Here is a 249,740-nt window from a genome sequence, read left to right as displayed (position 1 = left end):
GGTAGGCGGGGCTGTGCGGCCGCCCAGGTGATGCCTGAAGGCCCACCTCCACCCCCTACTCCCACCAGGAGCCTGTGATGGGAAGGCCTCTGCCTGATTAAAAGCATGGCCTTGGGGGATGGGGCGCTGGGAATGGGATAAAAAAGCCACCCAACCTTCCTCCCCCCCACCTCTATCCCCCAGTTCTCCTCCCCTCTCAGCTTTTGCTTCCGCTGATCACAGTTTGGAAACCTCATCCTCTGCATCTAAAGGCTGCTGGAATAATGCGTCTTCCATGATGCCCATCACAGTGACTTGAGCAGAATAAACTGTTCCTGCCCACATGCCAAGCCTGGTATTAGGGTCAAGGATAAAAAACACACAGGACACTGCCTCCACTGTGAGGGCGTTCAGTCTAGGTACAGAGACAGCAAATGACATCTTGATTGAGGAGGAAGGATGCTTTACGAGATAATAGCTGACATTCTCAATTTCTCTGTGCCGGGCGTCTAGATACCTTACATGTATTAACTCACAAGAAATCTATCATCTCCACCTTACAGACAGGGAAACTGAGTCATTGGTAGTTCAATAGCTCATCCAAGGTCACACAGTGAGTAGGTGGCAGAGCCAGGGTTTGAACCCAGGCAGCTTAGGTCCAGAGGCTATGGTCCTAGCCACCAGGCTATACTGCTTCTTAGGATGCTGTGTATGCAGCATTTTATTTAACCATTATGGTCACCATGTACAATAGATGGTATTGTACTCATAGCATGGATGCAGAAACCAAGAGCCGGACATTAACTCAGAGACTTGCTCAAGGTTACTTGACTGGAAAAGGCAGAGCAGGACTCATACTGGGTGTAACTCAGGGAAGCGCTGGGCTTTCGGACCACGTTTGGTCCCGTTTGTACCATCAGATGAAGAACCAAAATTGGAAGAAGGAGTGATTATCCAGGCCCGGGGCAGGGGGAGGCTTCCCTGAGCTGGGGAAGCTCGACCTGGGCCCTGAGAGAGAGGTAGGGTCTCAATCCGTGGAGGGAGTGGGGGTGTGTCTGAATCCAGTGCCACTGGGAAATAATGAGTATTTACATGTTTATATTATAATTTTATATTTTTCCTTTTCCCCAAAGAATCCATGGCAATGTATATCATTAAAATGCATTTTAAACAGTTTTGATAAAAATATAAAGAGTTTTTAAACAGTTTTGATAAAAATATATCTATATCAGAACAAAAGCCAACTCAAGAGGATAAACGGTATGTATAGTTTGGATATAGCAGAGAGCAGGAAAAGTGGAAGTGTGTGCTCAGGTTGTCTGGGTTTTATTCTGTAGTTAAGGGGGGGCTCTGACAGTTGAGGAGCAGGGGGTGCTGGGCCCAAAGCAGAGTCCTAGGAAGAAAAGTCACTCTGGTCTCCAGACTGAGGGAGGAAACCCAGGCCGGCAGAGAGGTCAGCTGGGGCTGTGGACGAAGGCCTGGAGCAAGGAGTGAGCAATGCAAGTGAAAAGGAAAACAATGGGAGAAATCATTCTCCCCCGGACAGGGGAGAATCCCCGGGACTCAGCGCACACACGGGATGGGCAGGAGCCCTGATCCAGATGCTCCTCTCACACACGGGATGGGCAAGAGCCCTGATCCAGATGCTCCTCTCGGGGAGAAAGTCCTCCATCTCAGCCCTTTGCAGTGCAGAGACTGGGAGCAAGAACTCAGCAGTCAGAGACCTGGGTTCCAGTCCTTGATTCACCACTTTCCGACCATATGCCCTGAAACAAGCTAACTCTGAATCTCAATGTTCTCATCTGTAAAATGGGAATAATAATCAAACCTACTTTGTAGACTGTTGGAAGAATTTAATGCGATTATGTACAGAAGGCCCTAGCTCATACTAAATGCTCAGTAAATAGTAATCACCATCTGTATTATCTGTCTGAGACTAACCCCAAGGAAATCCCATGGTGTGGGCCTTCTTCCCCACCCTCAACTTCTCTATCCAGGTGAAATTTTTTCGAACAAGCACTAAGAGTAGCCTTAAAAGGGGAGAAAATACCACAGGGCAGCATATGTAAGGGGTGGAGGGCAGAGACACACACAGCCTCCCTGAGTTGATACCCAGCAGCCTCATCCCCACAGCAACTGTACCCCCGACGGGGTTGGGGGGAGTGATAAACCTGACTGCTGCCCCCTAAAGAAGTTCCTGGCGCCAGGTCTTCGCTCCTCCAGGCTTAAGGGCAAGGACAAGGCCCTCGCTTCTGTTCCTGGGATGTCCACAGGAGTAATTGGTCCCTGCTAATTTGTTGTCACTAATTTGGGTTTGCAAATTTCCTAGGGCTACAGAACCTGGAAAGGAATTCTCAAAAAGGAGCAGGACACATTTCTCTGGGAACTCAAAGCTGTGATCAGATATTACTTTGTTGAACTTCACAATAAACCTGGGCTGGTGGAGGAGGAGGGAAGCTAGGACTATGACACAGAAAAGGTCAGTAGTTTGCCTGAGGCCGTACAGCCCTACACAAATTTCCATTTCTCTACAGAAATTTAGCCTCCTCTCTTCCCATTATGAGAAACTCAATTTTTCATATTGATAGAGTTTAGTATTGTTCTAAATCAGAGGTTCTTAACTTGGGTTCCATAGGGTCTATTGGGAGGGGGTTTTTAGAGGGCCTTTGAACCTCTCTAAATTATATGCAGAATTTTGCATGCATTTTCAGAGTAAGAGGGAGCCATAACCTTCTTCAAAGTCTCAAGGGGATCTGCAAACTCTAGCTTTTTTGGAATCACTCATCTTCATAACTTGACATTGAAAAATTGACCAAATATTTGTTGGATTTGGGGAAAGTGGTTTTGTGCATACAGTTGTTGGATCTAGGCTATAAACTGCACAATGGATATTTGGAGGACCCTCCATCTTTTTTTTTTTTTTTTTTTCTATTTCTGCCTTAAGAGCACTCTCTCTGGATAACACTGCCTAGTGTTGAATCCAGCTGGACCACTTGCTACCTGTGTACACCTGGGCAGGTGATTTCACCTATGATGGCCTTGTATCCTCATCCATTAAGTGGGAAGAATAACGGTACCCACCCCCATAGGGTTGGACTAAAGAGCTCAGATCAGTGCCCAAAATATGCTAAGCACTCAGTAAGCGTTAGCCATTTCTGTTTTGTTTATCTCCCCTCCTGCCCTTACCTTCTACACCCACTCTGGAAGGAATAAAATCACTAGAAAGGCTGTGGATGAAAAAAGCAAAGTGCCATGCTGGGAAGTAGGGAATGATACCTGGAATTAAGAATTATCTATGTATAATCAGCACTCAGAAATCAACAATTGGCTGTAGTAGATGGAGTCAGGCCACCCACTTAATTACAAGTCACGGTATCCACTAATTTTTAGATAAAAGGATGAGGCACTCTAACAAAACCTGTACACCTTTCAGTGCCACGGGGGAGGCTTGTTGCATGGGAATACACAGGAAGAAACAGCGGAGAAGGCTGTTGGTGAATGCCAACAGCTTCCCAGTCTCCAAGCTGTAACCTCTGCAGATGAGCAGCTGAGCCGCAAGCATACGGAGGGAAAGCCAGAGGAAAGAGAGCTGGGGTGGAACTGGTCTGCGAACCTGAGAGAGGCATCCCAGACTGCTGTAATCAAGTGTGGTTTTCATCAGCTGTACGAAACACAGTTCAAGTCAACCAGGGCCACAGATGGAGAAGACAAAGGGCCCTTCCACCAGAGCCTGCTCTAACTGGCCCCACCATGGAAGTCTCTAGCCCTAATGAATCCCGGCTGTTCACCTACACAGCAAGCAATAATGTTTTGCCTCCAGGTCTGGCTCAGCTCCACTCCCTTTCCACTGGGAGCCAGGCAAGGGGGTAGGTGCGTCTGTGGTTCTTTCTCTGGCCACATTCTTCTTGCTTTATGTCATTCTTCATGCAAATTGCTGAGAGCACCATGAGCTTTCCTCCTTCATAGTCAATGTGCTCCTGAACCACTTGGGAAACCTGCTCTTGACTGCCATCTGTATATTTATAAACTTCAATTTAAGACAAAACATCTGCCATGCAACCGAACTGCAGAGCTTTACAAAGAACACTGGCAAACATTTTGCCCACAATCCAAGTGGCTAGCTCAAGAATTCATGCAGTTGAGCCATTTCGGGTGGGGAGGGAACAAAAAGTAGAATATCTCCCAGAGAAGGCAACAGGGTACCATGGCACAAAAAAAGTACTGTGGTCAACAGACCCCAGTATGCATCAAGGCTCTCCCACCTCCTAGCTGTGTGAACTGGGGCAAGTTCATTGGCCCCTCTGAGCCTTAGTTTCCTTATCTGTAAAAAGGAGGTAACAGCTACCTTATAATTTTGGTGAGAAGATTAAAATGAGGCTGACATACATCATGGAGCTCAATCAATGTTAACTATTTTTTTAACTGTCTATGAACATGTAAGAGTTTTCAAAAAATCCTCTCTTTAGATATTTAACTGAAATTAAACTAAATAGGTACCATTTTCCTCAGGTCTGGTGATGTAAGTTAGGTTGTGTTCCTATATTGATTTGAAGCAAATACACGTCTGAAAAATATATTGCCTTGTACATTTATGCTTCTGATTGGAGGTCTAGGGAGAGCATGTGCATTTGTCTGAAGACAAATTGAGAGGCCTGTCCTGAGTGGACCCTGTCCAGGTGTTAAAGAAACAATTCTTCTGACGCTTGTTAAAGACGGTCAGGAAGACTTTATTCAGGGGACTACCACAGTGGAGTTTTGCAGTAGGGGAGAGAGATTGGGTTCAACTCTGAATGCAGCAAGGAAAAGTGGGGATTTATAGCCAAGGAGCAGGGTGGGGACCAGTGGATGGACAATTACTAAGAGGAAACATCAGGGGTAGGGGGGATTCTGGCTGAACTGATTTGACAAGGTCCTTGCTGAAGGCAGGCCAGGATATCAGATATCAGCTGGGGGATGGTGGGGGATGAGGAATTTGATCAGATGTCAAGGGTGATCAGATGTCAGTGATGGGGGATTCTCACTAAATTGACTTAGCAGGAAGGATTCTTGCTCTGGAGGACAAGGCCCAAGGATGAGGCCAAGTCGAAAAAATGGTTAGAGAAGCCTGACTGAAGTTTGATGAAGAAAGGAGTCTTTGTCACAGGACCCAGAAAAACCCCTGGAAGGTCCTAGCAGTGAATGTCTGGTTCAATCTTGCTGCATCATTCACTGGGATAAATAGGATTTGTATATAAAGAAACCTGTGTCCTTCCATGGAAAGAAGTAAAGGAGAAAGCACAACTGATTTTACCAGGTAAAAATCATTCATTCACCTATTCAACACAATTGACTTCATGTCTACTATGTGCCAGACAGCATTTCAGGTCCTTGGAGTATGGCTGTGAACAAAACCTGTGTGGTCCCTCCCCTTGTGGATTTACAGACTAGACAGCAATGAGACATTGAGCAAATGTGATGAGCAACACAAATGAGGACAGAATGTTCTAGAAGGGAGGCACTCTTGTCTGAGAGTCAGAAAAACTTCCCTGAAAAAGTGACATTGAGCTTCAGACCAAAGAAAAATGGAGGGAAGGGAGAGGGAAAGACAAGGAAAGAGGAGGACCATGTAATAAGGAGGCCCGAGATGCAGGCAGGCCTTGAAAACTAGGAACTGTATTCTAAGGGTAATGGGAAACACTGCGAGGGCCGGTGGCTGGCTCAGATTTGCGCCGCAGACCTGACTCTCTCTGACCGCATCCTGGATCCAGTGGAATAGAGAAGTGGCCTGCTGTGAGAGGCACAAAGGAGGTAAAAAGGATGGGATCAGTGATTGTGGTGGACGTGGAGGAAACAGTGAGAGAGCAGCCCCAGATGCCTCCTGGTCGACGCCCATGTGGATGTTGGCGGGTGCACAGTGGTGCGCTGGAGGAGCCTCTCATTCTCGCTCTCTCTCAGATCAGCGCTCTGGGAGAAGCCAGCTGCCATGTTGTGTGCGCAGCCCTTTGGGGAGTCTCGGGTGGAAAGGAACTGAAGCCTCCTGACCACAGTCCCATGAATGAGGCAGGAAGCAGCTCCTCCCGCCCTTCTGATGGCGGCGGCCCCAGCAGCAGCTTGCCCACAACCTCCCGAGAGCCCTCCAGCCAGAACCACCCAGCCAAGCCGCTCCAGATCCCTGACCCTCAGACCCTGGGTGACATCATAAATTGTGTTGTTGTGTGTGCTAAATTTGTTACACAGCAATGAACTACTAATACAAAAGGTTCGTGAATTGGGCAATCTGGGTCGGGGAGAACGTAAAACTGTCTATATCCTGGTAAACCTGCAGCCAGTGGAAAATTGCTAGCCAGCCACAGCTTGAGGACTTGACAATGGAAATGTTACTAGAACGAGACTGTCACGGCGAAGATGCTTTCAGCTCAACATAGCAACAAACCCAGTTCATGTGGCTTCAACAATAGGAATTTCATTATCTTGCATAGCAATAAGTCCACAGGTGGAATGGAGTCAGAGTTGTTTACTTCTGTGGCTCAACAACAATGTTAAATACCCAGGTCCAAATGACCTAAAGATATATACAGCATGCACGCATTTATATAAAATCTCAGGACATATAAAAATAGCAATATTGTTTATGAATACAAACACATATTGTTAAACTATATGTAGAAATGACATACACTACCTTCAGGGTAGCAGTTACCACTGAAAAGAAACGGTGTCACAAAATATAGGGTATGACATTTTAGCTAAAATATAAAAGAAGCAAAGGAGAAATATGAAGCAATTGACGGAAAATGTTAACATCTGTTTGTCTTCGAGGCAAGTACACAGGTATCTGTTATTGAATGGAATTGTTTGTATGCTTTGGTTGTTTATACTTACGTCTACATTTTATAGTGCTATAAAGAAGTAGCTACAAGGAAATGTAAGAGGGGGACACAGGAAGATATTTTCAAATGGACAGAGAAGACAAACTTTTATTCTTTAAGAAAACATTTTGAGTGTCTCCTACATGTCGGGCACATTCCAGGCAGTAGGAGTAGCCTGGTGAACAAGACAGAGTGATTCCTGTCTCCTGGAGTTTACATACTACCAGGCAAGGACATAGAACAAAAAAAGAAGGAAAGAGCAGATGGTGAGGGCTACACTAGAAAAGAAACAGAGAAGAAGGCCAGAGAGTGGCTAGGAAGGTACTTTAGTTTGTGGAACCAGGGCAGGCCTCTCTGAGAAGGTGACACTTAAGCTGAGGTCTGGACTTTAAGGAAAGCTAGCCGTGAGAGCCCGAGGAAAGGGCGCTCACGCAGAGGGGGCAGCTAGTGCAGAGGCACTGAGTTGGGAATGAGCTTAGCGTGCCTGAGGAGCACAGAGAAGGCCGGTGTAGCTGGCACACAAGTACCTAACCAACCCCTCAAACAAGAGGGAGTAGCAAAGGGTCCAGGAGAAAATGTCAGGACACTCAAGTGAAGCTTCATATCAATGTCACATTACCTTTTGGGCATCAGGGAAGCCTTTGAGAATTTAGTGAAAAGCTACAGATCCTAGAAAAATAAACACACATGCTGATTTTTGCATACAATTTCAGGATATTTGTGGACCCTCTGAAGCCTACCCAAAAAGGACATAATTCCCGCATTTTAATGAAGCCACGTTATTCCCAGGCAGCCCCCAGGCCATGAAGGTAGAGGGGCCTGGCCATGTCTACCCCATGCAGGGCTCCTCTATAGGTAACATTTGTACCAGAGCTCCCTACCGTGCGGGCCAAGAAGTCCTAAAAGCTGTACCAGTCTGAGGCTCTCCCGCCCAGTCGTCCCTTGTTTCCCCTGCTTTTCACAGTTTCATACCTGCAAAGCAGTCTGAAGGCTCTCCCTGCCTACTCCCGCCCTCTCTCCCCATTATCTTTCACAGGCTTTACCACCAATAATTATGTCTTGCACTTCTAACTCTGCTTGATGTCTGCTTCTTAGAGGAACCAACCAACATAATTGGTACCGGGAATGATCAAATAGAAGAGGTGGTAAGATGGGGTTTGGGTTCTGGATCATTCACCATACAGCTGGCAAGGAAGGCCCCATCCCAAATGGTATTTGGGGCACGGATAATTCCTGGCACAAGGTGGCAACCCAATTGCTAAAAATTTCACAGGTGGTTACTTAGAAGAACATCATGGTGGAGGAGAATGCTTGGCTGGTATGGTGATTCAGGCCTTTGAGCACTATGGAGGAAGAGCTACATTTAAGGACAATGGAAATAGCTGGTTACTAAGTTGAACTGATGCCCCACAGAGGGTTAATGAGAAACTAAGGGCAATTAACAGACTTAAAAACTAAGTGTGAAAGTGAGTGGTCCTCTTTGGCAGCTAGGAGAGTGCAGTAGGAGAGTGGACAGAGCTGAGGAGCAAACTCAGGTTCTGATATTGATAGTCGCCAGGCTTCAGAGAGAGTCGACGCTTAGTCAAGGCAGTTTCACCGTGCTAAAATCAGTGCCCTGGCTGGAAAACCTGAACTCCTGAACGTGAAATTGAGTCATCTGGATGGATGCCCCCAAAGACCGAAGTTCCACTGACTTCCCTGAATCCTCCAAACCTACAGAGATGGCTCACCCATCCCTATTAATTGCTAGAACTCCCTCCTGTGGGAAGATACAGCACGGGCCTCTCCACTGCACGAGAACAGGTGTCTTCCTCGGGACTTTCCCCCAGGCCTGTCCTAGCTGTCAGGCCAACAAGTAGGTTTAAATCCCAGCGTAATCCAAGTTTAGGAAGTGATGGGTCTGATAAGGAAAGAAAGAGACAAACTCTAATGCAGCTGTGAGAATTAGCTAGCATGTACCAGCAAGAGCCAAGGGAGTACCGACGGGACTGGATTTTGAGAGTGCTTGATCAAAGAGCACAGAACATAAGAATGGATAAGCAAGAGTTCATTTATTTGGGAGTACTCTTCGGGAATATGGGATTTAATACCCTGGCAAGAACCCCAGGGTAAGGGCAAATTTGGTGCTAGGTAACTCTTAGAAACCTGGAGAAAGCAATAGCCCGTGCTGACCAAAGTAGTAACACCTGAGATGCCATAGAAGATGGAGGGATTAAATGGCTCACGGAAGCAGGTATGCTGGATTGGATATATTATACGAGGACAGAAGATCCATCAGAGATTTCATTCCATGGAAGGACCCAGAGAACACACTATTCGCCAAGGCCACCAGGAATGTGCTGATGGGATGGGTACCGCCATCACTGAGACATTCAGTGGTGGCTTTCCTCTACAGGCTAGGGACAACCGTAGGAAATATGTCACAGACCTTGGCTTATTAATAGCAATGGGAATGACGAGGCCTTGAAGAATAGAGTTAAGGTGATAGTGTTTAATCACCAGACATCAGGGGGCAATTACCATCACAACCAACAAGATTGGAGGGGCAGCCAAGAGGGCTTGACCCACAAGGAGTTGTGGAGATGGTTAGTAGAACATGGTATCCCTAGGGACAAAATAGACAGGAAGATAATGTGGGTGCTGCTTAATATGCAACCAAAAAAGGCAAGAGTGGATGAGCAGGAGGCTGAGGGTGGTCACCCCAACAGGAAGTCATAAATGTTACTCAATTCCTGGACCTGAGCCAGTTTTCATACCCAGAACCTGTTGGCTACAGAGGCGGATGGGTCCCCAAAATATACTATAATGACTCCCTTGATCCTTCCCGAAAAAGACCTCCAACCATTTATTCAGATGACTGTGGAATGGGGAAAGGGAAACACCCGTACATTTTGAGGCTTATTGGACACAGAGTCTAAGATGACATCGATACCTGGAGACCTGAAATGTCATCATGGCTACCTGTTAGAGGCATATAGAAGCAAGTTAATAAATTGAGTCCTGGCCAAAGGCCAGTTTTCAGTAGATCCAGTGGATCCATGGACCCATCCAGTGACCATTTTCCTGGTCTCCAAATATAAAATTGGGATTGACATACTCAGCTGTTGAACTCCCACATGGGATCCTTGGCCCATCATAATAGAAAAGCCAAGTAAAAGCCTCTGATACTGCCTTCCCCTCCCCAAGATAGTGACTCAACAACAAGATCACATTCCTGAGGGATGGTGGAGATTAGTGCCACCCCTAAGGATCTTAAATGATGCAGTGGTGGTGGTCTTTTTCATATCTCCTCATCTCAATTTAATTCACCAGTCAGGTCCCTGCAGAAACCAGATGGATAATTTAGAATAACTGTAGACCATCACATACTCAACCAAAAGGTACTTCCAGTAATGGTTGTCTTGCCATTCATGGTATCTTTGCTAGAGCAGATTAACATGCACTCGGGTAAATGGGATGCGGCCAATAAGTTCTTTTCAATCCCAATCAGAGAAGAGAATCAGAAACAATTTACTCCCTTGTGGAATGGACAATAATATGCATTTATGGTACTGTCTAGGTCTATGTTAATTCTCCTGACGTCACAATACAGTCAGAAGAAATCTGGACCATCTGGACATCCTGCAGAATACCACATTGATCCGTTACATCAATGACAGAGCTGGGGGAGAATGAGATGGCTAGCACACTGCGGGCCTTCGTAACGCAACTCACTTCAGATGGTGGGAGAGAAAGCCTATGAAGATGCAAGGGCATGGCACATGGGTAAAGCTTTTAGGGGTCCAGAGATCAGGGGCATGCTGAAAAGTTCTGTCCAAAGTAAAAGACAAATTGCCACATTTTTCACACTACCACCGAGAATGAAGTACAACGTCCGTCAGGCCTCTTTGGGTTGGGTTCTGGAGGCAGCACATTCCACATCTAGCAATACTACTCCAGCCCATATGCCAGGAAATCTGAAAGGTAGCCAGCTTTGTATGAGGCCTGGAGCAAGGGATCTGCAGTCAGTCCAGGCCACGGTACAAGTACCTCTCTGCCACTTGGAGCATATGATCCAGCAGACCCTCCGGTGTTAGAGGTGTCAGTGATGGAAAAAGATGCAGTAAGGATCTTATAGCAAGCCCCAGTGGGAGAGTCACAATATAGGCCCCTGGGGTTCTGGACCAAGGCCATGTCATCTGTAGCATTTGCTTTTTAAGGAATAGATCCTAGAGTATTACTGGGCCCTGGTGGACATGGGACATTTGATGGAAATGGTACATCCAGAATGGATCCCAAGCAGGACCAGAGGGCTCAATCAAGCATCATGAACAGGAATCCCAGACCCCCATGCCATCCTCCACGGCTGCATCAGCTAGCACTATGACCAGATGTTTAGGGGGAATTCCCGATACAACTAGCTGAAGGAGAAAAATCCCAAGCTCGGTTTAGACATCTCGGAATGTGAGTACAAGCTGAAAATGGATGGTGGGTGTATTAAGGGAAAATCTTTGCATGGGTAGAGGTTTGAGTGGTGCACTTAGTCATCTGCTTTGTGTGGAAGAAGTGGCCTGAAGTGAGAATATATATAGACTCACGGACAGTGGCAAATGGCCTCGCCAGCTGACCATAAGCCTGAAAGAAAAAGGACTGAATGATTGGAAACAGGGAGGTCTGGAGGAGAGGCATGTGGATGGGCATATGGGAGTAGGCACCAAGGATGACCGGAAAATGTGATCATGGCAGACAAGAGAGCATCCACCATGGAAAAGGCATTGAAGATCCAGGTAGACAAAAATGACTCTGCCAGTAGATATTAGCCAGTATTTGTCAGCAGCCACCCACAGCTGGCCTGAGGGGCACACGGACAGAATGGCCATGGTAGCAGAGATAGAGGTTCCACGACACAACAGCCTGGACTGCTGCTTACCAAAGCCAATCTAGCTACCACCACCTCTGAATACCCAAGCTGCAGGCAGCAAGGCCCATTGCTGAGCCCCGGATACGGCACTATTCCGATCCAGGAGGACTGGGGCAGCAGCCTGAGATTTTGCATTTCTAACAAGGACCCAAGCGATGCCAGTGATCCCGATGATGCAGTGATGCTGGTCTATGTACTACAGTTTGACGAGTAAGGACTTATAGGAGCAGAGGGTACCTCCTCTCAGGTCATAGGCTGGCCAGTTGATAGAGGGAAAAGTTCTTTCAACAGGCTCTAAAGGAAGGTCAGGAAGGTTTTTAGCAGCGACCACTTTTTCCCTAAGGAGCAGCAGCAGCGACAAGTGACTGCTGGCTCTTGAGAGCTGGCACCACAGCTTTAGCCTGACTTGATTGAGAGGGTTTTCAAACTGTGCTCCCTGGGAATGAAGGGGTTACTCTTTGCTAAGCAGCTTGGAGGTGAGCGGAATGAATGGGCTGAATCTGAAGGGATTTAGGACTTATAATAAAGTCTTCCCTTCCCTCCGCACTGCTGGCTTGATCACGGGCCTTCAACTTGCAGTCTTGGCTTTCCACGAGCTACAACAGAATTGTAACCGGGGGAGGTATGCTAATCTCCAAAGGAGTTGGAGGTTGGGAGGGATCTGGTGGGGCCCCCCCCTAAATTCAAGTCCACACAGGCCTCCCTTGGGCTCTGCAAACCTACTTTACCCTTCTCCTTCACAGTGGGCCTCCCAGAGCCTCAGAACGACCATCAGTCAGGCTGGACCGTGAAGGGCCCTAATAGACTGGGCCCACTCACCTGTGATTGGCTCTGGACCCTTTTTTTCTTATCATATTTCATTGGAAAATCTGATCTCATTTAAGGTTTGTGTTTCCAATTGTGTTTCTGGGCAGGTGACCAGTGGAATGCAGCCAGGAAAACGTAAACAGTTAATGAAACTTAATGGGGTCCACACTTCCAGTGATATGTCATGCCTCCAACAAGTCTGTCTCTCGCATTCCTTCCACTGTGCTCTTCCTCCCGGGTGTGGCTGGGTCTTTCTCCATCACCACGGTGAGCACCTCAGGGAAACACAGGTGTCTGCAGTCATTAGAAATTCAAATCCACCTGCTGGACCACGTGCAAGAAGAAGGGCAATGCGGGGTCAGCCGGGATGTGATGGGTGAGGGGTGGCTGTCTGGCCGTGAGCCCAGAGGGACCCATAAATCACGCCGGTTTCCAGAGGCAAGGAGCTCTATTGGGAGTCAGGTGAGAGCCCCACCTGCAGCCAGGCTGCTGGATGCTATTCGACAGTGGCCCCAGAAGGTCTGGTAGGGGATGTCTGTGGTTCCTTACACCCTGGACGCGATTTATGGCCCATGCCTGCTCTTTCTCTCTGTGTCTGTCTGTACATCTCCTCCCCACACACTCTCATCTCCCCTCCCCCTTTCTTTTCTTTTGTCTCCCCCTCTTCCCCCCTCTTGATGCACGGCAAAGCAAGGCTCAAGAACCTAAGCAGGAGGTCTGTCTGCGACACCACTTAACTAGGGAAAGGGGGTCTTTCAGCACATGGCTGATCACATCAGACCATCTGAAACCCAGGGAACCCTGCCTGGAGAAGGCATGGGAAATGGGCCAGGGGCCTCCGGGTAAAACGGGAGGTGGCCCATTGGTCACTGTCCTCCACTTCCACCCCTCCACCATTTTAGCACCTGCTCGCCTTGCCTGGCATCTCCAGGGACCGCCCCTCCCAGGCCTGCCATCTCGGACAGTTGCCAACACCTCTGCTGGTGCTGCAGAGCTTCCGCTCCCTTCTCCAACCCCTCGCCCCTGCTCACTCGCGGGGCCCAATTCCTCTAATAAAGGTGCCTTTGCTAAGCACACACCTTCAGACCAAAGGAGTGACCCTGAGAGAGGGCATGCCCCAGTGCAGGGTGTGCCATCAGGGGAGACATTTCAGGCGTGCTGGCTTTCTTCTGTCCCTCCAGTCGCATGACAGGAGCCTCCCGACCTGGAGGCCTGCTTGCTCTGCAGCCTCTGATGCTGCAGCCTCTAGGTGGGGAGGCTCCCTGTTGTGCAACTCGCTGACGCTCTTCAGTCCACCCACAAGTCTCAGTGGTCTTAAGGGAATATCATGATATATGTAAGTTCCCGAAACTCCCTTAGGTACCAAGGGACAGCAAGGCTAGAACTCAGATCTCCATCTTAGCTGTCTGCCCTTGGAAAACTCACCTTTCCTCCTGGGTTCCACTTCCTCCTAGTAAAGCGAAGGACTTGATGATGGCTAAGGTCCCTCTCAGCCTCTCACTTCAGTGGTTTATTCTATAGAAATCCGAGGTTCTCAAGTCTCTCTGCTCTGTGGCTAGAAACAGGTCACCTATTATAGCCATTCCTACACATCACTGGCTCCTTCTTCCATAGGATCTGGAGGACACATCAGCACCCCAGGAGATCTCAGCCTCTTGTACCCTGGTGTCCCCTGGAGGTGTCTCCCAGGTGCCTACAAACCAATCAGTTACCACAGATAATGCATCCATTGCAGCCACTGGGTTTTTTTCTCCCACCCCACTCACCTATGCTGCATGCATCTAAACCCCTGAGAGCGCACATGTGGTCTCCGAGCTGCTGCTGCTGCTAGTTCAATGCCCACGTCCACGTGCAGGTGACACCTGCCACTGCTCCCACAGCTGCTGGGCCCCCAGGTGCCAACAGGTTCTGGTCCACTCTGAAGTGAGGTGATTGCCCCTCCCCGACTCAGGGTCACACGAGATCACCCAGACCTCCACAAGGCCCTGCTTGTGCCCCTATGCATCACAGAATCTGTTGTACCAGCAGTTGCTCATTCTTCCCCTTAGAAGCCTCGTTTCTGTAGGACTCAGACAGTCTGTGTCTGACTTCATGGGGTCCTCCCATCCCCTCTTCCTCCCAGTGAGGGGTGGGAGAGTCTTCCTGCAAATCACCTCCTGGTGGTCCCCCCACCACTCACACAGACATGTTTGAATTCCATTCCAGGCTCAGCTGAGACATCCCCACTGCCCCCAACACACACACGTACACGTATATGTATGAGTCTGTAATTTCCATTTACATCATCCTAGCAAATAAATCAAAGGAGTGTGTGTGCCTCTGTGTGTGTGTGTGTGTGTGTGTGTGTGTGTGTGTGTATGTTGAGTGAAAGACGAGAGGACTAACAGCTCTGCTCCAAGTGGCTTGTCCAGTATGCCAAACCGCAAAACTGGGTAAAAATAAAGAAGTCTCTTCTCCAACTCTTCCCTCTGATGTATTCTAGAAGCAGGATTTTATCTCCAAAGAAAACCTGTGACAAACAGTGCAGCTGGTGACTTTTAAAACTCTGTACTTGCTGACAAATAAGAATCAAATTGACACGGGAATAAAAAATGTACTGTAAAGAAAGTGCTTTCCTGTGGTTAATGTAGGGGGCCTGGAAGCATATATATAGGCTGGATGCTCAGTCTGGAAAATCAACATGATCCTATTTTTAGAACTAATGAAAAGAGCCTGTAGAAGGACAAGGTACAATAACAGCTATTTTTCTCCTCCTAGGAATAGGGATTAAAAAGTGGTTATGAAGAGTATGGACCCAGGATTCTGAGTGAAGAAACCCGGAATTTGGGCCTGACTTTATGATCTGTGCTCCCTGCTCGTGCCCCAGAGAGTGCCAATCAGACCATATACTCCTGTAACTATTAATTATGGTTAATTAATTGATGACTCAGTTATTACCAGTACAGTGCATGTGACAGGAGACCAGACCTAGTCTAGGGGATCAGGGAAGCTTCCTGGAGGACATGGTGGGGGAGGTGAGCTTCGAAGAATGAAGAGGAATTGGCAAGACAGAGAGGGATACATTAGTGTTCCTGGTGGAGGCAGCAGCGCTTGCAAAGGCAGACCGGGAAGGAACATGGTGTGTGTATGTGAGGACCCGAAAAACGCTCAGTGTAGACGGGAGCCCGGAGAGCAATGCTGAGCAGAGGCTGGGGAGGTAAGCAGGTCCCTGGGGACCACGTTAAGGAGTTTTGTCCTTAAGTCTTGTGGAATAGCCAGTCTTAAGTGGTAGCCAGTTTCCAAGATGGTGCCCAGTGATCTCCACCTCCTGGCAGCCATGCCCATGTGCAGTCCCTTCCCATAGTGTCCTGAGTCGGTCTGTGTGCCCAGCAGCACATGAGAGAAGCGATGGTACATCTGCATTAGGTTACAGAAGACGCTGCTGCTTCCATCTGCACGCTCTCTTGCATCACTCGCACTGGGGAAGTCACGTCATGAGCAGCCCTCTGGAGAGCCTCACATGGCAAGGAACTTACAACAGCCAGCTAAGTGAGCGTGCAAGCACCTTCTCCAACCCAATCACGCCTTTGGATGACTGCAGCCCGGTCGACACCTTGACGGCCACCCCACGAGAGACCCTGAGCCAGAACCATACACCTAAGCCACTCCCAGACCCCTGACGCTCAGAAACTGCATGAGATAATACATTTGTTGTTTTAAGATGCTATGTTTGGGGGTAATTATACTATGTTTTGCATAATTTGTTATGCAGCGATAGATAACTAATACGTAAGAATAGCAATAGAGTTAGATTTGCTAATTGTGTGATTTTGAACAAGTCACTTCACCCCTGGGCATCAGTTTCTTTCTCCACCTATAAAATGAGGGGAATGGACTTGGGTAATAGAATATTAGCACAGGAAGGGATTTAGAGATAATCTAAGTAGGCACAAGCCCTTGAAGGCAGACCAGTGGCCACGGATGAGAAGCCAGAGTGACTGAGCTTGGACGCAGCTGGGAGTGGGGTAATGACAATTAGAGCTTACCGTTTATTGGCCACTTACCCTATGCTAGGCACTGTGCATGCATTATCTCGTGTAATCCCCCCATCTAGCCTGAGTTAGGCGCTAGATTCCCCCATTTTACAGAAGAGAAAATGAGGCACAGAGACATTAGGCCAATAGCAATCCCATCCTTGCATGCTTCTGAAAGTAATGAAAAAATTGTTTTGGTCTAGAAATAACTGCTAAAAAAGGCAAAGCAGAAATCATTTGTTCTTCTGCCATCACCTTGATTACTCCCCACAGCACCCCCATCAGCATCCTCTAGAAAATCATCCCAGCCAGATAATCCTCTCAAAATGGCCCTGTCTACCTCCTGGGCACAAGTTTCAAATTTCCAACCCCACTTGACCCAGAAGTTTGAGGGTGGGGGCCATAAACGCTGATGGGATTTGCGTTGTTGGTGGACGCCAAACAGCAGCCACATAAGTGTCTTCCACCTCATCCACTTCCCGACACAGCCCTGAAAATACAGCCACTAAAAGTTTCCCCAGACTCAACAGAATTTGGGGTCTTTGTTCTCATGTCTGGAAACACATCAACCTGCTGATTCTATAAACAAGGTCCATGACAACGCTCTTGGCTTGCATCATTGTTTTTGGCGTGAGCACTAGTAAGGGCTTCTTTATTTTTTAGTTTTTAAATCTCATTTTTCAGAGAAGATAAATCAACTGTGAAAGTATGTTATGAAAACCATCTTGGCAAGCAAGGTCTCCTGGAGAGGAGCAGGAGTTGCTTTATTTTCCATTATCTCAGTGTAAAACAAATAGATTTATCCTCTTAAGATGTTCCTGAGGGTCATCAGGATCACAGTGATTTAAACCACGGCCTTTGGCCGACTCCAGTCCAGAGCATGATCTAATCAGGCCTGGAATTCTCAAAGAAGAAAAGGGGAAAAAAACCAAACTGGCCTAGAAATGAGGGTTTCAAAGTTATCTCAGCACAAGGAAGTTTCCCCTTCCGCTGAAACCACCTGGGAATTGTCCAAAGGCAGTCTGATTCTCGGCATCTTTTAAGGGATCTTTTGTTCTGTTAACAGTGAGTGAGGTTAAGTCTGGGCAGACCTGACCCTTTTCTTCATCCCTCTCCCGACAGGCTCAGACCTTTCTCAGCTCGATGGCTTTGCTCTGGAATGTTAGTAGCAGAGTCACCTTGCACAAAGCATTTAACCTACCTGAGCCCCTGTTCCTCATCTGAAAGCTGCATCTAGAACCCACATTGAAACTTGATGTTTTGTGAAAATTACATGAGGCGATTGATGTAAAGTGATCAGCACATTGCCAGGCACATCCCCTCTGAGCCATTTAGTAGAGAAGCGGTATAGGGATCTAGGGTGTAAGTGCCAGGGTTGGAGATGCTGCATTTGAATCTTGGCTCCATCACTTACTAGCTCTGGGCAAGTTACTTGATCTGTCCAAGCCACAGTTTTCTCATCTGCACAAGGGGTGACGATAGTGTGTATCTGCTACCTCACAGGGTTGTTATGAGGGTACAGTGAGATAATGCTTAGAATAGTGCCCAGAACATAATAAACAGTCAGTAAATGGTAGTTATTCCTACTATGACTTTGAAAATGATGACACTGACAATCATGGCTATGATTACTAATATTACCTCCCAAGTATTATTTAGGGTTCTTTGATTACTAAGCAAAGCAAATCACCTCTGGTTAACTTATGAAAAAAGAAAAGAAAATTTATTGGGTGGCTCTAAGATAACTGACAGAATCAAATGATAAATTGAATGGCCAAGATCTGGAAGGAACCAGGAAACAGGAGTCAGGAGAGCTGCCAGCTAAGTCACAGGAACCGATGATGGTATCTTCAAGGTGGTGCTGCCAGGAGGAATCAGCTCTACCATCTTTGAGTCACCCTCCAAAGGAGGGTGTACACTTTGGCAACCCAACCAAGACCAAACCCAATAGGGAGGGGTAATTATCCGAATGAAAATCTAGATGTTACCAAAAGCAGGGGGCTGGGATACTGGGCAAGCAAAAACAACGACGCAAACTAAAATTATAACCACTATTACTACTAATATTAATACTTATAATAGTAATAGTTGTAGTAGTTGCTGCTAATAATATTAGTCATTCAAGAAAGGGCAAAACCAATCAAAACGACAGTGTCAATGGATATCTAGACCTGAACTTCATGGATATTGTGATTTCTAGATAATCAGACTAGCCATTAGACTAGCACCATTTTTATCTCTCTTTTGAAAAAATTAGGTTTTCCCAAAATGCTTTTATCTTTTGGAAAAATTATAATTTTCCCATGATAAAATGAAAACAATCATTTCTTGTCTGCTTATTTAACTGTTTGTCACTATGCACTTGACATATTTTCTCTCACTAACTGTATCATCAGGTTGGCTCAGTAGAAATGATTAACCATCGTTAAATAAAGTTTAATGGAAACAATAAAAATTAATGTTGAAGTCATAATAATTTTTTATAATTGTTAAAAATTAATACGAAGCTATGGACTTCTTAATTTTGCATTCAAGTTTCTTTATACCGTGAATTGGTCACTCAGTTCTCCAGGACACACAGTTAGAGCCAGGCAGCTGCTCTCCCTGGGTGATGCTGCTTGTGGAGCTGCCGTGTGAGAGGCCGTTCAATCACCCAGCCGTGCAGCCATCTGGAAGGTCTGCCCCTATGACGCGTTTGTGGTAGAGCAGAAGAAACACGCTCATCGGAACAACTGACGTTTGTTCAATTAGGGAGTGATCCAACACATAGGACACCCAGGTGCTGTCACAGCAGTTAAAAATTCTTTGGGATAATGTACTGCTTTTTAAAATAGCTTACCTTTCAGAAACTGAACTGTTAGGCTCTTTAGCTTAATCCATTTAGAGTTCATATTTGAAACCATTGTTTGTTTTCCATCTTAATAGAGAGCAGGGTTTTACGGAAAGGCAACAGGACATCCTTGGGTTAGAATCTACTGTGACTTCCATGAAGGCACGGGCTTCTCCTATCAGCTGTCGCTTGGACTCTGCCTCTCTCTGGAACTGAGTTTCAGCCGTCCTGGAGCACCACTGCCTATCTCCGAGTCTCCCATCTTTTCAGAGAGACACATCGCTCTTCTCCTTATGAAGAGTGTGCTGTGAGCTCTTTTTCCCGGGGTAGTGATGGGTTTGCACTGACCTCTCTCTCTCCCATTGACATTTCTGCTGTGCCAGCAAACACGTCTGTGCTACCAGGAGTACGAGGACCGAGTTCTTCGCAGGGCCAGCTGTGTCCGGGAGGACTCACTCCTCCATCCACCCCTACCACGCCAGATATCATTAGCCCCTTAATCACACCCGAAGGAAGATGAAGTAGGAGGTGACTCTGAGAGTCCACACATAGGAAAAGACCACACAGGCCACCAGGAGGGATGGAATCATCTAGAAACCAACGGAACACACTTTGGCAGGAAAGCTGTGGAAAGTCTTATTTTATGATGGCATTGAAACCATTTATTAAAGGAAAATTTTCTGGAAGATTCTCTCTCCATCCTCCTTGAGGATGCGTGCTTGGTACTGAAGGACCTCCATTGGCCTCAAATCCTGTCTAAAATCCAAGGGCAAGGGAGGAAATGGGAGTGGGGCCCCTGGAGACAAACTTATTCTATTTAATCATTTTGCAAGAATCTTAACCCTGCACATTTCTCCCTCATTTAGTACATCTCCTCTCACAGATGAGTGTTAGAAATCTGATCGTCTAAGTCACACTAGAGTAGCAGGACATGAAAAAAGAACCGGAGGGACAGTGCAATGCCTAACCTGAAGGCATAATAAGAAGAAAAATAACCAGTCAGTGCTCATAGTTGGCACTAACTTTGTACCAGGCAATGCAAATGCTTGACTTGGCAGGTTCCTAACCATCTTAAGAGGTAGGTGCTATTAACCTCCCGGTACAGAGGAGGAAAGAGGTGAGGCTCAGAGAGGCTATGATTTGCCCGAGGTAAGCCCAGCAAAAACATTGCCAGAGCTGACACTCGGCCTAGAGTGAGCTTCTCTCTGAAAGGTGATGCTAAGAGAGCTGAGGTTCTCCATCCTGGAGCTGTGATTCTCCATCCTGCCTACGCATTAGAATCATCTGGGCAGCTTCTAAAACTATGGAGGCCTGGATTCTTCCCGAGGCAATGAAGTCAGAATCTCTGAGGTGGGAACCTGGCTCTTTTTTTTTCTGTTCTGCTGAGGACGATTGGCCCTGAGCTAACATCTGTGCCAGTCTTCCTCTGTTTTCTATGTGGGACACCGCCATAGCATGGCTGGTGAGTGGGGTAGGTCCACGCCCGGGACCCGGGCTTGCGAACCGGGGCCGCCGAAGCCGAGCTGCGGACCTTGAATCACTCGCCACGGGCCCGGCCCCAGGCATTTTTCTTAAAGGCCCCGGAAGGTGATTCTGTCTTGCAGCCTGGGTTGAGAACCACTGAGACAGGGCACCACGCTACTGATGTCAGAGCCCAGCATCAGTTCCTCTTTGCTTCTTCGAATCTCAAGCAAGACCTTCCAGCGACCAGGCTCCGTCACTGCCCCTCTGCCGGGTCCCAGGCCAGGGCGAAGCCGCTGCCTCTGCCCTGCTGAGCAAGGGGAAGCGTCAGGCCAGAGCTGGAAATGAGACCAGGCTCCTCGGCCAAGAGGCCAACAGATTTCTCTCTGCGTCTGCCCCGGGGAGGCCAAGAGAAGGTCAGAGGAGAGTCAGAAGAGAAACTAAAGGGCATAGAAGAAATATGCGCGATCTGGAGGCCACGCGGATGTGGGAAGGAGAGCTTAGCTGCAGGGGGACGGGACTGGTTCCTGGAAGAGAAAGAGACGGGGAAGCCCTGGAGCGAGCATTGTCTGGGAGCCAGGAGCACTGTGGGCTCTCGGGGCCTCAGAGACTCCGGAGGTAACTGCTCTGGGCTGAAGAAGAGCGGCTTTTCTCCTCCTAGGCACAGTCAGACTGGGGTTTTAGGTTTCCTTAAATAACGCCACGTCTGGACAGCCTTCTAACCGATCTCCCTGCCCGCGGGCTCCGCCCCACCCCCATTCCCTTCTCTATCAGCCAAAGTGGTCTTTCTCAACTTCAGAGCAGGTTAATCCTTGTCCCACTCCTTCCAGGCCTCCTATTGCCCCCAGAATAAAGCCCAAATGCATGAGTGCAGCTAAAAATAATTACTTAATTAAAAGAACCCTGCCTGGTCTTTTGTTTCCCGCTCTTTCTGTTCCTCACACAGGTTGGCTTTGACTTGTTCTGGGCCTTTGCGCAGACTGTGCCTTCCACCTGAAACTCTCTCTCCACTCTACTTTTTACTCATCCTTCAGGGCTCAGGTTAGATATCACTTCCCCCAGGAAGCCTTCTCTGATTCCTCAAGTGTTGAAGTGCCTATTTTAGCTCTTATTATACTGGATTATAAATGCTTGTTCATTAGCCTGCTTCCCTTTAGATGTAAACTCACTCGAAGCAGGGAATATTACTATGATATTTCTAGCACCTGGCACAGTTTTTTTGAGGGGAAAAAAGTCCCCAGCACTGGAGGGAAGGAATACCTACAAAGCGTAACTTGAGAAAAGCCCATCCAAATATACATCTCCTCCACTGGCAGCAAAATCCTCCGTGCTTTAGAACAGTCTTTTCTTTCTCCAGCTTTACGGAGGTATAATTGATAAATAAAATTGTGAGATATTTAAAGTGTACACCATGATGATTTCATATACTATACATTGTGAAAGGATTCCCCCACAGAGTTAATTAACACATCCATCACCTCACTTTTTTTTTTTTGGTGAGAACATTTAAATTCCACTCTTAGTAAATTTCAATTACACAATACAGTGTTATCAACTATAGTCGCCACGTTATACATTAGATGCTCAGACCTTAATCATCTCATAGCTGAAAGTTTGTACCCTTTTACCAACCTCTCCTCATTTCCCCACCCCCCCAGCCCCTTTCTACTCTCTATTTCTATGAATTCAACAATTTTTTTTAAGATTCCACATATAAGTGATATAATGCAGTATTTGTCTTTCTCTGGCTGGCTTATTCCACTCAGCATAATGCCCTCCAGGTCCGTGCATGCTGTGGCAAATGGCAGGATTTCCTTCTTTTTTTTAAGGCTGAACAATAAATATTCCATTATGTATACATCACATTTTCTTTATCCATTCATCTGTCAACAGACACAGGTTGTTTCCACACCTTAGCGATTGTGAATACTATTGCTCCTATGAACATGGGGGTGCAGATATCTCTTTGAGATAATGATTTCGTAGAACATTCTAAAATGAGAGGTCCTGATTTGACTTTGGGGCATTGAAGTATCTTCAGGGAAATCAAAAAACCAGTCTCCAAGGGACTAGAAAAGTCACAGAAGAATAAGGGAGGAGATGAGGTTGGCTCCTAAGTGCCAAGGCAGATGGCAACCCTTGGTCTGGCTTTCTCCCGAGGCCAGCATCTTTACAACCCTGCCCAACAGCCTGTCCTGCTCCACTCAGCCACTGGCAGCTCTCTTGGCCCTTGGTTGAGCATGTGCCACTCTGTAAATGCAGCTATATTTACCAATCCCTTGTGCAGAAGAAGCAGTGTGCGCACTGAAACCTGAAACTTATTCCAGGAGCTTACAGCATCCTTCAAGCACTCACATTCCACAGCCCCAAGCTCACTGGTGATTTCTCACCAGAGGGCTTCCGCCTGCCTGGAACTTCATCTCCTCTGGAGTTCCAGTGGGGGACCACATCCATCGCTCACCAGAGAGGCAGCTACATCAAAGCATGAGGTTCATTCAAGCAGTGGTTGTCAAACTTGGCAAGTTCTGTCCAATGATTCCTGAGTTTCTTTTCCTCTCCTACAGCGTGAACCCCCCAGATCACTCTGCTTTATATTTAACCGGTCTCTGGATTTGAAGTCAAAGGACTCCAATTTGAACACTGGATCTGCACCTTGAGACCATGCAGCCTTGGAAATGTCACAACTCTGAACCTCAGTCCCTTCATCTGCCAAATGGAATTGTATTTGCCCGATAGGACTGTTGTGGGGAAAAGATCAAGGGCATGGCACGGAGGAAACACACAGCAAGTTCCCAGGGGCACAGCATACACTTGGGCAGTCTGTGCACTGCACACAGGTGCCCAGGTTAGAGGACAAGCAGAGACCAGAGTCCAGCAAAGCTTCCACTGACCAAGCCATGTGCCCACAGCTGTATCCACCCAGAGGGAGCATCTTGCAGTAATTTGCACCAATGTACTCTGACAATTGTCCTGGCAGGGCCTGGCACACGTTAGGTCTCAGTAAACATTAATTGAATCTTAAATTCTTTGTTACCCACACACAAACAGAGGAAACAAAAGCTGACATAGTAATAATCAAAGCACACTTCTTTGGGGGTGGCAATATAGCAGAGTACTTAACAATAAAAGCCTTGGAGTTAGACCAGGCTTTAAGCCCCCGTTCTGCACCAACTATGCTGAATAATCATAAGCAAGATGCATAACCTCTCGGAGTTCAGTTTTATCATCTGTGAAAGGGGAATAATTTGGGAGGATTAATGGCGACTCTCATAATTTCTATGTCTCGAACACTTCACATTTCATGTGTTCTGGGACCTAGCTTTATGGGGAAGGAGACCCCAGATCACCAGATGTAATTAAACGTTCATTATTGTAATTGGTATTTATTAAAGTCCTAATGTGTTCCAGGCTCTGGGGGGCTTATACCACCTATGGGGAATTTTCTGCCTGCCAGATAATATGCTAAGCACTTCACACACATGATCTCATCTACACCCACGACTGCCCTATGAGGGAGATACTACGATTATCTGCTCGAGGGGAACTCACAAACTAGCTAAGAAAGCAAAGAATTAATGCTTGAAACCGTTTGAGTAAACACCAAACAAGTAAAGACAGACTGCATTTCGGAAGAAGACAAGTACAAGGATGTACTTTGGGTGAGGTGGTGGCCAGGAAGGGGAGTTTGTTGGAGGCAATCTAGGTATCCATCTATCTCTGGAGAGTTTGGTATCAATATACAATGAAATATTATACAGCCATCAGAAATCATAATTTACATCTAGGAATAGGGATAGATCTCAAAAACAATGTTAAATGAGAAAGGTAAGAAATACAGTGAGACTTAGAACACAGCAGAATAGGATAGTGTGTGCCAAATTGTGGGGCAATCACTATGGGGCTTTACTCACCACAGAGGGCATCTCAGCCCTGGGAGCGTCCACCATGGGTATCGGGGGACAGCCCTGGATTCACCTGCTCATTCCAGATGCTGCCACCTGACGGGCACCGGAAATGATGATGAGGAAACCCACCCTCCAGGAGCCCACACCCGGGGGTGGGGTTGGCGTGCAATTCCCAAATGAGAAAGTTCTGCCAGAAAATTCTCTCTGCCACATGGGAGCTTCTCTCCCACAATTGTCTTTCTGGGTTGGTGGGTTCATTTTTCTCTCCCAGATGTGCCCTTATAAAGTGGAGGAAATTAAGGCCAGTCAAAGTGGAGCGTGGTGTCAGCTGAGAACTTGCTGGCCACGCTGAGGAAGCTAATTAACCAATGCGACACTTCCTCCAATAACCACTGTTGAAGCAGAAGGGCTGCACAGCACGGGCTCAGCATGTTGTTCAATCATCTGGACCACCCCCAGCCCCATATAAGGCCTGAACAGTGCAGCCTGATTCTTTTTGGGTAATGATAGGCATATCCTGGACCTGCAAATATTGGGAGAACTTAAAGGAATAACAGCCCAAGACTGGACCAGAACACCAGCCAGGACCTCTTCCAGCCCCAGTCCAGCTCCAAGACACTGTTGGCTGCTACCAATGTATATTTGATTGTCAGACTCCTCACATCTTAGCAAAACATGTGGCAAATGAATTCTCCAAGATGGCCACAGGACCTACCATATGCATGTTCGACCTCTACTGAATCCCTTGCCAATGGAAAGGCCACTATTCACATCACCTTCTCACAGAACTGATTCTCAGCCCCTCGGAGCTAAAGGTCATTTGGCCAGCATCTGCCACCCTCTAAAGTTTGGTCAAACAGAAAAACAAGGATAAGTGCTATGGTGGACAATGACTGTCCAACATCTCTCTCCATGGGACACCTGGGCCTCTGAGCCTTTGCAAGACTGGTTAGCACCTAACCATGAGCTTTGGTGTGTGGTTTTAGAGAGAATGGGGGAGTCCATCATACAAAAAGGAACCAAAATTTAAAGCCAGGAACCATCAATTTGAATTTATTTGAAAGGAGGAAGCAAGAAGGGAGAGGCAACGAGAGAGAAATCAGAGAGATGCTGGGATTGGGGTATGGAGGAGCACCAAGCAGCAGAGCCACCTGAATAGAGCAGGAAGCACTCTCCTCGGACAGCCTGGTCTTCCAGTGTGAGCGATGAGCAAGACTTGAAGGTCTTTGAGCAGTCTTGGGCAGTGTGAAGACTGTTGGGTTATCCACGAACTCAGTAATGTGAAGACCAACTGATCGCATTGTGGCAGAACCTGCCTTTTCCCGTAAACTTGGCTTTTCACATATTGTATTTAGATTCCCAGAACGTTAGGGCTGGAAGGGCAAATCACCCCACAGTCTCCATCCCATTTTTTCAGGTGGGAAAACTGTCCCAGGAAGAGAAAGTAACTTGCCCAAAGTCAGGGACATGACTGGAGCCTGAGGAGTTTGGGGAGAAGTTACTGTCTTCCTTTGCTTGGTGCTGGGACTAATGACCCCTCACAAAAGAAGAGGTCATGACTCCCGCTGGCCTCAGCATCCCATCAAATGGAATGTGAACATTGGCCACAACGTCAGAGGTCGTTCAGATAAGTTCTTTGATTTCACAAATGGGGAAACAGAGACTGCTCACCTATCATCATGCTAGTTGTGAACGTCTATCCGTCACTTCTCCAACCAACCAAATACTTTCAGAGCCCCAGCATAAAACAGCAGCCCCAGGATAACCCCTGCAGGTGGCTGACCATCCAGATGGTGAAGCACTGTTCCTAACGACACAGAGGCTTGGGTTTAGAGAACGTCACAAGCGCCAAGGTGTGGAAGGGCTGTGCTGGGGTCAAGGCTGCTGAAGATGACAAAATGTTTTATTTGTCTGGAAATCCACATGCCACTTTTTGGGAGCAATTCCAAATGCTGTTTCATCACCAGCCTTGGTTTTCTGCCCCTCTCCCTCCCATTTTGGACATGGGTCAGAAATCTAAGCTCCAGTCTGTCCCTGTCTTTCTCCTCCCTCTGCCCTGGTCTGTCTGTTATTAAGGTCATCCCTTACACGAGCCACATTCTCAAGGCTCACCACCCACCCAGGGATTCCCCACCCCTGACACTTACTTATTTCAACTCCGCCCAGCTCTAGCTTGGCTTGTGGGGTCTCAGCCAACCACTTCCCCATCTCCACTACCCCTTGCCCCAACCCTCACAGGGGCTGCCTGATCCCAGCCCTGCCACCCAATCACCCCACTCTCAAAACCTCTGCGTCTCAGAGGGGCAGAAAAAGCTGCAGAATTTTTTTAGGATTGAGAGATTATCCTTTCCTTCCATAAAGGAGTTCAGAAGAAGCCCTTCTCTCTTTGAAGAAGACTTTGAATCTTGTTCCACAAGGAAGAGACATAATTAAGACATCAAACCAATGGAGTCACGATTCCCGACATTCAAACAGCCATCTGTTTGGAAAACCCTTCGGCAGGGATCATCCTATGCACTTTTCTCAAGAGCCGCTAGGCTTCCTTCAAACACACAATGAGATGTGGAGAAGGACATTTGCTGAGAGGTCAGGCTGCTCCCCTTTACTGCAGCAGAGGCTCCTGCAGGCTGACAGCAAGGCCTCATTTCTAGTCTCACTCGCCATGTGATTATGCTGGCCAAAGGAATGAGGGGAAATGATGCGTGCCACTTCCAAGCCTGGCCCATAAAAGATCCTACGAAATGCTCTGCTCTCTCCTTCCTCATCTGCCAGCTGAATGCAGAAGGCTTCAAGAATCCAGAGGAGAACAGACCACAAGATGGCAGGATCCTGGGTCCACGAGTCACCTTGGGAAAGAGCGGACCAGGAACACCCAGGTTGGAGTATGTAAAAGTGAAAAATAAACTTACTGAATTAAACCACAGAACCTTGGGGATAGTTTGTTATAGCAGCTAGACTACTTTGACCAATGCAACTCATTACTCTGCTTTCCAGAGACACTAATCTAAAGTCATTTCAAGACCTCAAGAATCTACCTATGTATTATAAAAGCATCTTAGAATAACAGACAGGGAAGAAATATTTGCAACATATTTTATAGCCAAGCAATTACGACTAAAATACAAAGGGTTCTAAATGTAAAAAAAGAAAAATTATCAAAAAATATAAACATAATTCTGAGAGTTACAGATGACTAGTAAATATATGAGAAGATATTCACCTCATTAGTTATCTGGGACATGCAAATTAAAATAGCAATGAGATATAATTTTTCACCAATTAGATTAGCTTGACAATATTCAGTGTAGGCAAGGTTTTGGGGAGAAGGGGAGAGTGTAAATTGCTACAACTTTTTGAAGAGTAATTCTGGATCCACCTATTAAAACACAAAATATACTTCCTATCAAAATGTAAAATGTGTGGGCCCTTTGGATCAGCAACTACACTTCTAGGAATATTTACATAAGGGCACAAGGATATATGTTAAAGGATGATTCATTGCACCACTACTTGTAATATCAAAAACCACCTAAATACCTATCAATATGAGAGTAGTTAAATAAATTATGATACAGCCATATGTACCATGTGAAATGTTATGCAGCTATTAAAGAAATCTGTAAACTGTCATCCAAATGAAAAAACCATGTTGAGACATAAATGAGTCAATAAGTGTATGTAACAGATTACTAGATAGGACATTTCCTATTGCCTTTGAATCCTGCTAAAGCCCAAAGCTGAAAACAACTAGGTGACAATTACCCACACATTCTAAAGAGAAGTTCTAGATACCTCCATGCAGGTCTTACCATGAGGTAGCCAAAGAGGAGGCCCTTCACTAACAGTCCTGCTCACCAACCTCCAGGTCATATAAGAAAAGGTTGAGATCCAGTAGAGAAAATCTTTTGAAGAGAATTCATAGGAGTCGAGGGCACAGTCCTGTTTCTCCTCCCTTCCCCTTCAAACTGAGGGAGAAGTTCCCCAAGAGAACCACTCTTGGAGTCTTGCTTTGTGTGCCAGGAGGAGTGCCTCCATCTCACCCTTCAGCCTAATGTGTCCTGGAAACAATTCACAAGCCCGCCACCAGGTGCTGCTACCTGAGGAGAGCACAAAAGGGTTCTGGAAGAATCTGAAATGTAGCCCACAGAGTTTAAGAGGTACAGACAGGGAGACAGAAAAGCCTACCTCTACTCTGGAGAAGGATAAAGGTGTGAGACTGGCTGAAGCTACCTGTGATGCTGGAGAAAGACAGAGGACAGCAGCAGAGCCCACCTGTCCTTCCAAGGTTGAGCATGTCATGGAGGCACGTGTCTTCCTATGGACTGAGTCATGGCCATCCTTAATAGTTCCAGGGCCCAGACCAAGAGTACAAATGGAGGCCCACATACCCTATGTCTAAATATTATAAAAGTATGAATCAAGCTAAATAAAACATGTTCTATCATCCTACCATGACAAATATACTTCCATAATGACCTGGGAAGCCAGATTCAAATCGAGGATTCTCATAACTTTTAGAGTTCACTCCCGAATGCAGGGCGTGGTGAGAGCTGGCCCTGCCAGGCCTCCCTTCATTTCCCACCCTGGGGTTCCTACTCCAGCACGTGTGCACGCATGCACACACAAGTTCCATCTACATTCCCAGCAAGCAGCACCCCAGGCAGCTCCTTGGGACTCGGGATATACACACTTGGAATGAGGCCCAGGTGAACCTGGGGAGAAACCCACAATGGCCTTGGAAGCAGGCTTGAGGCCACTCGGATAGGGAATTCTGGGGTCTCATTACCCAAAATGATGTCTAGCATAGCTGCATGAGCTCCAGGTGGGAACATCCTCATGGATCTGCTGATTTCTCAACCAGCTAAAGAGCTGCAGAGAAAAGAGAGCAAGAGTAGGGTCCTCCAAAGGACGGGGTCCAGGGCTGGCAGCCTCCTTGCCCAATCTGAGGGCAAGTACTGGGCCAAACAAACTCTATGGAAGGTCAATGAGGCTGGGAGGCAGGCAGACCCCAAGGTGCATCCCAGGGGCAGGGTCCAAGAGTGGGGAGCAATAAACTCATCAAATGGTGCAAAGGAGATTGATTTCTCTGTGGAGTGAGGGACATGGGGTTTCTGAAGAGCCAGCATTTTGGCATCTGCCTCCCAGATCACAATAGTCCAGTCAAATAAAACTGTCTTTTTCTTCTAACTCTCTCTTCCCCATGCCAGAGGAGCCAAAAGACACAAAGGACATCAGGGTACAATAAGTCTGAAAGAACAGATCATATCACCTCCACCCTCTTTCCCCGTCAGGTCAGCACTGAGCTGGGGTCAGGGTGAGAGAAACAGGTGAGGAAAGAAACTTTGAATTAGATGAGAGGTTAAAGTTTTAATGTATACTAGATTGGACTTTTTAATACCTGCCAGTGGTTGGAGAGCTATGAGACCATCTGAGATGCCTTCAGGGGATCGAGAAAGGATATCAGAGCACATTTCAATTAAGCAATGGGGGAAAACTGTACTAATTACCGACTGCACCCTACCAAGTCTCACCCACTCAATAACAAACAAACCAAATACCAAACCAGTTAGTAATGCGCTGGTACGTATATAGGAGCTTTATGACAGTTCCTAGAGTAGTGGTTAGCCCAGAAGAGTAAGAAAGAAAAGGGGAGGGGCGACTTTGACTTTTCAGTTCATACATTCTGAGTTACCTTTGTGTAAAAAAATTTCTAGAAAGGCGTATGAGGTTTTGAATGACATATAATTACCTCCATTTGCCCAATGAGGCACTTAGTAAATCGCTTCAACCCAGGAGAAAAAAATCAAGCCAAACACGAGATCTAACTTGAGTATTCCTGATTCTCCTTCCTAATGTTGCCACAAGGCCAAACTCCATGATTTTCCTAGGGGGAAGAAAAGTTGTTTATTATTCCAACCGTTGCCATAGCAGTCAGTGTTTCCAAGTTATCGTCGTCTTCTCCCCAGACGCTACTCCACTAATACATGTTCCAGACCTGCAATCCCAGGCATTTCAGCCAGAAGGAAATGTACTTGCTGCTGTCAGGTCAACTGAGAAGGCCAGCCCTGCCTGGAAGTCTGAGTCCTAGCCTTTTCAGTCACTGCATCAGAGAGTTGGGGGAAGTAGAGCCTGCCTCTGGACTGGCAGGACTGGATGGATCCTGAAGATTTCTAGCCAATCTCACAATCTCCCATCCTCCTCTACCCACCCACACCTTTGGTCCCCGCCATCAGAACTGAGATCGTCTTATAAAAGCGATCGACAGAAGAAGAAAATAGGAACTAAAGACCAGTTACTTGAGAGCTTGCCCCTGGTTATATTTACATCAGCATAAGGAAACAAAAGATCAGGACAATTCTTCAATTCTCATCACGACATCTGCTAGCTCAGTATCACCGAGTCTTCCACCCTCAGTGGATGGTGGCTCTTTCATCTATCATTCAAATAGAATAGGACATGAACTAGGCAACCAGCACATCCACTATTACTCAAACAATGCTGAGGACTCTTTGGGGCTGTTTGTTTTGTCTGGTCACCTCTCAGTCTGATTTTGTGTTTCTGTTGAATTATTTCTCTCCATCCCATGACTCACCTCCTTTGGTCCTGTCTTCTCTCTGTCCTGCTTGCCACACACTGAAGACTCCACTCCTCCAGATCTTCCAAGTACCACTCAAGTGTGTAGAGCAGACTTTTACTAAAGAGTGCAAGCTGCAGAATTACAGCACAGCAAAATATAAGAGCTGGCTTACACTTTAATCTCATACGCTTGCAGATGCATAGAACATCCCTGGGAGCACACAGTACACAGAAGGACTTGGAGTCGGGAGGGTAGGGAGACTCTCATTCATCCAACAAATTCTGACTGAACACCTAACAGGTGCCATGCATCATTCTAGGTACTTGGGACACGTCAGTGAACAAAAAGAAATCATTGTCTTCGTGGGTTTTTATTTTGTCAAGGAGAGACAAAATAAACCACAAATAAAAAAGTAAGTAAACAATACAGTATATTAAAAAATTACGTGCCTTGAAAAAATAGAGCTGGTGAGGGAGCTCCGGGTGCAGGGGTGGGACAGTGGCAGTTTTAAATCGGTGGACAAGAAGCCCTCATTGAAGTGGGAGCATCTGAGCAAAGGCTTGCAGGAGGTGAGGGAGGGGTCCTGAGGATGCATGAAGAACAACATTCCAGGGACAGGGAACAGCCCGTGCAAAGGCCATGTGGCAGGAGTGTGCCTGGTGTGTTAGAGGAACAGTCAGGAGGCCAATGTGGCTGGAGCAGAGTGAACAAGAGGGAGAGCAGGAGGACGGGGGTCAGAAAGCAGGGCTTAGAAGGCCATGATCAGGACCCTGGGTTTTCTCTGAGCAGGCTGAGGAGCCACTGGAGGGTTTGAGTGGAGGAGTGTCATGATCTGACTTGTGTCCTAGCAGGAACACTCAGGCCGCTAGGTTAGGCATAGACTGCAGTGAGACAAGGCCATGATCAGGACCCTGGGTTTTCTCTGAGCAGGCTGAGGAGCCACTGGAGGGTTTGAGTGGAGGAGTGTCATGATCTGACTTGTGTCCTAGCAGGAACACTCAGGCCGCTAGGTTAGGCATAGACTGCAGTGAGACAAGGCCATGATCAGGACCCTGGGTTTTCTCTGAGCAGGCTGAGGAGCCACTGGAGGGTTTGAGCGGAGGAGTATCATGATCTGACTTGTGTCCTAGCAGGAACACTCAGGCCGCTGGGTTAGGCATAGACTGCAGTGAGACAAGGCCATAGCAGGGAGCCCAGTCAGAAGTTAGTGGCGGTAATACAGGAAAGAAAGTGAGATGGCGGCTCCCAGCAAGCTGCTAGCAGATTCTGGATTTTTTTTATGGACTTTATTTTGTAGAGCAGTTTTAGGTTCACAGCAAAACTGAGAAGAAAATACAAAGAGTTCCCATATACTCCCTGCCGCCCCCAACACGTACAACCTCCCCCTCTGTCAACATTCTGCACCCCAGGGGTACATTTGTTACAACCTATGAACCTACAATGACCCATCGTTATCACCCAAAGTCCATAGTTTGCCTTAGGGTTCACTCTTGCTGTTGTACATTTAACGGGTTTTGGCAAATGTATAACGACACGTGTCCACCTTGTAGTATCACACAGAACAGTTTCACTGCCCGGAAAATCCTCTGTGCTCCAGCTGCTCATCCCTCCCTCCCCTCAACCCCTGGACACCAGTGATCTCTTTACTGTCTCCATAGTCTCACCTTGTCCTGAGAGGAAATCCACACAGTATGCAGCCTTTTCAGACTGGCTTCTCTCACTTAGTAATAGGATTGAAGTCCCCTCCATGTCTTTTCATGGTTTGATAGCTCATTTATTTTTAGTGCTAAATAATGTTCCATTGTCTGGGTGTACTACAGTTTATTTATCCATTCACCTACTGAAGGACATCTTGGTTGCTTCCAAGTTTTGGCAATTATGAATAAAGCTGATGTAAACACCTGTGGGCTGGTTTTTGTGTGGACATGTGTTTTTATCAATTCATTTGGGTAAACACTATGGAGCATTCTGGATTTATTTTGATATCAGAATTTCCTAATGGATTGGTGGGGTGTGAGAAAAATAGAGAAGGGAAGGACTGCGGATAGAGCAGTTTCGGGGAAGAATTTCAAAAGTTAAATCTTGGACCTGTTATTGGTAGGAGGGTCTATGAAACACCCAAGTGGAGAAGTCAGGTAAGCAGGCATTCTCTGAGTCTCGAGTCCAGGAGGGAGGTGTTGTGGAGATGGAAAGTGGGGAGTCATTGGTCCCTACGTTAACTTAAAGCCAGGATATGTGATTGGGTCACGGAGGGAGTGGGCATAAGGAGAAGAGGATTGAGGACCCAGCCCTGGGGCCCTCCAACATCGTGGGGAAGAGAAGAGAGGAACCAGCAAGGAAATGAGAAGGAGCAACCAGTGGACAGGAGAAAAACCAAGAGAGGAGAATGTGCCAGAAGCCAACTGGAGAAAGTGTATCAAGGAGGAGGGAGTGATCGCTGTCGCAAATGCTGGCGAGAGGTCTGGCAAGATGGGGCCTGAGACTTGACCGTGGGTTTAGCAGCTATGTGATCTGACCCCGAACAAGAATTGTTTTGTAGTAGAGGCAAAAGAGGGAGCGAGGAGATGTAAGACGTGCATTCTCAGTGGGGTGATATCACTCCCAAGGCAGGGACAATCGATTCTTGGAAGATGAAAAAAATGTTGCTCTTTTTATGTATAAAGCATAGAAAAACACATAGGACATAAACACCTATACATTTAGTACATCTGCGGTACTAAAATGTCATAGGTGGGAAGAGGAGATTTAAAAAAAAGACTCTAGAGGCCGGCCCGGTGGCGTAGTGGTTAAATTCAGGCGCTCCGCTTCAGTGGCCCGGGGTTCATGGGTTCAGATCCCAGGCACGGGCCTACACACTGCTCGGCAAGTCACGTGTGGTGGCGTCCCACGTACAAAATGGAGGAAGACGGGCACAGATGTGAGCTGAGGGACCATCTTCCTCACCAAAAACAACAACAACAACAACTCTTAGGAGGACAAAAACAGACAAAGAAAGCTCAAGACGCTGCTTCCCCAGAGAAGGTGGGGAAGGACTGAGAGAAGATGAACAGCGCTCTGAGTTCTGCTGCAGAAGGGATCAGAGAAATGGAGCAGCAGCGGGTGGACAAAGCCGGTTGAGAGAGGGCCTGTGAAATATTTAATGATAAGAACAAGAATATAAATATGGTGCTTATTAGAGGCCAACACTGCTCCTGGCCCTTTAGAGACGCTGACTCAGCGATCTCCCCCAACTGCTCTGTGCGGTAGGCGCCGTCACCGCCCTGCTTTTGCGGCCGGGGAAACAGAAGCACAGAGAGCTTCCAGGAACCCCTTGCCCAAGACCACGCAGCCTGGCAGGGCTGGACCTCAGGTTTAAACAAAGGCAGTCTGGCTCCTGAATCAACATTGCAGATTTATCCTAGATCCTCTTATACTGTTGACTTTGTTCTCTATATCTCCTGTACAAAAATACATACAATCATACATCGTCAAAAATTAATATTTGGCATTTCTCCCCCAAAATCTGTGGGTCATCCTCTGCTACAGAGAATTCCTCTAGGATATATTCCTGTCTCCAGAGAGTTCTCTGTTGGGAAATCTCCCCTCTGCTCCTGCTGTCAGCTTTCCAAACCCTAATTCTTATGACTGTATCTCCAGAGCAATTTATGCTTGCCCATCCAAATTCAGCCAGGAGCGGAGTCTTACCTTTCTCAATCCAAAAGGTCCATCAAGGTGATTTCCTTCACAGAAGAGTTGCCCACTTCTAAAGCGAAATTAATTATAAATATAGGGAAATTTAAAATAAAATGAATTAGCCCCTCCCCTGGAACGCAGAAATGCAGCCAGCTGCCTTATTTGTTAATTAGAATTTTTCCCACTACACAGGAATCTGGACACCACTCCCCCCACCCTCCCGTAGCATTTCCTCCCACAGATAATGGCTTTATTAACATAACCCAAAAGCAGTTTGGGGAAAATTCAAGTGAAAAAAATCCTTTTCCTTAATTAGATGAATTTTTCAGGGAAAACTATATTTGAAGACTAAACTATTTGTATAATTGTCTTAATTCTTCATTTAATTTAATAGGTTTAGAAGCAAAATGGTCTGATTCTGGTAGATGAGCCCTCACCAGCAGTTAGGATGTATCTGTCCATGACAAATTATTTTAATTAGGGCCCAATTTGGGAGCCAGGACATTTTTTCTGATCTACAAGGGCCAAATGTGATGGATTCATGAGAAAACCAGTGATTGTCTGAAGCAGCCCGTCTCTAAGGCTTCCAGGGAGTCCCCCGTGAGCACATCACCTCTCCCAGCCTTACTTTCTGGTCTTCAGGTCTGTGATTCTTGGTGCAAGCACCTCCTGTTACTCTCTCTCCCACTGCACAACCTTTGCACCCTGACCCTAGTCCAAAGAAACTGGTCTTGTTCTATGATCCATCATCCCTCCTCTAGCAGTCAATATCCCCAAGTCAAGTTCATTTAGACCAGGTGGAGGTGGGGAGAGCTCCAGCAAGATTTAACCCTGCTCTCTGGCACCCCAAGGCCTGTAGAATATTCCAGAATATCTTTGTCATGCTTTTGAAATTTAACAAATGTAAGTTAGAGACACACCTCATAATTCTCCCTATTGTCCAGCTCTTAACTGTTGAAATCAAACACACCCATTCCCATTTCCAAAGACAAACATCAATTTCAGAGTCAGTATAGTCATCCTACAAGGAGAGGAGAAATATTTTATTTTTTCCCCATAATTCTCAATTTATGAAGCTATCTCTCAGAAAGAAATTAGTCCTTTCTGTTGTTATGCAGAATGTCACCTCCTTTCCCCCTACTCCTAACCCCTACCATTTCAAATTCTGTTCCTCATGTAGCCATGTTCCTGTACATTACTCCCCCTTGGTTCCAGCCTAAGCTTAGAGTAAACACATGTGAGGAAAACGTTCAGTTCTTGGCCAAGGACCATTCTCAACCTGGAGGACACTAAAGATGCTGCTTTCATCTGAATTATAGAATTTCTTATTCTCTAACTGTACCTTTTCCCCCTTGTCCCCACTCGAGGATCATATATGAAGATAAATGTGTGGGAGTGATATTATTTTACAGATAGTCCCCACGCTAACATCTCAGCGTAAATCATTAGCTCATACCAGCATTTGTTACTGATGGTAAATGACTTGTAATACATCTGGCAACTGACTGCAGGTACCTGGCAATTCTGTGGTTGAGAACTACTGAAACAGAGACTAGAACGAGGGGAAATATACAGACATGAGAGAGCAGTTCAGTAAGGTAAAGTTATGATGGCGGGCACGAGGCAGGAAGCACCATGGTTAAGAACTGAATTATGGAGCCAAGCAGATGAGACCTGAAACCTCTTCTGTCCTTTAGTGACCTTAAGACTTTAGGCAAGTTATCTAAAATCTTTTTTGACCCTGGATATTCCTTTTTTCAAGGGAAAATAATAGTATATACTTCACAGCATTATTGTGAGAATTATAAGCGATAATACTAGTTAAATGAGTAAGCACAGGGTGAATCCACAAAGTGCCGGTCCTGTCCAGTGATGCACAGTCCACAGTCATAATCCTACGGGAGGGAGAGAGGGGGCTGGGTTGAAAGCTTTGCAAAATAATTTCCCTATTATTGATAAAGAAAACATTTCCATCCATTTGCACATTGCACAGATGTTTTAATTAAAAAAATATGTAGCGGATTTTGCAATAATGTGAAGTTATTGCCTAGGCTCATAGTCATACGATGGGAAACCAATGTTTTGAGACAATAAAATGGTTCATATATCATTGCATGTTATCTAGATGAGCCATTTTCAAAGTATACAGCTTTGAAATCTGTCTCGGATCTAAGCTATTTTGACTAAATGTTTTGAAGTTAAATAGCGTGAAACTTATCCAGAAATCTTGGTACACAGATAAACAGGTTTCTAAAGAGTTTTAAATTGTTTGGATTAAAAATTCTTTAATTTTTAAATAGTATAAAAATGTTACAAAAATATTTTCCCTCAGTGGTTCGTTTTAAAAGAACAGTTTGAAACCAAACAGGCTTGCACTGTCTTAAAAAAACACATATATTATGAAAACCACATGAAATAGGTCCCAAATCAAATAATTTTAATGAAACCATTCCAAAACCAGCATTTTCAAAAACTTTCCAAAATAACCGTTGACGGCAGTGACTCTTAAAATTCCAAAGAAACCAGATGTAAGTTTCATGTTTTCAAATTTTATAAAATATCTTATTCTTTTCCATTCCCAGTTTATTTTAGCTCTTGGCCTAGAAGACCCAAACAGTGAATGCGAGTATATTTTAGCAACTAAAAACACGCAGAGAGGAAAGCTATCACAGCAGGAGGAAGACAGGACCTGTTTTTGAGTGAAGCCCAGGGTTGAATTCCTCTTCTACCATATGCATAATCTGCGCATGCTGGCACCATCACTTCCCCTCTGTGAACTGCAGTTTCTGTCTTAGTCTGGGTGGCCCCAGAAAGCAGAGCCTGGCCAAGGGCTTTTACATAGGTAGTTTGAGAAATGACCTAGGGAAAGGATTGGGAACTGAAAGAGGTACAGCAGGAAAAGAGGCAAAGCCATGACAAGGGGATCCTGGAGCTGGCCACCACTGTGGGCAGCTGGGCCCAATGGTGCAGGGACCTTCTGGGGCCTACGTTGAATGCCCAAGAGACCAAAGAGGAGACAGTGATCAATGGGCCACACTGTCCACTCATCCACGGTCCACACCCACAGATCACGCAGGCGTGAGTGCCAGATGGGCTCCTGCCCATGCAGCAGTGTCAGAGAAGTCCTGGGGCAGTGAAGGGGATCAGAATATGCTACCCAAAAATAGGTCACTTTGGCGTAAGGATTATTTTGAGCTGAAAGGAACTGATAATCGACAGATGCAGAAAGAAGCCCACTCAGAGTTTCCCTTATCTGATTAAAAGCAGCAACTTCTGGGGAATGAGGCTGTCATAAATTCCTTCTCAGAGGGAGTTTCATGGCCATAAAGAAGGAAGACAGACCACCTGCATAAACAAACATTGTCACAAGCTTTCTTATTTCCTGTTTGTTCTCCTAAAAATCCATTCGTCTTTCCTAAAGAAATCTATTTGTTCTTCCCATAGAGGCCTGTTCTCCCCTTCCTTTTCCCTACTAGGTTAGGAATATAAGCCTCTGACTTTAACCCTTTAATGAGCTAGCTGCTTCTTTTGTTAGCTTCCACATACAAATAAATTTTTTCTTCTGTTGATCTGCCTTTGGCGGTTTAATTTGCAGGCCCCTAGACACAGAACCAAGAGGGCAGAGAAAAAGTTTTCCCTCCCCAACAGCAGAAAGCAAGAGACATGAAACGCAGCCTAGAGGAAGACTGGTCAGGCAACTTACCAACACCTATGTCAAGCTGGCTGTGCAGCAACGGCTGGATAAGCGGTGGGCTCAAGAACACATGAGGCGGAGCACAAGAGAGGCCCACTGCAGTTTCCTTCTCTGTGTAATGGGGGTCACAATACCAACGTTACAGGGGCTTTATTTGCAGAGCCTATTCTTTGGCATATTGCGATTCCTGGAACTTAAACCCCCTCTTACCTTATCGGCCTCATGAACAATTCCTCATCATCGAATTCTTTACCTCTCTACTTTTTCCAGATCTAAAGTAAGGGAGGCTCCCTTCTCCTCTCCTTGCCTTCCTCCAAGCCCTTAAAGCAGGAATTTCTGTCCTTCTGTCCACCCTACCCCCCATCACCACCACTGCCACCACCAGTTTCTTTACTCCTCTCCTAGCGTGAAGGAGCAGAACTCCTGAATGTCAAGATTAGGAAAAGCTCTCTCTTTCAGGCCACCTGACCCTCCTCTTTCCTGCAGTAAACACATCCAGGTCAGGGCCCAGGGCCTCCCTTCTTAAGGTCAGTCCTGAAGCTGGGCAGGTGTCACCTCCCCTGAAGATGGTGGGAGGAAAGGGGACTTGGGAGGCAAGGGGGAGCATCTCATCCCATTTTACCAGCCAATAAACCTGATCCATCAACCCCTGTCTGATGCCTCAATCCATTCGGTCCCCCTGTTACAACATGAGCTCTGCAAGAGCAGGACTGTTTGTTTTGTCCGCTGATGTATCCAAATGCCTGGACCAGAGCCTCGCCCACAGGAGGGGCTCAGCACTGATGTGCTTAATGAATTAATGGATCCACAGGGGACAGGGCATGAAGAGCGCTCCAGAAAACCCTCAATCATCCCCTCCCGACAGAAATGGGCTCTCCTTTGTGCCCCTCAACACCTCCCATTACAGCACTTAACACATCGTAATTATTTAATATAAATCTGGCTCTCGTGTTTGACTGGGAGCTTCCCAAGGACAGAGGGTTTATCTTCCATTTATCTTTGTCTCCCATGTGCCAAGCAGCATGGGGACTGACCCCTAGAAGGTGCTCAAAAATAATAGCTGAGTAAATGACCAAAGATAAGGAATGCAATAATATTATATTTTAATTGTCTTCGTTTATTTCTAATGCCAGAGATTCTTCTGTTTTGAAGTTAGAACCTATGACTAATGAATCACTCCCGAGCTTGTTCCAGAACTCTGAAGAGAAGGAATGGAACAAGCAAGATAAGCCAAAAGGAAAAGCCCAAAGGGCAAATGTAGACAGTGACTCTTGGCTCTTCAGCATCTGTTTTCCAAATTCAAGGAGCATGAGTGAGTCAAGCGGAAGGGAGCAAAGTACTTTGAGGATTAGCTGAAGTTGTTATCAGAACTCTGAGGCCAGGAAGGAAAAGAAGACTCAAGGAAATAAGAACAGAAGCTGTGAAAACTGTAAAGAACTGTAGGGATGGCAAACACATGGCACTCGAGGCAAATATGTCCCCGCAGCCCCTTACCCCAGCCTTCACCCCGCCAGCCTTGGCAGACATCACTAATCAATTAGATAGAGGGTCTGCTTCCGCAGAGGGCTCCAAGTGCTTCCCAAGGAGCACGGCAGAAGAACTCTACTGGTTATTCCTGGTCTAGGAGAAAAGGTCAGAGACCGGAATGAACTGGAGCCTCACTCTGCCCACCATAACAAAACACCATGGCCTGGGTGGCTTCAACAACATTTATTTCTCACAGTTCTGGAGGCTGGGAAGTCTAAGATCAAGGTGCCACCAAGGTAGGTTTCATTCTGAGGCCTCTTCTCTTTGCATATAAGTGGTCACCATCTCACAAGCTTTCTGGTGTCCCGTCTTCTTTTTTTTTTTTTTCTGAGAAAGATTTGCCCTGAGCTAACATCCTCATCTATTTTGTGTGTGGGTCACTGCCACAGCATGGCCACTGATGACGAGTGGTATAGGTCCACACCTGGGAACCGAACCTGGGCCGCCAGAGCGGAGTGCACTGAACTTAACCACTAGGCTGCTGGGGCTGGCACTTGGTGTCCCTTCTTATAAAGGCACTAATCCCATCATGAAGGTCTCACTCTCAGGCCCTCATGGACATCTCATTACCACCTAAAGGCCTCATCTCCAAATATCAACACATTGGGGGGTGAGGCTTCAACATACAAATTTCTGGGGAACATAATTCAGTCCACAGCATCTGAGGAGCTCCTTAAATATGCAGAGGCCTGAGCCACCCCCTCTGGAGATCCTAATTCAGTGGATAGACAGGGGCACAGGAATCTGAGTGCTTTAAAGTCCTCCTGTGAGGAGTACTTTATCACTGACATGGTTTAGAATTGCAGGCACATGGTGATAATAAAAAGCAGACTGACTTTCCATCAGTTTTATTATGGCTTTTAAATTCTCTGCAAACAACACACTCCCTCACTGCCCGCACCTGCCCTGCCCCCAGTACACCAGTGCAGAGCACTCACTCCTTTCACAATTAACCTTCCATTTGTGTGGACTGGATGCGCCATGAAGTCAGGACCCACCTGTTTTCACTCCCGCCCTTGCATTCCCATCCTAGCAGGGCTTGGCTCAAGGCAGGCTCTCAATGACTCTGTTCAATGAAGGAAGGAACCAACTCTGGTTAGGGCATGGCCTGTCCCAGATCCCATCGTGCAATTCAATCCACCCCACAGTGTCCAACTGAGAAACACCTGTCTGTGAACTGGCACGGCCTCCACGCCATTTACAACAAAGAGAGAACGATAAGGACATGGTAATTCATTCCTTTATCTCATCTAAATTTCTTCATTTAAAAAAATTCAAAGATCATGACTGTGTGTGTGTGTGTGCCGTAGTGCCCTTTCTTTTACTAAATGATGGTATAGAACTGCACATGTGGCTACTGAGCACTTGAAATGTGGCTAGTGCAAACTGAGACGTGCTGTAAGCGCAAAATACACAGTGGATTACAAAGAGAGTAAGAAAAAGAATGTAAAAGATGACACCGATGTTTTTTCTATTGATTACAAGTTGAAATTATAATACTTTGGATATGTTATAATATTTTGTAATACACAATATTCTGGATAATCAAAATATATTTTTCAAAAATTTTAAGTCTTCCTGTGATGCTAATGATCAGCTAAGTCTAGCTACAACTGGCACTGAACACTAGATAGAAATCGAACTCAGGAAAGAATTTCAGGCACTAGCTGATGATCTGAATCAAGAAGCCTGAGTTGCCAAAAGTATTTTATAGACACCATCGACTTCAGCAGTTGAAACTCAGGTTTCTCGACCCAGAGGTATGTCACCAGTGCCCTGTTACTAAGAATAATTAAAATTAAGTTTGAATATACAAAAATTAACTCAAAATTGGGGTCGGCCCGGTTGCGAAGTGGTTAAGTTCGCCTGCTCTGCTTTGGGGGCCAGGGGTTCACAGGTTCTAATCCCAGGCGTGGACTGATGCACTGCTCATCAAGCCCTGCTCTGGTAGCTACCCACGTACAAAATAGAGGACGATGGGCACGGATGTTAGCTCAGGGCCAATCTCCCTCACAAAAAAAATTTTTTAAACAAAAATAAAAAATTAGTTCAAAATGGATCAAAGCCCTAAATGTAAGACCAAAAACTATAAAACTCTTAGAAGAAAACAGGACAAAATCTTCACGACACTGGGTTCACCAATGATTTCCTGAATATGACACCAAAGGCACAGACAACAAAACAAAATATAGACAAACTGGACTTCATGACAATTTTAAAACTTTTAGCACCAAAAGTCTATCAACAGAGTAAAAAAGCAACCCACAGAAGGAGAGAAAATATTTGCAAAGCATATATCTGATAAGGGATTAATATCCAGAATATACAGAGAACTCCTAAAACTGAACAACAACAAAACAAACAAACCCAATTCAAACACGGGCAAATAACTTTAATAGACATTTCTCCAAAGAAGACGTATAAATGGATAACAAGCACATAAAAAGATGCTCAACATCACTAATCATCAGGGAAATGCAAATCAAACCCACAATGAGATACTACCTCACACCCATTAGGATTGCTACTATTAAAATAAAAAAAAAAAAACAGAAAATAACAAATATTGGCAAGGATGTGGAGTAATTGGAACTCTTGTGCACCGTTGGTGAGAATGTAAAATGCTACAGCCACTGTGGAAAACAGTATGGCGGTTCCTCAAAAAATTAAAAATAGAATTACCATATGATCCAACAATTCCACTTTTGGGCATATAGACAAAAGAATTGAAAGCAGGATCTCAAAGAGTTGTTTGTACATCCATGTTCATAGCAGCATTATTCGCTATACCTAAAACATGGAAGCAAGACCAAATGTCCACCAATGGATGAATGGATAAGCAAAATGTGGTATACCCATACAATGGAGTATTATTCAGCCTTGAAAAGGAAGAAAATTCTGACATATGGTACAGCATGGACGAACTTTGAGGGCATTATATTAAATGAAATAATACAGACACAAAAGACAAATACTGTATGATTTCACTTATATGAGGTACTTAGAGTGGTCAACATCTTAGAGACAGAAAGTAGAATGGTGGTTGCCAGGGGCTGGGGGGAGAGGGAATGGGGAGCTGGTGTTTAATGGGTATAGAGTTTCAGTTTTACAAGACGAAAAGAGTTCTGGAGATAGATAGTGGTGATGGCTGCACGACATTATGAATGTATTTAATACCACTAAACTGTACACTTAGAAAAGGTTAAGGGGGCCGGCCTGGTGGTGTAGTGGTTAAGTTCATGTGCTCTGCTTCGGTGACCCAGGGTTCACAGGTTCTGATCCGGGGCAGGGACCTACACACCACTCATCAAGCCATGCTGTGGCAGCATCCCACATACAAAATAGACGAAGATGGGCACAGATGTTAGCTCAGGCACAATCTTCCTCAAGCAAAAGAGGAAGATTGGCAACAGATGTTAGCTCAAGGCCAATCTTCCTCACCAAAGAAAAAAAGGGGGGGGGCGTTAAGATGGTAAATTTTATGTTATGTGTATTCTACCATAAGAAAATTAACTTTGAGACTGTTTCCTTTTAATAAAAAGAGCATATTCAAGGTTACCTCCTTGTTACTTCCCATGTTATTTTCTCACTTACATACCAATATCCTTTCTTTTTTCCTTTTTTTACATAAACTTTTTAATTTTAGAATAGTTTTTTTAGAAGAGTTTTTCCTGTAAAATGGAAAAAAGTAGTTGCAAGGTTAAACCACTTTCCCAAGGTTTCAAAGTCAGTCATTTGCAAGGCCAGGATTAAAAAACCCAGGCTTTATCAACAAGTTTTTCTTGTGGTCTTTCGGCAAGTCAACAGATATTCACATATAACAAAATTCACCATAGGAATTTACCATATTACTTCGAAATACAGAATCTTCTTAGGAAAGAGCAGAGGCTGAGAAGTCGACAGACATGGTTCCATCTTTAAGTTCACCCTGAATGGTCATGTGACCTTGGACACGCTACCTCCAGCCTGGAGTTTACTCCTCTGGGAGACAAAACAACATAGAGTCTAGAACCAGGGCTCTGGTGTTTGAATCCCAGGTAAGCCACTTAGCTATCTCAAAGGCTCGGTTTGCTCATCTATAAAACGGCTGTAGCCATGACAAATCTCAGTCCAGAAACTCATGTAAGGGAGAAATATAATTTTACTTTCTATAACTCAGCTTAATTTCTGTCTTGAGCACCATTTATATCTACCAGAATGGCAAATACTTGCCTGCATCCATCCAATGTCTTCTGCCCTTTTTCTTTGTGGTTGTGACCAAGTTCTGGGGGGTTATAACTGCTAAGTTGGGGAGGGCTCATCTCCCTCCATGCCATCTGTCCATACCGCTATCTACAAACAAGTCAATCCTTTGATCCTTTTTCATCAGTCCAGGTTGGTAGCCACAGCAGTCAGCCACACAGATTGCCCCAGATGCAACCTCCCTTCTCCCCTGGGGCTCTCTCCACAGCTTTCTTGACACATTTGGGTGCCTGGAATCATTCTCCTGCTCCCGGGCCACAGTAGAGCCTGGAAAACTGTAAGACCATCTAAGATGCTGAGATCCATCACACATAGCCTCTCTCTCTTTCTCCCTCTCTGTCTGTCTCGCTCTCGGAGAGATATCTCTTAGACGGTACCTGTGACATGGAACTTGGTCACTGGTGTGCACAAACCTCTCTATGGTTCTTTCCCATCCCTGGGCTTAGCTCCTATCTAGGGTTCCACCAACATCCACAATCTCTTCACTTCTTCTAAACCCACCTCCCGAAGCCCAAGAAGTTCTAAGAAGAGCTTCTCCTGGAGAAGTGATGCTTTGCACTCGCTTACGAAGTTTTCTCGCAAATTTCTTATCTCTGCCTTAAGATCTTCAGTTCCTCTAAAGGCTAGACTTTTAAAATGCAAAAGACAGAAAAATATTCTTTTCTCTCCATATTATCTGCATCCCACTCCCTTCCTGAGGTCACAGAATGGCCCAGCTGCTTGGACAGGAGAAGTGGGCATGGAGGAGAGGACAGAGAAGCATAATAAAACTGAGTTAGAGGGTGGGTGGGTGGGAATAATCTGTTAATATTTTTAAAATGTTATTTTTCTCCAATAATAGTATCTACTACATAGGCCTGTTACAAGGATTAAGTGTGATAACCCATGTAAAACACTTAGAACTCTCCCTGGTACTTAATAAGTGATCAGTAAATGTTTGTTATTCTTTTCTGTAAGGAGAGGATTTAACCTCAGCTTACTAAATAGCAAGATTTCTAAGATTTCTTCTAGTTATAAAATTCTAAGTTCTAAATATGCCTGATCAAAGAGAAGTATGGCAAGTGTCCAGAGATCTTCCATTTGGCCCTCCTGATTTCCTCTCCTTCCTTCCCCATCCTCTCCATCCCTGGGAGGCTGACCTGTGTCATCATGTCACAGAACTCCACGCCCTCTGGCTCCCAGCTGATCTGGACCGTGGGGACCCCAGCAAGTTTGGAGAGAAGAGGGCAATATGTTCCCCTCGCTTCCTCCCTAAGCAGTCTTCTTGAGCTGGCTGGTCTCGCCACCAAAAGTCTTTGCTCCTCTCTGAGCTACTGTATTAGCTTTCTAGGGCTGCCATAACCAAATACCACAGAGTGGGTAGTTTAAAAACAGAATTTACTATCTTACATATCTGGAGACTGGGCAGTCCAAGATCAAGGTGTCAGCAGGATTGGTTTCTTCTGAGACCTTTCTCCTTGGCTGGCAAATGGCTGCCCTCTTGCTGCTTCCCCACATGGTCTTTTCTTTGTGTGTATGCCCCTGGCATCTCCCTGTGTCCAAATTTCCTCTTCTTAAAAAGGACACCAGTCAAATTGGATTAAGGCCCACCCCTACGGCCTCATTTTAACTTAATCACCTCTTTAAAGGCTCTATCTCCAAATACAGTCACATTCTGAGGTACTGAGAGCTGGGGCTGCAACACAGGAATTTGGTGAGACGCAATTCAGTCCATAACAACAATTGACAAATAAATTTTAGTTATTCAAACTTGAGAATTTGACAGACATTTTATAGAAAATAAATGAAATGAGCTTGGTTGCTTGAAGGAAAGCAGCTGACAGTATATGTCACCAACAATAAAATTCAAGTTTTCAATAGAAAATTAGAATTTTTGGAAAAACTATATCCACCACTATGTACTTGACAGTTCCCCTATGCTTCGGAACTTTTCCAATGAGATCACTGGTGATTTTGACGAATGTGATTTTTTTGATATTGTCTAATGAAATGTGTAGATATTTGGAAGATACGCATAACTTCAGTGAGGCACTATTTTCCATGATGTTACAAAATCATGCCTGGGTAGAAGATCCATTCAAATTTCAGCACATACCAAAGGATTTCAGTGTAACAGGGTATGAAAAGTTAATTGCTATGGTTTTAGATTCCACACTGCAAATAACCTTTAAGAAAATAAAACTAGCAAATTTTGGCGTAGTATCAAAGAAGAATATCCACAATGACTTAAAAAGTCTACCAAAATACTCTTGCCTTTTCCAACTGCGTATCTGTGTGAGGTCAGATCTTCTTATACTTCAACCAAAACAACATATCCCAACAGATTAAATGCAGAGCAGATATGAGAACCCCGCTGACTGCTATTAGGCCAGACATTAAAGAGATTTGCAAAAATATAACACAATGCCATTCTTCAGACTAAGTTGGTTCTTTGTTTCAGAAAATTCTTTTTATTAAAAAGTATTATTTTAGTTAACATGTAATGGGTTTGTTCTTATTTTTAAATGAGTTAATAAAAATTTTAATATGTGCGTTTTATTATTCAGTTTTAATTTCTAATATGATAAATATCAATAGATATAATCCACATCAACAAAAGTTCTTCAGAGTTCTCAATAAATGTTAAGAGTATAAAGAGGTTCTAAAACCAAAAATTTGAGAACGAATGATTTAGTCAACAGCCATTTTCTGCACAACTACCATACACCGAGTGGTGGGTACTTCACACGCACAGCTGGGGTATAGAGGAGAACAGTCAGAGTCTTTGTCCTTAAAGGCACCTCACACCAAGAGCAGACGCTGAACGTTCCATAGTCACTGTATATCCATCTGTCTGAACACTCAAATGAGGGGGCATTGGGGTGGCTCTGGGAACGCAGGGCAGGCCCAGGCCTTAACTCAGATGAAGTGTCACTGTTTCTCTGAGACCACCCCTGGCTCCCTAAGGGGAATATAAAAGAGTAAGACGGAATCACACAAGGAGACAAGGCAGGAACAGACAGTCCAGGCTGAGAGAACTACATGTTCACATAACCCGAGGTGAGAAAGCCGCTGTGCTCAAGGAAGAGGAAGTGTGTGTTTAACATGGCTGGTGTGTGGACCACACAAGGATTAGTGAACAGGGAGGCTGGAGGCCTAAAAAACAGAAAATAAATAGACGTTGCAAAATCTCTCATTTTTTCCTATCAGCAGATGATAGTAGTTAACTTCTCCGTGTCACAGGGGAAATGTGCACGGATGCCTCAGCAGAGGCGACCCATCGGAAGGGAATTGGTGCTGTGAGATCTTCGTCAGCACCTCAAACTAAATCCACACGGAGCCTCGCCTTGGAAAATCAATTTTCCTCCATGGTAAGTAGTCCTTAAACTTTTATATTCAAAGAAACACATACACTACGGCCTAGAATACACAATTCATGTGAACTTTTGTGACAAAGCTTAAGGAAATTTTCTGTTTGCCACCGACGGCTTTGGGACTCCTGGTACATTTAGAAGCTTCAGTTACTAGCAGTACTCTGCTGGGGAGGTTTGCCCAGCACTATTTGAATGCGAACCAGTCATCTGTCCTCTGCACAAGCCAGTGAAGCCTATGAAGGATCAGACCCTTGGAAGTGCAGCTTCATCCCCCCTCCTTCCATGTCATTCTTCCACTACGCCCTCAAGTGAAGTGTATTTTTATTTAGGCTTCAGTTGTGTTTTGTGTGTAGGCAGCTTCTGAAATGGCTCCCAAGGATCCCTTCCTCTTGGCATTCACACTCTCGTGTGTTGCCCTCCCCTCCAGTGTGGGCTGCACCTACTGACTGGATCTAATGAACAGACTATGGCAAAGGGATGGGACGTCACTCCCAAGATTAGGTTACAAAACACTCTGACTCTTACCTTGCTCGCCTCCTCTTTCTGGCCCTCTCACTTGCTCACTCAACGAACTCCAACGCCACCCATTGTGAGCTTCCCTGTGAAGAGGCTCACCTAGCAAAGAACTCAGGGCAGCCTCCAGTGTCCAGCCACTGAGAAACTCAGGCCCTCAGTGCAGCAGCCCACAAGGATCTGAATCTTGCCAATAAACACATAGAAGTGGATCCTTCCCCAGTTGAGTTTCAAAATGGCAGCAGCCCGGGTGACACCTCGATTACAGTCTATGACAGACCCTGAGCCAGAGGGCCAGCTCAGCTGCCCAGACTCCTGACCCACAGAAAGCATTGTTAAAAATGTGGTTGTTTTATCAACAAAAATGTTGATAAAAAATGATGTTTTAAGTCACTACATTTTGGGATTATTTATTATGCAGCCTAGACAACCAGCACATTTTCTTTTGTTATGTTACAAATTGATAAAATTGTCTTCACCTTTAATAAAAGAGGAAAAAATTCTGTGCCTTACCAGGCTGAGAGTGCTCCCGAGAACATAGCAGGTCGGGACTAGGAAATCCATTCCTCAGGAACAAATGCTCACACCCATTGTCTTCCTCCAAGGTGTACTGAGGAATTTAGTTTTTTTTGTGTGTGTGTGTGTGTGTGTTCATTCAGCAAACATTTATTTTTATGTAAACCTGGCTCCACACCAGACTTTAGGGGATAACAGAGTGGACAGACAGGGGTATGGTCATTACAGTTCACACTCTAGGGGACAGCTACCCTCTCTTGTCTTCCATCCTCAGCTCAAACTGGCAAGGCAGGTGAATGGGGAGGACTCCAGACAGGTGACTGGAGGGAAGGTGTGCTATTTTCCGATTTAGGGAACACAGAAAGAGGAAGAGGAGGATAAAGTGGAACATCAAAATGCAGATGCCCGGCAGTTCAATGTATGCGTCTGAAACCAAAGAAAAAAGTCCGGGCTTAAAATAAGATGTAGCATGCTCAGAAACAAACAATTTGGGATTTGTGAGTGAAGGAACGTCATGCTCTGCTGCTGTCAGAAACGGTTATTCTTTTAGGGGAGAGTTTGTGTTGTTTCCTGCACAAGGTGGAATTTAGTTTTTGACATGCACTGTCCAACTACCTCCCACTTCTGCGATTACTCCAAGTCAACAAAGCTGTATGTTTAAGTACCTCCATTCCAAGAGCTACTACGATCCACTTGAATTCTCTAATCTCTCTTCTTTTGCCTTCAAAAATTCAATAAACACACTACTGTTTGTCAGAGCTGACATCCTCCTCCATGGCAAGAAAGGCTCTGAACTCAAAGATTTTTATGTCTCTGCTTTTCTATTCAACTTCCTATCCTTCTTCTGATATTTACTCTTCCTGTCAGCACCTGTATCTAGGGTATGGACTAATAAATAGCATTTGCCTGATACCTCTGCTTTTCTGTTAGGGTTTCCAAATTTAGGCTGGATCTGGGTATGGCAAGCAAATTAGATGGTGGCTGTGAGAGTGGGCATTGGATTTAAAATTGGATGGTGCTTAGGGTTAGCAAGGCTTCCAATCAACACAGACCCCAGAATTGTTCTTAGAGGCTGTGTTAGCCCTAGTCCTTTGAGAATCAAACTCCAATATGAGATTAAATATCTGAGGATTTGGTGGGGTATACGCCCACCCATGAGAGAAAATGGGGAGGGAGTCGGAAAGGACTGGGAGAGCCATCAGACTGCGATGTGAGTCTGGCCCTGAGTGAAGGACAGAGGAAGGAAGGTTGGGCAGAAGCATCCTAGACCACCATGCAGTCCAAGGAGGAGTCCTCAAAGCTGTCCGGATTCTGCAAACCAAATTCGGCTGTCAGCACAGCGCTGGGTCTCCCAGGAACAGGTCTGCCTTAGCATCCCCACCATGCCGGCCATTGGCTGAGAGTAGAAAATGTGCAATCAGCACACTCACAGCAATGGGTTTCAGGGTGCAGCAGCCAGAGCCCCAGGTCAATTACACTCCCTGCAGTAGAAGTCTGCAAGGAGCATTCTCACAGCCACCACAGGGGCATATGGCAATGAGAATTCTGGGAGCACTGGGGCAGGGGGAGTTATTCTAAAATGATAGCACCTCTCTAAGGGGTTACACTCATAGTTTTTCTTTGTTTTTATTGAAAAATATGATCTTTACACTGTCACCAAAGAAACAGAGCTGTGACATGTTTCCTGATTTATGTAGCTCATTTTCTGTGTTGTCACATTTCTTATCCACTCACTCATTCACTTCTTCTATTCACTCAGTAATACCATTGAGAGCCTAACTGTTCTGGTCACTAGAGAATCAACGTTAAACAAGACAGCCATGGAAATAGTCATGCATCACTTAACAACAGGGATGTGTCGTGAGAAGTGGCATTGTTAGGTGATTTTGTTGTTGTGCGAACATCACAGAGTGTACTTACACAATCCTAGATGGTGTAGCCTACTGTACACATAGGCTGTATGGTACTAATCTTATGGGACCACTGTCATATACGCGGTCCATCATTGACCAAAATGTCGTTATGCAACACAAGACTATATCTTGTTTTAGGGAAGATGGACAATAAAAATGTGAAAAAATGAAGATGAAAATTTCTGATCATGATAACACCTTAAGGAAAAGAAAACAGGATGATGCAATAGAGAATAACTTTTGGGAGGAGGGGGAAGAGAACCTATTATGTCAATCATGTTTTCTGCCACTTTCTTCTCTCATCCCTCAGACTCTATTTTGGGAACACTGAGGTGGGGCATCTATCCTGACTCCGGTTTGTTCTCTTCCCTGGCATTACCACTGGCTTAGACTATTCACTCCAACTTCTGCCTTCCCCTAACAACGTCACTGCTGGCAAGTCACATCCCTGAAACACTGTGACTTCCCTGTACATCCCTCTATACACATGGGACAGGGTTGGCCCTGCAGTGAGGAATACACATTTCTTCTGGGTTAGTAACTCTTCTAATTTGTTTTGGCTCTTCCTATTTTTTTCCCTTTAAAAAATAAAACCCCAAACAAACAAGGGTCAAACAAGCCATGTGAGAGTAAAGCCTACCAGGTCACACTCAGTTCCAGGAATACTGGGCCCTCCCCTAACTAACTGCAATGGTCGGAGCATTAGCCACACAGCTAGATGAGGAAGCACACAGTGGCCAGAGCACCAGGCTGGAAGTCAGAAGACCTGTATTTTGCCCGAGCTCTATTATTAACTAGAAGTGCAATCTCAAATAAATCCCTTCCTTTCTGGTTCTTGGCACATAATAAGTACTTTATATATATATATATTGTTGAATGAATGGAACAGGATCTTAAACTATCACTTTCTGTATCAGCCAGAGTAGATTAAGGGGCCATAACAAAGAAACCCCAAAACACAGTGGCTTAAATAACAGAGAGGTTTATGTGTCTCTGATGTAACAGAATAGTGGTAAGGGGGGGAGATGGACAGCTCTGCTCTGTGAGGTTACCCTGGGATGCAGGTTCCTTCTCTTTTCTTCCTCTGGATCCTCTTAGGGCAACACTGCACAGTTGGTGCTGGTTCAGCAGTATCACCTGCACCAGCCAGAGGGAAGGGGGAAAGAGAGTGGACAGCAAGCAATTTCCTTTTAAGGGAGCGATGTGGAAGTTGTACGCTTCTGCTCGCATTCCATCAGCAAGAATCTGATCACACGGCCCCAGTGAGCTTCAAGGGAGGCTGGGAAATGTGGCCTCTAGCTGATTAGCCAAGTTCCCTGGAGCACCTGTGGAGGGGGCGGGGGAGTCTCTTACCAAAAGGGAAAAGGAGAGAATGGACACCCTTGGACATTCAGCTGTCTCTGCTACGCCTATGATAAGATTCCATATTCGAGTCCACGATTCAACAAGGAATGAATTTTATTGTCATGCTCTCTTTTAATCTTATTTTGCTTTGTTCCACCAGAATTTTTCATTGATTCTAGCTTTAAACCCACTCTTGGCCTAAACCTAATGCCTTTAGGTATACGTGTTTTAATATGAGGTCCACGGCTCCCACAGACCTCCAGGAGAGTCTTAAAATTTTTTATGAAGATGATTTTTAGTTGGGGGTTTTCCTTGTGATCAGAGTCTTAAAATTGAATTTTACCATCTTCTGCCTCATTCTAATGACTCCACATAATCAAGTCATGCCCTCGGATCCCAGTGGCCCTGTTTGTTCTAGTGGCACAGATGTAGACTTAGCACAGAAATATTAGGTTCACCCGAAATTAAGGCCAAATAAATTAATAGTGAACTGCACAAAGGGAGTTTCCATAGCAGTTCAAATAGAGAGAAACGACGAAAAATTAGGTCATCACATGGGACCCCGCAGGATAAGCATGCAAAGTTAAAAGAACTAATGAGGCAACAGTCAATATCACATTCTCATTTGAGAGGTAATTTGGTTTCAGCAAAACAACATCATCCTTCCCATTAAATTAATGTTGTTAAATTGAATCACATTGGTTTTGTAGTTTTGCTTGAATTTAACTTAGATTGAATTGAATTGAATTGTCCTGAACTGATTTTAACTTGGTTTTGGCCCTATACATATATCAGGGCCATAGGGACAAGTTTAAAAATAGCATTATAATGAAACAATTGTAGTCAACACTGGGAGGAAAGTAGAAATTGTTTTTTTCTTTCAAAGGGGCCCACACAGGACTAAAGTTTAAAGAGCAGAGTTATCATGAGGAGTTCTAAAGGCGGTGCATAAGCAACCTCTCCTCAGAGCGCTTCTCTCCTAGACCATGATCCCAGCAGCAACTAACACATCTGTGCCCCGCTAATACCTACCCCAGACCTTGTCCTGGCTCACCACTCGGCCTCGACGCCTGCTCTGTTGTTGCCAACCTTAGAAGAATAAGCACGGAATTCTCTAACATGTGCAGCATTTCATGAACCAAAGAAATTTTGCCCAAGAGAGCAGGGAGGTTACTCTCTGAAGCTGCTGAGTGTCTGCCAAGGAGTTGATTTCTTTTTTTTTTTTTTTTTTTTTTTTTAATTTTTATTTATTTATTTATTTTTCCCCCAAAGCCCCAGTAGATAGTTGTATGTCATAGCTGCACATCCTTCTAGTTGCTGTATGTGGGACGTGGCCTCAGCATAGCCGGAGAAGCGGTGCGTCGGTGCGCGCCCGGGATCCGAACCCGGGCCGCCAGCAGCGGAGCGCGCGCACTTAACCGCTAAGCCATGGCGCCGGCCCCAAGGAGTTGATTTCTAATGCCTGGAAGGACAGGGAAGTGAAAAGTGCCTTTCTTTGCCTCCTGTCTAACCCGTGACTGCAGTTCTGAGGGTAGCTAGATGACAAGGGCAGTAAACACTCCACCCCCTGAGGCACTGGAGTAGGAAGTGGCATCCACAGGGGCAGGGCGGCACGTCCATCAGTCTATCTGTGGTTGGAGAGCCTCTGGGATGAGAGGTGCTGTACACCGTGAGCTATGGAGACGCTGAGTCAACTCCTCCCCCCCGACCTGTGTTCCGTCCGTGATTCACGGCACCTCTGTTTACCTACAGGATAAGGACCCTGATGGACGAGCGCAGGAGGAAATAAACGAATTGGTGGGTGATGAATTGTCCTGGCGCGGCAAAGGGTCCAGTACCAAGATCATTATTTCTATTGTATGACAAGAAAGAGAGAAGGAACAGGGAAGCCGTGTGCATAAATAACAGGAGAAAGATTTCCTCACGGCTCAGGGAAATTCTGCTGTCCCATTCTTTTCAGCCTCCCTGGCGGGGCCTAGACCTAGCCTGAATTCTCATCTCTCCCCTGAGCCTTCAGAACTGATCTTTGGTCACCCATTTGGTCGAGAGCTAGGGAAGTTTGGGAAATAGCTACCATCCCATCCACTGCCAAGCACAAGGGGAGTGCGGCATTGCAGCTTCGCCCTTCCTGGAGCTCGGCAACGCCTGCTGCCTCTTAGGAGGCAGCTCTGGGCTCTGAGAACAAAAGGCAGCAGAGAAGAATGTAAATCTGGATTGAACAAAAACTCTGAGAAAGGACAGTGCCATAGGGAAGAAAGTTCAGGGGGCACACAAGGGCATCGGCTTTCAGCATTGTAATTAACAAAATTGAGCATTTAACCCAGTTGTTCTAAATCTCACTACATATTAGAAACTCTTCACTTCGGAGCCTTAAAAAATACCAGTGACCGGTTCTCACCCTGGATCAATTAAAGAAGAGCTCTAGAGAGAGGTGGGGCATCAGAACCTTTGTGAACCACTGGTCTCATGGAAACAGGATTCCTGAGCCTCGGAGGGAACTGTCCGGGAGACCGGAGGCATTGACGCCATTAGGGGGTCCCTGATCAGCCCCAAGAGAACACCCAGAAAGAGCAAACACAAGCTGCTGGTGGATGGTTCCAGCTCCAACAATGCTGCTCCCAATGGGGGAAATAAATGACTGAAAGGGGACAGTGCCTCCTTTTAATTAGCCTGGGTTTTAACAGCCATCAGCTCTGGTGTCAACGCTGTCTGATAGCACTGAGCATTTGACCTTAAGCAAAGCACTTGATTCAACCTTGACATTTACCATAATTAAACAAAGAAGATTTTGCTCCCTTAAATATTATTTTTGTTTCTTGGACCATGAACTGAATCGTGGATGAGATTCTCTTTCAGGCAACACAATAGCATGACCCTCAGTTTCTCGTAGCTACAAGCCCCAATGTGCCATCGACTGAAGGCAGGAGGGAGGCTGGCATTTCCCACAGGCTCTCCTGGCTACTGTCAGCCACTGAGAAATGTCACGGAGGCCGCTTTCTCCAAAGGGAGGATGGGTAGAAAGCCAGGGAGAGGGGGGCAACCCATCACCATTCTCATGGAGGTGACCTTTAGCTCCCTGGAATCCTCACTTACTGAGATGGGGGGTGGGTCATTTCTAGCAATATCTGCCAAGTTCACACTGAACCCTCAACTCCCTCCTCATCCACAGCAGGGAGCCTCTGCAAAGCATTACCTCAATCCTCTGCCACAATTGAGTAGACCAGAGGTTGGCAACTCACTCAAGTTGGGATGATCAAAGTTCTGATCAAAATTCCTCCAGGAATTGGAAACGGAATCAAATAAAAGAGAGGATGACTTTGTTTGGATGACTGGACCTATACGATGGACATGTCCCAGCTGCCACAAGAATCCAGAAGCAGAGGAAACAGGTCTCCAGGGAAGAAGAATGGAACAGAGGAGATCAGAAGCAAGAGACCCAGGATGACTGTGGCTGTGTTCTGGTCCCTGATCCTAGACCTTTCCCAAGACCTTTCCAATTTTGTTCCTGTTGTTGGTTTCAAAAGATACTCCTGTGTCTTTATAATTAACCCTCTCTTTAGGCAAAGTGAGCTAGAATTGGTTTTGCTACTTATAAACATGACCTAAGGGGGCCGGCCCAGTGCTGTAGCGGTTAAGTTCACGCTCTGCTTCGGTGGCCCGGGGTTCGCAGGTTCAGATCCCGGGCGCGCACCAATGCACTGCTTGTCAAACCATGCTGCGGCAGTGTCCCATATAAAGTAGAGGAAGGTGGGCATGGATGTTAGCCCAGGGCCAATCTTCCTCAGCAAAAAGAGGAGAATTGGCAATGGATGTTAGCTCAGGGCTAATCTTCCTTACCAAAAAAAAAAAAAAATGACCTAAGTAAAGCAGGCGGTGAAACATCCCTTCCTGTCCCCTTCCTCAACATCATTTAATTGCCCTCTTTTCTTAATGTGGTGCCCGGGGGCCAAGTCAGCCATTTCAAACCAAAATCCAATGTTATCTCTAACTCTCTGGAAACTTCACCTGCGGAGATGGGGTTTTGGCAATATCCTCTCAGTTCATGATGAAACCCATAACTCCCTTGTGACGGTTAATTTTATGAGTCAACTTGGCTGGGCCATGGTACCCAGATATCTGGCTAAACATTATTCTGGATTTTCCTGTGAAGGGGCTTTTTGGATGAAATCATCATTTAAATCTGTGGACTCTGAGTAAAGCGGATCACCCTTCATAACGTGGGTGATCCTCCTCCAATCAGTTGAAGACCTTAACAGAACAAAGACTGGCCTCCCTCAAGCAGGGAGGAATTCTGCAAGCAGACTGCATTTGGACTCAAATTGCACCTCTCCCCTGGGTCTCCAGCCTGCTGGGCTATCCCATCAGATGTTGGGCTCGCCAAGGCTCTACATTCATGCGAGCCAATTCTTTAAAATAAATCTCTCTTTCTCTCTCTCATCATATATGTATATTCACGCATCCTGTTTCTTCTGGAAAACCAACTAATACAGCCCTCCTCATCCACAGAAGTGGGTCTCTGGCTATTATTGTTACTACTTCCTCCCTGTATTTATTTGCAATATTTAAGCATTGATATTAACTGGTGATAGAGAGGTAGTGTGGCAAAACAGAATGAACACTGGACCCAATTCAATTAATTAGTGGTGCAATCTTGGGCAAATCACTTACTTCTCTGGGGCTCCTCCTAGATTATAGCAGGAGATTCCTAAGAGTCTTCGTAGTTTCAAAATCCACAAAAAGTTCCAGAACATCTCAATAAAGGGTGAGTCACTACCTATTCTGTTGGCCCTCACCAAGGCTTGGGACATACAGTTTTAGGTGGCAGTCTCCTTTTTTGTGTGTGTATGAGGGAGATTGGCCCTGAGCTCACATCTGTTACCAGTCTTCCTCTTTTTGCTGAGTAAGATTGCCTCTGAGGTAACATCCATGCCCATCTGCCTCTATTTTGTATGAGGGATGCCACCACAGCATGGCTTCATAAGTTGTGCATAGGTCCTCCCCCGGGATCTGAACCTGTGAAGCCCGGGCCACCAAAGCAGAGCACGTGAACTTAACCACTACGCCGTGAGGCCAGCCCCAAGGTGGCAGTCCCCTTTTTTTTTATATTTCCCCTTGTTAAAAATCATTTCTTTCTCTGTAGTCCTTCTGCCATTTTGGACCTGGAGAGGGGAGGGGAAAGACCAAGAGAAGGGAAAAAGGATGATATGGAGACAGCTCCAGTCAGACAGAAGGGGGGAGGTGAGAGCACTCCCAGTGGAGGGAGGAGCTGGGAAGAGGGGTGAAGAGAGAAGGAAGGGCAAGTGAGACACACAGTCCTGACTCCCACGCCACCCATCAAAACCTCCAGCCTGGGGTGGGTGTGAGCATGCACTGGGACACCAAGGCAGGTTTGGAGAAATCCAGAAGGGCCGTGGCTGGTGCTCTGCTTCCCCAGGTACCACCTGGGAAAGCCATAAGCCTGTGGGAGAAACCCGCATTTCCAAAGAGTGCTGTGTGCATCGAGGGGTGGGTGCTGTCCGGCAGCGTGGGCTGAAGTGGGTGCCTTTATAGACAGGGCCTGGGATAGCCTCACCCCCACCCCCAGGCCAAGTCTCCCTTGGCTTCAGCAGAGCACAAGGAAGATCTGGAGAGTTCTCAGGAGCCAGTGGAAGGGATGGTAAAGGGAGCTGAGAATTAAGAACTGAGCAGCCTGCCTGCAAGGGCTCACTGGGGCACAGGATGGAGAAAGCCTGCAGCGGAGGCCACGGGGAGGTCTGCCCAGGTCTGGGAGTCTGCTGGAAGATGGAACCAGCTCTCAGAGAACCAGCAGAACCAGCGAAATCCAGGTGGGCTGCAGACAGCAGGGGGAGAGGGCTGAGCTGGCACTCCACAGACTGAGAGGACATCCACCAGGTACCCCAGGCTCCACTCTGCTCCAGTGAGGCTGAGGCCGGAAGCTGAGGCCCAGAGGCCCACCTGCAGATGAGGGGCCCCTCCGCTCCGCCACAAGGATACCTAAGGCTCCCCTGCCCTCCACTGCAAATGCGATCCTGGGAAGAGTAGAGAACAACTTCCTGACAAGAGAAAACCAGACCTGATAGGAAACAGAACCTCAGAATATTTACCCAACCGGGACTATTTTGAATGGGAAGAGACTGAGAGCACCTTCACTGGCGCATCTGGTTTGTTCGTGTTTCCCCCACTCTTATGAGACCTTCAGGGTAGAAGGAGATCGGTTATTAAAACAAAGGAAGTTCCTTTCTGGTTCCCATCCCTGAGCTATAATGTGTCCAGTGTGGCCCACTACAGCTGCGACAGAGGATCGGGAGGGGAGAAGCCTTTCCTGCTTCCATGCCTTGGAAGGAGAAGTGGTCCCCCACCACCACCCAACCTCCTCCTCACCCCGCCCTCACTGGAAAAGAGAAAGTCAGACACAGTCCCAAGGCCACCAGTTACTTTTAGCATGTGATTCACCGTCCCTAAGGAGCCATCGTTATGATAACACGGCAGCCAGAAATATGAGGGCTGAGTTTTAGAAAGATGGTTTGAATCTCTGCCTCCTCGTGCTACTACAGCAGGTTGCAGAAAGGAGAGCTGGGAGAGGCACCAGGAATCCAGCTATGGGTGAAGGAGCTGAGCCAGGCCATGGTCTGTCCCAGCTGTTGAGAGACCAGCTGAGGGGTCAGCTGGGAGACTGTGCCCTTGCTCTTGTTTTTGTCAGCTTACTTACCTGTCACGCTAGAACATTCCAAGAGCTATTAGAGCAGAGAGCTATTAACAGCTATTAGAGCTGGTTTTCAGAAGGGAAACTAGCCTTGCCAAGTCAATGAGAAGAAAGATTGGAGGGCAGCCAGTGGAAACCAAAATTGTGCCCCTGCAATGGGTATGGCACAGCTCAAAGCAGCCTGGAGAGCTGACTGTGCGGGTAGGGTTCAGCTCTTCTCATTCTCTTATCATCTTATTCTCATCAACCTCTTATCCCCTTGGCCCTGTCACACTGGTCCATGGCTTTTCAGACCAGACTCATTAGTTATTTGTGAATTCTCCGAAAGTGATATGTTAGTTCTAACACTGTTTCTTGCTATGTAGTTGCCAAAAATGCATTTCTAAAAACCAGGAGCTCTCTTCGACCACATCTCTCCCATCCTAACTATTTCTGTTCTTATTAGCTACTACACAGATCCATGCCAGGGCCTGAATCACAACTCCTCACACCAATTCTGCAAATTTGCTTTTCATGTGACTCTCGCTATTGTGTACCAACAGTGTGCTAGGCACAGTAGTAGACATTTTAAATGTATCTCATTTAATCCTTACAACAGTCATGTGACTTGAGTATTATCAACCCCATTCTACAGAAGAAATGGAGGTGGAGAAAGGTAAAATTACCTTCCCAAGGTTTCAAAGTGAGTAATTAGCAAATCCAGCAGTAAAAAACCCAGGCCTATCTTTAATGAAAGCATGTGCTCATTCCACTACAGCGCACCACTCCCTCATGGCTGCTCTAACTGCAAAGCTGCCTGTGGCCACATACCAATGCCTTCTCTCCATCCTGCTGCTGCTAGAGGATGAGAGCGTCTACATAACTCTGATCTTTCACTATCACTTTCGTGGGAAGAGAATGACTTGTGGATTAAGTGCTAACTGAAAACGTCTCACCCGTCCCCAGAGACCCTTTATTTCTGTGTCCCATTATCAATCGCATCAACAACAACGGTGAAAATGCATCTGGGTATGTGTATGTTCAATATATACTCCTCTGGGTTGTCTATGAAAACGATGAGCTGGAGAGAAGGAAATGTTTAAACGCTTATACGCCAGTTTATATTATCCTCCATCGCCGTCTCAGGAGCCCTGTCCAAGTATCAACCATTGTGCAAAAATGACTTAACCAGACTATAACTACAAATGCAAAACCAGTAAATGCTTTCTAGAATTTGTCAGGGTTTTTTAAACATCCTAATTGTTGGACACTTTGGAGTTAACTCACACAGATGATGAAAGCCTTTTCCATTGTGCCTCAACCATTTATATTGGTAGAGTTTGCACCTTCTTTTTTAGAACAATGCCCTGCTTTTGTCCTTACTAAACTTTTCTCTACTTGTCATTAGTTATTTCTCTATCTCCTTCAGGTAGTTATTGCTACATTCTTGTGCTATTAATTAATCATGCCTTTCTCCCCTCCACGTTCTGAAGCAATTGAGAAATATCCAAAGAAATTAGACAGAGGTCCTAATGATGGTTGTGCCGCTGGCTACCCAGACTCGTGCATGGGGATTTACACAGAGGCCTGAATGAGTTTTCCACTCCTTCTCTGTATTGCACTTAGCCACGGTCACAGCAGCTGGACAGCGCTTGCCCTGGTGGGCTCACCACATGGGGGAGGCTGCAGCAGAAGGAATAATGTATACGAGTTTCAAGCCATCTAGCCCAAGAAAGGGAGCCACAGAAAATGTAGAAGGCTGAAAAATACAGCTACAAATGCCTCCCAACCCTGTAGGCATGCCCCTTTGCAATGTGGGGTTGTCCCAGCTCCCATCAAGAAATGCAGTCTATCCCTCTGCTCTCTTTTAAGTCTAGGCTGCCCTTGAGACTTGGTTTGGCCAACAGAAAATAGCAGAATGACATTATGTAATTTCTGAGCCGAGACCAAAAGAGACTGCCTGCTCCCTCTTGGAACTCAGCTGCCACGGGAGTAAGCCCAAGCCAGCCACGCCAGTGGAAAGGCCACGTGGATGAAAAGTGCCCCAGCTGAAACCTCAGACAACTGCTGGACCTGTGAATGACATCATCCAGGATCAGCCAACACCCAATCCACATGCCAGCTGACCACACATGAGTGAGCCCAGCTAACACCACACACGGCAGAAATGAACAGTCTCAACTGAGTCCTGCCCAAGTTGCCAGCCCATAAAATCTTGAGCAAATAAACATATACATGAGCAGAGCATGCTAAGCAACTGCTTATTCAGCCTCACCAATGAGATAAGTCTCTCTGGCATAAGGGAAGTGTGGCTCTGGGGTGGTTTTCTACCCTAGAAACACGAGGAGTAGAGTAATATCCCCACTACGAATTATGAATTCTGCTCCTACCATGTATGCAGAAGTCTTCCATAAATGCAACAAGGGTACTTTTTAAAGATTGCCTGCTATTCAAGGAGCTGAGAAAAAGTAGTATATTTGTTTCCTATTGCTGCCATAACAAATTAACAAAAACTTGGTGGCTTAAAATGGCACACATTGATTTTCTTACACTTCTAGAGGTGAGAATTCCAAAATGGGTCTCAATGGGCTAAAATCAAGGTGTCAGCAGGACTGTATTCCTTCTGGGATCTCTAGGGATGAATCCTTTTCCTTGTGTTTTTCAGCTGCTAGAGGCTACCCACATTCCTTGGCTTATGACTGCCTTCTATCTTCAAAACCAGCAACGGCTGGTTGAGGCTTTCTCCATGACTGACTCTTTGACTTCCCTCTTCCACATTTAATGACACTTTTGATTACATCGGGCCCACGTGGATAACTCGGGATCCTCTTCCTATTTTAAAATCAGCAGATTAGCAACCTTACTTCCATCTGCAACCCTAATTTCCCTTTGCCATATAACATAACATATTCACAAGTTCCGGGGATTAGGACATGGACATCTTTGCAGAGGGGGTGGCATTATTCTGTCTACCACAAATAATGATTTCAGAAAGAGCAGCATCACACTCCACAGTAAGGATTAACACTCAGTTCTCTGCTTGCACCTCTCATAACAGTTTCAAAGTGCCCTAAAAGTAGGGATAATAAGAAGCCATATTTTTATGACATGTTTTGGAGTTGATCATGTAGGACAGAAATGGAACCTTGTTGAAAAAAAAAAAACATTTTATCTCTTGCTTCACTCTAATAGTCCTGTAAAGGCCAAGTTGACAAACTGCCCAGCTTCCCTCTCGATCATGTTGCCAATAACAACATTAAAATGGTGCTGGGGCCTTCCGGCTGGATCCTGTCACCAATACAGGCCTCACTGAATAAGACACAATCTGTCTCAGTCTGTCAGATGCTACAAGATTTCTGATGGCAGTGACGGGAGTGCTCTCAACTTCCCCTGTTTCCATCAGTCCGCTGAGTGGTGGAAGAAAAGGAACTCACCAGAAACCAGAGAAGGAGACAGATGGATTAAAGAATGCACAACTTTTCTGCCCACTTGGCCATTTTCTTCTTGTAATTGAATGCTAAAAGGATGATTAAAAAGAGGACAATTTGGGGGCCAGCCTGGTGGCGCGAGTGGTTAACTGCGCGCGCTCCGCTGTGGCGGCCTGGGGTTCGCCGGTTCGGATTCCGGGCACGCACCGACGCATTGCTTGGCAAGCCATGCTGTGGTGGTGTCCCATATAAAGTGGAGGAAGATGGGCACAGATGTTAGCCCAGGGCCAGTCTTCCTCAGCAAAAAGAGGAGGATTGGCAGATGTTAGCTCAGGGCCAATCTTCCTCACAAAATAAAAAAAAAGAGGACAATTTGTACCAAGTAGGTGCGTGGACTTGTCTCATCCATTGAATGGTATAAGATACAAAGGGTCATCTCTGCAAATGTGATGGGCATTCATTCTTCAAAGGCCCCATAAATAAAGAAGTGAGAGTGGAAAGTACCATGTAGTACATTTAGGGGAATATACGCAAAAGGAGAACATGGGTCATTCGTGCTAACACAGCTCTTTGGGGCGGGGGGAGAGTGTATGTGTGTGTGCGTGCGTGTGTGTATGTGTGTTTTGGGAGGACAGTCTTGCAACTGAGGGCAAACACACAAAAGACCAGCAGCAGACCTGAAAATAGGTGACCCAATACCATGTCAATCAGAAAATTTGACAATGGACTATGCAAAAGAAGTCAATGCCAAGGCAGGGCGCCGGAGACACTACAGTGGTTAAAGTACAGGCTTTGGAGCCAGAAAGAAAAGAGAGTGTAAGACCCAGCTCCACTCCACCCTTACCAGACATGAGTGAGGACCCTGGGCAAGCTATCTAACTTGGTTTCCTTATCTACAAAATGAGGATAATAGTAAATACTTTCCTCATGGCATCCTGTGGCAGCTTGTTACATGGAATGCCCCCAATGAACCCCCTCTCCCAGGATCCATGCCCTTGCATATCCTTCTCCCACATGGACGCCAGACTTGGCCATGTGATTTGCTTTAACCAATGAGCCATCATCAAATGGGCACCAACAGAGGCTAAGTGTTTGCACACAGGGGCTTGCCCTCTTGGAGTACTGCTACCACCATCTATGAAACCTAAGATATCTTGCTGGGAAAGCCACATGGAGGAGAACTGAGATACCCCAGTTGACAGCCCTGGCTAATCATTATATATGTCGTGACCACCAGATGGTCACCATCCTGTACTATTCTACCCTAGTTGAACCACATAAGCAGATGACTACAGTCCATGAGTGACCTCAAGCAAAACTGAAGAATAACTGCCCAGCCCAAATTGTAGAATGCCCATCACATTTGTAGAGATGACCCTTTGTATCTTGTACCATTCAACGCATGAGATGATACCACACACCTACTTGGCACAAATTGTCCTCTTATGTTTTTTTGTGTGTGAGGAAGATCAGCCCTGAGCTAACATCCATGCCAATCCTCCTCTTTGTGCTGAGGAAGATTGGCCCTGAGCTAACATCCGTGCCTATGTTCCTCCACTTTATGTAGGACGCCGCCACAGCATGGCCTGACAAGCGGTGCGTCGCTGCACGCCCGGTATCCGAACCCGGGCTGCTGGCACTTAACCGCTATGCCACAGGGCTGGCCCCAAATTGTACTCTTTTTAACCACCCTTTTAGCATTCAATGACAGGAAGGAAATGGCCAAGCAGACCAAAAAGTTCTACTATCTTTAATCCATCCATCTCCTTCTCTGGCTTCTGGCAAGGGAGCCTGCTGCATTACTGTGTTTACTGCAGAATAGATAGCTGTTTAAACCACTAAGTTTTGGGATGATTTATTATGTAGCAATAGTTAACTGATACAGGTTCTTGTTAGGACTAAATCAGATAATGCTAAGCGCCCAGCACAATTCCTGACACAGGAAGTGCTCTATATATAGTGATGACTACCTTGCCTCAAGTCCAGGCCTACCTAATCCTACCTTTCATCTGTTCCCCAGCCCAACTACAACCACCTCAGTCCTTCCTCTATACCCACTCAAAAATCCCAAAAAACACTATCAAGTCATGGAAAATCATAGGTTTGTATTGTTTTCTATTTTCTTTGTGTGAGTGTTTTAAAACATTGATTTTCATGTACTAGAGCAAAATAATTAAAAATCAGATAGTGCCAAAAATCTTAAAATGAAGACCAGGAGTGCCTTGCCCTACCACTCCCACCCCTAATCCAATCTCTCCTCACTTTAGGAGGCCAGCATTACACTCATACCAAAACCAGGCAAACACATTACAAAAAATGAAAACCATGAACATAGATGCAAAAGTCCTTAACAAAATATTAGCAAATTAAATCCAGCACTAAATAAAAAAATAAAATGTATCATAACCAAGTGGGTTTTATCCCAGGAATGCAAGGTTAGTTCAACAGTAGAAAATCAGTTAATGTAATTCACCATATCAAAACCAAGAGCACTCCCCAATAAACTTCCTGCATACAAACCTCCGTCTCAGAATCTGCTTCTAGGAAACCCAACTCGAGAAAATATGCTAAGTACTGTTGGTCTAAGCAGGCACACGGCATGATTTGATTTACGTTTTACAAAGAGTTTTGGCAAGACATATCAATATGGGGAAGAAGTTAAAGGCAAGAAGATCAGTCAGGAAACTGTTGCCGATAAAGGATGGTGAGAGATGGGAGCAGAGCAGAGGGTCAGGGAGGATGGAGAGAAGGAGGCAGATGTGAGGCTGAGTGGAAGGTAGACTGATGAAACTCGGAGACTAACTGAATGCAGAGAGAGGTGGAAGGGAAAGGAGGAACCCAGACGACACTGAGGTTCTGAGCTCAGACAAATCTCTGAATGGTGATATTCTTACCAGGATAGAAAACCCAACATAGAAAGCAGGTTTGTGAGGGAAGCTAGGAATCCTCATCTCAGCCTATGAAGTCTGTTTCCTAGCTCCACCCGACCTCTCTGAACCTTTGATTGCTCATCTAAAAGCAATTTCCCCCAGGGCATGCACCTGGTGCAGAGCCCCAGGCCCTCCATCATCTGGCCCCTGCCTTCTCCTCTAACCTTCTCCTCCTCCCTTCTCCCTTCTCCCCCATACTCATCCACATTGACCCTCCTTCTGACCTTAAACCTTGTTCCCATCTCAAGGCCTTTGCCCTCGGTGACCTTTCTGCTCAGAAAGCTTCCCCCCAAGATCTGTACATGGCTGCCTCCTTCTCATTGAGGTGTCTGTTCATTGTCACCTGCCATTGAGGCCTTCTCTGACCCTCCTAATTGAAACAGCCCCTCCCACCATGCAGTCAACTACACCACAGTACCTGTTTTATCTTCTTGATAGCACTTAGGCACATCTTAAATTATCTTATTTGCTTTTGCTTGTATCATCTACTGTTCCTGAAAGGGGGCCCCTTGAGCACAGGGACTCGGCTTTGTCTATTACTGTTCTCATAGCAGCGGAACGCTGCCTAGCATAGCATCGGCCCTCGAGAAGCATACACTGACTGGCTGACTAGTAGATGGCAGAACTGGCATTCAGTCATGGCAACCAACCATCCCACAGACGCTGAGGGGTTTCAGGATGCAGGACTTCCAGTGCTAAAACTGGAGAGAAACAGTGGCAAACCAAGAGTTGGGCACCCTAACTCAAACCCAGATCTCTTAATTTTCTGTCCAGTCACTGCTCCCTCCTCTGCCCTGCCCTTAGGATTCCAGGACATCTCATGTGAAGTCAAAGACCTCGTGCTTTACATCAGTGCCTGACACAAAGGAGATAGACAACAAAGAGGTGTTGAGTGAATGAATGAACGAAAGAGACGACTTCGCTCCCTCAAGTAGAAGCCGAACAGAATGTCCTTGTATTAGGTCCTTGGTCTGAACCACATGGCCTGGCTGCTCAGCAACATCACACCAGGGGTCAAACTAGGCATCTTGGCACCCTAAGTTGGGAGCATATCAAGGTCCCCAGGTAGGCAGCTGTTCATGCCTTATGTTCCCTCCACTGAGGGCCTGCTGGTCTCAGCTGTCACCAAGGGCCCACCTTGAAGGAGCTCAGATGAGCCCACAGGGCAGAGCAGGGGAAACTCAAGCAAAGAATCCAGGAAAGGGGCTCAGATACATTGGAAATTTTCTTCCCCTTGGGAATTTTCCTTCTCATTAGAGTTTGATGACACACTCGCAGTCCCGCACATGTGGACGGAAGAGGGAGTGAAGCACAGCGGGGGTCCGGATGGCCTCCTCTCACATCAGCCCCAGGGAGGCGCTGCAGGAGCAGAAGAAGGCACGAGTGATGCCCATGCAAAGGCAGAGCAAGTGGGGCCTCACTGGGGAACGCAAGGGGGTGGGAGGTGAAACAGACTGCTCTGGTAATCAGGTTCTGAGCCAGGAGGCAAGGGACACAACCCTCCTGCTGGGACACAAAAGTACATGCTCAAGGCCTCAGAGTCTCTGCAGCAAGAGAGGATGGGCGCTAGAACCCAAATTACCTGAGTCTGAATCCCAGCTCTGCCAGTTAACATATGTGTGACCTCGGGCAGATTATTTAACCCCGCTGGGCCTCAGTTTCCTCATCTGTACACTGGGATTGTTGTGAGAATTGGAGATGATGGAGCTAAAGCACTCGGCACGTAATGGGCCCTGGTAAATGGTGACCATCATTATGATCATTACATTAGAGGTTTACATCCAAGGGAAGCTGCTTGGTCTAAGGATGGGAGGCGGTTCTGTCCCTGGATAACAAACGATTCTTAATCCTGCCACGCTTTACAAGCTGGCTTTGGCAGCCTTGTGGCGAGATGGGAGAACAATGCTGGTGGTTCGGGATGCTCTCCACATAGACTGACTAAACCCTGCTCCACCCTCTAGTGCGAGTTCCTGATTTTCATTTAGAGTTAATAGACTTGAGTTTAACAAGATAGCTACTATACTTTAAATAAATACCGACTGGCCAGAAATGCGACGTTTACTGTGAATTAGAAACGAGAGAGGCTACCTCGGTTACATCTCTGGTATATCTCAAGCACAGCTTTGAATAATTAATTTGCCATTTTGATAATACACAATGACCAGCCTATTAAGCCAAGAATCCTGCATTTATTAAACGCTAACTTAGTGGCAAACAAACAAAACCTGAGTCAATAATTGCCTCGCCAGTTATTAAAAGCTCCTCTCCCTGAGGAATCGTGTGGGAGGCAGACCACAGGGCCGGGGCAGAGGAACTGAGGGGGCGCAGGCAGTGGGGGAGCTGGGGAATAGACAGGAGGCTATTCAAAGCCCAGACCCTGCTCAGGTGGGAGGGCAGGACGATGACAGTCTGAGGTCAGTGCCAAAGAAACCATTCGGACTCCCCACCAACGTCGCACCACCCCTGCAGCAGCTAGCCAGAACATTTGCTTTTTGTTTCAGCTTTCTGGAAGTTATTTATTGCCCAAAGATGGGGCCGAGAGGCGGGAAAGGTATGTAGAAAGTGGTGAGGATCCTAACATTAGAACCTCTCACACCAAGAATAATGAAGAATTGAAGAATACAGCCCTATGCTGTAGTTGACTACAAAGTACAGATATGAACAGTATGGGTTTTAAAAAGGAAACAATTAGGATGCTATTAATTGCACATAAAAGCAACCTCAACTCCAAACAGTCTAGACATTAAGAAAATTAATTCTCACCCAACAGGAAATTTAGAAACATATAGGTTTCTCAGTTGGGATTAGACTCAGCTGCGTATAAGAGAACACACGAGTAACAGCGTCTTATACAGGAAAGAGGTTTATATTTCTCTCACATAAAAGAAGCCCCGAGAGAAACAGTCAAAAGCTGCTTGTGTGGAGCTCCACAGTGAGCAGGGACCCATGCTTTCCACGCTGCCATCTTCAGCACATGGCTTCCATCCTCCAGTCAGCTTCATGCTCATATAATGCCTCCCACCAGTCTAGCCATCACATCCCCATTCCACAAGTAGGAAGGTAAAGAGGGGCAGGGCAAAGGGCCACTTAACATTTCTTCAGCTACTTGTGTTGATAAGGGAGTCTGGAAAACGTGGTTTTGTACATGGCTACATCCATCCATCAATATAGATTCTCTGTTACTAAGGAAGAAGAACAGAATGGACACCGAGAAGGAAACTAGCAATTTCTGCTGCTGGAGGCTTCTAGGAAGGGTTATTTAGTAACTCACTCTACCATCAAGGACCCAGATTCTCTCCATCCCGGCTCTGCCATCTTGCCTATTGGCCTAGTCCTCAGATTGGTAGCAAGTGGCTATGCAGCAGTTCCAAATGTCTCATCCAGATGTGATAACGTCCGGAGGAAGACAACGGAAACTACCCCTAAAGCTTTCCCTCAGAAGTGAGACAACTTCTCTCAACATCCCATCAGAAGACGTCCAATGGTCAGAAGTAGGTCATGGGGGTAAAAACAGCCTCTCCTCTGGAGATGAGGGAGAGGTCGTATCCCTGAAGCACATGGCTTCATGAGGGAGGATGGGAGAGCTGGCCAAATTTAGGTTCTGTTAGGAAGGCCAAAGCAGGTATGTGTGGTGGTGGATGGGTGCTGGGTTCAAAGACCGGCTCGACCATATTCTAGCTCTGGACCTTGGGCTGTGGACTTAGTACCTCCAAGCTAGGATTGCCTCCTCTGTGAAACAGTGGTAACAACGGCTACCTTGTAGGGTGTTGTGAGGCTCGAAGGAGATCATGTATATAAATTTGTGTGCATGGATTTTACAGTTCTGTTTACATGAACTGCTCCATGCTCGTTCACACGAGTAATGCCACAGGTCTATTTCTCAAATACATTAAATCCCACTCAAGCTCCCATACACACCAGATTGGAGGGAATCCCCCTCACCACACTCTTGAGGCTTCCCTTCCCCCGGTGATAGAGTCCAAAAAGGAGGTTCACCAAACTCACTTTCAAGCAGGAAAGAGTCCTGAGTTACTCGGTCTCCTGTTTCCATTGCTAGACTGCTTATCACTACTTTAACAATTAAAGGAAAAATACTTATAATCATGATGGAGTGTGCACTCCAAGTGCCCTATGTAAATGAATGCATTCAATGCCCCCAGAGCTGGGGGTCCATGGCCCTCCAGATGCTGTTTGATGACACTCTTCCATGCTGCCAGGGGGTAGCACTCGCCAGCTCCTGCTCATGCCAACACAGCCTTTGAAAGAGGGCATCTCCTCAGCTGACTCACTCCCTTAGAGCCAAGCAAAGCTTGGAGGCCCCTTGTCTAGCACCCCAGGACCTTAGTTCTTCACACCCAGTTCTCTCAGGCACCCTTATAATCATTCTCCTCCACAGCCCCAGACCCATAGCCTCAGAGGTGCTGTCCTAGAGTGGACCCAAGCATCCTCCCCGAGGAGAGCTCACGCCCACTGTCCTAGAGTGGACCCAAGCATCCTCCCCGAGGAGAGCTCATGCCCACTGTCCTAGAGTGGACCCAAGCATCTTCCCTGAAGAGAGCTCACACTCACCTCCCTGTTTCTGAGTTTGGGAAACCCATCCTCCTTTGGCCATTTTCTTCTTTCACCTCCATCCACCACTCCCCACACACCCATAGACACAAGCCATTCCTGCTCCATTATCCCAAACTAGAACTTGATGGCTCCCTAATACTCCTTCCACTCCTCCCCCACTGTGCAGCAGCCATATGGGTGGGGGGAAGTTGGGCTGACACCACCACCCTTATTACTGTGATTGAGCCCGGTAACCCAAACCAATCAGCCAACCAGCATTGTCTAGCGAGAGGGACTCAGTCAAGAATGGACATGAGACCCAGTTGGAGTCAGTGAGACTTGAGGGGAGGTTTTTCCAGAAACTTGAAAAGAGCTCAAGTTTTCTAAATCTCTAGAAAGAGATCTTTCTTTCTAGAGAATGTAGAGGTAAAGACTGGAACTGCTGCATCCATTCTGCCACCATGAGGAAGCCAGACTGATGTTGTATGAAGAGCAGAACAGAAGACCTGAAAGACTGGACCAGGTGTTTGATGACATTGGTGAGGCCCCAAATCAAATCAATTCAGAAGTCCTTCTAATTCCTTGTGCCTTAAATCAATCTCCTTTATTGTCTAAACTATTCAGAGGTAGGTTTCTCACAGTTAGAACACAAAAAGGCCTAAGTGACCCAAGGAGGCATCTAGAAATGGTCCAGCTCTTAGAAGGGCCCTAACCCTCTGTGGTTGGGGAAAGAATAGCTGAGGTCAGGGGAAGAGTATGAGAAATTAAGACCTAATCAGCCTTTTAAAGGAGTTCAACCTAAACCTGAGAGCAAGGAGCCTTCTATGAGAGAACTAATTCACTTGTCCCTCTGAGGATTAGAATTCTAGCTCCCTTGGTCCCTCCATAGCTCAGCACCAATATCTAGGCTCCATCCTCAGTGCCACTTTGCAAGCCTTAAGCCAATTCAGGCGATAGCCTGTGTATTAGTCAAGGTTCTGCAGAGAAACAGAACCAATAGGATCTATATAGAGGAGATCTATTATGGGAATTGGCTCATGTGGTAGATCTATTACAGGAATTGGCTCACGATCTGCCATCTGCAAGCTGGAGAACCAGGAAAGCCAGTGGCGTAATTCGATCAGAGTCCAAAGGCCTGAGAATGGGGGGGTGGCAGTTTAAGTGCTGGTCTGAGTCTGAAGGCCCTAGAACCAGGAGCATTGGTGTCCAAGGGCAGGAGAAGACAGATGTCCCAGTTCAAGCAACTAGAGGAAGTTTGTCCACCCACATTGGTGAGGGTGATCTTCTTGACTCAGTCTACCAATTCAAATGCTAACCTCTTCCAGAAACACCCTCACAGACACACCCAGAAATCATGTTTTACCAGCTACCTGGGCATCCTTTAGCTCCTCAAGTTGACACGTAAAATTAACCATCACACCCTGGCTCCTGGCTTTTAATGATGCTCAAGTCCATCTCCCTTCCTTTCCATCTCCACTGCTGCCACCCGAGCTCAGGCCCTTCCCATCTTAATCCCAGGCCCACTGGGGCAGTTTCTTCATGGTCACCCATCTAATCCGCCTTCTGATTATCTAGTGCAATAAAGCACGAATCGCTCACTCTAAAGCATCCCCTTGATCATTCTAGTCTGCGCAAAAATACGTGCTGAGTGTAGTGAATTTAAGCCAAGAATAGACTAAAGACGTTTAAAAGAGAAAGAAGAAAGTCCTTTCTCTTCAAATTTCCTTTCCCCAAGGTTGCTACTGTTCACAGTTAGGATTGTATCCTCCTGGACTCTTTCCTAGGGATACATATATTTTATACTTTTCTTTTCCAACAAAGCACAGAATAGCTTGATCATTTACTTCACTGCGAGAGAGGGACTGCCCTGAAATCACCTAAAAAACCATCCCGACATGATTCCTCAGGGCCGCGTTCACTCCGAATAATAGACATTTCAATTCAGCCGCCCTGCGGGGGCGTGCTCTGCAGCCCACACCTCCCCTTTTTGTTGCTGTTATATTTCTGTTATTTCACTCTCCACGGCTTTAATTAGTGCATGGCATCGTCTGAAACAATGTCATTTTTATTCCAGTTATGGCCAGAGGCAGTTAGCACAAGATTCACAATATTTTTAATTCCAATAAAACTATTCAGTCTAATGGTTCTAGCAACGTTAGAGGTCAGAACACCTAGCGTCTGAAGCTGCAGAAAGAAAAAAGCTGTCCCTGGGCGTCTTGCTCTTGAGGGCTCTCACAGGGGGTGGGACCTCCTAGCGGTGGGGCCTGGCCTCCCAACCCCGCCCGGAAGAGCAGACTCGAAGGCGTGGCTCACAAATCTGTTATTCCCATGCTGGCTTTGGGAGCAAACATCATATCAGAATTCCCAATTTGCTGTAGCCAGGACTGAGACTGCTCAACAGTTCTCGGCTGGTCCCAGAGCAGCCGATGGGCAGCGGCAGAGCCGCGGGGTCTTGGGTCCTTCTGAGCTGGCTTTCCAACAGGGAGGCGGCCTCAGGACCAGGTGACCCAAGTGGCCTATTTGCTCAGGTCCAAATCTGCCTCTCCCATTTACCAGCTGTGCCGACTTGAGCCACATACTTACACTCTCTGGACCTTGGTTTCCTCATCTGTAAACAGGGGTTATAAACCCCACCTAAAAGGGTCTGTGAGAACTATGAGCTACCTGGCATGTAGCAAGACTCCGTAAGCGGTATCCATCTGTCAGAGATGAGGCTTCTGCCTTCAGGTAAGTAGTTTCTGGTGATCTCCCCCAACAACACCCGCCCCCAGGTAAAAAAAAAGTCACAAGAAAGGAGTGGGTGGCCAAAGAGAGGATTTATTGACACTAGGAAGGACGCCTATGGGGCTGACAGGAGGGCAGGCAGCCAAGCCAGGCCTCTGTGGTGCTGATGTTGCCAGGAGGCGTTTCGAGGACACAGAGCATCCCCTACCCTCCCGCCTGGCTGTGCTCCCTGCTTCTCACTTTCTCCTCAGCCTGGGGGTCCTGGCTGGGCTCCTCTTTCCTGGGAAACACAGATGATCAGCACAGAAAATGCAGTCTGCATTTGAGCTTGCTTTATTGGGACTAGCTAAATCATTCGGCCCAGGGCAATGAAATGTCCTCTCCCTCTCCCTCCCTCTCTCTCTTTCTCCACCCCACTCCCTCACACACACACACACACACACACACACACACAAACACACAGCATAAACCCTGCACACCTTCCGTGTGCTTCCCATTCCCTGCCTCCCAAGCACTGTAAAACAGCTAGTGATAGAAAAATCAGAGATGACATTACTTTTCTTTCCTCTAGTAAAGGTCTCAAACTCCCTTGATAATCTGAGAGGCAGCACTAAACAAATTTATGGAAATGTTGGATCTGCTAACTGTTGAGTCAAAAAGACAAGCATTGTTATTGTGGTGTGGGTGTGTTTGCCATCAGAACCAACATTTATTCAGACCCAAGGCAGACATGTCACTCTGTGATGTATCACTAGGCCCGTGAATGACGAATCTCACTGCCTGGTTTTGATTTTTATTGGCTCCTCATCAAAGATGCACAAAATACATTCTGTTGACATCTTACAGCATGGCTCTACTTATTAATTGTTAGAGTTTTCGCATTATTATTTAAAAAGTAACGCAGGATAATAAATTTTCAAAAATCAAACAACACAGAAGTGTTCGGGTGGGCACACAGGGAATGATGGTCCAGCACAGAACTGCCCCCTTATATACCAGCTGCCCTGTCACATGTTAAGGCTGGATGAGCCAATGGCGGAAACTTCTGTCTCCAAACGGACCAATCAGATTCCCTCTCCCTGGAACGTAAGAGACTGAGGGGAGGCCCCTGGAGCTGCCACATCAACGTTGTACTCCCGCTCTCTAAGAGGAGAACGGCCTCCCGCTGACCCCCGGGGGCTGCTCAGTGTCAGTGCTACCAACGCTCATTTCAGTTCCTCCGTGGATGCTGGGGACTATTTCAGTGCCTTTCCATCAAATCCCATTTGTGCTTCTTGACTTAGCCAGTCTCTGTGCGCTTGCCACCAAAGCCACCCACCTGATTCAAGTGTAGTGAGTACTAATTTTAGAATCATACAAAGACAGAGGCACCAAGATGTCACACTCTTTATTACTCTATATCTGATCTTAACTTTTAACTGGAGCCTTCACACATCCACTGATGGCTAGACAGCATGCTCCCCGCAAGGGGTCGGTGACAGATAAAGCCAAAATGCACATGGTAAAAAGTGAAAGTACCTCCCACACACAGACATCCTCCTGAGGAGCAACACTACTGACAGCTTAGTACGTGTTTCTATGCAGCCGGGTGTGTGGTTTCTAACATTGATTGAGTGTCTACTATAGGCCAAAAACTGTATTGAAGCTTTTCACCTATTATATTTCTCTAATCCCATAATTTCGTTTAATTCTCACAATACTCCTGTGAGGCAAGCATTAATATCCCCCTCTACAAACGAGAGAACCACGGTGGGAAGAATTCTATATGGTCCAGCTACCCTCCCTGATCCTAACAGCCATGCAGATCTGTCATCGCCCCAAACTAAGTGACCCACTTAGTGGGGAAAGATGACAAAGTCACCCTGCTTTGGTCTGTTGGTTTGGTTCTGCCCTGTGTGAGCGACGATACCATGCATGGGAGCAGAAAAGCAAGAGAAAACTTATTCCTTCTGACCATTTCCTCCTTGCCATCTCAGAGCTGTTTTATGATCATTTTTCCCCCAAAAAGAGTCACTTAGAAAAGAAGTCAGTGATCAGTGATGACCCCTTCTTTCTCTCTGACTCCTTTTGATCAGATCCTCTGCTAACCAACAGAAACAGGCAAGCTAAGAAAAAGATTTCAAAATCATCTCTTTTCCCCCAACCCTTTTGTCCTTTTTCTTTCCCTCGTCTCTGCCACAGCTGCTAACGAGAGGAAGAGAAAGCACCATTGCACGGGAGAGGAGCTTTTAAACACTCCAGCTTTTTAGGAACTGTCCCCGGGTTCCTTTTCCTGCCTCCTTACTGAAGTTTTAGCGGATGTTGTAACACGCGTGTCACATGGACACGTCACCATGTGGGAAACCTGGGGTAGTGACAGATTCTGCAGATGTGAGCAGAACTGAGCAAAGAGAGAATGCCATGGAAGATCCGTGATGCAGAAGTCGAGGAAAGCGTGTTCACCTTCCAGATCTGCCAGGAACTAGCTGTGCATCTCGGGCTCCTCACGCAACCCTCTGAAGCTGGCTTTCTCCTTCGTCAATGGCAACAGTCACTAACACTGCCCCACTAGCCCTCTCTAGCAGGGCGCTGTGAAAAATCCAACCAGCTGGCATGGGACAGTGCTCAGCCACACTGCAAAAAGCCCAGAAACATATCACCATCCTTAGCCCTCAGCCCTCTGCCATCCTCAGGCCCATACTGTCCCTAAAATGTGACAGTTCTTTAAACCCAGGCAGGCAGGAAATGGCCTCTGAGTTTCTTTCTTCCTTTTTCCCTCCAGCGAAATGAAAAGGAACCAGAGATATTCAGGAGCGAGTCTCAGTGCATGGTGTGTAACAAACACGCCTACCCCGCTGGGGTTCCTTCCCGGCTTCCCTGCGGCAGTGTCAGAGTTGGCTCCTGGGAGAGTGAAACCAGAAGAGAAGTTACAGCGGGCGTTCTCACCCTGCCATCCTTACTCAGAGACAGTGCCAATCCCAGGACTGTCAGGTCAGCCCACACCCTTACCCACCCGACGAGATATTAACCACGTGGAGCCTTCCCTGCTGCAGCATTTCTCCCCGTAGAGGGCTGGGCTCACTCACACAGCAGAGAGGAGGAGGGATGTAAGTAAGTACCTGTTTCAAACATGCTTGGAGAAAGACAATGTGCCAGCACCAAGAAGAGATGATTCCCTTGTCAGAGGTCCCTGTGCTGACTCACCAGGGCGTTTCTCAGCCCCAGGAGGCCACATGCCATTGTAGTAGCACGACTTTGGTCTCTGGCAGACCAGAGCTGGAATTCCTCTTCTGTCACTTAGCAGAAGTCTTCTGGGCCAAGTCTTACTTCTCATGATGTTCTAGTTTTCCCATCAATGAAATGGGAGAATAACAACTCCAGGGGCAGGATGGGGGAGGTCTCACAGATTAAGTGCAAGGAAAGCTCTCAGCACACTGCCTTGGATGTAGAAGGTACCCTGGAAATGTTAAATTGTGTCCACCAGAATTCCTTTCCCAACTGGATCACAAGAGAAACCTTGACAGTCTGTTGACCAGAGGCAGAGGCTGAGCTCCTGAGGGGGCCTCAATGAGAGAAGCTCTGTGTTACATGAAGTAAGAGGGAAATTTTGCCTGTTTCTCCACAAAGGGAAGAGGAGGAGACAAAGGAGGGAAAGGTCAGCTAGATGGACAAAAGCTTTGCACAGTGACGTGATAACCCGGAAGCCCCCCGGATCTTCAGTAAAGTCACTAAACTCCTACCTTTGGTCCACGTGGATTTGGTGAGGGAGGTAGTGGTTAAGGCATTGAACTTCACACCCGTGCTGGAGCCAAAGCAACAAGCATGGAAGCAGGAAGCAGACGCAGAGAGACGAGCCTGAGGAACAAATCCCCAGGGCTCTCAGAAATCAACGGAAAATCTCTGGGTCCTCCCAGGCCATGGAATAGGAATTCGAGTCAAGATTAACTGGATCTCAAAAGAGCTGGGAAGGTCCAAGTAACAACAGAGTTCCACTACTGTATCACCATCATCGTCATCGCCATCACCATCACCATCAGATGTTACTGATTGTCTGATTGTGGGATGCAGAAAACTGGTTTTAGGCAACGAAACCTGGGGCCCAGGAAGCTACACACTCTTAACCAGGGCTGCATTACTGAAGCCCCTCGAGCTGGTTTTGCACTCCCTCACCGTGGAAATGCGAAGCTGTCTCCCCATTCACTACTCCCACCAGCGCGTGTCTGTAAGTTATAGCTCTCGCCTTTGCATATTCTTGCCAGCCCTTTTTCAGTCGACAGCAATGACTTTTCCCGGGTCTGGAAGTCCCTTGGTCTCCCACTGAGGCTGCTCACTATTCTGACGACACTCGTCCGCGCTGCAGTGAGCCCCCAGTTATAAATTACTTACCTGCTGGCCATCATTTTAATGTAAATGGATTTTAAAAAGCAGCAAAGGAATATATTTTCATTTGGAGTTAAAGTATTCATTTTTTATTTGAGTTTGAGGCTGGTCTAGAAGAGATGGCAGAAGAATGGCTCCGAGGCTAATATAGCTAATGATTATGATGGAGGTCCCACGAGCAGCCGATATTTCACTCGCAGCCACCTCTATCCTGGCCGCACTGCCTGCAGTACTTTTTTTTCACAGCCACTTCCATTAACACCCACCGCATATGATGGAACCATTATGATAACATCTCTGCTCTCGGCAGCCTCAACTGCTCTTGACACATTATCACCCTAAGAGCTAAGCCACGTTGCGCTGAGTCCTAGTCAAAAGAACCTTGGCAGGAGCCACCAAAATAAAACCTGGTGTTTATGGGCCACCTTTCATCTAAGGAAATCAGAAAGCTTTACAAGCTTAGCTAAGCTGCAGCATCTCTCTGACTGATGAGATGTGCGGGGCCTCGGGAAGCTGAGGGAGCACAGCGTCGCTAATCGTGCACTGGAGAAGGCTCTGGGCTGCGACGACAGAGAACATCAACAAAGCCACCGAGAGCCAGCTCCTCCAGTGGGAGAGGTTTGCTGAGTGAATTCCTCCAGGGCGGGCTGACACAGTCACAGATGAGTGATGAAGGGACACAGAGATTCTCCCATCCAGAGCTTCTCAACCAAGGGAGGGGGCCTGAGGTTTGTTTCTTTCACCAAAGGGAGATTAAACTAATCCAACACACTCCAGTGCTTTTAAAGATGGGGAAACTGAGCTCCTGAAAGACGCAGTCATCCTCCTGTGGGCACGTGGCTGCTGAGCTCACGTGCTGTGCCCTCTGCTCGCCGGAATGTCCTTCTTCCCCAAACCCTGACCTGCACACCCCCGCTTGCCCTTCAGAACTCAGCTGAACATCTGCCTCCTTGGTGAAGCCCTCCTGGACTTCCCTGGTAGAATTAGTTGCTTCCTCCTCTGTGTTCCCATGTGGTTTCCATTTCCACAATAGCGAAAGTGATCGATAATATTTATTGAGCATTACTAAGTGCTTAATGTACATTTCATCCACACAATAATGTTAATGAGGCAGGAGCAGTTATCGTCTCCATTTTTCAGATGAGTTAACAGGCCCAGAGAGGTTCAGTGACTTTCCCAAGATGGCACAGCTAGTAAGTGCAAGACTCAGCCTGGCTGCGGAGCACATGTTCCAGAAGACTACACCCACCGCCTCCCCGGTAGCACAGCTGTGATGGAAGAGATCTGTTTATGTGTTTGCCCCCCTCCCTGGTTTGTAAGCTCCTATGTGAGAAATATATCATTTAAGAACCTTTTGGCTGCACACAACAAAAACCCCAGCTCAGACTGTGTGTGCCATCAGAGCTGATTAACTCGGGGGCTTGATGACGTCACCAAGCACCCAGGTTCCTCCATCCATCTTTCTGCTCTGCACTCTCGACACGTGCATTTAGGTCCCCGGGCAGCTACTCAAGGACGGCCCCATTCCAGGCCTCAATCTGAACCCGAAGCACGGAAAAAAGGTGCCACACCTTTTCTCTGTCTTTTTGTAATAGAACAGACATCTTTTCCAGAAACCTCCCTGTGGCCTTCCTCAGGTCTCACCAGCCAGAGTGGTGTGACACACCTGTCCTTAACCCAAACTCTGGCAAGAGGATTGAAAGCACTGTGACTAGTCTAGCCCAGTCAGGATTCAGCCTCCCCTCCTGCACCAGACACAGGGAGGGGGATGGAGACGTGCCGAGAAGAAAGAAGGGAAGGTGGAGGGTGAAGAGAAGACAACCAACGCTCCCTGATGCGGGCAGTAAGAACGAGAGAAAACCCGATGCCCCAGTTCTGTGGCCTTTACCGTGTGAACAGTAAATGTTGGTTGAACTAAATTACAGGAGAGAAAGAAAGTCACATCCCCAAATGCCAGAACTGTTACCACCAGACCCCGGATGATGGTGTATGACTGAGACTGGTCGGCAACTGCTCTCACATTACTAAATTAATTCACCAATGCCCCAACCTTTAGATTCCAGTCTCCAACACCAGTGGCTACAGGAACCTTTCTAAAAAGCAGATCAAAAAGAGAGCTATGTGGAATAAAGAGAATCATAAAATGTTAGTTTTCACCATAAATTAATGGCTCGTGTCAACCTTGACTTTCTTTCCAGAAACATGGTGTGTTCTTAAAAGTGGGACTCATTCAGGCAGACAGGTTAATTGCAAAGACTATTACATTTCCCGACCTCCTTCTAGCTCTCCAGTAGAATTCACCTGGAACCAGGTGTGTATATACCCACCCCTGACAGCCAGCTATGTGAGGATGAGATAAGTTAAGGAATTCTTTGGAGACTCAGATCATGGTCAAATAGAGAGATACCAAGAAAAAGAAAATGGTGCCCAAACAGAAAAATAATGTACCCTAGAGGAAGACAGAGTGGAGAAGAGGGAGACACAAATCATGAAACTGTAGCCCAGAGAGGCTGGAAAGCTGCCTGAGGTGGCACAGCTAGTAATGGCCGAAGCAAGAGTCCTCCTCAGTTTCGAGGAATATTGTCCTCCTCTCTGACACGGTCTTCCCCTCTCCGTCTTTTGTAGGAGCATGCAGAAGCGTGCATTTGGGGGCCTCTGTCTTTGGGAGGGGCTTGTAACTCAGAAGACCCCATAAAGGTGGGGATTGAAGGAGCCAAGGCAGTTAGAGGCAGCCCGCTGCTCGAGGCTGCCTGGAGGCTCTGGGCTTGCAACAAGAGTTGCCCTGGGAACCCTGATAGCGTCCAGCTGGCCCAGCCCCGTGGGAAAGGAAAAGAGCGAGCTGTCAGAGAAGACGCCCATCTGGGGCATAAAGAGGGTGCACTGGGCAGGGACGCCACCTGTATTAGGTCTCTCAGACCCCAGTGAGGCTTGGTGGAGGCCAGCAACAGGAAAAGGAGGAGACCCCCTCTGGGCAATGAAACAGGGAACCAGGAAGGAAAGGGAATAACAAAAACCACGCTAATAGTGAACCCGTGCATCGTCTTTTAAGCACTTTAAATACAGGGATAATTTAATCATCACAATAAGTTCTAAGGTTTGTTACTATCAATTACTATTAATCATTAGATATTTATATAATTGCTATAATTAGTTATAATTAACCAACGATACTATTATTACTGCATTTTACAGTTAAGTACACTGAGGCATAGAAAGGTCAAGTAACTTACTCAGGGTCACACAGCTGGTAAGTTTTAAACCTGGACCGACTGGTTTGAGGGTTCATTCTCCTAACCATTTCGCCTAGTAGCAACCCCAGAGAACATTGCGAAATTTAATCTGAGTTGAGTCTATTTTGATTTAATGCAATGATTTTTATATCTGCCGTTTTCCCAGCAGTTTACAATTTGCAAAGGGTTTGGCCTCCATCATTCTGTAACCTCAGCTCTGCCATTTACTTGCTGTACGACTTCAGGCCAGTCACTGGCTAAGCTTCGGTGTCCCCACCTGTGAATTGGGGACGATGATACTTGTTGGGAGGATTAAAGGAGATGCCGCACGTGCAGGGCTTCGCCCCACGCCAAGCCCACGATAAGCACTCGATAAGCGTTTGCTGCTCATGTTGTCGTGGCAGTTATTAACATCTCGCTAGAACTGCGTAACAGCCGTGGGAGGTAGGATTTCTCATCCTCATTTCTCAGATGCGGAACCCGAAATTCATAGAAGGGGAATAACTAGCCAGAAAGGAAACAGCCAGAAAGTGGAAATGCCAGACTTGGAAAATGTTCCGTCTCCCAGCCTCCCGCCCTGCTCCAACCCCAGCTCCTCTCTCCTCTCTCTTCCCAGGCGGCACTGTTACAGGAACCAGATCCTCCTTCAGACAGGACTGTAGAAGAGTGGGAAGCAACTGGAAGTCGAGGCTCAGGCAGAAGCTCTGAGGAATATCAAGAAAGGTTTCAAGGTGAAGATAGGTTCCCGCGTAGGGACAGACAAGCAGCACTCCCCTCGTCCCCGAGCAACCGCCAGGGGGGCAGAAGGGCCTGAGCTAACCCCTGTGAAAAACTATGCCACCCCCAGGAGCCACAGGGGCTGGGCCATGGACAGAGGAGGGGGGTGTCCTCAGGCGCGGAAGTAAAGCAGAGTGGGAGTGTTTTCATCCTACAGGTAAACAGGAGTGCTTTTAAACACTGTCTAAAATCACCAAATACCACTTTAAAACTGCATTCCACTTTGGGTTTGTTGTTTGGTTTTGGTTTATTCCTTTGGTTTTCTGTAATTCTGCATTTCCGTGCACTTGTTCAAGTCTCTATTGGTACATCCTGTTCTGGTTCACGGTGCAGTCAGACCTGCGGCTACAGGCAAAGAGCTAGGATAAAGCCAGTCCCTCTTCAGAGGTGTAAGATCTTAGCCGACTTCTTCAAGACTCCATTTCTTCCTCAGGACCAGTAATATGATGGGAAGATTCCGGGATGTGGGGTCTCTGGGTTTGCGGCCAGCCCTCCCAGACTGAATATCATGTGCTTCTCCCCCTACATTACACCAAGCCTTCACCAATACTTTTTTCCTTTTAAAATGAATGAAAGTTCTTATTTTGTATCTTTTAGTTAAGGTGTTTTTTAAAAAACGACTTGATACATGCCACTTGTAGCACTTCATCTCATTAGCATTCCAATGATTTATTGAGCAAATTGTTACTGAAGACTCACTAAGCACCAGGCATTGTGCCAGACAGCCCTGAAACACTAGACAGGACAGGCTCCTCACGGAGTTTACCGTGAACTACCCCTTGTAGTTATTGACAGCTTTCGTGAACAGTTAAAAAGAAAGAGACACCAATTACTGTGAACTTGCCCACAGCTCCTAGGACAGGCTTGCGCCACAGCAGCCAGGCAATATTTTCAAAACTTAAACAATTAACCATCCCATTAAAAAGGTAGCCTTTCCTCTAATTAGATGATATTCCACTCATGCCCACAAGATGGAGATCTTGCTTATAGTTTACTCAAGCTGAAAGCGCAGCATCTGAAAAAAAATTCTAGGTAGAAGTTAAACCAAAAGGAAAACTTCTAGGTAGAAGTTAAACCAAAATTCAATTCAATTTATTGAGCACGTGTTTAGTGTAATATACCATGTTAGGTGGGGAAAGAAAAAAAAAGTTGATAAGACAAAGTGTCTGCCCTCTAGGGAAAGGTGACAGTGAGGAGCTTGCACAGAGCAGGACAGTACCTTTAATGAATTAATGTCTTGATGTATCTGCGTGGGAGCCATAGTAATCTCAACATCAGATGAGATCTATAAAAAGTCATGATATAGCCAGCAGGTGGTGCAGAACAGATTCAACACAAACCCACACTTCAGCCAGTTGGAAACACTTGAGGGTATCCTGAGTCAGAGCTGGAAGGCCCCACATGTGGTCTTTTGATGCCTCTGCTCAGCCACAGACAAGGTGTTTGCCCTATAACTCTAGAACATTCATTCTCTGGAGAATAAAATATAATCGGAGCCAGCTGATGAGCTAATACAGTTGAAAACCCCCATGTGCAACTGATGGGGGACAGGAAGATTGAAAAGAAACACGTGTAAGAAACCAGATTTCAAACTCCCGCTTTCCGGAGGCAGAGTCCACTCCCAGCCCCAGTCTGTCGTATCTGGGAATCTCGGTTTGGATCTGGGACACACTCTGGTGCAGAGGGAAGAGGGAGGGCTGATTCTTACCAGCTTTCCAGGTGGATTGAACCCAAAGGCAGCTGTAAGACTGCCAAAACCAAAACAAAAATGTGGTTTGCTGGTTTGTTTTTGATCCCGCCCCCCATCCTCTCCCGCAACCATTTCTTTTTCCCTTAAACCATTAAACCAGTAAGTCAAATGCAATATGGGGATTTTTTTCATTTGTTGAATTGAAAATCACATTTGGGGAATATAGTGACTGGTTAAATGAGAGCCAGTAAAAAAAATAAGAATGCTGGCAATTTGATAAAAATGTCGAACTTTCTCGAGAATCAAGTGGCACGCTGCCAAGAGAGACTCGAGTTTGAATTTTAGTTTCTCCACTCGCTGACTGTAGGATCTTGGGCAAGCCCCATCCCTTCTCCCTACCTCAGTTTCCTCATGGGCAAGAGAGTATCATTTCTTTAGAGGAATCGTCCCTGACCCCCTCTCCCAGCACGGGGTCGGATCCTGGGTTAATGCTCTCACAGCAACCTGAACGCCTCCCCGGAATGGAAGTTCCACTGGGGCCCGGCTCTGTGGCTTTCACTGCTTTGTGACCAGAACCCGGACGGACTCTTTGTGGAATGGATGAACGAAGGAGCGGGAGCCTCCCTAGGTGTTCTACCTGTACAGCGAGGTTTAATTCCCTGTGCGTCCCTGGGGAAAGGCGAAGCAGCCAGCCGCGAAGCGCGCGAGCCCGCAGTGACCAGCGCGGGGGAGCGCGCCCGGGGAAGAGGGTGTCAGTTCAAAGTTGTTTGCTACAGATGGTTCCTCTGCCGGCTGGAGTCACATCATCCGTGGCTCGGAGAGATTCCCAGGGATTTACATAAGGCAGGGTAAATCACACCGTCGGGAACCGAGAAGGCGAAGGGACTCGCCCTAATCCTCGCCAGCCGGCGGCCGGAGCGCTGGGGGGTTAGTCTGAAGTTTGCAGGAGGCCAGACGCTGCCCTGGCGAAAGGACCCGGCGACCACTCCCACGCCCGCGAAGGCCAGGGACGCGTCCTGCCCACCCCGCCCGACTCCAGCGCTGCGCCACCCCCTCTGCGCCCCTGCGCTGGCGCCGCCAGCCGGGCTTTCTCCCGGCCCCCAAGTCCCCTACCGAGTGTGTGGGGCCGCCTTACTGCTTGGAGAGCGCCATCGCCGCTTTAAGGGGAAGAGGAGGGAAGGGGGCGGGGGAGAGAGGGCGGGGAGCGGCGGCGGAGGAGGGGAGGAGGGGGAGGAGGATCCCCTCCCACGTGGTCCGGGCGCCTGTGAAGCGCGCCCGCCGGAGGGTCTCACAGCGAAATACAAAAGCAGCTGGGAAGCGGCGGCGAGGCGAGTTCCCAGCGCCAGGCAGAGCGCCGGGCAGAGCCCCGCGGCCGCGATGGGGCGGAGGCGCCCGGAGCCCCGGAGCCCACGAGCCGCCGGGCCCGCCTCGCCGCCGGGCCCCGGGCGCCCGGGCTCGGCGTGAAGCGGCGGCGTCACGGGCGCGGCCGGGGGAGCATGGGCAGGAGGATGCGGGGCGCCGCCGCCGCCGCGGGGCTCTGGCTGGTGGCGCTGGGCTCGCTGCTGGCGCTGTGGGGCGGGCTCCTGCCGCCGCGGACCGAGCCTCCCGCCTCCCGGCCGCCGGAAGACCGACTCCCGCGGCGCCCGGCCCGGAGCAGCGGCCCGGAGCCCGCGCCTCGCTTCCCTCTGCCCCCGCCCCTGGCGCGGGACGCCCGCGGCGGCTCGCTGAAAACTTTCCGGGCGCTGCTCACCTTGGCGGCCGGCGCGGACGGCCCGCCCCGGCAGCCCCCGGACGAGCGCAGGCGGCATGTGCCAGCCGGACAGGCCCGGCCGGAGGAGCGCGCCGCGGTGCACGGGGGCGTCTTCTGGAGCCGCGGCCTGGAGGAGCAGGTGCCCCGGGGCTTCTCGGAGGCCCAGGCGGCGGCGTGGTTGGAGGCAGCGCGCGGCGCCCGGGTGGTGGCCCTGGAGCGCGGGGGCTGCGGGCGCAGCTCCAACAGGCTGGCCCGCTTCGCCGACGGCACCCGCGCCTGCGTGCGCTACGGCATCAACCCGGAGCAGATACAGGGCGAGGCCCTGTCCTACTACCTGGCGCGCCTGCTGGGCCTCCAGCGCCACGTGCCGCCGCTGGCACTGGCCCGGGTGGAGACTCGGGGCGCGCAGTGGGCGCAGGTGCAGGAGGAGCTTCGTGCCGCGCACTGGACAGAGGGCAGCGTGGTAAGCCTGACGCGCTGGCTGCCCAACCTCACGGACGTGGTGGTGCCCGCGCCCTGGCGCTCTGAGGACGGCCATCTGCGGCCCCTGCGCGGCGCCGGGAGCGAGCTGGCCAACCGAAGCCAGGCGGAGCTGGTGGACCTGGTGCAATGGACCGACTTGATCCTCTTCGACTATCTGACTGCCAACTTCGACCGGCTCGTCAGCAACCTTTTCAGCTTGCAGTGGGACCCGCGCGTCATGCAGCGCGCCACGAGCAACCTGCACCGCGGCCCCGGCGGGGCGCTGGTCTTTCTGGACAACGAGGCGGGCTTGGTGCACGGCTACCGGGTGGCGGGCATGTGGGACAAGTATAACGAGCCGCTGCTGCAGTCAGTGTGCGTGTTCCGCGAGCGGACAGCGCGGCGCGTCCTGGAGCTCCACCGCGGCCAGGACGCGGCCGCCCGGCTGCTGCGCCTCTACCGGCACCACGAGCCTCGCTTCCCGGAGCTGGCCGCCCTCGCCGACCCCCACGCTCAGCTGCTGCAGCGCCGCCTCGACTTCCTCGCCAAGCACATTTTGCACTGTAAGGCCAAGTACGGCCGCCGACCGGGGACTTAGCATCACTGGAGGAAAAGAGAGAGAATGGCTGGGGAATGGATGATGGGGGAAGGGCCATCGCTTCTGCCGCCGCCTAGGACCAGCCGGCCAACGCCCAGTCATTGGCCGGAGCGCGAAGGCGGCTAAAAACTTCAGCTTTTCCCACCTCCCCCTTTCTCTCCGTCCCATGCTGTTCCCTTTGAAGTTCTGGGAGGACGAACTCTACCGAGGCGAGAAGTGTAACGGTCCCTCCACCCAGCCTATAAAAGGATTCTTCCCTGTGGGCCAGCGCGGAGTTTGTATCCAGAGAAACTGGCTGCCGGAGTTTAGCCCCGGGTAGCCGTCTCTGTGGGAGATATGCCCCATTCCTTGGCCCCCTCATTCCCTTTCCGAAAGAGGAAAACTTCTGTTTGAGCCGTTCAGCTAATTTTGCAATTTCCTACCTAATGCAGCGCTGGTGGCCCCGGAGCCGGGCTGTGACATTGGCTGGTGCAGCCCCCTTCCTGTGTTCTCCCTTTGTTCTGGCTCCGCGATGGTGAGATCACTGTTAAGAGCTGGGGAACAGCTCCCGACAGGACAAAGGGAGCAGAACCTACAGAGCTGGGGGAGTTGTGCCCACTGACAGCTTGTTTGACTGTTCCGTACCGCCTGTCCTTCTGCCCTGAAGGCTAGAAATGCAGGACCGGCTTATGCACTGAGTCAAATAATGAATTTCTTCTTCCTCCCCCTCCCAACTGACCAAAATTTTGACAATGATGATGTTCACCAGAAGAAAAAAATCAGTTTCATGCACTTTACTTTGTTTTTATTTTAATTTTTTATTAAGAAAAACTTTTTTATTTGACAAAATCTGCCTTCTATGTATATATGTGCATAAAGTGTGGTGTAAATATACTAAACAAACTTATATTTCAATAAAAGGGAGTTTAAAATTTAGAATTTAATTGCTGTGGTTTTAACTGTTTGAGGTATCTGATTGATGCCCTGACTGGTTTTAGAATAAGCTTTCGAGTTTCTTCCTTGTGGGTGTGCTTTTAAAACAAAGGAGGCATGTATATCCCAGCTGTGACTATGGAACTTCTAGAATTGAACAAAGACAGGAGCAGGCTCCTGTCCTGCTCACTCAAATGAACCCTAGTGCTGGAAATCACAGAGTTCATAGAATGTGGGGGAAGGAGGAAAGAGAGAGGCAAGGAAAGTATTCTATTTCCGGGCAAATAAAATTTTGATATAAAAGGATTTCACTATAATATATTCCTATATTAATCATATGGCAAATATGATAGAACCAGATGTGCAGACTGAAATATGACAAATGCACCCCTTTTAAACTTAACCGTGGTCACGTGTCACACATTTTCAGCATTCTAATTACCATGCATCAGAATGTGTACAGATAACAAGCTAAGCACATATTGCAAACAGGTAGAGAAAGTCATAAATTAATTCTTCTCTTTAATCTTCGGGCATAAATTCCATTGCATCCAGGAGATCATAATGTTCAACATCTGGACTCATCCAGCTCTCTTAAGAGACTGTACTGGTTTTTTTCCCAGGTACTAATTGCATGGTCCCCTCGGAGCAGCCATTGTGAGACCAAGAAAGTGTGCAGGACTTTTTATATGACATTTGGATGCTTACTTCTTAGACTCCCAACTTAGAAAATATTTTTAGATTTTCTTAAGTTCCTTTTTGACCTGTGAGGGAGAGGAGGAGGGTTGGGTTTTGTTTGTTTTACACCGCGTTGGTGTTTCTTTTGGCATTTTATTTGATATCTGGGTCCAAGTGATCTTGCCTATTATGTTCTTTTTATTTAATGACCTTTAACTCCAAGCAAACTTTGGTTACTTTAATAGTTTTTTATTTGACTTGCATTTGTAAACCAAGGGTTTTATAGACTCATGAAGATGTTAAACCTTCTCACTCTGCGTTACAACACAGTGTGTAATTTAACTATTTAATGCCATCCTTATGTTTTCAGTGCCTTATGCTAAACCACATCTTAACAGGAAAAAAAAAAAAAAGAATCCATAAACTATTTGTGGTGGAAGCCAAATTTTTAAATAGTACAGCCACAGAATGTATTGATAATGGCAAATATATCTTTTTCAAGACATTGTTAGTGTGAAACCTCTGATACTTACACCTTTCAAAAAGAATCATTTTCCATTTCTGATGATTAATAAGTATATGAGATTTGCTGCCCAAGTCAACGGAAGCTGCTCCAAGAAAAGGATGTGTTCAGAACCTGCGGTCTTACCTGACACAATCATTGAGGAAAACGACGAGCAGAGATAGGTTAGACGTTTCACAGATTGTGCAGGAAATACCCCCTGACTCCCACACTGCTTCAGCGCTGGTGAGCTCTGGGCCAGCGGCATTCTCTGCATTCCTCCTCAACTTCAGTTCCAAGCCCAGACTTGACCATGGTTAACCCAGAACAAGAAACTAAGCATGCTTTAAATGGCTCTTCTCAGATTCTTTAGTGAACCATATCTGCCTGTTCGAGAAATAAGTTTAATTGCATGGTGGAGTTGTTAAGGGAACCAAGATTTAATTACAGAGAACGAGTTTTAACTGTTGCTATTCCTGTAGATAACTCGGTAGGCTGTGGCATGGAAAGATCAATTAAAGTTTTGCCATGGTCACTGAATACAGCTAGGGCCAGATCATTTTTCAGATGAAGAAAAAAAAACCTTTCAGGCAGCAGCCTGATGTGGAGAGAGTAATGGGTTCTGCAGGCAGACTATATTCTGAATTCTGTCCCTCACCTATTTACTTTCAGCAAGCCATTTAACATTCATCTATGAAATGGAGATTCGATCAGAGTATTGTGGGATTTACATGTTAACATATAAAACATAAGGGCACATAATAGTTATTTCAAAAAAAACTCACTTCCTATTCGTCTTTAAAAGAAACTATTGCCTTCCTTATGCTTCAGTAAACTTCTAATTTTCATCATCAAAGCCAAATCCAGCAATTTCCATGATCAGGTTCAGTTTTTGAAGTAGGGTGATAAACTAATTCAACACATTACTGAGGTGCCTTCTTCCAGCTCCATGCAAAGCACTGGATCACAGGGCCAAGGGCACAGGTTTGGTCTCCACGTGGGCTTGAGTGAGTGGGTTCAGGACCCACGCAGACCCCTGCACCAAGGCAGCTCTCCCACAAATAGATGAGGAGGATTTGGAGGGGGAGGGGGAAAAAAGGTAGATGGCTCATTGCAAATCCATCACCCCTCTGGAAAGCATCAAAAAGTGATGAATCTTTGCAAGAATAACCCTCCTCCCAATTCCTTCTGCCAAGAGAAAGCCGGCAGTTGACCTTTTCTCCCTGGATTTGACTGTGTATTAATGCACTTTGTCAATGACTTAGTTCTAAACTCTGTTAAGAATAGTCTCCCTCCTGTCTTCAAATCAGGAAGAAAAACAAATTATTTTAACACTTCTCAACCTTCTCCCTATGACTGCAGCTAGGAGAGTCCTCTTAAGGCCTAGAGGTTGATTATGTGGGTTAAATGAGTAAATATTTGTAATATTCTCGGAACAGAGCCTGGCACAGAGTAAATGCAAATGAAAGTGTTTGTTTGTTGGTGGGGTAGATCATTTTCTCCTCTAAGTCTAAACCAGAGGCACTTTGAATCCCAGGCAGGACCCTCTTTCATAATTTTGCTGTATCTCTGCAGTCATAGAATACTTTCTACATGCTTCTATTTTGACTCAGGAAAACCAGCCAGAGTGCATAAGTCTGGCAGGAATTACCAAAAGCCCACAGCTGTCAGCTGGCTGTCTCCCCTCTGAGAATGCCCTGAGCGTGAGTCCTCACATGCACGGGGCAGGGGTGGGGCAGTTATCTCTCACGCAGCTCATCAGCTCCAGGGATCAGTGAGCTGTGGAATTTTGCACCCTCCGAGCTACCCAATAGTCACGGATCGTCCACGCCTGGGCACTGGTTATTTGTCCCTGCACACACTTGCTCCGTCCCACAGAACCACTGATCCCATATAGTGGAAGGTCAGCAGGAGTACTAGAGAAGGAGAGAGGGGGTTGGCTGTTCCGGAAGCACCAGAATTGCTCCAGAAGGGAGTAGAATAGCTGCCAGGTGGTATAGAAACCCAGGGCAGGAGTCGACACCCACCTCCACGTGTACTTCCATCTTACAGTCTAAGAGTTCGGATAGCGGGGCTCAAGAGATTGGGCGACTTCTGACTCGCGTGTGTGACTTGGGAAAGTCATCTCCCCCTCTGGCTCCCCGTGTCTTACCTGACACAGAAGGTGTTTGACAAGATTGGTAACTTTCCAAATTTTTTGACCAGAACTCACAAAAAGACACACACTTAACATTGTGACTTAGCACATACACACACACACCTGAAACAAAAGTTTCACAAAACAGTGCGTACAACACACTTTTAATAGTCAATTCAATTTTATCCAGTTCCTCCTCTTCCTTTCCTCTCCAATGCTATTTGTGACCCTCTAAAGTGGTTTCATAACTTATCTTGGGGCACAGCCTGCAGACTATGCAAATCACTGGATTAGATGATGAGTAAGCTCCTTTCCAGCTCTAAGATTCCAGGGAAATTCCATTTATGACCAGTTTACCACCTACTACAATTTATTCCCCAAAAGGAATACAAACAAATTTCAATTTTGTATACTCTTTAAAAACAAAAGGCTGAAGTGTTTTCTTTCAAAATATAATTGGGAGAACAGCTCAAAATCTTACATAGGATCTTTTTATAAACCTTTAAAATCCCCTAAATGTGGGCAGTAACTTTCAGTCTGTTCCGACCATGTGTGAGCGAATGCCATGTTGTGGGCCTTTGGAAGGAAAACAATTCTTTGCATCTCTGCCTCCACACAGCCCAAGGACAACTCAAGAGGACCATTTCTTTTCTGTGTACTCATAAAGATCAGATGGAGGAGTTATAATTTGTTAATGTGACTGTTTTACCAATTTCTTTTTCTGTGTCCTGCTGTGGGGGAAACGGCATTAATAAACTATGTCTCAATGCCACCTAGCTGGAATTTTTTTCTCTGCAGGACTCCACAAAATATAGCTAAAGGAATGCTCATTTTATTTATCTTTTCAACTTTCTTCCCATTTTGGCTATGTCTTCTTGACACTTTTGAAATTTTTCCCTTAATGGTACCTTAATTTTTTTTAGGAGAATAGAGAAATAATTGTTCATTGAGTAACAACAACAATAACAAAAAAGAACTCTTTTTTTTCCTTTTTGCCCTTTCTTTGGTGCCATATGGCATCTTTTATGGTTTTAACAGTTATTTTACACCCTATCCATAAAAAATTAAATAGCTTATGAACCTGGCATTTTTCCAGTACCAGCTCACAGATTTTTACTTTGCTGAGAAATTGTGGGTTAATAATAGAGAAGTGTCACTTTTAATTTGATGATCCTACATTATGCATTTGTCTCTGCCTGTTTACACCTTCCCCTCAATGATTTTTTTTTAATGCTCGTTAAAGACTTTGTCCTCATCCTACAAACAGCCTGGAGAAGCAAGGCTAGAGGGGAAGCATCACAGCCATGGTCTTTTTTCTATTTTTTTTTAGTTTTAATAAAATATACATAGCACAAAATTTGCCGTTTTAACCATTTTTAAGTGTACAATTCAGTGATATTATACTATCAATGTTGTGCAACCATACCACTATTTCTAAAAATTTTCATCACCCCAAATAAAAACTCTGTCAGCATTAAGCAATAACTCCACATTCCTCCTTTCCCCCAGCCTCTGGTAACTTCTATCTACTTTCTGTCTTTATGAATTTGCCTGTTTTAGACATTTCACGTAAGTGAATTGCACACTATTTTCCTTTTGCATCTGGCTTAGCCATGATCTTGGTCATGGAGTCAACATGATAGAACATAAGCAACATCACTTGGGAACTGGCAAAACTGGATTTGAGTCTGATTTCTACCGTTTGATAGCCCTGGAATTTCAGACCAGTTGATGAACTCCTCCTTTTCCTCATCTGAAGAAGCAATGGGAAGACTAGCTGTTCTCCAGAGACCCCTTCAACTCCAGAAAAATGCCGTGGTTTTATGTACAGCAACTCTGCAAATAATTCTATCCCTAACTTCTAGTTTCTTTTCTCTACTTGAAGATTCAAGAAGTCCCAGGTCAGGGCTGGCCCAGTGGTGCAAGTGGTTAAGTGCGCGCGCTCCGCTCCAGCGGCCCAGGGTTCACCGGTTCGGATCCCGGGCGTGCCCCGACGCACTGCTTGTCTGGCCATGCTGTGGCAGCGTCCCATATAAAGTGGAGGAAGATGGGGATGGATGTTAGCCCAGGGCCAGTCTTCCTCAACAAAATGAGGAGGATTGGCAGATGTTAGCCCAGGGCTGATCTTCCTCACAAAAAAAAAAAAAAAAAAAAGTCCCAGGTCATGTGCTAGGCACTGCGGATTCAGTAGTGAGCAAGACAGGTAAGGTACCTGTCAGCAAGAGTCTAGTGGGGAAGGCCGGCTCCGTGGCTTAGCGGTTAAGTGCGCGCGCTCTGATGCTGGCGGCCCGGGGTTCGGATCCCGGGCAAGCCCCAAGGCGCCACTTCTCCGACAAACGCGAGGCCGAGTCCCACGTTCAGCAACTAGAAGGATGTGAACCTATGACATACAACTATCTACTGGGGCTTTGGGGGGAAAAAATGAATAAATAAAATCTTTAAAAAAAATTAAAAAATAAAAAAAAAAAAAGAGTCTAGTGGGGAAGATGGAATCATCTGGCAGAAACCACATGTGCTCAATGCTGTGACAGAGGAAGTTCTGCAGGACCATGTTGCAGGACTTTGTGAGCTGGTCCAGGAAGGTCAAGGGAGGCTTAAACGTTGGCCTGGTGTTTATCCTTGAATTTTAGGGAAGTCTTGAAGGAAAGGAAGCTACAAAAAGAGGGATTTTCTTAGTAGTTCTGAAGATGTCATGCTGACAAGACTGCAGGGAGGCATGATCTCTGTAGGTTGTCTTGGAGAGTGGAGGACGCCCCATGATAGTGGTTTAAGCTTTTTTGAAGCAGGGAAGCCATCTGTGATATGATGCAGAAGTATATATACACTTATGTATTAATCATCCTGAGGTTGGGTTCATGGGCAGGCTTACGCTGTAGGAATTCATATCATGGGGAAATTACTTCCATCAATAATATTAATAACTCCTTTTTTCTGAGCATGTACTAACAAACAAGCTTTTGTGGAGGCATTTTGCAGGTTGTTATAGAATTAGCAGTGATAACTGTGGATTGAATATTTATTCTTTAGATGTGGAAACTAAGGCTCAAAGAGGTTAAGTAAACTGCCTACATGGCTGGAAGAGTTGGGGCTGTGGCTTGAAGACAGATCTGTCTAGTTCCAAAGAGTGGATTATACTTTTTCTTTTTTGTCTTCCTTTCTTTTTTTTTTTTTTCTCTTTTTCTTTAATATTAGTGTTTTCTAATTGGTTTCTTTTAAGATCTTCTCTTTGTCTTTGGTGTCCTGTAATTTCATTATGATGTATTTGGATATGGATTTATTTTTGTTATTTTCTGATAGGAACATGATATGTTTCTTAAATCTGAGTCCTTTTTTTATCAGTCTAGAAAAATTCTCAGTCATTATCTCTTTAAATATTTTATCTTTCTTATTCTTTCTATTCTCTCCTTCTAGAAATATTATTGGACATATGTTAGGTCATCTCTTTCTATCCTCCATGACCCAAGTTCTCTTACATATTTTCCATCTCTTAATCTTTCTATGCTGCCCTCTGGGTAATTTCCCCAGATCTGTCTTCTAGTTCACTAATTCTCTCTCCAACAGTGTCTAAGCTACTGTTTTTATCCATCCCTGAAGTTTTGTTTTGTCTTTTTTAAATTCAATAACTTCATTTTTATTCCCAAAAGTTCTATTTGGTTCTCTTTTTAAAAGAGACTTTCTTTTTTAGAGCAATTTTAGGTTTGTTGCAAAATTAAGCAGACAGTATAGAGATTTTTCCATATACCCCCTGCCCCAACACATGCATAGCCTCCCCATTATCAACATTTCCAAACCAGAATTTCCCATCAGACATTTCCCACTCATTTGTTACAAATGATAAACCCACATTAACACATCATTAGCACCCAAAGTCCATGTTTAAATTAAGGTTCACTCTTGGTGCTGTACCATCTATGGATTTGGGCAAACGTATAATGACATGTATCCACTATTATAGTATCATACAGGGTAGTTTTACTGCCCTAAAAATCCTCTATGTTCCACCTATTCATCCCTCCCTCCTCCCTAACCCCTGGCAACCACTGATCATTTTATTGTCTCCATAGTTTTGCCTTTTCCAGAAGGTCATATAATTGGAATCATACAGCATGTAGCCTTTTCAGATTGGCTTCTTTCATTTAGTAATATGCACTTAAGTTTCCTCCATGTGTTTTCATGGCTCAAAAGCTCATTTCTTTTTAGTGTTGAATAGTATTCCATTGCCTGAATGTACCACAGCTTATTTATCCATTCACCTACTGGAGAACATCTTGGCTGCTTCTAAGTTTGGACAACTATGAATAAGGCTGCTTTAAATATTCACGTGCAGGTTTTTGTGGGGGCATAAGTTTTCAACTCCTTTGGGTAAATACCAAGGAGAGCAATTGCTGGGGTGTATGGTAAGATTATGTTTACCTTTGTAAGAAACTGCCAAACTGTCTTCCAAAGTAGTATTTGGTTCTTTTTCAAAACTTCCCAGTCATTTTTTATATTTTCTTCTTTTCTCATCTTTTCAAGATGTATTCAATCACTTAAAAGTGTGTATCTGATTACTCTAGTATCTGGAGTTCTGGGGTGGTCTAATCCTGCTGTTTGTGTGTCTTCTGACTTTTGTACATATAAGGTTGCCAGGTAAAATACGGGACACCCAGTTGACTTTAAATTTTAGAGAAACAATGAATAATTTTTTAGTGTAAGTATGTTGCATGTAATATTTGAGATATGAGTGTATTAAAAATTGTTCTTTGTTCATCTGAAATTCAAAGTTACTTGGGTGCCTTGTTTTATTTTGTTTTCCTAAATCTGGCAATCTGACTCACAGAAGCTTTGTATTTTGTAATTTTAGATTGTAAGCTCATGTTCATCCAGGCTTTCATCTGTGACACTCCCATTTTATTTGGGTTCAAGATATGTCTTTGCCAAGAAGTTTTCATTTCTTTGTATTAGGCACCCCAGGGTTAAAGGCAAAACTGACTCACTTTTGTATTAATTATTTTGCCTTGAAGTTGAGGATCTAGAAGGTAGTATAAATTTAAATACTAAACACGTATGGTGACATGAGGAGTCTTCCCAGAGACTTTCATTTTCCCCAACCAGAATTCGGCTAAGACAATCAATCCTCTCTCACATCTCTTTGTTAGAAGGACAGAATTTTCCTTAGAGGGTCTTAGCTTTATGCAGGGTCTTGGAAAGATCCAGATGCACCCACCTTCCCAGGTGGGGCACATTAAACCCAAATCATATGGTTACAAAGATCAGACACACACACACACACACACACACACACACACACAAAATCAGGGAAGCCCCAGTTACAGTTCACACTTATCATTCTGATTTTTATTCTCTCTTTGTCTTGGACCCCTGGGGGTTTTCGTTACATTTTTATGAGCTCAGCTATGCATTTACAAAGATGTTTGTTATATTTTATAAAACATTTATAAGTTTTTTTATAGAGGGAAGGTTTTTAGGTCACATAGTTTGCCTTATTGTTGGAAACAAAGTCCACCTGAGCTCTTTCTAAACCCTGCTATCCAATTCTGCTTGCAATAAGCTGGTCCTTACTTGAGGATTAGATGCCCTATTTGGTTAGTCAGAGAGATTTCCCTACAGTGGAGACATTTACATAGGATTTGACCTGAAATAATCCTGAAATGAGTGACCCAGGAGCCAGTAAAACATTCTGTTCTGTTTGCTACTAGAAAGTTTGAGATATAAGCCATGAAAACGATTAAAAGGGAAGAAAGGAAAAGATTGGGAACAAGAGGAAAGGCGAATGAGGAAGGATTGTTAAAAGGAATCATATGTGGTAGATTGCCAAGAGGGTGGCCTTTGCCTCTGGAACATCTAGCCCGCAGATTGACCTTCAGTCAGCACCAGAGCCAGCAAAAGTGCTGCCACGTTGCAGGCAAAGGAGCTAGTGCCTGTGCAGGTTACATTTAGGATTAAAGGAAGTTCAAGTAACTTCAAAGAAAATTACGTTCCATCAGCAGTCAGCTTCCTGCCTCCACCACAGCTCCCAAGTACGCAAAGTCCAGCCCTCACCACTTGATCTTCGGCCCCTTGACACTGAAGACCACACTCTGCCAACTTTGTGAAGAAAACAAAGTCTTTGCCATCACACATGAATCTCAACCTTGCATTTCCAGGGGCAGCTCATTCGGTTTCATCATTTAGCAATACCATCTCTAGTGACCTATTAGTAACATCAAAAATGCTAATGAAGGACGGGGTTAAGCATCTTTGACTTCTCAAGGCAACAAGCTAATAAAAGATGTCCCAGAAAAGTTGCTGCGCAGCTCTCTCCTCCATCTGTTTGCAGTTGAGACCCAGCCAGAGTCTCCCTATAATGTAACATTTATGACCCAACTCCACATAAAGTGTGCATCTTTTCTGAGGCTATGATTCTGGTACATGACTCATACTATACAAGTTACTGTAATGCCTCTAGACTAAGCAACTTGGAAGTTGGTGCTCCATGTGAAATCCATGTTGGGTTATTTTCAAGTGATTACTCATGGCCCAGGTATGTGCAGTCCATATCAGTGCAGTTATGTTGGTTATTAGACTATTGAAATACTTCCAGCTTGGTCGATAAATGCCTGCTGCTCAGAGTCCCCAGAGTGCCTCTCTCCCTTTCCCAAGCACCCCAGCCCTTCTCCTGAACCAAACCCCACACCTTCCCATGATCCAGCTACTAACAAGTTAACACCCGGAACAGCAGGAAGTCTCTCAGACATGTGCCCCAGCACTAAGACCAAGAGTACGTTCTGATTGCTCCTCATATAATTTAAATAATATGCCCTGGGTATAAGGTAAAATGGTACAAATTCCTAAAACAGTGGAGTTTTCATCCTAAGCCCTGTCTTTAGTTCCCATGATTTATTCAAAGCCTTCATTTTTTTTGGCAAGCAGACACTGGGCATCTATTCATTTCACAGATGTTTCCTGTCTGCTTACTTTTGGTCAGGCACTGTGTTAGGTGGTGAGGACAGGTCAGAAACTAGAGAGACATGGTTTCTGATCTCTGGAGTGTAAAGTCTGTAGAGGAAACAGACATTAAGCAAATCATTACTGTAATAAATGGGATGACAGGAAAATACATGGACCTGTGAGAGTGTTAATAGGGGACAACCTCACTTTGGGGGTTGAGGGATATGGATTGAAACAAGAGCAATGAGTGGAAGTTAGCCAGCATAGAGGGGAAAAGGAGTGGAGAGCATTTCAATCAGAAGGAATTGCGTGTGTGAGGCCCTGAGAGAAGGAGCTTGCTGTTCAGAAATGACAGAAGGTCAGTGTCATTGGAGACTGTGGTCCCAGAAGGAGAAGGGCAGGCTGTGAGGCCGCCGAGGTAAGCAGACACCCGCTAAGTGCCAGGCCCAGAGGGCAGGAAACGCCCAGCATGGCCCTGCCCCTTGGGAGGCACTGAAGCATAATGGTCCAGCACTGGATTCTAGAGGGAGACCCTCTGGGTTCCAAGCCTGGCTCCTTTTCTTTGGCTCTGTGACCTTGGGCAGTTACTTATGCTCTCTGACCTTTAGCTTCTTCATCTGAAAATAGGGATAATAAGACCTACGTCTTATGAGGTAACACATGTAAAGCACTTAGAAAAACACCTAGCCCGTAGTAAGGAAACAGGAAATACTAGGAATTGACCACTAGGACACAAGAAAGAAGTAAAGGCACAGACAGATTAAGTGGCCTCTTTTCTACCCATTTGGTTATATAGTGAAATATTCTGCATTTAATCATCCCATTTAAAGACACCCAACATCAGTTGTGTTGTTGGCACATCAACAGTTCATGAGCTTACTTGTTGACCCCTTTCCTGTGACCCACTCTATCAAAAGCAGTTTCCGTACGTCTTTGGCGGTTCGCTACTGATTCTCCCCTGAACCAATCTCTTAGCATATTCCTCAGAAGAAAAGCCACAGAGACCAGCTGATAAAGGGAGATCATCCAGATGGTGTCAAAGAAATGAGGCATCATCTAAAGAGTCATTAAAAAAGAAAAAAGAACGAATCAAAGAGGACAAAACCACCTTTCTGAAATCGATCACAATGAGAAATAGAAGGAAAAAGAGCATCAAACTAGAAAAGGCACACCGAGGCCCAGCGGCGCTTCTGACAGGTCCACAAAAGGCTTTCCCCAGTGCTTGGTTGGTGCCTGTAGAGATGAACAGGGGCCTGGGGGGTAACAAATTGTCCCAGGATGCCATCCCAAGATTATAGATCCCTGGGGATTCTGTGGAGCTGTCATCAAAGCCATCATCCCATTAATCACCTGGGCTGGAATGGGGGAAACTGGAGGTGGAAAGGGCCGATTAAGTTCTTAAGTCTTTCCCCAGGGAATGCCATACAGAGATCACCCTGTGAAGTACACTCTCACGAACTTAATAAACTTTGGGATTATTCAAGCTAAAGGCAGGGATCTCTTCCCTTGAGGTTATTGCTTTCTGCAGTCTGGTGGGCCTTGGGCTTCCCCACTGACCTATGCCACCACATTCTGTGAAAGACCAGGCTTGTGACGTTAGTTGGCATGACCATCCCCTTTGTAGAAAGGGATCACAAAACATTTCCCACTGGGAGAACCAAGAAGGTAGAGTGAACATTTGTCGTGGTTGTGGCCACCCAGCACCCATTTCTGCAAGAGCGTCTGGTTTACTTTGGGAAATTACCCAGTGGTGAGTGATGTTGTGGAGTCCTAAATCTAGATGCCTCCACAGCCGATAAGTGGGCACATGATCTAAATGCCATCAATCAGATTCTCCCTCCTAAGACTTCACTTGTTAAGCAAGAAAAAATAAAAAGCTTGAAACCTATTTATTCCAGCTGGTGAGACAGTCGAGGGGTTCCTGCTACCAGAACTTTCTGCAGCTGCCTGGGACCTGTCTTTTCCAAGCCACCTACTTCAAACTTTCTTTCAAGTCTGTGAGTGCATCATTTCCTACCATTAAATTCCCCTTTTGCTTATGTTTGCCGGAGTTTGTTTCTGCTGCCTCCAATTAAAGATCCCTGACTAAAGAGAATATGCAAAAGTAGGAGGGGTAGACGACATCTGGAAAGATTCTCTGACAACAGATATTTTACCTAATGCATTTTCAGAGACATAGACGGAATGACGACTACAGGGTCGGGGAGGAAGAATATCTGCCTCTCCCCATTAACTTGATTGGGTAGTGGTCTTGGACCTGGCTGGCCCCCCATGTTCTCACCTGGTCCTGGAGTTGTGGAAAGGCAAGTTTAGGGGCACCACAGTTCCCTTACACCCAGAAGTGTGTTGGTAAGTGTTTAACAATTGGGTTTGGATAAGGAAGGGGGGAGGGGCTGATGTGTAATGTTTGCCAATTTCCATGGTGTAAATACTCCCAATTGCAAGCTACCACTGTGCTGTCACTGAACGCAGAGTCAGGCAGAGCTGCGCACCATCAGCTCTCCTAAGCCAGCGTGAGCCAGCGTGAGCCAGCTCCACCTCTACCCTCTAATTATGGCAGCTGCATACGAAAGCTTCTGGGTAATAATAATGGCTAACATCTATTCAGCACTTTCTCATGGGGGGGGCACCATTCTAGGCACTGCTCATTTAATTTGATCATGACCTCTGAGGCAGGTACAATTCTTGTCCCTATTTTACAGATCAGGAAACTGAAATACAAAGAGAATATGAAATTGTTCAAAATCATAAGGGTTGGGAGTTGAGGTGCCATGATTTGACCCCTGGTAATTGACTCCAGAGGCGTCTTTCTTCACCAGAACACTGTGCCAACAGAGGGAATGAGATTGTGAAAGGCTTCTGCCCTCTAGACTGTGGGAGGTGGCAGAGACTCAAACATCCTGGCAGAAATGGCAGTGACGACATCCCCAAGTAAACTCAACACGGACTTTTTTCTTTCTGAGTTCAAATTTTGTTTTCTGTATGTCCATTCTGATTACTTATGTCCCATCTACCATCAAAAAGATAGAAGTTGCTTGAAACAGTAATATCTACAATGATTGAGTACCTACTCTGAACCACTTACTTGTCCTACATTTTATCTCATCTTCACAATAGTCCTAGAGATGGGAGTTACTCTACCCACTTTGCAGATAAGGAAATTAAGGCTCATTTAAAGTTGATCTACCACAGCCCCTACAGCTAGTAAGTGGCCTACGCAAGGGAGATATTTTTAAAACTCTTCTTCATTTCGTTGATGAGGAAATGGGCACAGAGAGGTTAAGTCTCTTGCCCCATGTGACATAATTCGTGCTGATGCAAACCCCAGTCCTCTGCTGCCAAAGCCCATGACCATCACACCATCCCAGCGACTTCTCCCTCTAGGCGACCCCCTGACAACGCAGCCAGAAGAGATTTTCCTAGGAAGCCCTGTCTGGGTGATTTAGAAAGGCAGCTCTGCCAAGTGCCCATTGAAGGGCCAGCTGAGATCCCACAGCTCAGAGGGCTCCCTCCTAATCATTTGCTCCTGAGCCACTAACCTCCTGCCATTTGTTCATGGTCTGCTAAGTTAACACTTTTCTCTCTGAAAAGCTCACCTCTCTGTCAAAATCAGCAACAGGTTAAAAGCAACATCAAAAGAATAATGAGTTTGGTTTCTGAATAGCGGTGAGTTCTGATCTTCTCCTGCCACTTCCCATGGGGACTGGGCTGGATGATGAGGTGCATCACCAGAGCGCAGGATTCTCCTTGTGTGTGATGCCAGAGCTGGCTTTTTTAGACACATACAACCGAAGCTGACTGCGTTGACAGGTGTGATATGGATGAGGTGCTCCCGTTATTGGTGATAATGAGACTTTTCAGAGTCTGTCAGTTACGGAACAACTGATGTCATCAAGTGACTGGCAGCTTCTCGGCTAACTTACTGCTCAGAGGCAGGGCTGCTGAAACAGAATGCTTTGAGGAAGTCATTGATCTGGTTCGGGAAGGGTTAACACACCCCAGTGTGCCTGCCTTAGCTCTTCCAGCAGAGAGAGGAGGGGGTGGGGTGGGGGTGGGATATGTGTCACATTCAGACACATATCCATAGCAAAACAGTGGAGGAACGGTTTTAAACCATATTGTTCCCCATTCTGGTTTGCATGCTAATATCTTTCAGATTACTTTCCTCTGCTCTGGCAATCTGTCACCTGTAACTAGGGAGGGAAGTCAGGCGACAGAGAGCCTAAAAGACTGAGTAGCATGCTCTTGTTTTTATGGGGCTGCCTTGTAGGTCCTTGAACCAATTTGGGGACTGATGATAGGGCAGTCCTGCAGGAGCACCCAAGAATCCCCCAGGTACCTCTCAACAACTCTTCTACTCCAAATAATGTAGACAAAAGACAGCCAGCCTCATCAAATTAAACACAGAATTACCGTAAGATCCAGCAATCCCACCTCTAGGTATATCCCCAAAGGAATCGAAAAAAGGAATTTGTACACTCGTATTCATAGCAGCATTGTTCACAATAGCCAAAAGGTGGAAACAACCCAAATGTCTACTGATGGATGAATAGATAAACCACGTGTGGTGTATACATACAATGGAATATTATTCAGCCTTAAAAACAAATGAAGTTCTGACACATGCTATAACATGGATGAAAACTTGAAGACGTTATGCTAAGTGAAAGAAGCCAGTCACAAAAAGACAAATATTGTGTGACTCCACTTATATGAGATCCCTAGAATGGTCAAACTCATAGAGAGAGAAAGTGGAACAGTGGTTGCCAGGGCCTGGAGGGAGCGGGAAATGTGGTGTTAGTGTTTAATGGTACAGAGTTTTAGTTGGGAAGATGAAAAGGTTCTGGAAATGGATGGTGGTGATGGTTGCACAACAATGTGAATGTACTTAATGCCACTGAACTGTACACCTTAAAATTGTTGAAATGGTAAATTTTATGTCATGTATATCTTACCACAAATTAAAAAACAAAGACATTCAGTTCACTGCACATGGTAGAGCACTTACAGAGCATGGGTGTTCATTGTCGTAGTCTGTCAAGTGCCCTACGAACCTCACCTAACTTATTCTTCAGGGAGGTGGCATCAGCCTCCTTTGATAGACGAGGAACTCGAAGTTTAGAGAAGCAAACTAAGTGGCCCAGGTTCCACTGCAGTGACAGAGGGAGGATTTAAACCTTTGACTGTTGTCACATGCCGCACAATTTACATACTCCAAAACGCCTGACATATGCCAGATAGTCAGACGAAGCTGAATTTACCTGCTCTCTGAAACGTGGGAGACCCAGACTCAGAAATACTTTAGAATTCACCAATAGAAGAAGTTGACTTATAATTAATAGAGCTACAATATACAGATGATCTGATAATACCTAAGTGGAGAGAGACCTGGAAAATTTCCCTGATAAAGATGCAGCTATCTGTCATGTGTGGCTTTGGTTGGCTTATAGAAATAGAATCACAGGATTCAAAGCATTCCACTGTAATCAGGAGGGCCATGCCCGAACTGCGTTGGTAATAACCACAAACCACTGGTTATTTTTCTAAACCCACTTGGAATAACTTACTTATCCCTGGGCAGGTCTCTCTCTTGGTTTGAAATGGTAATGATGTGTCATTCTCACCATGTTTTTCTTGTAGGAAGGTCTTGGGGATGTGTGATTTTCCTGGGTATTAATGCTACCCCTCGTATTTATACTAGGTTGTACATCATAATCTAAGTCAGGCAGGTTAAGATCATGGGCTCTGGGGTCTTCATGCCGGGGCACCAATTCTGGATCTACTGCATACCAGTTATATGATCTTCGGCAAGTTACTTGACTTCTCTGAGCCTCGATTTCTTCATCCGTGATGTGGGGATAACAATAGCACATACTTCATTGGATTATTGTGAGATTTAATGTCTTCGACTACATTGATGCATCTCGTTTCCCAAATCCCAGTGATATAGAAAAGGTCTGAGATCATTTATCTTTAGAAGTGCACCCATTACTATTTCAGGAGAGAGAGAGGCAGGGACTCAGAGGTGAGGAAAGGTGGCTTTGAACCAAGTATAAGCATCACACATTCTCCTCTGGTACCAATTACTGTGATAAATTGAAGGTGACAAGTTATTTTATGACATAAATGCAAATCAGCATTCACTTCGCTGTTATTTTCCAATGCCCTGGCACTTTAATGGTCCCCATAAGTTTGCTTCACTTGCAGCAAGTATCAGTATGTTCGCAGTCAGCCAGAGAATTTATTTTTAGGTGGGGAGTGCAATGAACTGAGCCCACTGGCTGACTGAGAAAAATGATCACACTCCCATCCACAAATTATTCACAAAGCTAGTTAGCGTTTGAGCTTTTGTTGGTGAAATAACACAATAAATAGAGATTTGTCAAAAGGGCGCATTTCCACCCACCAGACTTGACTCTCTAACTATCAGGCATTCACACATTTGTGGGTGCATGTGTGTTTATGCATGTTTATTAGAAAAACAAAAACCTGTCCCAGAATGTAACATTTCCTGCAAGTAACAAGGGGTTGAGACCATCTAGTCCTAAACCCAATGTTCCAGGAGAAGAGGATGGCTTCCTGTCTGTTGAGCCAGGAAAGCTTCTATAAACCTGAAACTCTCATGCCGTTGATTTCAACATGAAAGGAGACAAAAGGGAGAGAAGCCGCTATTTGTTGCTTTTCCCCAGTGAAGTAGATTTCTTGTCCAGACAGTTCTGCTGGCCTGTTGTCTCTTCTCTTTTGATGTTGACGGGGGAAAAAAAAACAGAAAGTAAAAGAAAGAAAACAAAACCAAAGAGATAGAGGCAGCATTGTCCCTATAACCAGGACTGCCCCTCCCCACCTGCGCTCTCGACAAGCGGGCACCAAAAGGCATCGGAAGCTGTTAAATACACTGCCTAATTAATTAAAATACAACTTCAGAGAGACAGCCCTAACTGTTAAAAAGCGCTTTTATTAGGGCATAAAGATAATCACAGAATTAAGTCATTAAGAGTCATAATAAGGAAAGTGGTGCACAAAATGAAATGTGATCCCCGATGTCACCCTTTCTCTGCTGAGGAGTTCATGGCTGCGTTCATTCATTTATTAACCAAACATTTAGCGAGCACCGACTCCCCTGCTCCTGCCAGTAAGCCGCCAAAAGGTCCCACATTCTGAGGACAGATGGCTTTCTTCTTTTCTGCTTCATCCTGAGAACTGCTGTTCGACAGTGTGCATGAGCACGTGTGTGTGTACACAGTTTACACCCTGAGATGCAATCAGCGTGCAAGGACAGAGAAGGCCGAGGAAAACGGGCAGTAAGAGACATTCTTTATGCATGCCACAGAGCAAGAGTCTTTCTCTCTCGAAACACCTTTCCTGAAGCGCATTGCATTAGGCATTCCCTCTGACGAGTTGCCACTTGGAGAGTCTTACTCCCTCCCCCCACCCTCCAACTTGAAACCTGACATTGCTTCACATGGAATGTTTAATTTCCCATTGTTTGACATAAAATGGTATGTAAAGCATGCGTTGCCATGGATGCAAAGTCTAACACTGCATATAGAGGTTCTGAAGCCGGTAACTTGGGATCTGCCTGGGTAACAAGGTGTTGAATGAGGCAAAGGAAGAACTGACCCTCCCAAAACGCACTTCCAGGAAAGTTCTTCAGCTGCAGCCATGCACTGGCACACTCGCCAGCACCAAGGTCTCTCTTCTACCTGGAGAGAGATGTGCCTGCTTCATTTTTTCCTCATCTGCTGTTGAGAAGGTCATTTTCTTCCCCATGGAATGTTTCCAGGGGTTCAAGTCCTTGGCTGGAAGCTTGTCTGAAAAAGTTCCTGAGCAGCGCTGTTGTGATTTCTGAGGGATGAAATCAAGGAAGCTTAATTTGGGCACAACACTTAGGATTGAGCAACATCTCCTGAAGCCAGATACTCATCCAATTCCACTCCTAGGTACCTACCCAATAGAAGTGCATGCATATCTTCACAGAAGACATGCAGTAGAATGTTGATAGCAGCTCTATTAACAACAGCCCCAGGCTGGAAATTGCCCCAGTACCCAACAGTACAATGGAATCGCTACCAAGCAAGGGCTCGCTCGCCACCAATGCACAGAACAAGCCAAGTTATTACAGCATCTGCCTTTGGGAAAAGAAACGTAGCTTTATTTTGTCAGATCAATCTGCAAGGAAACAGGGGGCATGTGCCCTCAGATCTGTCTCCCTGATTAGGATTTGGGGTGAAATTTAAGAAGTTAGGGAGAATAGGCTGGCACGAGGAAACGCTGGCATGACAGGTTTTGATTGGTGGGCTTTAAACATTTATGGTGAGGTTCTAAACATTTACAGTTAGGTTTTAAACATTTATAGTAAGGTGGGGAAGGAATTTTAACTCTGGATCTTCCTGGATGACTGACCCCTTGCTTCTGATGAGAGTCTGACTCTCAAGTTCCAGTCATGTCCTGGTGCTTTGGTTCCGTGGGGAGGAGAATCTTTGGTTCCGAGATCATTTCAGGTCAAGATTTCTTCTTCTGCACATGCTCTGGCTACATGACTTTGCAAATTTTCTGAAAGACAATTCTTTTTTTTTTTTTTTGGTGAGGAAGATTGGCCCTGAGCTAACATCTGTTGCCAATCTTCCTCTTTTTGCTTGAGGAAGATTGGCCCTGAGCTAATATCTGTGCCAATCTTCATTTTGTATATGGGACACCGCCACAGCATGGCTTGACAAGTGGTGTGCAGGTCCATGCCCAGGATCCAAACCCATGAACCCCAGGCTGCCAAAATGCAGGGTATGAACTTCACCACCACGCCACCAGGTCAGGCCCTGAAAAACAATTCTTAACCACTCTGTTGAGAAGAGATGGGATCTGTTCAAGCCGACTCCAGTGGGCTCATGGTTACAGAACGCCAGGACAAGGGATACAGAACAGCAATGAGGACGAATGGACCATGACTACACACAACGTGGATGAGTCTCACAAGTGACGTTGGGGGAGAGAAGCCTGACCTGAAAGAGGACGTGCTGTATGATTCTGTTGACGCACAACTTCGAAGTAGGCAAAACTACTCTGTGGGGACAGCAGCCAGGATGGTGACTGCCTGTGGGGGAAAAGGAAGGAGAGACAACAGGGGGAGTTTCCACTTCCTGACTAGGTGGTGGTTTTGTCTACTTTTCTGTTTGTGTGATATATTTCACAAAAAACAAAAAGTTAAAAAAAAACACCTTCAAGTTGGCCTTGAGGCAAGCAGGGCAGTGAACTCCCTGGGCTCCGTTCGAATCTGCATGTTCCTCACGGTCACTTCAGAGAAGCCTGAGAGATGAATCAAGTGTTCTGCCCAGGGCAGGAGCAAGGCAAGCCTTTCTGCTCCCCACAAGAGCCCACAGTCCTGACAGTGAGGCAGGCTGTGGCACTGCCTCAGTTTCCGTAAGGTGCACATTCTTTTGGAAGATAAGAACTTAAAACAGTCAGTGGTTATTGATTTTTTCTTATATCACATTTTAAATCAATTATAAGAGGCACTTCCCCCCACACATACACATTTTTACATCTTTGAAATGGGGATGTGCCTAACTATTGATGACAAGAGAGCATGGTATCAGTGTAATCACTGGCATTGTCCCTCTTTCAGTGGTACATAAGGTAACAGTGTGTCTTAGATTTGATCAAGCACAGTACATCTCTTGAACGGCAAGATGTTTTGCTCTCTCTGCCTCACAAACCAGGCACTAGATTTCCAGATCCCCTTCTCTACATGGTTTCAGGTTCAGGACCGCTGATGAGAAGGAGGTATTTGGAAGGCAAGAGAGGAGAAGCCATTCTTTTCCTGAGGATGCCACAAGCAGATGCAGGAGCAGACATGAGATCCTCAGTGACTTCCAGGCAGACCTTTGAAAATCCCCTTCTCTAGGGCAGCCAGACCAGAGGGTCAGAGACTGTGGAAAGGTGGAAAAAGCTTTCCTCAACCCTCTTAGGGTCCCTGGCTGGGTGTGAAAATTAAGCTGACAAAGGCAGATTAACAGAAGAAAAGCACACACATTTTATTGAATTTTTCCATGTACATGAGATCCTTCACAAGAGCATGAAGACCCAAAGAAGTGACCAGACCAGGAAGCTTTTCTACCTTTTAGACAAAGAAACAATAAATTTGTGAAGAATTGACAAGACAGAGGGGTTTGGAGTAGGGGTAGTAAATGGTGAAGAAATAACTAGGAAGATAAGGGTGAGTTTAACAAGGTTTGTATAGATTTCTTGGCCCCAAATTCCCCACCTCTGGTGATAGGAATGTCTTCCTTCCTCCTGGTACAGGGAGGGTGCCTTTCACATGGGAGATTTATGACCTGTTTCAGGAAGAAGGGTAAGGAGGGGAGGTCAGGTGACCTTCCTGCTTTGCTTTTTTCTCAGCGTTCTCCAGTTTACATATTCAATATGCCAAGATGCCCTGTTGTGGTGTAGTGTGTCCTGAACCCCATCACTTCTTTCTCTGACCTTTGCTCCACCATCTCTGCCCCGCTCACCTCAGTTTTGTAAACCTCTAATTCCGTGTATTATAACTCTTCAATCTTGGAAAATATGGAGTGGGCTTTGTTTTCCCTACTTAACCCTGACTAGGTGGACTAATATAAAGATCCACACACGCGCACACACAGGATTCTCCCATTCCGGGGCCGAATGTCTAGACTTTTAACGGTGCTAAGAGGCTACTGCTAATCTCTGAGCGCCACCTGAGGAGCTGGCTTCTACAACAGAGCTGTAAAACCTCCAAAATCCCACCTCTGGCTCTTTCACCTAATGCCAATCATCGCTCGCGCTCTGAGCTCCAGCCAGACTGGACCACTTTGGCTTTCAGTTCTCCGATGTGCCTCATTCTGTGCTGAGACTTCTCTCTAGCTCTTCCCTGATAGGTTCCCTCCTCTGGGCGCCCCGGGCGACCTCAGGAACCCGGGGCAGAGGCAGGGACTCAATCGGCACCTCGTGGACCATGAGGGGATCTACCTACCAAGCTAGGGGGAGCTTACCAGTGGAGATTCAGAAAGAGTTTGACATGAGAGTTTGGACTCAGGTAGTGTGGTACAACCCAGTCAGTGGCTTTGGCAGGGGAGGCAGAGCTGGAGGACCGAGGAGCGGAGGACAGAGGAGCAGCTGCGTCACTCAAGGTCAACACCAGGGGTCTGCCTCCCCAAGCTTCGATACACTCGGGATTTTATTGAGTACAGAAGATTTTGGGGAGGGAAGAGGAGGAGGAGTAGGCGAGGGGTCCAAGCAGCAGTGTGAAGTCTTTTTCTGCGACGTTTCCTTCTGTGGTTTTTCTGTGAATTCTTCTTCCGCGGTCAGCTAGGTGTTACTTCTTCTTTGCTCTAATATGCGCCCTAGCAAAGCAAGCAATATAATGTCCACAAAGTCAGGTTTCTCTGGGTCAAAAAGAGCAAGGAGAACGTCCAAGACCCTTTTAATTAGATCCCAGAGCTCTGGTTCCACATCCTTTGGTCATTGGCTCTCCGGCCATCCAGTCATGATGCCTTTACACTTCCCCTTGCCTGGGAGCCCCTTACTGCTGAGTGCCCTCCCCCTCAGTCATCTCACATTCGTCCATAAGGCCTTCATTAGTCACTTCCTCAGGGAGGCTTACAGTCTGGTGGGAGTCAGGCATTGCAAATAATAAGTAAGAAAGGAGCAGGATAGGGTGCAATGGGAGCGTGAGGCAGGAGGCCTAACGTATTCCGGGAATCAGAAAATGCCTCCTGGTTTTTTGCAAAACCCAGACAGAAAGAGAATACTACTGTATCTCTAGCACTCAGCAACGTCCCTGGGACACAGAGGATGCTCAATAAATATGTGTTGGTATTCAAACCCCACTCTTCATGGGTAAATAATGTGTTTCCCTCAAGACAGATGGGACTGGTCTTATAGCATGTGGAATTGACAGGAGCGAGGAAGAGGGAATTCATGTATATTGGGCACTTTCTGTGCACTGTGCATGGTGCCAAGAATTTTGATTACATTATCATCATTTACTTCTTGCAAGAATACTGAGAGGTAGATGCTATTAATATCTTCATTTTACAAATGAGGGAACTGAGGCTCAGAGAGGTTAAGTAACTTGGCCAAGGTCATATAGTCGCCCCAAGTTTCAATTCCTCAGCCTCTATTTCATCAGTAATTATTCATGATGTCATAAGTCCCTCACTTGGCTGGCAAAAATGCCTCAGAAATAGCAACAGTTAATTTCCATAATAATTATGTGCAGTTGTTTTGAATGTGTCCTGATATTCTATTTTGTCACTTTAGCAATGACAGGCTTGCATTTCTACATCGCTTAGCTATGGTGGCTTAGTCTTGACCTCTAACCTCCCCCGACTCTTTGAAATTGCTTCATTTCTCTCCCTTCAAAGGGAGCCAGCACTGCTTCGGTTAGGAGGCCCCACAACAATTTCCTTCCAAATCCCTCTTTTCTCAGGCTGCTTTGAGGTTTTTGGTTCTCGGGGAGGCTCCCCCACCCCCATTCCCAACCAGCCTCCAGGGTGCTTGGCCTGCTGGCAAAAGCAGGCAGGTGTTCCAGCAGTGCAGCATCACGGCCAAGTGCACGTGTGGGCTCCGGAGTCAAAACGTCGGTCAAATCCTGGCTCCGCCTCTTTTGCGTGAACTCAGGTAAGTTACCCTCTCTGCCTTAGTGTCCTCCTCTGTAAAATGCAAATGATGATAATATCCACCTTATGGGGTTGTGGAGGGGATTAATATAACAAACAGGTGGTACTTAGAGCAGTGCTTGCCTGTAGTAAATGCCGGTAAATATGAGCTTTATCATTATCGAGGCCACAGACATAAGAACTTGCGACAGAACAAAAGCAGCTTTCTCTCCTGGCCACACCGCACCCCCAGCCCTCCTTTCTGCTCTGTTTTGTTTTCCTTCTCCCTGAGCAGTGACTTCAGGAAAGCTTGGCTCCCAGGAGAAGAACAAACCCTGGTGGGGTGAGTTTTTCTCCCCACACCGTAGCTCTATCATCTTCTCTCATCTCTCACCAGTGCTCCGGTGGCAGAAAAATTCATTCCCCTTTCTAACTGAATCACAGCTTTAATAAAGCTATTGTATTTGACCACAGGCTTAGGAAACGGTAATATAACGTAATAAGAGAAGATCATTCAAGTTCTATAAAGTGAGCTTTCAGCTCCTTCATTTCCAGTGTCCCCGAGCCTTAGATAGGGGATACACATTTTTTAATCAAAATCTAAATAACAGTAAATCTCACTCTTCGTTTCAAGTATTTTTCCAGTTAACTATGTGGTGTTTTCTAATTTCCTGTGTAGATCAGATGGACTATAGAAGTTTCTTGTTTGGTTTTTTTTTAAGTCTTCAGGGCACTTTTCTGACTGCAGTGCCAGCCCATGCCTTTGGGAAGGTTGTCAGAGAAGTGAGCCAAGAATGATTAAAATTCTGGAGACTGATTTGTAAGAGAACAAGAACAAACGAGTCCTGGGAGGTAAAGGCTCTGATTGGAGGGATCACAGGGTAAGTAGCTCAGAAAGACTGAGAAAAAGCAGACATTAATTATATGAAGCAAAGGGTTATGGTCGAGGAATTTTTATAAAGGAGAATAGAGGACCCCCCGCCCCCCGTTTCTGCTTATATGAGAAACAGTGGATTAGGGAGCAAGCGCTGAGCTCTCAGGCAGAGACTCAGGTCTCATCCTGCCATTTGCGAGCTGCGTGGCCTCGGATGAGGAACTAAACTTCCACGAGCCTCAGTTGTCTCGTCTGCAAATGGCAATAATAAAAACCAGATTATTCATGAGATGATCACAAGAAATCAAGAGGATGGTGCATTTAGCGCACTCAGCACACTGTCCAGCACACTAAATAGTATATTTCATTACTAACGTTTGTGGAGATGTTTCTTAATAGTACCTTATGTGAACAACAAAAAACTTCCAAAGGAGTTGTTCAAACAGAACTTAGACATTTTAAAACAGTCTGGGTTTAAGTATAAGAAACCTAAATCATAGGTAAGCCTGGGAGCAGATCAGCAAACTGGGATTTGACACTTCATCAACATCATCATTAAAAAAAAATTTTCTCCTCTATTTTATGGACTCCAAGATGCATATTTTTTCACATTTTGACATCTCTCAAATTGGGACGTCTTACAGTCCCTAGCATTTTTTCTTTCTTAGTGCTATATGGAATGATGGTGCTTATTCCAATTGATGGCATCTAAGATTTGATGAAATATGGTCTTAAGCATTAAGCTTCCTGGTGCACTGTTCTGAGTAAATAAGCCCAGACAGTTCTGCCCCCAGATAATTTATAATGTGAAGTGGACTGTACAAAGAACATTGAAACAACCAAGTCAACACTGCATGGAAACAGGAAGGATTTGTGGTTCTTTGTTGGCAAAAAAATAAAATTAATTAATTTTTTAAAATTCCATTTCGCCATTAATTTACTGTGTAAACATGTTCAATGAGCCTACTTAATTTCTAGGAGGCTTGATTTCTGCTCTATGAAAGAGGCCAAAAAACATCCCTTAAAAGGCTGTGGTGAGGGTTGAAGGCACCAGTGCTTGGCACATGGAAGGCGTGGCTCTCATGCCTCCTGTCCCCTTCATCTCATAGTCCCCTGCTACCAAAACTGTAGTCTCTCTCCTCCCTGAGCCCCCCACACAGAGGAGCTAGGTCAGTCTAACCTCAAGACTTCCATCCTCAACGGAGCTCCAAATACACACTGTCTCAGCCCTCATCCAATGAACAACCTATATTCTTCTGCTACTTTCCCTCTTCATGGGTCCCTGTCCCACATCTCTGCTCTGTAGCTGCCCTGACTTACATCTTCTAACTCTCATTGGTAAACCCCATGCTTGTTACTGAACAGGATTTCATAAAACCCTGGTTGCCACAGAATACACACCTCGTAAGCTCTGTGAGGCTAGAGCCACCACTGTCTTGTTCATTGATGAGTCCATGGTGGCAGTCACAGGGAGATGTAGAGGAGGAGCTGGGTAGCAGGTCTCACTGGGCCAAAGTCAAGGTGTTAACAGTGCTGCATTCCTTCCTGGAGGTGCTAGGGGAGAATTTGTTTCCTTGCCTTTTCCAGCTTCTAGAGGCTGCCCACATTCCTTGGCTCATAGCCCCCTTCCTGCATCTTCAAAGTCAAAAACAGCAGACTCAGTCCTTCTTACATGACATCACTCTGACTACCTCCTCTGCCTCCCTCTTTCATTTTTAAGAACCTGTGATTACATTGGTCCCACCTGGATAATCCAGGCTACTCTTCCTATTATAAAGTCAGCTGATTAGCAACCTTAATTCCATCTGCAACCTTAATTCTCCTTTGCCATGAAACATAACATAATCATAGGTTCTGAGGATTGGGACATGGACATCTTTGTGAGGTCACCACTCTGCATATCACACTAGGTTAGGTTTTCATTAAAAATAGCAAACGTTTGGGAGAGCCTCATAGGTGCTGAGCACCATGCTGGCTAAGCACTTCGCATGCATTTCCTGCTCTTATTCTCCCAATAACCCTAGGAGGTGGGAACCATTATAGCCCTAATTTTAAACATGCCAAAGCTAAAGAACACAGAGGTTTAAAAGACTTGCCCAAAGTCACAGATATAATCAGTAGCAGAGCTGGGATTTGAACCCAGGGCCAGCCCTAGTCCCAAGGCCTTACTCTTAATGACTAGACCATATAATTACAGGTGGTGGCAAGTAGATCTATAGGAGTGGATGACCCTGAATGGGGAACAGACATTCAAGATAAAATTTCCAGAGAGCACCCTAAAATCAAAGTGGCAGCTTGGTGGATGCTTTCCTAATGAATATCCACGTTTCCTCAATTAAGAGTCTTTTCCTTGCAAATCACAGGAAGTCCTGCCACTAGAGTTTGTTCCAAAGAGGGTGAATCAAATAAACTGAAAAATGCAGGATTAGGACTTCAGGCATGGCTGGATCCAAGACTCAAGTGATCCTATCAAGAATCAGTTTCCTTTTTTTCTCTTGAGTCTGCCTTCATCAGAGTTGACTCTTCAAATCAGTGAGATGATAGCAAAACAGCCACAGCAGCTCTGCTGCTATATCCTGTCAGCTTTTAGGTGCAGTAGGAATAAAGTGAAAATCTCTTTCCAAAAGTCCCAAGGAAATCTGCATTGGCCCTCATGGGCTCTGCCAGAGTCCCTGGCCCGTCCTCAAAGTCATCGCTGTGGTCAGGTGAGTGCATGTGCTGACTGTTAGTTATGGGTTATGTGCTCCTTCCTGGAGTCGGGTGGAGTCGGCATCACTAGAACCACATGGAGACTCAGAGCAGTGGGGGATGGCTGCTTCTGACTGTAGGTAGCAGATTCGCTTATGTATAGGGGTTTATTATCTCACACAATGAGAAGTCCAGTGGTAGGCAGTTCTGGGCTAGGTAAATCCAAAGCTTCACAATGTCAGGCATCTGGGTGCCTTTCTGTGGTCCCCTAGGCTTACTCCTCATGATCACAAGGTGGCTTCTACAGGTGGTTCCACAGGATAAGTAAGCTCCTAAAGCAGGAAGGAAGGGACAGGCCTTTCTTCTTACAAGTCTCTTTCTTTTGTTCAGAAAAGAAAATACTTTCTAGAAGCCCCCATGAGACTTGCCTTGATGTTTCATTGGCCAGAGCTGGGTCCCATGTGCACCTCAAAACCAATTACCTGCAAAAGGAGATGGGATTATCATGATTGGCTTAGCTCTATGAAGGTTCATGCCCCAGGGCTGAGGACACTGATGTCTAAATGTCTAGAAAAATCAGAGTTCTGTTGGTAAGGAAGCATGGGGGGGTGGCAGCTGGATTGTGACCAGCTGTGTCTGCACCTGGTCTCTGGAGAGAAATCAGGGAGTTTGGTTACCAGGAGGAGGCTGAGAGGACACTGGGTGGCAAAAACTATGGATTTCTATTGGGGCTACCCTGAGAGCAGAGAAAGTTTCAAAGCCTGGAGCATATGGGTGCTCACTGGGGAATTCATAGAGTCCATAAACCAATTGAAGAGAAGTGGGATTACCCCAGAGCTTTAGATTTAAATATAGATCGTCAGAGCCAGCATGTACATAGGGATTGTGGTAATTGCTTTGAAAAATAGTCACAACAATCCCTCCCATTCTGCATGCCCTTTTATAATATGACTCCAAACATCTTCAGGAGGTAGAACATTTCCCCCTCCCCTTGAATCTTGGCTGGCTTCCCACTTGTTTTAACAAATATTCTACAGTGGAAGTAACACTGCGTGACATCTGGCCTGGGCCTTAAGAAACTCTGAAGCCTCTATTTTTGCCCTCTTGCAAGCTAGCTGCCATGTAAAGAAGTCTTGGTTATCCTGCTGGTGGGGCCATGTAGAGAGAGAACGGCCCTAGAGGAGGGGAGTTCACCAGAGCAGAACTGAAGCTGACACATACAGCTGCCAAACATGTGAGTGACACCATTCTGGATGTTCCAGCCCCATCCAAGCACCCAGCTGAAAGCAGCTGCCTGAGTGACGCTGGCCAGTGCCATACAGAACAGAAGAACCACCCAGCTGAGCCCAGGCAATTCACAAGATCCTGAGAAATAATGGATCATTACTGGTTTAAGCCACTCAGTTGTGGGGAAGTGTGTGGCATGGCAATAGGTAATCAAAACAGGAATTATCTCCAGCTCACTCATTTCACAGAGAAGACTTAAAAACTAGAGAAATTTAACAACTTACTCAGAGCCATAGCTCAATAGCGGCAGAGGCATAGTGAGGACTCAGATTTCTGCGTTCTCAGTCCACTGCTCTGATCACTAAAGCTGGCGTAACTATTTTCATACAGACAGAATGAATGTACTTGCAACTTTTGCTGATGTGCACATAATGCGATAGGTTGCAACGAGTGAGTTTATTGTGTGTTTGGATCAGTGCTAAATGCATTATCTCGTTTAGTCCTCACAGTGAGCCTATAAAGTAGGTCTGATGGAGGGCAACCCTCCATTTTACAAATAACATAACTGAGGTTAAAGAGGTTAAATCACTTGCTCACAGTCGTCCAGCTAAGTAGGTGGTGGAATCAGGATTCAAATCCAGATCTGTCATGTTCCGATGTGCTTGCTCTTTTAATCGTCATGGTACATGGCTTCCACTGATGCACAAGGGCATTTTCCCAACAAATTGAGTTTTGCTTTCTTGCATGTTGCAGTGATTCCATTCAGTCCAACTCTGCATTTCATGCCTTAAAGGTGCCTTCAGATCATTATGGATTTCAGGATGAAGACAGACCACACATGTTTGGATCATTCTAAGAGTTTTTCATTATTGAGTGTTTGCTTGGGGTCACTAGGACCCTTCCAAGCAGAGAAATTTCTATTTCTAAGGATAGAAATTTAAAAAGTCTTGAGTTTTTATCCCTCACAAGAGCTATAATCAAGGCACTTTCTACCCTACCCCCACGCACTATTCTCCACATCAGAATTCATGGGCTCTTCTCACCCTCAAATTACCTTATGAAGTGAAGGATGAGAACTGCAGCACTGCAGCCTAACAAGCTTGTCTGAGTCTTGCTGAGCAAGGTGAGAGAACATAAGGAAGGGAGAGGAATGGACAAGAAGGGATAAGCCGGAAGGAAGTTGGACAAATGAAAGGTGAAATATTGATCTATTATTTGAGGCCTAGAAACCTAAGGCTGCCTCCCCTCATCACCTTATTAGAGTGACTGTATGACCCAGTTTACCCAGGACAGTTCTGGTCCATGCCTAGTGTCCCAGCATAATTGTCAGTAGTGCTCCATTTCACTCTCAAGGTCCCAGTTTGGACGATGAATCATATGGTGACCCCTCAAGCATATTTCATGCTCAGCCCAGCACTTCAGGTTTCATGGGAGAGAACGAGGTACTAGATGCTGTGAAGGGTGCTGAGGACACCAGGGTCCACAGACACAGCCCTTGACCTCAAGGAATCCACTGCACAGTAGGGGAGACACGTAACAGCTTTCTGATGTATGAAACACGGTAACAGAGGCACTTCTGGGGAAGAGATGAGGCCATGCATTAGGGGCAGAGGGAACAGCAAGTGCAAAAGCATGGAGGCATGGAAGGGCGTGATAGGGTTTAGGGAATCATAGTAACCAATCGCTCCTAATGACCGAATGTAAGGCAAGACTTCCCACCAAATTATTTTTCAGAAAAGGGTTATCTTATATTTGATTTCTTCCAAAGTTTCTTGTTTTATGAGGTGATCTCCTGGTTACTTTATTTTAAAGAAAATAAAGTATAATTTGGGGAAGAAGATGAAATTCGTTGAGAAACAGAGAGATTTAAAGATTTAATGCATACTTAGTATTATTCCTTGCCTAGGATGTGTCCTCAAAATTGTGAGTGGTACAAGTCATTATAAATTGGTCTTTTAAAGACAATTAAAAAAATAGCACATGGCTACATCATGAAGAAATCATATATACACCTATCGGAGACTTTCTTAAATGTCCTATTTTTATATAAAGGGGTACAGATATGTATGGCTTGTGATAAAATTCCAATGGCAGCATCATTCACAGTTTCAAAACATATTTTGTATTGTTGTCATATTACAAACAATATACAAAGCTGTGAAGACGATATGCTTTGAAAGCTGCATTCTGTGACTCAAAAAGTGGCTCTAGTGATAGAGAAGACATTGTTGTTAGAGCCACCAATGAAGAGTTAGAATATAATTATTTCATGAAATTTGAGAAGCAAAAGGAATTGATATTTCTAAATTAATATTTCATATAATATTTAATTTAAAATATGTTTCAATTAATATGTTAAATATTACAAGTAGATATTTAAAATTTTCAGCTATATCCCCAAACACTTATACATTCAAGTTGGCCATAAGAGCTTTTTTGGGTGGTCCTCTCCTGAGAAAATGGAGGAATTGCCTTACATTTGGGGTCACCTGAGGTTTAGCACATACAGTGGTTTGTTCTAGTGGGGATCAGCCTGTAGAGCTGGGAGAGTGTCAAGAGAAGAAGTTGGAGAGGTAGGCAGGTGTTTCAATCAAGGAAGACCTTGTATAACATGCCAAGTTTGCAGTAGGCAATGGAAATCTACTGATGAAGGTTCATAAGATCAGTATATCTTCATGAAATTTGCATTTGGGAAGGATTATCTGGGTGGTGGTGTAGAGGGGGAACCAGAAATGTAAGAATGTCAACTTAGGCTAGAAAGCCAAGTGCACCAGGCAGCAGCAGTCCTGTCACTTCTGTTTTGTGGTTGCATCCACAGAGCCTAGAAGAGGGCCCAGCCCATGGAAAGCAATCAAAACCCATTAAATGAATGAATGAGTGAAGGAACAATGGCCCACTCTGCAACCACCTGTTCCCACCCCTCATGTCATCCTCATCAGAAGAGGTTCCCTCAAGAGTTTTCAGGACAGCTCTTCCCACTTTTGACTATGTCTATGGCCTCTCTGGGTTATGTGTCTTTCCTGAACTGGAGCCTCTTCTTCCAACCAGTTCCCCTCCTCTAATGTCTTGTCATTATAATCTGAATAACTACGATGGCAATATTTTACCCTAAAACTTTTTTGAAACGTACCACTTTCCAGGAACATACTTAGGGGGGATAAGTCACCTGTTGCCTGCCCCTCAGGCTCTACTCTCAGCCCTTCTACTTCATTATGGGACTTCCCATAATAAAAATTTCTTCATTCATGATTAGGAGTCTAAATTGATCAGGATACTGAGAAAACTGTCTCATTCTACAGAAAAAAATAAAATTGGATCTCTACCTCAAACCGTATACAGAGGTGACTCCTAGATGAACCTTAGTGTGAAAAGTAAAACCGGAAAGATAAAAGAAGATGTTGGAGTATACATTTATGATCTTGGGGTGGAGCAGGACTTCTTAAACAGGATGGATTTGACTACATCGAAATATAAGATCTCTATTCAAAAAGGACCCACTATAGACAATGTTATGGACAGGTGACAGATTAGGAAAAGATATTTGCAGTGTCTAAAACTGACCAGGGTTAATATCTGGAAGGTATAAGAGAATCCTGCAAAACAATAAGAAAATGGCAGAGAACTCAATCAAAAATAAGCAAAAGCTATAAATAGGCTATTCACATAACAAGAGTATAAAGAGTTATTCATCTTTATTAGTAACCCAAGAATGCAAAAATAATACCACAATGAATTATCACTCTATACCCATGGGATTGACAAAAATCAGAAAGTCCAATAAAATACCAAATGTCATCAAGGAGTGGACGACATCCAACATTTTAACAATCACAGCACTGGGTAAAAAAAAGCAAAAATGAAAGAAACAGAAAGCATTCTTGAGTGTCATATTTATGCAAAGTTTAACACATACATAAACAAAACAATAGAATACTTTTTCAAGATAGATATATATTCAAGGACATTTATCAAACACATTAGAGAGAGTTTCTGTGGGGAGAAGTTGGGGGAATGGGGGTGGGATTTGGAGACAAAGGAAAAATAAAGTTAAATCAAAATGAAATGAAATAAGAAAGCTGCCTTGCATGGACTAAAGGCACGTCTGATCTGAGGAATATGATTAACTAGCCTATCTGCACGCGAGTTCCAAAATAAATAAATACATGGAGAGGATAAGCCTCGGGGAGATTTTCCCTCATAATCCCTGATTTACAAGGGCAGTGCTCTAACCACTGAAATACAAGGTCTTTAATTAGTTCCTGTCCATAGGTGACTGCTTTTCCAACCGGAGGCATGGAAGGCAGATTTAGGGAGTTTTCTCGCTCCCAGAGAATACTGATCTCACAGATGATGAAGTGTCTGCCCTCATCCCCTGCAGCCCTCTCAGACAAAGGCCAAGACCACCCCTAAGAAAGCATTTCCAGGGAGAGAAGTGTTAGCATCTCCCAGGGGTTAGGGAGCGGGCTTGAGGACCAAGGAGGAAGTCAGAGATTAACTCACAACTGACTGGATGTTCTTTTAAATAACTCTCTTGGCCTGTAGTTTCCACACTGTTAACATGAGGGCATCCACTAGCAGGGACTTTATAGAAAGTATCAATGCAAATCAATTTATGAAACAAGTGTCAGTGCAATCTTCTGAATTCTTGGGGTGAATGAAATGGTGGTTATGAAAAAGAAGTATCTTTATTATTTGTTATAGTTACAGGAATTATTTAACACTACTTAGCAAGTAACATACTAACTGAATGTAATTAAAATATCTTGATCAGAGCTTATCTGGGGGTTATCTTCACACATACCTATTTTTTAAGGGATGGAGATGTTTAGAGCATCATAATATTAACAAGCAGTGAACCATTCACTTGTAAGAACTGGATGAAATGAAAATGTTCAGAAGGGTGTTGGGCCAAGGAATCCTTTTGGTATCCATCTCCAATAGGCTTCTCAGGAACAGAAAGAGTCAGGCCCAGCCATAAAGACTTCATTCACTACACTTTGGCAGGATTGCGATTGGCTAGGGGATATCATATTTCACTGCACTGGCTTTAACAGGATAAGATGTTGGCTAATATGATAACACCGTGAGATGAGATTTAGATGATCTGAGGGGCTTGGGGCGGGGAAATAAAATCAGTCACTGAAGTGATAGTCTAATGACATAAGAATGGGACCAGCTGCCAGGGTGCAAATACCTTCCCTACAGTAGTGGACTTAGAAATTCCACCCTGTTCTCTGTCAACTTCTAGAGGTTTTTCTGAAATTAAATGTACTATGTTATGAATCTTACTAAACCCAGCTCATCTCTTTGGAACAGGTGAAGGGGATAGAAATTGATTTCACAGCTGGAAGGAAAAGACAGGTAAGGTTACTGGGAAGCAGTTAGGCAATTCGAGGGTATCACCTATTCATACCACAGGCAAATTGGTAAGACAGAGGTAGATCTGAGTTTGAATCACAACTCACCCACCTTCTGGCTGGGTAACCTTTAACAAGTTTCTTCACTTCTCTGAACCTAGGTTTCCTCACATGTATAGAGTTCAAATGTTCTAATAACTTAAGAGCTATCACCCACGTAATTAGCGGACACCTGTTTGTTTTAAGAATACAGCATTTATTTCTCAAAGTCCCACGTGCACTCACAAAAGAGGCTCAAACGCAAACTGCCCTGTTCCCATATCTACTGCCTGCCGAGCATCTTAGAGACGCTTTACAGCTGTTGTTAACCACAATGAGAAGACAACACCAATGCCAAGTGTGGTAATCAGCCCCCGAGATGATTTAAAGTTTTCAGGTAATTTATTATGCATTAATAGACAACTAATACATATTTTGTTATGAAGAGTGAGGTGCTTCCATAACAAAAACCTAAAATATTGGCATGGCTTTGGAACTGGGCAGTGGGAGAAGCTGAAAAGACTTGGAGGAGACTGTTAGTGAAAGCCTGAAGAGTCTTGAAGAAATTGTTAGTAGCATCCTGATGGATTTAAGAAGCCTGTAGATGAAGGCTTAAGGGGAAATCAGGAAAATGTTATAGAGAACTGGAGGAAAAGGGTTCTTGCTGTGTAGCGGCAGGAAGTTTAGCAACACTGTCACCTGCAGTAATGCAGAAAGCAGAAAATGTGCCTAATTAATTGAGTGTTCTGGCCAAGCACATTTCCAGGTAGAGTGTTGAAGGTGCTGGATGATGTCTTCTTCCTGATTATAGCAAAATGTGAGAAGAAAGAGATAATCTAAAGAAGGACTTAAAAAAAAAAAAAAAGGAAAAGGAGCCAGAACTTGCTAGATTTGAAAATCCCCATCTTCTCCAGATGACAAATAATGATATAATGAAGAAATGACTTCTGGTCAAAAATAAACTCTAGGACACTGCAAGGAAAACATCATCAAATTATGAAGCTGAAAGTAGCTGCAAAACCCTTTGTTCAGATCTCAAACAGATCTACAGCAGTGATTCGGAGAATCATTCAGACAAACAACGGGCCTTCAAAAAAGCCTATGTGTTGTGCCTCAGTAGTTTCAGGGGAGGGACTCTCCAGAGTAGAGAAGGGCTTATCTTGAAGAGATTTGTGCATATGACTTTTGTCCAATGGAGTGGAGCCCCAGTTACATTAACAAAATTTTAAAAAGAATTATATTGGCAGAAACACTGCCAGGATGGACTCAACAAGACAGAGACAGAACAAAATGAAGAAGGGCCTTTGGCCCCCTAAATTCTACTGGCAGGAAGCAGACTGACAAATTACACAGCTGCAAACATAGGCTGCTTCTGATGGAAAAGGAAGGATAGACTCAGAGAGTGGCATCAAGAGCCCACAGGGTGAAGTCAAAAGCCATGGAGAGTCATTCCCCGGCAAAAGTAGGACTGAGCCCTAATCAAGGAACCTCTAACATAGTCCAACTGGATTTCAGGATTGTTATGGACCAGTGACTCCTCTGTGCCTCCTGTCTTTTCTCCTTTTTGAACACGAGTGTCTGTACCAGTTATCATAAGCCTGTCTCACCATTGTATGTTGGGAGTGTGGAGGAACATGGGTATTCAGATGAAGGGGAACTATACTTGAGGAACTGCACTTAAGACATTATACCTAGGAGCCTTATCCACACTTGGATCTGATTTAGATGATAAGATTCTGGACTTTGAGCTGATGATGTAATGGATTGAGCCTTTTGGGGGACCTTGGCAGGAAGTGAACTTATTTTCTATTTGAGAGAGTGGGCCAAAGGTTACAATATGGTAGCCAGCTTCAAAGATGGCCCCAAAGATCCCTACCTCTTGATATTCATGCCCTTGTCTAGTCCCCTCCTACACTGAATACGACTGATCTCTGTAACTAATAGGCTATGTCAGAAATGGTGATGTGTAACTTCTGAGCTTAGGGTCATAAAAGACATTGCATCTTCCACTTTGCCCTCTTGGATCACTTCATTTGGGAGACTTTAACTGCCATGTCATGAAAATACTCAAGCAGCCCAACAGAAAGTGGTGAGGCTTCCTGCCAACAGCCATGTGAGTGAGCCATTTGGAAGCAAATCCTATGTTTCTAGTCAAGCCTTCAAGTGACTATAGCCCCAGCCACTGAAATCTCTTGAGAGACTCTGATTCAAACCACCCAGCTAAGTCACTCCCATATTCCTGGCTCACAGAAATTGTGAGATAATAAATGTTTATTGCTTTAGGCTGCTATGTTTTGTGGTAATTTTCTATGCAATAATAGATAGATTAATATAACAAGGTTTCTATCTCTGGATGCTCCGAAAGTTTGCAATTCCTGGGGAATCAGACCGTTCCAATTTCTGTGCAGAGGGGTACAGAAAGTCCGTCTCATTGAACCTGCCTCTCCTCATCACCAGAACTTTATGAAGTTCCTTTTTAACAGTTCCATCAACTTCTGACTCTAAGACCCTCTCACCATAGAGGGCTCAAAGAAAGATTGTGAAATCAGATACTGAGCTGCACAGTATGATATTTTAACTTCCGGTCAGATAAAATTAAGAACAAACAATAACAGCAATAATGACAACAAAAAGACACCCGTGCCTCCCCACCAAAGACCCTGGACCCAAAAATATTCTTTTAGGACATTAAAAAATTGTTTTCATTGAAAAAAATATTTTCTAAATGTGATAACATTATGTTTGTAAAGGCTAAGTTATTTCCTTTTAAGCCCAGGGAGGTAGAAATAACTAAGCCTGAAACAATATTCACTAGGTGTACTAACGTTGATGTTTGAGTTGACATTTGTTGACTATTTTTTTAAGAATGGTACATCAATCCCTGTTTCTGATTCAGACACAGAAATAACTTCTGGAGAAATGAACTGGAGAAAAATAGAAATATATATGGAATTGGAACAAAACAAACTTTCTCATTTTTTTCCCCAGAATTCTATAGAATTGTTCTGAGGTTAAAAAAAAATGTTTCTAAAAATCAAATCTCTGACAAAAGCTGCACAGAGATTAAGCATACATTATATGTGGAGACATTAAAAATTATTTTAAGTGATTTTTACCCCATCTCATCCTCCAGTACTTTTGTGAAGATCATCTGGGAATCCTAGCTCAACATTATCTAAGAGAATCAATGGAAAACAGACACCATTCCATCCTCCTCTATTCTTCTCAGCCACACCTCAGCCTCTCCTCAGACTAGATCTAAACTTCCTTTTCCTCTCACAAATACAAAACAAAAGGTCACCAATGAATGGAGAGACCGATATGGGGTAGAGGTGGGGGGTTGCCTACACTACCAGCAGCCATCCAGAAATGCCCAGTTTGTTAAAGACTGTTTAAAACCTCCTTCAAAGGGTCGTTATGTGCACTAAATATAATTTGTGCCAATAATAATAAAAATGTAGTGAATACTTCTACAAAGCAGGTACCTTCACATTTCATCCACAAAATAGCCCCATGAGATAGGTGTCACCATTATTTCCATTTTACATAGTTTTTTTAAGTGGAAAACAAAGGATCAATTAACTTCTCCATTGTCACAAAGCCAATAAGTTGTAGTACCAGGATTTGGGGGCACTCACTGTGGATCTTCCAAAACCGGCTTTTAAAGAGCCACAAAAAGATCTAGCCCATTCTTGGCATTTTAGTATTGGTTAATAAATAACCGTCCCCTTCCTTTTTCTTGGAACCCAGTCTGAATCTAGACGGTCTCCTTACATAAAAGAAAATGACTGCACACTGGAACTCTCACTCGACAAACACTGTCACTAGACAAACACTGTCTCTCCCCCTACTTCACCTGACATCTCAGCCTAACCCAAGGCAAGCTCTCAGAAGAAGAAACAGAGGTTGCCCCGCTAGAGGTTCTGAGCCCCTAGGAGGCAGAAATGCAAATAGACAAAGCATAGCATTGCTTCGAATCGAAAATGTCTGTTTGCTCCACCTGAGTCGGACATTCCCTGAGCCCAAGAGGACAAACACAACCCTTCCCAGGGCCCTCTGGAAATCCCAAGCGGTCAGGTTCAGTCTGGTAAACAGCACTCCGTCCTGGCACCATGCAGAACACGCAGCGGCGCGGACAGGGGCAGGCGGGCGGCGACAAACTGGAAGGAGAGGGACTGAACTACACTGGTCCACCTGCCTAGCGGCCTTGAAGAGCTGGTCGACACCAGCAGGGAGGGAGTAGGGGAGGCGGGGCCCCGTTCCCGCCTGGGAGCGCGCGGGAGACCTCCCCCAGTCCCCCTCTTTCCCGGGACGCCGAGCCCCCGCGGGGAACGCAGAAAAGGGCCATTGCCACTTTAAATGACTCAGGAAGTGAAAGGAGGCCGCCTGCCAGGGAAGGGGAAAGTGGAACCGGGGCGGCGCGGGGGCCTGCGCCGCGAGCTCTCCCGCGCAGCAGCAGGCGCAGCAGGCACAGCCGGCAGCGCGGCGCGGGGGCCGACGGGCGTGCGAGCCGCCGCGCCGGAAGTGCCCGGGCCGCCGCCGGAAGTGCAGCGGGCGCCGAGCGGCCGAGCCGGCGGGAAGGCACTCTGCCGGTGGGAGCGGGTGGCAGCGGCGGCCTGCCGGGAGACACGGCGCGGCCCGCGCGGGCGGCCACTCCGCGGACCGGCCCCGGCTGGGGAAGAGGCTGTGAGAGGCCGCGCGCCGGCCGGGCGGCGAGCTCGGGTGCCCCGACGCCTGGGCCGCGTCCCTGCACCCACATGGCCTCCGGAGGGGGCGCGGCCTGCGAGGAGCTGCCGCACGACGGCACGTGTGACGAGTGCGAGCCCGACGAGGCGCCGGGGGCCGACGAGGTGTGCCGAGAATGCGGCTTCTGCTACTGCCGCCGCCACGCCGAGGCGCACGGGCAGAAGTTCCCCGGGCACCACCTGGCCGAGTACGTCCACGGCGCCGCCCAGGCCTGGACCTCGGGAGCCCGGGGGCAGGAGGAGGGGAAGGAGGACCTGGAGGCCAAGGCGGAGCACGAGAGGGACGTAGAAAGCGAGGTGGGGGGAGACAGCGAGTCAGAGGAAGAGAGTGAGACGGAGGAAGAGAGCGAGACGGAGGAAGAGAGCGAGGATGAGAGCGATGAGGAGAGTGAAGAAGACAGTGAGGAAGAAATGGAGGATGAGCAAGAGAGTGAAGCAGAGGAAGACAACCACGAAGAAGGAGAATCGGAAGCTGAGGGGGAAACTGAGGCAGAAAGCGAATTTGACCCGGAAATAGAGATGGAAGCAGAGAGAGTGGCCCAGAGGAAGTGTCCGGACCATGGGCTGGATCTGAGCACCTATTGCCAGGAAGACAAGCAGCTCATCTGTGTCCTGTGCCCAGTCATTGGGGCTCACCAGGGCCACCAACTCTCCACCCTAGATGAAGCCTTCGAAGAACTAAGAGTAAGTATTGGGCATTCAGAGCATTGGCCTAGAGGTCAGGACAGCTGGATTTCAACTCAGGTGGCCTGGTTGTGGCCACATTCACTTTCACCATGTCCCTAAAAATCTAGTCTCTTCAACTTGGGAGCAGTGCTTATTCATCCTTTTTCGTTGAACTCCTTTGAGAATCAGTTGAAAGTTCTGGACTCTGACCTGAGAAAAATATATGTACACACAAAATCTAGTGCACAGTTTCTGGAAAATTGCAAGCCTCTGGTCTCTGGATCCCAGGGAAGGCACTCCTTGGGAGTTTTGACTCCACTTAAGCCAGTTCCCACAGCATCACCATTGTTGAGACTAGCGCCTTGACTTGGGGCTCTTGATAAGGCATTCTCTTTGTCTGCTTGAAAACACAGGAAACCGTGGTTAGCCAGATGAATCCAAGTAGGTGGTTCATCTGTAGTGAAGACTCCCTCAGGTTGTGGTTTCAATAGTACTTCGTGTGTGTCCTGAGTTCCTTTTAGGTTCTTCATGTTTGATACTTGGTGGAGGATGAGAAGGTGGAGGCAGAATTGATATGGGAGTAGGGTTCCTGTGTCCTCCATCTTTTGCAAGACGGTAGGGCCTGTATGTGTTTTGAACCTTGTTGGTCCCCTAGAACAGTGTTTGGGAGGTAGTAGACATTAATAAATATTTGTTGAATGAATGAATTTGCAAATGATTTGGTTTTTATTTATATTGTAGATGTTTACAATCAATGAGAGAAACTGCTGGAGTTAACCAGAGAGGAAAGTTTGAGTGGGCTGATCAGTTCATTAAGTGGTCAGTTCATTAGTGAATGCTGTCGTCATGATGCCTTTTGTTTCCCTAAGGAACCTTGTAGTTGCTGGCACTGGGATAACAAATACTTATTGAAAATCCCCTGTATTAAGATTTTCACTTTTTCGTTGTAAAATACACAAAGTGTGTAAAAACACACAGTCTAACAAATAATTACAAAGCAAAGACTGATGTAACCTCCACTCAGATTAACAAATAGAATATTAGTAGCAATATTGAACCCCCTGGCCCTTTTCCAGTTATAACTATTTCCTTTCCCCATAGGTAACTATTACCTGACTTTTGTGGTGGTAGTTTCCTTGTCTGTCTTCATACTTTTACCATATATGTATGCATTCCTAAACTTATTTGAACTTGACACAATTGGTGTCATATTATCATGCATTCCTTTGGGTCTTCATTTTTTCAACATTGTGTTTGTGAGATTCATCCAGTGGGTGGCTGCGGTTTGTTCATTATCATTGTATAGAATCCCATTTTATGAATATGCCACAAGTTACCTGTTGTCAGTGATGCACATCTGGTTTCCAGATTCTGGAGTTTCGGGCTATTATAAACAATGTTGGTATAAACATTCTCGTTCCTGTTTCCTGCTGCACATCTACATACATGTAAATGGAATATAAACCCAGGAGTGCAATTGTTGGGTTATAGGCTGTGCATATCTTCAATAGGACTAGATGTTGCCAACTATTTTCCAAAGTGGTTGTACTAATTTGCATTGCCATAAAGAGTGTAGGAGAGTTCCTGTTGCTCTGTATTTTCACCAACACTTGCTATTACAGAATTTTAAGTTTTTGTCAATCTTGTGGTTATGTAATGGTATCTTCTTGTGATTTAAATTTGCATTCTGCTGGTTACTGACAACTTTGAGTATCTTTTGTATTTCTTCTTTTGTGAAGTGCCCATTCAGGTGTTTTGCTCATTTTTCTATTGGGTTGTCTATCTTTTTCTCATTAATTTGTAGGAGTTTTTATATATTTATTTTTGACTTCTTTGTTGTTTTTATGGGTTCCAAATACCTCCTCCTACTCTGTTTTTTTTTTCTTTTTTAAAAATTGTGCCTTGAATAGAAGTTTTTCATTTTAATGTAGTAGAATTTATCAATATTGGGTATTTATTTATTTAGTGTTTTATTTATTTTTTGTTTATTATTTACAATAATAATAAATAATAACAATATTTGTTTATTGTTAGTGCTTTTTGTGTCTTGTTCCACATAGTATTGATTTCTGTGTAGTGAAGGTAGGGACTCAATTTAATTTTTTCTCCGTGCAGATAGCCAGTTGCTATAGCAGCATTTATTGAAAAGCCTGTCTTTTCTGCACTGGTGTGCTGTGACACCTGTTATATATTAAGTGCCCATGTGTGTGTGAATGTGTTTCTTGGCTCTTCTATTCTGTACCATTTGTCTGTTAGTATATCCCTGTGTGAACAACTTGTTTTTCAGTTACCACTTCTTTGTAACATTTCTTAATATCTGGTAGATATTCCACTTTGGTTTGCTGGAAAAGTGTCTCAGCCACTCTTGGCCTTTTACATTTCTTAGAATCATACTATAAAGTTCTATATAAAAAAAAAAAGATGTCTGCAGGACTTTTTTGGTCTTGTATTCAATTTATAAACCAATATATGGAAAATAAATGCCATTAAAACATGAAATCTTCTGATCCATTTTTTTAGGTCTTTTTTATTGCCTCACAATAAAGTTTTATGATTTTTTTCTGAAAGATCTTGTACATCATTCTGAATTTTATTCCTGAAATGTGTTATACTTACAATTTTATAGTATTGTAAAACATATTTTTAATTTTTGTTTTCTAATTGTTTATATATAGGAATATGATTAACTTTTATATATTGATTTTTGTATTAAGAAATCTACTAAATTCTCTTACGTATTCTAATAGTTAATCTGTAGATTCATTCTACATACGTGATCATATTATCTGCAAAGGGGGCAGTTTTTGTTTCTTTCCAATCCTTATACCTGTTATTTGTTTTTTCTTGCCTTACTGCTTTAGAGAGGACCTCCAGTATAATGTTGAATAGAAGGGATACTGGGTATTCTGGCCTTGTTCCTAATTGAGGGATAATTTACATTTCACAAATAAGTGTGATAGTAATTTGTTTTTGTTTTGTTTTTTTTTACAGATATGTTTCATCAGATTAAGAAAGTTCCTTCCTAGTCCTAGTTTGTTAAGAGTTTTTCTTTATATTGAATGAATACTGGATTTTATCAAATGCTTTTCCTGCATCTACTGGGGTGTTCATGTGATTTTACTCTTTTACTGTGTTAATGTGATGAATTACATTAATTGATTTACTTTTTAAATTAAATTTTAAAATCAGTAATATGTTTATATGTCTCAAAAGCCTCTCTTTCACCTAGTTCCCTCAACAGCTATTGGTAACCACTTTTATTAGTTTTTTCTTTGTCCTTCACGTGTGTCTTTCTGCAGATACAGGCATGTGCATATATATGGTCTTCCATCCCTTCATGTCGTTATATTTTACAATTAAAGCAACCTTGCTTTTCTAGTATAAACCCAACTTGGTCACGATGAAGTATCCTTGTCTTTGAATTTGGTTTATTAATTTATGTAGAATTTTTTCATTTATATTTATGGGAGAAATTAGCTTGTAAATTTATTTTCTTGTACTTTCCTCATGAGATTTTGCTATCAAGGTTATCTTGGCTTTATAGTGTGAGTCAGGATGTATTGCTTCTGACGTATCTTCTCTCTTTTAATGCTCTGGAAGTATTTGTATAAGATTGGAATATTTCTTCCTAGAATGATGGATGAACTGACCATGGAAGCCATCTGGAACTGAAAAGAGAAAGAGAGTGTATTTTATTATTTTCTTTCACATAGTATTTTTTTTTTGATTTATTTATTTTTTTTTCCCCCAAAGCCCCAGTAGATAGTTGTATGTCGTAGCTGCACATCCTTCTAGTTGCTGTATGTGGGACGCAGCCTCAGCATGGCCGGAGAAGCGGTGCGTCGGTGCGTGCCCGGGATCCGAACCCAGGCCGCCAGCAGCAGAGCGCGTGCACTCAACCGCTAAGCCACGGGGCCGGCCCCACATAGTATTTTTGACTATGGATTCAATTTCTGTAATCGTTATAGTCTGTCCAGGTTGTCTGTTTTTCCTTAAGTCAATTTTGATAATTTACGTTTTCCCAAAAGTTTGTCCATTTTGTCTAAATTTTCAAATATACTAGTATAGATTTGTGAATCATATCTTATTATCTCTTTTCATACTGTAGTTCTCCTCTTTATTCCTTTAAGAATAGTGAACAAGTTGATTTATAATCTGTCTCTGGTAATTCCAGTATGTGAAGACTTTGTGGATCTCTCTCTGCTGTTGTTTTTGATGGTGTTTTTCATGTTTCTTTATTTTCTTTCGTGCTTTGTTATGTTTGCATAGCTTGTCATTGCCTTTAAAAAATTATTTCTGGGGATTTCTGAAGCCTTGGCGTGAAGCTGTATTCTTTGAAAGAGAATTTGAGTTTGCTTCTGCTAAGGCCTGACAGTACAACTTGTTTAGAACCCCCGTAAACTAAAATAATTTGGATCAAATTTCTTGGATCAAATTTTCAGGAGGTGTCTGCCCAAGTTTACAACCTCTTAAAGATTTTTCTTTCATCCCACCCTGTGCACCACCCCCAACCCCATTTTGTTCAGTTCCAAGGCAGCACTCCCCACAGGAGGGTGGAGAGTGTTTGGAGGGTGAGATATTGGCAAGTTTACTTTAGTTTGTCTTTGCTCTAGAATTTTACCCTTTGGCAGGGGTGGGAGGGTCCCTAGTCTCTATGGAAAGGGACTCCTTTCAATGTCTCATTCTGAGCATGCCATCAAATGCACAGCCCTATTTCTTGCTATCAGCAAATGTGCTCAGATCAAGAGCTACTTCTTGTACTCTGCTTTGCTTATCTTATCATTGGAACAGTGTTACTAACTAACCTACAGATCCTATTCAAATTTCACCAGTTTTTCCTCCAGTGGCTTTTGTACCAGGATCCTATGGCCGCATTACATTTTCTTGTTTTGATGACCCTTGATAGTTTTGAGGAGTGCTAGTGAGGTGTTTTGTGGAATGTCTCTCAGTTTTGATTTGTCTGATGTCCAGTGTCTGGAATTATGGGTTTTAGGGCAGTATAAATTCTCTTTTTATGCTTTACTTCTTTCGCTTAGCGGTATGTCTTGGAAATCACACCATAAATCTGCCTATTTATTTATTTACAGCTGCAAATACTGCATTGTGTGTCATTCATTAAATTCTTAATTTATGATATTGTGTTTTTCAAGTCTAGAATGCCTATTTGGTTATTTTTTAAAAATACATTTCTTTGAATCATTTGGGGTGTGGTTCTTGATTATATGTCATATTTTCATGATTCTTCTCATGTCTCATCATTTTTCATCCAATACTAGACATTGTGTTTAAAAAACTGTAGAAACTAGAGTAATATTTTCTTTTTTCCCCTCAGAAAGGGCATGCTATTTGCTCTGTTAGGCAGCTAGGATGAAGGCTAATCATTTTGATCCAATAAAGATTTGAGGTTGGTCAGAGTTTGGTTGCAGCTTTCATTAGTTTCAGTTCACCTCCAGTTTCAAATGTTTTGAGGGCAATGTACATTTGCTTATTGGCAAGAGAGTAAGTCCCTTGGAATATTGAAAGTGGCTCTACATGATGGTGGTGAGAGAAGAGGATCTTTGTTAAACTGCATTCAGCAAGTATTTACTGAGCATCGGCCAAGGGCAGGGGCTTTCTAAGCACTAGGGATGTGGCAGTGAGCAAAATGGAAAAAAGTCCCTACTTCTACTAGAGATTATGTTGTATTAGAAGGAAATAGAGAAGAACAAATCAGCAAATAAACAGGTAATAAGTGTTATAAATTAAAAATAGGGGCTGGCCCAGTGGCGTAGTGGTTAAGTTTGCGTGCTCCATTTCGGTGGCCCAGGATTCGCCGGTTCAGATCCTGGGCGTGGACTTACACACCTCTTGTCAAGCCATGCTGAGGCAGCATCCCACATAGAGCAACTAGAAGGATGTACAACTATGACATACAACTATCTACTGGGGCTTCAGGGAGAAAAAAGGAGAAAGATTGGCGACAGCTGTTAGTTCAGGGCCAATCCTCCTGCTCCTCAAAACAAACAAACAAAAAGGATTGGCAATGGAAGTTATCTCAGGGCTAATCTTCCTCTCACACACACACACACACAAAGGACATAATGAAACATGAAAAATAAGTAACAAAACTAAAAAGACTATTAAAAACAAAGATAAAACACAACGTGGGATTAGAGAGGGACAAGAAATATTTTAGCTCTGCAACTTGCTTTTTTTTTTTTTTTTTGGTGAGGAAGATTGTCCGTGACCTAACCCCTGTTGCCAATCTTCCTCTTTTTGCTTGAGGAAGATTAGCTCTGAGCTAACGTCTGTGCCCATCTTCCTCTATTTTGTATGTGGGATGCCCCCACAGCATGGCTTGATGAGTAGTGTAGGTCTGCACCTGTGATCCGAACCCGCGAACCCCGGGCTACAGAAGTGGAGCGCTCCAAACTTAACCACTGCACCACTTGGCTGGCCCCTGCCACTTGCTTTTTGACCTCAGGCAAGTTATATAACAGTTTGGCTTTGTTTCCATTTCAATAAAATGGGTATAAAGTTAAGAAATAAAATAAAATAGGGTTTTTGTGAGAATAAAATGACTTAGTTTATGAAAAGACACTTTAACAATGCTTAACACATTGTTAGTGCTCAATAAATGTGCAAAAAGGGGAGGATTGGCAGATGTTAGCTCAGGGCTGATCTTCTTCACGAAAAGATAAATAAATAAATAAAATGGCAAAGGGAGAAGTGATTGGCAGGGTTCAGCAAGTACTTAGGAGTATCTGTGGAGTTCTTAACATGGCTTTGTTGTGGACAGATCCAAAAGTTTTGAAGCCACACCCCTTGCCCTTGAGTGTGCCTTTAAGGTGGTATTTGGGGAGAAGAATGGTTAAGTGACATGGGGAACAACTGCAGAGGGGAGCTGGTGAGGGCCCACTAGTAGCAGGGTGGTTGGAAGGATATAGGCATATGCTCAGAACAGCTGTGATCTGGAGGGGCTGGAGGTGGAAGTATGCCACTGCTGTATCCCATACTGGTCAGTGGCTCTGGCCCTTTAGTTAGCTCATAAGAGGAAGCTTTGCTAGGGAAGCAGAAGGGTGAAGGTCTGCTGTAAGGTACCTATTTGTATTTTTTATTGTTCTTGTCTGAAAGGATTTGCAGCACCTTCTAATAAAACTATGAAGCACTGGCTACACGATGCTTCAATCAGTGTCTTGTTTATTTGTATAGAAAAAGACAAAAGCTAAGAGTAATGTAAAGGTAATGGCTTGGCGTCATTTGGAGCTGCCCCAAATGGTTCTATGGAAAGTTTTTTGAGGCCTGCAATTCTGGGATTCCCCATCTCAGTCTACCCTTCAAAATGTACCTCCTTAACCTGTAGTAAGTCTTGGAAGTAAGCAGTGAAGAAGACACACCAAGCCCTAGCTTTCATGGAGTTGACCCTCCAGCTGGGGAGAGAGAGAAGCAGAGTAATTTTGGATGGTGGTATGTGCTGTGAAAATACTCAGGCATAGTAATGAAAGAGTGAGTGGTGTAGCAGGAGAGGGTTACTTTTTAATAAGGTAGATGTGGAAGGCATCTCTGAGCATATGACATTTGGGCAGAGACCTGAGTTATGAGATCTTGTAAAGATCTTGGGAGACGCTCTTATTGTGTTACCATTCAGTGCTGCTTGTGCAGAGTCCGCTGATTCATAGCAGAGACGATTGGTTTGGTTCATACAACTCTTCATAAAGGGATTAGTTGGCTCTCGAAGTGAGAGGAATAACATAGTTCTAGCAGTCATAATGTACTACTAGCACAGGTGAATATACTACTGTATGGAGGGAATTTGAGCTTATGGGAGTCCTTTTTACAATAGTTCAGTTTTTCAGGGGATTCAGCATTCGTGGTGATGGCCCTTCATTAAAGAGAGCCTAGAGGGCTTCTGCAAGGTTAAGTGGAGGGGAAAGCCATCTAATTGTGTTCTATTAAGAGCTTGGACTCTTCACACAATGTTCATTATTAAAATTATACCTTATAATGTAAGAATTAAGAAAAAGTCTGGGAAAGAGTGGTTAGGGCAGAAAGAATGATAAATGCAAAGGCTGTAAGGTAGAGGTGAACTTGGAGTATTGGAGGGACAGCGAAAAGGTCATTCTGGAGTAGTGGAGAGAAAGGAGTAGGAGGTGAGGTCAGCAAGCTAAGTATGTTTCTCACCTTGGTGCCACATTTCTGAATCACCTGTGGAGAAGGATTCTTTAGAAAGTACCTGTGATTGGCCACACCTCAGCCAATTAAATCAAAGTCTCTGGGGATGTTCAGGTATTTTGTAGACTGTCCTTCTGTTGGGATTTGTCTTGGGTTGGTCTTATGATTAGACTGCAGTTATTGCTTATGGGAGGAAGACCACAGTTAAGGGTACATACTATCAAGATGACATTACTGTTGATGTCTGGGAGATGGAACAGAAAGGTCTCTGTTTTCTGTTTCTTTTTTTTTTTTTGTGAGGAAGATCAGCCCTGAGCTAACATCCATGCTAATCCTCCTCTTTTTGCTGAGGATGACCGGCTCTGAGCTAACATCTATTGTCAATCCTCCTCTTTTTGTTTCCCCAAAGCCCCAGTAGATAGTTGTATGTCATAGTTGCACATCTTTCGAGTTGCTGTATGTGGGATGCGGCCTCAGCATGGCCAGAGAAGCGGTGCGTCGGTGCGCGCCCGGGATTCGAACCTGGGCCGCCAGCAGCGGAGCGCGCTCACTTAACCGCTAAGCCACGGGGCCGGCCCATCTGTTTTCTGTTTCCACTTTCTATCTCTGACCCTCTTTTCTGTGGTGTCCCATGAGCAAGGATCATATAATATCTCATGCACAAGCCTGGAAAATGTCTCCTTGTCCTTCCTTTACTCACTAGTCAACTTTTGAGTGCAGCCTGATTCTTGAAAAATGATTAATAATATTAATAGCTAACACTTATACAATACTATATTCCAGGCACTGTTCTAAGTGCTTTATACATATTATCTCATTTGATCCTCATAACAACCCTAGAGGTACATTTTATTATTATTTCTGTTTTACAAAGGAAGGAAATGGAGGCATAGAGAGATCAAATAACTTGCCCAGCATCATATGCTTGGACAGTGGCAGAGCTTAGCCAGGGGTCTTAACAGCTGACTCTTGAGAGTAAGGTCCAAGCTTTCCCTGCTCTCCCTCCCAAGAATCGAGTGCCCTCTTTTTCTCTTCCCTTTCCTCTCAGTCAAAATAGAATGAGTTAACGGGTATTTTATACTATTAGACAATTGCTTTTCAGTGTAAGGTTGCTGATGCAGTAGGCTTATTATTCTTAAGCCCCTCTGGGGGTAAAGGACTGTGTTCCTGTAGCACCAGCGTTTCTTGACCACAGCCCACGACATGGAAGTTGCCCTGCCCTGCCCATTGATATACCCACGTTTTCTCTTCCTTTGCGTCTGACCCAAGACTGAGAAGCCAGAGATCAGTCTGTGTCATTGCTCAGGATGTCTTTTGCTTGAAGTTACAGTTCAGACTGGGATGGCCAGCTCAGTTTCATGCAGCTGTTCCTGTTGGTTGTTTTAACATCCAGAGCCAGGGGCGAAACGTGTTATGTGGCAAGAAGGAGCGCAGATGCTCGTGGACCTCTCAGAAGAGGAGACAGAGTAGAGATAAAGAGTGAGTGGAACAAAAACTTGTGTCCTGATACATGGGATCGCGATGAGAATGGGGTGAGAAACACAGAATTCTGGCCCTGAGAGACTTAAATCCTTTGTACGCATGTTTTCTTTTTGCTTTTGGGGGGCATGTGTGTATCACTATGATAGAGATCAAGCCAACATAGCATCAGGGGGGAAAAAATCAATATTGATGCCCTTTTCAGATGTCAAAAAATGAATCAATGGGGCCGGCCCCGTGGCTTAGTGGTTAAGTGCACATGCTCTGCTACTGGCGGCCCGGGTTCGGAGCCCAGGCGCGCACCGACGCACCGCTTCTCTGGCCATGCTGAGGCCACGTCCCACATACAGCAACTAGAAGGATGTACAACTATGACATACAACAATCTACTGGGCCTTTGGGGGGGAAAAAGAAAAAGGAGGAGGATTGGCAATAGATGTTAGCTCAGAGCCGGTCTTCCTCAGCAAAAAGAGGAGGATTAGCACGGATGATAGCTCAGGGCTGATCTTCCTCACAAAAAAAAAAAAAAAAAGAAAGAAAGAAACAAACAAAATCTTCCAAGTATACTAAAGGCTCAATCCATAATTTATGGCAAATAACCGTGTGGGCAGTAACTCTGATGTACCTTATAATGTGCTAGATTATTCTTGCTAAACATTCAGTTATATATAAAACTCACTTCAGATGGGTTTAGCTAGTTTTTGATCAGGTAGCAGAGTAATCTGTTTTTAACTTCAATAGAATATTAGAGAAAACATTCATTATAATATGTCCAAACTATAGCATATAGTTAGTTTTATTGTCAAAGACTGATTTTTTTAAGTTAATTTTATTTATCTGAATAATTTTTGAGCACTTATGGTGAGCTGTGTGATGGATATTGAGAAGAATAAAGAAAGATTCCTGACATCAGGAAGCTTATAATCTAATAGGAAACAGCCTTTTCACTTGGTTATTTTTGTGTAAATATTAGAGGAGAGGTACAAACAGTATGCTATGGGGTTCAGAGAAAAGAGAAATTAATTTCTGCTGGAGGCATGAAATCAGGGAAGATTTCTTGGAGGAAGTAGTATTCAAGGTAGGCCTTCAAAGATGGATAGGATTTTGCTCGGTAGATACCGACTAGGCTATTAGGTAGCCCTCCTCTGTGTTCCCATAGCAACAGCCTGTGGATAGTTATTGTAGCACTAAATACGGTATACTGTATCAATGTTATTTCTTTCCGTGTGTGTGTGTGTGTGTGTGTGTCCGTCCGTCCGTGTCCCCTGGGTGGGTTATACACTCTTCTAGGGCTAGCATTGTATGTTACTCATCTTTGTGTTCCCAGCACCTACCACAGTGCCTGTCGGATAGTAGATGTACATGAAATATTGGGAAATGTATGATGTGAAGTATTATAATCTCACCTAGTCCCGCAGCATCAATGAAGAACTGAAAAAGACAGTATTGCTTAGTTTATCAGTGTTTACATTAAGTTCAACTGCATCTAAAATAATGAAGTAATTTGGAAAAATCTAAAATAACAGCAACTCAAACAACATAGATGTTTATTTCTCTCTTGTGTAAAAGAAGTCTGGATGTAGGCCGTCTAAGGCTGGTGTGGAGGAACCATAAAGTTATCAGGAATCTAGACTCTTTCCAGCTCCACTGTGCCGTCCTTAGGGTGTAGTTGTTGTCATGGCCCAAGATGACTGCTGGAGGTCCAGCCAGCACATCCAAGTTCCAGGATAGCAGGCATAGGAAAGTGAAGAAGGGCACACCTCTCTATTTTAAGAGAACCCTCCAGAAGTTGCACACGTTGTTACTGATGTTTCATTGGCCGGAATTCAGTCCCGTGGCCTTATCTAGTTGTAAGGAAGGCTGGGAAGCAGTCTTTTCTCCAGGCCACAGTGTGTCCGGCTAAAAGCTGGGGTCTGTTACTAAGGAAAAGTGGCAGAATGAATATGAAGGACCAAGTAGTCTTGTCTTAGTTGGCTTTGCAATCTATGGGTTTGAGTCCTGTCTCTGCTACTTATTAGCTGTGACCTGTTGGATAATTCACTCAGCCTCTCTGAGTCTTGGTTTCCTCATCTGTAACGTGGGCATGATAATTGTTTCTCCTCATTGGGTTTTAGTGAGGCAAACAAGACCATGCGTGTGAGGAGCTGAGCACAGTGCCTGGAACATAATAAGCCCTCAGCAATTGGTGGCTCTTACTCTTGTTACTGTTAGAGAGCCATCTAAGGTTCTATCCTGAGTTCAAGTCCAGACCGCTTAGTCTGGCGGCAGTAGAAGTTCTGGACACCAAGTTTCTTTGGGTGAAAACTGTACAGCCCCCTCTCCTTCTGCTCCTTCTGCCTGCTCTATTCTGGTGGGTAGATAGGCTGGTGAGAAACTTGTCTTCAGAGAAGAGGCTCCTGCTGGTGCCTTATGCACTAGCTAACCAAAACACAGCTGGTAGGTCTAATTTTAGGTTCACAAGTCTTGCTGGTTGTCCTCTTTAAATTCTGTTTTACATTCTGAACTGTGGGAAATTTTTACAGAAGTGGAGGGGAGACAGGGGCAGAACACCCTTTACTTTCTGGTTAGAAAATAGCCTCCATTTTCTCTCCAGGAAGCAGTCATTGAGGGGGGCAGTGTTACAGGCACCCTTACTGTCCTCCTGTCTGTACTTGGGTCTCTGTGAACCCTGGCAGAGTATAACCTGTGTTGAGAGGCACATTCTGACTTCATGTGTATGGAGAATGAAACCTTTAGCTGCGGTTGTAAAACCAGTAGAGTTTAGAAACTCTTGTCTGCTGTTGAATTTTGAGGCTCTTTCCAGAGATGAGAGTAGTAAGAGTTACTGAGTGCTTTTGGGGCAGATGCTTTTCTTTCATTATTTCAGTTGATCTCTAATACAACTCCCACAAATAAGCTATATTATTATGTTTCTCATTTTACAGATAAGGAAACTGATGCTTAAAGAGTTTGAGTTCTGTGGGAGGTCCCCAAGCTAATAAGTGGAAAGACTAGGATTTGAATCCAGGTCTGACTCCAAAGTACATGCTCTTTCCACCATCCCATTTTTCTTCTATTCTCAATTATTCCCACCTACATTTAACCTTTCTAAGCTGTACTGACACATTCTCCTGATATTTTCCACCTGTATGAAGATGTTTAATAGATAAATACTTCTGAATATTCTAAAACTTTTCTTTCCTTTCTCTCTGAAATTTTCTTCCTAGATATTTTACAGAGTATTTTGATTAGTAACTGATTGTCTTGCTAATTTTTTTCTATTCATCACTTCTCTAGCTCAGTACCAGATACTTAGTAGTCAGTCTCTCAGTATATTGTTAATAATAATGGTAACAACAATGATAACTAAAATTTGTTGAGAACTTAGTATGTGCCAGATTCTATACTATAAACTTCTTACATATTATCTCATGTAATTTTTACCACAGTTCTTTGAGGTAGAGTATTTATTAAGATATTTTTATATATTGTTTGAAGTTAGTGGCATGATGTTTTTTTTCCTTTGTTCTATTCAATCAATCAAGAGGAGTATTTTGGGCAGTAGGGAATTTAACAATGAACACTCCTAATTCCCTGGTCTCATGGAGCTTATATTGTATGAGCAAAACAGACGTAAGCAAGTTAAACAGTAAATAATATTTCAAATAATGATAGGTACTACAAATAACAAACTAGAAGAAGGAGAAAGAGAGTGAGTGGGATGGGGGACGAGAGGGAGGCTGTTTAAGGATCTGAGAAGAACCTTTTTGAGGTAGTGACCTGGGCATAGTTAGAGCCAGTGACGGAAAGATCTGGGAGCAGAGGGGTCCAACTGGAGGCAATAGCAAGTGCGAGGCTCCAAGGTAGAACAGACTTACTGAGGGATAAAAGGGGCAGCAGGCGTACAGCGAGTAAGAGTGGGGCTGGGGGAGTGGTAGATGAGGTCAGACTACCAAGTAGGCTGTGGTAAGGATTGTAGATTTCATTCTGAGTAGCCGCGGACTGTTTAAGCACGGGAATGAGTGCTCTGATTTATGTTCTTCAGCATTCACTCTGGTTGCCGTGTGGAGAATGGAGTGTAGGGTAGCAAGAGTGGGAGCAGCGCTGCTGCTGGGACTTGGAGTCGTGAGATGGTGAAGAGCAGCTGAGTGTGCATATACATGAGTTAGGTCTAACATGACTTGGCCATGGGTTTTCTCAGACCCAAAAATGATTTTGGATCTGAGCAACTATATAAAGGTGGTTGCCTAACACAGGAGTGGTTTTGGAGTTGGAAAATCAAGTAATGTGAAGAAGATAAAGACTTTTTGTATGTGGCATGGTGATACTAAAATTTAGTTTCATTTCCTTTTTTGGGGGGGGATGGGGTGAGGGAGATTGGCCCTGAGCTAACATCTGTTGCCAATCTCCCTCTTTTGCTTGAGGAAGATTGTCACTGAGCTAACATCTATGCCCGTCTTCCTCCACTTTTTATATGTGGGATGTCACCACAGCATGGCTTGACAAGCTGTGTGTAGGTCTGTGCCCAGGATCCAAACCCACGAACCTTGGGCCACTGAAGTGGATGGAGCATGTGAACTTAACCGCTTCGTCACTGGGTGGGCCCCAGTTTCATTTCCTTTTGACAAGGCTTTGCTTTCTGATTTGATTCCTTAGGAGGACTTCTTATATATTCTATCTTTCAATCCTTTTCCACTGTTTCTTTCAAACAAAACCTTTTTGTAAAAATGACAGAAAGTTGGATTGATTTTTTTTTATTTTTTTCTGAAGAAGACTAGCCCTGAGCTAACATCCCATGCCAATTGTCCTCTTTTTTTGCTGAGGAAGATTGGCCCTGGACTAACATCTGTGCCCATCTTTCTCTACTTTACATGGTACGCCACCACGGCATGGCTTGACAAGCGGTGCATCAGTGCATGCCCGGGATCCGAACCTGCGAACCCCGGGCCGCCGAAGTGGAGCATGCGCACTTAACCCCTGCACCACCGGGCTGGCCCCAATTTTTTTTCTTTTTTTTTTTAAAGCATGGTACCAACACAAGGCCAGTGGGATAGGAAAAAACAAAACGGGCAGCCAATATTCTTTCTGAACTCAGCATCTTCTGACACTTTGTAATATAGAATTCAGTATTTAAGAGCCAGTTTAGGATATTTAAGTGATCTACATTTACATTTCTACTGACAGGTGACTTTTTCTTTCTATGCCCAGCTGGTTATTGGCATTAGACTAAACTGACTCCCATAAGAGTACAGAGACTGGTTGTCAAGAAGTACTTCGTGTTCTAATGCCACTTTTGCCTACCATATTCCACCTTCATTTCTGCCTCTTGCCCATTTTCTTTTTTTTTTGTGAGGAAGATTAGCCCTGTGCTAACATCTGTTGCCAATCCTCCTCTTTTTGCTGAGGAAGATTGGCCCTGGCTAACATCTGTGCCCATCTTCCTCTACCTTATATGGGACGCTGCCACAGCATGGCTTGATAAGCGGTGTGTCAGTGAGCACCCAGGATCCGAACCTGCGAACCCCAGGCCGCTGAAGTGTAGTGTGCGAACTTAACCACTATGCTGCTGGGCCAGACCCCTCTTGCCCATTTGCGAAGGATGTTTACATTAGAATGAGCTGTATTATTTCTGTGCTTTGGGGTGAGTGGATGGACATGTGTTTATGAGGTTTTTCTGAACCCCTTTGAAGAAAGACATCCCAACTTTTTTGGAGTTCAAATAGAAGGACCCTTAGAGGTAGAAAAATTTCATAGAGAGTTGCTTCTAGGGTAGTAACTACGAATATTTCAGGGACCAGAAAGGTAACGTAAATGAGAGAAGCAAGCCGGGGTACCTGGCAGACTGGAGAGAGCTTGCCTTGCCTGGAGCCGGGGCTGCTCGTCAGCTTCAGCCAGTTGCTGCTGTGTGGGAATGGGAGCCCAGTGCAGTTATACCTTTCAGATTTTCAAAAGAAGCTGGAAATCTTTATTGTTAGGTCATATCTCCTGATTTTTAAATGCTGGCAGCTAATTTAAAATTCCCGGTATGCTGTGTAGGACAACACTCTAAAAGCAAAAAATAAATTTAAAAACAAATTTCTGTAGGCTGCAAATTTGTACTTTCTGATTTGGTCCATTTTCCTCATTTACAGATTGAGAAACAGAAACCCAGAGATGTAAAATGATTTTTCCAAGCTCACACAGCAGTTAGTGGCAGAACTAGGAATAGAACCTGCATCTTCTTTCTCTTTGTGTGTGCAGTGCTCTTTACTTTTGGGGGATTCTAAGGAAAGCTAATTCTCTTTCCCTAGAAAAGTGCATTTACATTCCAAATTTTACTTACAGTTTTGGGGGTTTCAAACTCCCTGAAATCCATATGTGAACACCAGGTAAAGAACCCTCTCTCGTACCTGCTGGTTCATATGTTTGCAGTGCTCGGGGAACAGTGCCCCAGTATTTACACTTACACAAACTCATGGAGGGAGGCCCTCAAAACAGAAGCCCTGGGTCTGTCCTCCTTGCCTCCCCCGCTTCCTTTTTGTGTGCTAAATCTCAATTAGACAAGAGGAATACGTTTAGGTAAGTCTAAGACTCTCCCTACTACCATCCCTGAGACCAGTCCCTCCAATCATTGCTTTTCTAGTCTTTTATATACATATATATAACCCATAGAAAATAATAGTTTTGTGTTTTTTTTAAAAAAATAAATGATACTTATAGTATGCAAGGTTTTTTTTTTTTTTAAATTCAACGTATGTCTTGCCTTGTATTCAGGTACATACAGATCTACTTCATTCTTTTTATTTGCTATATCATATTCCATAGTTTGTTCATTCCATAGTTTATTTAGCCACTCACTATTGATGGATTCTTAGGATGTTTGCAGTTTTCCACTATTACAAACAGTGCTGCAATAAATATTTTTGTGTATGCCTCCTTGACCAAAGGAGGAAAAAGAGAGAAATGGACTTGTTAGGCATGTGATTTCAAAGTAGCTTTGTCATTTTATATCAGCAATATATGAAAGTTCCCAGTTTCCTCAAAGCCCCTCATTACTTGATATTATCAGATCAAAACTTTTTCTTCAATTTTTTTTTTTGTAAGGAGATCAGCCCTGTGCTAACATCTGCCAATCCTTCTCTTTCTTTTCTTTTTTTTTTTTTTGTTGCTGAGGAAGACTGGCCCTGGGCTAACATCCGTGCCCATCTTCCTCCACTTTATATGGGACGCCACCACAGCATGGCTTGCCAAGCAGTGCGTCACTGCGCACCTGGGATCCGAACTGGCGAACCCCGGGCCACCGCAGCGTAGCGCACGCAACTAACCGCTTGCGCCACTGGGCCGGCCCCATTTTTTTCAATTTGATGGATAAGAAATGATAATTACAAGTAATTTTGAGCATCTTTTACATCTTTTAATATGTTTATTAGTCATTTCACATTTCTGTTATGTTCATATCCTTTGTTGGGATTTATTTGGGGCTTATTTGGTTTTTTTTTTTTACTTATTTATAGGAATCCCTTATGTGTTTTTTCAAGTGTTCTTGATACCAACCTCTTCCATTGTATACGTTATAAATCTCTTTCATTTGGATCTTTCTGATCGTGGTTTTGCTACCGAGTGGCTCTGTGATTTGGGGGACATCTTTTGACTTCCACAGAACCACTTTTCTTCATTGTAAACTGAGAATATACTACCTCTTAGTTATTATGTTCTTGGGAAATGCCAGTGAAAGAATGTATGAGCTCTGTGATTTTCAGGTTCCTCATTTGATTCCCACCAGTCATTTTCTCAGCTGTAAAGTGAGAATACACTACCTTTTAGGTTTATTGTGTAATGCCAATGAAAAAGCATATGAAAGTGCTTTGGAGAGTAAAGGATACCTTCAAGTGTAAGGCATTATTACTCATCCCTAGGAGCTGGCTTTTGTGAAGTATCTCACATCTCCACAGATTGATCAAACTTTGAGGAGTGGGTGTTACAACATAGCACTTGTCTCTTTTTATTCTACACTCTCTTGGGGGAGGAAAGAAGTGCATAAACAAGATATGCTCACATTGAACTTCTGTGTCTTTGGAATGCATTGGGTGGGATGGAGGTGGAGAAAAGCAAAGTCAGGAGACTGTCACTTCTTTGCCACTCTGAGTGCTTGCCCCAAGGACTGACGTAGAATCTGCCCATATATGGAACCAAATGTCTGCAAGGTTAGAATTAGCCTGCCTTTTGTTACTATCCTGGTCCACTTCTCAATTAGAAGGCAGGTTTCAGAAGCAGCTGTTCTATTCTACCACAGTAGGAAAGTGTGAGAGTACAATTTCCTGTTCTGTTCCCTCTTGACTGATGACTGCATTCTGCCAACAAATTAATTAAAACATGATACCACCTTATGGTTTGGAAACACTCATACTCAAATACCACCTTAGATCTAGACAACCCTGTGCCCCTGCCCTATGCACCATGCTTTAGGGGACCCTTCCTTTGGCCATGCCCATCCCCTTCTAGAACACTCTCCAAGTATGCAGGACCCAAGAATTACCTGATGAAATGTCCTGAACTTGCTTCCAGGGCCTGCAGAGCCTCTTTCTGAGTCTGTCCTCCCAAACATGGATCAAGCCATTAGACTTCACCTCTGATATGTGCATTCCTAGGTCCCAGGTGTGGCCAAGGGGTGACTGCTCGAGAGGGATGTTCCCAGAGCTTGGGTGCACTAACTTGAACCCCTGTCTACAGGCCCCTTGAGGGGTAGGAAGGAACTGGGGGGTGTGGGAAAGGAAAGGAGGTGGATTTGGGGCCAGGGTCCTCCATGTTAGCTCAGGGCCAATCTTCCTCAGCCAAAATAAAGCCATTGAAAAAGGTTTTCTTCACCACCCAGTTAGAGGGTGGCTCAATATAGACCCCAGTTAATCTTCAGAATAATTCTCACAGAGATTGGGGTGGAGAGGTAGAATGGGTGCCTTTCCTGAAGGGAGAGTCTCTGCCTCTCCTTTGTCTCTGCCCTGGGTAGGCAGTGCTGCTGATGCTTTGTGAAAAGGAGGAAGGATTCTGCTGACACGCTGTATTTTTATGAAAGAAGGCTTAAGGGTTCCCTTATCTCTCTACACAAGGCGCATCTGCCTGCAGACAGGCTCTCTGCTTCTTAGGGATTCCTTTGTTGTCCTGTTTCTTTTCTGAATGTTTTAAGGCACAGTTTGGTGCATTCCTTTCTGTTCTCTAGAGCCAGGGGGAAAGTCATGATATATCAGGGCTCTTGCTGAAGAGCTTAAAATGGGCGCTGGCAGCTGGGATGTGGGGGGAGAGAGCTTTCCAGGGACAAGTGACCTGCTTGTTCAGCCAATGAGAAGCGGGTTAGAGGGATGATATCACCAGAGAGACTTTATTGTCTGATCATCTCATAAAAGCGGGATTGTGTCTGGCAACTTAACCCTTTTTTGAGTTCAGGTCTCACGTGCTTCCTGATACGTGACCTCCAGATTCCTTTTCCCAACTGTCTGCTGTGAGACTATAAGATTAAAGATTTAAATTGGTGAAGAAATTTGGAGAGTTGTAAACCATCATTTTAGAAATACAAATTATTAAAATTTAGGACCACAGCTAGAATGGGAATGTCAACTAAGCTGTGTTTGGAGAGCACATCTAAAGTGGATGTCGGTCATGTTACATCAGACTTTTGCTGTATAGACTTGGGAGAGAAAGGAAGTTAGAGGGAAAAAAGATTTAGCCTTTAGTCTATTTTAATCTGTATGATGGGGTCTTACTAAGTATTTCCTGTTTTGGAAGACTTAGAATTAGTTCGGCAAATTTAGAAAATATCACTGATTCTGAGGCCAGTGTTAAGTAACAGTTATTTGTAGTGTTTGTTTATATTGTACTTCTTTTTTTTTTTTAAATTTTTTGTTTATTGCAGTAACATTGGTTTATAACATTGTAAAAATTTCAGGTGTACATCATTGTACTTCTATTTCTGCATAGATTACATCATGTTCACCACCAAAATACTAATTACAACCCATCACCACACACATGTACCCAATTATCCCTTTCACCCTCCTCCCTCCCCCCTTCCCCTCTGGTAACCACCAATCCAATCTCTGTCCCTATGTGTTTGTTTATTGTTGTTATTATCTACTACTTAATGAAGGAAATCATACGGTATTTGACCTTCTCCCTCTGACTTATTTCACTTTGCATCATGCCCTCAATGTCCATCCATGTTGTCACAAATGGCTGGATGTCATCGTTCTTAGTGCTGAGTAGTATTCCATTGTGTATATATACCACAGCTTTTTATCCATTCGTCCCTTGATGGGCACTTAGGTTGCTTCCAAGTCTTGGCTATCGTGAATAAGGCTGCAATGAACACAGGGGTGCATGTACCTTTGCAAATTGGTGTTTTCAAGTTCTTTGGATAAATACCCAACAGTGGAATAGCTGGATCATATGGTAGTTCTATCGTTGATTTTGAGGAATCTCCATACTGTTTTCCATAGTGGCTGCACCAGTTTGCACTCCCACCAGCAGTGTATGAGAGTTCCCTTCTCTCCACATCCTCTCCAACACATGTTGTTTCCTGTCTTGTTAATTATAGCCATTCTGACGGGCGTGAGGTGATATCTCATTGTAGTTTTGATTTGCATTTCCCTGATAGTTAGTGATTTTGAACATCTTTTCATGTGTCTGTTGGCCATCTGTATATCTTCTTTGGAGAAATGTCTGTTCAGGTCTTTTGCCCATTTTTTAATTGGGTTGGTAGTTTTTTTGTTGTTGAGATGCATGAGTTCTTTATATATTTTGGAGATTAAGCCCTTATCAGATGTATGGTTTGCAAATATATTCTCCCAATTGTTAGGTTGTCTTTTCGTTTTGTTGATGGTTTCCTTTGCTGTGCAGAAGCTTTTTAGTTTGATGTAGTCCCATTTGTTTATTTTTTCTATTGTTTCTCTTGCCCGGTCAGATGTTATATTGTACTTCTTTATTGTCCCTTGCCCCATAAAAATGACAGTCATTTTACTCCTTCATGCTTCTTTTTTGTCACTGGTAAAATGAGGGTGATAATGCTACCTTGTCCCACAGAGGAATTGCGATAAGAAACTAAACTAATTCATGTGATTTTAGATTGTGCTCCCCACATGTATTATTATTAGGGCATTCATGTCTTAAGATTGCATGTTCATTTGTTCAGCAGACTTTTTCAAACGCCTTCTTGATGCTGGGCACAGATACAGAGATAAAAGATGTAATTCTTGTCCTTAAGGAATTTAAAACATTGTGAGAGAGTCAGACAATAATAATAAAAATGTCTCATACATTTATTGTGTCTATCATGTGCCAGGCCCTGTTCTAAGCACTTTGACATATATTAGCTCATTTAATCTTACTAGGATCCTATGATATAGGTAACATTATTAGCTTCATATTACAGATAAAGAAACCGAGGCACAGAGAGGCTAAGTGACTTGCCTAAGGTCACACAGCTAGTGGTAGAGTTGGGACTTGAATTCAGGCAATGTGGCTCTAGAGTCTGTGCTGTAAATCTGTGCTGACCAATTCAGTAGTCACTAGCTATATATGTCTTTGGAGCGTTTGAAGTGTGGCTAGTCAAGTTGAATTGGACTGTAAGTGTGAAATACACACTAGATTTCAAAGACCTCATATGAAAAAAATATATAACATACCTCCTGTTGAAATTACATGTTGCAATGATAATATTTTGGATATACTGAGTTAAGTAAAATATATTAAAATTAATTTCACTTTATTTTTGTGGCTACTAGAAAACTTAAAATTAATATGTGACTTGCATTTATGGCTATATTACATTTCTATTGGACTGTGCTACTCTAAATCATTACAATGCAATAACAACAACAATAATAATAATAGTTTAGGTGACATTGAATACTTACTATGTGCCACACACTGTGCTAATTCCTTTACAAACCCTCAAAACAACACTATTTATTATTCCCATTCTATAGAAGAGGGAGAAGGTTTTAAGAAAGTCAGTAATTTGCCTGAGTTTGTCAATTAGTTAATGACAGACCCAAAATTTGAAAGCTTGTATGTCTGACGCAAAACCTGTACTCACCCAGCACACTGTAATACTATTTCCAATTAAATCTCTGGGCATTTTCTTTATTTTTCTTTTTCTAAGGATATTTTAATATTGCAAAGTTCTGTATTTGGTATGTGGAAGCTCAAAATAAAAATCACTGGGTCATAACATAGACATCTCTTCTGCAGAACCTCGGCCCTCAGTGGACACTGGCGCAATTGAGCCCTGTGATGAAGCAGTGAGTCAGCCTTTACAAATTGCATTTAATTTTCATTCCAATAGTTCTCTCAGGTCAGTGGGCAATTTATGTCCAGTGCCGCTTTGTCCATGGAGAAGAGAAAGAGGGGCAACACAGCTTTCCTTAGTCGTTTAGTTCTCTTGGCTGATAAGAGGAAAAAATTGCTTTCCATTTCATTGTCCCATGAAATGCTATTTGTGTTCGAGAGAGCAACAAAATGCTGTCTAATGACCTCTGACTTTTCTTTCTTCTAGAGCAAAGACTCAGGCGGACTGAAGGCGGCTATGATAGAGTTGGTGGAAAGGTTAAAGTTCAAGAGCTCAGACCCTAAAGTAAGTGTTGTTTTGGAATTGATTGGATGTTGGTACCCCAGGTATTTCATTCTCCTTGAGCTAAGTTCAAGGGATGTTAATGATCATCTATCTGAATATTGCATCAAGATCTAATTAAGCCTGCCCATCAAAACCAGTGTACTAATATGCCTAGAGATAAGTCATCTATTTTTCCACTTCTCTATTTTATGACTTACAACACATAATCATTAACTGTTTTTCCTGAACTGCAGACAAGTGCATTTTTAATCTTCCTTTACCGGGCCTTTGAGACTCCAGTCCTCTGTGTCCATTAAATCCAGCCATTAAAACCATCTGAGACACTGATGGGTTTAATGCTGGGGCTGGAACAGGCTCCAGACCCACCCAGTTGGTGTTCAGCGCTAGTGTCTTGTCTCTCTCCCGCTTACAGCAACCAGCTGCTACTGGGAATGCTTTTGTTCTCATGACCTGGAGTATGGTCTTGGAAGTGGTGTAAGCTTCCCAGCTTCCTTTGCAAGAAGTTAGGGGCTGTACGATTGATATTCAGGGTAGGGGTGGACTGGGAACTGAACATGCCAGAGGGATTATGACTAACACAGCCTTCCTTCTCCTACCCAGAAACTTACTGTGGCACTACCTGGTGTTGGTGCTGACTGGCTTTACCCGAGAGTCAAAGCCTCTGACAATTCAATAGGGAAAGGAGCACGATTTTGTTTGACTTTTATCTCCTTTTTTTTTTTTTAATTTAAAGCTCTTTATAAGGGGAATAAGACTAGCATTTCTTGAGCACCTACTAAGAGCCAGGCACTGTGCTAGGAGCCTTACATACCTTTAAAAAAAATTACAGTAGGGGCCGGCCCAGTGGCACAAGTGGTTAAGTGCGCGCGCTCCGCTACGGCGGCCTGGGGTTCGCTGGTTCGGATCCTGGGTGTGCACCTACGCACTGCCTGGCAAGCCATGCTGTGGTGGCATCCCATATAAAGTGGAGGAAGGTGGGCACGAATGTTAGCCCAGGGCCAGTCTTCCTCAGCAAAAAAAGAGGAGGATTGGCAGATGTTAGCACAGGGCTGATCTCACACACACAAAAAAATTACAGTAAAATATACATAATGAAATTTACCATTTTAACTATTTTTTTTTTCTTGGTGAGGAAGATTAGCCCTGAGCTAACATCTGTTTCCAATCCTCCTCTTTTTGCTGAGGAAGATTGGCCCTGAGCTATCATCTGTACCCACCTTTCTCTATTTTATATGTGGGACGCCTGCCACAGCATGGCTTGATAAGCAGTGGGTAGGTCCGCACCCGGGATCCAAACCTGCACAGTCTGGGCCGCCAAAGTGGAGCGTGGGAACTTAACCACTACACCCCTATTTTAACTATTTTTAATGTACGGTTTAGTGGCATTAAGTACCTTCACATTGTTTTGCAAACATTATCACCATTTATCTGCAGAACTTTTTCATCATCTAAACTGAAATTCTGTACCCATTAAACACTAACTGCTCATTCCTCCCTCCTCTTACATACTTGTGATTATTGCAACAACCCTATAAAATAGCTTATTATTTCCATTTTATTGATAAGGACACTGAGGCTCAGAGACGTAGGGCCGTTTGCCCCAAACCTGGTATAATTTAGAGCTGGGATTCAAGTGCCTGTGCTCTTTCTTTTATATCATGCTACAGAACAATCACTGGGTTTCATCTCCTTGCTACCTTTCTATAATCACATTGTGCTTCTGTTTTCTAATCTGAAACATTATTTGAGGCAGGGCCAGACAATGGAAGGCTCTTCAGAAGGTGGCTGCAGTCACCAGTCTACAGAATAATTTTCTCTTCATACAGTATTGAAAGTATTGTCTTCTAGTTTAATTAAGGCTCCAGAGATAGAGAGTATCTTGATGGAAAAAGATTGGGGTAACCTTTATCAATTTTCTTAGCTCAGAGTAGAAAGACTTCTGGTGTAAGTAGTTTTCCTTTAGTGAGGATGAACCAGTTAAAGATTACTGAAAGTTTTTTTACCAAGGTTTTCTGGTTTCTGGGACAACAGCGGTCCTGAAGGAGACAACTGTATTTTCTGTTTCTGCCACACCCACATGCGGTAGAGAGCTAGAGGATGAGTACAGATTACACTGAGTGGCTTCTTTACGTGATGATAATACAAGTAAAGTGCTTTGGGATCCTTTATGAGTGCATACAGTGCTTCTGATGAGAAACTTGGTGAGAGAGTTGAGTGGTCCCATGAGAGCAACCCATGGAAGCTTCAGGATTTCCCATGATGCATCATGAGCTAAAGGATGTTTGTTAGGACCTGACTTGGTCTTGGATATATGTACACGCACTCACCTCTCTTTTGTCTTCTCTTTATCTTGCCCTGGATTATTTCCCATCAGTCTATTTTATTTTTAAGCCTCTTGCTGGTCTGTCATATGCAAATGCTATATATACCTAAAGCCAGCTTGAAGAAGGACCAATGTAATTGCAGGATGACTGCCAGATCACAAAGGGGGGGGGTGAAAAATGGGACACTTAAATACATAATTTATGCAACAAAGAAAATTTTTCCGGAAATAAATTGCAGTCTTCCAAGAGAATCCTTAAGTTTTTAGCTTGTTCTGTTTTCCCTCAGAACCCACCATCCCTTTTTTTAGGTTGGCCTATTTAAGAAGGGCAGACTCTCTCAGCTTTATGACCTGTCATTCCCTGGCATAGCAGCTTTACATAGAGGCAGTGACTGAGTCCTGGAGCACTGAGGACCATCCCTGCCTCACTTCCTCCAAAATTCCCTGAAGCATCACAAAGCACAATTAGTCCAGACACTGAAGTCGGCTGGGGACTCAGTGAATTTGTATCTCTGAGTTTTGCCAGAGAGGAGTAGAAGATGCCTAGGTTAACCAATTTTTTAAATTATAAAATAATATATGCTTATAAATTTAAAAAATACAGGGGCCGGCCTGGTGGCGTGGCAGTTAAGTTCGCGTGCTCTGCTTCGGCAGCCCAGGGTTCACAGGTTCGGATCCCCAGCGCAGACCAATTCTCTCCTGTCAAGCCATGCTGTGGCCGCATCCCATATAAAGTAGAGGAAGATGGGCATGGATGTTAGCCCAGGGCCAATCTTCCTCAAGCAAAAAGAGGAAGATTGGCAACAGATGTTAGCTCAGGGCTAATCTTCTTCACATCACATCAACAAAACAAAGAATAAAAACCACATGGTCATCTCAATAGATGCAGAGAAGGCATTTGACAAGATACAACATCCATTTATGATAAAAATTCTCAACAAAATGGGAATAGAAGGAAAGTACCTCAACATAATAAAGGCTATTTATGACAAACCCACAGCCAACATCATACTCAATGGGGAAAGACTGAAAGCCATTCCTCTGAGAACAGGAACGAGGCAGGGCTGCCCACTCTCACCACTCCTGTTCACCATAGTACAGGAGGTTTTGGCCAGAGCAATTAGGCAAGAAAAAGGAATAAAAGGAATCCAAATAGGTAACGAAGAAGTGAACTCACTATTTGCAGATGACATGATTTTATATATAGAAGACCCTAAAGAATCCGTTGGAAAACTATTAGAAATAATCAACAACTACAGCAAAGTTGCAGGGTACAAAATCAATCTATAAAAATTAGTTGCATTTCTGTATGCTAATAATGAACTAACAGAAAGAGAGCTCAAAAAGATAATACCATTTACAATTGCATCAAAAAGAATAAAATACCTAGGAATAAATCTTACCAAGGAGGTGAATGACCTATACAATGAGAACTACAAGACATTATTGAAAGAAATCGATGATGACATAAAGAAATGGAAAGATATCCCATGCACGTGGATTGGAAGAATAAACATAGTTAAAACGTCTATATTACCTAAAGCAATCTACAGATTCAATGCAATCCCAATCAGAATCCCAATGACATTCTTCACGGAAATAGAAAAAAGAATATGAAAATTTATATGGGGCAACAAAAGACCCCGAATAGCTAAAGCAGTCCTAAGAAAAAAGAACAAAGCAGGAGGCGTCACAATCCCTGACTTCAAAACATACTACAAAGCAATAGTAATCAAAACAGCATGGTACTGGTACAAAAACAGACACACAGATCAATGGAGCAGAATTGAAAGCCCAGAAATAAAACCACACATATGCGGACAGCTAATTTTCGACAAAGGAGCCAAGAACATACAATGGAGAAAGGAAAGTCTCTTCAATAAATGGTGTTGGGAAAACTGGACAGCCACATGCAAAAGAATGAAAGTGGACCATCTGCTATCGCCATTCACAAAAATTAACTCAAAGTGGATCAAAGACCTGAAGGTGAGACCTGAAACTATAAAACTCATAGAGGAAAATATAGGCAATACACTATTTGACATTGGTCATAAAGGAATCTTTTCAGATGACATGCCTACCCAGACTAGGGAAACTAAAGAAAAAATAAACAAGTGAGACTCTATCAGATTAAAGAGCTTCTACAAGACCAACGAAACCAGAATCAAGATGAACAGACAACCCACCAGCTGGGAGAGAATATTTGCAAAACATACATCTGACAAGGGGTTGACCTCCATAATATATAAAGAACTCACACAACTGAACAACAAAAAAACGAACAACCCGATCAAAAAATGGGCAGAGGAAATGAACAGACACTTCTCCAAAGAAGATATACAGATGGCCAATAGGCACATGAAAAGATGTTCAACATCATTAATCATCAGGGAAATGCAAATCAGAACAACACTAAGATATCACCTCATGCCTGTTACAATGGCTATAATCACCAAGACAAAAACAACAAATGTTGGAGAGGATGTGGAGAAACAGGAACCCTCATACACAGCTGGTGGGAATGCAAACTGGTGCAGCCTCTATGGAAAACGGTATGAAGATTCCTCAAAGAATTAAAAATAGAGATGCCCTATGATCCAGCCATCCCACTACTGGGAATCTATTCAACAAACCTGAAATCAACAATCCAAAGAGGCTTATGCACTCCTATGTTCATTGCAGCATTATTCACCATAGCCAAGAAGTGGAAGCAACCTAACTGACCCTCGACTGATGATTGGATCAAGAAAATGTGGTATATATATACAATGGAATACTACTCAGCCATAAAAGAAGACAAAATCGTCCCATTTGCAACAACATGGATGGGCCTGGAGAGTATTATGTTAAGTGAAGTAAGCCAGAAGGAGAAAGACAAACACTGTATGATCTCACTCATATGTGGAATATAAACCAACACATGGACAGAGAAAACTGTATTGTGGTTACCAGGGGCAATGGGGGTAGGGGGTGGGCACAAGGGGTGAAGGGAGACATATATATGGTGATGGACAAACAAAAATGTACGACCCAAAATTTCACAATGTTAAAAACTATTAAAACATCAACAACAAAAAAAATACAGATATCCATAAAGGAAAAGTAAGATGAATTTCCCCTGAGTTAACCGTTATTAACAATTTGGTATATAACCTTCTAGGCCATTTTCTAGGCCAAGTGTGGAAATACACTTCTAAGATTTTTTACAAAAATTATACTATACCAATGGTTTTATTACACAGAATATCTTAGACATTCTTCTGTGTCAGTAATATAGACAATTCTTCTAAGTGAGATGCCTCATTTTGTCCAAAATATTTGTCAGACTCCCTCTTTTCTTCCAGACTGGTAGTTCATAAACTTTAATGTGCATGAAAATCACCTGGAGGACTTATTAAAATACAGAGTGCTGGGCCCAGCTCCAGAGTTTCTGATTCAGTGGGTCTGGGGGTACTAGAGACTGTGCTGTACCTTGGCTATTTTCCTTCCTTCTTATTTTGATTTTTTTCATTCCTTTCAGCAAATAGCCAGAAGAACCCTTGTAAATAAGTCCAAGTGGTTTCAACTTTGAAAATAAAATAAATAAAAATCCAGGCTTAGAAAACAAATAAATTGAGCCAAGGTAGCAAAAGAGTAGGGGAGGGGAAAGGGAGGTGGACTGAGGAGTCAGCTGAGGCGGCCTGAGAGGGCAGGATTCCTTTAAACCGTCATGTCCAGCAGAGAAATAGCAAAGCCTAAAGAGGGAAAGGAGTCCTGGTCAGGATTTAGGAGGATGATCAAGGCCCATGCCATGGTCCAGGAGTGGGCTGAGTTCTAAAACCAGAGGAGACATCAACCCCCAGCCACTAGGGGCAAGCCTGAGGACGGGACTCGAGCCGGTGGGGGTTGGTAAAGAAAGCTCAGGAGCAGATGGGGTTGTGTGCGTGCATGTTGCTGTAGTGAGCCTTGTTTGCAAGGGTGCATACCTAGGGATCTAGAACTTTGTGTACAGTGGAAACAGATGTGTGTGTGTGTGGTGAGGAAGATTGGCCCTGAGCTAACATCTGTGGCCAATCTTCCTCCTTTTGCTTGAGGAAGAGTGGCCCTGAGCTAACCCAATCTTCCTCCATTTTGTATGTGGGCCACCGCCACAGCCTGGCTTGATGAGCGGTGTGTAGGTCTCCACCTGGGATCCGAACCCGCAAACCCCAGGTTGCTAAAGCGGAGCGTGCAATCTTAACCACTATGCCGCCACTGGGCTGGCCCCAAGAGATTATTTTTAATAACAAACAATCTTTAGTTTGTTTAATTTGAAGTGGTCTTTTAAATAATAAGACATCCTAATGTGTTTGACATGATCCAGTTGGCAAACTTTTTTTTCACCCAACCTTTTCAGAAACATCTATTGCACAAAGCAGAATTTTTTTCTATAGATTTCTTATATTTATGCTGAACGTTAGGGAAATTTAACAGATGTAGTTAATGGGGGGGTGTTTATCTTTCCATCTGTAACTGGATTTTTAGGAAATTTAAAGTGTTCTGAGTTTTTTACAGCTTTCATTTGTAGTGACTATGCGTTCTTTCATAGTTTACCCAGAGGAAACTGAAGCTTAGAAAACAAATTGATTCCCTTCCTTTGCCCTGTCCAATCTGTCAGAAAGCACTGAACCAAAAGCATAACATGCTAAGCTCACTCAAACCAACCGCTTATTATGCAGTTAATAACAGCTACTTTCTCTATTATATGTTGATTACTTTTCTTTCCTTCTAAGACGTGTTGTTCATTGTTTCCTGTAGCTGGCATGCTTGAAACAGTTAAAAACACAGTTGTGTATCTCAAATTCATACTAAACTTATACGAAGTTATTCTCAACAAAAAGCGTCTTAGACTCAAATCAAGTGGCTCACATTACTCTGTCTAACTGGAGTGGGATTAAACATGGAATCTAGTCACGCTAAGACTGCCTAAAATGTCAGGTTTTTTCCTTTTTTTCTCCAGTTGCTAAAGGTGTTCTTAGTGAGTTGTGAAACCAAAGAATTGTCTAGCAACATGAAATTAGTTAAAAAGATCTGAGAATTATTTTCTTATTTTGTTTTTATTTAGCATTTTATAATTGCAAGAGAACTTTACAGTCATTTTTAACAGCTGTATCACTGACATGGAACACAGTCCAGTCCTTCACTCTTCTGTGCTAATCAGACTCTTGTTTGTTTGATAGGTTTTGCATGTACAAATAGTAATGGATGTAAGCAAAACCTAACTTGAATTCTTGTTGTTAGTGTCCTGTTATTCACCAGAGTCAAGCCAGGCCTCTTGCTGGTCCTTGCCCTGCCCCAAGACAGAAGCATTCATGGGGGCAGTGTTTATTCAACAACTGAAGCAGAGGATTGAGATGCATCAGTTATCGAGTTAATTCATTCAAAAAGTGTTCCCTTGGGTGGAAGGTTGTTAGAATTATTGACCTGTCTCTGTACTCTTCATAAAAAATGAAGTTGTAATTAGTAATCTTGGAGGGCATGAATTGTTTATTTTGTTTCTGTATCCTCAAGCCCTATTAGCATGGTGCATGGCACGTAGTAATAGATATGCAATATCTATTACAACAACCCTATGAAAGGAACTATTATTATTTGCCCTGTTTTGTGAATGAGCAATTCAAGACTTAGAGGGGTTAAATAGCTTGCTAGTAAGTGGTGGGACCAGGACTTAACTGCAGATTCGTCTCACTCCATGTTCTTCAGCCCCCGCTATTGTTGAACCCATGGTTGAGTAGATACATATACATATAGCCTGTCATTGCTAGCAGTATGGCTCTTCACTGACTGTTTGTCCCTTACATTCTTACCTCCCTTTACTGGATTGTGCAGCCACAGGTCACCACAATCCTAGGAGTTCCAGGACTGGAGAATGGCCTTTTCTAACAGAAAATGTGGGGAGATGCAAAGGAGCCATGACAGCCCCAGAGTATTCAGCCCTGGCTAAAAGAAGAACTGAGGCAAGTGCTTCAGTGGTGTCCCCTTATTGATGGAGGACACCAAAAGGGGACAGTACCTGTGCTTTCTCAGGTATGATCCAGGCTCAGAGGAATGGAATCCACCCACAAGCAAATGTGGCCCCTTTTTATCCTCTGTTGACATTTGGGCAGCGGAAAGAGGAGGAACAAGCTCTTGCCCTCCGTCACCATTCCCCTGCCTTTGTCAAAACAAAACGACTTCCCCATTTCTTCATCTCCCGCTTTTAAAAGTAATACATGTTCTTTGTAGAAAAATGTGGAAAATAAAGACAGGTATAAAGAAGAAAGAAAAAAGTCAGGCATTTTTCTTCTACCAGCAGTGGTTTGTGAGCTTTGAATACTTGTTTTTTGGGGGTTTATTTTGGTGAGGAAGATTGGCCCTGAGCTAACATCTGCTGCCAGTCTTCCTCTTTTTGCTGAGGAAGTTTGGCCCTGGGCTAACATCTGTGCCCACATCCATCTACTTTATTTGTGGGCCACCTGCCACAGCACAGCTTGATAAGCGGTGCATAGGTCTGTGCCCGGGATCCGAACCTGCAAACCCCTGACCGCTGAAGCAGAGCACGCACACTTAAGCACTGTGCCACCAGGCTGGCCCCTGAATGCTTTATTTTTTGAAATGCAGATTCTTGAGCCTCACCCAGAGCATCTAATTTGGTAGTTCTGAGATCTGCTTTTTTAATATGAAGCCTTGATGATTCTGATGCACATGATCAGGACACCACAGTTTGAAACACACCAATGAAAAAATTAGTTAATATTATGGTCTTTGCCTTTCCAGTAGAAAATTAGTATTAGTCTCTCTATATATAACTATTATTCTATGTGCATATATATATATATATGTATAGAACTATATGACTATATATATACACATATATATATACACATATATATATAGTTTGTATCCTGCTTTTTTCACCTAATGTTATCCCTTTTAATGCATACATTTTTATGATTTGAATCCACTTCCATTGTTGAACGCTAATTTAGAAAACTGAAATCCTGAAGGCCAATCTGCCATTATTGCCAAATGGAAATTTTACCTAATAAGGCATTTCTGTTTTCTTCCTAATAGCATAAGCAGATTCTGAGAGTTGTTTTTTGTTGTTGTTGTTTTGAGGCAGGCATGACAGTCACAGTCTAAGGTTATTCAGGAACAGTTGAAACTGAGTTAATGCAGTCAGATACACAGTCATGCAGTCAGCCCCACGCTGTCAGTTTCACAGCATCTACCTCCCCAGTGTTCAGCTGTCTCACATGATGTGACTGAATGAATAAATGTAGGGCTCAGTTGGAAGTCTGAGGCTGTCTGCACTAACCCCTCCCACTTTACAGATGGGGAAACTGAGGTGCCAAGAGAGTAACGGTTCTTGCCCGAGGTCACCCAGGCAGTTATAGCAGAGCTGGAGCAGGTTGACCACTTTTAGGACTACAGCTCTGTAGTTTTCCCAATAAAGAGAAGTTTTGTCCATTTGACAAGGATGTGGAAAAATTGGAACCCTCATACATTTCTGGTGGGAATGTAAAATGGTGCAATCACTTTGGAAAACAGTCTGGCAGTCCTCAAAAAGTTAAACATAGAGTTGCCATATGACTCAGCAATTCCATTCTTGGGTATATACCCAAGAGAAATGAAAATGTAAGTCTACACAAAAATTGCACACTGGTGTTCATAGCAGCATTATTCATACTACCAGAGTGTGGAAACAACCCAACTGATGTATGTGGTACGTCCATACAATGGAATACTGTTTGGCAGTAAAAAGAAATGAAGTACTGATAGATGCTGCAACAAGGATAACCCTCAAAAACATTATGCTAAGTGAAAGAAGCCATTCACAAAAGACCAAACATTGCATGATTCCATTTATATGAAATGTCCAGAATAGGCAAATTTATAGAGATAGGAAGTAGACTCGTTGCCTGGGGCTGGGGGAAATGGAGGAATTGGAGAGGGGGATGACTGCTACTTTGTATAGAATTTCTTTTTGGGGTGATGAAAATGTTCTAAAAATGGTTGTGGTGATGATTGCACAACTCTGTGAATATACTGATGTAAGGGAGGAAGACATATCCTTTACCCACTCTGGGTCCTGCTGGCTGGGGTACAAATTAAATTGACATGAGACAATAACAGGAGAAAATCAAACAAAGCTTTATAACATGTATACATGGCAGAAACCCAGGAAAGTGGGTAACTCGCCAAAATGGCAGAGGCTCTCATCTTAAATACCATCTTCAGCTAAAGACAAAGGAGGATGTTGGGGGTGGGGGGAGTCAGTTATGGAACAGTACCAGAAAAGCAGTAAACTAGAGTAAGGTTATTATACAGATTTAAGTCCTTGCCTTCTGCATTGATAAGAGTTTCTAGAGAGGTCATTCCCCCTTCTTACTGGTACAGAGAGGGAGATACCTTTACAAATGGAGATTTCCCTTACAAATGTAAATGTCTCTTACGAAGGATAACTTCTACTTTTACTTGGTTTTCGGAGCTTTGATAAGAATAGGCTTAGCAAGGACCCTCCCAGTCTGTCAATACCCAGAGTTATCTATGGTGATGGCCTCTCCTGGGGACAGGCCTTCTAAAATTTCTTTTAGGCAGTTAGTGGGGAGCTGAGCGGGGGTCAAAGTTTCTTTCAGAGTCTTTTGTTCTTGAAAATAATCAAGGCAAAGAGACATATTTTGAGGTGGCCAATTCTGATCCCCCACACTAAAAACCACTGAATCGCACACTTTAAATGGGTGAATTGCATTATACGTGAATGAATCATATCTCAATAAAGCTGTTGAGAGAGAGAGAGTGAGATTACCCCCTGAATCACTTTTCTCAGCCCTTCACTTGAAGTGTCAGCAGTGAATAGTCTTTTTCTTTCTCCTTTCCTATTCAGACAGGGATGAGGGTCAGAAACCTGATGTTAGCCTCTGTCAGGGGGAGGCGGTATTCTACGGCTATTGAAAGCTCAGGCTCTGGCATCAAACTGCCCTGGGACAGATCCCCTCCGGTGTTGATAGCTCTGCGATCTTGGGCAGATCCTGTGCTTAACCTCTCCATTTCTCAGGTTTTTTGTTTTTTCAGCTAGAGTTGTTAGGAAGATTAAATGAGATAATCCATTTAAAGTGCTTAGTGCAACATCCTGTAAATGGTGGCTTCTGCCAGCTTTCTCCTAGTCCTTAGAACCACCTCTCCTTCCATGGGGGCAGTCCTCCCATCACCCTGCGCCCCCCACCTCCCCCGCCCCCAGCCCAGTTGAGGAGATCTTCCAATCCACGTAGAGGAAAAGAAGCCACTTATTTATAACTAACTAGATTCTATACTTTGATCAATTAACACTTCTCAGGTCAGTGACACTTACAGATTGCAGGTTTTAAAGGGCATTGCTACCTCTTTGGGTGATAACGACAAGCTGATAAATTGAGTTGAATCTCCATAGCTGGGATCCCTTGGTGTTGCTGCTGGCTGGCTGATTCTGTGGGCTTTGCATGGCTGCCTTGCTGGGGGTTAGTTCGGTGTAGTTCTGTTGGCCTTTCAAGTCAAAGCAAATGTATCTGCCTTGGGAGTATGCAGTTGTGTGTCCATATATTCCCAATAGAAACAAATCAATGCATAGAAGCAATTATGTTTATTGTTATGGAGCAAACTCTGTAGTTAGCAAAACTGCCTGGTGCCAAATTAAAAGAAAAATAAAGAAATTAAGAGTCACAAAAGAAATTAATGTCGCATTTAAGAGACACATTAGGAGATATATCCCCACTTTAAAGTTAGCATCTCTGAGATTCTTGTTTCCTTCCTGCTTCCCCTTCCCCGGCAGCTTTACCCTTTGGCTCTTCTCTTTCTGTTGGAGCCCCTGAGTTCCTAATTGAAGCACTCTACAACTCAAGTCTAGGCATTTTAAAACTAGGGTGGACATGGTTTCTGAGCTGCCTGGTGGGCTGGAGTATTGTTGGAAAGCAAAGGGATTGAGCCTTAAATGGCTTGATAAAATTAACACATGGTAATATTCTTCCCCTGCTCCCGCTCCTCTTTGCATTGATAGGAGACTTGATAATATACTCTCTGCCAGAGCTTGAAGGGCTGATACGTGGCCAAGGTGGAGAGGGGAGTGGAGCTGTCCGGACTTCCGCATAGTAGCCACGCTTCACATTCCCAGTGCAGGATTGTATTTGACACTTAATTTAGGAGCATGGATACCTAGATATAAAACTTCCCTGCAATAGTAGTGATAAAAACCACCCAGATTTTTATTTAGGGGCCCCCTCCCTCCCCTTTTCTGTTAGTTCATCCTCTCATTCACCTAGAAAATAAAACTCATGTTTGCTCAAGGAAAAAGGTGTTTTCTTTGATATCTTGAGGCTAAAGCTACAGCATGCACCTCTCAGTCTACCTCAGTCTGTATGTAGATGCTTGTATGTGTATATAAACGTAAAATCTGAGAACCACAGCTCTCCCCTGATTGACTCTGTATTTAGCCAAAGGGCAAAATCCATCCGGTCTCTGCAGCTGTGTAGAGAACTTCCATTCAACCCAGTGATCCAATTGAGGACCATCACCTTGTGGAATGGCGTTTACTTCTGTAGCAGGTGAAATAGATTCTGTGATATCCGCTTAATTCCTAACTCAACCTAATTAGACATTATAACCCCCATTTAACAGATAAATAAACAGATTTAAGAGGTTTAATGACTTGTCCAAGGCCACAGGGCTAATGATGCCAATAAATTGCCTTTCTATGCTTGCTATACAGAATTATTAGTAGTTGTAGGAAGTTATTAACTTTTTACCTAGAGAAGGTGGGTTGGGAATAGTATACCAATATAGAGTTTGTTCAGACTTTTAGGGAAAAAAATTACATTGAATGTGACATGCTTTCCTTTACCTATATGGTGAAAGAGCACAGACATTGGAGTCAGGTGATCCGAGTCCATATACTGGCACTTATTACCTGTATCACTTGATTTGTCTGAGCCTTCAGTTTCATCTATAAAATAGGACTAATCATATTACGTTTTTATTAACGAGTACCCTGAAAACGGAAGGTTTTGAGGAGCTTTTTGCCTTTCCGAGAAAAGGCAGCCATTGCTCCCTGACAGCCTGTCACCATTTACTGAAACTGAGGCAGAGAGCCTCCGCCTGACATCCTTACTCTTCAATGCCCAGAATGTGTGAGAAAGTCCTCCCTGTGTTCCCTTGGGAAATTAGAATCTGCACTCCCAAGGGTGTAGGCTCTCTTTCTCTAAAAAAGTATCTGGCGGCTCTTTATCTGTGAGAGCTCAGTGGGTCCCATATGAAAAGCACACAGTCAGTGTTCACCGTTACTGTTATCTGGCCCAGCAGAACAGTTCTGCTGATGTTCCTTTGTGCCCAGAGAGGATAAAATATCTGTGAGAACCATGTCATTACCCCTATTTTACAGATGAAGAAACTTGCCCCTTTCTGAGTTCAGAAGCGTAGAGTTAGCAGAGCCAGTGCTCAAACCCCTTTCTCTACCACAACAAACTCCATGAGCTTTACCATTTTGACCCTCTGTGGCACAGAAGACTCAGAAAACGTGAGATCTCCATCTCAGTGCCCTTTCCTTAGTGTTCCTGGAGGTGTGCAGTTGTTTTGGTTCTGTGGTTTCGATAGTATACAAATAGCTGTGGCTTTGCAGGGAAGGTGTTTGGGTAGAGAACTGGGATGGAGGTGGAGGGGTGACAATTTAAAACAACTTAAAAATTGTTTTAAAATTGCTTTAATCATCAGCAGATAAAGTAGGCTTTCTTTGTATATTCAAGTCTAAGAGGCTTGAAAATAGTATAATTTCTGTTTAATTGCCCCCTGAAACTTTCAGTATCAGTTTCCACCTCCCACTTCCCACACGATAGTTCCTGAAGCAGAAGCTGTCATTCTAGTTTGTGCTCAGTTTAAGGTAGAAAGAAAGCAAGAAAAAAGGTGAATTAGGAACTCTCACTCTTATTCTTGTTTGTTTTATGTCCTGGGTGTCTCTGGGAACTCATTCTTCTGCTTTCACATTTCTACAGGAGGTCACCCAGAATTTTTTCTGTTCACTCAGAAAAAGTGGTGCTCAGAAGTTTGTGATTGCTTTCTTTATTGCCACCCTGGGGTCAGGCAAAGAGAGAAGCATCTTAAGAGCAAGAAATACTATCGAATCAAAGTGAGCCCAACATCCCCCTTGAACTGTTCTTTGGTGCATCCAATTCAGTGCCGTGACACGGGGTTACACATCAAGTTGTCATGGCAATAGTCATAGCAGCTGACAACATGAACAAGCAGCCCTGGGAGGAGAGGATGCTTGGCAATGATGCCACAACCATAGTGGTTAGATCTCCATCTCTCACACTAAGGGCTGCCTGTCAGTCTGCTGTGACTGTGTCTCTCTCAGATGACTAGGGGTGCACAGTTGCTATCCACTTCACAGCTGAGTAGCAGATTCAATTCAAGTGTTTATTAGGATCTTTCAAGTACAGAGCCTCTAGGAAACATGGTCCCGAGCCTCTAATGCTGTGTATGTGTGTATGTGTGCATGTATGTGTATATTTATGTTTGTATGTGGAGGAGGGAAAACCATGAAAGGGAGGAGATTCAGAAGAAACATATTACGGGGTTGTATGCGTGAAGCTGTGAAAGAACAGTAGAGTACTTAGGCTCAAGTACCAAAATTTATAGTCTCAGCGAGAAGCACTCTGGCAAAAATAGAGGAAGGCTGGAGTATTCTGACTGAAATGTGGGGTTCCCTGAAAGAATGTGATTCTGAGAGTCAAAGGTAGAAGCCAAGCCAAAGACTATATAAGACAAAGCTAAGGTCTAAACACCAAGGAGGAGGGAGTGAGGGGCATATATAGTTACTAAGTCCGAAGGGGCCAAAGGTGGAATTTGAGGTCAACATTAGAAATCCAAGAATTCAGGGCCAAGCAGAGATGAGAACAAGTGGGAGGTAGGATCAGGATCCCAACAGTTTCTTCAAATCACCCAGAAGCTCTTTGTGACTCAGAATTTTGTTTCAGCAAGTTAGTGGTGCAAGTGAGAGTGTGACTGGGGTAAAGGGCCCAGGTTTGGTAGGCAGGTGGAGCTAAAATGGAGCATTTGGGTCTAGAGAAGGGGTATAGATATTAGTAGAGAGCAGGGGAAGGAATGCAAGGGAGGGCTTTTCACAGACATGAGGCAGGCGTCTTCAGTCAGGCCGTGCCGGAGAGGCGAGATGTGGGATGGCGTCTGACATTCCGTCGGAGTGTTTTGACCACCATTGTGTGCAAGACACTAAGCAAGGGTGTCGTAATTTCTCTTCCGGTTGTTAAGTCACGAGACCTGTTATCTGGTGGAGAAAATAAACTTGAGTCCAGAGTTTAGAGCCTGGCTTATTGCCTCAACGGTGGTATCGTTGAGGGGAAGTGGGGGAGCAGGACGAGGTTTGAAGGGAAGACGTGGAAGAATAATGTTGTGGTGAGAAAGCAGATTGTGTATGTCAGACTGTGTGGGTTCACATTCTGACTTTGCCACTGTGTGTGTGAATTTGAGCAGGTGTCTTCCCCCCTCTGTACCTCAGTTTCTTCATCTGTAAAGCTGACGTAATACTCATTGCCGCCTCTTGGTATCACTGTGATGATTAATTGAAGTAATACCTGTAAAGTACCTAGAATAGTGCCTGATATCCGGGCACTCAAAAAAGGTGGCAATGATAATGAAGAGGAGGAGGGAGAGGATTCAGTTTGAGGCTTGATGATTTGAATAATAGAAGAGTATCCAGGTGGAGATACACAAAAGGAATTGTGAGCCTGGAGACCTAGAGAGAAAATCCAGGCTTCAGAGCCATCTCCATGGAGGCAGTAGTTGAACTGCAAGGATGGGATGAGATTGCTACAGAGGAGGGTTTGGACAGAAAGCAATTTTGCCCCCTGAGGACATTTAACAATGTCTAGAGATTCTTGGTTGTCAGGATTTGGGGTGGGGGGTGATGCTACTATGATCTACTGCATAGAGGCCAGGGATGCTGCTACAGATCTTACAATGCACAGGACTTTTCCCCCACAACAAAGAATTATCAGCTTCAAATGTCAATAGTGGCAAGATTGAAAAACCCTAGTGTAGAGAGATTTCTCAGTCACAGTCATCTGGAGAGAGTGTGTAAAATCACAGAGGTGAACCAATAAGCAGAAAGCCAGAGAAGTGCAAGGTCACAGAAACCATGGGAGGAGAGAAATTAAAGACTGAGGGGCATCAGTAGTGCTAAATGCTATAGACAGGTCAGTGGTGAGGTCAAATGGAGTTGGTGGCTAGTAGACTCTTTAGTGGTAGAGGGGACCCGGCATCAGGTTTTATGTGACTCTAAATAAGCTTGGTGGTTAAAGGTAGGAGAGAGGTGTAGGGGAGCAGAATTTGCTACCCCAAAATGTGTTTCTTTGGCTTATTTTTTTTTCTTTTTTTTTTTTTGTGAGTAAGATTAGCCTAGAGCTAACATCTGTGGCCAATCCTCCTCTTTTTTTGCTGAGGAAGATTGGCCCTGGGCTAACATCCATGCCCATCTTCCTCTACTTTATATGGGACGCCGCCACAGCATGGCTTGACAAGCGGTGTGTCGGTCCGAGGCCAAGATCCAAACCTGTGAACCCCGGGCTTGACAAGCAGTGTGTCACTCCGAGGCTGGGATCCGAACCTGCGAACCCCGGGCCACCACAGCAAAGCGAGTGCACTTAACGGCTCCGCCACCAGGCGGCCCCCTGGCTTGATTATTTTTAAGAAGAAAACACTCAGAAAGAAACTTTGACCCTCCCCCTAAATGCCTAAAAGAATTTAAGACAGAAGGCCTGTTCCAGGAAGGAGCTCTCACCGTAGATAGCTATAGTATAATATGAACTAGCTGTGGTAGATAGGGAGGAACCTAGCAAGGCCCACTTGATCAAAATCCTCCCCATGTCCCATTGTCTCTGCAAGGCATGGCAAACATTTGTTTACCAACCACTTGCTTTTCCATCTCCTTGTGAATTGACTTCCTCCCGTTTGAAGTCCCAAACCACTACCCCCAACATCATCTTTTTTTTTTTTTTTTTGGTGAGGAAGACCAGCCCTGAGCTAATATCTGATGCTAATCCTCCTCTTTTTTTGCTGAGGAAGATTGGCCCTGAGCTAACATCCGTGCCCATCTTCCTCTACTTTATATGGGATGCCGCTACAGCATGGCTCGACAAGCAGTGCGTCGGTGCGTGCCTGGGATCCAAACCAGCGAACCCCGGGCCGCTGCAGCGGAGTGCACGCACTTAACCACTTGTGCCACCGGACTGGCCCCTCAACATCCTCTTTCGTCTTTAGCTAAAGATGGTATTTAAGGTGATAGCTTCAGCCACTTTGGTGAGTTACTCAATTTTTCTGGGTCTCTCCCATGCTTACATGTTATTAAACTTTGTGTGCTTTTCTCCTGTTATTCCTTCTCATGTCAATTTAATTCTTAGACTAGCCAGAAGAACCTAGAAGGGTAGAGGAAAATTTCTTCCCTACAGAGGATAATCACTTGTATTAGTGCAGCATTGTCAAAAGAAAAAGGTGATTCTGCACTCTTCTTTACTTCTTATTTTGGCTCTGTCACCCCAACAACTTCTAAATCGGATTCCTGGTACCCTGAAACGCCCCTCTTGTTTTGGCAATGGATGTGGTGAGAGACAATTCTGGATTGGTGAGTTATTGTTCCAAGAGCATAAAATTTGTGCAGTTGTTTTAGAGAGAAAAGAAAAACTGAATTTGGCTTTTCATTTTTAAAAGCTCTGGAGCCTGAGGCCCTGAGAAATTCAGTAACTTGCCCAAAGTCACGTAGCTGGTTGGTTCTAAAAGACAGCACTGACTAACACTCAGGGCCTCTGACTTCCCATCCTGAGTGCTCTCCTCTGTGCCGAATTGCTTTCCAGTGGTCTAATCCTGGTTCTCAGAGGCTCGGTTTCCTTTGCAGTGGTTGTTAGAGTGCTGACCTGAGGTGAATCTTTGCTCCATAGCTTACCCATTGCATAACACTAGGCAAGTGACTTAACCACTGTGGGCTTCAGTTTCCACTAACATGAAATGAAAATACTATTGCCTACCTGAGGATTAAATCAGAAACACGTATATGATGGTACCTGGAACACTGCCTGCACGTAGTAGCTCTTAATATTTTCATCATGGGGCCGGCCTGGTGGCGCAAGCGGTTAAGTGCACACGCTCCACTGCGGTGGCCCAGGGTTTGCCGGTTCGGATCCCGGCCGCGCACCGACGCACCGCTTGTCAAGCCATGCTGTGGTGGCGTCCCATATAAAGCAAAGGAGGATGGACACGGATGTTAACCCCAGCCCAGTCTTCCTCAGCAAAAAAAAGAGGAGGATTGGCAGATGTTAGCTCAGGGCTGATCTTCCTCACAAAAAAAAAAATATATATATATATATATTTTCATTATCATTATTCCTAAGGCCCTGTCTTTGTCATGGATTAAAAGACAAGAGAACGTCCAATGACAGAAACCAGGCTAACGTTAGGCATGCCTTCTATTTCACTCAGCATTGCTCCTCTCTCTGTCCCACTTTATAGTGTGAGCAGTACCATGAGGGATAGTGCTACTGTGGTTATACAAGGTCCTGAAGCAGATGTCTCTCTGATCTGTTGTGATGATGTCTATTTTTCATTGATGAGCCTGGTATTTCTCAAAAGTAAGTGACTTCACACTTCAGGTCACTCATTGAATCAGCTAGTTAGACCTTTTCAGAGTTTTTCCAGGTGCTGAAACCTGCTCTTTTGAGGGGCCCCAGGATGACTGAGGCTCCCATATAGAAACCTGCAAATGGCAGGGACAGTATGTGCTAAGTACTTAGCTGTTGTGGAAGCCGTTATTTTAATGGGCTTAAGCTGAAAAGGGCTTTAAAAAACTTTGATTTATTATAGAAAAGGCGAGTTGTATTAGGAAGGAAAGGTCTAGTATTAACTGGGAAGGCAAAGAATGAAAATGTTGACGTGTTTGAGACTAAGGTTCAAGGAGAAGAATTATCCTGCCTGGCCTTTTGGATGCTCACCCCACCCCCAGACCTTTTCTAGGGTCTGTTTTAGTGGCTAATTAGTTTTCTGTTTTAATTGCGTTAACTTTTTTTTAATAGACTTTACTTTTTAGACCAGTTTTAGATTCAGAGCAAAATTGAGCGAAAAATGCAGTTTCCATATACCCCCTGCCTCCAAAAACAAGCCTCCTCCACTATCAACGTCCCACACCAGAGTGATACCTTTGTTACAACTGATGAACCTACACTGACTCATCATAATCACCCAAAGTCCATAGTTTACATTAGGATTCACTCTTGGTGTTGTACGTTCTGTGGGTTTGGACAAATGTACGATGGTATGTTACCTTCCATTACAGTATCATGTAGAGTATTTTTACTACCCTACAAATCCTCTGTGTTCCACGTATTCATCCTTCCCTCTCCCCAAACCTCTGACTTCCACTAATCTTTTTACTATCTCCATAGCCTTTTCCACAGTGTCATATAGTTGGAATCATACAGTGTGTAGCCTTTTCAGATTGGATTCTTTAATTTAGTAATATGCACTAAAGGTTCCTCCATGTCTTTTCATGGCTTGGTAGCTCATTTCTTTTTAGTGCTGGATAATACTCCATTGTTTCCAGATACTCCGTGTATCACAGTTTCTTCATCTATTCACCTACTTAAAGACATCTTAGTTGCTTCCATGTTTTGGCAGTTATGAATAAAACTGCTGTAAACATCCATGTGCAGGTTTTTGTGTGGACATAAGTTTTGAACTTCTCTGGATAAATACCAAGGAGCATAATTGCTGGATTGTATGGTAAGAGTATGTCTGGTTTGTAAGAAACTGCCAGACTGTCTTCCAAAGTGGCTGTACTGTTTTGTGTTGTCATCAGCAGTGAATGAAGGTTCCTCGTGTTCCACATCCTTGTCAGCATCTGGTATTGTCAGTGTTTAGCTTTTAGCCATTCTCATACGTATGTAGTGGTATCTCATTGTTTTTTTTTTTAATAAGTTTTTTATTTTTTAATTTTATTTATTTTTTCCCCCAAAGCCCCAGTAGATAGTTGTACATCATAGTTGCACATCCTTCTAGTTGCTGTATGTGGGACACGGCCTCAGCATGGCCAGAGAAACGGCGCGTCGGTGCACACCCGGGATCCGAACCCGGGCCACCAGCAGCGCAACGCATGCCCTTAACCGCTAAGCCACGGGGCCGGCCCTCTCATTGTTTTAATTTGCATTTCCCTAACAACATATGATGTTGAGTGTCTTTCCTATGCTTATTTGCCATCTGTATATCTTCTTTGGTGAGATGTCTGTCCAGGTCCATTTTTAAATCAGACATAAAATGTTCTGGCCCATTTTTAAATTGGGTTGTTTGTTTTCTTATTGTTGATTTTTTTATTTTATTTTAATTTAATTTAATTTTATTTTTTTGATGAGGAAGATTCACCCTGAGCTAACATCTGTGCCAGTCTTCCTCTATTTTGTATGTGGGTCGCTGCCTCAGCATAGCTGACAAGTGGTGTAGGTCCACGCCCAGGATCTGAACTTGCGAACCTGAGCCACCAAAGTGGAGTGCACCAAACTTAACCATTATGCCACAGGACCAGCCCCTTATTGTTGAATTTTTAGAGTTCTTTGTATATTTTGATAACAGTCCTTTATCAGATGTATTTTTTGCAAATATTTTCTCCCAGTCTATGGCATGTCTTCTCATTCTCTTAACAGTGTTTTTCACAGAGAAGTTTTTAATTTTAATGAAGTCCAGCTTATCAATTATTTCTTTCATGGATCGTGCCTTTGGTGTTGTATCTAAAAAGTTGTCACCATACCCAAGGTCATCTAGTTTTCTCCTGTGTTATCTTCTAGGAGTTTTATAGTTTTACATTTAGGTCTATGATCCATTTTCAGTTAACTTTTGTGGAAGATGTAAGGTCTGGCTAGATTCATTTTTTTGCATGTGGCTATCCAGTTGTTCCATCATCATTTGTTAAAAAGACTACCTTTTCTCTGTTGTATTGCCTGTGGTCCTTTGTTCAAGATCAGTTGACTATATTTATGTGGATCTATTTCTGAGCTCTTTATTCTCTTCCATTGATATTTGTTTGTTCTTTCACCAGTACCACACAGTCTTGATTACTGTAGCTTTTTAGTAAGTTTTGAAGTCGAGTAGTGTTGGTCCTCCAACTTTATTCTTCTCCATCAATATTGTATTGACTGGGCCGGCCCCGTGGCTTAGCGGTTAAGTGCGCGCGCTCCGCTACTGGCAGCCCGGGTTTGGATCCCGGGTGCACACCGACACACCGCTTCTCCGGCCATGCTGAGGCGATGTCCCACATACAGCAACTAGAAGGATGTGCAACCATGACATACAACTGTCTACTGGGGCTTTGGGGGAAAAAAATGGAGGAGGACTGGCAATAGATGTTAGCTCAGAGCCGGTCTTCCTCAGCAAAAGGAGGAGGATTAGCATGGATGTTAGCTCAGGGCTGATCTTCCTCACAAAAAAAAAAATATATATATATATATAGTATTGACTATTCTGGGTCTTTTGCCTCTCCATATAAACTTTAGAATCAGTTTATCAGTACCCACAAAATAACTTGTTGGGATTTTGATTGAGATTGCATTGAATCTATAGATCAAGTTGGAAGGAACTGACATCTTGAGAATATTTAGTCTTCTTATCCATGAACACAGACTATCTTTACATTTCTTTAGTTCTTCTTTGATTTCTTTCATCAGCATTTTGTAGTTTTCCTCATATAGATTTTGTTAGATTTATACCTAAGTATTTCATTTTTGGGGTGCTAATGTAAATGGTATTGTGTTTTTAAATTCAAATTCCACTTGTTCATTGCTGGGATGTAGGGAAGTTATTGACTTTTCTATATTAACCTTGTATCTAGCAACCTTGCTATAATTGCTTATTAGTTCCAGGAGTTCTTTTGTCAGTTCTTTCAGATTTTCTACATAGAAGATCATGTCATTTGTGAGCAAAGACAGCTTTATTTCTACCTTCCCAATCTGTAAATCTTTTATTTCTTTTTTTTGTATTATTGCATTAGCTAGGACTTCCTGTATGATGTTGAAAAGGAGAAGTGAGAGGATACATCCTTGCTTTTGTTCCTGATCTTAGCAGGCAAACTCTAGTTTCTCACCATTAAGTATGATGTTAGCTATAGATGTTTTTTATGAAGTTGAGAAAGTTCCCCTCTATTCCTAGTTTGCTGAGAGTTTTTATCATAAACAGATGTTAGATTTTGTCAAATGCTTTTTCTGCATCTATTAATATGATCATGTGATTTTTCTTCTTTAGCCTATTGATGTGATAGATTATATTAACTGATTTTCAAATGTTGAACCAGCCTTGCACACTGAGGATAAATCTCACTTGGCCATTGTGTAATTCTTTTTATGCATTGTTGGATTCGATTTGCTAATATCTTATTGATAATTTAACTTTTTCTTGGAGCCACATTTCTTTTTAAAAATTATTGTTCAAGAAAAAATAAGTGTCACACATTATTATAGAAAATTTGGACTGAAAAATAAAAAAAGAAAAGTACTCTTAATCTCATCACTCAGAGATAACCACTCTCCAACATTATGGTGTATTTCTATAGTCTTTTATAATACAAATAATAACAACAGCAACAGTAAATATCATTATTACCTCACTGAGTGGATACTTAAATTAAGCGATAACTGAGGTAGACATCCCATGGTGCCCTATTAACAAAATGGGGGGATGAAAGGAGGTAAATAGAATACAAATTACTGCCTATGTCTAGAGGCTTCCAATGAAGATGAGAAAAATGGTTTAAGGAAGAGATTAAACATTCACTTTAATAACCTTTTCTCTACTCTTCTTGACAGTCTATTGTAAAATACGAGCAATTCAGGCTTTTAACCGGGTTGTCAGGAACATGTTTGACATCACTCAGAATGTTAGTAATGGTTCATCTCTGCTGTGTTTCTAGGCTGCTGGATAATTTTCCAAGCCTTAGGAGTGGGTAGTTGTTTTATTCACAAATAGTGTCTGTTCCACTCATACACAGAAGACACAGGAAATGGGAGACCTAGCCATCCACTGAAAAAGGACCCCGTCCCCCTTGTTGATGAAGCTCTTCCCTCGCCTGCCCTCGCGGAGCCTAGCAGAGGTTTAGAAGGAGCTCTCTTGGAGTAAAATGCCGGAACAGATAGTGGAGGCTATACAGAAGCCTCAACTTTGAGATTCCAAACCTGAAAGTTTCCATGGACACTGGCATGCTGGGAGGACACTGTGCAGTAGGAGTGAGGACAGCTTGCAGCATCTGAAAAAGTTCCATTTCCTGCTTTTTAATTTTTCTATTTTAGAATAGTGGCCATTCAGAAGAAGGAAAGGGGAGTGAAAATGGACTTTTTGACCTTTTCAGGAGGTAATTAGAATCTTCGCATTCTATTTCATGCAGTCCACATTTTTTAGTCATTTTTGAAGTAGGCTCCTTTAAACTTACTTGCAGGAAATTTGGCTAATAGAACAAGTATTTCAGAAATCTTTAATCAATGTAAACTTGGATACTTTTCTTTTGTGTAGTTTCCTGCTTCTGACCCTGTTCCATCTTTCTCAGTTCATCTCAGCAACACTTTTCTGGAACAAATATTTCTTAAACCATAATGCTCTCTAGCCAGTATCCTTGTTGTTTTTATAATCTGTCCATAATAGAAAAGTCAATAAAACTTTGGTTTCCTACAGGCCAGCTAGCTAGCTAGGAGTTAATGGCTTCTAGCCCATGTCAAGCACATTGAATGGTGTTGTTTTTAAGTACAAGCTCTTAATTCAAGGTTTTTGTGTGTTTAATTATGTATGTGTAAAGTGCTAGTCTGCATGCCTCTTGGGTCCAGCCTAGCTTGGAAATATTAACTACAAGAGCATATAGAGAGTACCATGGGTTGAGACTTAACTCTTCAGATGTACATTCTTTATCCCAGGATTCACTTCAGGGGAATGACATCCCAGTGGGGATAACATCAGAAGCAGCCTGTTAACTGAGGAAACACTTCAATTAAGAAGAACTAAATTTGAAGAACCTGAAGCAGGCAGAAAGGGATCATTAGAGGCAATATGATTTAGCAGAAAGTACACTGGACTCGACCAGAGGAAAGTTAGTTTCTAAACCTAACTTGATTACTGCACTTCTCTGGAGCCTTTTTTTTTTCACCTCTAAAATGAGGAGGTTGGAGTCAGCGCTAATAACAATCAGATGTTCACTAGTTACTCATGACCATTCACAAATAAGTGGCCAATTTTTTTCAAATTACAATGCTATGTTTAAGCAATTTTAGTAAAATGCTATGTTTGAGTAATAACATAGCTTTTCACCCTAATGCAGCTGTAACAAAGATATATCAACTTGTTTGTAACCTAGGGCTTTAAGGTTTCAACAACTTAGAGGCCAGTCAGTTGACCAAAGGGAGAAAACTTCTTTTAGAGTTTCATTTGTGTAGAGGACTCAGGCCTCTCAGGTGATATTTTCCTGGAGACCACTACCAGTGCCCCAGGAAGTACTTCAAGGAGGAAGGGGACATTTTTCTTTTAACCAGATTAGTTCCACTTTTGGCTCTATTATATTTTAGAGTTCTACATTAAGATTTTGTTTGGGGTGAGGGAAGTTCTGTGGCTTTAAAAAGATTTGACAATTACTAGTGGATCCTATAAAAAAGGAACATTTTACATCACCAATTTCATCATTCTGTGGTACATCCAGCTTTCTCTCTTCTCTGCATCTGTGAAATTTTCTCTTTTTACGTGACACCGCATGTAGTATAGTCAAGAGTATGAAACTATCACTCTCACCTTTGAGGAGCTGTAGGATAGAGCCTGAAGAAGTTCTAAGAATCCTCTTCAGAAATGGTATCAGTGGCTACCAGGTAGCAAGTGCTGATGTCAAGGGCCTGCTGCTTCTTGGAGAACTGTGAGGTTTATAGCAGAATGGTTTTGATGGCAAGGAGGTGAAATGAAACTTGAAAGAGAGTTTTGAAAGCTGTTTCACTCCTGCCATTGGTAGGAGTTCTTTCTCCAGACCTACCACATGCCCAATTCCCCAGGAAGTCTCTCCTTTAGGCTCTGAATTTGAATGGATGCCATGACCCGGAAGTTTGTTCTTACCATTTTTGAAGCAGGTTGGAGAATACCTATTTGTTGATTAATAGACAACAGGAGTTGGAAGAATGCTTAAAGGTTTTATAGAGTAGATTATTCTGCCTTAAATTCTCATTTGTGGCCTGATTTCTATAAAATAAACTATATAAAGGTTAACAAAAACCTATGTAGAGCAGTGTGAAATAGAAAATTTAATTTTTCAAAACCATGATTTATTTGCCTGCTACAGTCTGGTCCACACCTTTCCTGACTGTGATGTCAGCTTCCTAACTTTGAACCACATGTGTATGTGAAGTCTAGTAAAATAGGTTGTGAGTCAGTTTTATTATGATGTCCGTTTTTAGTCACTTGGAACTGTTAAGAGATTTTCTTAGACATTCAGAAAAGTTCATCCCTTAGCTAAAACTTCCTAGGTTTGGTCTCAAAGAGAAGGTCCTAGGTCTTATAAGACCTAATTTATTTCAAGGGTAGAGATCCACTGATAAATGATCACCATAAAGCATAACAGTTTTGAAATATATACACTAAAAGTAGAAAGGAGGGGCTGGCCCGGTGGCGCAGTAGTTAAGTGTGCGCGCTCTGCTTCGGCGGCCCGGGGTTCGCAGGTTCCGATCCTGGGCGTGCACTGACGCACCGCTTGTCAAGTCATGCTGTGGCAGCGTCCTACATAAAATAGAGGAAGATGAGCACAGATGTTAGCCCAGGGCCAATCTTCCTTAGCAAAAAAAGAGGAGGATTGGCATCAGATGTTAGCTCAGGGCTGATCTTCCTCACAAAAAAAAAAAAACAAATAGAAAGGAATTCCATAAATAAACACCAATCACAGTTCTCAATCTGATACAGAATTTGCAGGGACATTAATAACATTTAACACTCCCCCTCCCCCTTTCTTTTGCACCAAGGAGAGTACCTGCACAACGTATATGAATTCCTGAGGGCTTCTGTCACTTAGTCACTTGATGTGTGAGCAGATCTAATAACAGGCCTTATTTTGCACTGACATTCTTATGTCAGTGTTACAAAAACTGCTTAATGTCTCAAGCCTCTTTCAGTTGTTAAGAAGCTAATTAAAAATGGCCTCATTTTCCCCTCTCCTTTAGTCTTTCTCTTCTTCAATCTCCTTTTTAGCTTTTCCCAGTTTGACTTCCCTTCCAACAGACTGTTGTAGTGAACAGAGTACCAGACCAGGAACAAGAAGGTTGGAGTCCTCTGTGTCTCCTACAAGTTTGCAGCTGTGTCTGTTCCCTTATCTGTAAAAGAAAGGGGTTCCCTTAGATGATGATACTTTCTTTTCCAGCTCTGAAATTTTCTCTTGGCCTTTCTCCTTTTGTCTACTGTTCTACCTCTTCCCTGTTCCCTACCTCAGCTACTCAGTATGCATAGTTGTCTAAAAATACTCATCAAATAAACATGGTTGTGAGGAAACATCAATAAGTATAGTTACTAGCAAGATAAGGAGTTTAGAAATTCTTATTTTGGAAATTTCTCACTTTGTTTGCAGTATGCTCTAGCCAAATATAGCCCACAGTTGTATTTTATTTGGTCTGCACAGTTGTTGCAGAGTAAAACAATAATATATTTTCACCCACCAGAGAGTAAAAATCTAAAGCCTTCACTAATATTATCCAATATTGGTGAAGGTGTAGGGAAATGCTTCCTTTTGCACATTGTTGTGGGAATGTAATTGGTGCGTCTTTTTTGGAGGGCAGTTTAGCAGTATCGGTCAGTATTTTTAGAGTATATATATATTAACTCAGTGACTCCAAAGGTCTATAAAGAAACTCATATACACATATTAAAATGTATAGCCGAGGATGTTCTTGGCTGTGTTCTTTGTAATAGCAAAAATTTGGAAATATCTTCTATTTTCATTAAGAAGGTAAATATTTAATAGATATATTTATCCTTTTATTTATATATATAAATATCCATATCTATCCATATCATACAGACGTTAAAAATAATACAAAGAATAAAGTTGATCTGTATGTCTTACATATTTTAGATAGAAAGGCAAGACAGAATCATTAGATAGAAAGGCAAGACACAGAATCATATGTTCACTATGATCCATTTATATAAAAACACCACAATTGTATACATAAATGTGTATAACTAAATAGAAAAATGGCTGGAAGGATGCATACCAAACTGTTGACAGTAATTACCCTCTGAGTAGGAAAATGGTATCAGGATGAAGAAAGAAGAATTTCATTTTTTACAATATACACTCATCTTTTGAATTTTTAAAAAGTAATCATGTATTACAGGTATAAAAATGAACAAAAGGAAAAGCAAAAAGGAAGGATAAGGAATTAGTTCCTAAAGAATGAAAAAGGCAAAAAGATTAGCAGGAAATTTGTCAAAGATACTAGGGGAACATTGTTTAGAGGATATTCCCAAAACTTCAGGATCAGGTAGGAGCCATGGTTTGTTTTTATTTTGGCCAAAGCTGCCTAGCACTTATAGTAATAGCTCTACCCTTCCATTTCTTTATGTGTCCAACTTAAATTATCCTTATTTGTCTGTTTTCTGCAGGTAACCCGGGACCAGATGAAGGTGTTTATACAGCAGGAATTTAAGAAAGTTCAGAAAGTGATTGCTGATGAGGAGCAGAAGGCCCTGCATCTAGTGGACATCCAGGAAGCAATGGCCACAGCTCATGTGACTGAGATACTGGCAGACATCCAATCCCACATGGATAGGTTGATGACTCAGATGGCCCAAGCCAAGGAACAACTTGATACCTCTAATGAATCAGCTGAGCCAAAGGCAGAGGTAAAGGAGAATGCCTATAGTTATTAGTAGCAGGAGAGATAGGAGGAAACTAATTGCCATGTTTGCTAGCTCTGGATGTTCCCCCTTGTGGTCCCTAAACATAAATACATTGAAAGCTTAAATAAGGTATAAGTATTTAGACTGGTATGTAAACCAGTATGTAAGTATTAGCTGCTGGGAGCCCACACCCAGCAACTGGGACTGGCAAAATATTTGTCCACCGTGATTTAAAGGAGTATGGTCAATGGTGCAAATACTAATCACAGTTAAGGAGGGAAACCAGAACTCAGAGCCAGAGAAGAGGGCAATTGACAAATCCCAAGTTCTGAAATGAGCCTGTAAGTAAAGTCATCATAGGGATGAGAACTGGGCTGAATGAGAATAAATCAGGAAGTGAAGCATATAGCAGGCCAGAATGAAAGATTTTGGACTGATTATGTGAATAGTGAAAAGGTGTCTGTGAATAGTGAGAAGGTGCCTCAGGCTGGTTTTTATATGGAGCCAACTGCATAAATTGGGGGCGTAACTATTGGTTTAAGAGAGGCATGTGGGCTAGGGCATTGTGAAGATCAAAAAAAGTATGAGTGAGGGGCCGGCCTGGTGGCACAAGTGGTTGAGTGCGCGTGCTCCGGTGCGGCGGCCCGGTTTGGATCCCAGGCATGCACCAACGCACTGCTTGGCAAGCCATGCTGTGGTGGCATCCCATATAAAGCAGGGCAAGATGGGCACGGATGTTAGCCCAGAGCCAGTCTTCCTCAGCAAAAAAGAGGGGGGATTGGCAGATGTTAGCTCAGGGCTGATCGTCCTCACAAAAAAAAAAAAAAAAAATGTGTGAGTGAAAGATGTAAGATAAATGTTGAATCACTGTACAAATGTTAGTCACTGTATTCATTGTTATTTTGTAATAGGAATAAAAGGGTCTTAGGTATTTTACCAAACAACATATTTAGGCATTTAGAATCTATGTCTAAAAAAAAATTTAAAGCAACCATTAAAAAAAACTTATATTTCAGCCACTGGGGAAAGGCTGTTGTTCATCAGGTTTCATAGCATTTTGTTGAAAATTCTGGTCAAGCTTATGCCAGATAGGTTTAGGGTAGGCCGTTCCAGAAGAAGACCTAGGAGAGTCACATAGACTTTCCAGGACTGCTGCTGACTCCATGAGCTCAGCCTTAACTAGCAGTCTTGCCTTGGTCCAGGAGAGCCTCGCCATAGAATAACCAGGCAGCAGAAGAGTAAAGGTGTAATCCAGGAGGCAAATATGGTCCGGGCATTCCTGACAGGAAATGTAGGAGACCATTGGATGGTTATCTGCTTCACTCATCCTGGATTCTTGATTCATTTTCATCAGTGTGTGAAAAGAATAGACTCGATCTTGCTCTTTTCATTTCATCCTCTCCAGAATTAAGAAAGTGTGGGCCTAAATAAGTGTATAGATAGGCAAGAGAGCACTTTATATTCACCATTTCGTTTAATCCTGATATCAGCATTCATTATCTCTATTTTACAGATGGGATATTGAGATGCAGAGATGCTGACCCAGTGTCATTTAGTTAGAAGAAAACAGAGCCAGGATTCAGATTTAAGTCTGTCCTATTCCAGTGCCTGTAGTGTTTCCCTGCTACAGTATATGCCATATGCCAAGTTTGTATCTGTGGGAAGAATGAGGAGAATCAGTGTCCTACTCAGCTTTGCATTCCTAAGACCTTTGACAATGTAGAGATGGTCACTTTGTGCCTTAATAAACAAAAAGTTCAACCAGAGTTAACTCAAGGGATCAATGGCATAACTGTCCGAAATTCTCCTCAAATTGGACCCTCACATTTATTCTGTGTCGATTAGGTTGTTTTTTCAAAAATAAAGATTTAATTTTGAGAGATATCCCTCTCTCTTTTATTTTCATTTCAAATAATGAATATAGTCCCTCTCCAACATTAACTGTCATTTAAGCGCTTCAGCTACTCAACTGCACTATGCTTGTTAACTCTGATGGAATTACTCTTAGAGATGCAAAGCTGACAAGGCTGAGGACCAGGCTGTGGACAAAATAAGCTATTAAAAACGAGAAGTAGCATTCAGCTGGCTAGAGCTTTTGTACAAGGAGCTGTTATCATCTAATAGCCTCTCATTCCAGCTAATCTGGTAACTTATTGATCAGAACAAATTTCCAGTACCTCTCTTTCACCCACAGAGGAATTCTTTTCTTCCTCTTGCAAGGTATGGATTTTTTTTTTAAGTCACTTGCATTTTGAATTGGCCAAGTGATTTCCCCCCCCAAACAGTTTATTATGAAAATTTTCAAACATACGGCAAAGTTGAAAAGATTTTACAGATTATACCCATATACCTCCCCCTAGATTCTACCATTAATATTTTACTATGCTTGATTCATTTTATGTATATAGCCATCTTTCCAACCTTCCACTCCTCATTTCATCTTATTTTTTGATTCTTTTAAAAGCAGATTGCAGCTTCTGGTTCTGAACAAGATAGAGTAAACACATTTCATTTTACTTCTTCCACTAATCACAGGAAAAATTCCTGGACAAAATACTTAAGTCACCTACCAGAAGACTCAAAAGTGGAGAAATGATGGCAGACTGACCAGGGACATTGGGATTTGAGGAACCACTTGGCAGTGAGTTCCCTGGGGTTTTTCTTACTTCCTGGAAACACTGCTGGGCACAGACTAGAAGAAAATCTCCAAGAAAGGTCTGCTCTCTCTAGCCAAAGGACTGGGAAAAGGGCAGTTCACCTGTAGAGAAATCTTTTGACCATACCTGCCTATTCTGAAGATGAACACCATGAATCAAACTGCACCTCTTCCCAACCCCAATTGGCACTGCAGTAGTGGGGCCAGTGGGGTGAAAACCTATTTTATACCCTCCCCTGTAGGAATGAAGTGTCATTCTTTCTCCATGGAGCCTTTAGGTAAAAGTCTGACTTCTACCTTTGCCCCTGCCCATGTCAGTAGTGAGTGGTGCCCATCTCCCATGGAGCCTATAGGTGGGACTCGGACTTCTACCTTGGCCCTGCAGTTACAGAAGAGAAATAGTACCCCTCTTCTGTGGAGACTGTAGATGGAGCTCTAACTCCTCTTTCCCACCCCTGAATTAACTAGGCAATGCTCCTCCCCAGCTGAGTTGGTGGGTGGAACCTTATCTTCCACTCTTGCCCTCGCCCTCGAATAATGAATTGGTGCCCCTCCTCCTCCCTCCCTAGCACTGTGGAGACTGTAGTGTGGAGTCCTGTCATCTGAGGGGGGCAGACCAGAATAGCACTGCAGAAGCTTTATAAACTAAATTGACATTTGAACCACAGTCCACAAAACTGATCCAGGACATGTGTTCTGAACCTAAATAGGTTCTACCTGCTAGAATAGAAGATTTAAATAGGAACTAGATTCTTATAATCCTCAAAATGTCCAAGATACAGTCTAAAATTGCTCATTTTACAAAGAACGAATAAAATCTCTAATGAGAAAAGACAGTCAGCAGATGCCAACACCAAGAAGACATAGATTTTGGAATTATCGGACAAGGATTTTAAAGCCACTGTTATAAAGATGTTTCCATGAGCAATAACAAACACTCTGGAAACAAATTAAAAATAAAAAAATCTCAGCAAGGAAATAGAAGATATAAAGAAGGATCAAATGAAAATTTTAGAAACGAAAAATATAATAACTGACTTAAAAAATTCACTGGATTGACTCAATGGCAAATTGGAGATGACAGAGGAAAGAATCGGTAAATTTGAAGATATTGATCCAATCTGAACAACCAAGAAGAAAAGATTGTAAAATAATTGAACCGAGTCTCAGGGACCTGTGGGACGATAAAGAAAGATCTAACATACATGACACCTGTGTTCCGTAAGGGGGAGGAAAAAGAATGTGGGGCTGAAAAAAATTGAAGAAATAATTTGGTTGAAAGACATAAACCTAGAGATTTAAGAAGTTGAATGAACCCAACCAAGATAAACACTAAGAAATCCATATCCAGACACATCAAAATCAAACTTCTGAAAACTAAGGAAAAGGAAAAACCTTGACAGCAGAGTAACCAGAGAGGAATGAAACATGAGCTATGGGGAACAATAATGTGAATGGACGTTACATAGGATGTTTCTTCTATATCTATTGAAATGATAATTTGGTTGTTCTCCATTATTCTGTTGTGATGGTTCATTACATTGGTTAATTTTACAGTATTAAATCAACATTGCATTCCTGAGATAAACTCCCACTTGGTCATTACGTATTGTCTGGATTCGATGCATTAATATTTTGTTAAAGATTTTTATGTCTGTGTTCAATGAGGGATGTTCATCTGTAATTTTACATTTTTATAATATCATTGTCAGGCTTTGTTATTAGGTTTATGCTGGCCTCAGAAAACAAGCTGAGAAGTGTTCCCTCCTCATCTGTTTTCTGAAAGAGTTTATGTAAGATTGGTGTTATTTCTTCCTTAATATTTGGTAGAATTTACCAGCAAAACCATCTCTCTTGGAGTCTCTTTATGTGAAGATTTTTGATAACCAATTCAATTTCTTTAATATAGAGGTATTCAAATTTTGTTTTGTCTTATGATGATTTAATTTTTAAAAACTTTGTGTTGTAATTTTCAAAGAATTTGTTGTTTTCATCTAGGTTGTTTTTAGTATAAAGTTGATCGTAGTATTTTTTTATTACTTTTTAACTGTCTGTAGCATCTAGAATGATAACCCATCTTTCATTTCTGATATTGATAATTTGTAATTTTCCCCCTTTCTTTCCTTGAACTAGGATTTCATTAATTTTGTTGATCTTTTTAAACAACTAAGCTTTTGATTGACTAATTTTACTCGTTTTCTATTTTGTTTATATCTGCTCTTATTTCCTTTCTTCTACTTATTTTGAGTTTACTTTGTTCTTTTTTCTAGCTTCATTGATCATTAATTTTACTACTTTCTTGTTTTATGTAAACTTTTAAATCTATACATTTTTCTTTAAGCACTTCTTTAGTTGAATTCTACAACTTTGGTTATGTTGTATTTTTATTATCATTCAGATTGAAATATTTTTTCATTTACTATGTGATTTCTTTTAACTCATCAATTATTTAGGAATGTGTTGTTTAATTTCCAAATATTAGGGATTTTCCTACGTATCTTATAATTATTCATTTCTAATTTAGTTCCATTGTGATCAGAGAACATATTCTCAATGATTTCAGTCTTTCAACATTTATTGAGACTTGTTTTATGCATATGTGCACCTAAAAAAATATGTATTCTGTAGTTTGGGTATAGTGTTCTATTAAATATCAATTAGGTGTTCAAACAATTTTTTAAGTTATGTTTTAACTAATTTTTGTGTCTAATTATTCTGTCAGCTGCTGAGAGAGGGGTGTTAAATTTCCAAGTAAGATTAAGGAATTATCTGTCTTTCCCTTTAATTCTGTCAGCTTTTCTTCAGATATTTTGAAGCTCTATCATTAAGCAAATACATGTTTATGACTGTTACATCTTCTTGATGAACTGACCCTTTAATCATTATGAAAAGTCTCTCTTTTTCTCTGATAATACTCTGTCTTGATGTCTATTTTATCTAATGTTTGTGGAGCCAGTCCAGTCTTATGTTTAATGTTTTCATGGCATATCTCTTTCCATCCATTTGCTTTCAATCTCTCTGTGTTGTTAAAGTGTGTCTCTCACAGGCAGCGTATAGCTAGGTCTTATTCTTTTATCCATTCTGATAATCTCTGTCTTTTAATTGAAGTGTGCAGTCCATTAACATTTAATGTCATTATTAATGTAGTTGAATTTACATCTTCCATTTTATGATTTTTCAGTTGGTCCCTCTGTGTTTGTCCCTCTCCTTGTCTTTTCCTGCCATCTTTTGAATTTTAGAAACATTTATTTGAATTCCATTTTAATATATCTATTGACCTTTTAGCTCTATTACTTTATTATTTTTTAGTAGTCTCTATGAGGATTATAATATATATCCTTAAATTTTCATTCTACTTAAAATTAATATCATACCACTTCACAAAAAATGTAGACACCTTGAAACTCTGGAGGCCAGTTTACCCTCTTTCCATGTTTTTTATGTTATAGTTGTCATGTGTAGAAAATCTACTTATGTTATAAACATTGCAAGATAGTTATAATTTTAGCTGAAATAGTTATATGCCTTTAAAGAAATTAAGAAGGAAAAATAATCATAATTTTGTATCTGTGTATGTATGTATATTTTTTAAGTGAGTTTGTGATAGTAGTTGTATAACTCTGTAAATTTACTTAAAGTCGTTGAATATACACTTAAAACAGGCAATTTTATGGTGTTATAAATTGTACCTAAGTATAGCTGTTAAAAACAAAAGTCTAGATATTCCACCTGCCCAAATGCTATTTGCCTTCGATTCATGAAAATTATTCTAAAACCAGCCCATTAATACAGTGTGTCTGTTGTAAGAAACCTTCAGTACAGATGGATTTGATTAGGTCAGGTAGAATCACAGAGCTTCTGGTTGAAGGAGTCCAAAGATTACAAGGTTTCTTGGTGACATTTCTTTTTAAAAATGTGTTTTTAATCTTTCTGGGACATCTTGTAGAATATAGGGTAGGGGAGGAGTTTCAATACTAGCCCCACAGGTCTAATAAGATGTGGTCTTTCCCCTCTTTAAATAACAGTGTAAAATTATTTCTTTCTTAATCATTATAGAATATTTGAAACTTACAGACACAGCAGAAAGTAAACGCAACACACTAAATTGATAGTTATCATTGGGTGTTATATTTGTGCCATCTTTTTCTTTTTTGTGTGTGTGTGGTTTTTTCCAGCTTTATTGAGATATTATTGACATTTAACATGTAAGTTTAAGGTGTACAATGTGATGATTTGATACGTATATATTGCAAAATGATTACCACAATAAAGTTAGTTCATCCTCTCTTGCTATTTTTTTCTTAGCTTCATATTTTAAATTTTCCTCATATTACTAGAAATTCTTTTTTTTTTTTTAATTTTATTTATTTATTTATTTTTCCCCCCAAAACCTCAGTAGATAGTTGTATGTCATAGCTGCTGTATGTGGGACGCGGCCTCAGCATGGCCGGAGAAGCAGTGTGTCGGTGCGCGCCCGGGGTCCGAACCCGGGCCACCAGCAGCGGAGTGCACGCACTTAACCACTAAGCCACAGGGCTGGCCCCTAGAAATTCTTCATAACATAATATTTGAATTCTGAATCAGTGATACAAATTTAACTTTTACCTCAAGTTATTTCCAACTTCTTACTGTCATTTATAACATTGTGGTGAATGTTTTTGTTTGTTAATCATAAGTAATTACTGAGTATGGTATGGACATTTTCAGACTTTTATACATATTTGTAAACTGTCCACAAAACAGTTATATCAGTGTACATTTTCATCACCAGTTTCGAAAATCTCTGATTTTTTTGCCTGAATTTAGTTATATTTTTTATAATACTTTTTGTCAGAGTCAAGTTTTAAAAAATGGTATCTTGGGCCAGTCCAGTGGCATAATGGCTAAGTTCGTGGGCTCTGCTTTGGCAGCCCGGGGTTCACAGGTTCAGATCCCAGGTGCAGACATACACACTGCTTATCAAGCCATACTGTGGCGGGGTCCCACATACAAAATAGAGAAAGATGGGCACAGATGTTAGCTCAGGGCCAATCTTCCTCACCAAAAAAAATAAATAAATAAAATTAAATTAATTTTTTTTAAAGTGTCTTTATTTTTATTTGCATGTCATGAGCATTTCCATCTTTTGCCTAGTTTTGAGAGTAAAATACTGAGCTGCAGTGAGATAATCTTAGAAAAAGTTAGTTCAAATGAGTAAATCATTAAAAATGGTGTATACATACCCTAAACATTTATTTTAAACTTGAAATATATATCTGTATATTTCTTTGATTCTGAGTCAAGGCATTTTCTTTGAGAATACAAGTTTGGTGTTTGGGGTGGAATGTCATGTTTCTGGCATAAACCACACCCATACGGCACTGTGTATGAGGTCCAATTTCAGTCTCTTTATAATGAGGAGGATAACATTCGAAGCAAGCTGAATGTAGACTTCTAGACTTTTATTCTTTATTTTTTCTAATATTTTGCATGTCTCACGTACATCAAAATTGGCAGATATTTTTAAGTAACTCATCTTTATTGAATGCTTTGGAAGCATTCAACTTTTCATGGAAGCAACAACTCATGGAAGCAACAGTTCTCTTTTGCACTTATTTTTTGTTTTTTAATAAAATGTATCATAATTACAAGTTCAACCGATATAAACAGGCTTAGGAACAAACTTGTTTGATTCTTGGTGAACATACATTTCCACTGGTGGAAGCAGAAATGAGAGGTTGTACTAGAGTGTTGCCTACCAGCCAAGAGCACTTAGGGTCTTTTACGGAGGGATTTGGGAGCATTGCTTAATCTAACAAATCATTTAAGTGAAAGTTGGTGTTTAACAGACTTGCAGTTCTAATATTCTCTGAAACCAGAATTTACTCATAATAAGCGTAGACATTAATCTTAAATCCTACTTCTTGCCCTCCCTCTTTCCTTTCTTGAATAATTATTTACTGTGTGCCTTGTGCTGTGCTAGGTGCAATAAATGAAGAGATGAACAACACACGGTTTCTGTTCTCAAGGATTTGAAATCCCAAGAGGGAGACATTGTGTGTGGCTGTCACTATCTGTTTTCTGCTCTAAGTACTAGCCCAGAAGTGTGAGCCACACAGACGTGGAGGACAGAGTGGGATTACTCCACTCAATCTGTCAGGGAGGAAAAACTTCCCCGTGAGGCTTGATCCTAAAGAATGGATAGGAATTAGCTAGGCTTTCAGAAGACAGATATGCATTTTGGGTAGCAGAAATAGCATGTGCACACTTTTTACTAGCAAGATTAGCAATCCTCTAAATGTCTGCTCACCTATTCAAAATTGCCTTACAATTCGTATGTGTATATATTTGTTCATTCATTTATTCATTCCTTCAACAGTGAAACTCTCACCCTGGTCCTCCCCATGCTTTGTGTTAATGATTATTGTTTTTGAAAAGAACCACATATCTATAAGCAGCAGAAATGGATGAATGCAAAGCAAAATCTTGTGTCCCATCTTCTCTGTCCTTCCCCACTCTCCCTAGAAATGCTATTAATTAACAATTCAGGGAGAGTACAATTTGGTGAATACTTACAATGTACTAGACACTTGCTTAGTGTTTTACACACATTTTCTCATTTATTTTAATCCGTAAGAATTGGAGTCTCCATGTGTAAATAAGGAAACTGAACCTTGGCAAAGTTAAGGAAGTTGCCAAAAGCTTCACTGTTGGAATTGATGAACCAGAATTTGAAGCTGTGTTCCTCTAAGTCAGAAAGTTCCTCTAACTCTTAACCGTTGCACCGAGATATGTGATTATGAGAACGACTTGCTCTAAATCACAGGAGAAAGTTTGGATACTTTTTTCCATAAGGTTCTCCTAGACAATTAGGTTTTAACATGCAAAGATAATTGAAAAATTGTGTTGAGGTTTAATTATGTCATTGATAGTTATGTAACTCATATTAAATTTAAATTATATAAATTCTTACTAGATTATAGTTCCCAAAAGACATGCCAGTTGATCAAAATGCACAGGAAGCGTCCAGCATCCTTGTACCCTCCTTCCATCACTCACCCCACATTTCTCTCTCATTAGTGTATGGATGATTAGCACTCTTACCAATATTGCAGATCCTTAACAGTCTGCTAAAACGCCCTTCTTATCCAGCCTCCAGTGGATAATCTGATGTAAATCACCTTTCTGGCAGCAGCTGTCCTTTATAAGCTTGTGCCCTGGCAATCTCCCTTTGCCTAAGCTGCACTCCCAACCCCCAACCCCACACCACTGCCACCCCCACATCCCCTGCCCGAAACACACACATACACATCTCTACTCTCTGGTTTTGTAGAACTCAAAATTCCTTAAATATACGTTTCTTTTAACTGCGGTGCCTTTGCTCTCGCTAGTCCAATGCCTTTCCCACTTATCTTCTGTTGTTGGCCTGGGAAAATCCTGCCTATAACCTCAAGTGCCCAAATAATGTCGCCTCTGTGAAGCCTGCCCCCTTCTCCAGGAGAGGTCATGTTTATCGCTTCCCTTCTGACTCTCAAAGCATTCTATTTATGTCTTTGGTAGAGCCCTTAATGCATTTAGTCATTGTTCGTTTTCTATCTGTTTCGCCTGCTCCAGAATGGGAGCTCCTAGAAGGTTAGATCATTATGAGTTATCTTTTACCCTTAGCACCCACATGTAGTAGCTTCTTAATAAATCATACTGAATTGTTACTGATATTGATAATAACCTTTATTAAGTGCATCCTATATCTTAGGCACTGTGCTAGACTTTTATACACATTATTTCATTTAATCCTCATACTCATACTATGATACAGGGACAGTTATTACCCCCATTTTACAAATTAGGAAACTGAAATTAAGGAGGCAAAATGACTTGACTAGGATAACACTTGAGCAAGCAAGTGCTGGAGTCAAGATTTGAACCCACGGTGTCTGACTCCAGAACTCATTCTCCTTTATACCAATAGGAACAGTCAATCAAATAAGTTCTCTGGGAAGTTATCAACAACTAGGAGATACATTCTCTATCGAGACCAACCCTGAATGGCTAAAGAGGATGTATCCTGTCGCCAAATGGATGAGTGAAGTCCCTTGGAAAAGGCTTGAGAGTCATTTGAAAAATCTTGTTTGGTCACAAAAAGAGGCTCAAAGCAATCTGCTGGTGATCACTGATAAAAGTCAGGTTCCAAGAATGCAATACCCAGAAAAATAACCCTCACACATTGTTTTTTGCAAAGAGTGAATGAGAAAAAGAGAAAAGGCATTGTTTGGCTGGAGAATGATGTGGATCATCAAATGCCAGAATTACCCTTTTACAAAGGAGAAGACCAAGGTCCAGATTATTAATTAGCTTGCCTCAGGGTACATAGCTAATAACAGAGCTTGGGCTAGAATCCCAATTTTCTGAGTCCCCGTTCCGTGCCCTTTCCACCATAGTGTGCCCTGTATTAGAGTTGCTGTGTTCATGTTTGGAGAAAAAAATGCTAGACCAAGGCAGAAATGAGTCTTTGAGGGAAACAGCTTGATGCTTTTGGAGCTGGTCAGCTTTTGCCTAAGACCTGCTGCCATTTTGGGCTCTCAGTTTGCTCAGAACTAAATACTGCCAGCTATACAAATGAAAGGCCAGGCTATTATTTAGGCCTCCTAGGTCTGTGCATTCACTTCTCTGCTTGCAAAGGCATATTAGCAGTTCATCTCTGCTGGGCAGTTTGAACATGGGATTATATTAGCCCTTGTCTTAGCCCTTAAACATCTGCTGGTTTGTCTGTTACAATAAATGCACTAGCCTTGCTTTCAGGTTGGGAGAGGAGAGGGAAAAAAAGAAATCTAAATCGATCTCTACCGATGCTGATTTCTAATGCTGTTTCCTTCTGTTTCTTTCAGGGCGACGAGGAAGGACCCAGGTGAGATCACATTATTGCTGCTTGTCCTCAGAATTGAAGTAGAGTGACATTTGTGGCCTTTTTAATGCCCCATGAAATACAGACAGCCAAGAAACAGCACAGAAAAGGGATCTCCATCTTAAGCCAGGGCTTTGAGGATCTTATTTAGTAAGACTCCCATCTCCCTCCCTATCTGTGCCATTTCCTGCCTATAACCTTCAGATAAAGGTAGACTTTAAAGTACGTAATGACAGTAACTTTGCTTTATTCTTTAGCACATTCAGAATACCTTGTTAAGAAGAGTAGGCACTATATTTGGATGGTAATTAGGCTATCAGGTGGACTGACTAGATAAACTTTTGCATTGTTCTTTCTTGATTGGAATTGGATTGCTTTTTTTAATGGACTCTGGATCCAATATTCTTTATTTCTGCCCTCCAACATCTTTGTATCTGACTCAAGGTACCTATACAGTGAATCCTAGGTCATAGGTATATAAAACTTTGTTTAGGAAAAAAAATGCTCCTTTGTGCTCCTCTATCACCACAGGAAGTTTAAAAGTGCATTTCATTATTGCCCCACTTTGCAGTCAACCTGGACTTCGGTTTACTTAGCTTTGCTGCTCAGGCTGTGAGAACAGGCTCTAGGAAACGCTGCAGCTGTGCCATCAACACAGTCGAGGGGCGTCTGTACAGAAAGTAAAATGCAGTGTCTAGATGGGCCCCCTCTGTCACATAGGATCAAGGACTGTTAAGGCTGGGAGGTATCAGGAAGGTCATGCAGACCACTGCTATTCAAACTTTAGTTTTAGCAGAAGCACCTTTTTTTCAAATGGGCTTTAACTAGAACTCCAATGTATAAAAAGCAGTTTTTGGGGCCGGCCCCATGGCGTAGCGGTTAAGTGCATGAGCTCCGCTGCTGGCGGCCCGGGTTCGGATCCCAGGCGCGCACCAACACACCGCTTCTCCGGCCATGCTGTGGCGGCATCCCACATAAAGTGGAGGAAGATGTGCACGGATGTTAGCTCAGGGCGTCTTCCTCAGCAAAAAGAGGAGGATTGGCATCGGATGTTAGCTCAGGGCTGATCTTCCTCACACACACACAAAAAAGCAGTTTTTGTCTGGATAAAGTTGGGGGCCACATCCACTGGTGAACCTTTTCTCTTCATTACAGTAGACGTTGAGGGGCTTCTGCAGAAACCTAAAGTTCCTCAGAACTCAGTTTGAAAATTGCTTATCTATTTCAAGTTTCTGATTGAAAGAAGCTAAATGAATTATCCAGGGTTACCTTACTGGAGCCAGGATGTGGCCCTTCTTTGCTTTTATTTGCAAAGCAACAAATACTGTTCCTTCTTTTTTCATTCTCCCTCCCCATATCCTGAGCCCCTTTCTTAGTGCCAAATGTTATCCCACATCTACATCTCCTGGTGCTTCCCTCCCTTGGGAACTGTGGTTCTCAGCCTAGATCTAGCTCCTTGTCTACTGTGGCTAAAGTCACAGGCACCCTGCTTTAAACCTGCAGAGCCTCAGGGAATCCCTTCAAACCCCATCTTCCAGCAATTCTCAGGAGCAGGCTCCTTCTGTATTACGTTCATTTCTTTCCTTCCATTCTTCCTTCCTTCCTTCCGTCCTCCCTCCCTCCCTTTCTTTTCTTTTCTTATGACCCTACTATGTGTTGGGCGCTGTGCTGTATATACACTGGGTGTATAATGATAACTCAGACAGACATGGCCCCTGCCCTCGTGGATCCTAAGTGTAGTGGGAGAGATGAGCATATAACCAGGCACTTAGACCGTGGGAGAAGTGCTATGATTAAGGGAAGTTTAGAAAGGGCTTTAGAAAGGGCTCCTAAGTCAGTCTTGGGGGATAAGGGGAGTCTTACCAGAAAAGGTTATATGTAAACAGATGTCTGAAAGATGAGAGGGCAGGCAAAGGAGGAACAGGGGTAGAGTTGTTCTAGGTAGAGGGAACAAGTCATGTAAAAGCTCCAGACAAGAGAAGAGTGGAGGAAAGAAAGCAGAGTCCAGATTATTTAGGGCCTTATAGGCCTCCTTAAGGTGTCTGAGTTCTGTCCTGCAGGTGGTGGGAAGGCATTAAAGAATTTTCAACAAGAATTAACCTGAGTAGATTTGCATTTTGGAAGTCTCCCCTGCCTGTAGAATGGAAAATGAATTGGAAGTGGGTCAACACTAGAGCCTGGGAGACTAGTTAGACTAGGCTAGTGATGATGGAAGCCTAAATCAACATCTCTAGTTATTGACCAAGTTTTCACTGTTTTGCACAGGCCTTTGGTTTAGATTAACTGTTTAAATTATCTCCTTGACGCTCCACCTCTTCTGTTCTCAAGACTAGCTCTAGCTGTTTAGAGAAGCCCTAGACCTTCTTCTTCCCCAGAAAGAGAGTTCAAACAAGACCAGTATAAAGAAAACACCTTGGCAGATATAATGTGCGGACTCCACAGGGTAGAAATGGCATTTCTGTCTTGAGTGAGCCTGCTTAGGATGGACACACTCATCTTATATTTATGGCCACATGTCAGAGTCATGTTGATTAGAAGAATACAGGGACCTCATGAAGAGATTAATTCCCTTCCAAAGATACTATTCAGTGTGGGATACTGGCTTTATAGTTTAATTGCAGATACCTTAATGTCATTTTGACAAAATAGTGGTGAAGCCTAGAGTTTCTTTACTAGTAACCAAGATGTCAGGCTGTCTTCCTCGAGCCAGGCTGCCATGGATATCAGCAGGGATTCTGTTGGACTGGGACTTGACAGAACCCTTTTTTGGTACAATGAGCACTTGAAGAGCAAGTTCCAATTTGGCAGAAAGAGGAAACAGGAGTCAAATTTTCTTTTTAACCTTTAAATTCGTACTTACTGATTCCATTCAGTTTGTGTTGAACTACCATTTGGCTCAGTTTATTCCAATTAACACTTCAGGGCCGATAGCCTTTGATCTGAAATTTCTCTCATTTATGATATACACTTTACCATCTCAATAAGCCAAACACAGTTTTATTCCAAAGGCTTCTGTATTGCTGACAGTATTAAATGAGAGTTTGCTGCATAAGGGAGACAGAAAGGAAGTGTGGGTCTGCCTGCTCAGGGAATGGAAGAGAAATGACTCTGGAGACCCTGTGTTCCAGGTCTGCTTGGATTATTAGAGCTGTGTCTCCTTCGCTAGCGTCCTTTCCACCCAGCCACTTCCCCATTGTCTGCACAGAAGTCCAGGGAGAAGTGGATTCCCATCACTCTCCATGGTGGCAGGAACAAAGGAGAATTCCTGTCCTATTGAAACATATTTCTCTGTAATAGATTTATGTCTTCCTCCCTTCCTATCAGCTGGAATCTCCCTGCCTTCTTTCCTCTTTTCAGTTTTGACTTCCCAAGCTGTTTGACGTGAGGTGGCCAAATATTTGTGCTTTTGGTCGTGTCTCTTCCTTGCCCTGAATTTTATTGTGTGGTTGTCCTGCTAATTAACAACAATAATAATCATAGCTACCATTTATTGAAGGTTTACTATGTACAGTGTTTTATATATATTCTCATTTAATCCTCATGTAAAGCTATGATGTGGTTATTATCCCACCTGTAAAATGAGCAAATTCATGCTCAGAAAGATTAACTTGCCCGAGATCGCACAGCTAGTAAGTAGTGGAGCTACGACTTGAATCTAGTCTGGCTTCAGGGCTCATGCCCTCAGCCACCATTCGGGCTGTCTCCAAGAGGCCAGCGCACTTCTCTCCGTGACCCTGAATGAAAGCCAAAGGATTCATACCACTCCTCAGAGGATCACTCTGGTCTTGTTCCTCTAACCTGGGAGTTCTTACTTGTTTTGACATTGAATTGCTGTGGCCTCTGTTTTCTGCAAGCTACTTCTTCTCTCCTTAGCCTGTCATTATGAAGGGATATTTCTTCATCTCATCCTCACAGAGTGTCCTCTGAGGGTCAGCAGCAAAAGGGGTGCTTTTAGACTCCCTGGGGAGCAGGCAACCAAGCCTTCCTTTGACCCCACAGAATGAGCTGTCTATTGCCCCTCCATCTGGTAGTTTACTCTTCAGATCCATGATACAGTCATATAGATGGCAAAGATTCTTGGAGGGCTTGGAGGAACAAAAGTCCTAATATGTAGAACATGGATATTAACCACTGTGGAGTCATCTTTTAAGAGGGTGTCTTTGAAGCCCAGAGCGATTTTTTTTTTCAAGCAAAAAAAGCAATTTACACTTTGGGCAGCAATTTTCTGTCTTCTCTGTGCTATTATGGGAGATCTTGTGTTCACTCCCTCATAGATTGGCTCCTTCTCTACTCCTGCCGGAGCCTGCTGAGAAGTAATGTATATTCCAGGAGAGGCGGTGGCTATGGGATCTGCTGCCTTGAAAGCTGTTGTGTAGGGGGAGGAAGTCAGAGAGGGAAGGACCCTTAAACTCTGTGCTCAGAGGAGAAAGGAGCAAGATCAGTATTAAATTTTGATTTGCTATTGAGATTTTCTGTAATTTTTTTTAAACTAAGAGGAAAATGGCTTTTTAATAGTAACAGCACTTATGTAGAATTGTTCATCCTCAGAGTTGGCTCGTATTCAGGCACAAAGCTCCTGCTGAGATCAATGTGAATCTGAGCTGTGCTGATTCTGTGATCAAGCAGGCAGTGACTTCTGAAGGAGCAGAGACTCAAGGAGAGAGTCTGCAGACCTGCCTTCTCCTCTTGGTCTGCTTGGGACTGGCTGTGTGACCTGGGGCAAGTCACTTAACTCTTTGCCTCTTTATAGTCTGGTTTTTTCCCTAGAAATGCGAACGTTTCTTTCCTCTACTCCCCACCCAGTTTTTTGGGATGTAGCTGTGTGGAGGAATACAGTTTTATATCAAATAGGGAGTGGAAAGAATCTGCTTATAGATTCTGTAATTTGGTAGTTTGGTTTTTTTTTTTAATCTTCTCAATTTTGTTTCTTTAAAATTTTTCTTGGGCCTGTGTACTAGGCACTCTTTTTCCCCCTCTAAAATAATAACCCTATATTCTTAGATAACGGCATTTCTCTTCCTGATGACGTAGTTTGTAGTGAGAAGAGGGGACTAAGTCAGGAATACACAGGTTTCTTTTGTCCTCTGATTGCAAATTCATGGTTTGGTTTCTGCATTAGCTTCATTTCAAAAGACCTCACTGGAAGCTAGAGAAAATGGCTCTGATATTTGTGACATGAAATGGAATTATCAGGGCTGCTTATTGTACAGAAGGGGGTCCAGCCTCTAAGTTGGCCTTCAGCAGAGTCTCTCTTACGTGTCACATTTCCCTGTTACAGAGCCTGTACTGACTTTGTTTTCCCCTGCTGATGTGGGTTGTTTATCCTCTACTCACCCAGATGGGATGAACCATGCTATGCATTGTGCTGCCTATCTATAATAAAAGCAAGCCTCCTTGCTAAAGTAATTGATTTTCAGATATTTGCCCATAAGATTCACAATTTTATTTTATCTTGTGCGTATAGGTATAAAATCAAAACACCCATTCACAGCTGGAAAAATCACCCAAGGTGCCTCTAGCTTATTCCTTCTGCCTCACGTTGGAAATGCTGGCCAGGAGCAGCCTGTGTTCTGACACACTGCCTGCCTCTTCTGGCTTCCTAATGCTAAGAAAAAGGGCGCTGTAGCAAGGGACCTGGATGTCACGTTGCAAGCTGTGGTTTTACGTTAATCAACTTTTGTTTGCCATCCAGTATAGTAGTTACAGTGCCTGGCAGGCTAACCTTGTTTGTGTCTTTGACCTCAGAGCTTATCAGGATAACATTCACTTCTAGGAGCTCTGTTCTCTAATCTCTTAAGCAAGAAAGATTGCAGAGGAATTCTTCATTTGTTCACAGACATTTTCAACTGTCTTCTATGTTGCCAGGCCCCTTGCTAGACCTCAGAGATGTGAAGATGATAAAGACTTTGTTCTTGCATTTAAAGATCTCAAAGTCTACTTTGAAAGAGAGAACTAAATAAACAGTTTTAATTTCACATTTAAGTGCAATATAATTATAATTATAAATTATTATAGAGAAGTATTGATTGAATGCCAACTATATGCAGAAAGTATTTTAACCATTTACATATATCATCTCATTTATTTCTCAAACAGCCCTAATAAATGGTTAAAACATTATTTCTCATCTGAGATGAGAAAACTGAGTTATAGAGAGGTTATCCATACACAAGATCACACAGCTAAAAAGTGGTAGAGCCGGCATTCAAACTCAAGTAGTCTGCTCAAGAATGCAGGCTCTTAACCACTGCACTGTAATGATTCTCTATAATAAATATGTTGGATGTAGAATAGGCTAAAACTAACTCAGAATAGAGAATCAGAAAAGATAGCATTTGTGTTGGACCTTGGAGGATGGGTAGGGATAGGCACTTCCAGATAGAAAGGATCCAAGCAGAGAGACCATCATGTCTGAAGGCTCAGAGGAGTGAGAAAGCACGTGCTGTGTGGGGAATGGTGAGTGACTGCGTGACTGGACTGTGGCAGCGAGGAGACTAAAAGGTGGATGAGTCCACTTTGTCAAGAGTCTCGTATGCCATGTTGACGTACCAAAAGGTTTGTACCATTTCCTGTTAGATTTTACCTCTTGACTACAGCATTGTTCTATCTACAGGAGAAATGGATGCACTTTTGAATCTTAGAGGTTTCTTGCTGTAGTCACATCTCATGATTTGTTATGGATAAATTGTTTGCTTTCTTTATGCCTCAGTTTCCCCATTAAATAGCACATCCTATTATACTTAAAGGATAAATATGCTATGAAGCATTGAAAGTATTCTCCTTTTGGGTTTCTTCTTTCAGATGGAAAAACAAGCAACTGAGATGAAGTAGTTGTAAAAGGAAATCATTTGTTTGATTTGTGTCTTATTTATACCTCTATTTTGACAGCTCCTGCCTTCCTCTGCCTTCAAATCACATTTGGAAGGTAGTTATCTAGTTTCTTCTTTTTTTTTTTTTTTTTTTTTTTTTTAAAGATTTTATTTATTCAGTTTTTCCCCCCAAAGCCCCAGTAGATAGTTGTACGTCATAGGTTCACATCCTTCTAGTTGCTGTACGTGGGACTCGGCCTCGCGTTGGACGGAGAAGTGGTGCCTCGGGGCGCTCCCGGGATCCGAACCCGGGCCGCCAGCATCAGAGCGCGTGCACTTAACCGCTAAGCCACGGGGCCGGCCCTTTTTTTTTTAAAGATTTTATTTTAGTTTCTTCTGAATTAATGGAGAAAAGGAATACTACAGCACCAACATTTTCCAGATAGATTTAAGGCTATAGAAGTTTTTTAAAAGCTAGTCAAAGAATTAAGTTGATGTCACATTTGTCCCTGAGTTAGATTCGATGCTGAAGAGTCTGGCTGGAGCCTAGTTTTCTTCTTCCTTGTTTGTCTTCATAGCCATTTTGGACTGGATCTAAGCATAATAGATGTTAGGAGGTCACAAAACTCCACTCTGTGTTTTAAGAATAACTAAATTTGATGTCATTAGTTATGCCCCCCCTCACCTGTGGCAGCCACAGCAAAATTGTTGTTAGTGATGTCTTTTCATTTTAGGACAAACCTGCTGGTCTCTAGCATCTTCTCTCTTCCTCCCAGTGAGAGGCAGGCAAGAGGTTAAAAATTCCATTTTCCCAACAGCTTCCAAGGATCCTTCCTTTTTTTGTAGGCTCTGTCTGTCTGAACTGCATTTACCTCTTTACCCAGAAACCCACAGCAGACATCTGTAATAGATGCTGGGAGCAGAAGCTGGTACATTTTTTGTTGTTGTTTTGGTTTGTTTTTTTTTCTTTTCAAGATAGTATAAAGTTTAGAGTCAATGAGTACATGTTCCTTTAAAATTAGAACTGCAAGGAGGTAGCTTCAGAACTTTAAGAAAGATGGCCAAAGGCTGAGATAGAACTGGGGTACCCTAAATGGTGAGGTCTTTACCAAGGACCAGTATTCCTGTGCCTGTGCTTCTTTGCACTCAGGACCTAACTATGAGTGGTTGTAGGTTCATAAAAGAAATACTTCCTTATCCATAAGCATGGGTGTCAGGGAGGAAAAACACTTCCTTATATAAGTGCCTCATTCCCCCCACTCCTTAGCACCTCTACCAGTTGTTCTCCATAGGTTGCAGTGTGGTTGTAAAATGGAAAAGCATTTTATTTCCTTGGTGAGTACATGTCTCCTTCCCCTCTGGTTCCATCAATTCTATTTAAAGGAAAGTGAGATTGAGCATGAGAAAAACAGTACAGAGAGGGAGGAGCTGACAGAATTGCAGCGAAGGTAGGGAGAGAAGCATTTCTCAGCTGCCCCTGGCTGCTAAATGCATCTTGATCTAGATGCTGTGGGGCAGCCTGCCATGTTATCCCACCTGCACAGGTACTGCCACTCAGACAAGGACCAGTTAAAACTGACCACGCTGCTGACTGGCCTGACTTTCATGGCTGTCCAGGATCACCTGCTAAACAGCAGTAATAGTGTAACCTGCTTGTGTGTTGAACATTCAGTGGGAGCTGGACCTGCATGTATTATTTCAAAGCTTTAAAACAACTCAGTGAGGTAGAGCTATTCTAATCCTCTTTTTACAGATGAGAAAATTGATATTATAGGGAATAGGTAATTAAGCCATGGTCACACAGTTAGAAAGTGACTCAACCAGGATTAGAACCCAGATCTATCAGGCTTAAAATTCTGTGCTTTCAACCACCACACTGTACTGCCTTTCTCGGGAGTTGGAAGATTCAGATCTTCCAACATCTTGGCTGGGAATAGGTAAAGTGAATGGAGGGGATTGTGACAAGCCAACAGGGATTTCGCATTTTTTTCAGAAAAATTTTTTCGCTTTCTTTGTTGAATGCCAGCAAGCAGTTTGTTTGAGACAGAAGTTGATGTGGAGCTTGCCAGGAAAATGCCTAAGGTGGAGTGAACAGGAACTTCTCCCCACAGACAGGTAAACATTAGTTTACTCCCTGGTTTTTGTGGAGCCAGCAACTGCCATTGCCTCTTCTGAAAGAGCCACTATTCACCCAGTGGCAGGTGCAGGCCAACTGTTGTCATGGCAACGTCAGGAAAGGCAAGCAGTTTAATTCCAGAACTGATAATTAACTAGGGGATGGGGTGGGGGTGGGGAGAGAAATGGGATTATTGTTTCAGGAGGGAAAACTTAGCAATTACCAGCAAGCTGCATAGATGAAAAGGCCAGGCACAGATGCTCCAACCCAGCAAGCCCCTAGAACTCAGCATTCATCCCCACTGGTTAGGTATTTCTGAAAAACTAAAATGAAGTGTCGAATCCCTGGCCAACCAAGACTCTTGAAGGTACCAAATGAAGAAAGAGGAATGTTGCATAGGCTATGAAAAGAAATGCAGGGGGCCAGATGAATGACTACCCTACATGACATCACCCAGCCAGGAGCAATCCAGAAATGCTATCTAAACTCTATAGGGAGAATTTGTGCTTGGGGATAAAACAGGACCAACCAAGCATACCTGTTGTGAGGTTCTAGTTCTGTGGATGGAATCGAGGAGAGTGGCTTGTTAGAAAGAAAATAAGGGGGCCGGCCCCGTGGCTTAGCAGTTAAGTACACGCGCTCCGCTACTGGTGGCCCAGGTTCGGATCCCGGGTGCGCACTGACGCACCGCTTATCTGGCCATGCTGAGGCGGCGTCTCACATACAGCAACTAGAAGGATGTGCAACTATGACATACAACTATCTACTGGGGCTTTGGGGAAAAAAAGGAGGAAGATTGGCAATAGATGTTAGCTCAGAGCCAGTCTTCCTCAGCAAAAAGAGGAGGATTACCATGGATATTAGCTCAGGGCTGATCTTCCTCACAAAAAAAAGAAAGAAAATAAAAGGAAGACTTATAGAGGTGATGAACTTGTTAGGGTACTTGATCTTCATGGCTATTAGTCTGTTATCCCCTCAGAGATTGTAATTAAAAAAAAAATGTAAGCTAAGCATTCCACATGGATTATCTATCTCATTTAATCCTTACAACCACCTAGGACGAAGGTGCTATTATTCTTCTTATATCAAATTTAGATATGTTCAGTACCTTGCCCAAGGTCACAGAGCTAGTAAGTCAGTGTACTGAATCTTACTATCCTATTGATTTCACGAATAAAATAGAATCTATACTACTATATAGGGAAGTCATGGTCCCAATCTAGAATAAAATTAGACTTAAGTAGATATTTTTACATTATCTACAATAACAAGGAAAATAATATTTCTTCTAGTAGAATAAGGGAAGCTACAAAATAGAAACTACCAAATTAGCAATATTGGAGAATGTCCTATCATGCTTTTGAGATCTGTCAGACTCATAGCTCATAGATTAACCCTGTGTCCTAAGCCCTGATCAGGTGAATAAATGTGAGTCATGATTCCTTCCTAACTTGTTCTGTGTCTCAGGGTGGGTTAAGGCTTGGAAGAGGATGTGACTTGGTGACATTACACAGTGCGAAGAGACTGTCCAAAATTCCTATCATGATATGTCTTAACCAAACTTCTATGGTTTATGTATTTTTCTTGGGAGAAATGCCATAGTGTATAGCAAGACTTCCTTGTATTCCAGTGTGTGTGTGTGAGTGTGAGAGAGAGAGAGAGGGAGAGAGAGAGATTTTACTTTAAAACAGTGAGTCTCGGTGGGAGGAGAAACAGCCTTCCCTCAGCAGTATTTACAGAGCACCTACTCTGCTCTAGGTGTTGTCTTTAGTGCTAAGAGTACAGTTTTCAACACAAGGATCAAGGTCCATGCCCTCAAAGAGCTTACATTCTACAGTCTCAAGTTAAGGATTGAAGCATGTAAATGGTATATAATTTAAAAACACATTTTAAAGAAACCCATTTTCTCTCTTAAAAAACTATTATAGGAAATAAAACTGGCCCAGTCCTTCTGGCTAGTGGGAAGATATGCAGAAGATAGAATAAAAGAGAAGTATAATCACTACTTAAAACTATGAGCTTCCCCTCGATTTTCCAGAGATTTGACAATCTAATAAGTTGATGTTGCCTTTGCAAGTGAAACAATTAATATCAAAATTTGGGAGCTCGACTGACACAGTAATTATGCTGGAAAATGTAATTTTGCTTGCATAATAGAGGTAGGATTATTTCAAGGAGATCTCATTAATGTGCTATTCATCAACAAAGAGCAGTGTAACCTTTCTCTTATTAGATTAGTGCAGGGTCATGATGCAAAGGGCCGTTAGAATAATTCTCAGTGTTTTGTTCTAAGAAAATAAATTAAGCGCTGTCTAGAAGCCTAGATATGGAAATTGAAGTCATTGAAGACAGAAAAACAGTGTGGCCACTCATTCTGAAATCAACATAACCTTCTTTCATTTCTGCAAGTTTCATTCCCTTACCCATTTATATAGCAAATTTTGTCAAGTGTCTACTATGTGCCAGGCAGTGCTAGGTGTTGGAGCTATAGTAGAAATCAAAACCAAACACCGACCTTGTTTCAGGTGCTTACCATATAGTGGTTGGTCTCTCCACGTTTCAGGGGCGTACATCCATTCTGTGTATGCTCAACTCTCCACAAGCTTGAAGAATCAGCAGACTGCTAAAAAGATGCATGTCATGTGCAGTTATAAATGGAAACCTTCCAGTGCAGGGCTTCGCAAGGATATTAGACTGAACACTGAACAATGTGAGTTGTTGACTTACTCTTCTAAACCCAGGTTCCATGATCCAATAAGTTTGGCAAATGTTGCTTATTTACCCACCTCTTGGACTCCCACAAGTACCATGGTATAATTAAAGCTTTGAGCAGCCCTGTGATAATGAGATCTATTTCCTTTTTTAACCCAGCATTCCCAAACTTATTGACTATAGGCTCTTTTAACCCCTGTCACATAAATATCCTTTAGAAACAGTGTTCTTCAACTGGAGGAATGTGGCTCATTCTCCACTGGACACTGAGACCTGTTGCTCTTGATATGCCATCCAGAAAGAGGGTATAAGAAACATAAAGCAATATAGTTAGAGTCCACATCTCTTAGGTTGAAATTTCGTCCTCATTGTACTTTACGTCAAATAACTTGGACTTCTGAACCACTTCTCTACTATCATTGATGTAATTTATTTCCAATACAGTTGGAAGTGTAGCTATCAGGGATACAAATAATTGAAGCTGAGACACATTCTTGGGAAAAGGAAGCCTAGAGAGGGCCACTGGGGTATTTTTAAAAATTGACATGACAAAAAAATCAAACATGGATGTCCATAATTCCATTCAAAAAAGAAAATATCCATCATAAATAAATTTTTTTGTTCTTTTCATCTTAATAATGTAATTCTTTTGCTTTTTAACAATTAAAATGTTGTGGTACCAATGTATACCAAACACCCAACACGTTGCCTGGTACGGAGCAGATGCTCAAATATTGGTTGAATGAATGAGTGAGTCAGACAATGACAAGGAACATTGCTAAAGACAAAGCAATGCAGAAAATGCAGAAGGTTATCAGGTTGGGAGGGCCCAAGAAAATAATATATAAAAAAATATTTTGCAAACTGTTAAGTGCTGCATCTAAGGAATAGTTGTGTTTTTTTCCACTAATGATCATGGAAGTACTCAACAGTCTATCGGTCAGAAATTTCCCTGATATGACCAAGCCCTTAATGCCAAATGTATTATACACTGGGATGGCAGTATTCTGACTTAAAGGCCAAGAGAGGAAGGCAATGAGACCAGGATGTCAGGCCTTCAGTACAAGATCTCTGTCCCTCCATTTTCTCATTAATCATCTAGGGGCAATAGCACCCACTCTGTCTGTATTAAGGATCAAGTGAGATAATCTATGTGAATGATAGTATGTAAGAAATGTAAATGATGCTCTATACCCTTCAAAAGTATAAAGCACCAAACAAGTGAAATAGGATTGGATGATAGAAAGTTAAGTCTTTTTATAATGGTATTTGTTAAGACATAATTGTATTTACAACCTGAGGTTTATATATGAGTCATTTAAACAAACATTTACCAGAAATAACAAAGGAAACAAGAAAATTGACTTGATTCAGCACCTTTACAATTTGCAGGGTGCACACAGACGTCTCATTTCCTTATCCTAACAAACCTGAGAGGTGGTTTTGCTCTCCCCATATTACATAGGTAAGAAATTGAATGAGAATAAGTGACTTGTCTAAGGTTGCCCAGTGAGAGCTAGAAGTGATGAGAGTCAGGACTTGAAGTAAGGCCTTATTGTTCTACGTCCAGTGCCCATGCTCTCATAGCTCCTTTTGTTCAGAACATAACTCTTGTTTTCTCCTCCCTCTCCCACATGCTTCTACCCTTGACTTCTCCTTCTCAGTAAATGGCATCATTGTGTCTCAGGCTGATAACCTAAGAGTCAGTGTCTCTCTCTTCTTCACATTTCATACCCAAGTAACCAGTAAATCCTGTCAGATTTAGGCTCAAGTATACATCAAATCCAAGGACTTCTCACCACCACCAGCCCACCACCCTGGTCCAGGCCACATAATTTCTCTCCCAGAATCCTGCTGTCTTCCCCTGTTGGCACTCTTACTCATCCTTACCCCCTCTACCCCCATTCCCCCCATTCCATTCTTCACACAGATGCTAGAATGATCTTTTAGGATACAAAGACGATCATGTAATTCTTCCATTCCAAATGCTCCAGCATGAATTATATCATGTCTGGAATTTGGTTCAGAATAACCTGGGGGGAGGGGGGCCTATAAAGTCACACAAGATGCGGCTCCCACCCACCTCTCCATCCTCATGCCTGCCATTCACCCCATTACTCACTTCAGCCACAGTTCCTACTTCAGGGCCCTCGTGCTTGTGTTCCCTTCTGCCTGCATGTTCGTCCCCAGATCTTCACATGGCTCACTCGCTCACTTTATCTAGGCCTCTGCTGAAATATTACCTCTTGAGACCTTCATTCCTTACCCTACTTCAGTTTTCTGCATATACTTGTCACTACATGAAAATGTGTTATGTATTTAACTCATTATTTTCTTTCTTCCCCACTAGAAGATAAGTGTAATGAGAGTAAAAGCTTTGTTTTTTTCACCACTATATTCTCAGTGCTTAGAACATGATAGGCACACAGTTAATTTTTTGAATAAATAAATAGCTATGCAAAACCCCTTCTCTCAGTTGTGGAGAGACCCCTGGTTGGGAACAGGAAAACCTTAGACTCATTTGATTGCATTCTCAGTCTGTTACCTTGTGCAGGTCATTTACCTTCAGCCGCTGTTTGTGAGCCTGCTTTTGGTGTTAACAAAACTCCTCAAAATGGGGATAATTAGGTGATAGAATTCAGAGGGGGGAGGAGATTAAATCAGCAAATGTTCATGAGTCCTTTGAAAATAGTAAGGCGTTACAGACATGGAAGAGAAAGCCTATATGTGACTTTTGGAGCCTAAACCCCTCAAGGGCAGCACTGGTAGGGTATTTATACCAATCCATTTCTTCAGTGTTTTTCTGCAGCTCTGTACCCCTAAGGCTTGGCAGAGACTCGACTCTGGCAATGTTAGAATCATAAGCCTAGGCCCTTGCGCTCATCCTCAAACCCTAACCTAAAGAACAGCTTGCCCAAGCCATATGGTTCCCAAATGACTATGTGAAATCATTCTTATGCATCATAATTTTTGCTAAGAACCAACTAATATTAAAGTATTTAGGGGCGTTTCACTTAGACAGGGCTGCCTTAATGATAGGAAGGTCTTCTCTTGATTATTCTCAATCTTGTTTTGTTTCTCAGAACCTGCCAGATTGTGTTCAGATGAATGAATAACAAGTCATTACTCAAACCAGATCTAAGCTTAGTGCTGTTTGAAATGAGAAAGCCTCATCCTTTGCAGTTGCCAAATTGATTTAAAGGAACTGACCCTCCTCTCGTGAACACTGTGTGTCCCTTAGGTGATCAGAACTCCTTTCAGAGATTATGCTCTTTGCTCTCTTCTGCCCCTGGCCTCTCAGCCTCTGTGGGGTCTTAGTAGTTCCAACTTCCTTCTCCCCATACCTCACCTAAGGAGCCATCTTGCTTACCCTTTGACCAATCTAGGCACTCGTCACTCGGAAACATTTCTTCCTCAATAGAAGCTAACAGGTAATGCAGTGAAAATTCTGGTTGCTGTAAGTTGTGTTGACACTTTTAGCGTGGATCCTACAGCAATGAACTTCCTTAACAAATAAGTAAAATCTAGTCGTTCACACAAAAGAGGGACAGGGAGGTGGTTTCTTCGTGAAGAGGAAGCACTGAACTGTTCTAAGAGCCTAACCTGCTGCTGCCTCTGCTCCCAGGTAGAGGGGAGGGAAGTATGGGGTAGGAGCTGTTACCGGCTCCTGGAGGCAACTCGATGGCTAAGACAGATTGTGTACCGAGCAAGTTTCAGTAGAGGAGACCGCGGCTCAAGTGTGGGGCTGAGGGTCATGCCTTCCTGCCTCCACTTTAGGGCCTTTAGTTTTTCCTGAATTGAGTCAAATTACAAATGTTGGGTCTGTGTCAAGATAATGAATAGGGAAAAAAAAACTGGTTTCCTGTCATAGTCATAATAATAGTTAGTAAAAGTATAATAGAATCTGCTTGCTGAATCCTTAGGAAGAGCCTAGTAAGTGCTAAGCACTCTACACAGGAATGTTGGCCTGGGCCTTGAGGCTTTGTGTGAGGGTAATCTCTCACTTGCATGCAAGAGAGGTCTGCTCGTATTACCTCAGCTTAGAGAAGTTCTTGTGAGAATGCTTGGTCAGTGAAGAGGTCAGGGAACAGTCTCGGCCTCCTCACAGGCCTCATGGAAGCATCATTCCAGAGCTAGAGCCGCACTGATGGCCAGTGTCCATGCTGCCTCTTCAGCAGCGGCTTCTGGTGCTGTCCCCCCAGTGCTCTGCTGTTATGGAGACGCAGCTATCTGTCTGCTTTTTAACCTGTACAACTGCTGCTTTTCCTTCAAGGTCCAACTCAATGCCCTCTTCTTCCCTGAGTCCTTCTTGATCCTCTAGTTTTTATAGTTCATTTTTGGGGACTTACCACTTTCTTCTCTAATTTATAATTATGTATATGCTCTGTCATACCGGCAGCCTGTGAGCTTCTGCGTGGCAACATCTGTACTTGATTTTTCTTTATCTCAGTAACCCATAGCAGGTCAGTTACACTATTTGCTAACTCTATACTGAGCAACACTTTGCAATGTTCCAGGTTTGGAAAGTGACTGACTAGGAGTCGTGAACCCTTGGCCATTCCTTAGATAATAGTGATGGTGGCCATAATAGCTGACACTGACTGAGGGGTTACTATGTGCCACATTTGTGTCCTGATTTCATTTAATCCTCACAGTAACCCCATAGGGGTAAAGACTGTTACCATCCCCATTTTCCAGATGAGGAAAATTAAATATGGAAAGATTAAATAATTTGCCCAAGGTCACACAGCCAGTGAATGGTAGAGAGCCAGGGTTTAAACCAAAGCCATCTGGCTGCAGATTCTATTCACCATTGTGGGCTTGCACTGAAATAAATAAAATATTTAGTAAATAAATATTAAATGAATAAAAGTTCTCCCATGCACATCTGCTCTAAAGAGGTCCTTTAATCTAACTATTCAGGACTAATTTCTTTGCTGTTTTCATTTAAAGCTGTGCGCATGCCCTCTCTGCTCTGTTGGAGCCTTCTGCAAAGGGCAAGGACGCAGCAGGGAGAGCTTTGGAGGGAGAAGACTGTTCTCAGGACTGTGGCAGAAGAGACCCTTGGGCAGTGCTCTCTGTCCTTGGCAAGTGACAGGCTGCAGAGGTGCCTTCATGACAGTGGCCACCCTTTCAGCTTCAGGCTCATGTGCCTTGTACATGATGAGATTGGAGAAGGCCTGTCCGAGCCAACACTAGTGCAGGCTGCTGTCTGGAAAAGCAGAGTGCGAACTCAAATATGTCATCCTGAGATAGTTCCCAAAATAAACAGACTTTTTCTGCTGACTCCTCTTTTTCCAACTGAGGCCTGACTGTTCCCTCTTTCTCCTTCCTTTTTTTTGTTTCTTGTGAGGAAGATTAGCCCTGAGCTAACATCTGTTGCCAGTCCTCCTCTTTTTGCCGAGGAAGATTGGTCCTGGGCTAACATCTGTGCCCATCTTCCTCTACTTTATTTATATGGGACACCGCCACAGCATAGCTTGATAAGTGGTGTGTAGGTCTGTACCCGGGATTCGAACCTGCGAACCCCAGGCCGCCAAAGCAGAACGCGTGAACTTAACCACTACGCCACCAAGCTGTGCCCCACCTTTCTTCTTTTAAAACAATCTTTCTAGAGGGTGTTTCTCTTCCTCCCTGCCTTTGAGTGATAGGGCTGACATCTGGGAAGAAGGAATTGATGTCCTTCAAAGGTTACGTCTCTATCAGACCTGAAAGTTGTTTACAATTCAGTCTTTGCCTCTGGAGCTCTGAGGCATGGTAAGGAGTTCTCAAACCCTACTTCCGACTCCCAGAGGACTGGAAGGAGGAAGGGTGAGCTCTTGCCCTGAATCAACCAGCATCAGTCAGTAAACAAGTCTTTACTGAGCCTCGACCAGGCGCTTAGGCTTGTGATAGGATGGAATCTTGGCCTGCAGATTGCTTACAACCAAGGGGAAATGACAGAGGTTAGTCAAGATTATAATACACGAAATAATCAGACAAGAATAAGATAATACATAGTTAAACCAAATGTGTGTTTCGGGCTCAGAATTGGTGTGATGCACTGGTTAAAGAATATGGGCTCTGGGGTCAGAAGTTCTGGGTCTGAACTCAAGCCTTATCACCTACTAGCTGTATAACCTTAGCCCAACTATTTAAACTCCCTAGGCCTGGGTTTTCTCATCTGTAAAATGTAGATGATAATAGTGTCTAAAATAAGGTTACTCTGAGGATTAATGAGATCATTCATTCATTGAGTAAAAAAAAAAATCTATTGAGTGTCTTCTTTGTGCAAGTCCCTGTTCTTCTAAGTGCATGGGCTATGCAAATACTCCTGAGATTTCAGTGGCAACAACAACAAACATTTATTTCTATCACATACTACACGTCCAGTGTGGATCAGCATTTGCTCTGCTCCCTTCTCCCTCATTCTAAAACCACAGCCACAGAGCAGCCCCATGGGGGACATGCTGGCAAAGGGAAAAGAGCAGTGGCAAAACCATGCAGCCCCCCAGGAGAGTGGGGGTCACTGCTGAGGAGGAAGGAGATGTGATCCCAATGGAAAGGAGAATCCTGAAGGCCCACAAAGTTAGAACACTGTTGCAGTGATTCAGATGACGGGTCTTTGAGTTCTAGACTTGGATAAGAACAGTAGCAGTGGGGAGAAAAGAATGGGTGGGAGATGGAGAGGAATTAGTGTGTGGCTGTCTTTGAGGAATGAAGGAGAAAGATGGAGCCAAATCAGGAGCACCGGCTTCCAAGCAGAGCTCTGCCCCTACTTCGTTATGTGACTCAGACAAGGCCTTGAACCTCTCTGGGCTTGAGTTGGAACATTTATGAAATGAGAGGCCTGAGTTTGATCTGGAGGTTCCTTCCTGGAGGTTCCTTCTAGCTCTCAGACTCCAAAGTCTTTGTCTTCGAGACCACAGACTACTGGGGGTGGTACTGTTGGGGAGGAAGATTGGTTTGGAGAGAAAGATGTCATAATAACTCCGTTTTGCATTTGTCTCAGGCCATTGGGTTGTGTGCCTTTTCTCTTTGCCTTTGTTCATAGCCCTCATTTTCTCCTTGGCTTTGTTGTGAATCCGAAAAGGAGATAGAATTTACTTTTCGTCTCCAAAGTGGGATCTTTGGGAACCCACAGGGCCTTGAAGTCATGGGACTAATGTAGCCTTGTGTACAATGTTTCTCCAGTATCTTTTGGTATCCTGGCATCTTTATATGCTTCTTCTGGCATATTCCACATTATAACATCTTCACTGGGATGTCAGCCGGGAGTCTGTTTGGGGAGAAACCTTATTATACTCCACCCCCATGCACCCACAGAATCAGAATTTCTGCCAACTCTTCCTCCTTCTTAAGAGCATGCTTCTGTCTCTCTGTTATCCTTTACTCCATTCCTTGGGAAGAGAAGTAACTTGCCTGATTGGCGAGAATCTGGCAGTCATTTGGCCTCTTCTCTGTTGTGCAGAGTTAATGTGTTAACAATCACTGCACTGAAGGACTGCGTGGCCGTATCATTCTCTCTCCTCTTTTGCTGTCTTGGATCACTTGGTTCAGGTAGGATGGGCTCTCCTTGCTCTTCTGCTCTCCATTGCAGTAAGCAGATTAGGAAGGAATTGCCTCTGTTGGATCCAGATAGGTCTTTGTTCCAACTTCTCCATCAGTGACTAGATGAGTCCTCCTGCCCCAGGATTCAGATAACTTTAATTTAGTGGGAGAAGTGGCAGGAGTCACCTACTGTAGCCTCAGACGCCATTCCATCTCAGTCAGCACTGTACTTTGTTGATTGGGTCTCCATTAACAAAAGTAGTACTTCAGTAGCAGGTTAACTCCTCAAGTCTCTGCTCTCCTTGTTTGAAATTGGAGAACACAGTGTGTAAGTGACACTGTGACCTTCAGCAGAACCCTTTCAACATCATATCACAGCTAGTAATGGCTTCCTATCCCCCTTCCTCAGCTTTGCTGGTGGGAAAGTGCAGTTATTAAAGAGAAGACTGTTTTTCACCATGCATCATAGGAAGTAGTTTACACAGCTGAGTTGCCATCAGCCAGTGTCTGGAAACTGTGTTTCCAGGACACTCAGTCCAGCTCTGTATCCTGGCATTTTAACCACTTAGCCAAAATGCTGCATGTGGTACTTTTCTCAGGGTCATTTCAGTTAAATGATTACTTTGACTTTTCAGTGTTAAATATATGGTACAATCTGAGCTCACCAAAGGTGAGAGTTGTGCTTAATAGTTTGAGGTTTTTAACCTCCTTCGTATCCCCAGCCCCATGCAGTGTTTTGAAATACAGCTTTTTAACTGCAGGTATTTAAATTCTGACATGATATTGGTACTTTTTTGTTTTGTTTTGTTTTTACTAAAATTACAGGCTAACTGAGTTGAAATGGTTAGACCAATTTGTATGCATAGTTGTAACCCTAGTTGATTGGTTACAGAAAAATTTTAAATTTTTGTTATTGTTTCCAGGAACTCTCCCATGAGACAAAGGTAATGGGCATTGATTTATTCCACAAGCATGTGTGCCAGACACTGTGCAAGGCGCAACAGAGAGAGAGACTGAGCCATAGGCCCTGCTCTCAAGGCAAGTGTGGTCCAATTAAGAAATGAAACTCATGAGCAAAGAATTATAATATACCAGGATGAGACCCCACATAGAGAAATGTGTGAAGTGCTATGGGAGGCAAAGTAAAAAGTGACTAATTCTTCCTAGGGAATCAGGGAAGATTTCACAGATGTTGACCCATTCAAACCAGTGACCTGAACAGAGCTAAACAACACAAGTTGATTGGTGGGTGGAGGGTAGAGAATGGATGTCATAATAGTAAACTCTGTTAGTTACAGGGGATTTCAAACCATGGTTCACAAGGGGAAAGTATGTACTATTTCACTATTTAAGTCCTTTGTTGGCATTGTGCTTTATTGTGTAAGAAGAGAGCTTTGCCAGCATTTATCCTTCTGCTTCTAAAAAGATCATGGACATAATAGAAATAAACTTGGCATATTTTGAGGCAGCCATAATTTGGGGCCTTTTCAACTTTGAAGTGTCATTCATTCATTCATTCTCTCCCTCTCTTTCTGTGCAATCTAAAAGAAAGAGATTTAGTTTCTTTTTAACCATCTCCTACTTCTTCAGTTATTCTCTGTTATAACTATGGCTCCTGCTTCTTATTGTATTAGTCAGAGACCATTTGATTGTAAGGAACAGAAATCCACCCAAACTAGTACAGATAACACAATGGACCATGGAAAGGATGTGGTGCATTTCACAGGACCCAATCAAAGAAACTATTTCTGTGCCTGGTGGAGATAGGAGTGGGAATTGGTTAAGACCAGAGATTGCTCTCTCAGTCTCCACCTTGTCTCTTTCTCCTTCCTGGTTCACTCTTCACCCCCCAGAGTAGCCTGCTTCATTTACTTCTGTCTCTTCTCTTCCTTTATAATTTCAACTTGTCCTGACACCGCTTTGGCCCCTGCTGTATAGCAGTTTTCTGATGCAAGGTTCAGGATTGCCTCACCACAGTCTCAAGAGAAAACTCAGCCAATTTATCCGTCTGTTAATTAGCTGCCCTTGAGTTAGGTAGTCATACCTTGTCCAGTCAGTCGGCAACAGTACAAAAGGGTGTGAGGGAGGAGGAGTCGTGTAGTTTGTAGGGCTTCTCTCCCCCAAAGCAGGGGCAGGGCAGAACGGTAAATTGGAAAAGGTAAGCAAAATTGACTGATATTCTGCTATGCTACCATAGAGAGGTAAGCTAATGTATAATATTAGATGACGCTTTAGTTTTTCTTAGCACAGTTTTTTATAGTTAGACAACAGAGTACCCCTAAGTGCCCACATCTAGTATCCATTCCAGAACAAGTTCCATTTTTTATACACCTAGCATTTCACAGATAAACAGACTAGAAATCATTCAGCCAACATACGGCTCCTAACGGCACCCCTGTTTCTCATTTGCTGTGGCCTCTTATAGGCCAGGGTATATGAGAAAAACCATGAATTTGAAGTCACTGGAGTTACTTCCATCTCTTGCTAATTTGGTGACCGTGAACTAGTTCCAACTTCTTAGAACCTGTTCCCTAATTCACAAAATGGTGTTGACTTCTGCCTCACTAGCCTCCCTGGGTGCTTATGAGGCGCACGTGATAAATGTGTGTTGAATGATTTGAGTAGTAAAGTGCTATACACATGAGCTCAGTTATTAATACATTATGTTAGAGATGGGAACAAAGGTAAAGTTTTTTGTTTGACACTTGGCATGAGGTACTAAGAAACAGACCCTCTGGTGTCTGCTCACCTAAGGCAGGGCATGGTGTTAGGCAAGACTCATAAATACACCAAGTTTCTGGTTCTCCAGCTCTAAGTCTCAGCTGTCATCAGACACTTGGAAGGAAGGTGTGATGGAGTGTAATAGGTGAATGCTCCTCCATCAGTGCACATGTCATCATTGTATCTGTTCATGATAGAGGGCCTTTTGTTTTGTTCATTTTTGAGCTGGAACTATTTTAATCATTATAATGGTATCAAATGGGCTTTTATCTAGGGTGCTTCTTTTAATTAGATGGTGATGGTAAGAGAAAAATATGGATCACAAATTATTCCTATTTTGCAAACAAGTAAAAGAAGCTAAATAATTTGTTGAAGGTCACTCAGTAAGTTGAAGAGCTAGGATTCAACCCAGTTCTGTCTGACTCCAAATCCCACGTTTTCCCACTATGCCTCACTTCCACCAGATCTTAGAGCCCCCTTGTTTAGTCCAGTAATTTCTGATTGGTGTCCTCAGATCCCAAGGGGATCTATGAAGATAGAAATAAGTCTACAATCTATTTTCAGTATTTCAAAACTTGTAGTGGGAAATCTTACATTTAACTGCAACAGGGCAGTTATGTTAGCTGTTTTCCACCATGTGACCGAATTTTTTGGTTATTATTTAATTCATACAAAAAAACTAATTAAATATTCAAAAATGCTGTTCGTTAGACAAAGGGTTTTAAATTCTGAAGCCCATGGAGGGTACACGGGTGTCCTTGGTGGTAAAAAGATTGTGAAATATAATCTAATCCAAAGACTGCAAACTGATGGGTCATTGGCCAAATCTAACCTAAGGATGTGTTTTTCTTGTCTCAAAGTATTTTTTCAATTTATAAATTACTGATAAGCATTTAAAAATTGGAAGATTTCACATCAAAAAGCATATTTTTTTCAGCTTCTTTTGAAAATTCAATAGTCCTGGCAATATTGTATCCATATTTCCCCATGACATTGACAGCTGTCCCCTTACATGGGGCATGCACTTTCCAATTTTCCAGTCTCCACCTGGCCCAATTTGTTCATTTCATTCATTCATATTCCCTACCAGGTACCTATAACCATTTGAGTCTGTAATGCCTGGGCTAATCCAGTCTCCTCATTTTGTTGCTTGGTTATAGAGTTAAACCCATTCCTTGGCTGTAATCACTCACACCTTTGTACCCTGTACAGTTTTGTGTCTTGGTTTTCTTCTTATGTTGTTATTTCAAGGTCTTTCATGCAGACTTGTCTATTTGGCTCTACTGTATCTTTGAGAACAGGAGCCACATCCTCATCAATTCAGCAAACACTATTGGCTTTGTTTAGGGGGCTGGGAATGCAAAGAAGGGTAAGATGGACCTCCTACCCTGAGGAAGGTTGTAGTCTAGCCTTGTTTCTTTTTAATTCGTGAAAGCATCTAGCACCCTGATAAGTACCAAGTGCATGTTCAAGACCTATTTGCTAGAGTATTGTGATTAACAGAATGGGGTTTGGTGTCAGAAAGACCTAGATTAGCGTACTGACCCACCATTTATTGCCCACTTATGCAATTTAGGTAAACTTCAGCTTCAGTTTTCCTGTCTGTAAATAGGGATAATCATAATGCCTAGGGGGTGAGATGAGGATTGAATGACCTGATGTTCATAAGGGGTTAGGCACAGTGCTTAACATTGAGTAACTGCCAGTATATGGTGACTTTTATTACTAGAGCTAGACATGCAGTTGGCACTCAATTAAAGCTTGTAGAATTAACAAATGAATGGGTAGCATAAATTGAGGAATTAAATGTGCCTGTCAAAGATGATGTTAACAAAAGTGTCTCTAGCAGGCTTGGAGACCACAGATCTTTGATGGCTTTGAATGCTGTGGTTTCGATGAGACTAGAGGAAGCACATATTGTGGCAGAATCAGCACCCAAAGTTCTTTAAAACATATTTATATGCTTCTGGTGAATAACATCAGCCACGGTTTAATATAAGTTGATATAAGATTGAGAAGAGAGGAATAAATAGCTAGTAATCTTGCAAGGTAGATTGGTGTTCAGTGTTCTGAGAATGTACTCAGGACTTCAAAATTGGCCTGTGGGTTAGACTTCCTGATACAGCAGGTTGACATTATCTCCATGAAGAATCATTATGGTTGCTAAGCTGACTGCTAGAATGGGAAAAAGTGTTAGACCACTTTTCTGGGGCTCCTGGACTGGTTCCTCTTTTTACAGCCTTAAGGGACAGGCAGAGGGAACTTATTTACTATGTGCCGTCACTGTCTCATTTAACTGTTATACTGATCCTCTGAGAGGAAACAATTTACAGATGACAAAACTGAAGCTCAGAGAGATTAAGGGACACATTCCAATTCTCGTACATCTTGTAAGTGGCAAGACCGGGACTCTGGCTCTTTCTATAACTCCACATAGCCTCCCAAAGCCAGCCTCACCACCTCCAACTATTCATGGTGTCCATCAACCCCATCCTCATCCCCACTCCCAAAAGGAAACTCAAGTAAAGGCCAGCAAAATGGATTTACTGAGTGAACACACACTGCTCGCTTTCTTCTTATTCATTTTCAACACGTTTATTAAGCACTTACATTATGCCAAGCACAGCTCTTGTTGCTGAGGATAAAGGGTGAACAAGACAGAGGAGATCCCTTCTCTGGTGAAATTTAATTCTAATGGGAAGAGGTAGACAAAAAAACTAGTAAACCACTAAATGAACAAAATAATTTGAGATAGCAGTGTTAGAAAGGAAATGAAAGAGGGGGATTTGATAGAAAGGGGCTGGGGAAAAGAAGCTACTCTAGATAAGGTATTCAAAGAGGGCGAAGGAGGTCACTTTTGAGCTGAAACCTGACTGAACAAAGGAGCCAGCCAAGCAAAAATGGGTATGGGGAGCATTAGAGGCCAAGGGAACCAAACGGGAATTCAGACTTGAGGCTGGCCACTGGTGCTGTCACAGGAAAACCACTGCACCTTTTAGATTTTTCTTTTACATAATGTGCTTAACAGTGGAGCATGTTTCTGATTTATAATCTGAACGATAATATTACATTATTTGACATTATTATTTTTCTGGGTATTTTGGCAATGGGGCTAATACTCGTACTTCAAGAAGGCTGTGAATCTATACAAGTCATGGAGATAAGGTGGCTTGATAGGAAGAGAGAGGACACAAGAGTTTACATCTGTTTCCTGGCAGAGAACCACAACCTTAGACTCTGCCTGAGGAGCTGCATGGTGCATTCAAGGATTTTAAGGACCCAGATGTGGCAGAGTCAGCAGGAAGCCTCCGGAAGCCCCAGTCACACAGACAGAACTCAGACACCTAGGAGGGGAGCTGCTGGATGATGTGAACATTTGGTACCAAATGGGATTATTCCCAGGATGTCTTTGGTTATCACAAGGGGTAAATAGGAAAGCAACAAAGAAGGAAATAAAATTATTTTGCGGTAGATAAGTATGGACTAAATACACAGCAGAAAATAATGTAGGGAGTGGGAGTAGGGGAATGTCATTAATTCAAACAAGGATCAAGTGGAATAACATTTAAAATGATAAAAATCACTGCCTAGACCTATGATTTCCCAACCAAGTTACCCTGAAAGTGGTGACAGGAATTGGAAAGCTATTTGCAGTGTTTCAAATATATGTATGGATAATAAGGCTACACAGGCTATCGTTTACTTCATGCCCTTTCAGGTCATTCTTTCATTGGTTTATTCAGTATTTCAACAAATCCCTAATGAGTTATCTACTGTGTGCCAGGTATGGTGCCAAGTGCTAGGAAATTTTTTAAATGGCTGAAATAGGGATCCTCACTGTTGAGACATTTTAACCATCTGGTGGAGCAAAGAGACAAACAAGTAAATGGATCATTACAAAGCACTATATGACATATTCTGATAGAGGTGTTTACAGGGTGCTTTGAGAAGTCCAAAGTGTGGGGGAAATGCTAGGGATAGAGTCTTGGAAAGCTTCTTAGAGGAGGTATTACTAAATCTAAGTTCAAAGGACATATATAAATTAGCCAGATGGGTCCAAGGGAATGAAATTCTTGGCAGAGGAAAGATCATATACTTAAATATAGGGCTTTTAATTCTCCAGCGTACTTATGCATTGTATCAGAATTGTTCAGCTTTGAGTAAGAGAAGACTCTGGTATCAGTAGCTTAAGCAAACAAAGGTTTATTTGTTTGACATAGTAAGTTTGGAGGGAGGTGACTACTGGCTGTGGTTCAGTGGCTGATGATGTCAGTACTGCCATGTGTCTCTGAGACTCCCTGGGCTTTTCCTTCATGCGTGTTCCCTTATGACTAGAAGAGGACTGCAGCTTTGGGTATCATATCCATGTTTAAGTGTGAAAAAAGGGTCAGAAGAAGGGCCCCTCCCCAAACCAGAAGACTTGACCTTCTGTGTCACAGGCTTAAACTGGGCTATGTGCCCCCACCACCACCACCACCCCTCCTCCCTCCACACACACACTGCTTTACAGGTTGGGTTTCGTATGCAAATATTTAACCCTTCCACCTCCAGAGTAGAAAGCAGCAAGAAGGGCGAGTTGGGAATGACTAAGTCAGTCAACAAATAGCATCTGCCAGACACATTTCATTTCACTTGCTCCTCTTAATAAGCTCGTGAAGTAGGAAGAGCAGGTGTTATTAGCTCCACTTTACAGAAGAAGAAACTGGGATTCGGAGAGCTAAGTGATGCTTAAAATCATGACGCTGTACATTTATTTAGTGATAACAAAAAGAAAACTGAAGCTAATGTTGATTGTATGCTTATTACACACCAGACTCTATGCTAAGCAGTTTGCATATGTTCTCTCATTTCGTCCTCATGCAGTCCTGTGAGCTGGGCGCTCATTTTATAAATGAGCCATCTGAGCAAACCCGAGGTGTAAGGAGATATTGACATAACTTGCCTAGGATCACAAAGCTACCAGATAGCAGAACCAGGGTTCAAACCCCAAGTCTCCAGAATGCCAGCCTAATGCTGTTCTTGCCTCTTCTACCTTTAAACTATCATAACTTTCTCCCTGTGGCGCCAGTGAATATGCCATCTCACTGACATTGCCCAGAGCCCTTGAAGCCGCCCCATGCCCCTGTTACTCCTTTTAAATTATTTGACCCACTCCTGTTTCTACATTATTGCTTTTATGGACACAGAATCCAGCAACACATTATTTCAAATGTCCTGCCATTATAAATGCATTTCCTTTCATTGTAATAGCACCGACCATAATGAATACATTTTGTATCCATGCAGATGTCACTGGTGTTTTCGATGCTCCAGTCTAATTTATGTTGGAAAATGAATACTTAGAGTATTGCCCAGGCTTCCATTACTCCAGAGGAAATGAGGGGCGCCCTCTGTGTGTGCATATGTTTTTGCATTCATGCAGCGGATAGAATGTTTTGGTCAGAATGAACTGTGTGCCTGAAATGAGAGTCGGGCCCTTTCCTGGAAGGGCACATTGGAGGTAATGTGCTGTGCATATCAGCAAACCTGTACAAGCGGGTTTCTCTGCAAATGGGTGTTTGGACCTACTTAATGGGCACAAATTATAGTCAGATTTCATTAGAAAGCTGAGGAAAGCCTTGCTGATTGAGGAATCTAGGTTTTGGGGTACCCCAAGATCTTCTTGCCTTCTTGTGCACAGCCAGCAAGGTTGCTCATGTGCTTGGTGCCAGCAAATCATCCCATCAGTGAGCCACACACTGTCACAGCCATTTTGACGTTGAGAGTGAATAGTGAGACAAGCCCACTGGGGAGCAGAATGTACTCTGTTTGGGATTAGTTGTGTGAACTGGTCTTTATGGTGAGAGTCTGTCTGTGAGGTAGAGGGATGTTAATAGTCATAGAGTCTGAAATGGCAGATTGTGGTAGAATGTAGCTCCTTTGTGGAGAGAGGCTAGGGTACTCAGCTATCCAAGAAATGGCCACCCCCATGTTTGAAACAATATGTAGGCCATAAGGCTCTGGACATTTAGCCTAACTGTCTGTAGGGGATTTGGGGGGTGATATCTTTCTAGATATATCTATGCCAAACATGTGCTTTCCAAGGCTTGGGATCTCAGCGGTTACAGGGCATCTGGGAGATAACCTGTGAGACCCAATATTATGAATCCTTATTCAAGGGTTCTAGGAATTAAAAAGGAGGTGATGTGGTGGAATATAAGAGTATTTTAAATTTCTGTAAAATCCTACATTTTTATACCATATATGTTCCAGCAATCTTTGCAATATGCAGGAATTGCCCCTTAATAAAAATTGGCTACTCAGTTTAGAATTACTGACTCAATAATTGCATGGCAAATTAAAGAAGGAATAGAGGTTGCAAACTGAATTTAGAATGGGTGTGTGTGTATGTGTGTATACACACACATATGCAGTATGCATATACATTGGGGGGTCTGAAAATGTTTGTTTTGCCTTTAACAAAAAAGGGCAAGACTCTTTCTAAAATTTAGCTTGAGGAAGAGAAAAATTTCTCTCTATATCTCCAAGTGATCTTAAATCTCACCAGCTTTTTATTGCTGAAAGTCTACTATCAAAAGACTAGGCTGTAGAATTTCAATATCTGTTCTTTTCTGTTCTATAGGGAGTACTTTCCCCTTTGAGTCTCTGCAGCCTTAATTTTTACACAATGCATCACTGACTCTTCTGTCAATATCTGAAAGACAGACTGGAAAGATCTAGTTTTCCCAAACTTACCTAGAAAGATAAGCCCAGATAAGACCAGTGCAATAACCTTAAAGAAGTTATTGTTCTTTACTGCCTTCATGCCAGAAAGCTACTAATACTTGTCCTATACTGAAAAGTCTACTATTTCACGGAAAATTCTGTAGAACCAAATATACTGTTTGGGGGATTAGTTAAAACACAAATGAATCTAGCTCTGGGTTGAATCTCTGAGTCCCATATTCTCCATTTTTGCAAATTCAAATGGCAGTAATGCCTGCTGTATCCTCTGAAAGACAAGGGCAAGAGGGAAACACTTTCAGAGCTCTGCATGTCTGCAGTCTGCCCCACTGTTCACCATTTCCTCAGGGGCAGTGAGTGGAAGCACATTTTACCTTTGCCCTGGGCCAGAGTTAGTCTTGCTTCAGCCTAGAAAGCCTTTCTGAAAGGGGTGCAGACTTGAGGATGCAGATAGAAGCTGTATCCTGCAGCGATGACTTCAGGTTTCCATGGACAGAGAGCAGAAGAAGATGCAGTTTACCACCAGAGTAGAGACCCAAGAAGAACCTCTGGGTCTCCATGCCCCTGTTGGTGTCAGAGTGAGGAGTAGGGGTGAGGACACAGTATCAGCCTGATTCTTTTGCACTTCACTGCTACCTGCTCAATTAAGCTGGCAGGCAACTCCGGGAACCAGCCCAAACTACCCTCCTGAGGAGCCACTCGTCTTAAGAGAGTTCCTTTAGCAAATGTGCCTTCAGGGGACTATATAACTAGAAGCAAAGCCATTTGCATTAATCCATCCTACACATATCTTTCGTCTCCGAAAATGCTCAAGGTTCCCACCATATGTATATATAGTGTAAGTTTCTAGTCTAAATAGCTGTGCTTCCAGTCTGCTCTAAGCTGATTGAACAGCAAGGGAGGAGACCAGCCCCAGAGAGAATGTGGCTCTCTGCTTCCTGAACTTAAGTTGTCTGTGCTTCCACTGCCTTTCTTCTGTTATAGTTGTTCTTAGCTACAAAACAAACTCAAGATTTAAAAAATTGTTTTCAACAATAAATAGCACCTACTGCATGAGAACAAGTTGATGCTAAACCAAAACTGCTTATCTGAAATAAAACAGAAATTACAATAATAGCTATCACTATCAAGTATTTACCTTGTGCAAGATATAATATCAAGGACTTTAATAAGGTATCTTATTTAGTGTTCACAACTACTCGAGTACATAGGTTTTCTTGGACCCATTTTACAGATGAGGATATTAAAACTCGGAGAGGAAAGTGACTTTCCCAACATTCCGTTATCTATTTATCTCAGAACCCAGTCCTTCCTTTTAGATGTTTGTTGACAACTAGAAGGTTGAAGAAAGATCCCATCGAAGAGACTCCATTAGCCCACTTGAGATAGATAGGTTCATTCTTCCTTTAATCAGGTGGACAGGAAAGGCCACTGTGCTCTACAGACCACCCATGCTAATACCTAATTAACCCAGGAGTAACAGATCCAACAGGTAGGTCAGAATGATGCAGACCTGGGAAAGATTCACAGCCCAGCCCAACATTCCTTTTGGTAGGAAGAACTTTGGCTTTGCAATCGGACAAACCTGGGCTCCAAATGTGGTCAAGTCATTGACCTCTCTGAACCTCAATTTCCACATCTGTAAAGTGGGGAATTATAATATCTTCTTCACAGAGATGCAGTCCAAATTGGATGAAAGTTATATATAAGTACCTATTGTAATGCATGCTCATTGAATAATTTTAAAAAATATATAGTTGCTTAAAATGTGATTTTACTCTATTTGTGTTAGCAAAAGGTTTCGCAGGCACCCTGAAGTGTTTTGGCCCCAGCAGGAGAGTGGTTGAAAGATACAGTATTCTGGAGTTTCCTGAAGGCAGGTCCATTTTTTAGAACGAATTTTGCTTTTTATGGCCTGTTTTTCCTCCAAGGTAGGAGGTGGGGTTTCCCTTCTGCCTTCTCTATCCTATAGCTCTCCCCGAAGTATTCTCTCACCTCCCTTTTGTGATTTGGTTAAGTGCTTCTAATGGCTCCTCAACACCAGAAAGATATTCCCAGCAGGCACTCAGTTTGTGATGGCTCCTTGTGGCTTGATATGAACTTGTGGCTGAGCTCTGGGAAGGCAGTGGGGACTGGAGGAGGGAGCCAGGCTCTGCTCCAGCAAAGCAAGATGCTGGGTCCCTGAGCAGCTGGCAGGCAGCTGGAGGAGTGGCTCCAAAGGTTTCTCACACCTTTTGCCACTTCTGTCCAGTGTGTCTGGAAGTATAATGGGTAGAGGATTATGGTATGTGTAAATTTCTACATTCTTAAACAGCACCAACAAAAACAAAGGGAATGAACACAGGGCAGCTAGAAGTACATTTCAGCAGTGTCTCTGTGTTATCACTGTGGGGAGGAATGCGTGCCTTTAAGAGCATTCTTCATTCGCTAGAGCCAACAACCATTATTCCACGGCCTGCCACCTGGGGGCCTAGACTGCCTGCCACTGTTTTTTAACCTTCTAACTGTGACTGTTTTCACTGAGGGGAAGGTGGAGTAAGGTATAGCAAATGGAGGAAAGATGCAAATCCCTTATATCTTCATTTCACAACTCTTAGACACACAGCTGCTAATCAGGGTTGTAAGAGCTAAGTCACAATACATGCCCTCGAGCAGCAGTTGGCTGTCTAAGGAGGAAATGCCAAGTATCATAGCGGGTTAACAGCACCACCAGAGACACCTGTGGTAGCAGGTAATCAATGCCAAGGAAATGGATTTCACGTTAAGTGCTTCGTGCCCAATCTTGTATGACTCTCTTGAGCCTTATAGGCTTTGCCCCAAACTGCACAGCCAGGACTTCATAAAGAGGCTTCCGGTGCCCACCACTGTTCACAGCCTCCATCCTGAACTCTTCAGTCCTGCTCACCTTGCACTCCACTTCCTAGCTTTCCTGAGCCTTCTGAAATTTGGACTTTGTAATGAATTATCCTGTTTACGGACATGGCTCACTGCTCAGGGCTGCCACTCTGCCCCTCTTGCCAGCTCTGACTCCAGCCTTGCCTCCATGGCAGTCGTTCATGCATATTCTTAGTTAGGCTGTTTCTAGCTCACCTGATGTCACCAGCTCTCAGGATCCTGCATTTCTACCACTCCCCCATGAACAGTATAACCGCTAAGTTCCGCTTGGCCCTACAAGCAGGACACAGACTCTGTGAGTCTGAGAGGTAAATGATAAGTAGTCTCTGTAAGCTGGAGTGGTCAGCACAGCCTTCATGGAAGACATAGGCTTGAAGGCTGGTTATGATTTGGGGAGGGAAAGAGAAAGGATATCGATATTCCAGGCTGGAGCAAGAGAGGTCCTTGTTATGACTTGTTAACAGCTGTTAAAACCTTCAGTATGAAGGAGGAGTTTAGAACTGGAGCTACCACAGAGATTTAAGGATTAACTGTGGATTTCAATGCCATTACTGTTCTCTACCAGAGGGGAGAGGTGGGGGAGTTAGAATGAAAGAGAAAATAAAGCCTCTAGTATGGAGTTATGTCAGCTTCATGGAGTCATTCTACTCTCCTCTTCCAGACGATTTTTACATTCCTGTGCTAGGGCTAATTTGAGAGTCTGGTTTTGACCCCTAGCAAGAGTGCCCTTTACAGCCACGTTGTGACCATTCGTGCCAGTTAAAATGAGTAAGAGCTAAGTGGGTGATGATCTTGTCTTTCACTAGACCATGGTTCCCGCCTTGATTGCTAGGCCCCTTCAGTTAATCTAACCCCCCTTTCCACAGCCTGGTATTCCCTTCCTCTGCAGTGGGCAAGGAGAGGCATATGATTAGCCCCCAGAGTCCTTCGTCCCCCGAGGGCTCCGAGCACTGTCAGAAATCAGACTTTGATCATAATAGCAACAACAAGATGGTAATTATGCGAGGTAAAGGATGTGTTAACTAGCCCTGTCATGGTAAACATTTTGCAATATATACACAATTTTGTACATATTGTACACCTTATCACATTGTACACCTTAAACTTACACAATGTTATATGTCAATTATATCTCAATAAAGCTGAGGGAAAAAAGAAATCGGACTTAGCAGAGATTGGAGAAGCAGTTTGGGAAGGAAAAGAGCCTTCTTTTTCCAGCTGAGCATAAGACGAGTTCCATAGACTTTTCTTAAACTCCTATATACAGAATTATCATCTTCTTTTTAACTTCTTTTTTTCTTTCTTTCATATATTTCAGCCACGGGCCCTAAAAATAGTTTTTAGAGAGGAGGGGCATTTGCTTTATAAAAAACAGCAAGTGTTTTTTAATTTAAAAACAACCCCTAAAAGAATTCTCTCATTTTTTCCCCAAATTGGTTAGCTGAAATATTTATTTTGTTGTCATTCCCTGCCTCCCACCCCTCTGCGCTGGGCTGTGTGAAGACTGCAGCAGAATGTTTTAAGTGGTGAGTGGGTGAGTGGGTGGGGAAAGCAAAAGGTCTGTACGCTTTTTGTTAACTTCTCATGCTGGTGTAGAAGAGCCATCTGACATATTTACTGTCCTGTAGAAAATTTAGTTCTGATTGGGACTCAATGTGAGAGCCTGCGAGATCATGTAATCCAGGCAGGAAGAAGGGAGCAAAGTCTATACCTGCAGGCACAGTCTTGCTCACCGTTTCATGAGAAAAGCGGTTGCTTATGGAGCATTTACCATGTGCCACATGCTTTTACATTCACAAAGAGCTTGTGAATCATTGACCCTGCTTTACAAATGAGGAAACTGAGGCCCAGTGGAGTAAGTTTTGCCCAGGGGGACCAGGTGATAAGTGGAAGGACTGGCTTCAAACCTTGGTTTTTCTGTGCTCTTCCTGCTCCTTTCAGTCTGACAGCAGGGAGCCATCTAGATTGCTGCCAGATGCCCCTCAACCACGCAGCCTTAGAGGGTGACTGGGCCTTACTCCACACTCAGAGGAACATTCCCCTGGTGCCCTTTGGGATGTTTGGATTGTCTGCTCTGGCTGGGCCCTGTAATTGGGCCGGTGGAGAGCAATCACTTTCCAGGTATCATAAATAAATCTTATGACATCTGATTTATGTTGAGACTGAGCCATAAACAGGTTCTTCTGCAGATGGATGAAACAGGTCAGAATGGTAGATTCTGTCATTTGAGTATTACAAACAGAGCTGGCTTCAGGAAAAACTAGGAGGAAGGCAGAATGTGTCTTTAATAATCTTTATCTGCTTCCTCCAGCACCTTGTACTTACACTCTAGTCCTCACCCTTTAAAGATTATCATTTCTCTCTTGCTAGCGAAACTTAACCATCCACCTCATCCTATCAGCTTCTAAGATGACAGCTGGCTCACCCAGAAACTCCTCTGTCCTCAAGTGGTTTATTGGTAGTCCCAAGGCCTACTCTTATCTTATAATATCTACTGATTTTTTTTTTTTTGGTGAGGGAGATTGTCCATGAGCTAACGTCCATTGCCAGTCTTTCTCTTTTTGCTGAGGAAGATTGGCCCTGAGCTAACATCTGTGCCCATCTTCCTCTATTTTGTGTGTGGGACACCACCACAGCATGGCTTGATGAGCGGTGCACAGGTCCATGCCCAGGATCTGAACCTGCAAACCCCGGGAAGCCAAAGCAAAGTGTGCAAACTTAACCACTATGCCACCAGGCCAGCCCCCTGTACTGATTTTTAACTGTAGGGGCTCAGCCAGAAGTGCAGTACCTTAGACTAAAGGAACGACTTTGATAAAGTCTTTAGGCTTAACGGCTTATGGGGAGGTCTTTTGACTGTGACAAAGACCATGTCTGCTTTTTACATGATGTCACGTTGGGTATCTGTTACTTCCTCCAGTGCCTAGGGCAGCCCTTTGGTTCAGAGCAGTGGGCTTTGTTCAATCTTAAGATTGGGTGATGACATGCAAAGGATGGAGACCTGCAGTGTTCACTTCCTCTTTTCTGTCTTTGCTTCTGCTCTCCTGTTTGGTGTGTTCGTGTGTTTTGGGTCATCTCTTCCTCTCTTCTAGCTAGTGCTCTCTCTCATCAGATAGCACTGACCTGGAATCCAGGGAGAGCCTCTGGTAAGATTGGCTGAATGTAAAGTGGATGTGAGGTTGATCTCCTTGGCTGTCTGCATCAAGCAGCCTCCCTCCCAGTAGGGGCAGATTCCTACAGTCCAGACCTGTTGGCTGTATCATGCGTTTTTGGAATATTGGGAGTACGGATTGCTTTCTTACCTTCTTCTCCATTTCCAGGGGAGACTTATAACAAGAGTGTTTACTGCAAGGGCAGGGATAGGACAGAATAATAAACAGACAGGGAACCAGGCCTCTGTCTGAATGATTCCCTTTCACAAACGTCTGCTCCACAGTTACATCTCAGAGAAGACGTGCCAGCAGAGTTGCCTGAGCTATTAACTTGCCACAAGAAACCTCCGTGTACTTTTCTGTTTCCCCATTTCAGAGCCCTCTCACTGTCCCCAGCATGGGCCTTAGACTCTTGGACAAGTGAGTCTGGCTTTGGCAAAGAGGGAGTCCTTGGCTCTGCTTGGGAGCAAGTGTCCATTCACCACACCCCAGGATCATACCCTGCCACCTGAGGTACTCTTCCGAGCAGAGTCTCAGACTCGTGCTGATGGCATAATCACATTTGAGCACCTGATGCCTGCCTCCCCCACACAGGCTTTATATTGAGTTACCACGGGTGTTTGTTTTTTCTTTTTTCCCTGAAACATCTGTTTGTGCTGCCTTGGGGAATGTCACACAGAAGCCAGGCTGAATATTTTAAACATAGCCCTGTTCACATCTTGGAGTGCTGGCAGTGTGGTAGATGCCATATGGAGCCCTGTCACCCTTCTCATCTCCTGTTCCTTCCCATCCACACCGCCCTCCATCTTATTAGGAGACACTTCAAGCATGACCCATGAAGATGTGCATTAGGAGCTGCTGATGGGATACTTTTTCTCTCGGTGTACTCTCTCACACTTCATCTCTAGCCATTCTGAACTTTTCACAGCTCCCTGAACATGCCGAGCTCTTTCACGTCTTCAAGAGTTTGTTCAAGCTGTTCCCTCCACCTGGCATGGCCTCCTTCTGGCCCCATAGTCTTCCTGGAAAATACCCATCCATCTGTCAGCATTGATTGATAGTCTTTTCTGACTCTGTAGGTGGAATTTACCACTTCTTCCTTCTCTCATACCGCATAGATTACGTTGCTGCCAGACTGTGGGCTCCTATCTGATACCCCTCCGTAGTCCCTTCATTGGCACATAGTAGGGCTCAGCCACTGTGAGGTGAAAGAGAACCGACTGCCTTGGGGAGGAGTGATATGAAGACAGTTGAATTTAGTTGAGTGCTCACTACTTGTTAGTAAGTATGCTAAACACTTTACATCCATTATCTCATTTAGTACTCATATCAACTCTAAGAGGTGGATCCTGATATTTTCCCCTTCTGAAGTTGCCCCCCAACACACATGCACCCATTATTCGCTCTCCCAGCATCCTGCTTTATTTTCTTCATAGTACTTTCCACTATCTGAACTTATTTATTCGTTTACGTGATTATCAATCGTCTCCTTCACTAGAAATTAAGCTCCATGAGAACAGGGACCTTGTCAGTCTTGTTCACTACTGTAATGCCAGCACCGGTTACAGTGCCTAATATATTGTGGGTGCTCAATAAATATTTGTTCCCTGAAAGCATGAAGGAGTGAAGGACTCCCCACTTCACAGATAAGGAGGCTTAGAGAGGTTAAATAGCTTTGCCAGAGTCACACAGCTCAGAAGGGCTTGGATGGGAATCCTGGTCTTACTGCAAAGTGGGTGATCCTAATACAGTATACTGCCTCCTTTAGGTGTTCTCCAAGCAGACAGATCTTAGTGCTCCTAGGAGAAAGGTCTGCTTTCCTACAGACATAGTTTCTGCCTTGAAGGTCAGTCTTCCTCCTTGTTCACCTCGCCGGCTAAATCCCTTCTCCTCGGCCAAGGCAGGTTGTGAGAGATGCTGTGTGCCAGCCACCAAATGCGTCCTAAGTGCCAGGTGTGTTGCTAAACACTGGTGATAAAATGGTGAATGAGAAGCAGATTCAGCCTCCAGGGAGCTCAGGTGGCAAGGACTGACATTTGCAGTCCAGCCACACTAAGGCGTCCTGAATCCCCGAGACCCTGGAGGCTGCAAGGGCAAAGCAGGGATCTGTCAGACCAGCTTCCTCACTGGTTCCCTGAAGGCAGACCAGGGGACATCATCTCAGCTTAACTCAGATTTTATCCTCTAGTGGGGAGGAGTGAAAATCAGCTGAAGCCTTGAAAGATAGTTTCTATGCAATCTAACTAAAAGAATGAGACCTGGGGCCTCTCACCTCAGGACAGATGGGATTGAAATTGAAACTGATGTCTGACCTCAGACAGTTGCTGTCGTAAGTCCAGGGGATGGTGTCTTGGTGGCAGGCCCTTTTATCCACAAGAACCAAAGTGAGAATATGAGGGAAATTGGTAACTTGCAGCCAAGTTACTACAGGAAAGTCACAGATTGACTGTAGTTGTAAAAACTGAAAACATATAGCTGTACCTTTTATTTTTTAAGAGACTATTGGGATCCCCCATAGCAGGGAGGAAGTTTTCCAGTAATTAGTGTCCAAACTGAAGTTTGAGTCTGCAGAGTCCTTGCAAAAATCTTTAGCAATCAGCAGGGTTACCACCTTTGCTACTGGTAATGAGGCACTACCAGTAACCTGGCTGAATAAATGCAGCCAAGCTGACTTCACAAGCCCCCTCATATGCTGCCTTCCCTCATCATTGAATCCCCTGCCTAGGGTTAAAAACAAGGGCCAGACCTTGGTTGTAGTTCCAGCTCTGCCTAGCTATGGGACTTTGGGTTGTCACTTCATTTCTTAGCTCCTTACTTTTGTCATCGGTAAAATGGAGTGTTAATGCTATTGCACAGAGTTATTAGTATGAAAACTGAAAGTGAAAATGTTGGTGAAATGATTAGTTCAGTGCCTAGCAAATATAAAATAGCATCCATTTAGTGAGTACTTATATGCATCATAATCCTCATTTTACAGATGTGGAAACTTTAAAGAGGTATCTCACCCAGGGTCGTACTGCTAATGTGTGCTGGAGTGGGGCCTTGAAGCCATGCCTCTGACCCTTAGTTGTGTGCTTTTTCCACTATCCGTCATTGCTACCACAATAACTACCCCAGCTCTCCCACTTCGGGATCCATGCCTCAGCTGACGTTTCATCTGAGGGAAGGAGAGGAGCAATGAGTAAGCACTCGTTTACTTCCGTCTTGGCCTGGATGACTCTCTCCCTCCATAGTCATTAGGGTGAGGAGTGGGTCATTAAAATCTTGGAATCTAAGCCTGCCTTGAGCATAGCTCACAGCTGGACCATGGAGGGCTGGAAGTTGCCAAACATGCAGCTGTTTTATAAGGAAGGCAGATGAGAACATTTCCTCATGAAGGTGAATTGATTCTTCAAGTTTCTTTGCTTGGGAAGGGCTGGACATGAGCTTCCTTCTGCTTTGCCCTCAGTGATACTGCATTCCTTGTCCATCGGACACACCCATCCCTTAGCAGTCAGGCTTAGTTGTTTGTAAAAGTATCACTGTTTATGATACAGCATTTTAATCCACACTTGGTGCCCCCAGTGGTTATATGTGTCTGGTGATTGCAGTGACAGTTAGAAAAGAAATGGAGCCGGGGCTCACCTGTAGAAGCAGGCCACCCATGAGATTCCTGGGCAGTATCTCTAAGACCAGCAAGCTGCCCACAGTTTGCCTGGGAAGGCTTAGAAGGTTTCTAGGACAGTAATACTTTATGGAGTTGTTTTGATTATTCACTCATTCATTCATTTAAAAATTTTTTGTTGAAGTTTCACTGGTGCCAGGTACAAGTATCAGGTACTGGTGATATAACAGGCAACAAAATAGTTAAGGACTCTAATCATCTCAAAGTAATTTTAGATAGTGATCAGTGCTGTGAAGACAATACAGTCATCTAGTGTAATAGTGCGGGGATGGGGTGGCTGCTCTAGATTGCTTGGTTGAGGAAAGCCTCTGAGAAGGTGACATTGGAGCTGACCTGAATGTTAAGAAGCCATCATTCCAAGCCAAGAGGGGAAGAGCCTTTGAGACAGAACAGCAAATGCAAAGACCTAAAGGCAGGAACAAGCTCTACTAATTTGAAGAGCAGAAAGAAAGCCAGTGTGACCGGCAGGTGGCACGAAGTAGGTTAGAGAGGTAGGCAGGGGCCAAACCCTGTAGGGATTTGTGGGCCAAGGGCTTTATTCTCAGGCTATAGGAAGCCATTGAAGGATTTTTAAGTGGGGCAGTGACATAATCTGTTGCACATTTTAAAAAATGTTACGCCAGGGGCCGGCTCGGTGGCGTAAGCGGTTAAGTGCACGCACTCTGCTGCCGCGGCCCGGGGTTCGCCGGTTTGGGTCTCGGGCACGCACCAACACACGGCTTGTTAAGCCATGCTGTGGCAGCGTCCCATATAAAGTAGAGGAAGATGGGCATGGATGTTAGCCCAGGGCCAGTCTTCCTCAGCAAAAAAGAAGAGGATTGGCATCGGATGTTAGCTCAGGGCTGGTCTTCCTCACAAAAATATATATATATATGTTACTCTGAATGCGTTACTTGAAAACTAAACTAGTGAAGTAAGTGCAGAAGTGGGAATGCCTGTCAAAAGGCAACTGCAGTAGTTCAAGCAAGAGATGGCGGTGCAGTGGGGGAGAGGACGGACAGGCATGGGGAGGTTGTGCAGCGTGACTCAACAGAACTTGCTAGGGGACTCAATGGGATAGGGAGATGGTGCTTCTAAGATTTTGAGCACGATGATTGGCACATATAAAGCACTCAATAAATTATAGCTGTTTACTGTTGTTGTTAACACAGGGCCTATTACCAAACACCAAGAGAACAGGCTTGAGAAGGAATCTTGAATCCGTTCAAATGACAGTGTGATGCCTACAGCACATGTGTGACAACAGTGTTAGCTCTTTTCTTTTGTTAATAAATGGCATTCTTAGAGAAAAGGGAGCTAGCAGGTATGATGGTATATTCAGAAACTGTCATTTCCAGTTCATCTCATCAACTCACTGTATGACTTGTAGCCTCTCTTAGCCTTGATTTCTTCATCTATGACTAGAAAATGTATTAAGCACTTTTTATGTGCCAGATACCATGCCAAGCTCTTTATATATATGCCAAGCACTCTAGATACATTAATCCTCATTTAATCCTCCCAGCAACTCTTCCAGGTAGGTACTAAATTGTCCTCCATTTCCAAGTAAGAACACTGAGCTCAGAATCCCACAGCTAGTAAATGCAAAGCTGTTACTCAAACCTAGGTGTCTCTACTTACATCCACATTCATAAGCCTCTGCCATGTGAGAAGTAACACTAAGTTTTGGGAGTTGGTGTGCTTCCAATTTCCAACTTTCTACAACTTCCGGACCTCAATTCGGGGTCATAGTGGGACTCAAAACTACTGAGAACTAATCTAGGATACTTAAAAAAAAGAAGAAAAAAGCCTACTATTCATACAGAGATTAGAGATTAGTGTCAAGAGTATATTTATTTATTGATCCTTTCTCCCTCTCCCTTTGGTAACTTGTAAGATACAGCAGCTGAGGCAACAGGAAATTTGAAGTCCGGCATTTTATTAAATCTTATGTTTAAGATTTCTGTGGAAGGAAACTGCCTGAGAGAGATTTCGTTTCCATTATTCACTCACCAAGAAAAGATGAGGAAACTGGGTCAGGTGGATTTCCTGAAGGTGCGGGAAACAGGGAAGGTAAACCCTTGGGCTATTTTCTGCTTCTCACCCCTCCCCCCCGTGGAGTTGCCTGGGCCCTAATAGAGGGTTTGGGCAGGGTTCCTTTCATCCCTCACCACAGGAGGTTGCCAGTTATGAGAAATCCAGCAGTGCTGGGGGATGGAGGGGAGGTTGGGGAAGGCCAGCAGAAAGGCAGAGAGAAGGGAACACTTGCTGCCCCCGTGACATTTTCCTCTTGAAGTTCAACAGGAAACCAAGTAATAATATGGACGTTATTTCCGAGAGGAGAGACACACACACACAATCTCATCCTTACAGACACTTTGAAACTGCCCTGCGTTGGCAAGGGTGTGGGGAAAATGGGCATTGTCATACCTATGAGAGTAGTGATTGTAAATCAGTGTAAGATGATTTCTGGAGGGCAGTTTAACAACAATATAGCAAATACCTTTAAAAATACATATTCTTTGCTTGTTGGAGAAATATCTGATTCTAGGACTGAGGCAGGAAACATATAAGATGAGCCTGGAGCATTCTGCAGTGCCAGAAAGTAAGGAAGTGCTCAAAAATAAAAAAACCCAAACAAACCCCACATTGATGGGGGTATGTCAGGGGCCACAGCAGCTGACTGAAAGAGCTCCCAAAGCCAAAGCCACACAATTGGAACAACAAAATAAAGTAGTATTGAATTTTAACCCAAAGTATAAAAATAAATATCCATGAGTATCCTGATATAAATGATTGAATAAATAAATAAATGAAGGAGAAGAGACAAATCTCATGTTCAGAAGAATTTCAAATAATCTATGTGCATACTCTGTCAACGAGGGGGAGCATAACTCCTTACTCCTTAGGTGTGAGTGGTTCATAGTGACTTCCTTCCAAAGAGGACAGTATGGGAAGGGGGAAAAGAGTAACTTGACAGTGGAAACACCTTCACAGATACTACCACAGCCAGGTGTGCAAGATCAGCATCAATAGTGCTAGGTCATATGTACCCTTAAAGAGAATGGCTCTTTACCACTGTAATTTTCCTTCTAAAGGCCCATAACCATGGCCTATCATGAGAAAAACATCAGACAAGTCCCAACTGAAGGACATTCTACAAAATACCTGACCAGTACTCCCCAAAACTGTCAAGATTATCAAGCACAAGAAAGTCTGAGAAACTGTGACAGCTAAGAGGAGACTAAGGAGCCATGATGACTACATGTAATGTGGAATCTTGGGTGAAATCTGGAATAGAAAAAGGATATTAGGGAAAAACTAAGGAAATCTGAATAAAGTATGGACTTCAATTAATACTAGTTTACCAGTATTTGTTCATTGTAACAAATGCACTATACTAATGTAAGATGTTAATAATAGAGGAAACTAGGTATTGGAACCCTCTGTACTATCTTTGTAATTTTTCTGTAAATCTAAAGCTGTTCTAAAAAACAAAGTTTATTTTAAAAAATAAAAACATGCCCTTTGACTCATGAGTTCCCCCTCTGGGAATTTTTCTTTGGAAATAAGGATGAACCTAAAAATTTATCCACATGAATGTGTGTCACAGAGGTGTGTGGGTACTAGTGAAAAAGTAGAAATAATTTAAGTGTCCAGTATTAGGTATGGTAAATCCATACAATTTAATCATGAATCATCATCGTATAGAAATACATTTCTTGGTAAGGAAAGGTATTCATGATTGCTAGTTGAGTGGAAAAAGCAGATTATGAAAGAACCTGTGAAGTATATAGTTTTATATATGCATGGAAAGGGTATAGATAAATATATTTCAATGTGTTAATGGTGATTATCACTGGTGGGTGACACTGGATTTTTTTTTCTTTTTATAGAAGCAATACTTGTTTGTTATAGAAAGTACAGATCAGCAAAAAAAAAAGTTACTTTTTGAATTAAAAAAAAAGAAAGCTGGAAATGATTCCATTATAAATCCAGCAACAGAAGACTCAGTCCTAAAGAAGAGAGTTCTGAGAGCAGATTGGACAGTGGCCTGCTTGTAACTTCCATTCAAGTGTCTCCCTATAGAAGGGCACTGTCTGAACAGGCCTGCTGGTGCCTGTCCATCTTCCATAGAGACAGGCCACCACCCACACAGCCCCTGTGGAGTGCAGGAAGGGTAGCCACCTATAAAAATGGTAAACAGGTTGCAGGGTGCATGGAGATCAAATTTAGCACTGTGGTCAGAGTGTGGACCTGAGGCCGCTCTCAAAAGTACCTGCATAGGTCTGTAGAGGCAGAGGTGGCTATGAGGGCTGAGAGACACATCCAGTGTCTGTATTTCCTTCTCCTTCTAGAGTAATCCTACCCTTACCTGGCATTTTTTCATCTTAAGAAAGAACTTGCATGTACCTTCCATCTCATTACAACAACCCTTGGAGGTAGGCATTATCATCCCATTTTTCAGGTGAAAAAAAATGAGCCTCAGAGAACTTAAATGGCTGTCACTTACTGGCTGGGTAACCAGGGGTCAGAAGATACCAGCTCATGTCTCACCTCTTACCCAAGTCCAGTTTCATCGAGGGTTCTGGAGTCTGCATAGTCTACCATTTACAAGCTGTGTACCTTGAGCAAGTCATGTAGCTTCTCTTGGCCTCAATCTTCTCCTCTGTAGAATAGAGATAATAATACCTATCCAAAAGCTACTGTTAGGGGTTAGTGAGGTTGTGTATATAAAGTGCTTAGGACAGTGCGAGGAGCATTAAGTCAGCCCTCTGTGAAAAGTGGTTATTACTGAAAGAGAGAAGGTTCACGAGATAAGGTAGAATGTGATCTAGAGAGAGAAGAGCCCTTCTCCCTGTCTTTCCTGTGCTTTGAGCAGAGGACGCAGCAAGACTGGAGCCACCTTAGACTTTGTCCAGAACCATGATGAAGTGAGGAATCATGGGGCTTTTGTTCATACCAGAGCTTACTCTTGGGTCTGTACTAGGTACTGATCAAGCAGTACTAGTCATCAGCCTCGTGTTTGGGCCCAGGTGGAAAAAAGAGGTGAAAGAACATGGAACGTTTAGGCCAGCCTTCAGATTGAGTTGGAGAGGAACGGGAAGGAGAGAGTACACAGGAGGCAAGAGGAAATACAGTATAAATGAGAGCTAATTCATTAGCTTAGGAAGTGTGTAAGTGGGAAAGGAGCTTAGCTCTTGTCTGGTTTGGAATCTTCCTAAATTTCACTTCTAATGCCAAGCATCCTAATTTCCCAGTTGAAGATACTCAGCCCCAGAGTCATACTGCAAAGCCAGGACTAGAACTCTGAAGTCCTCTCATGTTTTTCTCAGTTCACCCAGAATAAACTGAGGACATTTTACTTTATATTTATATCTAACTTAGTTCCACAGGTGGCAGCTAAATACAGAAGTTCTTACAGCACAGTAACCCCCTCACTTTCAGCCCAGGCTGCTGGGCAGGTGACATGGGAGACAAAAGTGGCAGCTCTGCCCTGTCTAGTGGAGGAGTATTTCTGGATCTGGCTGTTTGGCCCATCCCCCAGCTGGGGTGATCACATACTTACTGGAACTGGGCAGCCACAGCCTCAGATGGTCAATTGAGACTTCCCAGTGAGCTCCTTGTACAGTACCTGTGTGGCTTCGTTTTTGGTGAATACTAAATCTATCTTTTTGAATCTCAACTGAATCTAGCCTTGCTCCCTTGTTGATACCTCTTAATTTCTCTAACCTCTTGAGTTGAATAATTCTTTTACTGCAATAATTAATTAGTAAATAGCCAAGGACTTAGCAGATATGAGTGATGCCAAATCAAATTAAGTTGTATTAAGTTCTCAGGAAAAGAAACTATTAAACTTGTGAGGTCAGAGGGCCTGCCACCTCATTTATTAACTTCCTCTGATAAGACTCCATCTCTGGGGACAGAAGCTGAAAAGCTGAACTGCCTATCTATATGGACCATCTAAAAAATTGTCAGGCAGTGAAACACTCCTCAGTCACTATCACTTTATCAGCAGGTGTTTAGGGGCTGAGTATGACTGGGGCTGTGGCATGCCTCTGATAACTCCTTCAATTTCACAGGCACCACCACAAGAGAAAAAGGATTCCTCATCAGACAGTGCCCAATAGACAGGGGGACACAGCATTCTGCCGGCTGGGTGGGGCTCCTTAGTCCCATTCTGTCACCTGAACCCCTACCCCCAGCCAGGGAAGTGTTAAATGTCACACCACCCTCCCAGTCACGATTTAGGAGCCCTTGGTTCCTTTAGCTAAACTTCTTGTTCTTATACCCGCTAAAATAATTTAGAAAAAATTGTGCCTCCTTGCCCATTTTCCCCCCCCCCAAAGCCCCAGTAGATAGCTGCATGTCATAGCTGCACATCCCTCTATTCGCTGCATGTGGGACACGGCTGGAGAAGCGGGGCGTCAGTGCGCGCCTGGGATCTGAACCCCGGGCCGCCAGCAGTGGAGCACGCACACTCAACCGCCAAGCCACGGGGCCGGCCCTCCTTGCCCATTTTTAAGTTAACACCTGAAATTGTATATCAAGTTTAGATAGTTGAAAAAGATGTGATTTCTGACATATTATGTACTATGAGTTTTATATATGTTTTTGTCAAACCTTTGGCACTGCAGATTTAGCTTTTAAATTTACAGGCAAGAATCACTATGAAATCTAATTGGCAAAGATGGTTTTTATGGTCAAACCATCTAGCCAAATCAGTCTTGCTTTCCATCAGATCCAAGTCTGATTTCATTTTTTCAGTTCAAATAAACATATTTGTACACACTTCATGACAACCATCTCACTTCTGAACGTTAATTCTTAGATCTATGATAAGGGCATACAACCTTGCCAAGAGTTTATTGCCTGGATGAAATAAGGGATTATTTCCTTTACTATCTCTTGCCCTGCTCTCATAGGACTCCTTTTAGAAGCCAGGCATTCTAAAATTGTCCCATTGTAAGACTCAGGAGGGTGAGAGGTAAGCATTTCTTTTTTGCAGTGGGAGTTAGGTGATTGTAAACGTGAAAGTGGCTGAAGAGAGAACCTGTAGATGACAGGCATGTTCTTGGAAAGGTCACTTTTAAGAAAGAGTGTATATGGAAGTGGAGGATCTGGACGTTTATTTCCTTAAAATTACTCATGCCCAAATACCCCCTGGAAAGTCATTGTTTACCACAAGGGTCTGTGTACCCCAGTTTTGAAGCCACTGCTTTTAGAAACAACAGCACTCTCAAACTAGATCAATCTCTGACTGAAGCCAGTTGACTAGGCTTTACTCAATATTTGTTCTCACCAGTGTTTGCCAGGGGCTGACTTTTCTAGGGACCTGTCTGGTTGAAGGGTTGAAACCCTGCAACTCAGCCCTTCTTTCTATTTAATATCTATATTTCACTAGGTCTGGAGCTGTCATAAAAACAACTCTCCAAGCAAGCATAGAAGGGCACTGTTGCTCTCCAGAAATTTAAGGGCATTTGGGGATAGAAACACACTTGCTCTGGAATGTAATGTTTCAGATGCCAGAACTAGGAACATTGAAGGAAGGTTTGGAGGAGGCAGATATTGATTCAGGAGAAGAGGGAAGGGAGGTTGAAGAAGGGAGCCAACATTTTTAATCATTTATATTGCATAAAATACATAAAACTTTCACAATAACCCTGTAAGATACATAGTATTACCATGAGGAAACTGAGACTCAGAGAGGTTGAGAACTCACCCAAGGTCCCACAGTTCATTAGCGCCAGAGCAGGAGTTTGAACCTAGTTCAGTCTGGTAACTTCAAAGCCATTATATAATGCTGCCTCTTTCATTGGTAACTACCTACTACAGAATGGGCTGCCTATCTAACACCCTTAGTTCATTCTCAAAACAGCAACGGCAACAACAAAACAGACATTAAAAAGAATTTCAATAACCTCTGAGTCCCACTCCAATTATCAATCTAAGTGTGACTAGTAGATGTTTCAGAGGATGGTATATGGCTGAGGTGGAAGGCTGTGTTACTTCCCTTGGAGAAAGTAAAGACTTTTATAGACTAGTTAAGATAAAATCTTATGAACAGAGACCAGCTTGTATACAAAGTGCAGAGGGAGCATTCAGGAGATAATGTCTCAAGCTAATTATATTGTGCAACCCTCCAGGAGCAACCACACACAAGGTGAGCAAAGCTCTATGCTATAGATGCCGTTAAGATCCTTGTTCTTCTTTATTGTGAAAAACAGGTTATTACTTAATTATGAAAATGAATATGCTTTATTTGAAGATGCTATTCTGGAAAAAACAATTCCCTCTCTTTCTCACCTACTAAGCTGTAAAGTGCATGAGGGCAACTGCCCTGTCCTTCTTATTTGTTGTTGTGCCTAGCATTGTGCCTAATACCTGGTAGACAGTCAGTAACCATTTGGGAAATGAAAAAATCAGTGATATGCCAGAATTCCAAGGTCTCATGCTTTTAAACTGTGAGATGAACTATATCTTTCAGGCCCAAGAACAGATCTCTCTCAGGAGAATGAGAAAAGATTTTATCAGTCAGGGCTTCTGATCTTTTCCCCAAGCGAACTCTACAAGTCTCATAGTCAAGAACCTGGCAACTCAGAAAGAACTTAATTTATTTATAATTTCATTATACTCAGTTTTGGAGGCGTTGTTGACCTCTTTGTGAATGTGATGAAAATTATGGCCTCTCTCAGACAAAGGAACACACAGACAAAATTTTGTATACAATCCCAGTAGGTTCATGAACTCTTTAAACTATGCATCTCAAATTAAAGAATGCTAAAAAGTGACCTGCAGCTAAAGGAAAGGGCACAGTCGCCATGCTAGACCTCTCATATTTGAAGGAACATTGACAAGAGAACAAGAAGAGCTTGCTTTGGATGTAATACCAAAGGGGGGAATATGGTGCCTTGATTCTGGTGAGATACTTTCATAAAAAACCCTTTGTTCCCGTTGGGACAGATGCCACGGAACACTGCTCCTTAATAACAACCCTTGCTAGCACGCACCCTTCATCCCATGATTGGACAACAGGCAGGAGAAGGGAATGGAAATGAGGCAGAGTCTTGGATTGTGAAGGTTGCCGAGTCGGTTCTTTTGGCCCCTAAAGTACACTTACCTTAATTTCAGGCTCCGTGTCTTGAAATGTTTTCACCCTTAGCAGAAGTACTACAAGTCTGTTGCCTAGGATATTTTCCCTTCAAGTCTTTCCCAAATGGATGCAAAAAAAAGCACGGATTTTATATAGACATAGATAATCCCTTGTGAGATAAAATATTTCTAGGTTGTAGCTGGGAGCTGATGCACCCATGCCTTTCCTCTTCCCTAGCTCTTCTCTGCACCAGAGGAAGGAGATTTTACCTCCCTTCCGAGCACCCACCTTCAGACTTTATCCAGCTGAAATTAATCCTTAAGTTGTAAGGACACAGACTGATCTATGTGACTGAGGATTTTGCATCTCTCAGAGCTTCACTTTCTTCATCTGCAGAATGAGGATAGTATTAGTAGTAGACCCTACATCCTAGGATTGTTGTGAAGAGTAATAGAAAGAATGGTTTAGGAGTGTTTAGCTCAGTGCCCCTGGCACACAGTAAACACTTGATCCAGTTGGCTCTTGTTATTATTTTAAGGACAGTGGCCTCTAGAAGCAGAGAAGGAGAAACTAGGCATTTGCTTCTTTGGTCCTTCTCAGTGTGCTTGCTCCTGCCCCCTGTCTTTCTGGCCCTGCCTTTTTCCTGCCCAGTCCCTGTATCTTTTGGTCCAAGCCAGGGAGGCTCTAACCCTGACCACCTGAGGCCCTAGCCACGCCTCTGGAACTCACAACTCCTTTTTCGGCTGCTGAAATATCACTGACATCTAGGAAACCCTGGTCAGAGCAATAATGACTGACTGTTCCTTTCAACTCACTCCCTCCCTCCCTTCCTGTTGCTTTTATTTTTACTTCCTTTTTAAAAACAACTATTTCTCAAACACTTCTCTGTGCCTAGCACAGTTACAGTGCTAGATAAACAGTAGTTAATAAAATAGACAGTATTGCTACTCTTTTATGCTCTAGTGAAGGGTTGAGGGGAGAGTAAATAGCAAACAAATAATTTATAGGATGGGATAAGGGCTGTGAAAGAAATAAGATGGAAATGGGGAATAACCGAGGAGTCCTACTTAGATAGAATACCTTCTCTAAAGACATGACATTTGAACCCAGTGACTGTCCCTGCGGCATGAATTGAAACCTTGGGTTTATTCCAAGTCAGAAGTGCTATTGAGAGTGGAGAATGATAGCTTCTCTTTGTTTTTGTCTCCTAACAATAGATGGCTTAAGGCTTAGGAGAAGTCAAACTCCTGATTTTTACCAGCAACTTATTTTGTCAAGTAAGTTAAAAAAATATTATGACCCTCACCTGCTCCTTTAAATAGCTATTCACTTACTGTGTACCAGGCACTGTGAGTTTTACGTGTATTATCTTATTTAATCCTCCAGTAACCCAAGAAAGTAGATTTTATCATCATCACTATCCCTGTAGTCAAATAAGAAAGTCAGAACTTAGAGAGGCTCAGGAACTTGCCCATGGCCACAGTCTCCAAAGGGTTAGGTAGGGTTAGGTAGAGTCCAGGTATGCCTGACAACAGCCTGTGCCTTCAGCCAGTAGCCTAGGCTGCCTCGCGTCCTGTGATGTCCTGACTCACCTGTTCTCCTTTCCTTTGTAGTGGTGCCAGTGGAGAAGAGGACACATGAAAGCTGCCGTCTCCAGTGGAAATCGTTCCTTCCCTGTGCGTATGTGACAGCATGTGTGTAACGGCTTCTGATTTCTGTGACAGCTGCCCGGCAACAAGTACTTCCACCGCTACGTCCCCAGATCCACAGCAGGCACATATCTCTCCAAGGGATGACCAGTTTCATTGTTACTGACTGTGTGCTTCTCATTCTCTTGTCATGGTGGGTCAAGGAAAAGTGCCCCTTTGATCAACCAGGAGCAATTAAGAAGGGTCCTTCAGGTAATCCCTCAATGGCTGCTTTGAACTTACTCAGGAAAGCCAGCCCCTGTAATATTGCATACCCAAACAGTATCACTACATAGGAAGGATCTGGAATAATCTTGAAGGACAGTCAGAATTTTTTTCCCTACCTGCTAATAAAACCCCACTTTATTCGTATTGAAGCATGAAATACATGAGGGCAAAGTAGGGCTGAATCAACCCATGTAGATAGTCTCTCAAAGTCCAATTATACGTTTTTGAAAATGTGGTTTCTTGAAATAAGATGGATAGCTTGAAAACGGGGTTGGAGAAAGAGTTAGAAATATAGAGGGATATTTTTAGTACATGAGGTTATCCAGGACTTCAGATTCATAATTCAGTGCTGTGGAAATGAAAAAAATGATTGAAGAGGTAGAAAGGAAATGACTTAAAAAAAAAAAAAGACCAAAGAGATCTGATTAAAAGTTGAAATCAGTATTTCTGAACTCAAATTGCCTGAGTTTCCAAATGTCACTAAAGGATCTGATGGAACCTGAATTATTTGGGTGAATTCTGCAGGTTTTATGGGTCTTGTCACAACATGAAAGGCTGGAATATATATTACCAAATGGGAATTTTCAGTGTAGGTTTTGCTCCCCGTCTCCCAGCTTAGTCTAATTTGGCTTCAATGCAGTAGGGGGAGAATTCCTGTCGCTCGTGGTGTGCTGAACCAAGCTCCATCTCCCAGCAGATAGCCCGTGCTTTTACTCCAGCTGGAATCCTTCTTTCCATGGCACTCCCCACCCATAACCTTCGGATCATCTCCCACACCCAGGCCCTCTCCTCTTAAGTAACATGAGCAGAGACACACCGTGGTTGGACTTCAGGCCTTTTTTCCCCACTCCCAAATCTCATTTCCTTACAACCCTTTTACTCCCAAGTAAGCAGTGATGTACTAGGGAATACAAAACTGCAAGCTAAAAAACCTGCATCTTCTGAAACATTTTTACTTTACAGATGGCTTGGAGTCAGGGGATGACCTTATTTTTAGATAAAACAAACAGTTATATTATGAAATAGAATGTTCATACACATAAAGAGTTAGGATAAAATGGGAGACTTCACAGGGAATTCTTATTTGCAAGTGGGGTGTGTGTTCCCTCTCCTCTGCCTCTAGTGGTGTTTGGGTGTTCAGTTCTGAGCAGTACAACTGGGGAACTATATCCAAGCAGCCTTGGGGTCGCTGCTGACTCAGGGCCCAGACTTCTAGTGCCTCTGAGGCAGAACCAAAGGAGCCTGCCCTGGGGGAATCCCTCTCTTTGTGCTGCCTGCCTGTGACCTGTGTACCTATCACAAAGCTTCAGGGCCAGCTGATGTGCATGTGCAGGATGGTTTCGATGCAGAAACAATACTTACTTACTGTAGGAATCCTATTTATATCATTATTCAATCCTGTGCATGCTATGAAATAATTATTTCTTTGAGGCCAGGAAGCCACCAGGCATATATGCTTCTGGGTTAGGATTACCCTAGCTCACTACATATGTCAAGATGTTGACAGGGGCTGAGACTATTTTGGGCTATTAAAAAAAAAAGGAATTTTTCTTTCAAACTGGTGGCGGGAAAATGGCTAAGACCATTTCGGTGCTTTATCTGTCTGCCTGCAAAGACTGGGAAATTTAGTATACCCCTAATTACAGCCCCTAACCATACCCAACAGAACTACCCTTAAAGAAGGACCAACGGCCACTCTCAGAAGAGTTAAAAATCAGAAGATGAAGAAGACTTTAGGATTTGGAAGCTTGTATTGTCTTTCCCCAGTAATTACTGTTTAATCTTCAAATAGCAGCCTTATCTTAGCAATGGACAGATCATTGGCCCCTCCATACCTGATCGTATGTTATTGCTTTAATTCAGTATTTGGGAAACCCAACCATTTATGCAGTGGGTATGAACGGGAATATAAAAATACGTGCCAGCCTGTCTCAATAAATTATCCTATCAGTAATCCTCGAGGAAAGCACTTTTGCTTTACTTAGAAAGGATTTCAGATTTGCTTTATGGGCTCCTGCTGTCTTCAGCACCTGATAAAACTTTAACCAGGGAAGCATTAAACACAGCACAGCAGCTTCTGCCCAGGCTCCTGTGTTCCTGCCAGCAGCATTTATCAATGTAAGAACTAGGATACTTCCTGCAGTGGCACCAGCTTCCCCCAAACCTGGAGCATGCTGCTCAGCCTTAAGCCCCTGCTTGATGAAGCTTCCCTCCTGCCAGCTCAGTGGAATTCTAGTTAGTGTGCTCACAATTGTGTCCTGACTGGCTGCAGGCTGCAGAGTTTGCAGGAATCCCTAGGGAGAAGTCATCAAGGGAGGCAGATAATGAATGTTTCCCGAATGGATTGGGTCCTCACAGCAGTCCCTGGCTGCCTTCCAAATGTTGGGTATCTGGAGGCTAGAGGGGAGTTCGTCCTTTGATTTGATGTTGTTAAATCCAGGGCAGTTCCAAGAAGTGCTTGGAGTCTCAGCTCTGACAGCCCAGAACAGGAACTAACCTATACTGAGGCCCACCTAGGCCCTGTACTAGGCCCCTGTTTCTCAGAGGATAACACAGATTTGGAGTGGAAGAGTCACTTGCCTTGAGTTACACAGCCAGGAAATATTGGAGCCAGATTTTGAACTTCACTCTCCCTAACTCGGTGGCCCATGATACACCTAAATTACAGAGGGAGGAAAAGGCTTGCAGACGCTGCAGTCCTACCATAGCACTTTATGATTTCTTTAAAATTACACTTCATGGCTGTAGTTTGGGCTCAGAAATGGCACCAAGGTAGCCTTATTCTTCCACTTTAGCAGATGCATCAAGTACACATTGCTAACTTGAGCCTGCCCCCAGGAGTTTGGGGAGCCTTTCCTTTTTGGTGCCATTCCCCATAAATAAAGTATTTCTAGGCCTTCGAGAGTATAGAACTTCTCAGAAACAGTAAAAGTGAAGGGTATTCTGCTCTCTGGCTTTATTTGAAAATTTCTACTACTGCACTGCTGCAGAAAAGGAAATCTTCATATTTTAGTAAACCTAGCCAGTTCTGTGCTCTGTGAGGATGTGGTAGTTCCAAGTCCAGTGAATCAAGACTTTCCTGCTGATACCTGATCTGTATATGTATACACACATACACACACACGAACCAAGGGAAATTCAAAGCAGCCCTCTCGTTATCTTATGTACCACCACAAAGGTTTCTGCCAGCCCTGATGACAAGTGTCACCACATAATTAGAGCTTAGATGCATGCTTACAAGATGCTTACAAGAAGAGCAACTCCTTGGCAAAGGTTGTCAGCTCCTAAAGCATTGAGCCGAGGTGACAGCCCTGAAGGAAACTACACTCCAGCCTATTCCAAAAAGTCTAATGATATGGGAAATTTGGATATCCAGCCATTTTGATGACCTGAATCGGACCATTCTAGTCAGGCCTGAGGGCACAGCTGCAGAATTCATGACTTGTAGTAGTGGCAGGGCCTAGAAAGTCCTCTCCCCCACCTAGGAAATATTCTCTTGCCAATACCTGAAATTCCACACTTATAATGACGGCTCAGTACATGCTTTTCAGTAAGAAAATCAGTTGCATGTGTACTATGTGCCTAGCACATCTGGAATTTTATGTTTAAAAAAACAAATCTTGCTATGGATGGACTCAGCCCAGCCCTAAGAGAAAAAGAAACCCATAAAGGAGACTTCAGATCTCATCAATATTGCCTTTACCCAGCAGTGTTTCTGAAGTCCCCACCCCAGCTCATCCAAGAGCTCTAAGGCCCTGACAGTTCCTATCTTCTGAGGGCCTGCCTGGTAAAACAGTAGCATTTGGAATTGAGAACACACCAGAAACAGCAGAATAAGCACCAGAGCAGGAAAATGAAAATAAATTGACACTTGTGGATGTACTGGTGCAAAAAATGCCATGGAGCCCACGCTGGGCTTGAGGGGACAGTAGATTTATACTTAATGGGAGTTAAACCTGACCACTCTTTCTGCAGTGACAGGCCATACTGCATGGATGGGGAGAACCAACCAGTCTCTTGTCCTCCGCCTGTCTTCCTGTGCACAGTCACATACCCTCCTTAGTCATCTTCCCCTTTCACCCTTTACAGTAAACAAGGGAACACTGAGTCTTTCAAGGGAATTACACGTTTGAGTTAATGTTTCAGTATATCATTTTCATAATGTAAATTATTTTGTAAGAGAGATTTACCGCTATCCCAGGATGTTTGGACTCAGCACCCCTGTGCATTTGGAAATCAATAAACTATTACTCGAAATACCATTTGTCTCTCAGAGCTGTGCACAAAGGACCCTGCTGGGTGTAAATATTCATGATGGTCTGCATTCTTAACTGTGGTCATGCTGGACTTGATGGTGTTTTGATTATTAGATCTGAGAGTCTCATTTACTCCTGACTTCTCCAGAGTGGCTTAAGAGATCTCTAGGAAGTGGCAAAAGGATAGACTTAAAGTCATTATTATTTAGAGAGATATTTTCTCCTCAAAGTAAAATGATTCATGCCTAGGTTAAATTTTCTGAGCAAAGTAGATTATAACCTAAAGAATACTTGGTCCTGAATGATGTTTTCAAATAACATTCAAGCTTTACAATTTGGATTAACCAGGGGGAAGGTCAAATTTTAATTTTTACCATATTTTCTATTAAAAAAAAATCTTCATAGAGAAAATTACAGTTAGGCCAGCAGAATCATCTTTGTAGAACCTTAGAAGTACACATTTGATATAGTTGATGAAGAGACAGAATTATGTTGTAAATGAAGCAATTCCAGTCCAGTTTGTAATATTAGGGACCAGATATTGCATTGAAACCAAGAGTCATATACTCAGACGCAAAATGTGAAAACCCAAAATAGTAGACACTGTGTAAATTAGAAAGTGCAAGTCCTGCCTAAAGGCATTAAAATTCAATTTTAAAAAAAACTCCATCCTGGGCCGGCCCCGTGGCTTAGCGGTAAAGCGCCGCACGCTCCACTACTGGCAGCCCAGGTTTGGATCCCGGGCGCGCACCGACGCACCGCTTCTCCGGCCATGCTGAGGCCGCGTCCCACGTACAGCAACTAGAATGGTGTGCAACTATGACATACGACTATCTACTGGGGCTTTGGGGAAAAAAAGGAGGAGGATTGGCAATAGATGTTAGCTCAGAACTGGTCTTCCTCAGCAAAAAGAGGAGGATTAGCATGGATGTTAGCTCAGGGCTGATCTTCCTCACAAAAAAAAAAAAAAAATCCATCCTAACACCCACCAGCAGGTGTGTCTAGAGGAGCTGCAGTTTATGAACCCTGCTCTAAATTTCCTTTTAACAAATTTGTCTCCATCAGACCCCTTTAGTTAGCTGGGGACTGTGTGAACTTGGGAGAAATTGTCCAACATCGGCAGATGAGCAGTTGCTCGGTCACCCAGTGAGCCGTGCTGATAAAGCCAGGACGGCAGACTCTGTGTCTCCTGCAGTGGTCATTAGGCCCTTCTTCCTCCCTCCCCAGTTGCCGAGGACACTTCTGCCTGCTGGGGTGGGATTGCCAAGCACTGTCGCACTTGGGAGTCTCAGGTTTTTAACAAACCACAGTGTGTTGGGAGGTTTTCTTCCCTACTTCCTGGTGTCAGTATCGCAACACCACATCCCATTGCCCCAGCCCTTTCTCATTTTGTTGTCTTTCCCTCTGAAAGCGACAACTCTTTATTTTGTTTCATTGATCCTTGTTTCGTCCAACTTACAGGTGGCCCTATTTCCTTTACATTCATAAAAGTGTGAAATTGCAGCTTGTCTGGAATATCTCTTGGCCTTAACGAGGCACCAGAGGTGGATACACCCAGCAGAAAGTCAGACTGCCGGTCTTAATAAGAGAGGAAGATGCCACAGAAAAGAAAACCAAAACAGAAGACTGCTTTAAGTCAATAACTGCGCTGAGTGTGTTGTTAAATATTGCAATCTCCAGGTGTAAATCACTCACTTTTGTTAATAATCATAGCTACTGTTTAGTGAGCTCTTTCTCTAGGCCAGGCACTCAGTCTCCTAGTTGCTTTTCACATTATCTTCTTTAATTCTCACAGCACTAATATTATCCACTATTTTATAGCTCAGAAATCAGATTTAGAGAGTTAAATCCTATGACCAAGATCACACCCTAATAAACGGGAAGCCAGGATCTAAACCCAGGTCTAGCAGACTTCACAACCCCTGCTCTTCATCTCTGCTCTCCTAGCTGCGCTGACCCCACCTTGTATTGGTGAATAACACCCCCCCATACACACATACTGTGGCTTGGGGCAAAGAGGTTGTGCCTTTTCAGGCCTTGGTTTGTCCAGTCTGCAAAGTACAGTGTAAGTGAGGGAAGGAGGCTGAAGATAGCAGTGAAGTCCTCTTCTGACCTGAAGCTGCCCTTCTGGAAGGAGGGAACTTTGGACTTGCTATATCTCCTTTATTCCAAGGCCATAAATAATGAAATCACCAGGAAAGGCAAAGCCATGGCTTCTTTTGCCACGTTCTTAGAATCCCGAAAGTCAGCCAGCTCGGATGCTGAGTCTGTAATTTAATCAAGCATCTTGAAGGTGTCTCCAGCAGCTTGACGTCAGGCCAGCTTCGTATTCTTGGAAAGGGACTGCAGAAGGAGCTTGTGTCTTTAGTTCATTTACGAGTTTAGCCATCAGGGCACAGCATACCATTTGCCTTACAATAATGGCCCACAACCTTCATGCCATTTTAGGGATTCAGTAGCAACTCATTTAGCTAGGGCTCAGCCAAATGTCAGCTTCATCTATCCCTATTTCCTGAACATGAAATCCAGACAAGTGGTTTGACGATGAGTAATTGAGGCGGAACTGGAAAACTCTGGAGCCTCTGCTGGTCCCATTCAAAAATGACTGAGAACTAGGAAGTGAGCAAACAGGGCTTCTGGCCAGTTGAAATAAATACTATGAAGCAAACAGAAGAGAAAGGTTATGTGTCTCCACATAAAGCACCTACTCAGTACCTATTTATTCCTACTTCACACATACTTCTAAATGTTTGATGTCTGGTTTCCAAGCCAACAGCAGGTTAAATTTAAGGGTGAGAAACAGACTTCTAAAGGAAATTTAGGCCAAGAAGGAAAAAGCTGACAGCAATAGAGAGGACAAAAAACTTCAAGTAGACTCAAGAGTTGAAAAAGCACTGTTTTAGGGGGGCATTTAGTGCCAAAAACAGCTGTACACACATCTCAGCCCCTAAAAGCCTCATTGTATCATAGGACAGTATAATTATATTCAAAATGATGAGCCTGAGCATCACACCTAAAGAAACTAAATTTTGCCAGAAGGCGGCAAGAATTTGCCTATCAAACATTTGAGAAATATTTATATCACAAATGATAAAAAGCACAACAAACACCTTTTAGAGGTTAAAAGGAATAAACTTTTGACTCTCCAGAACATTTAGTTAAAGAAAACAAAACATCTTCCTACCTGAGGTCCTATTGTTCCATAAGCCTCTTGTGTTTAGCTTTTTCATACCTTTCTAAGTGACTTTCATGCTACAGTGCTTTGCATAAATGGCATGAACAATGGAAGTGCCAAGTTTTCAATGTGATGAATAAAACTAATAACCAGAATACAGGTCAAATTCTGTTACAACAAATAGTGCTACTCTAAAAATCATTTCAGCATGCCTATTATCTCTAAGCCCTTGTCAGTTGCCCATTTATTTCAAGCAGTAGTCATTACAACAAAATTGAGAGTATAATAAAAAGAAACTGGACCCTCACCACAAGTGGGTGTAACACAATTTAACCTGTGATAACAGATTCTCACTTTTATTTCTCCAGCTCTTTGCTGCAAGAAGAATAAACCTTATGTGGACATAACGCCAGTCTGGGGGGCTGGTGTTTGGTAGTTGTTGCTAGGGGAAGAAAGAATTCAGAAGCAAAGGGCACATGGAGTTCTGTGGCAAACCCTCTCACCAGGGAATTTGGTCTCCAGGGCCACTTTTGACCTTAATCCATGTTGGAGCCATTAACCACAGAGTGCTTGCTTCTAATGGTGATGTAATGCATTATATTAAGCCCTGGAATGAAGACATGATTCATTTCCTGTGGATCATTGAGCACTTTGTGGCAACCTGGCTCTGATCTGATGACCCTAAGATAAAGAATCAAGCATGCGACTGGAACTGTCCTTTCTCCCATGGTGCACGGCTTTCAACACTGCGTGATTGTAACAGCAGATGCCACGTTGATTATATGTAGAAATGATCTAAGTTCATCAACTGCATTCCACTTCGTTTACAGGCAAGGATTTTTCCATGCCTATCCATCTTTTGCTGGTGGTAATGATGTTTTTTCATTTGCTACATTTTCTTTCTTTGTTTCTTTTTCTTTCCTCCTTCCTTCCCTTCATCCTTTCTTCCTTCTTTCCTTTCTTCCTTTTTTTGTTTCTGTCTTTGCTTCTGTCTTTCTTATTTTACTTCAACATTTTTTGTGTCTACATTGCAACCAACATTTTATAATACCCGTAGCAGCAGAAGGGATTAAATCATAATTCACTTCTGAACAGTACAATTAGCAATAGGAAGAGGAGGGTGGAGGGAGAGGGAAATTGGCCACATTTTCCCAAAGATAATGCCTGGCTCAGACCCCAAATGCACACCATACTCTGAAGAAGTTCATAGATTCTGGCACTGCTCAGCTCGAGGAGGCAAGCAGCATCCCTTCATAGGTCAGCTTGAGACAAGTGGTCTGTTGAAGTCATGCTATCACCGAATATGTTCACCTCTGCTTGCTTTCTGCCCCAAGCCAGAGTATAGTTCAACATTTACGTGTCCCAGGCAGGCCAGGACATCAGGTTAAGAAAAGCTTGAATGCTTTGCTTGGCTCTTGAAAACATTGAGTCCAAATGTGGTTCTCTGGCTTGAAGGTGGCCGTTTGCTGCCTCACCATTTTTATTAGGACATCTGGAGATTGTGGGTGTTAATTGGAAGTAACTTTTCTGTGTTTGGTTTCTCTCCACACATTCGGGCTTCTGGAGCCTTCACCAGTTGGATGGCTACATCGTAGTGTCAAATTCAGCCTCTTCTAAGTGGGAAGAACCATGACAGGAGCAAGATTGTTCTTTGGCTTGGTGGTGGTGGTGGAGGTGGTGGTGGCGAGTGTCAGTGGTTGGTTGTGGGTGGAGATGATGATAAAGAAACTACTGATAACAACAAAATGGGTATTTTCTCAGCACTTAAACTAATTTCCCACTTACTAACAGGTGGGTTCTGATCTATTTTTTCCAAACTCCTATTTCCTTAGAAGATACTGGCCTGTCTGATCAAACAAGGGCATTCCTTCTGAGGTCATACCTAGCCCACTTGTGTCCAAACTATACTTGCCTGTTAATTTACTCAAAACTAGGTTGCCTGTTAAGCCTCCCATCCCCATCTCTGGCATAAGGACAAGACATGTGGAGGACGAATTAGGTCACCTGGGGGTCCATGGTTGCATGTGGTTAAGTGGTGTAAAGAAGCCAAGATTTCTAGGCGTGTCTGTCTTTTGCCATTCCTGAGATGGTGAGAAAATCCATCGGGAGTGTTTATGCCCCGCTTGATAGCCAGTCCAGGGGCTTTCTTTTATATCGTGTCACTGCCCACAGAAAGACAATTGCACAATGACTTACTTCCTAATAATCACTGGAACAGTCTCCTGAGGACGTGCATAACTGGTGCATTTCTTCAGGCTTGGCAAGTTGTCAAACAGCAAACCTGCAGAGCAAATAAGAGGCCTGGCTTAGTTCACAAAGCAGTCAGAAGTGATCCAGAGTTCAGGCTCCCCCTTGCCTTTCATCCTCCCACTCTCCTTCCTCTACTCCTCCACCTCCTCTTCTTCCGATCTCTCCATCTGGAAATCGTGAGCCTCATGGATTCCAGACACAAATTCTCAGATTTCAGATGTTTGGGAATTTTCTCTGCTTCAGTCACTCCTCAAGAGTAGAATTCAATTTGGGAGGAAAAACAGCTGAGACCCCTCTGCAGAAGAGAAAATAAATAAGGTGTGGTGTGTATCCATCCCCTCACCAACTCAGCTCCACACCCACACACAATGTCTGACTTCAGGAGAAATATTGAGATCCCCCTGGGACAGAACAGAATGGAAAAGCAAAATCTCCACTCATAAAAACAGACTTTTCTCCCTTCTTAAGTATACACACAAGTGACATCAGATAATACTGTGCAATTGATTGTGTGTATGTTGTTGGGGAATGGGAGGGTCTCTGGAGGGTAAACCTAAGAGTGATGGAATGAAGTGAAAAGTAAAATTTAGCCTAAATTGTTAGGGAGAAACTGTTAACATTATGAACCACTTAACCCCAGTGTTGCATCTCCAGGCAAAAGAGCAATGTGTGGTCTTCTGTCTTTGGAAAATGGAATGAGCTTGCTCCTGATACTGGGTTTTAGAAGCAGACACACTTGGTTCTAGTATTGGCTCTGTCCTTAATTAACTCTGAGGAATTAAATGAGCAGCGGGATCTACAGGGTTAGTACAGTGCCTGACACGTAGGAAGCACTTAAGTGGTAGCTCATGGTTGCTATTTGTTGTGATGATCATCACTCATCAAAATGGAGTCCTCCTTGGGCTGTGGTAGATGGAGCCTGCCCTTATGTTGCCCCACAGTGGTTTCTCTGCTCAGCCTTCAGATCCTCCGCAAAGCTACTTCATAGTTCTCTCTACCACACCCAGCCAGTTACACTTTTATATCAGTTGTAAATATCACAAATTATAGATATTTGTTCATGTGGTTAGTCTGTAACTCTTCAAATGTTGAATTGTTTGTTCACTACTGTATTACCAATGCTGACAAAATTGCCTGACACAAAATAGATGCTCAAAAAATATTGGTGGGCGTGCTGACTGACATCTTGATAGCATTTGAATCCAGAGCTACTCGAGATCTTACAGCTTAGCGCAGAAAACTGGGAGACGCCTTTAGCTACATCTACCCCAGCATGAGTGTCCAAAGCAGGTGGTGCCACCAAAAGGCACCTGCTCTTCCCAGGAGAAGAGGGAAGAGAGTTGGGAAAGGTAACTGCCATCCCTGCTCCACACTAATAAGTTGGGCAGCATTTGGCAGGTCAACTGCCGTCTCTCAATACTGCTAAAATGAGGGCTAGGGTCAACTCCACTGGAGGATCTCTCTGCCTCTTCCAGCTCAAGCATTGTAAGATCTTAGCAAAGTAAGAAGTGACAGTGGGAACGGAAAGATGCTTCCTCTAAGAATCCCAGCTCTTCTTCCCCACTATGCACGGACATGTGCATGTGTGCGTGTGCATGCGTGTGTGTGTGGGGGGGGGAGAATATGCATGTGTATGCATGTGCACAGACCTGTGTGTGTGCTGGGGCTGTTCCAGGAGAACTGGACTCGTGGAGAGCAACATTTCCCCCAATGCTTTGGACTGAATATTTGTGTTCCCCCAAAATTCATGTGTTGAAATCCTAACCCCCAGTGTGATGGTTTTAGGAGGTGGGGCCTTTGTGGAGTAATTAGGTCATGAGGGTGGAGCTCTCTTGAATGGGATTAGCGCCTTTATGAAAAGGACCCCAGAGAGCTCCCTCACCCTGTGAGGACACAATGGGAAGTCAGCAGTCTGCAACCCAGAAGAGGGCTCTCACCAGAACTTGACCATGATTTTGGACTTCCAGCCTCCAGAACTGTGAGAAATAAATTTTGGTTAATAAGCCATCCAGTCCATGGTATTTTGTTGTAGCAGCCTGAGCAGACTAAGACACCAGATGTGCATACGCCATAGAAAAATGGGCTGTAGTCAAGTAAATTGGGAAGTGAAACGGGGCAAAACCAAGTTAAAGAGGCTTCTTCCCTGTGGGACTTAGACCTTTTAATATATGTTCATGTGCATTGTGGAACTTCAAAAAAGGGTAGGGTGTGGTTTTCTGGAGTTCCATGTAACAATTTTAGGAAACGTTGATTTAGAGATGAGTCCAGCTGACCTCATTTAACTGGTGATAAAACTGAGGCCCAAAGAGATTAAAAGATTTGCACAGGTCATGTGGCTGTTGGGAAACCGCAGTTCTTACCCAGATATGGCCACTGTCTCCCAGAAGAGAAAGTCTGTTTAGTGACCCAAGAGCCTACATTAGAACATTCTGGGAGACAGCCTAGCTTCCTTCTTTGATACTATCGGGAAGCATTCCACAGGTTGGAGTTCTTCGTATTAGGGACTGCACAGACATTAGCATTTAGCACAAGTTCAGCACATCTGGAACGTGGGGTGCAGCCCTGACCAGCTATGGTTCTCTCTCTCTCTCTCTCTCTCTCTCTCTCTCTCTCTCTCTCTCTATATATATATATATATATATATATATGGTTCTCTCTCACATTCGTTCTCTCCCTCCCCCCACCCCCGTTCTCCTTTCCAGGCTGCATTCTGGGGTTTCTGTTGTGACAAGCAGAGGCAGCACAGGCCTGCTTGATTAAGAGCTCTCCCACAGCAGTGCACCGAGCACCAGGTGAAGGCGCTCAGTGAGCTGTGTGTGTTGGCAGCCCTCTTGATTCCAGCTTAATGGTTACATCCATTTTCTGGACCAGGAAACTAAGGTGTAAGGTCATTAAAAATGGGGGTTTGTATCTGGCCTCTAACAGAGGTGACCGTGGACCATTCTCAAATGCCTTCCTGGCACTTTAGCCTTGAACCTTCAGGTGTGCTCGTCGGAGCATCACTGTGGCAAGCAGCAGCACGGGGTGCGAGGTGCCAGTGAGAGTGTGTGTGTGCAGCACCAGAGGGAAATGTGGCCACATCAAGAAGAATGATGACTTGGCACCCCTTCAAACGGCTATTTTTTAAATATTAGGTCAACATTTATTTAGAGGATAAGATGGTATGCACCTTTCTATGAGTGTGGAATACAGGCGGGGGTGGGGGAGACATTGGAGGCTGTGCCCCCAACTGCATGCCACACTCAACAAAAGCCCTGACCCCATTTTTAGAAAAGACGATTTAGCAACCATCTGTTGTTATTCCAGCTTGCCCTTTTGGAGGTCTCACCCCACCTACTTCCAAATGGCTTTCAAGGTATTTCTTCCAACTCCGCACAATTATCTCCCTGAAAGGGGTTCTTAGAAGTACAATTTTCCACCTCATGACAATTTTAGTGAAGTTTTTACACCCCTCCCCCCAACAGGCTGGTCCTGTGTCATGTGTTGTCTGCATGTGTGTGTGTATCCTCAGGCTGGTGATTTAGTGATGATGCTGTTCCTTATATAGAAAGTGTGTGTGATACCCTCCAGGTGGTCACGGGCTGTCTCATACAGAGTTCATGCCCTTCCAAGTAAAGAGACACAGGGTGGTAGTTTCTTAGGAGATTATTGGACCCACTGGAATGTAACAAGAGCATTTAGCAATGGTAAGGAATAAATATCCCCACTTGCTGAAACAGCTGTCTTTCCTCCGCCTCCTCCTCTCGCCCCTTTCCTTAGCCGCCTCTGACCCTTTCTCTCCCAGGGATGAAAACATATGACCCGGAGGAGCTCATGGACACAAACATGGCTGAAAAGAGCTGTCACCTGCATGGTTCCCCTTCTCATCATGACGTTTCACACCTCTCGAGGGATTCCGTTTCTGTGAATGCATACCACCTATGGCCTTACGTTAGATTTTCCCACCATCCCATTTCATGTTCTCTTAGCCTGACACAACAGAACACCAAGATAGCCAGTCAGTTTAATTGGGGAAAAATCACTCCAACCAGTTGTTTGGCAGAGGTTAAATAGAACAACTACGTTGATTGAATTATGTATTTAAAAAAGGTTTTGTAGGCACAGCTGGAGTGAAATCCTCTTT

The 249,740-nt window shown here is 43.7% G+C and overlaps 2 protein-coding genes across 4 annotated transcripts; both read left to right on the top strand.

Moving 5' to 3' along the window:
• The first annotated feature begins 83,739 nt into the window (after nucleotides 1-83,739).
• Nucleotides 83,740-86,198, top strand: FJX1 (four-jointed box kinase 1). Its single transcript, XM_014792463.2, has one exon. It carries the CDS (start codon nucleotides 83,962-83,964, stop codon nucleotides 85,273-85,275), a length of 1,314 nt encoding a protein of 437 aa, XP_014647949.2. The 5' UTR covers nucleotides 83,740-83,961; the 3' UTR covers nucleotides 85,276-86,198.
• A 37,589-nt stretch (nucleotides 86,199-123,787) lies between these two features.
• Nucleotides 123,788-248,232, top strand: TRIM44 (TRIM family member 44). 3 transcript variants are annotated; one of them, XM_087423131.1, is made up of 6 exons: nucleotides 123,789-124,662; nucleotides 146,777-146,854; nucleotides 174,852-175,091; nucleotides 186,609-186,628; nucleotides 235,238-235,297; nucleotides 235,634-248,232. In XM_087423131.1, the coding sequence occupies exons 1-5, from the start codon at nucleotides 123,991-123,993 to the stop codon at nucleotides 235,251-235,253; spliced, it is 1,026 nt and encodes a 341-aa protein (XP_087279257.1). In that variant the 5' UTR covers nucleotides 123,789-123,990; the 3' UTR covers nucleotides 235,254-235,297; nucleotides 235,634-248,232. The 3 variants fall into 3 exon arrangements, with proteins under 3 accessions (XP_087279255.1, XP_087279257.1, XP_087279256.1); XM_087423130.1 differs by lacking the exon at nucleotides 235,238-235,297 and having other exon boundaries at nucleotides 123,790-124,662; XM_087423129.1 differs by lacking the exons at nucleotides 186,609-186,628; nucleotides 235,238-235,297; nucleotides 235,634-248,232 and adding an exon at nucleotides 177,624-182,029 and having other exon boundaries at nucleotides 123,788-124,662.
• Nucleotides 248,233-249,740: the final 1,508 nt, after the last annotated feature.

This window comes from Ceratotherium simum, chromosome 34 (assembly GCF_057802395.1).
Source record: "Ceratotherium simum simum isolate JZ-2026a chromosome 34, ASM5780239v1, whole genome shotgun sequence".
Classification (NCBI taxonomy): domain Eukaryota; kingdom Metazoa; phylum Chordata; class Mammalia; order Perissodactyla; family Rhinocerotidae; genus Ceratotherium; species Ceratotherium simum.
Note: the sequence above shows the minus strand (reverse complement) of the source record. Positions and strands in the feature narration are given on the sequence as shown.

Coding starts and splice junctions, on each gene's coding strand:
- FJX1 (XM_014792463.2), top strand. CDS start 83,962: ATGGGCAGGAGGATGCGGGGCGCCGCCGCCGCCGCGGGGCTCTGGCTG.
- TRIM44 (XM_087423129.1), top strand. CDS start 123,991: ATGGCCTCCGGAGGGGGCGCGGCCTGCGAGGAGCTGCCGCACGACGGC. Junction 146,855..174,851: donor TCAAGAGCTCAGACCCTAAA/GTAAGTGTTGTT, acceptor TGTTTTCTGCAG/GTAACCCGGGACCAGATGAA. Junction 175,092..177,623: donor CAGCTGAGCCAAAGGCAGAG/GTAAAGGAGAAT, acceptor CACTAATCACAG/GAAAAATTCCTGGACAAAAT.